General features: G+C 45.8%; 3 protein-coding genes across 3 annotated transcripts; 2 read left to right on the top strand and 1 right to left on the bottom strand.

Moving 5' to 3' along the window:
• Positions 1–17147: 17147 nt before the first annotated feature.
• SLCO3A1 (solute carrier organic anion transporter family member 3A1) lies at positions 17148–152861 on the top strand. Its single transcript, XM_058033618.1, is given in 11 exon segments — positions 17148–17327; positions 40451–40916; positions 119902–120000; positions 124061–124278; positions 124280–124328; positions 133912–134076; positions 135859–136057; positions 136887–137025; positions 141166–141341; positions 144152–144216; positions 148787–152861. Coding segments are annotated over 11 exon segments (2130 nt in total). The 5' UTR covers positions 17148–17153; the 3' UTR covers positions 149167–152861.
• Positions 152862–208007: 55146 nt separating this feature from the next.
• Positions 208008–238147, top strand: ST8SIA2 (ST8 alpha-N-acetyl-neuraminide alpha-2,8-sialyltransferase 2). The gene is made up of 6 exons (XM_058033092.1): positions 208008–208142; positions 220923–220985; positions 222897–223025; positions 223549–223806; positions 226744–227037; positions 237454–238147. The coding sequence occupies exons 1-6, from the start codon at positions 208045–208047 to the stop codon at positions 237737–237739; spliced, it is 1128 nt and encodes a 375-aa protein (XP_057889075.1). The 5' UTR covers positions 208008–208044; the 3' UTR covers positions 237740–238147.
• Positions 238148–262300: 24153 nt separating this feature from the next.
• Positions 262301–278416, bottom strand: FAM174B (family with sequence similarity 174 member B). The gene is made up of 3 exons (XM_058033093.1): positions 278142–278416; positions 271192–271323; positions 262301–266081 (listed from the first exon to the last, which is right to left on the bottom strand). The coding sequence occupies exons 1-3, from the start codon at positions 278414–278416 to the stop codon at positions 266078–266080; spliced, it is 411 nt and encodes a 136-aa protein (XP_057889076.1). The 3' UTR covers positions 262301–266077.
• Between the last annotated feature and the right edge of the window lie 9028 nt (positions 278417–287444).

Below are 287444 nucleotides of genomic sequence, written 5' to 3' on the forward strand. Positions count from 1 at the left end.
TTCTAGGGTGAAGGTTTAATTTGGTTCTGGACTGTGTGACTAAGCGGATGAAGAAGTAAACAAGAACTTCCTCATGCCTCTCCATCGGAGCTCTAAGAGTAAATGGGCTGATTTGCTCAGTTACGGGTGGGAAATGAACTGAAGCAATCCTGCATCCACCACATGTCCAGCCAAAAGCAATTTAGCCAGCTAGGAAATAAGGAAAACTGGGATGGGCTGCTGGTCCAGGGCTGTCATATGCTGTTATCCTCCTCAGGTAGGGAGCAATGCCATGAAAGTTCAGATCAGTGGGACTCCATGGCACCACACTTGTGCTGGAAAAACTTTACAGCGAACACAAGGGTGTTTCTGGGTTTAGACAGATGGGTTGGTCATGGCTTTTCTGGGGCAGCATATTCAATTTATCACTTGTTGGATACAGAGCAACAGTGACCTGCTTCAGCAACTCAGTATCCCACAGACTCTCCCTTTCAGGGATCCTTCTGTATGGACCAGTCCAGTGGTAGCCCCCCAAATTCTTCCCCTGGATCACAGCAGAAGATGCCCAGAGCCTGCATTTTGCTGTCAGGCCTGCAGTGCCATGCACAGGTAAGGGGACACCAGGAGGCATTCTATCCTAAAACCAGAGGGGGATTGTATTGCCATCCTTCTCAGCTGCCTCACAACGCCCACCTGAAGCAGGTAAATAGCTTTTCTAACAGAGGTGTGTTAGCTGGGTGGCTGTGGCCATCCTAGAGGCACATCCAGGCAGGGCTGTCCTGCTGCACAGAAAGCATTGCAGGGATGCAGGATGTGACTCCTGAATGTGTGCAATCACTTTGGTGTGTGCCGTGCCCAGCCCACCCTGGGAACCAGCTTGGACAGTGCTTCCTTGGGGCTCCCAACCTGTCTGGGGCACACATTCCCTTAGATGTGAGCAGCACAGACAGGAGCACTGTGTGAATTTCCTGCTTTCGTCTTCTTTGTCAGCAAAACTGTGTTCCTGTCCTGGGAATACCCCAGTGATGCTGATGAGCTGGGATTAGAAGGACTTTACATAAGGCTGTTTGATTAAGTGGCTATTATCAACTAAAAACTTGGTGCTTCCCATTAAGTGCTCTCAAATGTGTGTCCTCATTTTACTTATTTTGTGCTTGCATTATGCTTCAGAAGAGGCAGCCTGGCCTTTCTGCCTCGTCCAGGCCCTTTTGCCAACACTAATAAGATGTTCTGTCTTGTTCAGTGCTCGTTTAAGGCATGCAATGCCCCGATGGAGCCCTTCCTTAAAGGTGTTTCTCTAAAATCAGCACATCACTGTAGTTTGCCATGCAAATTGGCCCAGCCCTGTGAACTTTCTGCTCCCCACCAGATCCTTCAGCTCCTCTCCCTCGAGGCAGATTTCTTCTTCCAGCAGATCAAAGCCTGCAGCACTGACAAAGGACTAAAACAATAAGGTTTTCACCTTTTGTCTTTGTTTCTATTACTGTGCCAGTGCACTTTGATTTGCTCTTTTGCAGCATCTGTGCTCAGGCTGCAGTGATTTCCCATAATAGTCCAATATACTTTTCATGATCCATGTTCAATTTATACCCACACCCCACTTTAATCCTTCTGTCCAGATCAGTTATTTCATACTTTTGTACATCAAATTGCTTTCACCATCTGTTGGCCCAGTTGCCCTACATAAGCCAAACCCTCTGAAGGTATAATTGCAATATTGTTCATTATTTGCTCATTCCCTTTCCTCCCAATATACATAATGGCAGCAAAATGAAGAAATAATTTAAATCTAATTTAAATTCCCTTCAGGTTTTTTACACTGTGCTGATCAAAATAGTAGCTAGGGTCTTCAAAAGAAGAAGCCATCCATCTCAGAAGAGCCTTGATGCCCTTGGATAGCTATCTGTGAAAATGAGTGAATTTTTGTAGGACTGGAGCACCATGTACCAGCATTTAACTAAGCTGATGGTAAATGCTATCAGCACATCAGCATGCTGTTAAATCATTGCGCAGAAGAATTCCAATCTGGTTAAATAGGATCTGATTTTATACTGCCACTTCCATGAAATAAATGTACTAAAACCATTTTTTTTTTTCTTCTTGTCTTATCTATTTCCATCCCTATTTCAGCCCAAGCTCGTTGTACACTGTGCACTGTGCTTGGGCAGCTTTTCAGGCATCCACAGAGAAAACCTGCGAGCACCAACCCTCTTCCCCAGGGATAACTATTCCTTGAGCTTTGATTTAATTTTTCCTGCAGTCAGGAGGCCACCCACAGAGCTCCAGTTCTGCCTGACCTGCTTCATTTCTTCCCCAGCATTAACAGCAAGGGCACAGAGGGGCATCAGTCTCTGGCAAGATTCACAGGTTAATTCAGACCTGGGTTTGCATTTACCTTCAGGACTTCCAGTGGGGAGGAAACTGCCCAGCATCAGAGGGAAATGTTCCAGTGCAACACATTCCACCGGCACCCAGCTCCTGCAGGAGTAATGTCAGTGGAGATAAATAAGACATGTAATTTCTTGTCAGGCTGTTGCATTTCCCACCGCTCGTTTTAACAATTACACCCTGCGACTTTTTTTATTAAACAACCAAAAAGAATAGATTTGTGTAACCCAGGAAGAAAAATTGCCTGGAGAAATGAAACATACCCAGACTTAATCTTCTCTCCTGCGCTTTTTGAGGTGTTTGAAATGAATGTGTTCTCAGGGCAGCAGTCTGTAATGAGACCCGTGGTTTTGGCACTTCTCTGCCGTGCTCCCTTCCTCACCAGCCAATTTCATTACAGAAATTTACAGAAATTATAAACCCAGGAGGAATAAAAGGACCCATCCAAGCCATGGCACAACTTTCTCCTCCTCAAACCAATGGAAACACTGCCACAGTTTACAACAGGGATTGCCAAAATCCCACCATTATTTCATATGCAGCTTTCTCCAAGCCTTATTTTTAAAGCAATTAATAGAAGGAGTGATTGACCTTTAGAGAGCCCTATCCCAGTGGGATTTGCAATCAATGCTTCTTCCGAGTGCTTCTTTGCACTGGCATCTGTATCAATTAGTGGCTTCTTCTACAGAAAGGTTACACAAACACAGTTTTATTTCTTATTATTAATTATTTTTTAGACAGGGCCAAGTTTTAAGCAGCTACCCGGACTTAACAGCTTCAGTGTTGGATTTACTCTTGTAAGAAACGTGCTGCTTTTAAGACTGACCTGGAAAATAGATATTCAAGGAGCAGACATGCTAAAAGAGGTGAAGCACTTTGTTTTGCTTTCAAGACCAGAAGGTTGCACATAAAACACACTCCAATACTCATGACTACAACTTCAATGCTTTTTAAACAGCGATGATTCTGAACTCAAGACCAGCCTGTTGTAAATAGATAATAAGATCAATCTGAAACCCTCTTTGTATGCTCAACTGGTGCACATTTGAAACAAAAATAAAATGTAGAAAAGTAAAATTGAACTTTCTTTGAAGACCAAATAGAGAAGATACGGATACATCAACCTTGGGTCTAGAAACATCTCTGTTCAATTCCAATTCAACAAAATGCAACATGGTCTAGCCCCATTAGGACTGGGAGGAAGATTGAAAAAAAGGTAAAGCTTGTGGGTTGAGAAAAGAACAGTTTATTAAGTGAAAGAAAATAAAATATATCAATAATACTACCCACAATAATAACAATTGTAATGAACGTGTTAAAAATGGGGGAAATTGGGAAAGGAGAAAGGTTGGGGGATAAAGGCTTTTGTTCCACAAGATGTGCAAGTAATTAAAATGCTGTACGTGGAATATTTCTCTTGCGAGGGACAGAATACAATCTCCTTTAAACAGCTAAAACATCCTGTTGGGTGTATTTTTTCCAGGCAGAACAAGCTGAATCTTCCCTAGTATAGTTTGTTCTGTTGGAATTGGTAGGAGAGGTCCCTCCGCGATGGCTGGGGCAGGATGAGTCAAGACCTCCACAGAGATAACTGCTGCTTCAAAAATCAAGGGCATTGATAAAGTTGAAGAAAGGCTTGAAGGAATAAGTGCTCGGTTTTGCCACTACCACTGAGTTTCAGGGCAATTTTTAACGCAACATCTGGGTTATAAACATGAAAATATGGCACTCCAGACTCACAGCCACCTGAACGTGGCTGAGGGTGAATGCTCATTTCTATCATTTCTCACCAGGGCGAGTATTGATTTCATTTCTCACACTGCACCAGCCACTTGACCAAACTGCAATCCAATATTTAGTGTGTTCGTCACACTGGCTGGTGGGGGCCTGTGGTGTGTAGTCTATCACATGGTGACCTTTATGGTGACTGGCATAGCCTTAATCATGATAGAAAATGCTGATACAGAGGTATTCACATCATCATTTCTAGCACTTAAAATAGGATTCTTGAAGGAGTAAGGTATGAGTAGAGTAGCATTTACTGTTCCCTGTGGACAAGTGCAGTGATTTGTTGTACAGTTTAATGTTGGGGTTTTTTCTAAGGACAGGGACAAAAAGTTGGCTGCATAGGCAGCTGAGAGGAGGTAAATGCTCAGTTTTAGATGAAGGAGTGCTCAGAACAGAGGCATCAAGGCTGAAATTCCTCACATTAACTGCTTGCACAACTTTTCCCAGCAACCTCGTTCCCCTCCAAAAGCACTGAGCAGAGTTTGAACCTCAAAATGAGGGATGAGCCAGTGACATTGTCAAGTCCTGTAGAGGCTTCATATTTGTTATGCTGAAGATGGAAGATGCTCAGATTGTCTGGGAGCACACAGACATTAAAAATGGCCAGGAGAGCCCAGCCCACAGGGAGTTTGCATTGTTAACAGCTGCCCTATGAGCTGGAAGGTCTCTGTTCCCATGAGAGGTCCTGACAGCAGAAACTGTTTTTCATTGAGACCAGTCTCACCCCTCAGTGTCCTCTCCCTGTAAGAAATAAATGAAAGGGATCAATATTTTTCCATGCTAATTTTGCCATTTGTTAGCCTTCCTTGTAATCTTTGAGCTTTTTTCACCTTCCAAACTATCCTTCCCTTCTATAAACATTATCACCTGTCCAAAACATTTTGCAGTTATTGCATGAGCAGTATCTACATCTTCTAAGCAAGAACTTTTGATTGATGGTGAGGTCCTCCCCACTGTGAAGGGTTAACCTGAATCTCAGGTGCTACTCAAGCTCCCAGGCTGACCCTCAGTGAAAATTAATAGCTTGTATCTGTTTAATATTCCTTTCCAGCACATTGTCAAATCGTTTCATCTGTGCTTAAATGGATCAGTGGTTTTCATCTTCAGTGTTTCCTCGTTCCTCTTTTGGGTTTTACTAATTCTTTGTTGTTTGTGGGTATTTTTAAAATCAGAGAAGAAAGTTCATTGCTTTTATTTTTATTTCACAAGGTTTTCATAAAGTTGGAAGTAAAGGACGGATATAACATTAAAAGATCTATGTTGTCTTGCTCCAACTAAAGAAGTGGACCACATCTATGCCTTTTATAAGTTGCATTACAGACATGGCAGTGTCATCATTTGCAGCTAATCAAAACATGCCAGTTGGGCATAGATTTTCTAAACACATGTATCAGTCTTATTTGTCATGCAAGTCATAAATTTAAACTGATGCATCTGTTACAACCATTGGTGCAAGAGATGGAAAAGATCCATAGGGAGGCTTTCAGCTTTCCATTTAGTGCTAAAGTGGAACAGAACTCTATCAGATGTATTATTATTGTCATTATTATTTAATATCCCCCTCTGCCTCCCCCATGCATTAGCCACTTAACAGCAAGCATGAGTGCAGCCCTTGTCTCAGCCTGCTCCATCCAAGTGACAGACGGGTGTCCAAGGGACAATAAACCACATTTCAAAGAGGATGGCCAGGATCCTCCTGGAATGGCTGCATGGCTGCTCAGGAGAGGGGCCCCAGCTGGCTGCTGGGCACAGAGGAGTTTGGGGGCTGGAGTGGCTGCTGAAGGGTAAACGTGATGGTGCAGCCATGAGCTTTCCAGAATGGCTCGATGGTGAATGAATTCAAGGGGTGATTGTGAGCATTGATACTTCATTAGACACCATAGACACCAAGGAGTGACAGAAAGAAAGAAGCATAAAGGAATATATTGCAGATGCTGAATAACAGAGAGATGGTAAACTGACCCAAGTGCTGCTGTAAATCCAGTCCTTAGGCCTGGGTTCAGATGCTCTGCAGTGCCTAAGCCTTGCATGCCCTCAGGCTTGCTTTAGCCATGCTTCCAAGCTCAAGAACTTTTTTATTTTCAACAATGACAGCTCCAGCTTGAGGTCTGTTCTTGTGCTGTTTCTGCAGGACTCACATCCTTGACTTGGGAAAAAAAAATCCTTTCTTCATTACACTTTGAGGGTCACAGAGTTTACAAGTTTCCAAGAAAACCTTATGTACATCAACCTTGGGCAAAGGCAGGGGACATTCTTTGTGCTTCCAGGAGACCCCTGGAGCCCAGAGATGGCCACATCCATCACCCAGATGAGCTTTCCCTGGGAAAGCATACTTTGAATTTGTTCAGACCCTAATGAGTTATCTACGAACCATCAAATATTTCACATTCCATATGGATCATCCAGGTTCCCTAAATGACACCATCAGCTAGGGTGGCTGCAAGGAGGGTCGTAAATAACTCCCTCAGTTTAATGAGTTACAGTCTGAGGAAAGGCTGCTCCACCAGGTAATGAGTCACAGCTTCACTTTGCTGTAGATCAGCTGAGACACACTTGATTTACTGTGAGGGTTGCCTGTATTAAAACTAATCAGAGGCTATCGTGGAAACCCAAACAGACCCAACCCTACCACAATTTAATCTCCCCACAAATAAAATCTACTCATAAATCACAGACAGCATGGAAATGTGTCCCTCTAATGCTTCTTTTAGGAAACCTAAACCCGCAAAAAGCTCAGAAGGATGTGAAAACTGTGGTGATGTCAGTGGTATCAGGTTAATTCATAACACAGGAGGAGATGCAAGATACATTCTGATGGTTAAATAATCAAGATAGAGAAAGTTATCCTGAAGTATGTTTTCCTTTTGAAATGTAAAATGGACACATTTTATTGACCTTCCCAGAAAAACAGAGAAAACTTTAGATAAAGGTGTTAAAATTGTCATTGTAATTTTTACTTACCGAAATGAGAATTCTAATAGAAAATCCACTAATGAAAATGTACTGCTTTTAATAAAAAATGGCATAAAAAGCTGAGTTTCACAGAAATACGTGTATTTATTATGGTTGAAGCATCTCTCCTGATCAGCCCTGGTAATGAGTTTTCTCAAGCAAACAACAGCAATAGTTCATGGAAGGTCTGTTCAGCTTGATTGAGAAAAGGCATGTTGATACAATGGAATGACTGCAGTGACAATCACTCTCTTGAATAATCATCATCATATTGTCTTGTCCAGGTGGCAAAACAATCTCCACTAGAGGAGAGCTGAGACTGAGCCTTTGTTCAGGAGAAAGCAGCACCTCCAGAACTCCAGTCCTCAACAGACCAGGTGGGCACTGCTGCCATTTATGTCAGTCAACAAAGGTGAATATTTAAAAAACCATGTATTTTGTAAAGACCTTAATTCTCATCCTCTCAGTAAATTAACTACTTCAGTTCTCTGTTCCAGAAAGGCATTTTTAATTTTGTACAAAAGGAAAGAATCAAGATCCTTCTTGTCAAAAGATTAATGACACATGTCCACATGGAGGAAGTTTTGTTGAGTACAGTGGTTGTCTTAAAGTGCCATGCTCCATTTTAACTCAGTGTGATGTGCACAGACTATTAATAATAGTAAATTATTGCATTTGGGACAAAAACTCAAGGAAATAATTTATAACAAAATCTGCATTCAAGCCATCTCTCAGCTTTCACATCCTGGTCGTAAATCACTGGAGAGACATTTATGATTGATTCACAGGAGAGTTTTATATTACCATAGAAAAATAAAAATAATAGTTGCCTTCTGAACAGCTGTCCTTCATCCTAATTATGCAGCCTAACATATCCTTCATAATTGACAGTCAGGATGTTTCTCTCAGAAAAGAGACTTTGAAAGTCAGAAAGGGAGCTAAGGTGTAGATGCAAAGCTAGATTCTGAATGACAGTGTCAATGTTTGTTGTTAGGCAGTGGGAAAATCCAGTGTCAGTATTCCCATCCTTGTGGTGTCAATACAGGTTGTGGTGTCTTTATGGCACCAGATCCCACTGAGCTCTAGGGAATACCTCTGAAAACAACATCTCAAGGTCATTTCCTTCTCTAGATTAGATCCTGTCTGTAACTTTCCTTGGTAAGTGCATAGGATCTCCTCTGGGAAAATGAACAATTTTAGTGGCAGAGTGAATCCCATCTCCTGATGTCCCACCGTAAGTATAAAAGGCTGGAGCTAGTTTCTTGATCTGGAGGGGAAGGACATATTTAAATGAGTAGTGAGAGATTATTTATTTTTTAATCCATTTGAACTAGCCATCCCATGCTCTGATGTGAGATAATAATTAGCATCCAAACCTCACTACTGCACCCTCAGCATTAGCATAGTGCCATTCTTGGCTTGTGGACAGCCCTTCATACCACAAAAATATAGGAGATAGAAATTGTGTCTTTTTCTCAGTGAAAAATAACTGCTGAGGGCTCACCTGCAAGCCACTCTACCCAAAGAGCAAACATTCATGTGAGAGTTTTCAGGATATTTCCTGTAACCCAATTATTTTCTTTTTAAAATAGCAATGAAAAGTGGAGCAGGAATGTAACGCTGTTAAGAACCTGTCAGGCTTTGCCTTTCCTGTTGCTCCATTTTCTCCATGCTTATTGAACACTCTAGAATTAGCATCAAGCCTCAAGATAACAAGCTCACAAATCTCCTTTAATGACACCTTCCTTTTCCTGACTCTTATTTACAGGAGAGTTGTTCTGTTATGTCAAACAAACTATGGGCTCTGGTTGCTTCACAGTAAGCAAATGACTTGGACATTTTTTCCTTGAGGGCCTTGCTTATTTGAAGGTCAAGTAGAACAACTCTTTGCTGCTTTACTGAGATACTCTCAAATAACTTGGATTTATTCTTTGACTGCCCATGGCACTGCCCTGTTTTCACGTTGGAGGTCAGGCCAAGAGCAAGTGAATTCCCTTTATCTTTCACTGACTTAGCTAAGCTCCAGAGAGGTCAACAACCCCTCTCTCCCCTGCATTCCTGGGTCCTGCATTTCTATCACTGCATTTCTATCATTGCTTCAGAGATATTGCACTCCTTCATAGCAAACACTGCAAGGATCCTTCATAAGGGGAAGTTCAGCCTCTAGGAACACGGGGATGAAAAGCAGCAAGACTCTGGTGCTCTTTGGATAAAGTTTGCCTGCAGACTCAGGAATGCTCTGCAAGGACTTCAGTAAAGGCTCAACACAGCTGAGTCTTTATATCAGATGACCATTGCCTTAAATATCAGTTTGTGTACTCAGACATTACGTACCACAAGAGGCTGTTATAGACATTTCGTTTTCACACAGACATGGAATAATTTAGGGACTCTCTTAATTCTAAAAGCTTGAACCAAAAAAGCACAATAAATCACTAAATACCCAATAAAATAAGTTTTAAAAAAATTCAATTCCATTCTTGAAGTTCCTACTTGCTTCCATTAGTCTGTGTGCAAACCTTTGAGGACCAAATGTTGTCAAGAATGCTGAAACTCAATTATAACAGGCTATTACAGTAGAGTCTCAGACAAAAGAAAAACATTTAATTTTGGCCAAAATGCTCACTATATATTCATATTGCTGCCATTTTTCAAAGGCACATTGTTAGTAATCTACATGAACCTAAAAGCTCAACTCAGGGTTATGTGTCCAGCCAAAACAGATTGTGACTGACCTTATGGTACCCAGAGGCACTGGGACAGCTAAGGTGACAAAAGGGTGTTCTTTTACATCAAGCTCACCCAACTGAAATTACATAAGTATATAGAGTAACACCCAACAACACTGTTAGCTGCTCCTAAGATGAACTTATTGAATTGAACTGGGGTCATGCATCAGTTGAGGGGGTGAGAGAACTCAGTTCTGGCCAAAAAAAAAAAATCCCCAAAAAACAAAAAAACAGACAAAAACAAACAAACAAACAAAAAAAAAGGCAATAAAAGGCTGGTTTATGGGAGCTGGTTTGTTTTGAAGAGCTGCTCCACAACATCACAATGCCATCGTGAAGTTCCTCCCTTTTCTGTCTGTACTGTCTTACTTTGTGTTTGTTGATTGCCTTGATTCTTTCATGGACAGCATAGGCCACTATTTTAATTATAATCTATAATTATTCAGCTTCCCACTCTCTCATGAACACCTTTTCCTCGGCCTGAGAGATGGAACACCTTTCACAGTGGCTCAGTTAATCTGTGACTACAGTGTGTGTCAGAGAGACCCTGGTACTACAGATTCACCACAAAATCAAACAGGAAACTCTCTTCCATTGGCAAGAAACAGCTAATCCAGAAAAGCCCTAAGCCAGGTTTTTACCAGCTCAGAGATGTTAATAAAATCTATTCTGCAAAGAGATACAACATTCATTTCAACAAACCCAGGAACTAGTACAGTGAGACAAATACAGTGCTCTACATTATGTCTAGATAAAAAAATATGTCTGGGCTGAAAGCAAGCAGTGTTTGATTGAAAGTGTTCACACCAAGCTGCAAGATCCACTGAGGACGTGGCCATGGACAGTAAATAAATGCTCCAGGGGAAGTCAGCACATGCACCCATGGCTGGGTTTCAAGATGCCACTGAGCATCACTGTAAACAACTTCTTTACCAAGGGGACAGTCTCATTTACAAGTACTGGGTCCATCAAGGCATTGTCTAGCAAGAAGTGTCAGGGCACAACTGTTCAGTGTCTGCATGAAACTCCACTTGCTTGCAAAGTGTTTATAGCTCCCTTGGTCCAAAGTGCTTCACAAACTCACGTAAAAGCTCTGCTACATTTTGCCATTAAAGGAACTTACTCACAAGGTGGACACATAGAAGGAGCAAATTGGGTCAAGCTATCACCATAAAGACCACCAAGTAAGGGGTCCAAATGAAATCACAGCAATGAACTTTGGGCTGACCCACCAATATTGATGCCCAGAGCTGGGCAGAAGTGTCTGTGTGTCACCAGCAGCTGCCACTGTGTGAGAGCTTGGTGCGACTTCCCACACAAAAGATGTCACCATCACTCCTCCCGTTATCCCACCACCTGGAAGATGAATTCCTGCAGACTCCAGGGAACATTGCCTTCTGCTGCATCATCAGCCATGGACAGGTCTGGCCAAGAATATTTTTCAGAGTGTCACAGTGACAGGAAAGCAGAACATTTGTAATAATGTGTTACTACAGTGAGTATCTCAGTTGTTTCACAAAGGCACATCAATGTATAAAATACAGATGACATTCCTTTTTTTGACTAAATAGAATTATCTTTTAGAATTAAGAGTTTCAAGGTCTCATCCTTACAAAAAGAAATTAAATATTTTTATTGTATATTGACTTACAGTTTGGACAAGCATTGCTTTATGAGATGCTGATTAATAGTCAGGAAAGCATCAGTCTATTGTCCAGTAATTTACTTTTCATTTTCTGATTCTGCAAATTAACTTCCCTACTAAATGAGGTGTTAGGCTGATGTCAATATTTGTAGGTACTTCACAATTATACTGTGTTTGCTAAATGACATTGCTTTAATTCAAAAGTCATTGGGATTTCCATTTAGACCATGATCCTGCTGGGTGCCTAGCTCTGCTGCAAAAGTGCTGCATGCCCTCAGGTCTCATGGAGTCAGTGGCACTGAAGATTACTCTGCTACCTTCAGATCCAAGTCTCATTTATTTGGGAAACCGTAATTAGAGTTTAGGAGCCAGGTTTATGCAATGTGGATTGTAGACAAGACACCCAATTCTTGCATTTAGGAATCTCCTCTCTTTGTTAACTCTTTTTTTTTTATAGGTGGAGATTTCAAGGTGAGCCTTGACCTCTTGTTAAATTAATGTCCTAATTTTCTGCACTTTTTAGCTTCAGTGAGGTGTTCTCCATCCTTTCATCATGTGGGGGAAGGAACAGCTATCTAATCTGCTTGTCCAAAGGAAATGCCTTTTTAATGAGTCCAAGTCTCCAGCAGGACTCAAAATAGCAAGGCAGTAAAGCCAGAAGTGTTTATAGAAAGAAATTGCTTTAAAACGGTTAGTGTCATGGTATCTTGGAAAGGACAGCTGCTGATACATCCACAAGCTGCCCCAGTCTCAGCTCTCCTCACTGCCACACACCCTTGGCTGCTGGGCACACTTACACCCCCATTCTGCACTGGTAGGTGATTTAAATCCCTTCCTGTCTCCTCCCTCCTGTGCCAGCTGTTCCACAGGGTTTTGCACTGGAGAATCACCAAAACATCATTTCAAAGCCATCCCAAGGAAAAGCCTCTTGGCCAGAGCCCTGGGATCTCATATTTATTTACATTTTCTTCCTTGTACTTTGAACATATCTGAAGTTATTCCTTGTTGTCTTACTATGTAAGCCTTCCCCCAGACAAATGCACCAGGCAGGACCAGTCAGGGGTGCAGATCTGGTGCCAAGGGGATATGATTTACATTACATGCAAATCTGCTTTGGCAGCACATGAGCTCTCCTTTCATCCAAATGGCTTAAAGCAAATGAAAACTGGCCCGAATGCAGATACACTGTCCTGGAAAGGAACCCAAATGTAGTCTGAGACTGGTATCTGAGACAGCTGTGCCTGATTTTTAACTTCACTGGTGGGATTTTGAGCGGAGCAGAATGCAAGCCTCTCAGGGACATTATTCTGCTGTACCTAATGCAGGGGTGCACATCCTCCCGGCCAGGTGAGAGCATCTTCTCTGCCAGAGCAAGGGGCAGAAGCGGTGTCAGAACCCGGCAGACTGAGCAAGCATGCCCCCAGGGCATCACCATGATGCTCCTCAGTCACCCTTGCAATTATCTCAGATTAGCAGCGATTTACAGCCGGGCTGGCACCCAGGGCCACGGGGCAGGAGAGCACAAGCACCTGTCTGAAAGCATAGCCATGGGCAGGGGTGAGGATGCAGGCACTGCATCCTCAGTCAGGCTGCAATAGCTGCTCTGACCTACAGCAGTGGAGAGGAGAGCAATGAAGTGCAGTCACCCTGCAGAGAACATCCAGAAAAGTTTTGGTGGCAGAAGTCAACAGTTATGGTTGCAATGTTAAGGGCAACAATGGTTGCAGCACTGCTTTGGTTGGTGTTTTTTTTTTTTTTAATTATATATCGCAGTTCTTCTGTAAAACCATCATTTTCTCTTAGCACCTGTTATTGGTTTTCCCTGCTACATCCTGAGCAGGAACAGGTACAGTGCTGCCGTACTGGGTGAGGCACACATTAGCTCCCTGGACTGTAAAATATGTCTGGAAGGTTTAGGAATACGATTCCAATGGGAATTGTAGAGATGCCTAATGATAGAGCTCAGCTGCTTGCTTTGGCACATTGCACAGGAGTGGTTTCCACCAGCTCTGCTGAAGGGAAATCATCCTCTCCTGCTCCTTCTCCTGTTACCCACACTGCTGATGGTCCAGCTTAGATTTTCAGTTTGCACTTTTGCCCCTTGAGGTGTAAGATACCAGTCAAGTACTTCACTAAGGTCCTCACCCTGCACAGCTCTCTCTCAGTTCTTCAGTGCCACGCAACAGGCAATGACTCTGAATATGGATCAAAAAAGTTATGCCTGCCTAGCATCAAGATTACACAGCTAATTTGGAGTAATACTAACCATGAACAGGAAGGGGGAAAGTGAACTAAAGCAGAAATTGTTTCAGCAAGGTGATGGACTAAGAAAACTCTGTCTGCTAAGGTTATCCAGAGGTGAATGTTGCCACAAGCCCGGGAGCAAGGAGATGTCCAGAGCCAAGGTGTGATGAGATGGTCTCAGGAGATTTAAGACAGGTTGGTTTAAGATTGGCTGGTTTAAGTTTGGAGTGCCCACCCTTATCTAGGACAGCACGCTGCCTGCCAGCAATGAATCTCAGAGTGTTTATGAAAACCTGACAGGGTATCTGCAAGATGCTTTAGTAGAAATTTCTGTGGGGAAAATGCTTGCTTTGGATGAGGAAAGAGCTGAGAACTGTGCTGGCAAAACTGCCGAGCCCTGAGGAGAAGGGACTATTCTAGCTGTAGAGTAATTTTTTATTCTAGGCTAATGATAATCCAAGAACATTAGTATTCCACACATTAGTAGTTAAAGCTGAGTCAATTTAGGCCAGAAAAGCTGTTTGGCTATAGCAATAATTAACTATTAAATCCAACCTGGTCACTTGTCCATCCCTGAAGCATTCTACTGAGATCTCTCAGGAATGTGGCCTGTTTAGAGGCAGCAAAAAGCAAACTCAGGTCTACCAATGTACCTCAAGTGGAGATGCAAGACCCTCACTCTTTCTTTCAGCAGAGCAAACCAGGAGGAATTTTTCTAGAGGAAAAAAGTGCGAGTATACGACATAAATAAGAGCAAAAAACCCAGGCATTCTGTCTCTTCTGGACAGAAACAGAACTGAAAATTGTATTCTGCTGCAATAAACCAAGCAACCAGATGTTTCAGATAATTAGTATTAGAGTCAAATTTTTCTAGCAGCTGTTTTCCTTGTGAAAGATAAGCAGTGTATCAGCCTGAAAAAACTCTTCCAACAGGTTGTCTAAGATGTGATCGAGACACATGATGTCATTTGCATATATTACATTTATACATATATATATTCTGAAGAGTTTTAAAGCATCAACTTGAATATTGGTAACTGCAGTAGCACGTGCAGAAGTTTACTTCTGCCTCCAGATATATACTCAGTGAGTTAGATGAGTTTTTATATCTTTAGCATCTAACCTAGAGCAGGCAGAAGATGACTGGACAGACCAGCATGCCCCAAAAGTCTGTGCTGGTTCTGTTGGATGGGTTTTTTTCAAGAAATTTTAAAACTTCCCCTAGCATAACTCTGCATGTTCAAGTATTTTAAGAGACACCACTCTGGTTTCACCTATTTAAAAGTCTGTGAGCTTGTCCATCCTGTTTATCACGCACTGCAGCATCCACCTGGAGCAAAGCATCTGTCTAGCCACACTAATTGAATTAGTCTGTGAATTCACCCATCTAGAGATAGAGACCTTGCTAGCTTCCCAACTTCAGGATTTTTACAGAAGAGGTGCCTAAATAAACATTTTAGGAAGGCGATGAGCACTTTTGTTGTCTAAAGAGATTTACAGAACACTTGCCTTTTTGGGGTTTCTCTGGTAGAAGAACCAGTTTTTTCAGGATGGAAAACAAATACCTCATGGACTGGCAGAAACCTGTATGGAAGAGCCAGTTTCTCATGGGCTCATGCAAAAACCTTGGGAGCTGAGGCCCCAGGCAGCTTCTAATGCTCATCTTGTGAGCCTTGCAATGTCTGGAGGACTGATGAGTATCTCATTAAAATTAAGACCACTCATCTACAAGCACCGGGCTGTTCTCCTCACTAATTATTTGATAACGACGCCTCAGGCCATTGATATTGGAGGCTGTGTCCCTGAGGTGGAGCGGACTATTGACTCCTGTTGATGTGGCACAGACCTGCTGGAAAAGCTGTGGCGAGACAAAGTTCAGCTTGGGAGGGACCTGCTGGCAGCTGATGAGCGAAGGGCAGCGACGGACTGTGCCAGGTCTCTGCATTTTCTCTCCAGCAATGGTTTGCAGTTCTGCAATGTGCACCAGTAAAGATTCATCAGCCTGGGTGGAGACATCGCTCAGAGATTTTCAGTATCGTGGTTAACATGGTTACTCACGTAAAATAGGCCAAAATAAAAAGCCCCCAAGAGGTGATAATATTTTGGGAGAAAAAACTCAGAAAGGATATGGGAAGAAAAAAGGGCTCATTCAAAATATCAGTTCTCTTGACTTCCTGGTGCTGACTGGTTTATGGTATGAAAATTAAAACGGTCCTAAGCTCCATTTTCAAAGATATCTTCTGAGGTGTTCAGGAGCTTCAAGGCCTCAACTACCTTTGAAAATGAAATTTAGGACGCAGATCATGGGGTATTTCTGAAAAACGTAACCTGTGTCTCCACAAAAATTCTTCCTCTCAAAGGCCATGGGTATCCCAGTACTAAATGAAAATGAAATATAGGTTGCTAGTCATGGGGTATTTCTGAAAAGCGTAACCTGCGTCTCCACAAAAAATTCTTCCTCTCGAAGGCCATGAGCATCCCAGTACTAAATGAATCGTGGATTTAAAGTTCCATATAACTTGGAGTTTAATAACACAAGGAAGTAGAACAGCAGCCCCCAGTGTGGATCCAGAAATGAACAAGAAAAGTGCATCTCAAGAGTGAAACAGATCAGGTTTTGCAATTACGCCGACAAGGAATGCGATCTGTAATAGTAGAAGTGAAGATTAGTGGTTTTTTAAGAGAAGACATCTCCTGAAATTAGAACTCGAGGTGGGGCTGACCACAAAGGGCACCACGGATGGCAGGTGCCAGGCGCACCAAGCACGGCCAAGCCTGGCGCACATGGCAGCGGCGGTGCGACGCAAGTCACCTCCAGCCTCACTTCTTCTAACATTTAATCTTTGCGGCGCCTCCGTTTCCCTTTGCGAAGGGGCTCCCAAAACCGAATGGAACAGGGGATACACACCGGCACGGAGCCGGCCGGGAGGATGAGGGGGCATCGTGCCCTCCACCTGCGGGCAGAGCCCGCGCAGCCGGCGCCGTGCGGGAGCATCGCCGCTCGCTCCGCCGTCCGGAGCGCGGGGCAGGGGCGGCGGGCCCGCAGCCCGGGACGGGAACGGGGACGGGAACGGGGACGGGAACGGGGCCGCCCCGCCCGCCGCGGAGCCGCCGCCAGCCCCGGCCCCAGCCCCAGCCCCTCGCGTTCCCCGCCCCTCGCCGGCGGGGACGCGGATTCGGCCTGCGCGGAGCCGGCGGAGAGAGGGAGCGCGGCCGGGCGAGGGGAGGGGAGAAGCGAGGAGGCGGCGGCGGAGGCGGCGGCGAGCTGGCCATGGCAGCAGCCCGCGGGCGGAGAGGCAGCCGCGGGTTGCCGCTGTGATTGGCACCCCGAGGAGGAGGAGGAGGAGGAGGCGGAGGAGGAGGAGGAAGGCGCGGAGCAGCCGCGGGGCCCGCCATCCCGCGGCGGCGGAGCGGCGGTGCCCGGGAGGATGCCGGGGAAGCGGGGCTCGGCGGGCGGCGGCGGCGGCAGCGAGCTCCCGGGGGCCGGCGCGCCGCGGCAGCGCAGGCGGCGGAGGAAGGTCTCCTGCTTCTCCAGCATCCAGCTCTTCCTGGTGTCCGAGTGCGCCCTGATGCTGGCCCAGGGCACGGTGGGAGCCTACCTGGTGAGTGCGGCGGAGCGCGGGGGAAGTTTCCGCGGCTCTGCGGGCAGCCCCCAGCCCGGGGGGGTCAGGGCAGCCCGGCGTTGGGCGGCTGAAATGACTCAGCAGCGCCCAGGGGTCACCCACCCGCTGCCGCCCAACTTGTGCGGCCGCTCCGCGGGACTCTCGAGCGCCCGGAGCGCGGCCGTGCCCGGGCAGACCGGGCACCCGGCTCCAGCGCCAGCCTTCCCGCTTCGCGCTGAATGAATACCGGCACAAGCCAGCGGGGCATTTATTTCGTGCCTCCCGCGTTACCGCTTTCCCTCATCCTCTTAAGTGATGCGGCGGTGCGAAGCGCAGCAGCCCCGAAAGTCTCGGTGTTGGGCGCAGAACAATCCAAATAAGACTTTAGCACTAAATCTGCATAGTGAGATGTGGTGTCAGAGGCAGAAGTGTAGTAGAAGAGTTGGGAAGATGTCCATACGGCTGTGCTTGTGCCTTGAAGTGTACAGCCTGTGGAAATGTTCTGCTTCCAGCAGATGTAAGTGTATAGTTGATTTAAATTTCTTAAAATAGCTTGCTGGATTTGAGAATTATAGTTTCCATGGAAAAGAAATGTATTCGTAATCTCTGAGGCTTTTTGAGGCCATACACATAATATATTCTACAGTAAATGTAAGAACTCTGCATTTGGTACTTGTATTCAGCATTTAGCATTGCTTCTTTCACATGCTCAAAACTACTTATGCAAATTTGTACTGAACGTGATCTATAATTTTTCAAGGTATGTGACTAAACTAACCATGGTTAATATTCCCTCTTAATATGAAATGGATATTAGATTTCATCTCCATATAATAAAACAGAAGTTTAGTTTGAAACATAGTTGTAATTCCAAAGGAAACTGCACCACATCTGATGAGATAAATTCAGCAGCTCTATACCCTAGGTGAGTATATATGGATATAACTTAATTTGTAGGAGCCTGACAGGAACACGCCTGCCTTATGTGAGTAACACCTTAGCAAGTAAATATATTGTTTCCGATGAGCTGCTTGCAAAATGAGCTGTTAGTGTGAATGAGTGTAGGATAATCCTTCCTCAAAGTAATAGCCAGGGAAGAGCCCACGGGTGATGTCACCCGGTGGGCACCGGTGTGCCAGGAATGCATGGATCTGCTGGAGGGATGTATATCAGCACGCTTGGCTGGGGTGTTGGAGCGTAGGATCGGCAGCATCAGTCCCCAGTGTGGCATTTCCCTCAAACTCCTTTGCATTGCTCACTCCTCGCCAGTTTCGCGTTTCTTTTCCCGTTTTCCCCAACTCCTGGGGCGTGCTTTGTGTTTCACACAGCCCAGCCTCGAATCAGCCTCGCAGAGCTCTGAGATTCCCAGAGCCCTCCCTCCTCCCTGATGAGATAAATTCAGCAGCTCTCTACCTGCTCTCTGTTTTCTCCAGGTCTGTGTCCTGAGCTCCATGGCCAGCAGGATCCACAGGCAGTAACAGGGAACTGGGCAGTGGGGGGAAAGGAAAATAAAAGCAAACTAAACTCAAAACAATCCCTAGCATGCATAAGCAGTGGCCCAGCTGCACTGGGCAAGTGTTCCTCTGTTCCCTGTATAATTTTTCGGCCGTCATTGCAAATACCACGATGCTCTTCATACAATGAGCAGATGCAAATGTGGAATTGTCATTGGAGGGTGAATCTGTGCTTGAAGCCAATCTGCCCAGCACTGTGCTTACAGGTGCTGCAGGGGAGCGAGAGCAGCAGCATCTTTGATGCTTGCTGGAAAGCACGGAGCACTTAATGGTTTTTGCAGACCGAGTGTCCCGTGGGGCCAGGTGCTGTTCTCAGGTGCTGCTGTGGGGTGGAATCAGGGGAGGCACTGCAGAGTTGCCCAGGTGTAGCTGTAAGTGGATTTTCATTTGCTCGGGCTCCTGGGACCGGCGGGGCTCGGTGGTGGCTGCTGGGCTGCTCCCCGAGGGACAAATTAGCAGGCGAGAGAGACAAAGTGGAGAGCAAACAGCAGGGCAGGCAAAGAGGGAGATGCTGCACACGACAGGCACAGTGTGTAGTTCTGGGCAGTTGAATAAACTACTAATTTTAGCCTGTCAGCAGTGAGGGAGTTCTGTATTGTAGTTCTGCTTTCTTTGGCCGCATGTGTGACTTTCCCTAGTTATTTGTAACTCAGGAAGAGAAACCTTTTTTTTGCCTTATACGGTGACAAGCTGGTTTCCTCAGATTCTGTCTGAGGGAGACCATGAGGGCAGAAACTCAGCTTGTTAAGAAAACAAGCCAGGGGCTTGGCTTTTCAGGAGTGATTGAAGAGCTCAGTTTGGATTGGGCTTGGCTTTCATGTCAGTACATTTAGAAGTGGCTATTGTTACTTCTTTTTAGAGTTGTAAAAAACCTCCCCTTTTCCATGTTCACAGTGCAATAGACTAGCAACAACCACTTGCATATATATACAAAGTATACATTCATTCATTATGTGGTTTTTAAGCAAGGATCATTCACTTTTATTTGTTCATAAAGCATTCTGCTTGCCAACAGGGCTTTATAAATAATAAATGCTGATAAAAATCTATATAAAGTCCAATTCTTTTCCCACAGAACTCAGCAGTGAAAATACCCCAGGATGCCAGCAGTAGATGTCTGTGTTTAAATAGTGCAGTGTCTCTGAGGTTCTTCTTGTGAAGTTTTAGGGAGTATTTGATCAATGTCACGTTCCAAAATATTTGTCTATTATTATGCTTGCTGTTTGCAAAATGCACATGTTCCAAAATTACTCGGTGCCATATCCTGCATAGTTTATGCAAATACAAGCCTGCGCTGCTGCTTTAATTTCTGGGGCTGCTGAATACACCCTATTATTTGCATATTCGTGTAAGGTTTTGTGTACACATTTATTTGGCTTCATCTAATTACTCCTGCGTGCTTTTGGAAACTTGAATTTCCCAGCAACTGCAGTGGCAGTGGGGAAAATGCTGCTTGTAGTCTGCAGGCGTCCGTGCTGCAGAAGTTACTCAGGGTTTTTGCAGCAACTTTTTAGCAGCCCAGCCGATTCCCACCTGCAGTTGCTCTCCTGCAGCGTCGGGCAGGGGATTAAAGAGCTGAGGATGGCTGGTGCAGATGGCATGAGGAGGGGAGGGCTGGAGCCTCTGTTCTCCAGCTGGAGCCCTGTGCCTCTCGGGTGGATGCAGCAGTGTGATCAGTCATGCCAGCCGCGCAGCGATGGGGGTTTCGATAAGGCTGATTCACATACCTTGGCAACACTTTGCTGCCTGTCTGCCTCCCTCCCTCCCCGTGAATTCCTACATGCTCTGTATTTGGGAATATTTCTGCCGGTAATAACGTTCCAAGCGCTGCTGACGGTTCATCTCTGAGGCATTTCATCACCCTGCCAGTCAGATCTTGTGCCTAGCCGGTGGTGAAATCATTGCTTGAGCAGAAGGCAAGGAGCTCTCTCTTTGACAGCCACAGTTTGTGGAGCAGGAGTGCAGTTTAATTTCTCTCCCTGGCCTTTAGCCTCAGCTCACTCTGGTTCAAACTGACCTAGTTGCAAGCATCCAACATCTGCCAAAGTCATGGGCTCCTTTAGATAAAGGGCATGCATATGGGAAGCACGTTGGGAACCAGCTCTGTGGTGTGCTCTGGGGAGCTGTTTTTACAGAGCTTTACTGAGCTGTCTCTGTTTGCTACAGCTCTGAATGCAGCTATTCATGTGTTTTATCAAGTGATAGAGGATGACTGGCCTGAGCATGGGATGGAAAGGAAAATAATTGGTCCCTCCCAAGGAGGGTGCATTGGTGTTTGCGTGGGAATGAATGCCAAATTGTTTCTTGTTTTGCTGAATGAAAACTTTTGAGCCGTGCTTAACTTCCTAGGGAGAGCTTTGCCCATGCAGCAGTGTTTGACTGCAGCCTGAAAAAACCCTCTTAACTAAGTGTCTGAAGTAAAATTAGTGCTGTGTGACTCCAGGTGAGTGTGTGTGAGTATGTGGTCTCAGACAGGCTCCTTCTGTGTGGGTTTATTGCTGCTGGGGTTTGAGATATCAATGAAAATCCTGAAATTCCATCTTCAGGAAAAAGATAAGTATCAAAGATAAATACAGAATTTAATGACCAAAGGGTTCCTGGTGGAATAAACAGAAGTAGGGGCCCTGTGTGATGGACAGCTGGGAACTGAGGGGTTAACAGCAGAATTTGGCTCTTGGATTTTTTAAGTTGTTTTGCTCTCTCATATTAAATATAACAAGCACAATATTGTATTCTGTGGTGCAGACCTGATCAAACCCTCCTTGGAATCTGGCAAGATCTACATGGAGGATGTCATTAAAGTCAGTTTGGGGAGTGCTGCAGTGCTTCAGAGCTTTCTGTTGTCCTTGGTGCTGCACAATAGAACTTGCCTCTGTGTATTTGCAGTGTGAATGGATGGGATGGGACAAGTGTCACAGGTGGGGAAACTGAGGCAGAGATTAAGAGCTTGATTCTGTCTCTGAAGCTGTTGATAAAACGTTTGATTGGTTGGCAGCAGCAGAGCCTGAATGGCCTAGGCATGGGCAGACTTAACTACAAAAGTAGTTTTTCCTTTTTAATTTACTATTGTTTTTAATAAAGTATTTGTTTCTCTAGAATAAGAATCAGCTTGAAAATATTGCTGCCTTTTTTTCCTCTGCATTCTCAGCTGTGCTGAGTAATAAATTAGCTGTAATGTTCATAATTTATTTGTCACTGGGGTAGTTAAAGGGGAAGAAACCCATGGAGTGAAAAATAAACGTTTTAGTGGGGATGAGTATTGCCAAGCATTGGCTGGTTATTGCTTACCGTTCATTTTCCCTTAATATATCTTTGCTGGCAGTGTTATTTCTGGAAAGTTGTTTCTAGTGTGCCTTTCCCATTAGAGAATATTGTCTGTTCTGCAGCTGAGTTGCACAGAAAGTTATTCTAAACTAGCTCTTTTGACTACATTCATATTTCTTCTCAAAGTAGCCTTCTGATTTTTTTTTTTTTTTGGGTCTCTTACTGCAGGATGGAGCAGAAACCAGATCCAGCTCTGGGTCCTGATGCTTTCAGGCTCATGTGGGGTGTGAGTTGGAGTGTGGCATGGACACATTAACATAAAAACTTTATTGAAGTTATAGAAACAAATTCCAATCCTAGTGTGGATTTTTGATTATCAAAACTTGTAACTGGCATGTATGTGTTGATTAGGAGAAAGGGGTTTTTTATCTGCTACCAATAGGTGAAAAGGTGTAGTGGTAACATGCTTATCTCTGATACTATGTATTATGTGCAACTTACAACCGGATGTCTTCTTGGTTAAATCCATTTAAAGGCAAAATGCACTTGATGGCTGAATATAAAATCATTGATTTTAGTGTTTTTTAGATTTTTTTTAGCAGAAAGTTTGGGAGTTCTTCAATTTCTCTGTAAGGGCCAAGTGATGTTTGTAGGCTCTGAAAGAAGGAACAGTTAGAAATTCTGTGGTCCACTGTAAAACCAATGTCCCATTTCTTCTGGCCAGCCTTCACTTCCAGAACCCCTCTAGCTCTTGCAGGGTGCCCGTGTGACAGGCTCTGTGTGGTTTACACACTCTGCAGTGTTCCTGCAGCTGAGGTTTAAAGGGGTCTTGAGTCAGAGCAGAGAATGCCCTGCTCTGAAGGGCTGTGCCATTCGTGCTTGGGAATTTCATGCAGTGTGACTCTTTTAGTGGTCCTGTAGCCCTGTCCCAGAGAGGGCTCAGTGGAACTGTGATCCCTCCCCTTCTCTGCAGGGCAGAGCAGATACTCCCTGCTACCCAAAAAGGGATGTCTGTCAGGTTTGCATGGGTTTATGGGTTTTTGTGTCCTTTTCTTTCAGGATATTGTAAAGGACCAAAATCCAACTTCTGTCCTGCTACAGCAGTGCACATTTATTGCTTCAGAAGGGTTATTCTGCAATTCATCAAGAAGAATTTGTCCTCTGTGTATTATAATCCTTGTAGACTGCTTGGTCTCCTGCTGTTCCTTCACAGGAAGATCAAACAATGGCAAGCTGTTTAGTGGGTGAGGTTGCACCTTGGATGAATTAGTGTGGCTTTGTCTCCTGATCAGCACCAGATGAAACCACAAGTGTTGTATTTTAAGCATCATCCAGAAGAGTTTAAATAAACGTGATAGTACTTTGTGTAGTAACTCCTTTAAGTGCTCCAGTGAAGTTTGGAAGACTTAATTTTTCCTATTGCGCAGGAAAATGGGCCACTGATTTTGATTTACAAGGCTTCATTATAGCTCTGCAGCAAAACCAGGACTGGAACCCCAAGAGTCCTGTCTCCAGGTCACCTTGGAACAGGCACTAGAAGCTCTGTCTCTTTGCAGACAGGCAGTGCAAAGCAAACAGTGGTGCCTGCTCCAGGAGCAGATTTCACACTGCCCTGCTCTGTGTGCTGTCAGTAGGATCAGGAGTGATGGCACGCTGTTGGGGAAGCTCCTGCAGCGTCTGTCATTCCTCCCATCCATGCTGGGAGGGCTCTGCCCTGTTATGGGAAGCATTCTGTGGTGTTCAGAGAGGTGATCCTGCGTCCAAGCTGTTTCTGTTTGAGAGGAGGGGGAGAAGGAATGTTCTTTTTCCCAGATGTTTAGCAGGGTAAGCAGTCCTAATCACACAGAGGTGAAAACTTAGAGCACAGGTCTGGATCTGCCTCTCCTCCCTCAGGAAACTAGGAGACTCCTCAGAACTAAAATCAGATTTTCTAAGTTCTCCAGTTAGCAACTTTTTTTCCCCAGTCTTATTCTTAATTTGATGTGCTTCAGCATTCTGCCACCTGAGTATTCCTTGCTGAAGTGAGGCAGGCAGCCCTCCTGCTATTGCACAGTGCCCACTGTATTGAAGTTGAAAATCCTTTACTGAGCTTCTGTTGCAGCAGTGCCTGAACCCAGTCAGTTATTTTAGATGACTGGAGTGTGAAAGCAAAATATTTATTTCTGGTTTGCTGGAATGTTTATCATCATTGTTATTTTCAAGAAGAAAAGGAATGTGCTTTGGTTTCTGTTTTTCCCCTCTGTTGCCTCTCCCTTCATGGTAGCCTTTCCAAACCTCACCAAGCAGCCAGATGATTTCTCTGTATTTTTTTAACACCATCTTGGTGTCTGCAGCTATCACTTGGATGGTTTCTGCATGTTTGCAGGCACAGTGACTCTTAGATAAGTGGCTATGAGAGCTGGTGTGGGGGCACAGGAGTTGTTATTTCATGCTGCATCTGTTTCCTGGGCAATGATTACTGGAATTGGCTTATTTTTAATATTAAAGTATCCTTTTGAAACACTTACCGTGCTGTTCTCTGGTATAATTCATAATTCCTTAGTTTACTGGAAGTGGAAAAAGACTTAAAATTTAGTTTTGTGGTGATCCATCAAATGACAGTGAAGTTTTTGACAGAACCTGGATAATTCAGTTGTATTGAGGTCTTCATGACTCACCCACTTTCTGTAGCAACTATAGCAGGTTTGTTTTTTGGTGCTTTGATGTTTGCATCCAAATCCAACATTGTCTTTAGTTATTTGTTTTTTCGGTTTTTTTTTGAGGCAACTACAAACTCTGTTATAAGGAAACTGAAAGAAAGTTCGGCTGCTGAGATGTGTGGTGTGGGTGTGGAAGAATACAGAAACCTTTCAAAAATGTTTCACTTTTCATTTTCAGAGATGAACAGTGGTATATTTGTGGCATACTTTTTTTTTTTGTCTCCCACTGGAAGAATTCTGGCTGAATTGAAATCAGCGTTGAGTTTGGGTCAATATAGAAGAAACAGCCTTGAAATGTGTGTTGTTTAGGGTGATACCTAACATTTTAATGCCTGGAGAACTGCATGAAACAATGTGGAATTGCTTTGCACTGGAGGGTGAAAGGTAGTGGTGCCCTCTGCATTCCTAAAACAGAGGAATTACTCTATGAATTTATGTTTAAGGTGAAAAGGAAGTATTTTTCCTGGAGTCTTCTTGGAATATGTGTTAGATGGAGCACCTATGTTCAAACAGAGCAGAGCCAGAGGATTGCAGTGTTTGTGATAGATAAATAGTGTTTGCCATGGCAGGACAGAGTTCTGAGTGTTCTGTAGTTTCAGATTTATTTCATCCCTTTAATCCTCCAAAGGAATAACAGGGAGTGAGAAAACATCATAACTGAACAGTTTTGCAGGCTGTCCTGTTAAACAATGAATGGTATTTGTTTTCTCTGGTGGAACTTTACCAGGAAGGGCTGCAGAAAGATTGTCTGGAGTTCTTGTTCTTTTATTTCTGAAAAGGAGGATATGAAATAGCTGCTACCTCTTTCCACTTCTCAGCTTCATGCAAACATGGTTTGGCACTATTTGCTTGGGAGTGTTTTGGTGCTGGAATGGACTAAACCTCACACTTTAACTTGAAAGGAATCTCTGAAGGAAGATGCAGGAGGACTGGCATGTGCATTGCTTGGGACAGTAGCAGGGCAGGTCCCTGTATCTCTGAAAAACGCCAGATGTGCCTGTCTGCACTGAGAAATGCCAAGAGAGAAGAGGGCAAGCATCTAAAACTTTCCAAGAGAGAAGCTTAAACACTGACTGAAAGGAAATTATTTTGAAAACCATGAAAGGGGAATGCCCCCAGTGGTGTCCTGGTGCTTCTTGTGCCCTGCTAATGAGTTTCATCTGCTGGAAACATGCTCACTTCTCATCCTGACATGGTCTGAGTGTCACATGATAATGCATTGAGTTGCCATGTTAGGCATGGATCCTTTGTTCCCCAGTAATTTGGAAACAGAAAAATAACAGTATATAACTAAGGTTTGATTTTTAAAGAGGAGAAGCTTAAGACTTGCAGTTTTTCAACCCTACAGCTTGCTTCTCATCATCTCACTGAGCTGCAATTGTTGTGATTTAGGAAAGCCATTTTCTCCAAGTTATTCTTCAAGCTTTTACTCTTTTCTTGTTAAAGGGTGTCCACCTTGCTTGGTGAGATGTTATGGTGTGTTAACCTTGGTCTGCAGCCAGATCACCACCTAGCTTCTCTCTCACTCCCTCATCAACACAGTGGGGGCAGAAAATGAGGTGAAAAAGCTTGTGGGTTGAGATAAAGCAATTACTGTCAGAGATAAAACAGACTTGACCTGGGAAAATTAACTTTCATTGCCCATTAAAATAGATTTTTATGTTTTAAACAAGGACAAAAATGAAAAAAACCCACCATATTCCCCCCAACCCAACCTTTTTTTCCCCCCCTAGGCTCTCTGGGAGTCTCTGTCAGATGCTCACTGTGCTCTGCTGGGAGAGCATCACCATGAAGTAAACCATTAATCATGTTTGAGCACTGAAATGCTCTTTGCAGAAATGTTGGTTTCCACTGGGTAAATGGTTTCCCTTATGCTTGGGTCCTGTCTGCACTTGGTGATCAGTCACTGGTTTTTGTGGTGTCCCAATGAGCAGCAAGGTTCAGCCCAAGGAGAAGCATGTCTGTGTGACTAAAGCATGGTGGTGTTCTTTCTGTCCTGCAGGCATTGTCCGTAAAATGTGATTTTTGTGGGAGTTACCCCTCCCATAGCCTATGCCAAATGCTCTGGCTTGTGACAGGGACAGTGCTGGGCATACAGGCCCTTTATGAGAAATAGTGGGCAGTGTTTTTAGGGCTTACCAGCAAAGGAAAACTGTGGGTTTTGTTTTTGTCCTGTCCAGCGTACAGGGCCGAGAGTGGTTAATTACAATGGGCCTTTCAGGCTCTGCATGAGATGCACACTGTGTTTGCTGCTGCCTATAGCTAGTTGTGATGCAGGTCCCTATGTCTGAGGGCAGTGCAGCTGCTGGCTGGGGGACAGGAGCTCCAGCTGAAGGGATGCCTTGTCCTGGGGTGCTTGTTTGTGAAGGGCAGGGATGGCTGTTTGGGTGATGCATCCTGCACACGGATGGTCTCATCCAAGGGGCTCAGTGCAAGGAATGCCCACTAAGCCCAGCTGTGTTCCTGCAGGAACTGCCTTGTGTTCTCCAGCTTTGGTCCAAAGGAGGGTGCTTGGACCACAGGTTTCTACTTTTGATATCAAAATGTGATATTAAAACCACATGGCTGCTTGAGCCCCATGGCCTTGAGCCCAAGGGTCACAAGGTGCCAATCTAGGTTGGGTTTTGGGTTTTGTTAGTTCTCTTTCTACAGTCTGTGATATTTTGTGAGGCTGTTCACAGGGGTCTTAGGTTGAGGGAAGAGACAAGAATCTTGACTCCATGTTTCCGAAGGCTTGATTTATTATTTTATGATATATATTACATTAAAACTGTACTAAAAGAATAGAAGAAAAGATTTCATCAGAAAACTGGCTAAGAATAGAGTAAGAAAGAATGATAACAAAAGCTTCTGTCTCAGACTCTCTGTCCGAGCTAAGCTGCGATTGGCCATTAATTAGAAACAACCACAGAAGACCAATCACAGATGCACCTGTTGCATTCCACAGCAGCAGATAATCAATGTTTACATTTTGTTCCTGAGGCCTCTCAGCTTCTCAGGAGGAAAAATCTTAAAAACCAGATTTTTCATAAAAGATGTCTGCGACAATATTTAATACTGTTAAAAATTGTAACTCAAGGGAGCTGCTGGGGGTTACTGAAAAGCTTTCCCACAGTCTTTGGGATTCAAACCTACCAGCTTCAGAGAGCTTGAGAGCAAAGGCTGAAAGGATTCAAGTGTTCCATGGAGCTAGATAAACCGTGCACTTCCATGAGTTAATTCACTTAACTGAGGCCTCTTCTGCATTGACAGATCGCTGTGTGAATGAGTGGATTCCAAAATCAGCTTGGGGGTTATTTGATGGCTACTGAAGTTTAGCCACACTAGCAAGCCATGTGCTAGAGGCACAGTTTTGTGGGTTTGCTGTGTCATTTGGCACAACTGCACAAGCTTTCTCAGAACTGCACAGAAGTTCAGAGTTTTCCATGGATTAGGATGCATCAAGGCTTCTCTGTTGCACTTAATCTCAGTTTTTGCTGTTTCTTAGCAAGAAGGCAGAAGTTTCAAATATCTTCTTGCTGTTTCTTGTGGAAGCATTCGAGCCTTATGGTGTAGCCTCCCTTATTTTATTTTAATGGCATTTATCGATTTGAATTATTCAGTTTAGTTCTATGCTGGACAAGCTTTTTGCCAGAATTTTTATTTTGCCTTCTTATTTAAATCGATCCCTAATGAATTGCTGTAGCTGTAAGATCCCCAATGAATTACTGTAGTTGTATATAATGGCTCTTGGGAAATACTGGATGCAGTCTCTAGAATCAGATCTGTGTGTGTTCAGATTGCAAACTTTTGAAGTCTATCCCTGAACAGTGCCCAGGGTCCCTTGTTGTTATCTAAATTTTCCAGATATTCCCACATTAATAGATGGCAGCTCTGGTATCTATGGGCAGCCATCCAGTGAGCAATTGGTTAGCAGGGTAAAAACTGGGAGGTAAATCTGGATGCAGAGTTCTTTCTGGGATTTGGTATGAGGTTCTATGGTCTAAGTTTTTTCTCCTACAATGTTTCCAGCTCAATACTTCTGTATTTCCATGTTCAAACTGATGTACTTTGAGCTGGCATTACAGTTTGGGGTAGTGCTTGGCCAAAATGGACAAAAAAGTTCATACTTTGCCACAAGCTATTTTCAGGTCTTCTGGTTTAGCTTTAACCAGGCCTTTAGACATGAATGGATGTGTTACTCCAATACTTGTACTCAAGTTACTGTTGACCAAGTCTTTATGGATTCCTGTTAGGCATCACACTGAGGTTTCCAGGAATGGGATCTTTAAGAGGTGCACAGAACTTTGCTACACTGGAAGTGCAAATGAAACTAAAATGGCATTTGATTCTTTTTTCCTTTATCTTCCTCCTGTACTTCATAGTGCATAGATTCAGACACTTTCAATTTGATTCTCAGCATCCTGATTGCGTTCAGAACTCTTGGTATCCAGACAGTGTCACAGAATATTAGGTTCATGGAGTGTTTCCAGGAGTCCTGTCACTGTGAATTTCCCTGACCTCCTTCTCACCCTCACTATTCAGGCAAGTAGGAGATTAAATGATGGAGGAACAGCAACTTGATTCCTCTGAACCAATACTGGTGAGGTAGATTCTGGTGATGGTGGCAGCTTGGCAGGAACAGAGGAGCATTCTTGCCACATCTGGATAATGTTTTCAAGCCAAGCTCTTCCTTTGCAACTGGCTGTCCTGACCTGTCATGTCCAAACTGACTCCCTTCATCAGTCCAGACTAATATTTGTGCCCAGAGAAATCTGGATTTATTCACATTTGGCCAATGTGACATGTGGCAGACTTGGGAGAGGACAGCTTAGGCCGTGGGGTAGCTCTTGTTGGCTGAGGAACAGCCACTATTTGTATTTTGTGGTGAAGGTGCAGACCAGGCATGCTTGGGCTTATTTCCTGGCTTTATCTGGGACATTTCTAGGTTTTGGGCTTTCTCTCTCAATCAGCAAATGTGCTAGCTGTGTTATTGTCAGGTTCTGTGGTCACCTTGTGGTGTAGGATGATGGTCATGAGCTGCTCCAGTGATGGTAACTGGGATGAAAGAGTGCCCTGTGCTTGTGCCTTGAACAAGGTCTCCTGCAGTTATCATAACAGGCTGAACTAAATTAATTAATGGGCTAGTGATTTTGTGCTATCCTACCTGTGATGATGCAGCCTTGTTGCTGAATGGCATCCCTGTTTCCTTCACACCTGCCTGAAGTGTCAGGGCTGAAATGTTTAGCCTTTTGCTCTTTGAGGCTTCACTGGAAAAGACTGCTTGGGGCTGCTTTACTCACCCTTTGGTAAGTGATGGATTTTAAAAGAGCCTGAGGGTATTATTTTCAAGGATGTTTTCTGAGCCATACTGTCATTGACAGAAGTGACTTACTCCAAGTGTCTCTTTGAAAATGGGGCTCCTGTTCCAAAGCCACTGAAGTGCTTTTGAAAAATACCCTTCCCTGTTACTGACTGCAGTGCACTGTCTCAGTGGTGTCCAGCTTTCTCTAAAGCAGGGCAAAATTAGAGTCTAAGTGTTATGTGCCTGGCTAATAAACTGCATTGTAATTAGTACCTTGGGGAGGCAGGAACCAGGGAGAAGCTGAGTATAAAGAGAATTAACTTCATGTAGAAGCTGTCTGCAAAGGATGAGTGAAGAACTGGAAGGAGATGAAAGCATGGGATTTGAAATGGCTGTGGAGGTTGAGAGAACCCAGGTTGGAAAAGTTCAAGCAGAGAAGAGAGAGCACTCATGTTGGCTGCAGTAACCATTAGTTAGTGGATGTCCCTGCTTTGTGTTGAATGCTGAATCCAAAACCATTCCCACTCTCTAGTCCCTGGATGATGGATTCCTCCCAGAATTTGCCATATCATTAGGAGCATTGATCCTCTGTGGGAACCCCTCTCCTGTTGTGCTTTGGCTCTTGTCAGACTCTGATAGATAAATAGAAGAGGTGAGAAGTTCTGTTTTCCTTGTGTCATTAAAGTTTTTCAGGCTCTGGTGATTCTGCTGTAGATAGATTTAAGATCACCTTCAAGCTGTGACTTGCCTGCTTACACCATGGCCCTCCTTGCTCACCCTTTAGTGGGGAGCTTGGCAGCAGCCAGCACATGGCTCCTGTTTGTACCCTTGGCACGGCACAGAGACAAGGTGAAAGGAGCAATGAGTGCCTTGTGAGCAGCCTGGGAGCAGGGTGTTAGCTAGCAAACAAGCAGGATGACAGGGACAGTGCTTGTGTGGGTGCAGGGTGTGAGCTGGGGATCAGCAAGCAGCACATGTGGCTCTGGGGCAAGCTTGGGGTGTTGCTGGTTAGGTGCTGGAGAGACCTCAATTCCACGAGCACAAGTGTAATTCAGTATTTCTTTTATGGGTTGTCCACAAGTGCTGTGGAATGGCACGTTGCAATGTGGCCATTTTGTTGTTTCCCTTTTAAATGGCTTCCTCTGTCCCAAAGCTTACTAAATTAAAGCATTTGATGCACTGCTTGATGGGAAAAGCCTCAAACTTCTCCCTAAGCTGAGTTCCCATTTGCTGCAGCCAGGCATCCTTTTTGCTGGATAGGGATAGAGCAGGAGAGATATCAGCAGAGCCAGAGCAGAAGAGGAGAAAAGTCATAGGACTTGTCAGAAAAGCTCCTCTCCCAGTATACAGCCTTTATATAATCACTGCTGTCCTCCAACCGTGAAAACTGAATCCAGCTTCCTTCAGAGCTTTTATTAATGCTGCCTCAGAGTGTCCTGCCCGTGTCACTTCTGCCCTGGTTCATGCCTGGCAGCTGGGAATGCTCCAGCAGCCAGCTCCCCAGCCTTGCTTCTTCATCTGCACTGTGGCACAGCTCAGGTGCACCCTTAGCCCTGAGTTCAGCTCATGGTCATAAATTTAAGCTAACATGAAGCCCTATGTGTGACTGATTCCCTGGGCATTATGGTTTCTGTGTTATAGTAGGAAGCCTTCTCTGCAGGCAGGGAAGTGTTGTGTTAGGAAGTGTTTTGTGGGATGAACAAGCAAACCTGCATTCAGTTGTGGAGGTGGGGAAGGGAGGGCGTTGCAGTGTGACAGCTTGGGATTGTGCCTCTCCACTGGTAGTACATGGGATACTATATAGGAAGGGGTTTTTTCCGTTAGGAATCTTCCAGCAACATGAATTCCATCTCCTCCTCTCAGCTGGAGCCCAGCATGATGGTGCCCAGTTTGCAGAGCTCAGACCTGCATTCAGTTGTGGAGGTGGAGAAGGGAGGGCGTTGCAGTGTGACAGCTTGGGATTGTGCCTCTCCAGTGGTAGTACACAGTCTATGGGATGCTACATAGGAAGGGTTTTTTCCTGTAAAGAACCTTCCAGTGACATGAAATTCATCTTCTGTTAGCTGGAGCCCAGCATCATGGTGCCCAGTTTGCAGAGCTCCTGACCCATGTATGAATCTTGCTGCCAGTTCTGTATGTGGCCAGGAGTGCTGCAGGAACCTACATTTAAATTTTACACTTTGAATTCCTCTTCATCTGGCTTTCCACACCTACTTGCTGCCCATGGAGAAAAAAAAAAATCCATCTCTGAATGTGTCAAAAGATGTTCCAGCAGCTTTCCCTTGGCTGTTTGCTCTGACAGAGAGATTGGCTGCCCCTGCTCACCAGCCCCTGCTGCTGTGCATTTATTCCACATGGAATTCTTCATCCTCCAGGTCTGAAATGTGCCAGCAGCACTGTTCTGTGCTACAGTTTTTAAAGCATGCAGAAATGCAGCTACAGGGTTGAGGTTTGTGCCTCTTTGCATGTTTATGATGTGTTATTTCGCTGCCAGGGAAGATGACATAACATTTAAAAATAAGCAAGGATTCAAATACCTACTGGCTTTGTTGTAAGTGTGCTACTCAAGGAAAGTTTGTGCTAAAAATGGATTCTGGCACTGGGTGATTTTATGTAGATACCTTGTCGGGGACTAAAATACCACCTGCTTTCACTCAGTGAGGTCAGTGTTGAGCAGGAGACGTGGGGGCAGAAAGTTTGTGTGGACATTTGTAGGGGCCTGAGTTAACTTATGTATTGTAAATATATGTATGGCAGTGAAAGATCTTTGTATTGTATTAGTGACCCTGCCCTGATTCTAGTTATTGTAAATGGGCTGCAGCTGTGATGTCCTTGATTGGGCAGCAGCTGTAGCCCATGGAGGTAGCTGAGATAAAAGGGGGCGGGATGGTCAGGGAGAGCCTGGGAGAGGAGCCCTGACCGAGAAGCAACAACATCACTGCTGTGAAGATATGCCATGAGAAAACCACCAAGAAGGTATGAGGCCCTGGGAATATAATTGTACAGCAATATAAATACAACAGACACTAAGTCAATGGTTGTGATTATAATATCACTGTAGGTTGGGGCTTAAAAAGGTTAAAAAGTAGATTTTGGCTGTGGTGTGCATCTCTGTCAGAGCAACAGAAAAGCCTTTCAAGTTCTGCTGAGGCAGTTCTGTGTGGCCTGGCTCTGTACCTGGCTCTGCTCTGAGCTCCTGGTGAGTCAGGCTGACTCTCCACCATGGATGTGAGGGGGTAGCTGCAAACAGCACCCCAGTCATCTTTGTGCTCGCGCTGCTGTAAATGGGGCGCTGCGCCCTCCCTTGCTCGGGGAGCTGGGAAAGGGGTCAGCCCATTGTGTCCCGTGCAGGATCTGCAGGAAGCCAGTGAGGGAGGTACTGACAGCCCTGCCTGCCTTGCTGCTTGCTGCAGTGGGTGCCTGGGTTAGGGGTGAGGGTTTTGTACAGCATGTTTGGATCCCAGTTCCACTAGAGTAGTGGAAAGTGCACGTTTACCTTTGAGAGGCGCGTGGCTTTTTTCTATTTTGGAACAAATTGTGGTTTTTTGATATATCAGCTTCTGACCAAAACAGGATATGTTCCATGGGTGCTGAGTACTCTCTGCTCTGTTTTCAGTGTGCAACAGCCTGGAGCATCTCTGTGTTTGTGGCACAGCTGTGAAACCCTGCCAAAGGTGCCCAGGTACACTTGCTTTGTGCCCTGTGTGTTGGCCAAGGGCCAGGGGCACAGGATGTTGTGGTTGCTGAAATGTGCTGAGGAGATGCTCAGTGGGCTACAGGAGATGACAGGAAAGTTTTCTGCTTGATGCCAGAGAGAAGAAGGTTGCCAAAAATGTGTGCCTTGCCTCAGCTAGGAGTGTGATGTGCTGTTTCTCTTGCTGCATGGTGCAGTACCCTCTCTCTTCTCAGGCCCTGAAAATCATGACGTGTGATGAATTTAGACTGTGTCAGTAACCTCAGAGCTGGTCACTAGAATATAAAATGAATTTTTCACACCAGTGAGGCACAGATCCAATCTGCAAACTCCTCATGGCACCAGTACAGTAACTTGCAGATTTGTCGAGTGCTGGCCTAGAAACGGCACAGGCACATGCAGCAAGAGCCAAGCTAATAACACCCTACTTCCAGCAGGGGTTCAGCTGTGGCATCTATTATCCCTGTCATGTGAATGCAGATTTCTATGCAGAGATGATTTCCGGACCTTGAGCAGAGCCAGCTTGGGTGTGTCCATATCAGCACATTTTTTTTGCTTTCCTTTATGTACGTGTGCCCAAAGCCAGCACAGGTGTTGGCATCTGCAGTGGAAATGTATTTTAAGTTTTGACTGATTTTGCTGGACCAGGGAAAGGTCTTCAACAGCCTGAGACAGGTGATCCTGATGCCCTCACTACTTTGGTGGGGTGAGGAGTAGCAAGAAGAGCTGTTGCCTGGGTTTGGACAAAGGGTATTAAACTTGTTGCTCTCTTCCCACCATGCGATGGAGAAGGAGTGTGCAGAATGCCAAGGACGTGGCTGCCTTTTTAAAAAGTTTGGCTCAGCCACAAGTGATCTATGTAGTGCTGGAGTTGTGGAGCAGGAAGATGTCAGAGCAGAGGATCAGCATCATTCCCTTTGAAGCCTGAGCCTGGTGGCTGTGGAAGGAGGGTGACCCAGCCCTGGGGACCAGCTCTACACAAGGAGAGTTGTTCAGACTCTCGTAGTGATGGGATCACGTCTGCCCCATCCTGCACAGCTGCTGGAAGAGAGGATGAGGTGACACCTGAAGAGGTGGGTGGAGGCACCTGGAAGGAGTGGCACTTCTGGCGTGGTCCCTTTGGCTCTGCAAGGAACCCTGTGTTTCCCAGCTCTGTAATGGAGACTGCATTTGTTTTCCTTTGGGAACGTAGTTGCCAGGCAATTATTTTACACCCCGTAGCACTGCAGACATGTCTCTTCAAGTCCAATCTCTTACCACGTAACTGAGAAAATGTATTTTACATTAAAAAGGAGCCTTCTGAAAAAGCCCTTCAGGCATAAAGTCAATGTGTTTTCTATATATAACCCAGTATTATTAATACAATGAACTTAACTGGAGACTCTGTGGGTGAATGACTTGATCATTGGAGAGACGAACAATATGATATTCATTTTCAATGTACTGTGGCTCTGCCTCCATAATGGTGCTCCCAGCCTTCAGTTCATTTTTTAGTGATAAAGTGGGCCAATAGGGTGAAGCAGGTCTGTGGATTGTATTTTTGCTGAGCACTAATATAAAATAAACAGCCTATAGAGAAAACAAATTTACTTTGGTTCAGAAAGGCCGAGCTCTGTAGATTCGGGACAGGCAGGGATGATGAATGTGAGCATGTATTACTGAAATAAGTCCAGAATGGCATGGCATAAGCTTCCCTGGATTTAGTTACAAAAGTTGCAATACAAATTGCTTTGGCTGGATAATTTTAAGGTGGTGATTGATTATTTCTTTTTTTTTTTCCTTTGATGTGGGTCATTTATCACCGTGTGCGTTACGTGAGACATTTTCCTTTTTCAATCATTGAAGAGTGTTTTAGAGTGCTGTTAGGAGGCCCCTTCAGCCCAGGCCTGTTTGATGTCAGTCATCTGATCCAAACCTGTGTGTGCAGCCTGCTGTGGCTCAGTAAGGGGAGACAGTGCAAGCATGCTACAAGTTTTAATCACTTCTAGCTCCCGTATGTTGCAGTGTGATCACAGAAAGCCACCAGGCTGGGTTACATGGTCTTTTCTAGATGCCCAGCCTGCTTTCTGCATGAGCAAGGTGTGCAGGTGCCAAGCTGGTGTCGTTTTCAGTGGTCCATTGGCTGTTCTGGTGTAGAGCCAGTCTGGAGGAGCAGGAACTTGTGGAGTAGCAGCAGCCACACAGCTGATGTGTCTCAGAGCTGCATCTCAGTGGAGCTGCTGTCAGAAATGGAGTGGGAGATGTCTGGGGTGGGTGAAATGGGAGGCATGCAAGAGGCAGCAAAGCTGGCACAACAGAAGGCTGAGTCCAGTGCTGCAGTTAAAGGAAAGGCTGGTCAGAGCCCCAGTGACCTGCTGAGGGACAGATGTGAGCACAGATGTGCACAGATGTGAGATAAGGGTGGCAGGCAGGCACACTGCCACAGGAAGCTGCAGTTCCAGTGCTGTTCCCATTTTCCTGGGTGCATAGAGCGCTGGCCCTGCCTCTGTCCTTGTGCCTGCTCTGGACCTGTCTGTTCCTATGGGTGGTTTCACACCAATGACTTCTTGGGCTCAGACTGCATTATCTGCTCCACCTTGTCTGCATGAGTTTTCCTGGGTGCTGCCTTTGCTTCCTGGAAAAAGCTTTTTTTAACTAAATCCCCTCTTATTCGATTCTTCCCATCCCTGGCTGAGCAGCTGTGTGAGCTGACAGGAGTCAGGAAGCAGCAGCCTCACAGCTGTGGGCTCCTGGTGCTTCCCTGCTGTATTTGAGCAGGAGTTTGTCCATCTGAAGCTGCTGTGAGGCTGCCCCATCCCATGGCCCCCATCCCTGCTCTCAAACAGCATCCACGTGGGCTGTGCTCTGGAGTGACTGACCTGGCATCAGCACACAGGGACTTTTTATAATCCTCACAGCCTTTCCACATGACATCAGTATTTTACAGGGACCTGTGGTGTTTTTTACAAGATTTTATGTAACTCTGGATAAACAGAGTTAGTGTCTGTGAGTGGTGATGGCTGGTCTGCTGGGGAACAGGATTGTGAAAAGAAATACAGGCAATGCAGTGTGTTTATCCCACAGTTACAAGGGCACTGGGAACATCCCACACAGAAACGACAAGTTCAGTCAGGCTAAACCTTACATACAGAAAGTCCCATAAAAGTGGAGCATGGAGGGTGGGGAGATGATTTTAGCCATGGGCAGGGGTTTATTTTGCATAAATGCAGGTAACATCTGTGCTGTGCTATTGCTGATTTTGTAGTTGGCCTTTGTAAGGTCACAGCCAATGTCACAGTAAGAGTTTGGGCTGTGCTGTCCAGGCTGCAACCATCCTGGATAAAATGCAGTTGTGTTCTTGTTGTTCTCTGGCTAAGAATCTGCATGTTGACAGTTTATTTCCCAGCCCTATTTTTATTTTTGGAATTTTTTTTTCCCCTCTCACTGTGACTGTCAGTTTTGGAGGCTATTCTGCTGATGCTGGTCTCAGCATTTTGTACTTGGATGCTATTTTCTTCTGGATGCTCAAGGCTGCTATGATGGATTTGTTCTTTCACCATAGCCCCTTTCATCATAACCCACTTAGCACTGGGTAGCAGTGCTGCAGCCAGAAGGAGCAGACTGGGAAATGCAGTGTGGTCTGGCCAGAGGAATAAGGAGAACTGCCAGGTTTTATCAAGAGAGTTGGAATTTGCCCTGTGTTGTTGTCCTCCTCCGGCCTTTGTTTCAGTCTTTTCCTCAAAGTAAAGCAGGAAAGTATTAGGGAATGGTGAGAGGAAAGTATTAGGGGATGGTGAGGCTCTTTTTCTCTCCTGTGAGTGGATTAGTGTTTGTAAAAAGGAAAAGAATGGCTGAAGTCCCACAGAAATAGGAGTGGAATGAGAATTGGGACTCTGGTTTTAGTTCCCTGGTTTGTCACCAGTTTACTGTATCTGTCATGTGAATTGCACCTGGAAATGGTGCAGTTTTCTCTCTCTGAAATCCAGCTGTCCAAAATCTGACCCTTTTGAGATCTGGCACCCACATGTATCTAAACACCATCCTGCTTTCTAGCCACTTGTATATATGTATGATAAAAGCCTAAAATGAGGCAGCCAGGTCGAAATGTGGGAGGCTTCCAAAGCTAGTTAATACCAGTTGGCCTTGGGAAATCACTTCTGTTGGCTTTCAATCTTCCAGCCTAAATTATTCCATCAGAAATTAATTTTGTTGACTGCACTTGTCTCATTAATAGTTGGCTCTCTACCTCAGTTTACACAGCTGTAATGAGCAATCATGAGTTTCCCATCCAGGTACAGCTCAGAAATGAGCACCACAGACATAATTTTGCATGCTCAGAGTTATACATTGATCTTGGAGAGATTCCCCAGTCTGTCAGAGTTGGTGTTCACGGGACCCCAGCGCCAGCCCTGTTAGACCACACCTTGCAATAAAACCATGGATGATAGATCCTTATCCATGGTGGAAGGTTTGGAACTATAGATGGTCTTTAAGGTCTTTGCAATCCAAGCTATTCTGTGCTTGTCTCTGCCATGGGTGCCTGGTGGATCTGCCTGTGGCTGTGGGATGTTTGCATCCCCCTCCTTGTCATGCCTTGCTCTGGGAGCACCAGCATGAGGTTTTACAGCAGTGTCTGTGCTCTCCTGCTCTGCTCCCACAGAGAGAGGGCTGGGAGCAGCAGTGTCCCTTAGAATGTGAGCTCCAGCCCTGCCAAGGCCACTGGAGCAGGACAGGCTGTGCTGTCCCCTCTCTCAGAGGACACCCTGGTCCCTCGTGAGTCACGGGGCTGTTCCATCCCAACAGGGACCTGCACCTGGTGCTGCAGGCACAGTGGTGATCTCCTCTCCACTGACACACACACCTGGCTCTGGCATGGGAGGAATTACTGCTCTGGCACTGCCTTGATTCATAGGATTTGATTTTCAGGTTTCTTTCTCCTTGCCTTCCTCAGCTCTTTAGTCAGGGAGGATTACACTGGTGGCAGTATAAAATGAGAGCTGCCTGTATGAGAAGAGGGCTGGATTTTCAGAAAACATTAACACAGCCCAGTTTTGGAGATCTGACTTGGACATCACAGTCAGGTTTGGGAGCTTTTGCTTATGCAAAGCAGCAGAAGTGGGTTGTTTCCATTTTCCATGTTGTTGCCAGTGGGGCTGTCTTTGTCCAACTGTGCCCTGGTGTACCCTGGCAGAGGCAAACTGCCCCCGGAGAAGAACTGCTGTCAGAATCCTTTAAAGTCGGTCAGGCAGGCTCCTGCTTCGAGAGGTTTATCAGCAAAGATTTTCAGTGCCTCCAGTGGGAGGCTATTTTTATTCTATCCAGGGGCTACCTTCTGCTCTGAGGTCTTTATCACGTTTTTTTTGGAATCGAGAAACCTGCCTCTTTTAGGACAACCTTAAATACCTTCATCTTTTGCGGTCCAAAAAACTAGATAGTTTTTTCATTCAAGGTAAAAGTTTTTGGCATTTCTGTGACACATTCAAGATTTCTTTTGTTGCTTTTTTACTGTAGAAGAGGGACACTGCTGTAGACATGAGAATACTCTGTTTTCTCCATTGAGCAGAGCTGACGGCAAGTGGGGTACTTAATAGTTCATCATTCATACTCTGATCAGTGCTTGACTGTTGCAGGAAATCCACTGCACCATGTAATCAAGATTGGAAGAGCTCTCCAGAGATGATCTTGTTCATTTTCCTGCCCCATGGCAAGATCTGTCATACCTGTGTCTTTCCTGACCTGTGTTCTCTTAAGACCTCTGCAGCCTTTCCAGGCAACATATTTCAGTGCCTCACAATCCCTACCAGTAAAATCTGGTTTCTCCCCACCTTGTATCTAACCTGAATCATCTCTGCTGCAGATTAAACTTGTCACTTCTTGTCCCATCCATTTTGAATTCAAAGAACAGGTCATTCCTTCTTGCAGCAATGTTAAATATTTGAAGACTATTCATGTGCTTCTCTCTTCCTAGTGTTAAATACCCACAATTTGTTAAATCATCCCTTCTTCATGGTGGATTTAAATCTTCTATGTAAACCTTAATTGGCCTGTCTTCTCAAAAATACTCTGTGACAATCCCAGTCATTAACTAATCCACAAACAGTTTAAACCCTTTGATCAGCATTTTATTTATATACTTGAGTAAAAGCATTCAATGCCAGCTAAACTGCCTGTTTTGTACATCACTGTCTCTGATAGCCTTGTGCTGGTGTGCAGGCAAAGAACCTGCAGGGTTTTCTGCTGCTCCCTAACTGCATTTCATTCCAAGGGAAAGGTTGGGTGCCTGGCAGGGTGTGAAGCTCAGCGTGGTTTGTGCCTTGGTTCTGTGGGACAGTGCCCCGTGAAGGTTGTGCCTTCAAAACAGAAAGGGAGCCCAGAGACAGAATCATGGAATCATGGGTGTCTGCAGGCATCCAAAATACACGCTGATGGGCACGGGAATTCGGAAGTGACATGTGCTCAGACAGGTGGTAGGCTGTGAAATGTCACTTGGTATTAGGGCCTTCTGGCGCGGCTGTGTTTGAACAGTCAGGTCATGCTTGGAGCTCAGCAACTGTACTTTGACTTGGATGTCCTTGATGGGTATGGTTTCAGCTCCAAGGAAAAGTCAAGGAAATTTGTATTTTAGCAGTACATATGGGGGAAGAATGGAAGGCATGGAATGTAATTCCCTCTGGATTTCTCTGTTGTAGGTGAGTGTTTTAACCACCTTGGAGCGGCGGTTCAACCTGCAGAGCGCCGACGTGGGCGTCATCGCCAGCAGCTTCGAGATTGGCAACCTGGCCCTCATCCTCTTCGTCAGCTACTTTGGGGCCCGAGGACACCGGCCACGCTTGATAGGATGTGGAGGGATAGTCATGGCCTTGGGTGCCCTCCTTTCTGCCTTGCCTGAGTTTCTCACCCACCAGTACGAGTACGAGTCGGGGGAGATCCGCTGGGGAGCCGAAGGGAGGGATGTGTGTGCTGTCAACGGGTCCAGCAGCGATGAGGGACCAGACCCGGACCTTATCTGCAGGAATAGGACTGCCACCAACATGATGTACTTGCTGCTCATCGGGGCACAGGTTCTCCTGGGCATTGGTGCTACCCCTGTCCAGCCCCTGGGAGTTTCCTACATCGATGACCACGTGAGGCGGAAAGATTCCTCCCTCTACATAGGTAAGGCTCTCTGAATTTCTCCTCCTGGAAGGCTTTCCTTGTGGGCTGGCATCTGGCTCTTCTTGCCTGTTTGATGCCAGTAGAAGTGCCTCAAGGCCTCTTCTCCATGTGCTGCTGGGCTGTGAAAGTAACTTGGCATGGGTGTCTCCATCAAGCAGCAGGGGAGCACAGTAGTGCTTGCTTGTGTTGTAGCAGTGGTAAAGGTTGACAGCTGTGATGATTGGGCAGATGCTCATTCCTTCTCTTGTGTTTGCCCAGATTGCTTTAAGTTCTTATATTGATGGCTCGTGGCTCAGTTTTAGCTGAAGAATTTTCAAGTGGTGTGTGTGATGATGGTTGACTTTTTTATTTTGGTTTTTTTTCCCCCCACACGATACCCTAGTTCTCATCCTGTTCCAAAGCATCTGAGTGATCACTGCAGTGTGAGGAGACTGAGAGGACACACGTGTTGTCACTACCACTGTCACGTTTTAGCAAGGAAGTGCCAGTTACAGAGTGGGTGCTGTGGCCCAGGATGCTGTGGCAGGACCCTTGATAATGTGATCCCTGTAACGGAATGGGATGTGGAAACTGGTGAGGTCTATTTTCAGATACAGTGAGCCTCAAGTAGAACTCATGGTGCTGGTGATCATGTTGCAAAATTCTTTCATATGGTTATGCTGTGAAATTTGCCTTTGATTCCCCAGGGAAGCATCTCAGTTATTGGGGTAAAGTGCTTGTGGGTGCTGCTTGAGCAGTAGTTGCCCCTCCCAGCAGGTTTAAAGAGGATGTTGTTGGTCAAGTTTTCTTTGAAAAAATGTACCAGCTTGGCACATTCCTCTTTCTGCAGGATTTGTCACTAGGTGAGCTGCTCCAATGGAATAAATCAGTGGAGTGTGTGCTGCCATTGTTGGTATAATCCTGATAACCAAAAGTGTGCACTTGTCCCATCATCCCCACCTTGGTGTGACTTTCAGCTGAATGGGTGATCCTTTTCCTGTTTGGGTTTTTTTCCCAAAGACATTTTTATCAAGTTTCCAAGCTGAGTGTGGCCATTGAGGGCACAGCTGAGCATTCCTGCTGACTTTCAGAGTGCTTTTTAATGTCCTGGGTAGTGCAGAAGCCTGGTGGAAGGTCACTGCATAGTGTGGCACTCATGGATGTATTGCTGCTTCACTCAGAGCTTCGTCTGTGTATTCAAAACATGTCCCTGCTTTTCTGTAGCTGGCCATAAAATCATAGTATTTCAGCATTTAGCTTTGTCCTTGGGTCATTACTCATCCTCACTTGGTTCTGTAAGTGTTTGTGAGGGATCCACTGGACAAAGAAGGATGATGTATAAAATACAAGATAATGTACAACCCAAAGGTGAATAATGAGACTGAATTCACTGGAGCAACTGTGCCAACACCATAAATGATGAGCTGGAATTAAGAGTGATTCTAAGATTATCTATTATAAATAACTGTATGGAGGAGCAGCAACTTCTTTCAGTCTGTTCCGTGGGCATTTTTTAAGCAATGCTTCATATCTTGAGAACAGGCTGGAGGAGGGTGCATGAGAGGAGGATTAGGAAGAGTGATTCTTCTTCTTCCTGAGCTACATTCATCTTGTATGCTAAAATAACGTGTTTAAAGTTGGCAGTTCAACTGTAGCTGGGAAAATGCTTCCAGAAAATTATTTCTGCTTACTATGTGCTGCTTTTTTATTTTTTCTGCAGAGATAAGGATGTTGTCTAACCGTATTTGTTACTACATGTGGAGTTTAAAAACAAACAAAGAGAAAAAGCCACACCAAAAAAAGCTCACCACGAAACCCCAAGCATTTTGGGGTTGTTTGCTTTCTAGTTTTAGCTATGGAAATCATAACCCGAATTTCTACATCTGAATTGTGGTTTACAGTGTATGCACACTCAACCAGCAATGAAATTTAATTTCTGCCCTGTCCTAGCCTATAAATCACAGGTAGGGTTTCAGATACTGGATGATTAATTCATCTATCAACTTGCAATCAATTTTGCTAGTGAAAATAAAAGCTACCAGGAAAAAAAATCTATTCCATGAATGAATATAAATGGAGAAGTAACAAGTGGAAGTGTCATCTTACAATTGGTGGAAACTTGTGAGAGAGTCAGATTTCTCAGTTTAAATGTTGTTTGAGAATTATTTGCTCAGATTTGCCTTTAACTGATTATTTTTGTTGATGTCATCAATGCAGTTTTTAGTGGCCTTAGAAGAAAGCTGGCTGAGCAGCTTACCCACTTCATTCTGCTCTGTTTCACAGAGGAAATAACTGCAGAGTGGATACTGTCACTGTGCTATATTTATATCAGTTTGCTTTCTCATAATAGCACACTCACTCAGTGGGGGCCGTGTGTGACCAGAGGAAATGTTTTTGGGTAAGTTCCCTTAGTTGAAATTAGGGGCAAATCTGGCATAGATGGTTCTCTCAGGACAGGAACTAATTAATAACAGTGATAATAGTCTGGCTGAACTTTGTAAAATGATTGGATGCTGCTGAGAAATGATCAGATTGACCAGTTTGGGCTGTCCTTAGTGTACTGCTTATGTTGGGTCTGGGTGTGTTGCATTGGGCTGGACTGTAGCTGAGGGTTAGAAGCAGTCTCTCAACCTGACAGCTAAGCACTACACATAAATAAAAATCCTCATGTCCCAAGGCAGTGAATTAGATAGAAATAACTGTGTGCACCTAGAGTGGTTTTTTTTTTTCTCCTTCTGAGTTCTATCAAAGTTAAGTGTGGTAATAATATAATATCTAACACAGTCACTTTGCAGTGAAATAACAATACAGTTCAGCTTCTCTGGTTATTTAAAAAAACAGTCCAAACCCCAAGAACCCCCCCCAAACCTTCTTTTTTTGTGTGTTAATGCTCATGTGGATGCAGAGGAATGCAGATGTGATACCATATGGAGTTTAAAGTGGTGCTTTGGCTTTAATCATTAGTGGAACTAATAGCATCTGTGGAGTGTAATATTTTTCAGAACACTGAAGCCCATCAGATTTCTCCTGTGGTTTCTCTGCAGTGACAGGCACACAGGAGGTTGTGGGCAGTGCACCTCTGCTGAGCATCCTTTGAAGTCAGGGGCTGCTCAGGCTTGTGCTTTGCCAAGGAGGTGGGGATTCTTGGAGTTTCTTAATTAGCGAGGCAGGGGTGAGATACTACAGGAATATTTCTCTTCATGGGCTGCTGATTTGCAGCTTCATGTTTCTTTCTTGCACTAATGGCAGATTTTTTTAATTATTTTTCTTTTTGCTGCCTGCAATGTGTTGCTACCAAACTCAAAAAGATTCTGTTGCTGTAGTAACCAGGCTGAGGAAAAAGGGGCTGTTTTGGTAACCCAGGGCAAAGTGAACCAAAGAGGTGAGTGTGTGAAAAGTCCACGCTGAAGTATGTTCCAAAGGAAACACATCTGAGCTGTAGCAGGGTTAGAAAGATCATGGCAGCATGCCTGCTCTGGTTAATCATAGAACAGTTTGGGTTGGAACAGATCTCAAAGATCATCCAGTTCCCACCCCTGCCATGGGTAGGGACACCTTCCACTGGTCAGGAGGAAACTCTCCTCCTATTTTCAGCATCTGACCCACAGGTCACAATGCTGGCAGTAGCAGACAGAAGATGGAAAAAAAATAAAGGAATTTTCTTAGCAGTTTGAAAGAGAAAATATCTGGAGAAAATATTCTGGTTTGGTGCTGGTTTGCTTGCTTCTGAGTCTGAGCTCGTATTTAATATTGGAACTCCCATCTAATGGTTTCCAAATTAACAGATTAATTTTACCTGTGTGCTTATTGGCATCTGACATAAGTAACTCCTTTGAGTGGAGGAATTCATCATTCCTACAGACTATGCAGGGCTTGTTACTGCTCCATCTTCACTAGTGTCAAAGGATTCCTTCAATTTGTGGCACTGTTTATTTTAAAGGAGTAAAGACTACTTACTCTACGCTTCTTTTCTCCACCCACTAATGACTCACTTGGCACTTCCTTTTTTAGTTCTTTCTCTGCTCAGTCTTGCTGAGTTCTCTTGAAATCAGTGAGGACTTTGTCATTGGGAGGGAGATCAGAGCTGATACAAAGAGGGGAAATAAACCTGATCTGACAGTGGTTGTATGGATTTGCTGCCTCTCAGATAAGCTTACAAGAGTATTTTTGGTCACTGGAGTGCCCGTGCTGCTCCCAGCAGTGCTTTGTGAGTCCCATTAGAGCCAGTGCACTGATGTGGTTGGTTAATGTTTTTAGCAGCCTGAGACACACCTTCTGGCCTTCCTGCTGCATTTAACATTTGCTGATAAAAGTTCTTGCATCTTGTCTGGGACACAGTTACCTACAGAGCAGAATGAATAGCCTCTGGGAGCCAGTATTTGATCTGGGACAATTAAGGGCTGTATTAAACAGAGGAAGTTGCTATTATTCTGTCTCCAGTTGATGGAGGAAATTGATATTGATGTTGGAAGGAGCCCTGCCAGATTGTGAGACTCATTCAGAAGAATGCTGTGCTGATCTTTAATGCATTTCAGAGTTTCTCTTTGCATTTGTTGAAGCTGTCTGTGTGTTTGGCATTGTGGGCACACAACCCACATGTTCAGGCCCCATGACTTGGGGGCCTCACTGAATTGCAGTGATGTGAAGAATGGCTTAAAGGAAACCCCAGAAGGGACAAGTCTTGAGTCGAGAAATGTGTGCTGTGGAGTGATGAGTGCTCCTGAGTTATTGCTGTGCACAATCTGAGCACAGCATCCTCTGGGGCACAGAGTTGTCCTTGGCCTGCTTCATGACAGGGCAGAGGAATGCAAAAATGGGTAACTCAGCTCTGCTTAGCTGCTTTCTTCTGTCTTACCTATTTGGCTTTTCTGTGTGTATTTTGGTTTTATCATATGGCCGTTCCAGCTCTTACCCTTGGTGTGAGAGGAGAACTCAACAGAATGGTGTGTTCCAACCACATCTGTCCTAACTAACCCTGTGAGAGGGATGGGACCCTGCATTGCAACTGCTGGCTTTGACCTTTGTATTAGTGTGGGGATATTTTGCATGGAATTTGTAGAAGCACTTTTTGTTTTGTGATGACAGAGGGAAAGCTCACTCTGGCTTCTGGTGCCTTCTGTCTTGCTTTAAGCACCAGCTCAAGATTTGCTGCAGTGGAAGACAAACATGCCCTAATTGGGATCTTGCTGTCTCCAGGGATAAATTTGTCCATTTGAAAAATCATTTATGGTAGCTTACGTCAGTCAAAATGATAGCAGCCATTGTGCTTTGGAGAAGGAAAAGCGTTTTCTCAACTGACAAGAATTAAATCTGAGTTAGTATCTATGCTGGTGAGTTAATGGCAAGTTATCAGCACAAGCTGCTGAAATGAGAGTTTGAGTCAACATTTTGTGTGTTTGAGGTTTGCTGGTTTTGTCTCTACCTGATGAAAAGCCTCTTACAAGGAGGATGAACATACTTTGATCAGTCTTATTCTTTCCAAAGCTCTCAAATTTCTTGCCCTGTATGTCTGAACCTACATGTCTAAACCACAGGAAGTGGAATAAGTGTGTTTATAGCATACAGGTCATATCATCAGCCTTTTGAGCCATCTGTTGATGTGTATTGACTGGAAGGCCTTTAGGACCCACCTGAGAGGTCTGTACAGCTCTGCCCATCCTGGCTGCTCATCCTTTCACTCCTCACAGCATCTCCCCCTCTCCTTCCTGTTGTGCTCATTTGTGGTCTTGCAAGCAACATGGGTGCTTGATTCACATGAGCCCTTCCTGCTGGAACACGCTTCTCTGAGCTCACCACCCAAGGCCCTGCCAGCCTTGTGCATTTTTCCTTTTAAAGCCTGTTTCATGAGCTCTTTTGTAGTGGATTGTGGCTGACTCCTATCTGTTGTATTTGCTGTGTGCCCACTCCATGCCCATCAGCTGCCTGGTGATTTTGTCCACCCCCACGTGGGCACAGCAGCCAGAATTGCTTTTCTCCTTGCTGCTACAGGCAGCTTTATAGGTGTGGAATATTTTTAGCCCAAAGACGGGATTCTGCAACGCTTTTGTTCAGTGAGTGCATCCTCCTACGGGTGATTTGGAGAGCCTTTCCTTCCTGTCACAGCCTCCCCTGGGCTGGGAAAGGCTCAGGATTAGCTCTGAGAGCTGCTGCCAGCGCCAGGGATGTGACGCCTGCTCGTTACTGAAGGTGTCTGTGTGAAGGATTCTCTGGTTGTCTCCCCCATGGACTGCCTGTGATCAGGTGAAATTACACAGCAGATATCCTGGTATTAACCCACTGATCCATCCACAGCCTGCAGCCCTTTATAATTACAGCCCTTTGGGGAGAGATGGGTGTTCTCATTTGCTGCGTGTCAGCAGGGCTGGCTCCCTTACACATGTCCCCTTTTACAGTGCTGGTGGTAATACCCTGGAAAATTAAATGGAAACACCAACAAGCGTGTAGGGTGTATTAGAGCACTAACAATAATCAATTAATGGGAATAACCTTTCCCACTACAGGCAGGAAGGCTGTTGCAAAAAGCAGTAGCTGAATGGATGTATTTATTCAATTAAATAAATATATGCACTAAGTCGTAACTATTGTGGGCTCCATTATTCTACAGCAATTGTTTCTGTTACCTTAACCTTCTGCTAATAGCTTTTTTTTCCCCTGTTGTTATGAGCTGAGTAAATAAAGCTTGAGCCCAACCAAATGACTTTGTGTGAAAGCATATTGAGGGTGGGAGCTGTTTCCATGTTACTTTGTGCTCTCTGGGCACTCTGCAGCTGGTTTTTGCCTTAATTGGGATTTGCTGACTCTGATGTCTTGTAAAAATCACTCCATTTGTTGAGTTTGCTGGGTTTTTTCTGTGGAGTACTTTAAATAGTCATCAGCTGGGAGAACCTAGTGAGGTACATCATTCCTGGGGCGGCATGCCTAGTGCAGTGCCCTTGTCATTTAAATGGCACGTATGCAGAGTCCTCAGGCTCATAAAATTAATTAAATAGATTGGAAGGTGCTGAGTTGCCCCTGTCAGAAGCTGAGGGCTGTATTGTGCTTTGTTGATGGCACAGGCAGGAGTGGTGTGTGCCAGTCTTGGCCCTTCCTCTGGGAACTTGACCGAGACTCCCCAACCTACTGCACATAAATTGGGGCATCCGTGTTGCCCCAAATGTGCCCAGATGTTTTGGCTGCAGTTTACAGGCTGGCACTGAGGACAGCTGGGGCTCTGTTTCCTATGGTGGGACAAGACACAGAATTTTCCTCTTTGCCAGCACAATTCAGGGCACTGGCTGGGTGTTACTCACTTATCTGCAGGACAAGGTGCTTGTGTGAGTGTGTAGGAGAATGCAGAGAAGTTCCTGCAAACTCTTTCACATCAGCCTCTCCTGTGCCTGGCTGAGGTGCTCAACCAAGTTTTCTTGCACTTGGAGAAGTTGCTGCAGGTCTGAGCTGGGTTCTGGGAGAGCTGGCACTTACACTCTTTGTGCGCCAAAAAAGTGCTGTTTGAGTAACCTCCTAAAGGTGTTTGCTTTTGCAAAGTCCCAGGCAGTGCCATGGCACAGACATGCAGCTCTGCTGACCCACAGGCCTGGCAGCACTCAGCTGCCAAAGCTGTTAAAGTGTGGTTTTATCCTGGCTTTGCTGGGCACTGGGGACTGTGCAGGGCACTCCACCACCCCTCTGTCAATGACACGTGTGCCACTGTTTCATGACCCTCCTCATAATACATTTCTTCTCTATATCTGGAATTGGAATTGACCCTGTAGTAGTGTAAAATCTTTATCCTTGTCCTGTTACCACAGACCCTGTTAGGATGTGACATGGCCCAGCAGTATGGGACTTGTGGCAGAGCTGCTGTGGGGACATCAGTGCAGCCTCACTAACTACAAGTGTCTGATTACCCCTCAGGCACCAGCCTGGAGGAAAAAATGTGGCCAAAAGTGATGGGTACCTTGTAAAACAAAAATAAAATTCCTCTGCATCCTTTGTGGTCATTTTAGCGGCCACTGGAGTGGAAGCTCTTCCTTGGTTTGGTGAACGTTGAAGGTTTATAACTTTATGGATTTATTTGTTTTGCATGAATGATGTTTCCATACATCCGAGGTTATTAAGCACTTTCTCCTTGGGTTTGGAGAAATTCTGGCTTTGCTTTCTCAAATTTGGTTGTTTGGTTCAAAGTTGATGTCTGCTCCCAAAATTGCTTCTTCGAACTTTGCTCTTCTGAAAGGACTCGGTGTTTTCTCAGATTTCTTTTTGCCAGGGTATGGCCATTCCATTAACTATGCTGCTAATGAGGTATTTGGCTTTTCCTAAGAGGGAGGCCTGCTCCTGCTAAGCCCCCTTTTGATTTCAGTAATAGGGATTTTGTATGGAGGAGACTATCCAAATTTGGCCCTTTATTTACCAGTTAAAATGTGAGATTTAGTTTCTTGGATAGAAGTTAACAACATGTGACTTTGCTATTTGACTTAATACCTCAGAGCTCTTGAGTGCAGCCAAACAAAGCTGTGTCTGTGACAGGGAGCAGGATCTGGCTGAAGGCAGCAGATCAAAGCAATAGTGAACATTCAAGTGTTCAAACTGGTAGAAGAGCAAGATGCTCTGTGCAACAGAGTCCCTCTGCTTACCTCACTTTTTCCCTGTGGTATTCTGTGCATTCCTGCCCTCCGTGTTAAGACAAACCAGTCCCTCTGTGACTGTTTGTACATATTGATGTGATACTGCTTATTAGAGTTTGAAAGAAATAATATTAGGGGGGAGAAAAAGACAACTGGGACAACTTTGCTGTGTTAGTAATTGCTGCAGAGACCAATTACCCATGTGATGAAAAACCACCTCTATCTTGTTAGCCATCAGCTACAACATATGGATGTCCTAATCCAATCAGGCTGATCATCAAAAGAATAAGACTTGTTAGAGAGAGCTTTTTCTCTCAGACAGTTATAAACTGTGGGCTGGGGTTAGAGACTGAAGGGGTGGTAGCATGCAAGAAGTGAGCTAGAAAGTCCCCTGGTTGTGTTTTTGAGATGTCTCGAGCGCTGATTAATGCTTTACTGGCCTGAGCTGTCATTTCTCTGTGAGCTTTCTGGTTATTCTGGGCACTTGTGGTTTTGTGTGTGTGTGTGTTTTCAGTGTTCCCCCTCCTCACTTTATATAAAAACTCACACTCCTGGAATGCAAGCCACAGATGTTTAACTGCATTTCTGTTATCACATCCACTGTAAATGTGCTGCTGGGAGACAAGCACACTGTGTTGTAAACCACAGGAAGCAGCATTGCAGAAAACAAAATTATTTGCCGTGGTTCTGGGTGAGAGTTCTGTGAAGAGTTTCCCACAAGTGCCAGAGGGTAAGAGGTTTGTAGGGAGAGATAACACCTATTTAATACACACATGCTCATGCTTGGTGGAGCTTGTTCTGATCAGTGTGACTAATCATGCTCAGGAATATTTACATTTTGTTTCAGTTGTCACCTGATCTGGTAAAATAACATCACTTCAAACTTTGCTTTACTTCATGTGTTGGTGAGACTTCCCTAGGAAATGGAAACACTCTCTTCTGTAATTGTATACCCCCCTCATTGGGAGCTTAGAGTCCTGGAGGTACTTGATTTATAAGTAGGAGCAAAACTTAAATTAAGCTTAGGTTAAGCAAATACTCCTACTCAGCAACGTCTCAAGGGTTATAAAACAAGTTAGTGAGAGGGTGAGAATAGACCCCAGGAATTCTGACTCCTGTGCTCTGCAATTGCTCTGAGAACTAAAGCATTTCACTACATTCCTGCAAAGCAATGCATCTTCCATGGGTGCAGACATTCCTTTCTTTTCAGTGTCAGAGGGGTTACAGATCCTGCCTTTTTGTCTGCTAGCACTAGCCTGCTCCACCTCTGCAAACTATGTTTAACTTGCCTCCAAGAGCTGGGTGATTAAACTGAGACCAACTCTGTCTTTGCAGAGTGGAGAGAGACTATTTACAAGAGCGTGTAGTGACAGGACAAGGCTTCAAACTGGGAGTAGGCTTAGATCAGATATTAGGAGAAATCTTGATTGTGAGGGTGGTGAGTCACTGAGAACTGGTGGATTCCCAGTCCCTGGAAGTCTTCAGGGCCAGGCTGGATGGGGCTGTGAGCACCCTGGTCTAGTGGAAGGTGTGTTGAAATTTTAGGTCCTTTCCAGCCCAAACCATCCTGTGGTTGGGGTTTGGTGAGCTGCAAGGAGCATTTTGAGGACAGTCAGACCCCTCACTCTCCTGTAACTCATTCCCAGCAGCCAGCAGCACAGGGATGAACATCCCAAACTTGTCCAGTCCCCTCTGAAGCTCACTTGCACCCTGCACAACAAAAATGGGAGCAAATTCCACAGTTCCCTGTGGCTTTTCTCATCTATGAGTTAGGCTGTGCATTTTTTCTTCCCAAGATTGTTGCTTTCTTCAGTGGATGTGTAGGATTTTGGCTTTAAGGCTGTGAAGGTGGCGAAGTGGGCACAAAACTTCTCTTGGAGTAGAGATACTTTAAAATTGCACCTGCCTATCAAAAATCTGCTGAATTGGCAGTTGTGCCATCGCCCTGGTCTTGCAACATCCCACCACAGATAGGACAGGAGTGCACATGGAATTCCTTGGGCTGGTGAGAAAGTGCGCTGGGGCTGGGAGATAAGGCACAGGCTGGCACAGCTGGCAAAAATCACGACAGGCAATCCCATTAGGTGAAAAATACAGTCTTTAATGGGTTTTGCCGATGCATAAAAGACCTGTTGAAGTGAAAATTTCACATAAACAAGAGAAGTGAAAATGCAGCTGTGCTGCTCTCCGGATTGCTGTGCAAAATGCTCCCATGTGTAGCTCCCCTGAGTTCATCTCACATTCTGCAGCCCCCAAAACTGTGGTAGCACGGAGATGAGAGCAGCTGAGTGAAGCTTTCTGAATAAATTAGCCTTGCTGTCCTGTGGTATTCCAAGTCTGGGTAAACACTCTATGCCTTGAAATCAGCAAGTTTGGGTTTTATTAGCCCTGGAGGGGCAGTAAATTCTAGAGCTGAGCCAGAGGAATGAGAGTCAAGTAAGGAGGTGTAGGGCTCACTAAGGATATGCTGAGAAAGTCCTTGCTGCTTTCTGCAGCCCCGGAAGGCAATTGGAAATTGAATCTACAGTGCACTGGGGAGCTCTTGGAGGTGGCTTAGGATGGGGTAAGGATTTGGGAAATCTGCTCTAGCAGAGGCAAGAATAAGGATGGTGGTGAAAGGGAGGTGGAGTGCTGATGTGTGCAGCAGCATATTAAACATATTAAAACTGGGGATGGAGGGGTCAGGTGTTGAAGCAACCAGAGTTAAGAGAGGCAAGAATAAGGATGGTGGTGAAAAGGAGGTGGAGTGTTGATGTGTGCAGCAGCATATTAAACACATTAAAACTGGTGATGGGGGGGATCATGTATTGAAAGCACCAAAGTTTTAAGACAGGGGCTCAGCCAGTACAGCAGAAACAAGGTATGGGCCATCTCCATTAATCTACAGAAATCTGGATCTGCACATCCAAAGACTCGCATTTTTTATTAAAATTCAGGCTCTTCAAATAATCAACACCCACCTGGGAACCAGGTGTCCTAGTGGAATCTGTGCTGAACGTGTCCTTTCTGGGTGACAGCTGGCTCAGGAGGGTGTTGGTGTGTGCCTCTCCTGGACCACAGGGTGCTCACATCTCGCTCCTCTCACGAGGCAGGCTGGTTTTGTGAATAAACACTGTGGTTTGATGGGGAGGGTGGGTGGTGTCAGGAAGCCAGTGTGCCAGAAGCCTTGTTCCCAGAGAGATCCAGTGTTTACTGAAGATGCTAATTGCTGCCTTCCGGCCCGGCATTATTTGTCTTCTGCCCGCAGCACAGCCATCAAAGGCGCTGATGGTGCTTTTGCTGGGTAAAAGGGTTGTAAGAAGGAAAAGAGATGCTCCTGAATTTCAGGAGTGCCATTGGCTGCTCCTTTTCCTTTTCCTTTTCCTTTTCCTTTTCCTTTTCCTTTTCCTTTTCCTTTTTCTTCCTTTTCCTTTTCCTTTTCCTTTTCCTTTTCCTTTTCCTTTTCCTTTTCCTTTTCCTTTTCCTTTTCCTTTTCCTTTTCCTTTTCCTTTTCCTTTTCCTTTTCCTTTCCCTTTCCCTTTCCCTTTCCTTTCCCTTTCCTTTCCCTTTCCCTTTCCCTTTCCCTTTCCCTTTCCCTTTTCCCTTTTCCCTTTTCCCTTTCCTTTCCTTTTTTCTTTTCCCCCCTTTTTTCTCCTTTTTTCCCTTTCCCCCTTTTTTTCTTTTTTCCTCCTTTTTCCCTTTTTCCCCTTTTTTCCCTTTTTTCCCCTTTTTTCCCCTTTTTCCCCCTTTTTCCCCCTTTTTCCCCCTTTTTCCCCCCCTTTTCCCCCCTTTTTTCCCCCCTTTTTCCCCCTTTTTCCCCCTTTTCCCCCTTTTTCCCCTTTTTCCCCCTTTTTCCCCCTTTTTCCCCCTTTTTCCCCCTTTTTCCCCCTTTTTCCCCCCTTTTTCCCCCTTTTTCCCCCTTTTTCCCCTTTTTTCCTCTTTTTTCCTCTTTTTTCCTCTTTTTTCCTCTTTTTTCCTCTTTCTCCCTTCCTTTCCTTTTTTCCTTTTTTTCCTTTTCGTCCATTTTCTTCCTTTTTTCCTTTTTTTTCCCTTTTCCCCTTTTTTCCTTTTTTTTTTTTCCTTTTTTTCCTTTTTTTTTTTTCCTTTTTTTTCCCCTTTTTTTCCCTTTTTTCCTCTTTTCCCTTTTTTTCCTTTTTTTTTTCTTTTTTTAAATTTTTTTTCCTTTTTTTTTTTTTTTGGAGAGATTTTTGAGCCTGAAGGTTGCAAAGGAAGGAAATGCTTTTTGGGTTTTTTGGTTTTGCTTTTTTTTTAATGCCCCATATGGCCGTTTTATTAACTGGAAAACCTCCAGCTGAGAATTGGATGATGCTACAGAGAGCTACAGAGCAAAACTCATTCGCAGCCTGTGGCAGAGAGTGCTCGTGCCTTTGAATGTGAGCCACATCTCCCAGCTAGGGTTAGGGTGAAAAATAAAAGCTGCCTTTGCCCTGTTTTGCTGACCCGAGGAAAACATTGTTGTTTTCATGCTGGGGATGTTGAGCTTTTCAAACTAAATGCAAACCTTGAACAAGTGAGTTGTCAGCAGATCATCAAAGAGCACTTTGAGTTGAGGCTGTGGGAGTGACAGGTACAGCAAACCCCTAAGTTTGGGGGTTTTATGAGTTTATCCACACAAAGTTAGTAGTAGAACAGGTACATTTTGACATTATTCCCTGTTTGTATGTGTGGGTTTTTCTACATCATACGAAAGAAGCATTGCGAACCAGACTTGTGTAACAGTGATCTGCACTTCCCAAGGATTGGCTCTTTGATTCCTGCCTGAGCAGCATTTCTTCACTTTGTCTGCAGATTTCTGTCCTGTCTCCCCTGCTGAGACAGAGAAATTACTTGCTGTCTGTAGCTTCTCAGTTGGCAAATGAGACTGAGTCTTTAGAAATAGCTTGTAGATGTGTTTATCATCTTCTGTGACTGTGTCTGTTGAAGTTGCTACCTCAGTTTTCTGTCCAGGAGACTTGGAAACAGAGCACTTCTCCAGATCTGCATTTTCACTTGTCATTTTCTGTTGTGTGAAGTTGGGACCTCAGCCTTTGTTGTAAGAGTACCTTGATTTTTCCACAGTATCCTGCAGACTTTCTGTCTCAGAGGGATGCAGGAGAGAGGAATGGAATTTAAGTGGATCTCTTTAGATTTAAGGATTTGCTTCCCTGACAGTTGTGAGTGTAGAAATGGTTTTGATGTTTGGAAGCAGACCTTTCCCACTGCACATCCCACAAGTTGTGCCTGTGGTTCTGCTGCTCACAGCCTCCAGGGCTGGGTCCAGCTCAGCAGAGTCCACGCTCACACCATCACAAGTTAAAGTTCAGCGGATGATTCATTGTTTTTGCTGCCAGCTTCCCTCTGGAGCTGTGCTAGGTAGCACAGAGCTGCTGCCTGCTTGCCAAAGGTGATGTCCAGGAGTGAAAGGGCTGGAGGAGGTTCCTCAGTGGGTAGGCTGAGCTCCCTGCGAGCAGTGACTTGTGGCTTTTGCTTCTTTTCCCTGGAGATGCCTCTGGATGGGAGACAGGCTGCCAGAGACAGAGTGAATAAATAAGCTGTGCTCTGGTTACAGCAGGTGGATAGTATATCAGCAGGGTCCTCCCAGCAGTGTCTGGGGTGTGCTGCCAGAAGCTGAGACAGCCTTTTGCTGCAGGAGCAGGGTCAGGGCTTGTGGTGGTGTTCACAGGGGTCCCAGGATGAGGGAAGAGAGAGAATGTTGACTCCATGTTTCAGAAGGCTTGATTTATTATTTTATGATATATATTATATTAAAACTGTACTAAAAGAATAGAAGAAAGGATTTCATCAGAAGGCTGGCTAAGAGTAGAAAAGGAATGATAACAAAGGCTTGTGACTGACCGAGACAGTCCGGACTGTGATTGGCCATTAATTAGAAACAACCACATGAGACCAATCACAGATGCACCTGCTGCATTCCACAGCAGCAGATAATCAGTGTTTACATTTTGTTCCTGAGGCCTCTCAGCTTCTCAGGAGAAAAAAATCCTAAGGAAAGGATTTTCCATAAAACATGTCTTTGACAAGGGCTGTGTCACACCCGGTGCCACCATCAGTGCCTCTGGGGACAGTGTGTGTGCTGGGTGGCATCACTGGGGCACTGCTGCCATGGGGAGCTGGCACAGAGCAGGCACAGGCTCAGTTCTGCAGGGTCTGCACCTTCTGCTCCTTGTCTAACCTATGGCAGGATGGCAATGGAAGAGAAGCAGGAGGTCAGAGAGAAGCAGTGGAAGGCTCTGGAAGAGAAGCAGGAGGTCCAGTACTGACCACTGAGGCTCTCTGCCTCCAGCCCACGTTATGGGCACCTTAGTCACAGCCTGTTGCTCAGCACAAAGTGGCTTCAGTTGCCTGAAGGGACCTGTCCTTTCCTGCTGGTCACAAACATGTGATGTGAGGCTGTGTGTTGTAGCTGCGTGTTGCCCCAGGCTGTGTTGCTGCACGGGAATCAGCATCCCCTTTTCCAGCCAGTTGTGTTCATAACAGCTGAAAGGAAGGGGAGATCTGGAGGTGACACTTCAATTGTTGTTTAACAGGCTGCTCTGTGCAGCAGGAGGATGAGGCACCTCCTGTACACAGATTTCTCTCTGTTAGAGTTCAGATCTAACCTCGAATGACTGCATGGAGGGTCCATGGAGCTGAGTCTTCCTCCCCCATCAGGTGCACAGCAAACAGCTGCATGTTAGGGTTTGGCACCAGGTTTGTTTCTGTGTCTCTTTCTGCTTTTCCTTAACGAGGCTTTTGGGGTTTAATTACAGTTTCTGCCTAACTCAAGTCCCCAGTGTCTGTAGGTTCACAGTAGTCAGGGGAGAGAGAGGCTGCTCTGGAGCTGAGCTTGGGGGCTTGGGGCTGATCTCTGGAGATGCTGCTCTCCAGGAACTGCTCCTGCATCCAGGGCTGCCATCGCCTACTCAAGTCACTGGCTTTGGTTTTGAGTATAGGCGGTTAGAGTACACTCCTTACACACACTTCAAACCCAGATTGTGCAGGATTACTGCTGGATAACAGCCAAATCCCAGGCAGTAGAGACTGTTTAATCACACTCCTGTCTCTGCTGGATTAACATAATTAATGTAAGCCCTTTTGGATGGGCGACCTGTTATTTGTCTGATGCAGCTCTTAATTTGTGCAATGCTGTGCATATACCCAGCATGCTCTAGAAATGGTGATGAAGGTCTAATTCCACTTGCATGCAACTGTTACCCAAGTAAATCTCCACTGACAGACAAGAAGTTTACTATCCCTTCAGAGGAAGTTGTAGTTGAAAAAAAAAAGAATGCCAAAGTTATATTGGAATGATAATTTTCCAAGTTTATTCAAGGGAAATTAAAATGCTCTTTTTTACTTTTAGTGTAATTTCTCTAGAGAGCAGAAAAAAAAATTAGTAAACCAAAGAAAGGTTCATCAGTGCCTCCTGATCCTGACCAACTTCAAGGGGGACACAGAGCTAAATGTGCAGGGGAGGTAATAGTGATTGTGTCCTTGCACATCCAGCCTGAGCACATGGGTCAGGAGCTGTGCCTTTATCTTCTGCCTTCTGTGGTATCTGGAATCATGGCAAGAAGGCAAAAAGTGTTTCTCAAACATATGACATCCATCCTATGGGCCCAAAATCTTGTTGGCTGAGTTGCTCCCTCCTGTTCATCTGTGCTTCTTATGCAGGTGGACATTATCTAAACCTTAACAGGATACACTGGCTGCCTTTTATTTCCACAATTTCAAGGTTTTCTGGCACCAAATTGGAGGGAGTTTATTTCAGAAAGGAAGAAAACCCAATAAAACAAGCCTTGCAAAAAACTAATCTAACTAGTCAAATATTTAACGTGAATAATAATTTCTGAATTCCAGTAGGCTTTTTGTGTGGCAGAAGTAATTGCAACAGTCTGGGTTAGTTTGGTTTTTTTTAATGAAAGTTAGCTTCTGCTTTTGTTGTCCCAGGTTTTAACTGTAACCTTTTATATTCAGAAAAATCTCAGATATAATAATATATTTTATTATATAATAAAATTATATATATAATAATACATAATATATACTATATATTCTATATTCTATATTCTATATTCTATATTCTATATTACATATTACATATTACATATTATATATTATATATTATATATTATATATTATATATTATATATTATATATTATATATTATATTATATATATTTATTTGAAAATATATTTTAAAATATATATATATTTATAAAATATATATATAATATTTTCCTGATAAGGAGGAAAACCAAGTCTCATCAGTTCTGGTGGATTGTTTTCTAGATCTTGGCTGTACCCATCTGTGCAGAAGGCGAAAGCTTTCTGGAGCGTTCCCTGAAAAACAAACACTTGTGCCCAAGCTTGAAAATTAGTATGAAAGTGACATTTGCTATTTGGCCATGAGCTACAAAGGCCATGTTATTTTCAGTGGGGCTCAGAGGACCCTTGGTCGGGCAGCTCTGCCCCGGGGTGCCCAGGTCCCCATTCCAGCCGTGGGAATTGGCAGTGTTCCTGCTGGGAGCTCTGCAGCATGTCCTGGGCTGCCCTTCTCTGTCCTGCTTCTTCCACGTGCCCTTCCAGAAGCAAGAAGCCCTTTGCAGGGAGTGCAGAACAGGAGCTGATCACTTCACAGGCACTCCATGCTTGTGTGCTGCCTCTGATTTGTATTCAGCGCTAGTAGAACGCTCTCGTCGCCCAGCCTGTGCTCACAAGCCTTATTATAACTAATGTCAAGGCATTTTCCTATAATTTTTCTCCCTGGAGCACGTGGTGTAAGGAATTTAGGATCCTGTGCAAGTCCCAAATGCTCTGTGAGGGAGCACAGACGGCAGGAGCATCATTCCACCTGGGCCAAAACCTGTGTATGTGTGTGTGGGGAGGATGGGGTGTCTTATTTTTGAGGCCATGTTACTAAATATGAGACAAGTTTGATTTTGGGACTATTATATTTAAACTTGGTGACATCATTTGGTCCTTAGGCACTTCCCTATATATTGTAGCTGCCTTTCCTTTTCTAGCTGCATGTTGGATGGTGGGACTTGCCTTTAGTCTAGGAAAAAATATGAGCACAGATGGCAGGAGCATCGTTACACCTGGGCCAAAAACTGTGTGTGTGTGTGGGGAGGACAGGGCTGCACGAAGCCCAAGTCTTTCAAGGTTCATGTGGAGCATCATTTGCAATAAATAAATAGCCTGGCATGTCACGTTTTACACAGCAGAAATGCTTCTGACTTTCCAGCCCTTGGTATCTGTAATTCACTTGAAGGAATTGCTGACGTCTGCCCAAATGCCAATATCTTCTCAGCTGCATGAACCTTAATATCACAGCTTAAGCTTTAGTCTTGGGACTGTGCAGCACAGCTAAAATCAAACTGTGTTCCCAGCACTGAAGGAGATCCTGACTTTTAACCCATTGGCTTTTTTATTTATCTTCCTTCTGTGCTTGCTGTTGAATTGCAAAGTCAATTTAATTCCAGGGTTTCCAAATGGCATATGATTTCTACACCATGATGGCAGATCTCCTTTGGGCTGTTTATACCATCTGATGCTGGTGGCCTAAGCAGGGGCAGGTCAGCACAGCACGAAGCAGGGCACTGGTGTTGTATTTCCTTGTACCCTTTCTTTATTCATAATAAAACAGGCAGGTCACAGCAGTGCTTAATCTCCACCTTCCTGTTAATCTTTACATTGCTTTGCTTCAGTCTTTTTTTCCTTTGCAGTTCCCTGCTGCTAAACTCTCTCCTTTTTCACCCCGAGTGTGTTTTGTGTTCAGCCCCATAGGCTTGGTGGCTTTGTCTTTGCCTTCCTGGGGAGATGCTCCTGATCAAGGCTCTGGCTCTGTGTTTTTGGGCCTGGGGGTGACTAATGGGGGATGTCCTATCCCACCAGGAACTGCTGTGTCACCATTCAGTCAAAAACACCCAGATTCAGAAGTTTAAAGTTGTTGAAAGGATTAAAGCTGGTATGGATTGGTTTGGCAGAGGGCTCTCACAGGCTCTGAATGCTGTAACCATTGCATTGACACCTGTACTGGGGGGATGTGATGGTTGGCCCTTTTTTCTTTTTTTCTTGCTTATGGTCATCAGAGATGCAGCTTTTAGGACCCAACCCTTGAGACTGGGCATATAATGGGAGATGTCACCTTCACTTAGTGAGAGCAGAGGGACCTGATACCAATCACTGCAATTTATCCTCATTTTCCCCTCTTTTAAGTGGACAGTTTGTTTCTTGTGTTTTGTTTCTAATGACTAAAGTACTTTTTAACTTAGTAATTAACCTCATTAAATTCCTAAGCATTTTTAAGACTTCCTCAAGTCTTCTGCCAACACCCTCACATGTTGTGAAGGCCACTCACAGAAGGCTCCTGGATGTGACTTAGAGCTATTCAGGATTTTGGGATTTGGGGCTGGCCAGTGTGGACCAGTTCACCCCAAAGTCCTTTGCCTGCCCTGGAGGAGAGGACAGAAGTGGTCTGTGAGGTTTTTTTTGTTTTGTTTTTAATGAAAGTTAACTTCTGCTTTCGTTGTCCCAGGTTTTAACTGTAACCTTTTGAGGTTTGGTCCTGGTGCCTGAGGTGTAATTCCCCTTGAGCCATGCAAGGAATTGTTACTGCTGTTCCTTCCCATCCCACGCACTTTGTTCAGTGTCAAAAGTAAGGTCTCAGAAAATGAAATTAATTTCATCTTGGTGCAGCTATTGATGTTACACACTGCAGGAAAGCTCTTTAAGGAGGCCGTCGACCTTCATCCATGTGGAATAAGTGCTGAATAATGGAGAGCTTTCATATTTCCACAAAAAGAAAACAGCTTTTTAAGTCAACTAGAGATGTTACAGACATGGAGGAGGGAAAAAAAAAAGCCAAACTGCATTAGGAAACAGTGGGCAGAGTGTGCATGAGGACAGAGCAGCATCTCCCTCTGTCTGGCAGGTGCTGCTGTTTGCAGAGGCCTCTTGTGAGCACGTGGAACTGCATTGACCTGTCTCCCATAGCACCTGCAGACTTTTACAAGTCAGTGTGTTCAGCTTTCCCTCCTCTCCAGCCCAGAGACCTGCTCAGTGTCTGCACTGCCAAGCCCTGCCCCAGGTTTTTCTCTCTTTCCTTGGACTGCGTCACATTCCGTGCTTCTCTGATGTCCTCTGGTAACCTGTGGTGTGCTTCAGCCGTTTATTTAAGGAAAGAAATGCACCCTGAACAATTTATAGATGGCCTGTTTTGTCTCCCCACCTGTTCTTGCTTTGAAGAAACATCATGTTCTGGGAGCAAAGCAAAAAGCTCTTGTTTCCTGATGGTGTCTTAGTGAGGCTGTTTAGAATGGCCACTCAGGAGAAGGGTCCTTCTCCCTCACCCTGTCTGTTTTGTGGGGTTTGCCTAAACTTCACCACCCTGTTGATAAGTGGGGTGGCTCAAAGCCTGAGCTGCTCACAGAGAGTTGTCCAGATTCAATCCCTGCCTAATGCATCATCAGCTAAATAACTGGAAATATCCATTTATTTCTCTGTGTCACCCCATGAGATAGGAACCTGTAAAAACTTAAGATCTTAGATGGAAGTGGCTACACAGAAGAAGCAAAATCCCCTAAGAAAGGATGGAAATTAAGACTCCCACCCATCCCTTTGAAACCATGTTACTGAATATGAGACAAGTTTGATTTTGGGACTGTTATATTGAAACTTTGTGACATCATTTGGTCCTGAGGCGCTTCCCTGTATATTGTAGTTGCCTTTCCTTTTTTCTAGCTGCATGTTGGATGGTGGGACTTGCCTTTAGTCTAGGAAAAAATATGAAAGCCAGCAAACAAAAGGCAGTTGTGGTTTCTTCTGTGTGGCCTTTTGTAGTATTTGCATGCTCCTGGCAGTGTGACAAGAGAACAAACAGCTTCCTAGCACACAGTTGTGCTGGAAAAGGTCTGAGAGAACATAACAGGCTAACAGGCTTCCTTGAGAATGCTGAGTGAAGGTACAAGCAGAGGTTCTCATCACATGAGAAGAGGAGCTGATGTTTGGACCTTGGACAAAAGAAGCTATTAAAATTTTGGCTTTCTGACAAAGCAGCAACAGCTCCTGTGTCTTTGCAGTTCTTGAGGACTAAGCAGCCATGTCCCAGTGCTTCAGGGGGACACTTGTCAGTGTGGCCGTCCCTGAGCGTGGGGGACTGGTACCTGTGGGGTAGAACAGGGATGTCACAGATTAGGAGGCCCTGGATGGACAGACAGACTCTGCACCCCTGGCAAGGTAAGCAGGAGCCATTCCCGTGACTCTGCTTGCTTGCAGCAGCAGCAGAGCTGGGTTTGGCTCGCTTCCCACAAGTCACTGAACTTCACTTTGCATCTGTTTCCACAACGTGCAGAAAGGAAAGGCAATAAATATTTATTACTCTCTAGCCTGGATCCAGGTTTTATTCCTCTTACTGTTCTTCCCCTGCTCCTGTGACAGTTTATCTTGTGGCTTTGGAGTTCTCCAGCTTGGGGAGCATTGAAGAAGGGTTTGCAGGAGGTGTTGAAAGAGGCCAGTGCCACCCCAAGAAGCATTGCTCAATAAACCTCTCTAATGTTTGTCTCCTGGAAGAGAGGCAATTATTTGCCTCTGCCTTTCCGCTTTGCTGGTAATTACAAGCTCTCCTCTGGCATGTCAGATGCTAATCTGCCATTTATCACTGCACAGCTCTGCAGAGCACCTGGAAGGGGTTTGTGAGATGTCCAGCTGTGGCCCCTGTGCCCTCTGCAGTGAGTCACCCTGATCACGCTCCTGAAAAACCCTCCATTGCAGGAGTTCAGGGAGGGGGAAGAAAAACTTAATCTTTCATTTTTCATTGCTTAGATAATGAGTCATTCTTATGAAATTCATGGTGCATTAGGAGCATCAATGTTCTCAGGAGAGAAAACCAAGAGAAGTGAGACTTTTTATGCAGTATTGACCTTCTGTCTTTTGGAGTTTTTTTCTCATGGAATTAAAATGCACTTTCTTTACATCACATGAAAAATTAAAAAATTAAATCGATTGCAGTGAAAATAAAAATGGAGAGTGCCATATACCTACCTACCCTTCCTCTGTGTATACCAGTGGGACTTATTACTTTGGGTGCAGATCTCTGCGCTTGGTTTGAAGGCTTACACTTTTCTTTCTAAGTTTAAAGAGAAAGGGCAGTATCTTTTGCTGAGTCCACAGAAGCTGCTGCACACCAGTGTTTTGTGGAAAAGCAGTTCATAGATTCTTGGCTCATCTTGTTCTTTTTTCCCTCTGGACAGCATCAGCAGCAAGGAAAATGTTAAATGGTGATTTTATTCCTTTAAATTGAGGGGAGTTTGTGTCCATCTTTCTCTGATGCTTCTGAACTGCCCTTCTTCTCACACACATTTGTGCCATGGGTGCTGGCCATAATTCAAGGGTTTCTGTGCTACATTAAATGTGGGGACAGCTGGGGCCAGAGTCCCTCTTAGCCTGTCTCACATAGTAACCAGCAGCAAATGCTCAAGTGTGGAAAAATGCAAGGATGATCCTCTCCTGGGTGTTTGAAACCAGTTCTGGCTGGTCAGTGGTTTGGTTTTGGAGGCTCCATCTGGACCATTGCCATATTAAGTGAGTCAAATTCATCTAACCTGACTATAGGCTGATTTGTATTTCAGGCCTTGAAATATCTTGCAGCAGCAAGTTCCACAAACTAAATTCTTGTTTTTAGATCTCTTTGATGGCTTCTGCCTGGGTACCCACATGCCCTGACAGAATAGGAATGTTTTGTTCATCTCTTCCACACAATTTGGTAATCTTAAGTTCCCAAAGCAGTGGTTCTGTCCTTCCATATTTCCATTCCGTATTTCTAATTTCCTTGTCTTGTCTGTCTTTTCTAGTTGTTTTCTATTGTTTCTAAAGCTGGATGGCCAGATGTTCACATTTGATATGATACAGGTTTGCTCTGGAGTTGGACAGTGACATCACAATGACTTCTTTCCTTTTTAATTGCCCTCCTTGTCCCTCAAGTTCGGCAGAACACATCCTGAGAGACTTTTTGGTATCAGGATGGATTTGTTTGTTTATTTGTTTCCTATGAGAGTGTAATTAGCAGCCTGAGCATTGTCTAGCACTGAGACATCCTGGCACATCTTCACAGCCCCTCAGTTGTGTCACTGGGCGGGGTTGGTTGACAGGATTCCAGTAATGTTGTCCTTTCTTGTTGGACCCAAGGCCTTCTACAGCATGACTCATTTCTTACTGAGATTGTGATAAGTACTTAAGGGTTGCTAAACTGGGATTTTTGAACTAAGGAAGAGAAACAGAGAGGGAGAAGAATGCTGTAGGCAGAGGCATGGTCTGTGTGGAGGTGTGTCTCTGAATGAAGGTATTAAAGCTTTGTACAGTACGAAATTGGTTATGATTTTGAAATCAATGCACTGAAGAGACAGAGCCTCAAAACTTAGCCTTACACCTGTATTCCTGCTGCAGTAAATATTTTTTGTAAAAATCAATGGAGGGAGCCTACTCAGCAGTGTAAATTCTGTGTAGTTATTGAGCAGAGAATTATGGTTGTCACATATTGGTTCCCCCCTGCTTTGTAAGAGCTTCCTCTATTTTCCAGGCCTGAATTGCAGTCAGTGTTGGCATTAAGGAACTGGGGGAAGAACAGAACGTGCTGCTGCTGATCAATACGTGGGCAAGGGGCTGCGTGTGAAAATGCACGTGTGTGTACACAGATTGCTTCAGGAGCATCTGACTCACATAAACAAAACTGCCCAAGGACTGGAATTTCCTTCTCTGACCCCAGAAAGCTCAGCTGCTCCAGCAGTTCATGTGAGCTCATCTTGAGCCATTGCTTCGGGGACAGCCCTGGAGAGGGGCACTCGTGCAGTTCTCCTCCTCTGCCACCCCCCTGTCAGAAATGTTAGTGCTGTGTTTGTCCTCAGAGTCACGCTAGGATGCTTATATGGGATTTTAGTCTGCTGCTTCCCCTTCTTCTCAGAGGTGTTTGCAGTGCAGAAAGTGAGTAAAACATTTCCTGGACTGCGTGTGCAGGAACCTGAAGGAGGACGTCCCCTTTGTGCTTCAGTTTGCTTTTGTTTTAGAGCCACAGGATTACATCTGTCATCTTGGGATGGGTTGTTAACATCACAGAATCACAGCTCCCAGTGATCCATCCTGAGGAGCTACACAGGATTATTCTGCTTTTAAACAAGCAACTGCAGCTGCTCAGGGGAGCGTTTTTCCTTCAGCTGCGTTGTGTGCCAGAGCAATTTGAGTCCACTAAAATGAAATGCTGGCTAGGGATTTGTGACAGAGTAGCAAAGTCATCCTTATTTTCAAATTCTCAGGAAAGGCAGGTGTAGCTTGCTCAGAGGGCAACCTGTCCTGAGATTCAGGTCACAATGTGGTTTTACACTGTTTCTTTGGAACACCACAGAAACACTGGTGGAGTTTCAAACTGAAATTCTACACAGTGGTTGGGGATAAGGAAGGGCTACAGCTGGGGATAAGTGCAAGATCAAGCATTCTTACAGAGCAGAAAGTCAGTATTTCAAGGGTTAAAAAAAAAGAAGGGGAGGAAAAAAGCTTTAAAAGGAAATATGTCAAAGTTCTGTTTGCTTGGAACATTCCAAGGCAGCAGCAAGGGTTTTTCTGGAGTTTGTTTCAAAATTAAAGATAGAAAGAAAAGGGACAATCTCAGTTCACTGCACACCTGTTAATCTTCAGTCATGGGATGGAAGGGCTGCTGTGCTGATGCTGTTCCTCTCACCTGCACCATCCTTCATTTTGCAGGAATGTCACCATCTCCCAGCCCTGTGGTGCTGCAGCTGGAGAGCTTTGCCTCCCAAAGCTGCCCTAGTGCCCCCTTTTATTCTGACTGCATAAGTTTGCTGTGCCTGGTGAGATGGGGACCTCAAAGTCTCCCTGGGGTTCCAAACAGGTGCTGAGGTGCCCTATTGCAGAACACAGCAGCACTGGGGTTGCTCCAACCTTACCCTGCTGGGATGCAGAGCCAGCACGGGATTGGGGTGGGGAAAGGAAAAGGAGTGCTGGTGAGGCTCTCTTGTATGCCACAGCTTTTAAAAAAACCCCAAAGCTATCACTTGACCTTGCAAGTTTAACCTGTTCTGAAGAAGTTTTGAAGTAGCTGCTGTCTCTGAGGCACTCGAAGCAAAGCTGGTTTGTAGTTGAGAAGATCCACAGCTATTTTGGGCAAGCTTTGCTGGTGGAGGCTGGCAGCACAGGGTGGGCTGCAGGCTCTGCTGCCAGGATAAATGCAGCACACACTTTGGATGGGGGTTTAACTGAAAGGCAGCTCCTGCCCACAGTGTCTCATCCTGGAGTGCAGGATGGACTGGTTGTTGATGCAGCTTCTGCCTCTGAAAAGGGGCTGGGGAAGGGAAAGCCTCCTGTTATGAATGAAATAATGGCAGCAAACTTCCTGGGGCTGGCTTCTGATTCATGTCCGTGTTTCTGAAGTGGCTGAGAGGAGGAGAACCCTTCTTCATAGCACTTTCTGCAGCTTTTGGTTTCAAATGTAAATCTTGCATTTGAAATCTTGGATTTGGGGAGGATGTGAATTTAAAAAGAGAAAAAAGAGAGAAATTTGTTTGGTTTCCTCTTTATTCCTGAGGAAGTGGAAGAAAACTTGGACAAGAGTTGTTATTGCTGCACTGAGCACTGCTGGGTGTTTCTGGGAAAGAATGAAGGGCAAGCTTTTTGTAACTGCAGGAAATAATGTGTACCTTGTGTACAGTAAAGCATGGATAACTTCCTTCCTTCCTCTGATTGTGCCAGAGCAGAAACCTATCACTTGTCTGCCAGTATCTGTTTAGCCAATGTGTTTGGGTGTTAGCTGTCTGCAAGAGAGAAAGCCAGGTCAAGGATAAAAATCCCACACTAATCCACTGTCTATTTAATTTCAGCTAAACCCTCCTGCTTTTCTGCCTTTTTACCTCTGTGGGGTCAGCAGGGTGGCTGCTGATTTACTGTTGTGTGCTGCCTTCTGGATGTTTTAACCTGATAAAATGCCCAGCATTTCTGTGACAATCTGGCCACAGCATCTCCCCATAACCCTCATTGCTGCTTTACTGTCACGTGCTGCCTTCTGCATGTTTTAACCTGATAAAATACCCTGCATTTCTGTGACAATCTGGCCACAGCATCTCCCCACAACCCTCATTGCTGCTGGGCTCCTTCTGTGGGGTCACTCCAGGTAACTGCAGTGTTGCTGCACAGGCAAATCAAAGCAACATTTGTTGGGTATTTTTGCTTTGGCTCCACATTTAAGTCCCTTTCTCCTTCTGTCTCCTGGCCTCAGCCTCAGGCTGCTTTGCAAACCTACTGCAGTCTCACCTGTGGCAAGAGGGACACTTAGTCCTTTTTTAATTCCAATTCCTTTTTCTTCTGCAAATGTTATTTAGAGATCTTGTTCCAGTTTTTGAAATTACAGCCCTTATATAAGGTCACACAGTTTCCAATCTTGTCTGTGTTTTGTACAGACCAGTGGGACTTGCCACCTAAAAATCATTTATGCCCTATTAGCCTTTTCAGTTCTTAATGCACCTTTTACTGACTGGTAGAGAATACAGATTTTAATTGTGTCCAAGTCTGGAAACCTCCATTGCTGTTTGATCAGAGGAAAGAAATAAAGATGGGAGGGTTTTGTTGTTACAGTAATAGAGCAAAGCAAGCCACTATATACACTGAGCATTAAGGGTTATTGCAAGAAATACCTTATTTCAGGTACAATACTTAAATGGGAAGAAATTCAGCTTTATGAGAGCAGAACAGGCTGAAGCAGAGCTTTGCTGCCAGGTTCCCATCCCAGAGGACTCTGAGGCTCTGTCCAAACTGCTCAGCGAGAAAAGTGAAAACGTGCTGATCTCCATGTGCCACCTTGCTACAAAAACGTAAAGGAAAAAAATCTGAGAATAACACACTTGGTGCTCATTTACTGAGCTCTGCTTCCCACGCAGCCAGCCATAATGAGCTGAAACAAAAGGATCAGGTGAGTGGGAACAGGCTGCCAGGGAAGGAGCTGCTTCTCCACGGCCAGGGAGAATTGGAGGGAGGAAAATTAAATAGCCAAGCTAATGTGTTTGGAGGACTGAAAGGCTGCACTCCAGTAAAGGGAGAGGCAGGGAATTGGGAATGCAGGCTCTCCTCCTGCCTGGTAGCTGTTTTCTAGGGCCTCTGTAGCCTCAGGGCTCAGGGAGAACTTCTGCTTGTCTGTCAGGGCTGCTCTGTGGTGCTTTTACAACTGCAGGGAACTGCAGAGCCACAGGGCAGGTGCTCCCTGCATCCCTGACACGTCATCCCTCCACCTGGGCAGGGGAGCAGAACTCATCCAGGTCCTTCTTGCTCACACAGTGAACAGCAAAGCTTTTTCCCTGGCATCCATCAGTGCCCCAGGGAGGCTTTCCTCACACAGGGACTGTGAAGCTCTTGCTGCTTTCTCTCACCCCAAGGTTCCCATCCCTGCTTGCAGCAAGTAAACTGAGTCAGAGATGCCCCAGGCTGGGCTTGTGGAAATGCTCCCTGCATGGAAGCTGTTTAAAAGTGGCTGTTGCCTGAGCAACAGCTGAGATTTATGAAAATCTAGGTCTTGCTCTGTGTGCTTCTGACAGCAAATCGGTGTTTGTTGCTTTGTGTCTTGGCTCTCAAGATAAATGTCATTGTCATCAATTTAATATATCTAATCTGTTTCTATTTCAGCAGGGAAAGCCTGTAAGGTGCTAGGTTCTTGCTTAGTAAAAATCAACCACAATTCATTTATTCTTCTCCTCCCTGTCACTGCCGTATAAAACTCTGGACTAACTCAAAGCTTTGTGTACTTGAAATGCAGGGTTTTTCTCTGTTGAAGATGTTTAACCTTTGGCTCTTCACCTGTGATTTTCTGCACTCACACCCATGCCCTTGTGCTATAGTGCAAAGTCATGCTGGATAATCACACACCAGCCCAGGAAACACAACTTGGCCCATGATCAAACCTGTTTCACAGCTCTGTATACTCTGTACAAAAGGTTTTTGGCTCATAGAAATTAGCCTGTGCTGCCTCTGGGGTACTGTTTATTTTGGGGTTTTATCCTTCCAGGCATTAAGGACTTTTGGACATGTTTTGAGGTCTTAAAAAAAAAAAGTAAATTCTTGTTTGCTCATGTTTGTGTTTTTTAATAACTAAACCATTTTCTAGCGGGTGTGGTGTTTATTTGGATTTATAAGAGCAAGACAGTAAAATGCCCAGCTCAATTACTTCAGTGCCCTTACAAATATATTCAGAATAAACCAGAAAGGAAAACAAGACTGGTGACCACCTGGGGAAGAAGGAACCACTGGAGTCTGTCCTGAAGAGCCCTGCTGGGTGAGATTCAAACACCCCAGCCCAGCCATAACTGGTGTTATCAACAGATGGGAGCTTTGGCTATTGAGGTCCAAGGATATTTGAGGTGGTGCTTGATAGGAATAATTTTCAATATTTCCTGGAAGTAAGACCCACTTTTTGCTGTACTGACCAAGCAGCTTCTTGGTTAATGCCATCAAATCCAAGCAGAATTTACCTCCCACATGAAGATGAGTGTCAGGTACCACCCTCTGCATGAAGGTGTGCATGCCCTGCTCCTTCAAGAACATGAATATCTAACCACACTTGCAATCGATATGATTGTTTGCAGGAAGAGATCCCTTTTGAACTTTCAGCATGCTTGTTCACTCATTCATTCATTCATTCTGTTCACCTGCTCTTTTAGAAATAGTGGTTTTAACTTCCTTTACGTGTTTTAGCTTTGTCATGCATGGAATGGAAATGGTAATACCCATTTGCTTACCTCACAAATTTGTTAAGAGGATTAGCTGATGTTTGGACAGAGTTTTGAAACCTTATGCAAATATTAAGGTTACTCTTAATAGGCCACGTGGAGCAACAGAACTGTCAAAAAAAAAAAAAAAGAAAAAAAAAGAAAAGCAGCTTGAAGTTGAACTGTCTTCATGCTTTCTGGGTTTGCAGGTTCTCACTGTGTGCGCTGCTCTGGAGCTGGGATTTGTAGGGCTCCCATGCTCCTGTTCAAAGGTGTGCACCATGGGAGGCTCCTGTGCTTTAAAATACCCTTCACAACCCATTTCTCATGTCTGTTGCCCAGCCTGTCAGCTTGCAAACAGCTGAGCTTTAGGCATTTTAAGGAGCTTCAGAAGTGTTTTGAAAATCCTCAGTTACAAGATTGTTTTCAGTTTTCCTAAATGAAATCTCAGACTGTACTTTTTAGGGATTTTCTTTCTAAGTATAGGTTCGAGGGGGTGAGTTTCCATTTCAGAATTTGAGTTAGCTTGAAATGTGGTAGCTTTTTGGAGAAGCCTTTCTATTTTTTCTCTCTAGCTCTGGTAATCTAGATGTGCCAGCCTTGAACCACTGGCAGTGTCTATAATTTTCTGTAAGGTATTTCTCAAACCCAAGATTTGTTTTCAGCTTCCATGCTTTTATCTTGGTGTGGTCCTTTCAGTGTGGAAGTTGTTCATCCTAAAGGAAGGAGCAGGTCAACATCTCTTCTGAAAATTACTTTATTGTCCTGTTGCAATGCTTTAAAAAGTAATTTGAAGATGCATTTCAGGTCCCTGAAATGAGGCAGAGAACACATATGCCATATCTCTTCCCCTTCCAAAATGCATGGGGAAAATTTTTTTTCTGGTTTTCTGTCTTTCTCGCTACTCTTGGCCTATTAAAATAGAAGTTGCTTCCACCCACCATGTTCTGGAAAAAGCTGTTGCTGTTCTAACCATAAGGCTCTCATTAGAGTCAATGGGAGGTATATGACTAACCCTTCATGTGAGCCACTTAAGGAAAAAATTGTAATTAATAACATGGCTTTTGTGTGGAAAACATTTCTGGTGCTAAAAAAGGGCTCAGTTTTGTCCTTGATCTATAGCACATTTATGGAGGAGTTTGCATGTTCCAGCGTTCTCTGCAAGGAATATACACAGATCTCCTCTTGAAATAGTGATGGAGTTTGGCCAAAGTGTGACAGCTCTGCAGCCTCCCATTCAGTGTGTTCCAAAAGGAGCTTCCCCTGGGCACCACCTGGCTCCTGAGGGGATGGGGTTTGGTGGTTTCCATGTCCTGCTTGGGAACATGGGTTTGGTAGTTCTTCATGTCCTCTGCTCCTGGTTTGGTGCCCCCAGGGAGAAACCCTCCCCTCGCCTGCAGGGTGTGAATGCTGGTTGTGGCTTTATGTGATTTCTCAAATTTCTGTCTCTGTATTACCCAGGCAGGCTGATGATCTGTGAACAGACTCTGCAGATGTTGGGATTTTAGTACTGCTGCTTTTTTGCTGGTTTCTCGTGGAAGTTGGTGGCTGACTGGCTTTTTAAATATCTCAGTGCATCAGTATCTGGCACTGTGGAGGAATGAAATAAGGCTTTCTGTGAATGTGAAGTGTGCTGAACTAAAGCCAGCAATCTTCAGAGTCTTTAATTACCAAGCCATTCAAAACCTGCCACTTTTGAGAGAGATATTTTGACACCACTTGAAGGTTTTAACATCTGCTCTTTGTACAGAGCTGAAGGCATTTGGTAGAATCTGTTTAATTTTTCACTGGATATTTTCCTTTGCATTCCTACCACAAAAGTAAAGTGTGCAGAATGGGAGCTCTGTCAGCAAAGACAGCTAGGTTTTTGTGGTGCAAAAATTAATTGTTATTGTGAATCCTCCGTAATCCAAGTATGAGCTCATGTTTGGGGAGGAGGGTTAGAGAAGAATTGCTTGGGTTGTAGTCCAATTGAGGCACTGCTCCTCCAAAGCCATGGCTGAATTATTTCAATTAGGCTTTCCCTGTTTATGACACTTTACAGGGTGCTACAGGTTTTGAGTAATATTTTCAAAGAAGTAAAATCAGGGGTTGCTACGAGGATGGAAATGTCTGTCAATGATTGTCATGGGCTGTGCTGGACATTTCCTGTGTTCAGTGAAGGTTTTATTTGTGGTGGTGCAATGCTCTCATTTAGGATACTGCCAGGTGCTTTAATGGGCATGGCAATGATATTCATGGCAATGATAAATGGTATTCAGTTTATCCATGTGGTTTCTACTTTGCAGTCAATGCAAAAAACCTGAAGTGCTTCAACATGTGGCACTTCCTTGAGACCAGAGATGTGCCACTTGATGTGATTTGGATGACTTGTAAAAGAGGGAGAAAGTCCCAAAAGTTCTTATTGAGGTCCATGTTCTAAACCTGATTCTTCAGCTGATTTGATGGAGGAAGCAGAAGGGAGATGCTCTGCTTTCTGCTGGGCTGTCCATGGTCCTACAGCTGCACCCTGCCCTGGGGAGGAGGGAACAGAGCAGTCAGTGCCTTCCCTGCTGTCATCTGCCCAAGAGTCACATTCCCTGCTGCCAAATGAGTTAGTGGCACAGTCTGGGCATCCTTCATGCCAAAGAGGCAGAGCTGTCATATTTACTGCTTTGAATTCTGCCTTTGTAGCACTGGCACAGAGGATGAGATGGGAGCAGAATCCCTGCGTCCTGCCTGGGCTTAATCAGCTCCTCTGTGAATCTGTACTATGCTGTCGCTCTCCCCAAACAGGGTGTTATTTATAAATGGCTTTTTTCCTCTCCTTGGCTTCCTACAACTCTACCCAGAGCTGCCAGCCAGTTTGGTTTCACACGTGGGAGGTCCAGCTGGGCTGTGGGGTGGGTTCTGGGGGGATTCTGCCATCCAGGCTGGAGCCTTCCCGTGGAGCTGCCTCTCTGTGGTGTCACAGTGATCCTCTGAAAGCTGCTCTTTCATTCTGCTGTGGAAAAATGCTGTGTAAAGGTGTGGGAAAGGATGCTGTGGGAGATGATATTCTCCAAAGTTCTGCAGAGCCAAGCTGTGTCTCAACTCCCCAGGCTGATTTCTAGGAGGAAAATGCAGCCATTGCTTCTTCAGCTGTCTTATTTTTGTATGCAGGCTGCTTGCCTGCATGTGCTGTCCTCCAGCTCTGTCAGTTTGAGAGTGGCTTACTGTTTGATTTCGTTCTAATCTTTTCAGTTAAATGAAGGCTGGCCTTGAAAAGAAGCTTGTAGCATTTTTCCCAGCTGTTGCACAGAAAAAAAACAGCCCCTCCTTGCTTCATTTCCAGCACCTCTGCTGTGCTCAAGCTTTTGCAGAGACTGCCAGCTTAATTCTGACCAGGTTTCCTTGGTGTCATGACAGGACTTCAGTGTTGGTGTGTGTCTCCTTTCCTGCTGTAAATTATCACTAGATATCACTAGCTTGCTTTTCCCAGGGATCTAGTGATAAATGAGGGAATAAATTAGGGTAGTTGTCCACACTTGTGCCATAAACAGCTGATAATCAGTATTTTGTAGCCAAAACTAACATAATCCTCCCCTAAAAATACAGGGTCAGTCAGGATATAAAAGTAAATTCTCTAATTGTCAAAACTGAACTTGAGGAACATCTAAATTGAATTTTGTATATACGGCCAAAAAATACTTCAGCTATGAAAGCAACCACGCTCCAGAACAGAAAAGCTGATGTTTATTTTCATTTTTTTCAACTGCATTCTTCTCTGGACAACTCTGTACAGCTGGGGAGGCCATGAGAGTAAGGGTGAGTGCCTTCTGTGTAGATGAAGGTGATGACTTCTCATTCCATAACAGGAATTCCCAAATGCTGTTCCCATTGGCAGGGACAGAATGTGCAGCTGCTCAGGGTCTTCCTTGGTATCAGATACTCACTGGGCTTCCCTGAATGCTCCAGTGGCACCAGCATGGCTGGGGTTTCTCCTTGGATGTGGTGGCTTATCTGTTCATTTTCCCTATGCTTTGTCTTTCCTTCTTGTCTTTATCTCCTGCGTTGGCTCTATCATCCCTCTAAAGCTTTTTGAATAAAACTGTTGCCTGTTGTCTTACTCCTACATAGGGCTTTATACCAGCTGGACAAATGTAGGACAGAGGTTTAGAGCTCTGGAAAGGCTATTTTACCCTGTTATGGAGCCTGTGTTTTCACTACACTTATTTCCAGAGATAATTTTTACCAAGTTTTATCAAGCCTGGCCCTGATAGCAGTTTTGTAGACTGTTCCCTGTTTCCTGCAACTCATGGATAATAATCACATTTAGGCATGAGCTGGTTATTAGATTTAACTTAGAGTTGGTCAAGGAGGCTGCAGTTAGGGATGGGCATGTGGTGAATTTCTGTGGAAAGCAAGGATGTGAATTTCTGTGGAAGGCAAGGATGTGCAAAGTCAGGAGGGTATGAAGCTTCCAGAAGAATAAGGGGGGCTCATGGCACCTGCTGTCTGCACAGCATTGTGCTCAAATGTCACCTCCCTTTGGGCATGGTGTCCACGAAAGCCAGGCTACATCTATTTACATCTTTAGATGTCGACAGAAGAATGTCAAAACGTGTCAGTGAATGCAGTAACTTCTCGAACACCATTCAGAAACATCCACGTGTAGGACACAAATGTGACTGCTGGACAAATGCTGCACAGCTCTGCAATTCCTCCTGATCCCAGGGAGCACCTTGTAAAATCCTTACTATGGGCTGGGGATGGGTGTGTGAAGAGAGGAGAATCCACCAATACTGTCAGCAATTAAAGTATTGCTGTAGAGGCTGAAGAGGAGAAGCAGATGCTCAGGGCTGTCACTGCAGCTGTGGGAGAGAACTGCTGGGGATGTGTATCTGGAGGGAGGGATAAATCTTCAGTGCTGGGCAGAACGTGGGGAGGTAAAAGAGCTCTTTGCACATATCCCTGCCATGACATGCAGGCACTGCCTTTCAGTTGTGGCAGTAAAAGGAAATCTCCTTTCCCTGGGTCTGCAGGTAGTCCTGCAGTTTAAGTAACCTTTCCTTTGAAGTCTTGGCACACTGCAGTGGTTCTAAGAGGCTTTCAATTTTGATTAGGCACAGAGCTGAGCTCTCAGCACAGCTCCCCAGTGTATTTGGGCAAAGATGTGACCACAGGGGTAGAGCTGGTGCAGGAGCTGGAACAGTCTGGGGTTGCATAGCAGTCCCTATAAGGCCTTATTGCAACAGCATATGCTGCGTTTGCATTGCTTAGTCTCAGTCATTACTTCTGTTGCAGATTTGACCCTTTGTTGTTTAAGTGCCAAACCTGATGCAGGGAAGTTCCATCGTCACCTTCAGCAGCCCTCTCCTTCCCCTGGATGTGGAGATGGAAGGGCAGGAGTGAGCTGTGCTCACTGCAGCCATTAATGCTTCTGGCTGGTCTTTGTCAGAGCACCAGAAGAGGCCACTCTGCTTAATCTTGTATTCTCTTAGATTCAACCAAAAGGCGAATTGATGAGGCTAGGCTGAAATTCTACAAGTGAGTATGTCCCAAGCTTAAGGAGAATTGTCAGATCCAAGCCAGTGGGTCAGATGGATCCATGTCCTAATTGTATGCTTGATCTGCAAGTGATGAAACTGCTGGAAATGTCCATTCTGCACCAAAATCAGTGGTGATGAGGAGGCTTCAGATTGTCAGTGGTCAGGCACAAGGGGAAGGTATTCTGGCTGGGCTCTGGGCTGCTGTGCAGCTGCTGTGCTCCTCCCTGCACATCACACTCCAGTGACCTGTAAGCGATGGCTGCACAGTTATCCTAGTCAGAAATAGGTCATGTGAAGCCAAGTATTTGGGTCAACTTGAAATGCTGCTTATTCTCCTTTTGAGCTTAAAAAACCAAACTGAAACTATTGTTTCTGTCTCTGGTGGGACGCCCTGCAAAGCACAATAGACTTTTATCTTCTGGGTCGAGATCAGCTGTAACATATGAGTGCTTAAATATAACTTCAGTGTTAGAAACAGGCTTAGAAATATGCTCAACTGACATTACCTTTCTGGGCCATAAACCAGCTTTCATCTGCCTTTAGAGGCCATCATATTTTCCAGCTGAGTCAGTGTAGATGAAGTTATTAATAAATCAGAAAGAGCAGAGTCACTGCGAGTGCCCCTTGGCAAACCACCTCACCTCTGTGGTTTCTCAGGTTTCCAAGCCCCCAAACTGGGAAATGATACAATTTCCCCTGAAGACCCGCTACTGAGAGCCATCTGTTGTTAATAACAGCCCATCAGCTTCTCCCTTTGGCTCTTCAGGCTCATCTCAGTGAAAGGTTTTCCTCAAAGCATTGCTGAGCTGTGGCTGTGAGGATGAAGAGGAGAGGGTCCTTGTGCCTTCACCAGCCCAGGTTCCTCTCCCACCTGGAATGTGTGAAACCATGATGTACTGGAGCTTTATGGGGAGATGGGTCCTGGAGAGCCAGCCCTATTTTAGGGGAAGAGAACAGAGGTGAAGCAATCATAAATTCAGATGTAATAGTTACCAGAAGGGTTTGTGCAGGTCATTCTGCTGATCAGACTCCATGACCGGTTAGTAATTCCTTAACGTGGCTGTCTCTTCTTTGCAGGGCTACAAAACTTTCGTATTTTTCAAAGTGATATCCAGCTTCAAGTATAAAAATTGGTCAAAATTGGCCAAAAAACAATATTCTGTGAGAAATACTAGATAAATAATTCATAAAAATATGCTGTGTCTCTGGTTCTTATGAAATTCCAAGAAATAAAGTAACTTTGGTTGCTTTGCAGGCAAGTATGTAGTGCTACTGCTCTTCAAGATTGCTTATTTCAAAAACAGCTTGTAACTGAAACCAACTTCTGGGATGAATTTTAAGATTTAGGTGGCATCTCCAGATATATGCAAGGAGTTTCTGTGTTTCTGAGAAGATATATAAACCAAGAATGCCATTTTTGTTCATTCATACTACAGAAGGGGAAAGAACAAAAGAAAATTCATGTCCTGGAGGTGAAACAAAAAGGTAAATTATTTTTTTTAGCTGAGGATAAAAATTTGCCTCTGTGTCCTGACAGGGACAGAGATGCCCAGCATCTGATTTTAATTGGTTGTGGGTGCATTGTGCACATTTAAAACCCTGTTTTACGGCTCTCCTGATGTACTGCGTTTGAAAGCCTTACTCACATGCATTTGCCTAGGGTCAATTTTGGCTTATATGTCTCTTCCAAATCCCTATTTTCTCTTTCTCTCCAAGCTGGTAATAAGATTTCTTATTATCTTCTTGCTTATGACTCCTTCAAGGCTGCTGACAAAGGGGCCTCAGCTGCTCTCTTGATATTATCTGGGCAGATATCAGTTGAATTTGAAAGGGTGGATTAAATAAGTGCTTCACTAATGTTGCCAGGCCTAACTTCATTACTGTGATCCTGCAGAGGAGGAGAGGAGAGAAATGAGCTGTCTGTAGAAATCCCAGTGCCAGGATAGCAGAGTGTGGTGTGTGCAGATATATTTCTATACATAAATATGTGTATGGAGGCATATGGTACCTAAATTTGTAAGACCTTGCCTTCTTTCTTTCAGACATATAAATTATTTATAGATGCAAGTAATATACATGACATTCTCCTTTGGGAGAAAACCCTGAAATGGAAAAGAGAAGTGGCTGTTATTCACATATATGCTTTTCCACACATTTCTTCCTGGCATTTATGGTGGAGCTGTCTCTGTGCATGTATTTGAGCCTTGGCTTATCCAAAAGATATCTGGGCACTTTCCTTAGGAGCCAGGGAAATAAATGTCTGTTCTTTGACTCCCTGTGCTTCCCGGAGACCAGAGTTCCTTTTCCTCTCCTGTGTGTTTTATGGGGATATTCTGCCTCTGGAGTGGGGAGCTTGGCTGTGATGTTCAGTCTGATCCAGTGAGTAAGACTGAGGCTCAGGGCAGCAGAATTGGCTCCCTAATCATCTCAGTGGGTAATTGTATACAGGTTCCTTTGCCTTCATTTCCTCTGATGCCCCTGGTCTGTCCAGCCTGGTCAGACCACAGTCTTCAGCACAGGGATGATGCTGCTTTGTCTGTATCAATTTCCTAATGAGGCCTCCACTCTCCTGGGCCCTCTAAACATTAACAAAACAAATGCTCAGTGTTGAGTGCTTTGAAAATCTCAGATGAAAGGCAAAGTATTACTAGGAAGAATTAACATCTCCTCTCCCCCTACATTTGTCGATGGGGGAAGTGGTCCCTGTGGAGGCTGGAGAATGGAGGCAGCCTTGTGGATGGACTGATTTGTTCTGCATGATGATTTCTCTTGGAGTAAGCTCACTGTCAGAGTGTTTATCAGCTAATGAAAACCTACTCCAATAATACAAAAAAAAAACCCAGCAGGCTAAATGAGCCTTGGCTTGGTTTTCTGGTGTTTTTCCCCTCTCCTGAGTGTCTGTTACTCATGTGCCACTTCTGTTCCCCACTCCAGCAGGTTGCAGAGGAAGAGGAAACCTCATCCACCAGCCTGCTGAAACCCCATGTAGAAATGGGTATCTAGATAAGAAGAATTGCACTTACCCAGAAGCAGATGGGGTGGAGGGAGAAGCCACAAGAGGAAGTTTAGACTTGAACAGAGCTCCCATTGTGAAAACTTTGAATTTGCCCATTACTGTGCCAGGGTCTGCTGTGGGGTCTGGGCTCTCCTTTGTCCCAGCCCACATTCATGCACATGGCAGTTCTACCTGGCCAGCAGTGTGTGAGTCCAGCTCTGTGGCACAGGCAGTTCTTGGGTGCTCAGGAAACTTGGGTGCTTTTTGCAGTTCTTGGGCTGAGACTGAGCCGTGATCCGAGTCTCCACATCCACATGGGCTGTTCCTGATCTGCATTGTTACACTGCAGACTAATGATAGTGCTGCAGATCCAAACAGCTAATTATGTTATTTAATGAACAGGGTGCTCTGGATCCCACAAACACACAGAGCAGTTCAACAACAAAGAAGAAAGCCAAGCAGGATGATGCTCTGTAGGTTGTGTGTTGTCTGCTGACTGGGTTTTCATGGGGAAGGGTGAGAGTGGTTTGCATGGATCCAAAAAGCCACAGCAGGTAAAAGAAATAGTGTGGATGTGTTTGGAGAGAGAAAGGCACTGTAAGACTAACAAGGTAAACAGCTCCAGCACAGAAACCATGTTGGTTAATAAAATATTTTCTAGATGTGCATTTGGGCTAGGCAGGGCCATCCAGCATTTCTGTCTGCTCCTTGAGCACTGGCCCCTTGTGCTGCAGGGGGAACAGGGGGAAGGAGGCTGAATGGTGCCTGGACTCAAACATGCACCAATCCCACAAAAACTGAAGATACTGCAACCAAATGGATAAAGCAGGGAGCCAGCAGGAGGATGGTGTTTCTGGCTTGCTTTGCTTTCATCCTCCGAAATGAATCTGTGACTTGGTGGGAGATGAGATGAAAAAAAGCAGGTTCCTAATACTAAACCAAAGGTTATAATTTTGAATGTCTATTTACTTTTAATTTTTATTTTTTGTTTGACATTTCTGAGCAGAACATTGTTTCAGACTGGAAGAGATGGTATTGCTTGTTTTGAAGGCTTCTTGGAGAAAGTATAGGAGCGATTAAAAAATATTTCCAAACTATGTTTGGAAAGAGAAGGGACTTGAAACCTTGAAACCATCCCTTTCAGTTTGCACTATTAGAAACCAAGTTTTCTCATGTGGAAATGGCTCAAATAAATCATTAGCTGCTAATGACCTGACCAAGGTTCGAAGCTACATGAAGAGTTTGTGTTATTGGAAATCCTGTTTTCTGCCTGTGGATCACACCATAAATGTTAAGAAATTGGTGTAAAGGGAACAAGTTTGTAGTTAAAATTACAGACTCTTGAGCTAGAAAAAAACTTACTGTGCTATGAAGAAAAGTATTATTCGCTTTAGGAGAGAGTTTATTTCCATGTAGAGCTAATTTGGAGGTGATACAGCACAGGGTGGAAAAGATAGTGGGATGTCAGCCCATTTCCTCCTTTGCTGGGGGGAAATATGCCATGAAACATCACTGCTGGGGCACTAGTAATCCATGCAAATTAGAAAGGAGGTATTTTATCTTCTCTCCTGGTTCTCTGCTCACCTCCTGTCTCTGCAAGTGTTCAGGTACTGATCTGCTAGAACACACAGACGATGAAAAACCATATTGTCAGAGATGGGATTTCATTTTTGTACCCATGGTTTTCTCAGTGCTGGGCTGAAGGGAACACTGTCTTATTTAGAATGGTTTATTTTGCCTAAAAAAAGCAAATAAGCCCTACAAATGCAATTACTATTACATGCACAACTGCTCCCATATTGAGGCATGTGCCTGGCTGAGCAGGATGCCCCTCCAAGCACCGCAGGCAAGGGAGAGCAGTGAACTTCCAGCACAGGCAAACCCTTTAAATTGGATTGTCTGATCCATGAAATGCTCATGCTCTGTCTAAAATTTCCATTGAAAGCCTTAAAGCCCTGTACAGGTTTCATCGGGGTCTTAACAAGGCGGATTAGCTTTTAAACCATAGTTAAGGTTTCCTGACTTTTCTGGGAATCTCAGTTTTTTTTTTTCCCACATTCATGCTGTCCTGTCAGTAATTGAACCTTCAGAGCATGGGTATTTCTTTCCCCATGAAAATGTGATGGAAATAGGATGCTTAAACCGAAGTTCACACTTCTAAATTTCTTGTCCTTAGTTGGGCAGCTTATGCCTAAGTGTACTCTTCCTTCCTCCCTTGAGCTTCCTCCTCCTCTTTCCATGCTGCTGACTGGTATTTGCATGTCCTGTTATACATGTGGGACTAAACAGAGTGTCTAATTAAGATGTCTAAATAAATTTTCTTAGTCTGAGGACTGTTTGATCACTGCCTGGTGTCAGGCAGGACTGATTAAGCCATGTGGTGCTGCATCCATTTGTACACGTTTTGATCAGTCAGTATTCTGCCAGCACCTCTGGAATACAGCTCAAGATCCTGTTTTAGCTCATTAAGATGTTTCTACATGTTCCTAGTGAAGAAGATGTTGTGGAAAAGCAACTTTTCTTTATACTTTTCTCAGCAATTGGGGATTTTGGTTACTTTGACTTTTGGCATGAAGGAGCGCTATTATCAGAGCAGCGGGGAAAGGGAGGATTTGTGTGTTTGGGTCTCTTATCTCAAGATAATGCTGAATCCAAAGGGTGTTCTACTGAGACTTCTTAGTCTTCCAGTGATGTGTCATCTTCCAGTGCTGAAATTTATGGTAAGAAAAGAATCTGAGGTGGCAAATGCTACAAAGTTGGGTACAAATTCAAACTAGAAAACTTGCAGTACATAGTGTCACAGAGATCTCATTTTAGCACACAAAATTCAGGCAAATACTTAGGATTAGGACCTGACTCAGCCTCATCTCCCTTGTAATCCTCCAAATCTTCAAGTTTTTAGGCCTTTCATTTAGCTGTGAGCAGCCTGCCTCTGTGGCTGGGCTGGTTGATGTAGGTCATGCACAGCACTGGACTTGAGAGTGTGTCCTGGGGTCTGGACACGTCCCTTCTGTCATGTCTGAGCTCAGGCAGCACCTTCATCTCTGGCTGGTGTGGACAGGAAATACCACCCTGCCAATGCTGGGAAGCTGCTCAGGAAGTGGAAACTCTTACAGCAGATGTGGAGCTCGAGATATGAATGGATCAGAGCTGTCTGGCACGGCCTGTGGGCTTCTCTGCTGCTCCTGCAACACCTGACAGAACATTAATCCCTGACCCTTCATCTCTGTCATCATCTGTGCATCACCACCTATTTATATCATCACTGGTGCTGTAATCTTAGAGCTGTAATTTTATACACCCCATGTGACCCTGGTGGCACTGGTGCATCAATGTGGACACAAAGCTGCAAGTTCTGCCTGGGATTTTTGTGAGCAGCAGCCCATTTTAATGTGCTGTTCACTCCTTTCCCAGTCAAGGGGGTGAAGCTTTGTCCTGGAGAATTGCAAGGTGGGAATAACATTTCCTCTGTGCATGAGAAGCAGTGATGTATTCCCCACTGACTTGCTGCAAATATTTTTCTTCACGTACTGAACTTGCTTTTTGAGTCAATAGTATTTTTTAATGATACACAAGTTGTGCAGTGAGTTTAATCTGGGATTTTTACTTTCATGGCAGCCCAAATTTGTGTGCATCAAGGCAAGAGCCCTTATTCTGTTGTACATAGTACTAGAGGCTGAGTTTGGCCTTGGGTGTGATAAGGCAGGACAAAATAATGGTATTTCTGTGTCACAGATCCTGTTGTATGGGGGAAGTTGTTGTGACCCTGTATGTACAGCTGTGTAAGTTTGGTCTGACTGGACCATTTCTGCAGTTATTCCTCAGATCACAGTGACTTAAGACTCAAACAAGGGTTTTACTGTGACCTCCAAAAAATTCAGTATGAAGGTCGCCAGACACATCTGCCTCTGACTGCCAGTGCTTAAGGCAGTTATTTTAGCCTGCCTGGATCATGCCATGCTTGTATTTACGGATGTATGGAGGGAAACCTTTCCCATCCATAGGAACCAGGCACCTGGCTTCTCACTGAGGCGTTTGGCAGCGTCTATAGAATACCAGAATCACCAGGGAAAGTTTCCAAGTGGCTTATTTAGATCTAAACTGCAAGACAAACATTTTATCTGTGGGTGGATGAGAGCCTCCCCTCCCCTGGCCACTGCAGCAGCTGGGCTTGTGGCACCAGTGTGGGAGGACCAGGGGGCAAATATTCATCAACAAGACCCTGAACAAGAGTGGATTTTGCATCGACACTGGAGCTGCTCACAGGGCAATGCTGTTATCCACAGCAGAAAGCAAAACTTTGCTGTGTAACCATCTGGCACTCCCATCAGTCCCCACTGATGTTCTCCACAGCCTTTCTGTGTGACCGTGTTCACAGGGGTCTCAGGTTGAGGGAAGAGATGAGGATCTGACTCCATGTTTCAGAAGGCTTGATTTATTATTTTATGATATATATTACATTAAAACTATTCTAAAAGAATAGAAGAAAGGATTTCATCAGAAGGCCAGCTAAGAGTAGAAAAAGAAGGAGTGATAACAAAGGTTTGTGGCTCGGCTCTCTGTCCAAGCCAGCTCACTGTGACTGGCCATTAATTAGAAACAACCAACATGGGCCAATCACAGATCCATCTGTTGCATTCCACAGCAGCAGGTTTGGTTTACATTTGGTTCCTGAGGCCTCTAAGCTTCTCAGGAGGAAAAATTCTAAGGAAAAGATTTTTCATAAAAGATGTCTGCAACATTTCTGTCTGTCTTCACCTCAGTGCTTGTGGTTGCTGCTCTTTATCCTGCTCCTGATGCTGGGTGTTGACCTGCATGCTCCCATCCCATGATGGAATTCTGAAGAATTCCCTGCTTGGGAAATGTGGACATCTTGTCAGGGCACAGCAGAGATGGGATATTGGTGATATCAAGCTGGGAGATGAGGGGCTGGCATCTGAGAGAGATGTTTCTGCAGATGGGGCTGTGGGAAGGCTGAGCTGGGGTTTTCCTGTCAGTGCTCTGCAAGCAGTCACTGGTGGTTTTTCCATCATGGCAGTTCTTGGTGTGCACAGTTTCCAGGAGATGAAAGCCCTCTAGTTTATGATCTCTGTAGATAAGCTGCTGTTTTCCGTTTTGCCAGGGAACAGAGGACTAGCAGAAGTGGCCAGGTGTTACCACAACACTAAAAGGCAGGGACTGGACCTTTGCACCTAGGCTGTTTTTATTGTTTTTACCTCTAAAAGGGATGCCATGGAGGTTATAGCTGTGGGTCGCCCTTTCCCATCTGCAATTGCTAATACAGTTAATATCTCTTGGCAAGCTTCAGAAGGAGCCAGAGCAACAGCTGGAGGTAATGCTTCAATATGCCCTAGGCCAAGGCTAGGCAGAAATAACCCAAAAACAGGAGACCAAGGACCCACTTAACAACAAAGCCCTGCAAGGAGGTTATAAATTCCTTTTTAGCAAGAATCAGTCAGGGGAGAGGAGAAGGAAGGAGCAAGCGTGGCAGTTAGAAGCCTTGGTGATCTTTACCCAAGCGTAAATTTGTAGATATTTCTGACCTCATGTTTTTCTGCGCTACAAAACCATCGATACATTTCCCCTTTCCATTTCTAAGTGATGCTTATTCCCCTCCCCTGCCATAGCTCCTCAGACAATGCAGTGCATGCTAGGGGTTGTTCTGCCTGGCTTGGTGGTCACTGCTTGGCTGGTCTTGCTAAGCCATTCTGTTAATGGTGTGTCTCTGAATATCTGAATAAATTATTCTGCTTGTGAAACCCTATTTTATTTCGTTTCCTATTTTCCTTTCTTTTTCTTGTGCCATTAAGATAATACGGGAAAAATACCAATTTATCAACTTTTGATGCAAGTATTAATTTACCCTTAAGCTGATTCTTGTAATAAGATACTGAGTAATTTTCTCCAAAAGGACCAAGCTGGTTCCTGCACTGTATGTTCTGATGCTGTGCTACTACAAAATCACCCCAGTGCAGCCACTTTGGGGAGCCTGGAGCTCACAGGTGGGAGCAAAATGCCTCTGTGCTGCATAGTTTGCAGCATCAGTTATTGTAAAAGACCCAGTGTTGCTGTACCTGCTGATTGGGCCCAAAGTGTACCCATCAAAAGCAGAACAAGTATATTTTTATTAATGTTCTTCGGAAATCTGTGTTATTCCTTTGAATTATAGCTATGTCAGGAGGGCTTTACCCTTAAACATGAACTGGACTCACTGAGTTTGTGTTCAGCTGCTGCCGTTTTGCAGGTCTGTGGTCATAATTTAACATTTGGTGTTGCCCTGAACCAGTCCATTGGTGAAGAGGCTGTAATAAGTTTGCTGGTGCAGTTGTCATAGCTTTAAATTAAAATAAACACAAATGCCATATTCAAATTGATTTTTTCCAGCTTTTAAACAATAATGATTTATTTTCATTATTCTTTGTTTCTTTGGCTTTCAGTACATGTTAGCACTCCAGCTGGGGCTGTGGCTGCCAAAATACCACCAAAATGTGCTTTTACAGTGAAGTCGACTGCAGCACTGCCTACAAACTTGAGCACAGAGGAGAGCTCCACTCTACTGCCTTCACTCCTTTTTGTGTGGTTTGCTCCCACTTTTGACTTCACAAATTAAAAAAAATAAATGTTCTTTTAGGTTTATGGAAAAGTAAAATTCTGGTGAATTTTTGAACTGTAGCTGTTGAGCTGTTACAGCAGCTGGGTCTCCAGAGCTATTTTTGCTTAGAGTGAGAGTTCCTGAAGTGCTCTTTGTCTGCTTGTAGTTTGAAAAGACTTTGTGACCTGCCAGGGGACTCTGTGAGCATGATCCATGTCCCTGCTCTCGTGGAGGTTTGGCAGGTGAATTCAGCCTGCAGAGAGCACTTCTTGTGTGAACAGAACATGGGACCCCAAGGCTGTGCATAATAAGGATGAGAAGCAGAGAAATGTGTTGTCTGTGCATAAATGGCAGGAGGAGGAAAATCCTTTTTGTCAAGATGTTGAAGTGTGAGGTGAGAGGAAAGAGAAAGAGGGGAATGACGAGGTTTGCTGGCAGGTTGCAGCCAGGCTTGCTGACACCAAGGGCTGGGTGAAGTTTCCTGCCTGAGCAGAGGTGCTGTGACAGCCTCACGAGGTTTCCTCAAATCCTGGCTTGACCAGCTGGCCAGCATCAGGGATGCACATTCCCCCTGTGCCTTCAGAGTGCTGCCAGGCTGGTGTCACCTGCTCTGTGAACTGTGAGATGCTGATACAAGCTGGATAACACTAATGCTTTGCATTAATTTGGCCTCTTGGAGAAATCAATCCATCACACTAATTGAGTGCAGCGCTTTGGTGCCAGGTGGCTGTCTTGAGTCCAGAAAGTTGGATCACATATGGTCTGCACTGACTTCTAATAAAGAAAAGAATTAGTGCTGAACTCTCTTTATTATTTTTTTCCCCACATGCAGAAGTTTAAGATAATATGCTGAGCCACAGCTCCTCTGATGTGCATCCTTTGCAGTAGTTTGAATTTGGGATGGAGGTTCAGGCTGTCTCATACAGTCCACATCTCAAAAGAAAGGTTTCATTTGTGCCAGCTGCCAGCACTAATTGCTTGCCCTGATTTCTTTGTCCACTGAACAGCTGGAACAAAGACATCTATCCAGATCTTTGTGTGTCAGCTTCATCCTCTGTGGTGGAAGGAGCACTTGAAAGAAGAACCTTGAGCTTGGACATTCTTAATAGTGGTTGTGAGCAGCCAGTCTGTGGGGCTGAGGCCTCCCAGTGAACTGCATTGTGCTCCCACAATGGCAATAGGAAGGGGGTAATCTGAGTTTTCTTTCTGCCATTTAAACAGCTTTTTGACAGTCCCCCTTCCCCACTCAAATTTCATGATAATTACTTTTTGTCTCTTAAGAAGTTTTTATTAGGAAAAAAAAATTGAAATTATTTTTTACCCTTTTATAGAAAAAACTTAAGTTAAATAAGATGTGGGAAAGTTTTGGCCAACTTGTAGCCTGGTTTTCACCCACTTTGTTGTCAGTTGTGGTGTCTGAGTCTGTGGCTGTGGCTGGGTGCAAGAAGAGGCTGCTCCAGCATCTTGTGCAGGTGGTGACAGGAGAGGATGAAAGTCAAAAATAGCCTATACACAACAGTGTGGGACAACTGGGAATGTATGGGAAAGTCACTTGGAGAAATCCTGTTTGTTGTGAATAACAGACCCCTAAGCCAGCCATTCCTTGGTGTGTGGAAAGCAGTCAGGCAATTGCAAGAGCTTGATGTATTTGAAAGATGAATCACCCCTTGTGTTATTTGACCATCAGCATTTTAAACCTGACAGAAGAGTGTTGATTGCTTGGTCACAGCCGTTCCTGAGTAAATAAAAGCTAGGAATGTAATTTGTCTCTGCAAAGTAAAACATTTGATTAGAGGGGAATGACAAAGAAAAGAGCTTCTGAGCACGGTGGCTGCAGCCAGAATGCACTTCAAGGGCTTTCATGCTGATATGTCTAAATTACTGGATTGAGCATCCTTGGACTGGGATCCAGGTTGTTGTTGTGGTGCTACTGCTTTGTTTGTGACCATGTAGCTCACCCTATGTATGTTTGTGCACAATTATTAATGCTTTATTCCCCAAAGCTGTCTGGGGCTTGCTGGGGTTCTCCAGTGCCTATTAGAACCAATGTCAGCAAACCTGTGACTCAATGCCATCAGTACAGACTTGGTCACCAGGAGGGGCACACCTTGTGTGTGCTGTCACATTTCTGTGGCTGCACAAGGGCTTCTCCATGATGGAAAATCCACGGGCCAAATGTTGAGCAAATATAAAGGAAAAGAGTACACTTGGGTTGTATAAACTGAGTGTCTTTCTCTTCAGATTCCTGTACTGACCAGCGCTGGGATTCTGAATGCTGGTGGTTTGATGTGATGTTAACTCCTCCTTGAATTGCATTTGCCCCGTCTCACAGTGGGGGAAGTGAAACCCTGCTCTCTCCTGTCTGCTGTGTTACTTGGCAGGGAGAGAGATTTCTTATTTTGTCCAATGGCTTTCTTAATCCATCTTAACTTTTGGTGCTCATTACTTGAGTTATGAGTTCCCCAACTTAAAAATTAATTGGGGCAAAAAGGTAATTTCTTCCATTTGCTTAAGCTCTTTGGAAATATATAGTAGTATTATATATACAGTAAATATTAGGATTGGCTGAGGTGTTCCCTTTGAGCTATCTGCAAGCAGCAGCTGACTCATCCCTGCTTGATTATTTGGTTTTTGGTTTTCCTCTTAGTTAAGTGGCCTGTAATGCATTGCCAGGTACATACCTGGGGTTTCTGTTCTTGGGAAGGCATTGGTTTGGTTGGCACCATGAGGGGGTGGCAGGCTGCGTGATCACAGGTGGGGTGGAGATCATCTCCAAAGCATCACTTCAGCAGATGAAAACATTTGACAATTGTCTTTGCTGGTCTCTCCTCCTGAATAACTTCTCTGATGAGGGAATAGGCATGAGAAAAGCGCAGACTTGTAGATCCGAGATTAAATTCAATGGATTCACTCAAAGGCTGCTTCTGCTAATTGAGGGCACTGCATTTCCAGGGCTTACCTAAAGGCAGTTCTCCTAGGAGAGAAAGACACACTTGAAAACAATCAATTCCATTATTCTGTAGCCTCTGTTGTATTGTATTTATGCTCCAGGATCCTTGACCTGGATGGATAATGTAGGCATTGCCTGCAAGTGGCTATTTTAACTCCACTTGTTCTCTTACCTTTTATCTTCTTAACAGAAGTACATGGAATGGAACCACAGAAATGAGAGTTTGGAAATATTTATTACAACTGTCCTCTCAGGGTTGAATGCAAGATGATTTTCAAGAGTATGTATTCATTCTCATGGCATTCACAGTCCAGTAAATGACTCGTGTGCTGAGGTTCTCTAGGGAAACTGGGGCTGCAGAATGATATATTGTGATTGACAAAGTGTATTTGTCCTGCCTTTCTCCTGGGAGCTGAAGAAGGGGATTACTCATTTTAGTAGTCAATGAAGAAGAAAATGGATGCTAACTTACAGCTGTCATTTTAAACTATTTGAAATGAGTTTAATGCTCGTGGGTGGGATGAACATGATCCCTGGTGTTTATTCATGATCAGGGTGTGAAATCTGAAACTGTCCATCTTCTGTGATTTTCTGAGGCTCTAAGCTGTCTTTTCCCCTCATATTTTATGTACTCATAATTGTTTGTCAAGGGACACATTCTTGCTCCATTTGCAGATTATTTCTCTTTTACAGTGAGGTTACATCAGGCACTTCACACAATGAATGGCTGAAGTTAATTGTTGAATCCCAGCACTGTCTAATTGGAGAAACTTCAGCCAACTTGCTTCACAGTGCTCATGCATCACCTCAGATGTTTCTATCTCTTGTCATTGATTGAAATACGTGAGTGAGTGCCAATTTATCCTAAAGGGTTTAACAAGTATCTTTTCTACCTTCTTAGAATAATATTTCTAGCAATGGCACTAGGTTCTATATTGGATTTTGGTTCAAGAAAATAAAATAGACTGTTGCAAGTCTTGAATGCTCATCAAATTCATTGCAGTTCTGTCTTTCCTAGCTAAGAAAATACTCTTAACTTTCATCTTATCCACAGAGAAGATCTGTGATTTGATGTTTGCATCTTTTTCAAAGTTTTTGTTTTATCTCTGAGGAGATAAAATGATCAAAATAAATACATCTTTTCTCAGCAGTGCAAAACCATCAGCTTAACTTTACTGAAGAATTATTTTGTGCTACCAATAAAATTTCATGGTCAAAGTCAGCTCATGAAACACAAAATCAGGACTGACAAAGCTCAGTGTGCACACTCCAGAGCAAGATATCAGTTGCTGCCATTCCAGCTGAAAGGGCTTCATGGATCTCTGGTGTGTAAAATAATTTTGGTATTGTATCACAGACAGAGTCATCTTCAGGGAGGAATGAGAGTATATTGTTTCTGACATCTTTTTTTTTCTGACAGTTTTACTCTTTGACATTTCGCTATCCCAACTTGTTTTCCTACTCACTGACCCAAAATATCATAATGGTCTGGTTCAAAGGCTCCAACTAGCCTCAAATTTTGTGCTCTGCTGAGCCTTCATTTCAGTTTAGTTTACTGAATTGTCAAGTTTCTACCTATGAACGTTGGAGAGAGAGATGGAAAGACACCTTTAGAATTCTGATGATTGAGAAACCATGGTGGGGGCAGAAGGCACAATGTAATACTGCTGCCATTGCATTATTCATGAAAAAAATTAAACATAACATTTTGACCTTGAAATATTTTTTTTTCTTTAATTCTTTTTTTTTTTCTCTTCTACCTGCATTTAGAGTTAGATATATAGACTGTAGTCAAGGAGACATGAATGGGATTTGAGGAACTGGATAAAGCTCATTTTCCCAGGCAAAAACTTGGCATAATTTTGGAGTTGCCAGTTTTACTGAGTTCTAGGGTCTCCCCTGAACTTGGAGAGGGGGGCACAGCTCTTCCAGCCCCTTTAAAGAGGAGTTTGAAGATCACAGTAGCCAGTCCTGCAGGTCATAAGTGGCTCTGCAGACAGTAGGACTGAAATATCCTTCTGTCATGGTCTTCTGGTTGTTTTAATAGACTTCCTATAAAAACGAGCCCTAGGTTCAAGCAGAGGCCTGCAGTAGTAGAGATATTGAAAAATGATACCTGTCCATTGCATTTTTCCCCTGGAATACATCAGCATGAGATGCTGTTGCATTTAAAATCCCTTCAGAAAACAATAAATGTGTTTTGAACCACATCCTATGAGGCCACAGTCACAAGTACAAGCATTGAGGTGTAGAGTGGAACCACCCTATTACCCTCAGGGCTGCAAGGTGGCCCCTTGGAAAGAGCAAAAGTGACACTTGTGGCTTAGAGAGATGCTGGAATTTGTGATGGAAGCACATTACACTGTATAAAGGATATGAGATAAATGGAACACTTTATCACAGACCTGTTCCTCGCTGCCCTTACACACTAAATGCCTTGACTGCTAAATGTATTGGTTTTTTCCAATGAAATGCAGGGACTGTGGCCCAAAAATGTGACGCTGTGATGGTTGAGCTCAGTTTGCAAGGAAACCAGGCTGAGGAGAGCCCAGGAGCACACACCCACAGCCATGGGGTGCGTGTCAGTCAGCAGTGATCATCTGTATTTCCGTCCCTCCGATGAAGCACAATTCATCTCCAAGTGTTGTAGAGCAGCACAGGGAGTGGAGCTCTCTGCAGAGCCCTCACAGGTGGGTGTGAGGGAGCTCCCCATGCCCACCCATGGGCAGGGTCAGCCCAGCGATGGGAGACACGTAGGCAGCCAGCAAAAGGAATCCTGGCAGGGGTGGGAGGGAGCTTTCCTCAGCTCTGCTCCGCTCTGCTGCTGGCAGGGAAATGTGCTTTCAAAGCACACAGCTTACAAAAGAGGCACAAGAAAACAGGATGCAAATTAGAGGAGAAATAAACTTCAGAAGAGTTTCCTTTGCGATGATGACTCAGTTGTTCAGAGGCAGACAGAGTGGCTTTGGAAGCATCAAAGGCATGTTACTGTACCCTTTAATGAATTCCTTTCTTTCAGTTCCTTTGGACACATGGGGAGGCCACAGATTTGCACGGCACCAGAGCTGCTTGCCCAGGCACTTGCCTGTTGCTGTAACCAAGGCAAATAAAATTCAGAAATCTTCTTGATGCTTTTTCCAGTCTGCTGGGTATTGGTGCCTTGTGTCTCAGTGGTGGATCTGATGAGATGCAGTAGGTGTTTGTGCCCACAGGTACTGTACAACCTGTACACTACACCTGTTTTTCAGTCTCAAAATACAAACATGGGCCCTTGGTTACACCCCTATCTCAGGAACAAGCAATTACTTGTTTTGGCCAATGAAAATTCCCTCTGATTCTTCCAGCTTATTATACAGGACAAAGGAATTGCTAAATGTCTCCTCCCATGTGGAGCTGATAGCTCTGGGGGTTTTTCCAACATAATGCAATAATCAAGCTCAGTTGCAGGTGTCTTCCTCAGACCTCCACTGTTTGTTGTTCCTGAACAATCTCTCAGCTCTTGGAGAAAGTAGCAAGAGGAGGTGTTAGAAAGTGCTTTGCCAGACTGGTCACTGGGGAGCCAGGACATGGCATAGAAGGAAATCTGCCCATCATATATCAGCTTTGCCAGTGCTTTGCCAGTGAAAGCTGCTCATCATGCATCAGCTTTGCTAGTGCTTTTCCTTTCAGTGCTCTGTCATTAACATGTAGACTGACTTGTGTCTGAAGTTGCTCCCAGGCCGTTCCACCCTGTAAAACGTTAAAAAACTGAAACGAAAACCCCTGAGGCAACTTCTACCTGGTGAGCTTTTCCTGAGCTACCTCCTAGGGCTCATGTGGGAGGAACAAACAGTGCCACTGCCCCTCTTGTCTGCCATGAGTGCAAAGCTGGAGCCCTGGTTGCACAGCAGCTCTATCACTGTGTGCAGTTTATCTTCATTTGTCGCTCAAAGGCAGCTGTTGAGAAAATTGAGGCTTTTTCAGGTTATTCCTATGAAGACATTTGAACCAACCTGTCAGCAATCTGTGTGGCAGTATAAATATAGCCAGCCCAGGAGGTAGGAGAGACAGAAATGCTTATATTTGTCTTTCCTTCCTATTCTGCCAAAGGCTAAGTCAGAGCACCTATAAAAAGAGTCTTTGGAGCTATGTTTTGAAAGGCACTAATTCTGGTATCCTTTATACCCTGTGTTTTCTGCAGTTCCACCTGTTTTGTTGTCAGGGCTGTGGAGCCCACTGAGACAAAGCCAAAATCCTCTGGGCAGTGCAGACTGAGGCAGCTTTTGCTTTTGGAAATCAGTGGTGCCCAGCACTTTTTGTCAGATGTTGCTGGTTACTGCACTGGTTTTAAAATACATCAATACATTCAGTGCTCTTATTTCATTATGCCCAAACGGAGGAAAAACCAAACCCATAATTTTTAGTGGTTGCTGTCAGAGTCCTGTGGCAGCCTGCCAGCATCATGGCTCGTTGGGTACTGGGGACAGATGAACAACTGGAGGAATTCCACTGACTCATGCATTTTGCTTGGGTGGTCCCTGCCTTTTTATTGGCCCTGAGGCTTTGCTGCCCTCATTTTAGAAACCAGTCTAGCTCTTGATCATGCACAGATCTGAAAGATCTTAACAGAGAAGGCTGGCTTTGGAGATTGGGAAATTAGAGCACAAAAAGGCAGGTTTTCTTGCACAGGGATGGGAGCAGCAGCCCAATTGCTAATTCCATGCTGTATCTGCTGGGTCACATTCCCTTCCCTTTCTCCCTGCCCAGCTCTACCCTGGGCTTCCCTTGCTCCTGTGGAATAACAGCTCTGATGCTATGCATTAGCATCAACTTCAGCAGGGATGCTGGCAGAGCAATAGAAGGCAGGAATTGGGAGAATAATTTCTTTTAATCCTGCTCATCCCAGTCTGATTTAGCTGAGGTACTCCACAGCAGAATCAGCCCCATGTAAAGAGTGTCACCCAGTGATCTGTGCTTGCCATAAATACCCAGCCCTGTGTTAGTGGCTCTGCCCTGCAGACCTGCTGTCAGATGAGCCAGCTTTGTACATGCTTTTAAGCACTATATGTGTGTATTTTAAATGTTAGCTGCGTATTTTGGTGGCATAACAGCTGGAGACCATTATGGTGTGACAACACTGCTCTCCTGCACCTCGTAGGAAATTCAGTTTGGTCGACCTACATTTATCCCAGCCTCCACACAAATGTGCTCTGTAATCTCTCACTTCTGCTGTTGCAAATTTGAAGCACTGAATCAGGAAACAGAGGCTGGCCAAAATTGTTAAATAATCTGAGGCTGTGTTGTTTGGAGACTGCCACTGTGTTTCCTTGCTCACATGGTCCTGGAATGTGTCTCCTGCTGGGGGGAAGGGAGCATTTGTGAATGCAGCTCTCAGAATGAGTCATTAAGGCAAATATTTTATTTTTTGTAATATTTGTGAGTTAAGATTTCATGTTTCTGAAGTAATAAGTTAGGACCAGGCAAAAATCCTGATATAACAGCTGGTACTTGCTGAGAGGTCTGATACACATGTGATGTGTGAGCAAGGTAAAGAGCATCCTTTTAGGGAAGACTATTTTTAGAAGTTACAAATCCTACCTCCACCGTCCTATTTTTAACCAGGAGTGCTTCTGGGCTCTCAGCCCTGCTCCCAGCTGTGATCTGCAGGAGCCTTCTGCACAGCATCACTTTGTTAAGAGCTTGTTGCCTGTTATGGAACACGAGCCTTGCGGTAATTGCTCTGTGTTAACCACTGACAAAACGGCTACACGTGAATTTCATCTTCCTTTGAATACCCCTTAGCACTGATCTTGGAGGAGGTGGCCGACCTGTGAGCAGTGAGCAAATTTGGATTAGCAGGTAGTTAGCACAGAGCAGCCTGGCAGGAGCTGTGAGATGTTTGCAGAGGAATAGAAAGGAGGAGATCCTTCACAGCCCTCCCTGCTTCTTCCCTACCTTCAAGAGCTTTCAGCCTCAGGAGCAGCTTTGATATTTCTGCTTTTTAGGCCCTGGAAGGAGCATCCCTCAGACTATAAGGGCAAGTTTTTGGTAAGGAATGAGGTGTGGGACAGGACAGCCCAGGGGCATGAAGAGCTGCAGTGACAAGGGATGCGAATTCCTTGACTGTTGGCAAAGGAAGGCAGGCAGAGATTAGCAAAATCCATCCAAGCTGTAGAAAGATTTCTGACCAAAAGGGGAGCTTTTTGTACATAATAACTCCTTCTTTACACATACAAGATGCACATTTTTGCAGGCAGACAGATGCTGCCTGTTGAGAACTGGGTCAGAAAAGGTTGCATCTGTAATGAATGTGTGATTAGTAATTACCCTGAATTGGGCCTGTGTGAAACACTCACTGATTCCCCACAACTCCCTATCTGCTGGGTGCTATTGAATCCCTCTTGTAAGCTCTTGAAAGTCTGGCTAACCCTGCAAGTGTGAGGTAATGAGCATCTTTGTGCTGTTGGATCTGAAGAGATGGGATGAGCACAGAGCAGGGTGTGATACAGGGGTGGGTGAACAGGGTGTGTAAGAGCTATGTGTCAGAAGGAGGTGGAGAAGGCGGAGTTCCACTAAAAGCAAGAGAGGGAGGATGTAAGATAATGATCCTCTAAATGCAGCTTTTAAGCTTGCACTCCTTCAGGTGTGCAAGAACTGCCCCGTCAGTCCATGATGCCCCAGCAGTGTTGATGCTGTTCTGCTCTTCCTGATGTGTTTGCTGCCCCTCCTTCAGCTGGACTGGGTCTCTCCCTCTTGTGCTCCCTGCCCTTTCTCTTGGGTTTGCACAGATAAATTGCATCCACGCTTTTCTGGAGGAGAGATGTGGTATCCACCCCCACATGGATGAATTTCTCAAATCTGATTTCACTTTTTTAGGTCCTCTCCGTGAAATTGTCCTCAGGAGAAGTTCTCTGAGGATAAAATGGGTGTAAAAAACTTTCAAATGGCACACTAGGAAAAGAAAAAAGAGTGTTTCTGAGGGTGATAATGCCAAAGTGTTATGCTTTTTTCTGCTCCATTCACTTGTGCTTTTCCGTTGTGGCACGGCCTGGGAATACAATATGCTGCTCTGTGATGGCAGAGGCTGTTCTTGCAGCATTTCCATCACACTCAGAAATAGGAAGAACAAGATGTACCACCAAGAAGATTATTTTTGTGAGACTTCAATCCAGCTTTGCAATTCCAAGTGCTTCAAATCTACGTCTGATCTCTGGCATGTTTGCATATATCAAACCAGCTTTGAGGCTCTGCCCGTTGCTGGCTGTGCAATCTTGCACCCTCTTTTCCACCTTCTTGTTCTGAACATGTTTTGCTCCTGATTTCCATCAGGAAGTTTGGCTTGGCAGTGTCCACTTAGGTTGGTATATAGGGTGGCTTTGAGACATCCTCCTCTGGAGGGACAGTGGCACTTTTTTCAGATCTTGAAGGCTGAGCGTTTTTGCTATAGGACACAAAAGAACACAAGCTCACGCCGCTGTTCTCAAGGTGAAGGAAAAAAGGGAAGTTTATTTTCTGACTCTAACATTTATGGTTTTCTAAGAGTGACAGTGGGTTGGAGGGTGACAGTGCCACCTCTCCAGTGACACTGGTCAAACTAACAGTTTATCAATTTTCTCCTCTATAAAGGAATGCAAAACAATGAGTTATTTACAGAAAGTATGTGAGAAAGTTCACTACAAGAATGTTAACATCAGAAGGCTTAGAAAATCTTAAAAAACCAGGGTGACAGAGTGTGGAGCCTGTGGGACGACTCAGGCATTGCCAGAGGGTGATTTGTGTTTCAGGTGTACTCATTTGCTTCTGAGTTTGTTGGTCCTTGGAGGATGGAGTATTTAGGGATATATTGTTTACATGTCTAAACAGAGGGGATGCTGGAGAGAGATAACAGATATTTGACCAATCCTTGGGTTAGTTATACCAGTGAATTCAAAGCAGACAAGTTCTGTTCAGCAGCAGTAATTACCAAAGTGCTGTGAGTTCTCTGTTTCCAGTCTCCAAGACTGAGGTTCCATATAGTGGTGTCACCCCTCAGGAGCCGTGGCTGCTGTCCTTTGCATGCAATTCCCACATTAGGGGTACATTTCAGGGACACCTCAGCAGAGATGCAGACTCAACTTATTGGGGAAGGTAGCCTCTTCCATTTGATTGTGAATTATCTGCCTTTAATATAGGCACACAAAGCTTTATTTTTAGATGCTGATTCCTTTTTGTAATTAGGTATAATAGCAGAAATAGCTCTTCTTCAATGACCCAGTTCTCATCAGGAGTGACACTGACACCAAAAGAAATGTTCTGATCCTCCTCTGTGTTTCTGTGTTCCTTTTTCTAAAAGTCTGGGCTGAACAGGCACGTGAACGTTGCCCAAAATCTGCAGTGCTCCAAGGAGCTGGAGCCACTTCTCTTGGGCTGCTGCTGCTGCTGTGCCAGGCCAAGGCAGGAGCAGAGCCTTGACCCAGCCTTGGCAGCCCAAGTGCATGGCCATTGTCATCATCACCATCATCATCCTCATCAGAGCTGGCCCTTCAGTGCTCCCCTCCAGGCAAAGCATTGCTCCTGCTGCCCACTTGCGTTGTGCTAATATTCTCCTTAATTAAAGTGTTGTGAAACTCATGACTCAAAGATGAAGTCTAAGAAGGAGTTTGTCAGCCCTAATGTTTTCTGACTCTGTCTGGTGACCTAATCCCTAAGTGGGAACCTGGCCTCCTTGGTTATAAAACATTGCAAATAATGATGCCAGGAGCTAAGCTTTATCAGCCGCCTCTTCTTAAAAAAGATTTGTTGTGTAATGGTGTGTCAGGTGTTCTTTTGCTGTGATTTAAGGGTCTGGGTCTGCTGGTTGATTTAAATATTTTCCAAGAGCATTATAAACCTGGATATTGAGTCAAATTTCTGGCTTGGAAACCTTAATGGTTCAGTAACTCACAGGCTCTTTTTAATAAAAGCCCTCAGGAGAAGAGACGTGCCAGGGTGCAGTGAAATATATGCTCTGTTCACAGAGAAGGCAGCAGCTGCATCAGATGATTAATATTTTGTACATCCTGACACTGAAATGCAGGCTTTGGCTGAAGGATCCAGGTATTGTTGTGTCACAGCCATATTTTATTACATTTTAAGATACAGCCGCTGAAACAGCGCCGTTGCTTCCACATGATAAATAATGGAAATAAAAGCTGATTAAATAACAGCCCTCCAAGAGGGGAGAAGCTGCTAGGAGCTGGTTTGCTTTGTCTTGGCCTTCTTTTTTCTTGAGGTAGTTTATAGTGTATGGTAAAATGTTCCCTGGGAGCTGAATTATATAACTTTTAGCAGTGTTAATGCGTGATGAAATGAACGCTCAGCCATTCAATTAACACTGTGCTATTACTTACACTGATAGACATATTAATGGCATCTGCATTGATGGGGGATGACCATAAAAATACTGCCATTGTCAGCAGTAGGAATTGCTGGGTGGATGTGGAAAAGGATCAACATAAGATAGAATAAAATCCTGGTGGTGCTGGTGCGTTCCCTGCCTGCCTGGGGACCTGCTGCACATTCACAGTTCTGCCAGCAGAATAAACCTTGGATGGGAACTTTCTGTGCTGCTCAGTAGCTACTTTAGCAAATACAGAGTTCTTCTGGTTTTGGGGTTTTTTTGGGGGGGAATTTTTTTTTGTTTTGGTTTTTTTTTTGGTTTTTTTGTTTTGTTTTTTTAAAGGAAGGGTAAAACCCATCATCAGTCTGGTGGTCCATCTCTAAAAGCTCCACTGCTCAGGCTTCAGAGAAAGCACAGGGAGACATTTGTATTAGAGAAAGCAGGGGCTGAACAGGTAAAGAGAAATCTTTGATTCAGCAGAAAGAGAACCTCAAATTGCCTGTTCCTCTCCAAGTTTTTATGTATATCAGGAAGGAATGAGATCTTTGGTAAATACACGTGGGATAACTTGACCCTGATACTTGCTTCCCTAGAACACACAAGGGTTTGAGGACAGTTTGAGTTAAGTAACCTTTGCAGATTTTTCATTTAACATTAAATTCTAATACAAATTTTGTCATGTCTTCAAGTTCCATCTTCCTGACAGCAAGGGACAAGCTGCCCTTCTGCAGTTAAGTACAAAATCCCAACACCACAGACATCTGAAACTCCATCACGGAGGTCTTGTAAGGCACAAAGTAATATGCTCCCAGTGGCTGGGTGGTTGTGCTGGCTGAAATCACGAGTGCTTGGCAGATGGAGCAGCTCTGAAACAGCTTTAAAAAAACATACCAGCAGCACTAGGAGATGAACAAAAGGTAGGCTCCCTCCAGACTCCCCACTGCATGTGTTGTGTTTGCACAGCTCCCACCAGCAGTTTATGTTAGCAGATTTATGGAGCTGGCTGAGATTTATGGCAGGGAAACAGAGCATGGAAGCCCTGGAGGACAGCATCAGTTCCTGCCCCTGAGCAAAGTCCTGCCCTTATCAGCAAGCCCTGAGCCAGGTGTGGGCTGCAGAGAGCTCATGGGGGCAGCTGCTGTTTGTGACCCCTTCCAACAGGAGCGTGGGGTGCTGCTGCCCAAACCCTGCTGAGTTACCTGGGGTGCATCCCAGCAGGAGGATCCATCCCTGCCAGGGGTTATTGTGCTTCTCTCACAGCCTCACCTGCAATGAGCCTTGAAGCATTATAGGAAAACTCTGTGGTTTTGTGTTGAGGCTTTTTTTTTTTTTACTTTTACTTTCTTTTGAAAGTGTTGCAAAACAAGAAAAAGGGAGAGGTTTACAAGGCAGAGGTGAGTTAATGTCCACAGTGCTGGCTTTCATCCCCTCTGATCTATTGAGGGGTGGTTAGTTTTATCTGTTGATTGTTGGGCTGGCCTGTTAGTGTTTTATGTTGATACCCATCACCTCAGTTCCACGGGTTAGGTATTTTTTAACCCATGCAGCGCATGGATGTTCAGCACAGTGCTTGTCTCAGCAGTGCAGCACCAAGTGCCCACCACATAAATCAAAGAATCCACGCTGGGAAATGAGTCCCCAGCAGTTCAGACACCTTCCCCATGTGCATTGATCGTCTCTCTGTTTGAGGACTGGGCTTGAAAAACACCATTAGGTACCTCAGGCTTTGCAGGAGCTTGGGTGTCTACCTGATGTGCTGTTAAATGTTGGCTCTACAGTGTTGGAGGTGGATCAAGCAGCATTACAACTGATTGTGTACCTTTGCACTGTGTTGGTTTTAGTGCTTACAGCTTTTCCAGCTTGCAGAGCTTGACCTGAGGTTTTCCATGCAGAGCATCCACCTCAGGGTGAGATTTTAGGAAGAAATTCAATTTTCAGTGCAAACAGCTGCGGCTCAGTGTTTTTGGTTGAACACATTGTTATTTTACCATGTTCAAATAGAAATATAATTCTTACAGTTATCATGTACTGCCAAGCCTTGCAGTCTGGGGATGGAGAGAGTTTGGTCGCCTTAGAAGAGCATTATTGAATCACTTAAGTATGCTGAACTTTATGGTCTGAAAGACTTTATTTTTTGATGAACCTCTGAAAGATTTTATATTTTATATGCTTGGTGAGGGTCTGGGTAATGCATCTTCTCCAGAAGCTTCATCTGTGATGGGCATGCACATGCCATGGCTGCAGGAGATAATGTAGAGGTTTCTTGTTCTTGGTCTTTCCACTTCTTTCTCGATGGCTTAGGGACCAGGACTTGAGTCAAAACCCCATTCATCTCCTTCCTTTAGTTTCTAGTTTGCATTTCGACCTAAAAAGAACTTTTCTTTCAGGTCTTCTTCATGGTAGGATAAACTCTTTAGAGTGCTGATTTTTGAACCCAAACTTATCTTGTTTAACATCAAGTTTCCTGACATAACCTAGTTCTGACTAAGCTACATGGTTGTTTTTTGGTTTGTTTTTTTTTTTGCTGCTGAGAACAGAGAAAGGTGAATTTATTTGGTTTTTTTCCTGGTAAAAGAATGAACAGTGAGCTGATGTGTTTGTGTGGACATTGTCTCTGCCATACTGTATTTTTTCTTCCAGTACCACCTTGGCATTGTGCCCATGTAATTAAGTCGAAATGAGTAAGCAACACGTGCTTTGACTGTGCCATGTGGCTCCCTATTGTGTGTGTTACAATGGAGCTCCTCAGAACATGAGGGTTAATTAACATCTTTTAGGGACCTGAATAATAGATAATGGTGCACAGGGCTTTTAACGTGTTGGGCTCTAATCAGTTTATTAGAAGACAGATGAAGACAACACAGCAGGGCTGTATTATTCTTGTCTCTGGCCTTGCAAATTAAATTGCATAGCATTTATTTGAAATTAACCAAATGCAATCTGTTTAAAAATGCACTAGGACCCGTTTTGTTCAGGTCTATACTTTACTTGTTTGTTTGTTTTCCCCGTTTCTGGAGGGGAAAGACAACCATGCTCAGCCCTTCCAGCACAGCGTAGCACTCACCAGTATTGCTTTTGAAAAGTCCCCCTTAGCTTAATTAACAGGCAGCATTAATTAATCATTTGCAAATGGCAGTTTTGAAGATGGCAGCGGCAACTTCTGTTAGCAGTCTGCAATCAGCTTTTGCTGCCCACACCACGGGGATGGCCCAGAGGAGCTGGGAGCAAGCAGCAGGCTTTTTGCTCTTTTTCTTTCTGTAATGTCAGAGGTGAAACTCCAGCTTTGTTCTGTGCTCACAGATCTCTGTCTCCACAGGGCAGAACCCAGTGGTGGCAAGGACAGGCTCTGATGGTCTGACACTCTTGCATGCTGCTGATGAGTGAATCTCCTTTTCTTTTTTCCTCTGCTACCTTGCAGCATCCTCTGCACAAACCAGAGAGCTGTCACACTGCCTGCTCTCCCACATCTGCACAGCATTTTCCAACCAGATGGAGGTACCTGAGCACTGACCCACGTCACCTGTCATTTCAGGACAGAGGCTGCTCTGCCATGTGACAGCCAGCTGAACTGCCTTTAAACTTTCCTGATGCAAGCCAGGACTCATGAGCTGAGAATCAGGTTTTGCTTTCATCACTTAGGTAGCTTTGGAGATCAGTTCTCTGACCCGTGGCAGGCTGCAGGTGCAGGGATATGAGTGCTGGCAGGCTGGAAGCCAGCTGGAGTGACTGTGCTCTAGTCAAAACTCTGTCACAGCCCTGTCTGTGCTGGCAATCCTGAGCTTGTGCCTTTGTCACCCCATCACTGAGATGACTTGCAGAACCTGTGAAGTACGTGGTGGTGCCCAATGTGTCCTCATTTACAGTGGCAGCACTGAAACATGAATCTTTATATGCCCGAGGATAAGAAGGAAAAGTGCTTTTCCTGCGGTTCTTTGAAGGGCTTTACTAACTGACAGTCCATTTTTAGGCCTTTTCTATTGGTACAGAGCCTCTGTGGATGTCCCTCTCTCTTCCTCACCCTGCTGATGCCTTAGATGGTGAACTCAAAGCTTCTGCTCAAAACCCTGGTGCTTGCTGGCTTTATCAGAATGCAGCAGCCTCCATTCTTGAAGGCCTTTAATGGGTTGAGTGGAAGTGAGATTCCTTCCTGGTAGTGGGATGAAACAGGAGCTTTCATCCTGGGGAGAAAGAGAGGAAAGCATGGCTGAAGGGTAAGGAATCTGTGTGATGGGGCAGATGGACCCTCAGCTTGGCTGCTGCCCTCAGGTCCTTGTAGAAATAGAGGGAAGATAAAGCACAGCAGCTTCCCCACAGGAAGACAAACATGACATAGGATGGTGCCCAGCACAAAGTGTGTGAGATGTTTGGGCATGGAGTGCTGGGAAGACCCCAAAAATCTTGGCTTGTGTTGTCTCCTCTGCTGTTGGCCAGCAGTGGAAAGCTGTAGGTATTTTGCTCTCAGTTTGTTCTCTCTTCAGAGGGGAGAAAGGAAATATTTTGACCTTTTTTTCCCCCAAAACAATCTGAGATCAAGGGCTGTGGAATGTGCAGTCCCTGAAATGAGTCTTGTTACTAAACCAAGGCCACGGAGATGTGACCTTTCTAGCCTCTACTGTGTCAGCTGCAGTTTATTCCTCTAGCTGGTATTTAAGAGATGCTGACCCTTGATCCCAGCAGGCAGGGCTGCTCCTCTGATCCATCCCTAAACCAAAATGAGCAAGGTGACTGAGCATATGAACTGGTCTTTGCTAATCTGGCTCCTCTTGCCTGGAAGGAGGTAGGATGTGTTTGCACTGATGGCTCGGCCAGCTGCCCTGACTGCTAGCAAAAAACATAATGAGAAGTAAAAAAGAGGGCATGGCTGCACTGGAGAGGGAATATCTGTGGCTTAAGTATTAGAGCAACATTTATTGCTGCTGTTGGGCAGACCTGGTGGTGTAAGAATGGAGAACCCCCTCACCAAACTGTTGTTAAATAGTCCAGGAAGTTTGGATGCGACTCGTCCGCTGTAAATACAGCAGGCAGCTGCAAGCAGAATGTGATGGAGCTGTCTGCTCCCTTCTTTATTCATGCCAGCTCTAATTTCTCTTACAGTGACAGGTAAAGGGAGAGGAATTTGCATTGCCTCTGCCCACAAAGATTACACGGAGCCAAAAGGCAGCACAGAGTCACTTTTCAGAAATGACAGTGCCCTGTTCACATACATCAACTTCTTCTGCCTTCTGCCTCTGGATTATTCAGGAGGCAGACAGTATGCTGCCTAAATACCAATAGTGAGTAATGAGGATTAAGTGTTACCTCTAATTCCATCGTTATGAATATTTCAGAACTTCCTGTTCAGGCTTAACTGCTATTTTGGTGCAAAAAAGGCAAGTCTTGGGAATTGAGCTGGCTGCTGGCCGTGACATCACAGCGCTGTGATTTGGGTCTGCTGTGACACATATTCCAGAGAGCTAAGCTCAGTCAAGCCTCTTATGTAGATGTGTCTGAGAACCTCTGTGGAGAGAGAAGCTCTCGTTAGTGAAAGGGTGGATTTCTAGTGTGTAACAAATGTGATTTTTTTTTTTTTTTGACTGTTCCTGCCACTTTTTTTTTATTTCCCCCCACCCCAGTTTGCTTTCTGAGCAATAAAAGTCAGACCCTAAAATAAAATTTCTGAGCAATAAAATTCAGACCCTAAGCCAGCATATGAGTTAGGGAGAAACCGTTGGCTTGGTTCCAGTTCAGGAATGTGGAATCTGGGATCAGACAGAGAGTGGGGCAGGTACTTCCCTGGCAAGGGAAACAACTGAGATGTCGTCTCCTGGAGGCAAATGAGGGAGAAATACTCTAAAACCTGGGCTAATAATGGTAAAGTGGCCTCTTCTTTCTTTGGCAGGTTATAAAATAGTCCTCACTGGCACTTTTTCTGGAAGTGCTGAGTGAGCAGCGCCCAGCAGGTTTGGAAGTGGAGTTGCTCAGTCTGGAGAGTTTTTCAGGTCTCATAATCACCCATGGCAAAAGCTGTGAGAGCAGTGAAACAAAAGCAAGCTCCCCCATGCAAAGAGATGGACTTTCTGTGCCCATCTCAGGGGCAGGTGAGATCTGTAAGTGGTGGATCTGGGATGTGCAGCATGGCTCTCATCAAGCTCCTTTTCCCCCTTTCAAACACATTAAAACCCCTCTTCAACTCCAGCCCTTCTGTGCAAGCCCAGAGTTGCTTCAAATGCCAGTATTAAAGGGCTGTAAAGGTTTGTGGAACGGCTTGTCTCCTCTGTGTACCAGGAGGTGACCTGGTTTCCTCCACATTATCTTTCCTGGCTGTGACAGGACCACAAGCACTTTCCTCTGAGAGCTGAGGAGGAGGAGGAGCAGTGGCACAAAGTGGTGGTTTGGGGGGACAGGGCTCTGTTCACTGCCTGCCATGGCCAGATGGGGAGGATGCAGCACATTTCTGACCCAGCAGTGTGCAGAAAGCAGGATCAGTGCTAGAGAGCTCAAAAGGCAGGATTAAACACACTGTTGTCACTTCAGGATGGATGAAGGGTCCTTTATAAACAGCATCATAGATCTCTGTGTGACCAGAAGGGTTTTTGAATTTCAGACTGTGTCAGTCAGCCCCTCTTTGTGTGTTACAGCTGCTGTGAAAGGAATAGTGGTTTTCACATGTAGCATTTTTTCCCTATCTTCATTTTCTCCCCTTGTTCAGTGTTAACAATGAGCATGAATGTAAAATTGTACATCTGGACACCTGAAAATAATCCCCTTGCAAAAGCCAGGAAAAGCAGTCCTACTTTGACTGCTCTTGTGGTGATAAAGTAGATGTGACCCAACAGCTTTTCCACAATACTGCAGAGCAGTGATACACTTACTGAAATCATGAACTAGATGGATTCTAACCTATTTAGACTATGAAAATTGCTTATTTCCTAACTGTCCTTCATGGCACACACTTCAATTACCATTCTGAATGGCTACTGCCCCTATTAGTATTACATGCCTAATGGTCATTTAGTGCCAAAGAAAACTTTTATCTTTCCTAAGTGGAGAGGTGTAATAATTTGCCTGAAGGCCTCAGTTAGTCACTGGAGATGAAAACACTCCATGACTTCAGTGCCCAGGTAATTTTCCTTTAAAGAAATGCCCTGCTACACTCTTGAGCATAGTCGTACAAAGATGCAGTGTTTAGAATTCTGCTGGATGAGATTTCTGCTACAACCTCCATATTTAAGGATATTCATAAAGGTCATATCTAGATCAGAAACCCCTTGCACCTTACTGCTGGGAAAACAAGGCACATCAGGTTTGCAGAGGGATTGCTGGGTCGTGTCTGCTGGACACTTCTTACTGTGGCATTTTTTAAGGTAAATTCATTCAAATGGAAGTGTTTTGCATCAAATTTATCCAAATATTCAACAGAAGGTTGTCAACATTACGTATTTGGGTGGAGACAAAAGATCTCTTTATATAATGTAGTACTGAGATGAAACAAACTCTTGGCAGTTACTTTTCCCCTCTATCAACACATAATGTTTCAATAATTTCAGTGAAGTGTCTTGGGAATGTTTCTTTTGGCAAAATAAATCGCAAGGGCCGATGATTTGTCTCGACATTGGACTAAAGGAATTATTTTCACAGAGATGGAAAAATCTTTTACTTCTACTGTGTTGCTTTGCCAAACCTTCCACAGAACAATCTAAGCCCCTACATCTGTGAGTGGTGGTGTGCTTTCCTTCTCTTGGCAACTCCTCGTGCACTGAGGAACCTCCAAGGTGTCTGTAGATGTTTATCTCCTTATTAAATCATGGATTTGATCAGGTAAAGGAAAAAATTGAAGAGAAAAAATAACTTTAAATGCTTTTAGTGTTGAGAAAAGGAGCAAAACCTGGATAATGTGAAAAATTAAGTCCCTTTCTCCTCCCCACTGGCTCAGGTTACACTGGCAGGAGCAGAGCAGGGAGCTTTCTGGCAGACATATGGCTGCTTTGCAAAGCAGAAATCATCACAATAAATGCTGAGTGCCTTCTGTGTGTCTGCTCTGGATCCTTATAGTGCTGGCTTTATTACTAAAAACCTCCTGGAGATGATAAAACAATAGAGTGTAAGTGAAAGTGGAACGTTCCCCTGAGATGGTCATTCCATTGGTGAGGCTTTATCACAAAACCAAGTCAGTAGTTTTCCTGTGGCCCCAGCAGGATGCAGATCTGGTGGCATAAGGCAGAGTTTCACATTAATTTTTATCAAGCTCCTGTGGGCAGCTTTATTGAGATCTGCTCAGAGGGAAGCTGCAAACCAACCCTGGCAGGCTGCAGCTGGGAGGGATGCCATGGAAAGCCTGTCTGGAGAAATCCTGATGGCTTTGAAGGAGTGAGAGAATTGTCAAAGAGCTTGATACACCCTGGACAGTACATACTCATGACCAAGTCTACAAAGAAGTCTGCCATTTAATTGGGCCTAAATCAGGTTAATGGGGATTTTTCTTGAGTTTTAGATGCTATGCACGACATGAGCAATGTTATTGATCACGTTTCCTTTAAAATTTGGTACCTGTGAAGAATAGAAATTCCTGTTGAGTGTAATTATGGTTACTCCCTTTTGACTGGTGCCAGGCAGCTGTGTCCATTGTGCCTGTGATGTTTGCCACCCCCTTGACTTGTTTCTGTGCCCAGTGAGTGAAAATAAAATTAAGTCTTGATTATTAAAAGGAGAAGGACATTAACTTCAATGGGTGACAGCACAGACTGTGAGAAGGGATCCATCACGGCAGATTTTAAAGTATCTTATGTGGAATCTGGGCATTTCTGGGTACCAGCTCAGGAGAAAAGAGGTGGAAGATTAGGATCCTCATTCCCTGAAGCCCTGGGAATATCCTTGGTCATGTGCCTTTGCCTCTTGGTGCCTCAGTCCTCTGTGGTTTAATGAAGAAAATACCTGAAGTGTGTGATATGCAATGACAAGAACCTCTTACTTCCCCTCAGCAAGGGACAGTGTGACTTGTCCTCATGCAAGGCTTGATCCCCATGTGCCACTGAACCATCATTTCTTTTTCTGGAAACAATGGGATGGTAAAAATTAGATGGTAGAAATTAAAAGGTGGAGGAAATTAGAGGTTTTCTTTAGACTGAAACACCAGTTTTCCTGCCAGGGTGAACTTGCTACATCCTACCAACCCACAGATGAACTTCTGTGCTTTGAGATCTCTCTGTGATACCCTATAATAAGCATCTTCAATATCTGTAAATATAGACAACATTTGTGGCCAGGCTGTTGCTACTTGGGAGCTAGCAAAGGCCTATTCCAGGACAACATATTCATGCCAGTCATAAGAATTTAGTGTGTTTAAGACCCCTGCTCTCTGTCAAATATGAATGAGCCCATGAAGCTGATGTTTGTTGGGTGGAGGCAGTCAGAAGTTGCCCAACACCTGCAGAAACTCAATGCTTTCAAGCCTCCTATTCCCCAGAGTCAGCTAAAATACAAGAAGAAATGGGAGCCTGGTATTTGTTGGGTGAAAAAGACCCCAGATTTTTACAAGGAATTTTGTTTCTATTTTAGCTATCATCAGCATTGGGTTCCTCATATCATATCACAGCTGCTCAAACACAGCTGATGTGGGAACAGTGGGGAAAAAGCCATTTAAAAACTGGACCCACTCATATACCATTTACAAAATCTCTTTTGAAGGTTTCTCTACAACCTTCAAAATTTCTGTCTTTGTTGCTTATGGTATTTCCCTGTTCTCCTTTCAAGCCTCCCTCTCCCTGAAGCCAGCCTGGTAAGATACCCAGAAAGGGTGGTTCTTGCAGTGGGTTTCCACAGCACGTTAATAACTAATCAAGCCTGGAATCGTAGCAGGTGGTTAAAAAGGGCCTGTTGGTCATCGTTGCGAGCTCTGGCAGGAAGCCTGCCCTGAAAAATGTAATTACTGTCCAAAAGAATGCGACAAACTCTGCCAAAAATAATGAAAGTGGATCACGGTTCCAAAGCCACACCAGCTGAAACATGTGGCAGTTTGCGGGGGCCGGCCAGGCGCGGCCTGGCAGCGGCGGCTCCGCGCACCGCGGCTCTGCTCCTCCGCTGCAGGGAAAGGGGCAGGCTTTGGAACTTCCCACACAGAGCATTTTGGGAACAAAGTGTCTGAAAGCTCCGTGGTTTTTGTTAACTCTTTAGTTTTGTTTTTTTGGTTTTTTTTTTGGCTCTGTATCACGCACTCTGTGAAGTGACTGGTTTTTCGTCCCCAAATTAAGTAGCGTGATCCGTTTTGAATTCATGGGGGGAATTTTCAACATCCTGTCCTGGGTTTTTTGTTTTTTTTTTCCCTCACAAAAATTGAAGTTAGGACAAGCAGCCACAGTCTCATAAAGCTGATTTCTTCCCCTGCATTTTTCCAATGGTGCACTGGTCCATCAAAGGCTTTTTGACCAATTCCACGTACCAGGACTTGGCAGCAGAGATAAACCTTGTGAAATGATGATAAAAGAGGCAGCTCTATTTGCTGGTTTGGAAATTGCTGTTTCCAGCTTCCTGTCACAGACTCTCTAGGATTCCTCGCTGCAGTGGTTTTTTTAGCTGGATTATTTTAAAAGTATGAGTATCTTAACTTGGATTGCTTCACAGGATTGGGCTTGGAAATGGCAGCACTGGCAGTTCAGCTGGCAGGATGTGCAGCATGTGGGTGCTAACAAGTTCTATAAACCTCTGAGTCCAGCTCAGAATAGCATGGTTGTCTGAAATTATGTTTCATTTTCTGAGCAATTCATTTGCCTATGCAGTCCTAAGGGGTTAACACCTTCCAGGAGGTGAATGCTGGAAGAGGGGTAATGAACAGAGAAATGAGAGAGTCTACATGAATTCATTAAAAGAGCCTCATTGGAGATGAGCAGGATTGACAGCACCAAAAAGACTCTTAGAAATACTATTCAGAGATATTTGCAGTTACTTGGTTGAAACTCCATTTTTGTCTAATCAGGATGAAGGGATGCTTGCAAAGAGAAGCCACTTGAAGCCAAAAATTTGGAAATTAAGAGGCTTGTGTTTTTTTATTTTTTTAATCAAGCCAACAAATAAAAGAAAAAAAAGGCAGAACAAATCCATATCTTCACCCTTTTGAAAACATAAAGCCCATCAAAAAATAGGGAATTCCGAGGTGGACCTCTCTGAACAAAGTGGAAATTGGGTATTTATGATTAAAGCCGTTACTCCCAGAAGAGTGACTTTGCAGATTCAGACTAGCTCCTGAAAGGTCATTGAGGAGGAGTAATATGAAGAATTTTGATTAATCTGTTTCAGAAATAAGAGGCCATCATGGACCTTCCTATGTTCCTCCCACTTGGCCAACTAGGGTTGCTTCCCTCAGGCAAGGGCAACATTCCACTAAACACCCTTAACCAGGGCATTCTGATGTGATTGATTTTAGATGGGATATTCAGCAGCTTTTAATTCACTCCTCAACTTAAAACACAATTCCTGGTCTGCTGTGGGAGAATTGCTGTCTTCTCCCGGAGCCTCCATCCAGCCCCTTTCCTGGAGGGCTGGAAAAGGGCTTTGTTTCATCTCTCAGCTGTGGCTGTGGATGTTTAATTGAGGGAGACAAGCCCATAATGATAGCAGCAGCTGTTCTCTCCCCTGGGCAGAGAGAGACTCTTGAGGGACAGGGTCCTCCTTGGCACAAAAGAAAATATTCTCGTGAAAGCAGCACTGAAGAGGCTGGCAGGTCCCCACAGAGTTTGTAAGAAACCTCAGGAAAACACCCATGTGGCCTGCAGTTTTGGCAAGAGGAGGGAGGGCCGTGCACCAGGGATGAAATGCTGAATAACACTCTCTGAGGAGCACAGTCCTCTGCATCCAGCCTGCAGGGTTTGTGCTGATGGTGCGAGCAACTGCTAAACAATTACATTGGAAGTAATCTTAGACAGGGGGATTATCCTGCATCCAGCCAGCCTCCCCATCCCCGAGAACAGACTGGCATCTGGCATCCCTCAGATTCCCCACATGGGGTAATTGGAGGGGATATTTGGAGGGGGTTGTCAGACTGGATCTACCCCCATTGCCTGCCTGGAAGGTTTTGTGGGAGCATGGTGCTGTCCCACTCATAAAGAGTAAAATATTAAACTTTGGAATTTTTTTCTTGCTGATAAGTTTACATAGAGTTTGTTGAGAAGTAGCATTGCCATGAAGCAAAGCACAGCTAGACTCCCAGCCCTACAGTGACCCCACAGATGCTTTGGGACACCTTGGCCTATTCCTGACAAAGGAAGAAGCTGGAGCTGCCGCCTCTGCAGTGGGGTACCTCAAAGGGAGGAGATGGGTGGCAAGGAGGTGTGAGATACCTATGTCAACCAAGTCTGGAAGGTCCCAGGCCAGCACCCTCAATGTCTGTAAGAACAAATATTTATCTGCTCTAAGAAGCAAACGGTGGATTTGATCCAAAGCCTGTTAAGATCAGTGCAAGAGTTCCCCTAAAGCTCAGTGAGATTTGGGTCAGGGCACAGAATGACTATTGTCAAGAGCAAATGCTTTTTTCTGACGGCGTTTGCAATATGAGGAAGCAGAACAACACAAGTTTTGTTTTCAATTTCCTTTCCTTCCTGACAGCTCAGCCATTACCAGAGCAGATTTAATCTATTGTGCAGAGGAAAGCACCACGGCACTTTCTTAAATGGTGGGTACAGATAACTGTTATCAGCACTGGCTTCCCAGCAGCCTGCCTGACGTCACTGGTGATTCCCAGGCCTCTCCTTGCCTCAGAAATTTAGGATGGGCTTACCCAGTGCCAGCTGCCTGTGAGTCATCCTCCACCCTGCAGCAGTCTGTACCTGCACAGCAGCCAAGCAGAGGAGATTTGAACAGACAACTCAAAATGTGTGAAAACAGCTCTTGCTAAAAGTGAACATTTTGCTGATGGCTTTTGGGAGGGCAGGAGCTGCCCTGGCAGTTCTTAGGGAACTGTTGCTTTTTGGATGCTCTTTTCTTCCTGCTTTCCTCCACAGATGAGCAAACCATACAGTGCGCCTTTAATTGTTCCGAGTTTTTCCTCACAAGACCTTTTGAGAAAACACAAAAGAAAAGGAGAAAAATAAATTAGAATTGCTTATGTTCCCAGGGAGCCATCAGCTGGGCTGGAAGCACTGGAGCAGGGGTGATGTGGGGCAGTGGGAGGGTTTCCTTGGCACGGAAATGCCTGAACAGCAAACTCAGAGCAGACTTGCAGTCCTGTAGAGAGAGAGAGAGAAAAGTGCCCTAGAAGTATATTTCCATACAAACCTACAGCTTGGTAATAATTGAAAATGCAGGGTGGTTCACCAGGCAAAATGCCTCCATACAAACCTACAGTTGGCACAATTCCTGGGCAATAGCACAAGGAAATCTGCCCATCTGTGGCTGCAGAGGCATGGTGGGTTTGGTGAAACAGGTGTTTGTGTTTAAGGGCTGCGGGGAGACGAGCGCGGCTCGAAGGCGTGCGGTTCCAGCCCTTCAGAAAAAACCATACTTGGTGTTGGAGCATGTGGCTCTTTTCCTTCCAAAGCCTCTTTGGTGGCTGCCTCCCAAGGTAATTAGCACGAGGGAGAAGTTGCTTACAAGGTGGAAATTGCTGGTTGAAGCCCACGGCTACGGCTGGTGTGTTTGCGCCGTGTGTTGGAGGTGCGGGATCCGCGGCTCGTGCGTCAGGGTGGAAATAGCCTGCCCTGGATTTGCACACTATAGTTAGGAACGTGCTTGTACCCACCTCTTAAACTGAGCTGGCTCCTTCTGGAGTGATAACAAGCAAGTTTCAGGGACAGGAATGTGAGCCAGCAGGGTAGATGGAACAAGTGGCTTGTCCTTATTTTTCAGAGATCGCGCAGCATCGGCTTTTTGTGACGCACCTGACTGGACAGGACATGGGTCCACACTTTATTTCTTTGTTTCCTTTTTGCAGAAAGTGGCAGAAAAATTGACTATTGAGCTTCTTTTTCTGGACTTCTAGCTCAGCCTGAGTCTCTAATCCCTTGCAATGCGTGTCCAACTACCTGTAAAAGCTTTGCAGAAGGAGACAAGTCTTTGTGAGGATTAAGCAGTACGCCTATCTTAAGAGATGCTGGTTTATAGAAATAGCCAGCATGAAAATGAGCATTTTGGAAGAGGGTGGAGACAGCACTAGGTGCAGGGAGATATATTAAATCACTGTATGGTGTGTGTGTTTTTGTAGGCACCTTGCTTGCATGCACTGATGTGATCCTTCACGCTGTTTGTGCGTAGAGTGTGTGTAAATATTAAGAGACAGGGCATCAGAGTGATTGCAGCTCAAGTAGGAAAACACTGCTACAACAATGCCACTGCGTCCATAATCCTCTGTGAGTGTTCCCTGCTCTGGTTAAATATGCAGAGACTGATGGAGATTGCCAGTGGATTAGCTCTCGTGTGGCTGGTGCCAGGGATTGATTAGCATAAGCAAATTTCTTTTCCAGCTTCACATCGGTGAGGAGAGAAATGCAGCAAGAGGTCCCTCCACTGCCTGGGAGGGGATTGAGATGGTACGGAGGGAAACTGGAGTGGGAACAGTTTGTTCCCAGTGTTAACTGGTGTGACCAAATAAATCCCAAGACTTCTGTAGTGAGCACATCCCCACAGTTTACCTTGCAGATCTCACAAATCGGCTGCTTTAATTTTTGTTTTGCTTGCAAACACGGTTTTGAGGGTTGAGGAGCTTTTCCCATGGTGTGATTTGTTTCTCTGCCATCTTTTTGGTGATCCTGTTTTAGCAGCTGGATAAAGGAGGAGCCTAAAAGCCAATATGCATAGGGCTCTGGGTTGGGGTTTTTTGGTTGATTTGGGGTTATATTTTGGGGGTTTTTTCCTGTTGGTTTTGTTTGGCTTGGGTTTTCCTTATTTCTGTGCTCATCAGAATGAGGGCACAAACCAGGTAATTAATGTGTTTTGAGCTGCTGCAAATGCACCTAGTCATTATGGAAAATCTGGGGCTGGATGCTGAGCTTGTGCTCCTAAAGCAAAAATCCCCTCCTGTGCCACTCCACAAACATTCTGTGTGTGCATCAGGATCCCCTGGGACTGTCAGTTGTTGGTATAACACTGATCCTTTCACATGTAGCCTTGATAGTGCTGAGGACAGGGATTTGCTGATAAAACAACCCTAAGGCTTGGTAGTAATTGAAAATGCAGGGTGGTTCACCAGGCAAAATGCCTGCTTACAGAAAATAGATTTCATCTCTAAGTCAGCAGACATTTCTTTAGGGAAATCCCGAATTCTGATGGAAATCAATATTTAAAGGAACCCTGATAGTCTGGGGAGAAACCTCCATGTAAGATGCTTTCAAGGCCAAGCAACCCCTTTAGGTATTAGCATCTGAATGTTAAATATAGGCTAGAACAAAAACTGTACTGGAGTAACAGTCTTTTCCAGCAGGCAGGAGAAAGGCCACTGCCATAGGCTCTCTCCAGCCTTGGAAGAATCATATTACAAGTTTCTTAAATCTGTAGCATGGGTGCATGTTTTTATTGCCTCTTGTAAGTAAATGAAACTTCCCAACCAGCTTTAACTACAGTTATTAAGTCTTATTAAACACAGGAGTAAATAAGTAATTCTGCAATATCTGCATGCAGTGGTTTGGGGTTTTTTTGCTGTAAAAACCCAAATATTCAAGAAGCAAGAGCAAATTTTACAGGCTGCTGAAACTGATTTGGTATATTGATAAAAGGCTTGATCAGAGAAGAGGGGAGGATGGGAGATGTCCAAGGCTGCCTGATTTCAAACTCTGTAATAATTTCTTTCACTGTCTGAAAGAACTAAACCCCCATATGGCTTTCCCGTCACAAGTGGTTGCTTGGAAATGGGAGAAGTCAGATTCAATCCCATGCTTTTGCTTTGCAGCCTTTCTGGAGCTGCTCTGCTGGCCCAAAAGCAGCTGCAGGTCTGTCAGTGAGAAATAGGATGCCTTGGGACAGCCCTGTCAGATCTTTCTCCAAGGGCTGTGTTGCACACACAGATGCAGTGAGCTGTAACAGTGGAATCAATGAGAAGAGCTCAGAACTAAAACTCAGTTTGCTCTGACACATTTGGTGCTCCTGATTACAAAAACACTGCGTGGTATTTGTGCATCTTGCAATGCATCACAAGGAGGGACTGGATTTAGTTAAAAGGTAGGAAGGTAACAAGATGCAGGGGATGGTCCGTGGAAGGGGATGGCTGAGCAGGGATTTCAGCCTCACTGCCAGGACATCTGTGCCTGTCTTTGGCATCACTTGAGCAGCCCTAAATAGGTGTCTGAGGAGGGGTCTGCTGGTGTTGAGTTCCTGAAGGCAGAACTATAAATCATGTGTGTGCTACTGTACAGATGGATGAACCTCCAGCCTCTCCACTCCTCCCCACCTCCTGCCAATACGGGGCTGGCGCTGCTTTGATCCCCACCAGAACAAAGTCTAAACATTCAAGTGAATTGTCCCAAAGTTGTTCCTCATTAATCAGCAGCTGCAGGCACTTGGAAACATCTGTCCAGCCTGTTTGAACATTCCCTCTGCTTCGGTGGGTGCACTGAGGAGGCAGAACAAATCCAAACACGCCGTGGGGCCAGCACCACCTCTTCACCTTTCCTACAGCTGTGTGAGTGAGCAGGAGGTGGTGATGGGCAGCTGGCTGTGTGGACAGGGAGCTGAGTGGCAGGGAAAATTGTGTCTTTCCATGGCAAATGAGCAGAGCTGGGAATGAGAGACCAAGGGCTGAGCAGGGATGAAGGCATCCCTCCACTCCTGTCTGCCACAGAGCATGGGCAGTGCTGGGTGGCTCCAGCAGGTTTTGCTGTACAAATCAGCCATCTGGGTAGGAAACAGTCTTCTTCTACCCTTACTGTGTGTTTCTGAGGTTACATCAACTGGTAGAAGTCAGAGAAAACCCACTGAACAAGGAGCTTTGCCCACTGGATGTGAATGTGGAACCTTTATCCCTTTATCCCCTTGAGAGCCATTCCCTGGTGTGCAGGAGGATGCAGCATCCCCAGCCTGCACCAGGATGCCTCTGGTTCCCACAGGCCGTGCTGGGTTCGTGTCTCTTTAAAGGCAGGTCACAGAGCCCCTGAATTGCAATATTCCAGTAATCCCTTTACACTGGCCTGCTCCACGCAGCAGGAAATGTGGGACAAGCAGGGTTTTGAGATTATCTCGTGCTTTGCAAAGCCAGTTCCCTTTGTGCTTTTAGAAAGAGCCTGCTCCTGCACAGACAGGGGGCTGAGGGTGATGTTCCTGGCCAGATGCTGTGCCATGACCACAGCAGCACTCTCAGGACCATGGCAGGGGGGTCTGTGCTGTGCCCTACCCCACACACCCCAAAACCTCTGGTTTGTGATGGTCACTGAAACACCCAGTTGCTGACAGAGATCACACTGAGCTCCTTGATCCCTTCCTCCTCAGGGATGGAGTTATTTGGTGCAAGGACAAAGTTTTTCAGCAATTTTCCACACCTTGCAAACTGATCAGCTTTCTGCCCACCAAAGCTGTCCCTTGGGATGGTGCAAGGGGGAGGAGGTGTTTCTCTGACCATGTTCTCCTTAGGAGCACAGTGAATAATCTTCCACTTAATTTCATTGAAATGCCAAGGCAGGAACAACCTGGCTCCAGAGGACCCAGCAGACAGCAGTGACAGCTCCATGGACAAACAAAGCAGTATCCTCTGCTGCACCAGGGGTTTGCCCCTGTTGGGAAGGGCTGTGTGAGTCACTGCTGATGGTTGCTGCTTTGATAGCCAGCCCTGCTGGGGGAGATGCTGCTTTCCCTCCTCCTGTCTCACCTGCCCAGCTCACCTTTGCCTGGAGTCTGTTGGCAGCTCTGCAGAATAAATCTCCTCATGTCTCCAGCCCCTGGTGAGGCTGAGGCTTTGAAGTGAAATGACTTGGTGTTCTTTAGCTGCCCACAGTTCTTTTCCTCAGCCTGTGACTGTGCTAAACCTGTGTGAGGGTGCTCACAGGGGTTTTCGGATTGGGGAAGAGACGAGGATCTGACTCCATGTTTCAGAAGGTTTGATTTATTATTTTATGATATATATTACATTAAAACTATACTAAAAGAATAGAAGAAAAGGTTTCGTCAGAAGGCTGGCTAAGAATAGAATAGGAAAGAATGATAACAAAGGTTTGTGGCTCAGCTCTCTGTCTGAGCCAGCTGGGCTGTGATTGGCCATTAATTAGAAACAACCAACATGGGCCAATCACAGATGCACCTGTTGCATTCCACAGCAGCAGATAATCAATGTTTACATTTTGTTCCTGAGGCCTCTCAGCTTCTCAGGAGGAAAAATCCTGAGGAAAGGATTTTCCATAAAAGATGTCTGCGACAAACCTGCTCTTATTGCTCACTGAACTGCACCTGAGGTGCCTCTGGCTGCACCTTGGTGAGGCTGGCAAGGCTTGCAGTGTCCCCTCCACGCCTTATTTCCAGCCAGGAGGGCTTTCTCTGGGAATTACTGTCCCCAGTTAATTCATCTCAGGGATTGAGTCCATGCTTCACCTGTTTCACCCTGCGAGCAGCACAGCTTTGCTCATGTTTCAGGATCCTGTTGCTACTGGAAAGCAGCTTGAAACACCAAGGAACAGCTCTTTATTACTGAAATACTGACGGCCTTTATCCCTGTCTGCAATTTGGTTTCTGTGCACTTTGTGTGACTCAGAACATCTCTGTGCCCCTCCACAGATGCGGGACCTGCTGCTCCTTCCCTTGGCTCTAATGGAAAACTGCACTGTCAGGCTTGGGCCTTACTGGTGATGAAGTCTCATCACAAAATGTCAGATCTAATAATAGCCCCTGTCCCAATACTTTCCTCAGCTCTGGGAAAATGTTACCTGACAGGACTAAGTAGGATTTGGCAAATTGCTCCATTTGAAAAGATGAGGAGGAAAACATTTCTGATTTCTCAGTGCAGCCTGTTTTGCTGCCTTTTTTCTTTCCTGCCTTTTTGGGAGGCAGGAAGACTGATGAAGGAGGTAGAGCAGGTAAACTGAGAATTATGAGCTGTTTTCAAGCTAAGATCTAATTGTGCTCTAAAAGAACACAAACTGGAAAGAAGTGTTTGAGAGGTACCAAACAAATTATTTGAATTGTCCCAAGACAGAGTTGCTTCTTTTTTTTTTTTAATTCTCTTCTCTGAAGTATTTCTAAGAACTGCCATAATTTAGTAAGAATTAAAAAAAAAAAAAACAACTCAGAGATTAAAAAGTGTCCTCTGGCTCCATCAAATCAGACCGATCTAAAAGTTAGAGGGAAGCATGGGAAAAGACCAAGCAAGTGGTATTAAATCTAGCCACAAACTTAGCACGTTTTAATTCTTAGCAGCAGCCCCAGCACTGGGAAAATGGCTTTTGCACGGCCTCCTTCTCTGCTAAGCAACAGCTTTGTGCTTGCATGGTGAGGTGGGTGATGTGAAAAGTGTTCTCCTAATACAGGGGTGGTGGCACTTGTGCAGGATTTCTCAAAAGAGGAAGGATGTCTTAAGCTAATTCAAACTTGCCTAATTTCCCCTTGTGTCCTCAATTCTGCATAGATGTCCAACCACAGGCTCTAGCCTGGCTTTTGTGCCCAGCAGCATGCTCCATTGATCCTTGAGCATGGTCCTGCCCTGTGCAAACCCTGGACTATCCATTGTGACAGTCCATGCCTTGGGTTTTTCCACAATCTGCTTGATTTGTGAATTAAAGTGTGAAATGCTATTATTGCAACCCCAGGATTTTGTTGGAGTCTCAGAAAAAGATAAGAAAGGCCATGGGGTGAAGCAGTTGTTTTCTTCTTGATTTTAGAACAAACTACAGAAAAAGAGAAAACACAATTAACATGGTTTTTTAAAGCTAGCCTAGAGGTGAATAATAATTTAATAGCTTTGGTGAGATGTTAGATAGGTGTTTCAGTGGATGCTCTATCCCACATTGCCCTCTAGTGAGGACATGGCAGAGCAAACCTTCCAGCAGCCTCCAGGATATGAAATGAGGTGATTTAATACTGAGGACAGGGCTGGTTCCTGACATATTTGAGATGCAGTAGTGTGAGGAGGGGCAGTGTTCATCTCTCACCTGTGCCTGCACTGGCCACAGCTTTCTCAATGTTTGCCTTTTTCTGAGATAATTCTCTCTGCAAGCATCTCCCTGCTGCTGCTGGATCACCTGCCACAGGTCCCTGCTTTTGGAAAAGGGGGAAAATATTTCCTTTTTGCTTTTGGTGAAGGATCGTTTTCCATGTTCTTTGTCTTGGGCTTTGCTCCATGAAGCAAACACTAGTTCTGTGGTTTTTCCTGCACACACATGGTCACACAGCTCTGTGGTTTGGAGAGCATCACAGGACAAACTTCCAGCACTGATGCATCCAGAGATGTTGTCTAGAAGGCAGAACTGGCTGGTCCTTGGAGATCATCACAGGACAAACTTCCCAAACTTCCATCCCTCCTCAGCCCAGCACTGATGATCCAGAGGTGTTGCCCAGAGGGTAGAACTGGCTGGTCCCTGTCCCTCTGCCTCCATTTGTCTTTGCTGCAGCTGATATGGAGCCCAGAGTGTCCTTGTGTGCTTGGCCATATTTACATAGAAATTCATAATTAATGTTCAGTTTTCAAAGGTATTTGAATGCTGTCTCGTTCATCACAGCCATGGCAGTCTCTGCTACATGCCTCCTTCAACTCTGTGCCTGAAAACTTAACACTTATAGGAAAGTTTGTCCTGAAACCTGTGATTTTCAGCACGCAGACAGGGAAGGGGCACAGCCTGAGTGTGTCTGTGGCAGATGTGAGGGTGCTGACAGTGCCCTGTGCCAGTGCCACCCTCCATGGTGTTCCATGTCCTGAACACCATCGTGTTTTGGGAGCAAGGCTGAGCAGCACCCACATGGCACATGTGGGCTGAATGACAAACACTGATGCCATCTAGTGACCACAAAAACCGTGACACGGATATTTTATAAAATCCTGGTGGAAGCCACAAGTGGGGCTGGGAAGGAGGGGAAACGGGGCTGAGGCGTGCTGGGGGTGAAATCGCCTTTTTTCTGCTCTCCCAGCCTGTCTGTTCCCTCATTTCACATCCCATGGAGTGCTTCTGCAGGTGGGCAGGGATCTCTCCTGTGAGGCTTTACAGGAGCAAGGCACAGATTTGCTGAGTGCACTGCTGGATCGTGGAGCACAAACCAGCACCCAGGACAAGGTGACTGCAGGAGGGGTCCTCCTGTGCCATGGGACAGCACAGGCAGAGACCCTGGGGATTAATTTAAGCTGGCAGCATGAGCTGAGACACAGTGGCATTGCTGCAACTTTGAGCTTGGCAGAGATGGGCAGGGGTGGCAGCTCCTGGTGCTGCCCTGACTGCAGTGACCCCTTGTGATGGTGTTCTCAGGGGTCCCAGGATGAGGGAAGAGATGAGAATGTTGACTCCATGTTTCAGAAGGCTTGATTTATTATTTTGTGGTATATATTATATTAAAACTATACTAAAAGAATAGAAGAAAGGATTTAATCAGAAGGCTGGCTAAGAACAGAAAAGGAATGATAACAAAGGTTTGGGACTGACCGAGACAGTCTGGACAGCTGAGCTGTGACTGGCCATTAATTAGAAACAACCACATGAGACCAATCACAGATGCACCTGTTGCATTCCACAGCAGCAGATAATCAATGTTTACATTTTGTTCCTGAGGCTTCTCAGCTTCTCAGGAGGAAAAATCCTAAGGAAAAGATTTTTCATAAAACGTGTCTGTGACAACCCCTCACTGCAGCTCACACAACCTGGCACTTCTTCTCTTTCTACCACCCTCCTTTGTCTCTTGTGCTGCTCCAGGTGAGAGCCTTGAAGGCTTTAATGCCCTGGGTTTGTGTGAGCAGCTGCCTGGGGGCACCTCTGCTTTGTCCCTGGTTATTAATCCAGGCAGGTCCCAGTGCCAGCAGCCTGGAGGAATTAGTTTGCACCCTGCATTTTAAAAATGAAGGTGAAGTTGCTTCTGACCATACCAGTTTATTCTGCTTGGCTAAGCTGTTCTTGGCAGGTGTGGTTTGCCTTGCCTGGGGATGGGAGGGTCTCTGGGAATTTTTCTGCAGCTCTGATAATTTCTCCAGCTCCTGAGAAATGCACAGAGAGGGAGCTTGGGAATTAAAAAGTTTCCAGATAAGGAACTTGAGGGCTGAGACAGCTGTGATGGAGTGCATTATAAATGCACTGAGATGCCAGGCTACACCCCCAGAGAGATCAGGAGAGTGAGCAAAGCGCCCAGATGCAAATAAACTCCTTTGTGGGCCATCTCTGCAGTGCAGTGACACAGGACTGGTGCTGGCACATCCCTGCTGAGGTGCCCCCCTCACCTGGCACAGGGGTCCATCAGCAAGGCCTTCCCCCAGAGGGAACAAATATCTCTTGCTCTGCTCCACACTGCTCAGTCTGTCCCTGCTCCCTTCAGAAAACCATTTACAAGGGTCCTTGGGGGACCTTTTGTTGTTTTTTCCCAAATGTTGTTGTTATCCCAAACGTGAAAGTACCTAATATGTTCTTATTGTCTAATTTACAAATGTTTTGTGTTGTCTTTGCTGCTTCTTTTTCTGGATTATCCTTGTGTCCCCCTGCCTTTCTGCCCTGGATAATTGAGAGCTGGCGCTGTGCCTGTAGCATTCTTGTTTCGGGGCCAAAATGGGAGTGAAAATAAATGCTTCTAAATACTGTATTGAAACAAATAAGTAATTTTCTCATAATAGCTCTTCTCCTGGCGTTACACTGGCAATTTCATGCAGGTTTTTTAGAAGGAACAAGCAGTTGTGAGGGGCTGGAAGATCCACGCAGCATGAATATTTGTCATGTGTGTCTGATGGGAAGAGGGGCTTCACAGATGTGGAAAAATGCTCCCACTTCTGCAAAGGGACTTCATCCAGCAGTCTGTGACAACACTCATTTCATAGATTTGCTGTCCCTAATGTCTGAAAATCCTGTCTACCAGGATTTTAGCTGGAGGTGCCAAAGACAGAGTTGCCCATGAGGGGAAGGCAGGGCTGCTTTACCTGGTGCTGTTGAGTAAGACATCTTTCAGAGCAGCCAGCCGACCAAAACACAGCATATGTCCACACTGTCTCCTCAGCTCCACAGAAATCCTTCAGCATTATCACACCTCCATCTGTTCATTTTCCTGAAGAGATATGGAAAAGCAAAACACATTTAGGGTGCTCTTTTGCTTGGAGCATTCAGCACAGACTGTCCCTATCTATTTGGCATCACTAAGGTAATACCATCTTACAGCAGACAAGCAGAACAACTTGCAATGAATAACCAGAGCCTGGTGCTAATCTTCTCTTTTTCTCTCTCCTTGTAGGGATCCTGTTTACCATGCTGGTATTTGGGCCAGCCTGTGGATTTATCTTGGGCTCCTTCTGTACCAAAATCTATGTGGATGCTGTCTTCATTGACACAAGTAAGGAGAACTGGGTTTGCTTTCAAATCAAATACACTAAATTTTTATCATCGGGACAAAAATGTTGATGCTCACAAGCAGGAAGCTGTGATTCCATCTTCAGAGCCTCTTGCATGTATGAGTGTCACTTTTAGAAGGGTTTTAAGACTGGGATTCTAAAGATTTCAGCTCTGTTCTGATAAGTAACAGATTTTTAATGGTTAAATTTGTTCCCTTCTGTGTTTTTTTCTGAGATGAGTTTTATCCCAGCTCTTAAAGGACACCTTGTAGTGGCACTGTGGCATTGTCATGCCAGGGGAGCTGTGTCCAGAGCACAGTGAAATCTGGGGAGCTTCCACCCTAGGGTGTGGGGAAGCAGCCAGGTTCTGATGGAGGCACACCAGTTAGATCCATGTCCAACACCTTCTGCCCATGGCCCTGGAGGGGATGGATGGACAGCATCAGTCCCACAGCATTATTGCGTTTCTCCAAAGCATTAAATAATTATTACTCACCTTGACTTCACTCGGGTTAAAGCAGATTGTTTGCAAATCGTCCTTTTGCAAATTGTCCTTTGTTCATTTAGATCAAATTCTGCTTTTTTTGGTGCCTGCACTGTGTGTTGTTCCCCATGAGAGGGCAACATGAAACCGGCTGTTCTCTGCCGCTCCCCTGCCCTCTGCTACCCACGGCAAACCTGGTGCTTCATTCCTTTCCCTCAATTGTTCAGGTGCTTTTTCCACAGTTCTCAGCTCCATCGGGTCCCACAGACCCTTATGCAGGGTTTTTTCCTTTAGAGAAGGATGTATTTCAGCCCTGTGATGTTGTAAACTTGTTGTCACAGAACGCATTTGGATGGAGTTGAACCATGCGGGACTCAGAACAGAATTGTGCAAATCTGCAGAATTGTTACTGCCTTTTTTTGATCTCACATGCACATGGCAGCTGAAGAAATGTAAATAACATCAACTGAGAAAGAAGTATCTTTTGGGATGGCTGAGGCATTTGGCTGCATTTTGGTCAAACACCACATGGCCCTTTTTCATTCCTTGGCTTTACCAAAGCCTCGTTTGGCAGAGGAGCTGTTTGAAACCTGTTTGATATTTTACCATTCAGTATCATTTACACTAAAATACGAATGTACAGAAGAAAATATTTTATCTCCCAGTAGGTGAAGCTGTGGAACTCCACACCATAAGGTGCTAAAAATCTCCAAATGGATTTTAAAGCAATTGGACAAGTGTATATATCTGAAAAAAATGAACATGACACCGAATCTAGCTTAGAAAGCCCCCAAGCCACAAGAATAATACATGCTGACTTTATTCTTGTAGGCTTTCTGGGCAGCTGCAGTTGGTTGCCATCAGAAGCAAGATGCTGACCTAGCTAAAAAAAATTAATTTGGTATCTTCTGGCCATTTTTAACATAAGAAATTGCTCAGTATCTGCAGCTCAAAAAGCCCCAGAGAAATACTGAGCCGCAGAGAAGAACTGTGGAACATTACTGCTAAGAAGCCTGGAAGGGCTGTGGGTCAGACACTTTCCCAGGAGGGTGCAGTGCTCCAAACTCCAGCTCCAGCTGGCTTTGGCCACGGTCAGTCCCTCTCATGCAAAAGCTGAGGCACACATGGCCTCTGTTTTTGTAAGGGAAAGAGTTTCCATTTGCAGCTGGATCTGCCTTGGAGTTTGATGTACCATAAGGAGAAGCAGCTCCAGGGGGCTGAGCCTTGTCCTGCTCCCTGTTTTGGGCAGGTGTGGGATGCCACAGGTGGGCAGGGTTTGGGCAGGTTTTGGACAGGCTGCTGCATTGCCCACCACCCAGCTGCTATTTTAGGAGGGGAATATGAAGAAAACTCTGATTTGCCTGACTCTTGACGCTGTTGTGTTCCCAAGAACCTGTAAAAAAATGCACGTCAGGCAGGAGGAAATGACAGCAGAAGAATCCAGTCCCTCCACCACACTATTTTTCAAACTTTATCTGTATTTGAGAGCTACGTGTTATTTTCCCTGAGGAGAAAAGAGTTTCCTTCTGTCTCTGCTTGAGAGACAACTTGATTGCCTCACTTGAGACAGATTTTTCAGAGTGGCAGTAACCAGACAGTCACCATGAACACAGCAGCTTGTTATTCCAGCCATGTGGGCCTGGGTCTCCCCCAGGAATCAGCACTGAGCACCCTTGTGGCTGTGGCAGCAAGGCAACTGTTAGGAAAACAGTTTTTCCTCTCCTGCTGTTTATTTGTATTTCCTCACACTGACTCCAGACCCTTCTTGGGCCTTACCTCTGCTGAGTGATGGCATACAGGACACTCTGGCCTTTTATTTTGCTTTTCTTCCTTTTCTGATTATTTCTATACTTTTCTGAGCCCATTTGATGCTGTGGTGTCCTTCTCACCTGTGCCAGTACGTGTCAGGTGAGCGTGACACAGACTGCATGTATTACAGAATAATTATTGATCAACAATAATCTTTATTAAGAAACCCATTGCTCTTTTATAGACAATTACAATATAGGTGTACTTGATTGGTCTTTTAATTAAAACACCATCACCATTGGCTGATTCGGAAACCACACTTTGGTAAACAAATCTCCATAACTCATGTTCACAACATCAGGTGTAGCAAGTGGAGGTAAGAACTGTTTTTCATTCTTTTCTCTGATCTTGACTGGTTTTTTAATTAAAACACCATCACCATTGGCTGATTCGGAAACCACCCTTTGGTAAACAAATCTCTATAACTATAGAAAAACTTGACAGCTGGCCTGCAAGCAAAGCTGAGTTAATAGAAGAAGTAACAATTGATGATTTTCGAGTGTATCCATAGCAAAAAAGAAGACAAAGCCGTCAGCATAAAACAGATTAGAAAAGACACGTGAAAATTTTTGTGAGCTAGACTACGTGCATAAGTAGATGTGTATAGATGCCTTATTAAATTTCTGTAAAACTTTGGCCAATTATATTGACGTTAATTGCTTTGCACCAATGAATATAATAAGTTACTGTGATTAGTTAATGACTTAAGATCACACTCTGTTAAGAATATATAAGCTAGAGAACACACAAAATAAAAAACTTTTTTCTTCTTCGACCCTGATCATGTGTGTATGTCACCTCCAGCGTAACAGTGACACATAACACATTCTACATGTTATGTGTTCACAATATCAGGTGTAGCAAGAGGAGATAAGAATTGTTTCTCATTCTTCTCTCTGATCTTTATTGGTCTTTTAATTAAAACACCATCACCATTGGCTGATTAGGAAACCACCCTTTAGTAAACAAATCTCCATTCCGCATGGCCACAATACCAGGTGTAGCAACTGGCGGTAAGAATTTTTTCTCATTCTTTTCTGTGATCTTGATTGGTCTTTTAATTAAAACACCCTTTGCAAAACAAAGCTCCCTAACGCATTCCACATGTTCACAATATCAGGTGTAGCAAGTGGTGTTAAGAATTTTTTCTCATTCTTTTCTGTGATCTTGATTGGTGTTTTCATTAAAACACCTTTTGGTAAACAAATCTCCATGACGCATTCCACATGGTCACAATATCAGGTGTAGCAAGTGGCGGTAAGAAATTTTTTCTCATTCTTTTCTGTGATCTTGATTGGTCTTTTAACTAAAACACCCTTTGCTAAACGAATCTCCATTCCACATTTGCGCAATATCAGGTGTAGCCAATGGAGGTAAGAATTGTTTCTCATTCTTCTCTCTGATCTTGATTGGTCTTTCAATTAAAACACCATCACCATTGGCTGATTAGGAAACCACCCTTTAGTAAACAAATCTCCATTCCACATGGCCACAATACCAGATGTAGCAACTGGCGGTAAGAATTTTTTCTCATTCTTTTCTGTGATCTTGATTGGTCTTTTAATTAAAGTACCTTTGCAAAACAAAGTTCCATAACGCATTCCACATGTTCACAGTATCAGGTGCAGCAAGTGGAGATAGAATTTTTTCTCATTCTTTTCTCTGAGTTTCTCACAGCTTTTCCCAGCACCATGCCTGGGTAGGTCACCTGTGGCTCTCTGTGCCCAGACAGGAACCAGGCCCCTGACTGGTGTTTCCTCCCCTCACAGGCAAGCTGGACATCACCCCGGACGACCCTCGGTGGATCGGAGCGTGGTGGGGAGGCTTCCTGCTCTGCGGTGCCTTACTCTTCTTCTCGTCGCTGCCCATGTTCGGCTTCCCGCAGGCGCTGGGCCCGCGGCCGGAGCGCGCCGGGGACAGCGAGCAGGCCATGCTGCCCGACAGGGACTGCCAGCGCCACAAGCCCAGCAACGGCGTCCTGCGGCACCCCGCTCGACGGGGACAGCACCACCACCTCCTGCTTCCAGCAGCTGCGAGGTGAGGCGAGACCAGCAGCAGCTCCTCTGCCCCGGCAAACTCACCCCAGAAATCAGCAGCCTCGAGTTTCAGTCCTTAACTTCTATTTCATTATCTCTGGCGTGGCTCGTATCTGAAAGAGAGGCTTCGTTCCACTTGAAAGCTGTGAGGTTTTTTTTGTTTTTAAGCTTAAAAAAAGCTGGGAGTTGTTCAGCGTGGAGAAAAGGAGTCTCGAGTGACCTTTTTTCTCTCTACAGCTCCCTGAAAGGTGGTTGTAGTCAGGTGGGGTTGGGCTCTTTCACCAGGCAGCACTGACAGAACCAGCGGACACAGTCTCAAGCTGTGCCAAGGGAAATATAGGTTGGAAATATATTAGGAAAATATATTTTGATATATAAAAATACAATTTTAATAGATGAAAATATATTCTGAAAATTTTAATTTTTATATATATAAATATATTTTATATATAAAATTTAATTCTTATATAAAATATTTTCTGAATATATGATTTTATATATAAAAATATATTTTTATAAATATATAAAATATATATCTTAAATATATAAAATGTAAATATATATTATATATAATATATATTTAATATATATAAGTATATAGAATAGATCTAAAAATAGAAAATATTTATATATATAAAAATATATTTTTATATATAAAACATATTTCCTAATATATTACAAAAATGTTTTTGACAGAAAGAGTGGTAAAGTTCTGGAATGGTCTACCTGAGGAAGTCATAGAGTCAGCAGCCTTGGATGTGTTCAAAAAAAAGATTGGATGTGGCCCTCAGTGCCATGGTTTAGTTGAGGTGTTTGGGGCATGGGTTGGACTTGATGATCTTAAAGGTCTCTTCCAACCTGGTGATTCTGTGAATTCTGTGAGAAATGCATGATAGTCCTATAGAGTTGCTAAAAAAATATGAACTTTGAAGTTTGTGAACTTCTCTCCAGTGTATTGTCCCACTCCCCTCTGCCTCCCAAAATGGAGAGTGAGCCAGCAAGGGCACTTAAAAGAAATTGGGAGCTCCCAGCAGCTGAACTTCATCTTAGTGCAATCCCAGATACAAAGCAATGAGTGCATTGAGTGCTGGGCATCACCACAGCTCTTAAACTGAAATGGGAACGGGGAGATGCCAGCCCAGAATAGCAGCAAAATGGCAGGGCAGAGCATAATTTGTAGCAAATTAGAGAGAAAACCTCACATCATGTCCTGCAGTGATGGAAATGGAGGTGACTCTAATTAAAGTCAGCTGAGGATCCAGCATTTCGTGGGAGAGTATGGGCAGATATCCTTTCTCTAGGCTGTACTGGAAAATCCTTCATCTGAGAGGGTGTTTCTGTAGCACTGTTGGCTGCTTCCCACTCCCTGTTGCCGTGGCAGAGCAGGTTTCATTACTGCCTGATGCATTTAGATAAATGAGGAGAAAATCACTTACTCCCTGTGCAGTCACCTTAATTGGGAGTTGAACGAAGTGCGGGTGGGAAGGAAAAAGAGACTTTGGGGAAAAATGTGTTGTCTAAATATATAAAAATGCCTTGAATACTAGATGTGGTTGTTCATTAAGGGAAGGTCAAAGATGTGAAATTTTGACTTGATGAGTAAATTCAGAAGAAAGGTAAAGGGATAAATTGTTTGAAACTGAGTAAAATTCATTTCTTCATCGTTTCATCCTTGTTGCAAGGATTTTCTCTTGAATGGGCTTTTCCCATGATATGTCCATATGGATAGTTCTGTGGCTTTTGTTGTGTACACATCAGAGTGGCTGCTTCTGGCCACTGAGCTTTTGAAGTGGGCACTGGAAACGTTTGCAGGTTTTCATATAGAAAAATGAAAGGATATGACGTATCCCTGCTGCATGGAGGGGCAGCAGTTCAGCCTGAGGATGGTGCTGAGCATCTTGCACACAGGGAGGCCATGGGGGGTTCACTGAGCATCTGTTGCTCGTTGAAGTAGAGAAATTAAACTGCCACATCCATATGCTTCAAGTATTGATTACATCAGGAGGCACCACAGGCCTCCACGTTAGCCCTCTCACTGCAGGTAACCCCATTTCAGATCAGTCAGTATTTCAGGAGCCTCTTTGGAGATGGACTTTGAAATAAAATTTACATGGCATCAAATAAGACAAGGAATGACCTTTTTAGTTGTTCCTTTGAGGCTATCACAGATGACACGGTAGCTGACATCTCCTTTCAAATCCCTTGCCACTGTTGTCATAGTCAGAATGTGGTCAAGAGTCATGTTGCTGAAGTGAGGCAAACACACCTCATCTTTCCTGATGAGGTTAAATCTTTCTGTGGGTCTACGTTACTTTGGTGGCAGCTAAATTATCTGTATTCATTTCTTTGTGGCAGATCTTAGTCTCCCTAATTTATTTGTCGATTCTCCTTTGGAGAAAGTTAAGACTGTTCAGGGAGAAAGTTAAGACTGCTTGGAGAAAGTTAAGACTGCTTTTTTCTCGGGTAAAAAAGACTCTTAATTATATACAGAGGTTAAAAATATGTATGTGCATGCATAGTTGTGTCTTCTGTCCTAATATGACCTTGGATTTTGCATGAATTTGTGATGCTGAAGAGAATCCATGGAATCATAAAACGACATGAGTTGGAAGGGACCTTAAAGGTCATCTAGTTCCAGCCCCCCTGCCATGGACAGGGACACCTTTCACTAGGCCAGCTTGTTCAGAGCTCCATCCATTCTGGCCCAGGGATGGGACAAGCACAGATTCTCTGGGCAGCAGCAGAGGATTTACCTGCACAGGGGATTGGGACCAGAGATGCTCCTTGGGGTTTGTTTGGCCACAATTCTGCCTCATTTTTAGCTAGTGGTGTCTCTGCAGCTGGTCCTGGACAGAGCTGTTCCTGCTGTGTGTCCATGCCTGCATGGAGGTGTGGATCATGTGCAAGTGTGGGGAGGAAGAGCTGTTTCTCTGGACTGATTATGCAAACACCCTCTGTATCAACAGCACATCCTTAGAGGATGAACTGCACCTCCTTTTTGGATACTGAAGGAGCTTTATTTTTTTTTTTTTTACATTTTTTTTTTACATTTTTTTTCCAAGCCTTGCAGTGACTGCCACAAGAGAAGGGTCATGGTAGGAGAGGGAGCAGGGCAGTGTCAGCTGGGGACATGCTCTGAGCTGGGTCTAGCTGTCAGCTAGAGACATGGCACGGCTGGCCCGTGGGAGGATGCTCCAGACACCACAAGATCTGCTGGAAGGCAGTGAGATGGAGGGCTGGCTGAGATTCCTTGGCGTTCTCCAGCCTTAGCACACAAAAAAAGCCAGGACTAATATAAAAGGAACATGCTCAAAGTATTGGTCTTTTACATCTCCGTCAAAGTCTTAAGCAGGAGGGAGGGCCCAGCTTTTGGGAAGCCCTGGCATCTCTTCCTGTGGGGTATTTTCATGCCAGGAAAGAAGCAGCCTTAAGAGGAGCTCTAAACTTGAAATGGAAGTGGTGCCTTTGAAGAGCAGGAGGTGAAGAGGCAATCAAAGGCAGTGGAGGCAGCAGGGGGCTCAGCACAGGGGCATGGCAGCGCAGGCAGGAGAGCTTTGGGACAGTCCTGGGAGCTGCTTCCCGTGGCTAAACTGGCACGGGGATGCTGCACCGCTTTGCCTGATTAGTATTTCATTTCAGCAAAGCAAATCCATTTGGGAGCGCAGAGAAGTGAAGGATTAACAGCAGTGGAAGTGTGAATAAACGCTGCCATTGCTCTTTGCTCCAGCCTGGCAGGGTTGTTCCAGCCCTGTGCTCTTGGTGTGGTCTGTGAGAGCGCCTCAGCCATGGGCTGGGCAGCCCCTGCTCTTCTGGGGGGCACAGCTTTGCTTTCCTGCCTCTGCTCTGCCTTGGGCACCTCTCTGCTCCTCGGGCCAGAGAAGATGCTCAGCTCTGTCAGTGCCCTCTGCTCGAGTCTGTCCACACATCTGCCCTCTCACTCGCTGCCTCTGACACACCACCTGCTCTGGGACGTGCTTGGAAATAGTTGATTAAAAACCTTCCCTTTTTTTTTCACGCAGAAATGTCACATCTATCGAATTGAGCGGCCGGTTCTGATGAAATTTGATTTCAGAATGCTTCCCCTCCATGATCTTTAACACCTCTGAAGCACTCTGCCCTAAATGCATCCTGTTTTGCAGTGATTTAAACCAGAAATTCGTTATGTTCTGCCGCTCTGTCTAGCAGGAGAGATTAAAACCCTAAAAGGATTGAAATTGATATGGAATCCTCCAGGTTTGGAAAGGGAAGCTCATTCATGAGGAATTAAAAGAAAACTCACTGTGGAATTAAATGAATTTCAGAACTGCAAATTCCCTAGATTTGGAAACGTTTTGGTCTCTTTCCAGCTTCATTTTCAAGAGTGTAGGAGAGCTGGGACATACAGCTGACAGCTGCCTTGTCTTCTGTTCAGTTCTGTCCTGCTCCGTGTACCAATCTGCTGAATTACCTAGGGAGGGAGCTGCTCTGAATCTGGGATTTCTCTCCCAAAAAGTGCTCACTGGGAGCACAGTGCTGGGCCAGAAGCTCCCAGCTGTGCAGGGAGGACCTGGACCATGGGGTGTCTGTAATCCTCAGTGGGAGTTCAAGGGATTGGGTAGGATTAAAGGCTAACAAGGGTAGTTTTTAATTCCTGGCTTCTCATGACTGATAGGGACAAGCTTTTGGAGAGGGCTCCATCTATACCTTCATTCACAGCTGCAGAGGTGAGGCTTTGACCCAGGTTTAGATTTTAATGCCTTTTTGGATTTGGGTCTTGTCCCCCTGCAAACACTTCAAAGGCTTGCTGAGAAGTCCAAGTCTTAGGTGAGAAGGTGGTGATCATAAAAGGCATCAGGTTCTGTCAGTCTTTGAGTTTTCTTTGGCTTGTGTTTCATGAGGGTGTAGATTTTGTTGTCAGGTTTTTCTCAGCTGTTTCCAAGCCAGCATCTTGTTGTCGGGACCATTAAAAACTTCAGAAAGGCCTTCAGCCTGCACACCTCAGGGCCAAAGCTGAGCAGCAGCTGAAGGCAGGCAGAGCCTGTCTCCAAAAAAATGCTTTTCCATGACTTCTGTGTCACAGGTGAGGGAGGTTTGTGTCCTCCTCTCAAGTAAAGTAAAGGTGGTTCCTTCAGGGAAGATGATGGACTAGAAGGATCTGCTTTCCATCCTTGAAAGCTTTCCATCAAGCTTGCATCTTGTCTGAAAGGCTTTTTTGATTTATGTGTCATGTTTTTCACTCATATCCATTATGATAATATTGCCAAGGCCACGTGGAACTTCAGCATGCTAACCTCACCTGAGATATCTTCAGCAGCTCTTGCCTTACTCCATCTTCTCTTTTACAGAAGCCACCTCTTTCCATAATGTGTTTCATTCTTGCTGTGCTGTTTTCTTCATCCCTTTTTCCTCAAGCCAGGTGGAGATTTTGCCTTTTGCTTTCTCTTGAGACCTGAGGCTTGGGTAGTAGAAAGTCATATTTTGGCTCAGTGCTACATTTTGCCTTTCCCTCACCACTCTGTCCTAGGTGGACTGGGCTGTAAACCTCCCTCTAATTTATTACTTTGCTTTCTGTGTTCCTCATCTTTACTGCAAATTGAAAACATGTCTCTGTAGGGTGCTCCAACCAGAAACAGGGGCCTTGGTGATTGTAATGTTCCAAACAATTCATTTCAAGCACCAACGTGATGATTATAGTTTGTCGTTTCTGGAGAGTAGTTAAACCTCGTGTAATGAGGTTGCCAATTATCCCCGCTACTCCCCGATGTGCAGTGACAAATCAAAGCTACTTGGTGTACATAAGTGTGTGCATTTGTCAAGGCCCTGGCCTGTCATCCACAGAGCACCCACGGAGGGAGACAGGGAGGAGGTTTGGATGCTTTGGAACCGGTGTTGTGTGAGTGGGAAAAGGTGGGAATTCAAGGGATTTGTGGGGGATATTGGAGAGCTTTGGGACATCCACACAGATCCCTCCCAGCCTATGGGTGATCCTGTGACCAGCACTGCACGTGGATGGTCTGAAGAGTTGGGATTAAAGTACTTTTAACTATGTTTCAGCAGTGAAAAGAGGTGTTGTGTTCTCCTCAGTGCATCTTGCCAGGGCGGTGGGAATCGCTTTTCTGGGAATCCTGGAGCGTGTCGAGTCTGTCAGGATGAGGATGGGAAATGAGCTCGTCCTTCTGGGAGTGGGAGGCTCAGTCTGTCTGTGTGCCCTGTCTACTGCACCTTGTGAGTTTTCTCCAAGTAGATTTTTGAGACTCTTTGGACTCCAAAAGACTTTTCCCACTTTGTAAAGGAACTTCATTTGAGCTTTGTAGCTGCAAAGGGCTGCTCCAAAGTGTTCAGGTGACCTTTGGGCCTGTGAAATTGCAGGGTAACATTCGCCATGACACCCTGCTGGGTTGGCTCCAGTGGAGAAGCACCATCCATAGCTCTTGTGTTCCCCAGGGCTTCACTGTCCCCCATCAGGCATTTCCATTCCTACTCCATACCCAGCACCATATGCCAAGCAGCTGGAAGCATGTCACTCTAGTCCATTGAGAGATTTTTAAACTTTGCTGCTGACTTTTTACCTTTTTCCCAGAGGTATTTCACCCCAAGAACTGAGACAGATGAGGCAGCAGCCGGTGTCAAATGATTGATCTTAGCAAATGGCAGTAGCAAGATGAAAGGATATTGAATTCTATAGGGAAACCTCCCTTTATTTCCCTTAGAAGATGAAAGAGAATGAGTTGGCCCTGGCTGAGGAGATAGTGGAGGCTGCCAGACTCTGCTTGAGTTGTCTTTGCACTCTTTGCACTGGGTTTTGTGTCACACATGATGGTACAGAGTTGTAGCAGTCAGTCAGACATTCAGCAGAGGACAGGATCTGTCCTAGAAAACTCACAGGAAGGAGAAGCAATGATCATGGAATCAAGGAATCACAGAAAGATTGGGTGGGAAAGGACTTTAGAGACTTTTATCTTGTTTGACACCTCACCATGGACAGGGACACTTTCCACTATACCAGGTTGCTCACAGCTTCATCCTGCCTGGCCTTGAACACTTCCAGTGGCATCCACAGCTTCTCTGGGCAACCTGTTCCAGTGTCTCACACCCTCACAGTAAAGAATTTCTTCCTTATATCTAATGTAATCCCTCCCTCTTTCAGTTTAAAGCCATTTCTTGTTGTCCTGTCACTACACACCCTTGTCAAAAGTCCCTCTCCAGCTCTCCTGTAGCCCCTTTAGGGGATGAAGTGCTGTGACTTGGAGCCCTGCAGAGCCAGACAAGGCACTTGTGAGGGGTTCCTGTCCTGTGTGAGATGCTGCAATAGCTCTGCATATTTTTCTGTTGTCCAGAAAATGGATTTTGACCTTGGTAGCGCACGATGGTTGGGTGCCAACTTCAGAAATAAATGTCCGTGATCTTTAGCTCCCTCCTGCAAAAGGCAGGCTGTCATCACTATTGTTTGGTGGATAAAGTTAGAGCTAGACCTTAGTGTCTTTAGATTTAAATTGGCACAAAGCTACATCTCAAGGAATCCATTAATCTCGAACAAACTGAACTCCCGAGGCACAACAGTCATTAATACCTTAAATATGGCTTTTCAAGCTCAGTACTGCCAAGTCCACCTTTTCATTTTCTATATTTTTCCTGTCAAGAAGGGAAAATTCTGTAGGTGGCCACCAAAGAACTAAAGGAAGCAGCAGGTGGCTTCTGAAATTTATCCATGTCTGAATTCCCCCATCCCCATTCCTCCCACACAGTATTTTCCCCCCTTTTTTCTTTTCTTTTTTCACTCATTCTGCTAAAAATTGCTATGCCTCTTGCACCTTAATTATGTTCAGTAAATCTTTAGGAAGCAGAAATTTTATACAGCTTGGAAAAATGTTTCTGATTTAAAGAGACCAGAAGCTGTGAAGTGACCTCTTCCAAAAAGGTTAGATCAAACCTAATTATAACCCTTTTTCCCACTGTCCCCAAGAAAGAGCCAAGGGCACCCAAGCAGAGCCTTGACAAAGAGCTGTGCATTCTCTGCTGAGGCCAGTGCAAAAAAATCCCTGAGGGAAAACATAAGCCAGCACCAGAGAAACATCATCTGCCAGCCCCTGGTACACCACAGGGGATCTGGGGGATGGATTTTCAAAATGCAAATGGGGGTCCATTGAGGCTTCACTACACTACTTCAAGGTAATTTTCAAACGTAATGATTTTCACATTTAATTCAGGCAGAAATTAGTCATCAGGTATGGAGACAAAGCAAGGCTATCTTCTGTACTGGGATGCTCTCCTCTTCAAGCTGTGTTATCTCTACAATAATTAAAATGCTCGCTGGAGTAGAAAACGTGCAATCTGATTCATTAGACAGATTTCCCTTTGTAGGGTAACTCTTGTTTGCCTATGAGAAATTGAGATGGGCTTGGAGGAGAGAGGGCTCTAGACAATGATGATTTGGAAGGGGAGAGCCAAGGGGTCATGAAAGCAGAGCCACATGTGTGTGTCTCACACAGTGAACAGCTCAGCACGTCCTCTTGCACCCTCTTAAGGATGGCAAGGTCTGCATGGAAGGCTGGAGAAGCTTTAGGTTGTGGGAACACACAGCCTGTCCCAGGCAGGAGGACCCTTGTGCCATGGGTATCCATGGCCTAGGCTAAGCCTGAGAGTTTCAGCTTGCTGAAAACACTTACATGTGCTGCAAGAAGGTGACCATCAGTGAGTGAGCCAGTTTGGAATAGGAAAGTGAATCAAATCTGGATTGGCAGGAGAAGGAAAGGCCAGATGTGAGCTGGGTTAGTTTGTGTCTGAAAGCTTGCAAGGATTTATGCTGAATACAGCACTGATGGCACCTGTCAGCTGGCTCAGCTTTGTTCATAGGGAGCAGGTACAGAAAGGAGAAGGGGAAGAAAGAGCACACCCAGTTTTGATTGACTTCCCTATGGGGAAAACAGGAAGCAATGTTGGAAATTTTTCTCATTCTTCCAGTTTTCTATAAGAGTAAATAATCACTGATTATTTCTTTTTGCACCTCTTGGTTCTTGAATCTTTAAGTGGCACTGTTTGGGTGTTTCACTTTGTTCTGGCGTTCCCACATTTCAAGCAGCTTGTCTGTGCAGAACAGGAAATTACTCCTGATGTGAAATGAGTGTACCCTACAGAAGAGGAGAGAGGCACCTCCAGCACCTCAAGTCTACACAAAAACACCTCTGTCACAGACATATTTTATGAAAAATCATTTTGCTAGGATTTTTTCTCCTGAGAAGCTGAGGGAAAGAAAAACTATCATTATCTGCTGCTGTAGAATGCAACAGGTGGATCTTTGATTGGTCCATGTTGGTTGTTTCTAATTAATGGCCAATCACAGTCCAGATGTCTCGAACTCTCTGAGAGTCACCAGATTTTGTTATCATTCCATTTTCCCTTCTATTCCTTGCAAGCTTTCTGATTAAATCCTTTCTTCTATTCTTTTAGTATAGTTTCAATATAATATATATATCATAAAATAATAAATCAGTCTTCTGAAACATGGAGTCAACATTCTCGTCTCTTCCCCCGTCCTGGGACCCCTGTGTGTCACCACAATTGGTGACGAAAACTCCACATCCCTCTCCATTTTTCCTCTCTTGCAGTGATCCCCAAAGTGACCAAGCACCTGCTGTCCAACCCCGTGTTCACCTGCATCATCCTGGCAGCCTGCATGGAGATCGCCGTGGTGGCCGGCTTCGCCGCCTTCCTGGGCAAGTACCTGGAGCAGCAGTTCAACCTCACCACCTCCTCTGCCAACCAGCTCCTGGGTGAGTAACCACGGGGACACCGAACCTCCGAAGGGATTTAGGAGTGTTCAGTGTGGCTGGTAACTGCTGCTGGTTAGGCTGCCCAAAAAGTGACGTGTTTGAGATGTGTCTGTGAGTGGAAGCGTTGGCCTTCAGCTGTACTATGGCTGCAGGGCCCAAAGCAGGCCTCCAGCATCCTTTCTCCACTGCATCCTGCTGCCATCACTTCCCCTGGGAGGCTGTATGGGACAGCCAGGATGGGAGAGTCTGTGAGAGCCTTGGAAGCAGCAGAAATGGGCTGTCTGGTTGCCCAAGACTGCACTGTCTCATGGTTGTCTTGGTTCATGGGTATCTCTGGTTCTGTCTTGCTTGTCTCATGGTTCCGGTGCCCCACAGTTCTGCAGCCCATCTCAGTCTGGTTAGGAAGCCCAGTGTCTCCTGTTAGTCACTACAGCTTTCCCCTTGGCCTGGAAATGACAAGATTGCAATGAGCACTTCAAGTACCTGAGTTAGTGCAGCTTGGTCGTCTTTCAAATGTCCCTTCTCTCTGACCATGCCATGCTGCTGTGATTTCACATTCTACATTCCTCAGTGTTCATTTGTTCCCTGTCAGGACACTGGTGGCAGAATATTCATTTATTTGCTGCTGCTGCTCATCCCAGGCAGGCCCAGCCATTTGTTTATGACAGCCCTCCTCTCAGCAGCACCCAATTAAGATATCTGCAAGTTGATCTTGGATGATCTGTGGCCACAGCCTGCCAGATGGGCAGCTGGCAGTGATCTGTCAAAAATGGGACATCAGGAAATGGGTGGATCTTCATATCACTAACAAGGAGTTTGCAAGCTGCTCTCCTGACAGTTGTTTATTTCCCTGTTAAACTCATTGATGTCTTCTGGTTTTGGCCTGGATTTCCAAAAGAAACAATCCCCTGCAGTCAGCCTTGCCTCCCCCCGCAACCCAGGAATTTGCTAGTGAATTTTAATATGATTTGACAGAAGGCCAGAGGTCTCAAAGTTGTTAGGCAATTCCATCTTTCCTGAAAATTAAAGGCTTGGCAAAGGAAAGTAACTTCACTCTTGACGCAGTGGGAGAAGGGAAAAAGCAAAGAGGAGATCACCCGTGAGCCAGAGCACATCCTGCTCCTGACCTGACAGGGGGAAAGGAGACTCAGATACCTCCATGTTTCTCACAGCAACTTGTTTAAACAAAGTTGTAATCAGATTTCTCACATGGTGTTTAAGAGAGTCTAGGAATGCCAGGACTGGGATTCTCTCCTAAGCACAGTTCAGGCAGTGAGATCTGCAGTGTAACTGGCAGCAAAGGGATAAAAGCAATCCAAAACAAGCATAGTGTGGTAATTTCTGTCTGTGCTGGAAAGGGAGTCACTTCTGGCAGTGATTTTGCATTTCACAGTTAAAGAAAATTCTTTTAGGGAGATTTCGTATTTTCAAATGCTGCTCCTGCCTAGTCTCTGAAGATCACACTCCTGTGAGCTGCACCAGCAGGGCTCATCCAAAGCCTCCAGACACCTCAGAAAATTCCTGACTTTATTTGCTGCTGCTTAGGTCAGGCTGGGCCAAGCTCAGCAAGCCTGGCATTGCCTCCAGCCTGGATGAGAACTGGCAGAAGGTCCTGGTTCCTCCATGCAAGGCAGCATGCCTGTTTGCATCTGTTCCTTTTTTTGGGCAGCCCCAGCTTGGTGCTACTCCAGCAGTTGGGCATTGCAAGGTTTCCTCATGCCAGTGCACAGCTCTGGCTGCTGGAGAGTTCTTGGCCTTGCTAACTGCTTTTTCCTCTTGCAGGGATGACAGCAATCCCGTGTGCATGTCTGGGCATATTCCTGGGTGGCCTCCTGGTGAAGAAGCTCAGCCTGTCTGCTCTGGGAGCCATCAGGATGGCCATGCTGGTGAACCTGGTGTCCACAGCTTGCTACGTGTCCTTCCTGTTCCTGGGCTGTGACACAGGACCTGTGGCAGGGGTTACTGTTCCCTATGGAAACAAGTGAGTGGACAGAGAGTTTCAGGGAGCTCTACCAGCATAAATCCATGTTAGCATCCTCAACAGGCAGTGCAGACAGCCACAGAGCAAGCACAGAGTGTGGTGTGGGCTCCTAGTCTGGCATGTTTCCATGCCACTCACCACTGAGAGACCTGAGCACCTGCAGATGACAACTAAAATCTGAAATTCAGTCAAACTGAATCCAAAGGCGCCAGACCTGAGTCTGTACCCACAGGCACCTCTGTAGCATTGGGTCTGGTTTGTCCTGGCAGTAAGGGACATGCACTGCTCTGTACATTGATTTCAGTGCCTGAGGGGAATTTGTTGAACTAGGTTTTAGATGCCTGGAAATACAGATATGGTGAAGAGAGAGTGTTTTTGGCTGCAGGCCCATTTTAATGTGAGAAGTGAGGCCCACATAACCCTGTTTTGTCCTGCACTCACAGGCCTTGGAGAGAGTTATGTGGTATTTTCATCCTGAGTGCTCCTGTATGCAGTGGCAGCTCTTTAGATGACAACATCAGCCTGTCAGCTCCTTGCAGAAAAGCACAGAGCAATCTCCACAGCATCTCTCAGTGTTTCCTTGAGGCTTCTTGTTGAGGTAACAGGGCAGCCAAGACTTGCATTAGATTCTCTCTTGCAGGGGAGATAGTGGCCATGACATTTCAGTCTCCAAGGAGAGGCTGTAGCCTGGATTTCTTAGAGCTGGAACCCAGCTAGCCTGGCCACTGCTTTTTTAAATGTGTGTGCCTTAACTATCCCCCTCAAAGGCATCTTTGTGAGGCAACAGTGTGGCTGATACCACTAATTTCTTTCTCTCTTTGTCTTACAGCTCAACTCCAACCTCATCTCTGGACCCATATTCCCCGTGCAATAACAACTGTGAATGCCAAACTGATTCCTTCACTCCAGTGTGTGGGGCAGACGGGGTCACATACTTATCTGCCTGCTTTGCTGGCTGCAGCAGCACGGTGAGTGGCCTTTCCTGGGGACCTCTCACCTGTAGGAACAGTTCTGGGAGCTCAAGTGGATGAGGTTCCTGCGTGTCTGGTGGGGTAGCTCACCCACAGCCAGTGGCTGCACCCCCAAAAGCTGAGCTCTCAGTTCTGGTGGGGCTGAGCCCCTGTTGTTGTTCACTCTGTTCCATAAATGCCCACTCTGTGCAGGGTCACTCGTTGGAGCAGGATGGGATCTCACAACCCCCCGCCCTGGTTTTCCTCCTCAGCAGGGAAGCAAGGAACGTAATGAGAGATCTGCATATGGCAGAACACATCCTCTGCAGGAGATCCCTAGCCCAGAAGGGAGAGCTGAGGAACCTGCTCCTCTTTTATCCTGTTATTCCTCATCTCCCCTCTTCTCCACCTGCCCATGTTTGCCCTGCCCAACCCTTTCAGTCTTTTTCCTCTTGCTCTTTCCCTCAATCTGGTTCCTAGACAGTGGTGAGCAGTTGCTGGTTTTATTCACCCTTGTTTAAGCTTTCCTTTAACTCTGCTTGCTTATTTCTCTTTCCTTGCTTTGCTCTGAGGCAGCAGCAAGAGCAGTTGTCAGGGGAGCAGAGTTTCCATCCAAAGACATTCTGTATTTTTCAGTTCTCTCTAAGAGTTTTTTTCCCTTAGAAAAGTCATAAAGACCAAACTATCTCAGTATAAAGGAGATGTGGGGAATTTTTAACAATATCTTAAAAACCAGCTTTTTCATTTTTTGCTGCTGAAATGTTAATGTCTTCTGGGTTACACTAAAAATGAGTGCTCCTGTGGGTGGGGACTGGTGGGATTCCTGCATCCTTGCTCACTGCCTGAGGCTGTGTGGAGTCTGTGGGAGGTCAGCCTGGTCACAGGCACTGTTTGTGCCTACACATCAGTGCTCACCATGTGCAATTATCCCCCCAAGGCTTCATCCTTTCTCTCTGAGGAGATACCAGGCATCCCTTTGACACACCACAGCTTTGAGCTTTCAGCAGCCCTACAAGGATCCACATCAATGTGAAGGTGTTACCTCCCTGCCCTCTTCTTCCTCCTCCTCCTCCTCCCCCCAATAAGCCAACACCTGAGATGGCAGCAGGACGATTTTAAGAGGAAACCAGCTTGTTTCAGGCACACAGAATCGTGTCTCACCAGCTCACCAAGCCTTCAGCAGGTGTTCAGCTGGTGGTGGTGTGTGGCTGGAGCATGGCAGAGATCTGTGCAGTGCAGGGCAAAGCTCTGGCTCCTCTGGAAGGAGCATGGTAATGAAAATTCAGCTCTGCCCCTTCAGTCTGCAGCTGCCTGACCTTGTGCTCTGCAAGAACAAGCCTCTCAGCAAAAAACTCACTCTCCCTCATGCTCTCTCTTACTCACTCCTTCTCATTTTGCCTTTTTGTTGTCATCCTTGGGGTTCTTCTCATCTCTTTGTTTTGTGGGGGTTTTTTGCAGTAACATTTTGAACACAAATTGGTGAAGCAATAGCACCTGCTGGGAAGGGCATTATCAAGAATTATGGACCAGTTTGGCCATGCAATGGCCTTGAGGCAAAGCCAAATTGCCAAACCAAGTTTTAAACCCATAATCCAGGTAATGACCTGTCTGGAGGGTCTTGTGAATGTTATGTGCTTGTGATGAGGCAAGGGTTGCTTTTTACTGGGACATAAAATTCTCTGAATGCTTTATTTAACTTTACTACATTTTACCTTTCTGACTGCTTCTCTTCACTTTTCCTCTGTGAACAATTTCTAAAAGCAATGTGTAGCTCAGGTATTTCTATCTTTTTCACTCCTTCTCTCTTACTGAGCTGATTTCAGAGGTGCATTTGTCCAAAAAGCCATAGGAATATCAGTGCTGGTAGGCAGAGCTCTGGCACCCCAAGGACTTTTCTTTCCAGCCATTCCTGGGAGTGACCCTTGCATACTACACGTTGGGTTGTGCATCCTGTTTGTTTGATGCCACTGACTCTCTCAGCATTTTGGCTGGAGACACATGAATTCCAGCCTGGAGTTACTGTGCTGGCACCTCACATTGAGATACCAGCCTGTCCCTTCCCTGTCAAAGCCAGAGCTTAAAAAATGAGTAATTAAAAACATGGGTAATTTGCATGGATAATCACAGCAAAGTCAGGATGCTGTTAAAGGTGTAAACTCTGCATCTATGTGCACATAAATCTGGGTGTGGAGGTTGGTGGGCAGCAGAAGGTTCTGATAACAAGTGGTTGGATGCAGTGGGGTTGCAGACAAGGAGATCTACAGAAGTTTGGCACTGGTAGCAAAAAATTTCCTCTCCACAGGACAAAGTCATAACTCCATCTTTGATGTTTCCCTGTTTGATGTCTGTGAGTTGCATACTGTGTCAGTAATAAAAGATCAAAGATCTGCCAGGTAAGGATGAGGTGCAGTGCTAAGCAAGCTGAGGTGGTTGCTACAAACCACTCACACTGCTTCGGGCCAGCACCTTGAAGCAAAGTGGTCAAAAAAGCAGATTGAGGGGCAAATTTTCAGGCAGTGAAGGTAGAATCTGCCTTGTGCTTTGTAAAAAAATTGCACCAGTGGGAGGACAGTGTGCCCCATCACTGCCCAAAACAGGTACTTTCTGTCCCTTGAAGAGATCCCAAGGGAAATAAATACCCAATTCTGCATGTTTGCTGTGATGGGAATTTTGCCCAAGGGTTATTCAGTGCAGGTATATAGTTTTCCAGACTTACATGGAGTTTGATCCACAGGGCCTTGTCCATGCTGGTGGCTGGCAATGCACTGCAGTAAGAGCCAGGAGCTAAAAATTCCCGTTGTCTGTGCAAACACCACCTCAGTGGTGCTAATTGTCACCATTCTGGAGCCTTCGGGTGTCAGCTTCTAACTCACAGCACAGGAATTTGTTATTTTAATTACTGCTTGCCAGCAGAAAGGCACCTGCATGTCTGCTCCAGCTCTCCTAGAGTGCTGCACCACAGTCTCTCTTGTCCTCTGTGCAGTTAATTGGAAAAAAAATGATTTGACTCCTGTGCAGGAGAAAGAGATTGGTGTCAGAAAGGTTGGAGTGGTATCCCTGCTGATCCTTATCTTTGGAGGCAGTGAACCACAAAGTGTGCTTTTGTATGGTCCTAAGGGGACCCCTTTGGCAGGAAAGCAAAGGAATTTCTGCTTGCACATGGTAGGGGAGAAGGGGAGGAGATTGAGCTGCTTTTCAATATGTTATATTTTATGACGTTGCTCCTCATCCAGACATGTGACTGCAAACCCAGCGGGCCTGTGAAGACAAGCCATGAATCATTAATGACTGTTTCTTTCTGTGTTCGTTAAGGGATTTCTTGGTAGTATTGTGTGCCTTAATTGCACTGACATCCCCCACTCAGAAATTCAGGAGGGCGAGTTGGAAAATAAGGGGGAAAAAAAAAATCCTTAAATCTGTGACTGGCAAACAAAGCTTCTTTTCACATCCTGCACTTGCTGGAGAGATCAAAGCAAAATGCAGTCATTCCACCCTCCTTCTGATCACATATTGATAAAGTTTATCTTGCTTGACTTGAGCTTTTAGCGCAACACAAATCCCTCTGAACCAGATGTCATTTATTAGCCCTGGAGTGCACTGAGGTCCAGCAGCCTCCCTGCTGCCAGGCTGTGGTGGTTCAGCTCTGGGTGAGCTGCAGCACCCATCGTGGGTGGCTCCTGCCCAGGGTTTGAGGTGCTGCAAGCAGTCCCCAAACCTGCAGCTGAGAGCAGGGCTGCAGATATACCTGCATTTAATGTGCTCCAGTTTAATTGCAGCAGCCAAGAGGACGGAGGTAAATAAGAAAGTAATTAGAACCATAATGGGGGGAATCTTCCTTGTCACAGAGACACAGATTGTTTCTTTATTCTCCTCCAAAGAGGTAGAACTGGGTAATAATTCTGTCACCGTGACATTTATGGGAGAGACTTGAAAGGAGCAGAAGAAAAGAAACAAGCCAAGGGACAGCTTTCCCTTGCTGGCAGCATGCATCAGCTCTGATGCTCCTGAAACTCTTTCCAAATCCCCCTCCAACAAGCACTTAGGAGTTATTTAATTGACCATTAGAGGATTAGGTATTGCTGCTGACAAGCCCTGTTACAAAGGGCAGTGCTGGGATCAGAGCTCTCCCCTCTCCTGACTCCTTGTGCTCCTCTGCAGAACCTCAGTGGCTGCTCGTGCCTCACCTCGGTCCCTCCCGAAAACGCCACCGTGGTTCCTGGCAAGTGCCCCAGCCCTGGGTGTGAAGAGGCCTTCCTGACATTCCTGTGTGTGATGTGTGTCTGCAGCATGATCGGGGCCATGGCGCAGACACCGTCCGTCATCATCCTCATCAGGTGAGGCTTTGGTCATCATCCTCATCAGGTGAGGCTTTGGTCATCATCCTCATCAGGGCTTTGGTCATCATCCTCATCAGGTGAGGCTTTTGTCATCATCTTCATCAGGTGGGGCTTTGGTCACCTTCCTCATCATGTGGGGCTTCATTCACCATCCTCATCAGGTGGGGCTTTGGTTATCATCCTCATCAGGTGGGCCATCACTCATCATCCTCATCAGGTGGTACTTTGGTCACCATCTTCATCAGGTGGGCATCAGTCATTATCACCAAGTTGGGCCATCAGTCACCATCCTCATCAGATGGCGCTGCTCTTGGCATGGGATCATGGCTGGAGGGACCCTAGGGCACAGGGAGGAGCTGAGGGTCCCACAGAGCTCCTGGCCTCTGCCTTTTACACCAAGCTCACTGTCCCCAGACCCGTGACTTTGAACTGAACCTCCATTCAAGCCATTTTCTCTCTAAGCTATTTTTTTTTCACTTGTTAGTGCCTGGTTTAGCCAGGCATGGCCCCAGTTCAGGGCCTGCAGTATGGAGCTGCTGGAGAGAAAACAGAAACTACTCAAGCTCTCCTTTGGTGGAGAGAGTGAGGTGGGACTGGGCCCCCAAAAGGACAAGATTCCTGCAGGCATGTTGCAGAGAATGGTGGCAGGGTTGTTCTTCTGGGACTAACATGGAAATACAGATGTGCAGTTTCCAATCCAGCTAGTAAGAAGGTTACAGCTGCATTGGGAGAGGGGCAGAATTGCCACCCCATGTTCTCAGCATGTAATGACTTAGAGAGAGGCTTAGGCTCACCTTTTGAGATCATCTGGACACCACAGAAACCACAGAAAAATTTAAAGCTAGCTTTGGTGAGTACCTCCCTGACTGGAGTTTAACTTCTCTCACCCTGGACCAAGTCCAAGAACATAAGGAACTTGGAAGTCTGAAGGACATGTCTGAGTTAAGCCAATGTGAATAGGTGGGCAAAAGTAGCTTATTCAAATAACTGACCTTGTGTTATTTCCAGACATATGAAACACTTCACCTTATGATATACATAGATATCTAAGCACACATTTATCCAAAATTACTTAGCTGTCCAATCTGTCACTTACTGAGACTAATAACCAGAGGCATAAATAGCAGATCCATTCTGCTGCCTGGAAAATTCCAATAAAATTCAATCAATAAGGTCTGTATTAGAAACACACTCTTGAGTGGATTTTGGACAGAACAGCTCTGTGAGGGCATGTCTCCCTGCAGGATACAAAATGAGATATTCCACCTACTAGTTCATTTCTCTCTTTGCATCTCCGGTAGCTAAAGGGAAATCAAATTTCCTCATGATAAATATTGTGACAAAAGCAATTTAGAGTTTGAAGAGTTCTTTGTTCAAGGAAGCTGCCAGCACCTTTAGGATACAACATGGAGACATCTTAGTGTTGCCTTCAAATGAGATAAGCCAGGAAGAAGAATACCAGGGAATAAGAAAAGCAAAGGGAAGATGAAACATACTCAGTTCGGAGCTGTAGGAAATAAACAATTCACACATCCAGATTTGTAACTTCACTCAGAATCACCGATAGCTGACAAAATGTACCAAATGTACAGCAGAGAGCTCTGAGCCAGGTAGCACCTCATGCTCTCTTGCAACTGCCATCTTCCATTACTTAAAGAAAGTTGTGGCATATGAATGTGTCCTTGGTGTCCAGAGCAGTGACAAGTGACACTGGCAGCTCCCATGGTTATTTAAAAATGGACTCAGTGTCTACAAATTAAATGTCTTGTCTTAGCAAGTCATTTGGTCACTGCTGTAGTCAGTGAGAAAAGGAGATGTCTCCAAGTGGCAATTCTTACTCCAGCCTAAGGTATGGGGATTGACTTTGGTCTTAAATATAGAAAAGTGGATGGAAGGATACCACCACCAGTTAAAAGCCCACTGTGAATATTCCATGTGATAATCTATTTTTTCATTAAAACAAACTTTTAATGCTCTGTTTCCTTCATTTCTCACCCAACTACAGAATCCTATTTGAGCCAACCCATTAACCATTGGAACATTTTTCCAAGGTCATATAATTCCTGGCATAAAGGCTTTGGATATAAAGTGTGAGGGTCTGCCTGGAAACTGCTGAAATTCATCCCTAGGTCACAGGCTTCACACAGAAGTCATGGTGTGATATTACATGGCCCATGAATGTGTGAGAGGAGGGCAGATGATCAGAAGGATCTTCTCCTAACTTAAAAGCTGTCTTAAAAACTGGTTCTGTTTTATCAGTTTTTGGCTGGTGCTCCTCCAGTGTATTTATACAGAGAACCACCCCTGCCATGAGTGTTTTTTTAAAGCACCTTTGAAGGATAACTCTTAATGCAGCAGTGGTTGTGTTCATAGCAGAAAGCACTGCAAACTGCATGAAAACTGGTGTTGAGCACTTCCTCTCTGAATCACCAAGCTGACTGAACCTTTTGGTCCACCCTTCTCCCTCCCTCTCTTGTTCCCAGTAGTCTGGGGAGTTTCAGAACCAAAAGTTTTCTCTCCCTCCAGTCCTCAACATCTGCAGCCTTGAAAATTTGATGGGAAGCTTATAAACATCCGATGTCAACATTAGCTGTTGTTATTAATGACTTGGCTAATTCCTGAGCCTATCACCAATGCAATTACTTTTGGGGCTGTAGGCAGTTCAGGAGAAGGCAGAAGAAAAGCTCCACTAATGACTTTTTGAAGAGGTGCTGGTGGCATCCTGGCTGACAGCACAGAATGGCCACAGGGTGTGTTAATCAAAGCAGAACAACAGGAATTGATTTCTCTCTCCCTCCTCCCTGCAGGACTGTGAGCCCTGAACTCAAGTCTTACGCTCTGGGGGTGCTTTTCCTGCTGCTCCGGTTGCTTGGTAGGTACAAAAGTTGTGTGTCCTTCTCTCCCACCCTTTGTTCCTTCTTGGAACACTCCATTTTTAACATGCAGAAGTTGGTTTCTACTCTGTTGCAGAAGTTGATTTCTAGTCTCTGATTTCTACTCTGTAGTGCTGTCCTTGTCGTGAGAGGGGTCTGGCACACAGGTGTCCAAGCCCTCTCCATGAGGGATGTCAACCAAGGTTCCTGAAGCACTTTTCCTGCCATTTGTGTTGTGCTGATATTTTTTTCCAGAACAATTTCTCCCCGTGTCGTGAGAGGGGTCTGGCACACTGGGGTCCCTCTCCATGAGGGATGTCACACCGAGGCTCCTGAAGCACTTTTCCTGCCATTTGTGTGGTGCTAATGGAAGAAAATGCAGTGTTGGGTGAGAAATGGCTGTTTCTCCCATGGTCCCACACAACCAGTTTCTCTTCTGTAGCTGTTAATAACATGTCAGCAGCTTGCAGAATTACTGCTGCACTGCATATTGCTGAAGGAGAGGGATATGGATTTTCACCCTCCTTTGAGGGACAAGACCTGTGCTACATGGTGAGTTTGCCCCTTCCTTTGGGTGCCTCAGAAATGAAACCAGGAAAATGAGAGAAGCTGAGTCCTTGTTTCCTCCTGTGAGTTAATATCCCATTAAAATGCTTATGGCTCCTCCTCTGCCCCAGTATGTTCTCCTCATGTATGAATTAAAGGGAACATACCAGGCTGCTGCTTGTTTCTGGCTGGGTTTTTTTTCCCCTCTGGAAGAGGTGGCTCCTATTTTAAAGCTCTTCTATTTCAGCTCTTTAGTTTCAGTGGTTCAGGGCAAAATCCTCTGATCCATTGTTGTGTGGGACCATCTCATGCCCAGGGTTTCTGCATGTTGGGAGTGGAATTTATTTTTTTAGCAGGGCACAGAGAGCACCTTCCCTGCATGGCTCCCTTGGTCCCAAAGGAATGAGCTGGGGACTAAAGTGCCATTTTTTAGGCTGCAGCAAGACACTGGGAAGTACAGGATTGAAAATCCAGCAGTACCAGACATCACTTTGAATAAGTGACTTCATTTTTTTACTTATTGTTTTAACACCTTAATCCCCATAAGCTGAACAGGAAATTGTGCTCCCAGGCCAGTTTACAATTAAGCCGATTAGATGTCCATTGGTTTTGGTGAAGTAACTGCAGCCATACAAAAAGCTCCCTCAAGTTAACATGCCCAGAGCTCAGATAACTCAAAGGGAAGTTTCTGGGATGACCCAGGTCAGCTCTGGTTCAAGCCTTGCAAACACAGCATTCTCTTTAGCTGATGGCGCTGCTCGTGGGTTTTGGCCTGACTTCAGCTGTGACTGGCTGAATGTGGAGTCTCAGCAGACAAGTGTGCAAGGAAGACAGCTGTGGGCTGTTGTTTCCAAATGAAAAATACTTAGAGGGGGGAGATTTTTAGCTTTTCATTTTTCCTTTCAAAAGAGAGAAGCCTCCTGAGATAGCAGCATCCTGAATTCCTCTAAAACCAGGCTCAGACATGTATACTTAAGTTGAACAGATTTCTTTTTTTTCATTCCAGTAAAGAAGCCATAGTGAGAATTTAAATCCAAATCTTTATATGTTGCTCTGTCACTAAGGGATTCCCATGAAATAAGACAATACATCCTGAAGCATATCAGCAATGTAGCTGGAACGCACGGAAAATGAAGAGAAAGATACTTTTCAGTATGAGCAAGGGTATCCAAATTGTGCCTCTATCAACCTGAGGTTTGAGAATAGCTTTACTGATTTATTTTAAAAGCTTTTCAGTTCACCTTTAAGCTTTGACTTAAGAAGACAGCGATAATAGCTGCTTCTTACACCAAAGGAGAGAATTAAATGCAGGAGGTATGAGACCCGAAGGTGCAATCCTAGCTAATAGATTTCAGTAAGACAGAAGCACCTTTTTTTTATGCAGCCCTACAGTTTCTGCTGTGAAATATATATAAATATATAGAGAGAGCAGAAATTTTTGCAACACTTTGCAGTAAGAGGTAGTACATGATTGACTCTCTTTAATATTCACTGTAATAACATGAAACATGACTGAATTCTCCCGGTATCCTCCTGCATATATTGTCTCATTTCATAGGAATCTGCTGTGAGAGGGCAGCCTAACAGTGTCTTCATATAAAAACATTACTGCAGTTTCCCAGAGAAGAGAGTAAAGCAGTGCCATTGGAGCCAAAGGTTCGGAATGGATTTGTCTGGAATGGCAAAGAATTTCAGACCTTTAAGATCCTGGATGCATTTTTTCTGGGTGGTGTTCACCATGCATCCTAGAAGAGCCTCTGCTTACCAGGGCACTTCCTTAGATTTTTTCCCTCCAAGCTTATGTTGTTTGCCTCTTACTCTAACATGACAAAACCCTACAGTGTTTCACTCTCAGAAGGAGTTTCTGGTGTGCAGTGCAACTGCTCAGCCCCCTTGTCTCAGGGGTTCTGAGCACCAAACTTGCTCCTGTGTGTCTCTCATCCTCTCTTCTGCTCAAAACAACCTGAAATACTCACTGTTTGCTAAAGGTTTTTCCACATGACTGCATTCACATGAGAGTAGCTTTGGAGTTCAAGGGAAACAGATCCTTCTTCAGGTTTTACAAGGAGCACTTTCCAGGCCAAATTGTGGTGGACACCAGCCTGGAGCCAGCAGGTGGGGATGGCAGCTCTCCCTGAAGCTCAGTCTGCACATCTCCAAAGCTTTGTGTCAGCATCTCTCAGCATGTTAACAAGCAGGGACTCACCTCAAAATTATGATGCACATGTTATTTTCTGTTATTACAGAAAGAATGTGGCTCCTCAGTTGCTGCCAGATCTGGATATTACCCCTGAGGTGCCATCCAGCAGCACTGGGCACACAAACTGCAGTCAGCAGCAGAGCCTCTTGCTTCTTTGTGGCAGGAGCCCAGCTGAATTTTTAAAATCCAGGTTGAGTGTGTGGTTGTTCACAGGTTTCAACTAAAAAAGTGTCTTTGAACTTAGAAGCAGAACCAGCCCAGCCTGGATTTTCCAGTCATTGAAATGATGAACACAGAGCTGGTGCTGATATTTTTTCCAGAACATAGATAGGTTTTTAGATATGATGACTGGAACGAGTATTTCTAACAAACAGATTGTCTTGCCTTTTTATCATCTGGTTTTACTTACTACATTTGTGCTATTAATGACTGGTTCAAATGAGAACCAAAAGCCCATATAACCTCTCTTAATTCCTGCATTTACCAACATATAAGGAAGATCAAACAAAATCTGCAGAGCTCCAGTCATCAAGAAAATAAAATAAAGAGATCTCAGTTACCACAGAGAACAGTGAAGACAACCAATTTATTTGTAGTCTTAGGATACATGTCATGAATGTCACTACTTTGCTCGTGACAAGCTGAAGGAAGGTAGCTTTTTTAAGCCTGGAAATCCAGGTTAATGATGAAACTAGATCCAAGATTAAACACTTTCCTGTCTAAAAACTGCACTCCTTGTGTCTGCTGTCACAGGTATTTATAGAGTCTCAGGCATCAGAGCACCTACGGATGCATTGATACTGTCAGGAGGGTGTTGTGCCTGCCTGCTGTTGGATTTCAGTAGATGCAAAGCTCTCTTTGCTCACTGCCTTAACCCACAGCAGTGACTTCATCCATCAGGGCTTTTTTCGGGGTTTTTCTGCTTCTAGCCTCTGCCCATAAATACAGCAGAAGGTAGAGAAATGGTTGCATTATGTAGAATGTTCACATTTTCTTCCCAGTGTTGCACAGGCTGGCTGGGGAGCGCAGAGCTGGAGCGTGGATGTCCTAATCACCATCAGGCTAATGGGAAATGGGGGGTTGCTGCAGTGTCCCTGCAGGATGAGGGAAAGGAGACAAGAAAAACATTTCTTTTATTAGTTAAATGAGATTGGAGTGATTACTTTGCTTGAAGATTGCAGCTCTTCTGCAAACCATGATTGAGAAACACTCATCAGTAGTTAGCTGCAGTGGCTGTGGGAGAATCCTGCTGTGATATTTCATTTAATGGCACTCTGAAATTTTCCCTTCTTTTCTGATGGCATCTTTGACATCTATTATGGGCTATTGTTTCTTTTCCTTTGATCCAGAGAAAACCTTTTGCTATGTTTTGATATCAGGGTACAGTCCAAAACGGGATCTCAATGCTGAGGCTGATTTTAGGTGCTGAACCTGGAATGCTATGAGATCCTTCAGGGCAACACTCTAAAGTGCAGAATTGCAAGTTTCGAGATGGTGAGCTGCAAGGCTGTCCTCCTCCTCTTTCATTTATCCCTCCACTTAGTCTCATTAGGCAAACAAGAAGCTTAATAAAAGCCACTCAGACTTGAATAAGATTCTTGCTGCATGTTGCTATCAGCAGGATATAACGTCTCTTCCACAGATGTTAAGTCCAAGCTAAAGGCTCATCCACAAACTTCATTCAGGTTGATTTAGAACTTCAAAAATTAAAATCACAGGCTGCAGCTGGGACTGTTAGCCTTGATAAAGTACCCTCTTTCCACTCACTGCAGTCACGTCCTCTCTCTTTATGGAAGCATGACTTGTCTCTCTTATTTTGGCAGGTTTTATCCCACCTCCTCTGATCTTCGGGGCCGGGATTGACTCCACGTGTCTGTTCTGGAGCACGTTCTGTGGGGAGCAAGGAGCCTGTGCACTGTATGACAACGTGGTCTACAGATACCTGTATGTCAGCATTGCCATCGCCCTCAAGTCCTTTGCATTCATCCTGTACACAACCACCTGGCAGTGCTTGAGGAAAAACTATAAAAGATACATCAAGAACCACGAAGGTGGTCTCAGCACTAGTGAGTTTTTTGCCTCTACTCTCACCCTAGACAATCTGGGGCGGGACTCGGTGCCCCAAAATCAACCACATAGGACAAAATTTATCTATAACCTTGAAGATCATGAGTGGTGTGAAAATATGGAGTCTGTTTTATAGTGACTGTGGAGGAGTGAACTATATTAATAATACAAGGGTCCTTTTTAATAAAAACAAGGAGAGAGCACGAACGGAAGAAGAAACAACTGCAAAACAGCAACGGCAACACAGGAAACTTTTGTCTTTTTCTCAAAGCCAGACGCAGCCAGGATTCTTGAGAACAGAGTGTTTTGATGGGATCACTTGTGACATCCTGCAGGGTGCTGGAGAAAGCAGGGAGCCCTTGTGGCTGGGCACCAGCCCCTTTGGTGACAGCACGAGCTTCCAAGGAGGGCACCTGCAGAGGTTCCGCCGAGAGTTTGGCACGGGGTGTAGAGAAAGCAAGCTGATAACAGCAAGCTGATAACAGCAGGGTGATAACAGCAAGGTGATAACAGCAATAGGTCCTTTCTCAGTTGGGATGGGGTGTGTGGGGCCCTGCAGGGCTGGCCAGGCTGGGTGCTGCTCCAACCTGCTGCATCCACGATGGCAAAGAGGGAGCGGTGCTGGAGCCCTTCCACCACTCACACTCTGTCACCAGCCACGAGCCCAGGATGAATTCCTTGAAAGCTGCTGGAAACTTTCCCAGTGGCCAGCAATGCTGTCAGGGGTATCCAAGTCCTTCCAGGCCTGGCTTATTCACAGATTGCAGCTCCTGTGGCTGTCTGTGAATAACCAGGCTCAGATCTCAAACCCAGTAGAGTTCAAGACGTTTGCTCACACTTGCCAAACGTGCTGTCATTTTTAAAGGGGGATGAGTTCCAAATACTTATCTGTGTAGTCCTCTAATAAGATGGGTTTTTTTGGAATTATTTTCGAGTATGTGTTAACCCTTAAATTGCTGACACTTTTCCATGAGGAGGATTTATTTATGCTAGTTTGGGAAAGGATCCTGTTTAATTCACCCAAACATAATGTGACTCAAGGGGTTTGTTTAATCCTCTGCATTTTTTATCCATACGCCTTCATTCTAATATGCTACCAAGCCAATGAAGACACATAATATGTTTTTAAAGAAGAGAATAAATGCACTGTGTCTCTATAAAAAACAATTGTCTGTTGGAGAATTATAGATAATATGATGATTTACATAATATAGTTTTTTCATATTCTATGTGACTCAGTGAACACATATATATGTGGAGAGGCTGTTGATGTTCTCTCCAGTTTTTAAAGATATATATATATAATTTGCAATCTAGAAATTGTGTGGTGGATGTTTTCTTTAAAGTGTGTCTGTGTGTGTGTGTGCGTGTGTGTGTGTGTGTGTACAAGATGAGAGGAATACTGACCTTAATCCTTCAGCCCTCACAACTGGTGTTTTTTTTTTCACCTGAGAAATTCCACTGACTCTCAGTGGGAGCCATGTGAGGAAGATGGAATCATCTCTCCTGGATGCCACATTTTGTTTGTACATGGGAACAGTACAAACAATAGTCCCTCTGGAAGGCTGGGTTATGGGAGCAGAGGCTGGCCAGCACTGAGCAGCTCAAACTTCCATTCAGCTCCCCACAAAGCATCCATGCAGGAGCACATTTGGCTTGGCTCCTGCAGTGCAGTCCTACCTAAACCTGCAAAAACCATGGGGAAACTTTCATCTGATTACAAGAAACGTGGGGGTCAGGCTTATTTTGTATGCACATTTTTGTTTTCCAAAACATTCCTGCTGGGAAGCAATGCAAATTGATGGCATTTGATGAGGTTTCTTTTCCCAGGAACCAGAATTGTTTCTGATGGACTAAATGTCAGAAGTGCTTTAAGGGTTAGCATCGTAATTAAGAGTTCCTTTTTTTATGTGACTTTTGAAGCTGTTGTGAACTTGAGGATGTTTAGAGGAGTAACCTGGCATGTTGAGTCAAATGCTGGACGTCACTCCCATGCAGGTGGCAGAGGGGATGATCTTCCCCAAGTCCTTGTGCATTGCTGCAGTGGGCACCCCAGAGCTGGCACAATTACAGAGGGTTGATAACTTGTCACTCATGTTCAGCACATTTTTAGCAGACTTTTCTCTTATCCAGCTTTCCAACATGGGTGTGGAGTATCAAACTGCTTCCACTTGATTGAATTTATATGTGTGCTTGCCGTTTATGCACAGAATTACATATTCAGCAACAATAAGGGCAGGAGAAAAGGATGTATCCAATAAACTCCGTTGTGCCAAATACTCAACAGATATTGTAATTGCAGATATTTAATTCTTGGGTTTCAGCCATATTAAGAATCACTCAATTGATGAAGGAGTTTAAGGAAAAAAAAATATTAAGCTATGCAGTGCCATTGTTATGTTGGGTAGTAAATGATGCTTTTTAGACCATTATGCTGGTTTAGTATATCTGATCTGCTAAAATAGAGAAACTGCATCCATAAAACAATGAATTCAAAAAAGTCACAGGGTGCATAACTGTCTCATAAAATACATATAATTGTCAAGAACGAGCCTTTGAAATCATTCTGTACAGTTCTCTCCATTCTGCAGATTTATTACTTAGACTGCTGTCTTTCCAAATGTTAGCTCATAATTTTATACTATACACACACTTTCAGACTCCAACACAAATGTCACACAATAGAACCTTTCTAAAAGCCTGATTGCTTGAAATTTCATAACCCCTTTCACAATTTCATGATTTTCCCCTCTGAAAGTCCAAGGTGAAGGAGAATAGCATGCTGATTGATATGATGTAAAACAAACTCCCAGTGTTCACGAGCTGTGGTTTGTTGCTGCAGTCAAAAGTCTCCCTTGACCGGAGTTATAGAAACAGGATTCCAGGGCGCATAACATTTTCATTTTTATTTTTCTTTACTTTTTTCATTTGATCTCTTCTCTTAGTATGTGTGGGAGATGCAGTTGAATGGGGTTACTTATGTTATTTTTAAGCTGTAACTTGAAATTCCTGCATGATTGTTTTTTTATTTCTTTTGATAATGGAACTCTTGAAAATCTTTTCCCCCATCCCACTCTTTTCTTTTTTTTTTCCCCAGGGTTAGGTCTGATGCCTGCAATGTGAAGGGCTTTGCTGTCAGTGCTTTGGTACAGATTTAAGAACAGATCTTTAGTTGAAAGAAAATACACAGACCAAACCCTTCATCCACACCAGCAGGCATTTTGGGGTTTTTTTTCTGATTTCAGAACCACAAGCCATTTTTGCCTGCAACCCAATTTTTTTTTGTTATAGAATAACAAAGGAAGAGTGTCAGACATCCCCCCCTTTTCCCAAACTGTGTTCTGGGCCTTGACCTGTCAGCACTTCACCTCCATCCTGCAACTGCCTTAACCATGCAGGAAACTCAAAAAACAAGGATGGAGTTAGAAAATCACCCATTAACAGGAACAGGGGCATGCTCTGAGCTGTGTAGTCCAGATCCGGTGGTGGAAATTGTTTCTTCATATTCAAGGGCATTGAAATTCAGGGGTTTGTTGAGGCCTCAGTCTCGGCAGAATTGTTCTTTTGGCATTTCCAAGCACTGTGTTCCCCACATGGCTGTCTGCTAAGGAATGGGATGTTTGGAAAAACAAATTACTTGAGATTCTGCAGTCTCTCTGGGATTGACCAGTTGCCTTGCATGACTGCAGGTTGGGGTTTCCTTTCCCTTGCTCAGATGCCACTCTGGAATGGCCCCAGTGGAATCAAAAGGGGACCCCAATCTAAAATTGGTGCAGATGACACTGGAATAGTTTTCATTGCATCCTTGTTAACAAGGTGATGCATTTCCAGAACATTCTTTTATAGAAATCTATAGATTTCTATAAAACCTATAGAAATCATCCATTTTTCTGACTTTACCCAGCACATCTTGGATGTAGAGTGGGACTGAGAAGTCCATCACTTGAATTACCACTTGAATATCACAAACCTTCCATTCTTGGCAGTTCAGCTCAATAATGGGGACCTCCCTCTGCCATTCCCCTCTGAGATGCACTAAACTCCTCAGTGCTGCTGCTCTTCATCGTGGTTGGCTCTCACCTTGCTCAGAAGGTGAGAAGGGAAAGATGCAGAGAGGAATTAACTTCCATTATCTGACTTAGCTACACTTCAAAATGCTTCAAAATTGAACTGATGGTCTGCAGACATTTGGAAAGTGATTGGAGTATTTCCAAATGGCTGAGATACATTTACTTCTTTTGCCTTGCAAAACAGAAAAAATTAAAATTAAGGGAATGAATGTGATTTGAACCCCCCTCCTATCCCCATCAGAGTTTTATGTTCATCACATTGCAGTGGAGGCAATGTGCTGAAGGTTCACCTTTATGTCTCAGACAGACTGACATTTTTTCTCAGTAAATGGGGTTTTGGGACACAGAAACTCCATCTCACAAGCAGCAGTTTGACTCCACAGCCAGCCCACAACAACCTGAAGCCTACCAGCACTGTGAAGCTTTAGCCCCCAGGCCAGCCACAGCTGTTGCTGCCATATGAGAGTTTGTCACAGCTGGGTGTGCTTGGCTTGGTGTTTTCTTCAGACTTTGCCATTCTTGGTGTGATGCTTGCTTTATTCTTGGCAGGTGATGTGAGGAATTGTCAGTATAAACGACACATGCAAATGCTTCACTGGACTGATGTGATAACAGCTTTGTTTCTTTATTCACAAGGGTTCCCAGACTTACTCCTGCTCTGCCTTTAAATGCAGCTGTGCTCATCTATCCCCCTAATTTCATGTGAACTGTGTTTGCAGACAGCAGCAGGTTTGTTGTTGTTCTTTCTCCAGATCTGATTAATATGTGCAGAGCTCACGAGCCTCCTGTGCACAGGGCAGAGCACCCCTGATTACAAGCAATAATACTGACCTGCTCTGGTTTGCAATAGGGCTTCTGGCTTTTCCTACTAAATCTGGGTTCACCTCTCCCAGCATCCCACCCTGCTGCTGTGCCTCACCTGTTTTGTTGGCAGCCAATTTAGAATTGGTGGAATATAGGCAGCAGTTTAAGGTGGGAACCTGTGGTGTGAGCCAGGTTCAGCCATGCTTATCTGATGGTTGAGACTGATCCAAGGAGGAAAGGAGGAAAGTGAGCCACTCAGTGTCTCTGAAAGGATTATCCACCCTTCTGTGCTCCTGGACAGCCCTACCTCCACCACACCCATGGTTTGTGGGTGTTTCCTTCCAAACTGACCATCAGCTCCTTTTCTTGAGCGACAGTTCTTCCTTCCCCCAGTGGCAAAGCACAGCTTGGCTCTACCAAGTCAGTACAAGGTATCCAGAGAGGTATCCTGGCATGCAAATATTACTGAGAGGCATTTAAATTTGCCTGGCATGCCAGCAGGTCTCGCTCAGTTTTACATATGTTCAAAATGTTACAGTTTGTTCTGCTTATATCCCCTAAATCTACAACCTCCAGGCTGCAAATGATGTTCTCTATCATTCCATTGACATTTCTAGCCAATCTGAGTCTTAATACAATTGCTTTGCTGAAAAATGGCCTTTCAGCAGTTCTTAGACATGAGGTACTTCTTTATTAACTAGTGATGCCAAGTGAAATCTTTGGCCATTGTCTGTTCCCTGAATCCAGGGGAGCAGAGGGAGGCTGTGCCTGCCCAGCAGCAATACTGATGTTTCCTGGGGCAGAGTGTGAACATGGGCTGCTTTTCCTTCAGCTTCAGGCTTGCCTTGGCTGCTTGGCTCTGAGCATCTCCCAGTCCCAAAAGGACACAGGGAATTCAGGAGAAGCCTTGTGGACAGAGCAATCCATTTAGAGTAGGACTTGAGGATGTTTGTAGTGTTTATGTTGTTTTGCTTGTCAAAGCTTTGCTTCAATCTCTCTTTCTTTGATGAATGGAGTGACCCCAGGGATGGGGTCTTTGGGATGGGATAAGTTTGTGATCTTTCCCCCATTTATTCAGATTTAAGTGTGGCAGAGCAGGGTGTCCAACCCTAAGAGGGAAAAGCTTTGTCCTACCCTGAACTGTTTGTGGTGCTGGACTTGTTCTGCACAAAGTTGGTGTCTGCATATGGCAAGAAGCAATAAGAAACTTGTCAGCTGCAACTTGGCAAATAATTTATAGCAACTTCATACATGAATTTTCCCCTTTATTTCTTCCTTGTAAATTGCTGAGAAAACCAAGAAAAGACCTCCACTGTATTTTGAAGGTCATTTCTGCATATCATCTGTGGTGTGGAGAAGTTGGAAAAGCTTTCTTGTAATCCATACACAGGGATTTGTTCTGGATGGACTTAAAACTCACAGGGGTTATTTCTGCTCCCTGAGTTCCCTAAGCTGGAATTTTCTCATCAGTAAGAATATTTAGTTCAAAAGTCTGTGATTAGGAATTGAGTAAGAGGATCCTTGCTCAGTGTCAGCAGGCTGAGCGCTGCTGGACACACCATGCTCCAGGACAGCCAAAGCTTCCAACTCACAGTCCTCTTCCCAGGAATATTCGCTCACAGATGCTTGAAATTCTCAGTATCTCTACTGGTTAAAGCACTCATTTGAGTAATTGCTGACAGCAAACACCAGAAGGGTATGAACCCAGGCAACAGCGAATCGGTATTGAGGTGAAGCAGGTGGTGTAAATTTCATTTGCGATGTTTGCACAGCTCCTGGATCAGAAGCAGAAACCTCTGGGGCATCAAGAGAGTTGCATATAGCCTAGCATGTCTTAGTTCTTCCCCAGTGAATTGCCCATGGGTGGGACAGCAAAAGGCATCTTTCTCTGCCACGGATACCTGAGCCCCCCAAACCCATTTTCTCTTGCAGTATGGCATCGCACAAACAGCAGTGCATTTACCCCTCAGAGCAAACAGTGCTGTGCTTTTGGTGCCTCACAACTCTAACTGTGAACTTGAAAGGAAGAAACGACCCCTGCTCTTCACCTGTGACACTTCCTGCCTGACCAGAGGAGGAGGAGGAGGATGATCCCTCGTGGAGACTCACAGCTGTCCTCCTAAAGTCTTACTGCAGCAGGACCAAATGGTGCTCTGTGATCACCATGGGTGGCCTATTCCCTGTGCTAGGGCTCTGCAGCTCAGCTGCAGCCCCACGTTGCCTTCACTTGGTGTTCTGGTGCAAAGCATGGTGAGGAGGCTGCACATGACTGCCCCTGAGGTCTGCCAGTGCTCTGTGACCACCAAAGCTTTGGAGTCTCCACGTTAGCCCATGAAAGCAGCTTCCCTCACCTGGTTTTGGGGAAGAGCCATCCCAGAGCAGCTTCCCTCACCTGGTTTTGGGGAAGAGCCATCCCAGAGCAGGTTCAGAGGGAAGCTGGAGCAGCGCACAACAGGGAGCTCACATCCATGGGGAGGAGGGGGTGGGATGGAGCAGAGGAAGAGCTGTGACATTTTAAAACCCATAGTGCCTACCACTGCAAATGGAACGCTGTATTGTATTATATTACACGTGACTACCATGTAAATAAAGTACAATAAATGTGGTGTTCGTTGGGATTTTGATACAAGTCAAATGCAGTCTGCAGAAATGGTTTTTTTTCCCTGCTGTGTGTACTTATATCACATTCCAGGCACGGGGGCATTTGGAGTTGTGGGAGCTAACAATAACATAAATGGCATTAGATGGGGCATGGTTGCAGTAGGGCTGTTCTGAAATTCCTTTTGCCCCGTGCAGGTGAGACACGAGCACCATCTGAAATCAGTTTACACAGGCAGGAGGAGAGCAGCTCTGGATGTGGTTCATGGGCAGAAGAGATGCCCAGCCAGTGCTTGGTCATGCCTCATTCATGGTGGAGAAACAGCCAGGTTTCAGTGGCTGATCTCTTTCTTTGTTTCCCTGCTGCAGAGGTTGACCAGCAGCCCATGCCCTGCCTGTGTAACCTGGTTATTCCCCACCCCTGACAGCCCTCAGTGGCAGCTACACATGAGCAAACTCAAGAGCTTAAAATTCAAAGCATATTGGGAAAAAAGTTCTTGACCAGCTGGCTCCTCTGTGTCTCTGACAGAGATTGAGGAGCCTGGGGTTTTGGCTAGTAAGAATATTAGGAACCTACTTTGTTCCTTAACTCACTCCCTTATCCATCATTCTCTTTCTACACAGTGTAAATAAAGAAAATAATACATTTTCACGAGGCAGGCCTGCCATGTGCCCTCCAAATCATGATGCATCTCTTGACTGGGTTGTTGGTGGGAGTTCCTCTGGGCTTCAGAAGCTCAGGGCTTCTCTGACAAGTGTTTGCAGCTGGTGTGTGGGTGCAATCTCCCATCAGTGCATGGAGAGTGCTTCCACACTGATTGTCTCGTTGGAGAACAACACCACCCCATGCAGTTTGTCACAGTTTGTCACCTGCAGAGGAGCTCTGTGCAGGGTGCACAGCATGGAGGAGTGTTTACCTGCCTCTGTACCAGAGCAGTCCATGGTGTTTGTCCCTCCAACCATTGCTGTCCTCCACAGTCACCTGGGCAGAGCAGCATTTGTGGGTTCTGGAGAAGAGAAGGTCTGTCCTTCCTGCACAGAACATCTCCACAAATGGTCTGTAGCACCTGGATGAGCCCACATGCCACTGCCCCTTCTCGGGCTGGGGGTTTCTGTTTTCCTTCCTGTTTTCCTTTCCTGCCCAAGGAAAAGTGGTCCTCAGAAAGGTCTTTGAACTTTGCTGGTAATTTGACTGCTGGTAATTTTTCAGACTTCCAAAATAAACCAAAACCTGGTTTGGAAAAGGAAATGTTTCACTGTACAATTGACTTAAAAAAAAAAAAAAAAAAAATAAAAGAAAAAAGAGAAGCCACATGCTCGATATATTTTGAGTACTGTGTTCTGTATTTTTGCAGCTTATATTTTCCAGATGAGCAGTTTAGAAATATGTGATGTGAAATACATACTGTAAGTTTGCTGTAAATGATATTAAAAACACTATTTTCATTCTTGTCCTGTCTCACTGGATCATCTCTTTGGTTCTCCCAGGTTGGCTGGCTGGGCTGGTGCTCTGACTGTTCCAGAAGGTTCTCAGCCTCAGTAAAAGCAGGGTTGAGAGTTCAGGTTGGAGGTTTGCTAGAAATTACAATGGGAGTGAATTCTTTGCATCTGCAGTGCCTTCAGAGTGAAGCAGTGACTGTGGCAGAGAAGGTGAGGCAGGTTTTGGTGAAGGGCAAAATGAATGGGGAAAGGAAAGAGAGAACAAGGGCATCCTAAATTCTTGCATAACAGAGGAACTTGAACACCTGGAAGACACTAAAACAAGGAAGAGATCAGAGAAAACATGATTGGAGCAGGAAAATGCTGGATGTGTCAGTGGTGATGAATATGTCTCACACTCTTTGTGTCAGTTCAGCTGTGGAGGGGGAAAGAAAAAGAGCTTTTAGCTGAAATAGCAACAGCTGAGTGAAGTGCCTGAGCCCTGCCATGCACCCTGAGCCCCTGCAGCTGCAGAAGCTTCTCCATCTCCATCAGTGGGATCAGGCCCAGAGGGTGACACATTCCTGAGGATTCAGTGACACACATTTCCTCCTGTTCCAGCTGCTGTACTGGTCAGAATAAAAGCAATCACTTCTTTGACCCTTTATTTTCAAATGCTTCAAATCTGGTGTATCAAAGTTTTCTCCTGAAGCTTCTACAAAATTATGCTAAATGAGGCAATTGCATTCCAACTGAGTTGAATATTCACTTAGTCCTTGTTTGTTCCATTTTTTATCTTCCCCTGTTCCAGTTCCCTCTTCTGAAAGGCAGTGAGCAAAACAAAGATTATAAGTCAGAAAACAAACAACAAAAAAAAAACAACCCAATTTTGTTGCACAGGAGTTGAATCCAACCACAGTTGCTTTGAATTCACTTTCCAACAACAGGGGCTTTGGAGAATAGTTCAGGAGGAATGAGGGAGGAAGTCTGGGGAAAAAAATGTTTTGTTAAACGTTGACAGCGAAGAATCTTTTTATTTATTTCACTTCATTGCTTTTCCTGGTAGTGTTGAGGTTTGTGCAAGCTCATTTTGAAGACAGCATTCCTGCTTGCTCCTCTGGCCATTCCTGGCAGGTCCTCTGTCCCCCACAGTGGGTGGACACACCAGCACACATCACACCCAGCATTCCAGAGCCTCCTCTAGCCTTTAGCCAGCCTGGACCTTTCCTTTTTGCTGCTGCCTCCAACAGAATCTGGTTAATTGGGTATTTACCGAGCTGAATTCTGTTGTGGGTGCAGACTATTAACCTTTATGTCACCTAGAAGAGATTACACCTGGTAAAGTTAATGTTTTGAGACTGGGAGGTTAACGTGTCACTCAGTGCTCAGCCCTCCCTCAATTAGCAGCAGGGCCCATGTGTGGCTGTGCTGTGAGCCCTGCTTTAATTAGAAAGGACTCACAGTTGGGTCACATCGACAGCATCAGTTTACTGCCCCTTCCAGCCTTCTCTGATCCTTCTCCTCCTTGGGTGAGTTTTGATGTTGTGGTGCCCAGCCCAGGGATGCTGGAACCCCTCCTAAGGCACCCTGAGCTGGGTCTAAGGCAGTGCCTATCACTGGCTGGGGTCTGTGTATAAATCAAAAATGGGACGGGGCTGCTGTGGAACGTGCCTTGAGCTGGTTTATTTTTCAGCATCAGTCTCATTACATGGTTATGACAATGGGAAGATGCTACCAGCTCACATCCCAGGCAGCGGACAAAGAACTTAATGTTACAACTCACTTTATAAGTTTCTGGACCAATCACACAAAGCAAAAGCACATTGACAGTAGTTCCATCCAACCACTATAAGCACAGGTACCTTTGGTTAAAATAATGCTTGCTTATTTCAAATACAATACCTGCTTGTAAGCTTTAAAACACAATGCACAGAGCTCCATTATTAAGCTTCAAACGTCCTAATATCTTGCCAGATAAACTTTTCTGTAGCTTAGAGAGTTGTTCTAGACAAGCGTTAATACACAGACCATTGTTCTATTTGTCCTTGCTTTTCTACTTTTTAAATAATTTTTTGCTAACCTATCTCATGGCTGCTGCTTAGCTCTAATCACAGTTCTGCTGCCTCTGAGGCCTGCCTTTTGCAGCTTTCCCAAAACCCTCTGATTTTGTGGATTCCCCCAGTGCCTGGTGATGAAGCCTGGGGAGCTCCAAGTGGAGAAGGTTGTGGTGTTCCAGGCAGAAGCTCTTAGCCCTGCACCAGCTTTGCTCAGCTCCTGAAGCATCCTTTAGATGATCTGTGCACTCCTGAGCTGGCTGAGTGCTCTGGAGGGTTTGGGAGAACCTGGTTTGGTTTTGTGTTTTGGGCCCAGGCTGTGTATGACCGCAGAGAACATTCTGGTGCTCTGAAATGGGGAATGCTGGAAGAATAAAACACAACATTAGAATTGTGACTCAACCACAAACCCTCTTTGAAGAGCCTTTCTCAGCCAGACGAGAGGGACAGATCCCATGTTCATGGCAGGGCAAAGTTGGGTGTTTATCTAATTTCTGTTTTCCTGTCACTCCTGTGACAAATGTCCTTCCACACAAATGCCTTTGGCTCTGCAGGCAAAATGCAAAACCCAACTGCTACATACAGCCAGTCAGAATATTCCCTGTGAGGGGGAAAAAAATGTAATTTCCTCCAAATTATGAGTTTTTGTGGGAATATCTCCGTTTCAGTGCTATTTCATTCAAACAAAAGCTGATGAGCTCGCAGTATCTTGTTGAAATTGGAGCATTTAGAGTTTTCTTTGGGAAACTGTAGCTTGAATTTTTTTTCGGCATATAAAATAAATTGGAGTATTTGGGCTTTTATCAAAATGAAATGTTTTGATTGCCTTCAGGCAATATTTTCTGCTTAACATTACACTTCTGTGGAAAGTCTGAAATTCAGTGTTTCGTTCTATTTTGAGACACAAGTGCACATAAACCTTCTGGAACTTTTCACAGATGCCTTTTTCCAATCCAGACCCCACCAGAAAAATACTTTGAGAGCCTGGTGGTCGCTTGGGACATGGGAGCAGGTACAGCTGCTGTGAGGGAATGCAGGAGCACACAGCCACCATGCTCTGCCCAGGCAGAATGAGGATGAATCCTCCTTCTAAGCAATTAAAGGTTTATCCATTGCTCAGCTCCCTTTTCCCATTGATCCAGCCTTTGAGAGAATAACTATTTAAAAATCAAAGCTAATGGTGCATTTATTTTTTTTTTCCCTGTTAGCTTGAGGCCAGCGTTGGTTTTAAAATTGGCTTTGTGTCTGCTCTTTTGTAAATTTGCATCTTCCCTCCCTGGCAGGTGAAGGTGCTTGGGCAGGGCTCATCCTCACACTGGGAGCTCCACATTCAGGGGATGAACCTGCAGAACCCCAGCCTGTATATTTTTGGAATGCAGAGCTAACAGTGGGAAACTCCTCTGCTCTTCTGCAGAGCCTTTCCCCCACCTCTCAGGCTGTTCAGTCCATTAGTCACCTCACTGGCCTGAAATAAAGGAATTTGAGGTTTTCATTAAAGGTCTTGAGCCTGGGAAGCTGATGCTCAGCAGAGGGCCCATTTTCACCTCACCTTTAGGAGATGGCCAGAAAAAATGAAAATGGTCTCATTATACAGCAGGTTAGGAAAATTTCTGCTGAGAGACAGGAGAGCAAAGGGGATGGAGATTTTTATCTTATTCTCAGCTGGGCTCAGGATGGCAGTGAGGAGTGAATGTGCCCCAAAGGCTGCAGAGCAAAGTGAACAGGGGCTGTTGCCAGCAGATGAGTGCAGAAAGCCAGCAAGCAGAAATCTAAGTCTAAGAAATGCTTGGGATGGATGGATGGGAAAATCCTCCTGATTTTCTGTCTTACAGATGGTTTCTGGATTTAAAATTGCCTCTCCAACCCTCCCTTCATGTGCAGGAGGAAAGGGACTGCTGAGGCAATAATATGAATGACATGATGATGGTTTTGTGGCAACCCTTAGAGCACGCTGGAGCTACCCTTCCCCTTGGATTAATTAGGAATGCTTTCACCTGAAATCCTGGAGACCTTCTCCTGCAAGCCTTGGGTGTGTACAGAGCATCTTCTCCATTCAGGACATGTACAAATTCCCCACTGAAATCAGCACTCATCCAGTGCTAACACCCACACAACTTCCAAATGTGTCTGGAAAGGAGCAGAGCAGCTTGAGAGACATCTGCATGAAGCCAGAACATAACCCAGCCTTTGTTGAAATGACACAGAGCTGTTTGACTTATTTTATTTTATTTTTTTCCAATATGTGGAAACATGCTACTGGACTATAAATGCCTCTGGAAGTACAGAAGAGGGTGCTGAGCTGCAAACCAAAACCTGCTCAGCACAAGAACACTCTTTGTAGCTAAAGATAAGGTTTTAGGGGGCTCTCTTTGCCTTTGTATCACTCCTAATCTGTTTCACTGCGGGTCATAAAGCCTGGTGTGCTGAGTTTCTCAAGTGCCATTAGTTTATGGGCTTGTTAACAGAAAGGATTTTGTTGGTCTTTCATGGTCTGAATCTCATTGAACCGCAGATCCCTTGGTGTAATTTTGATGACAGAGGAGAATCAGGTTAATAACATTTAGGATCACCTTTCAGAAAGTATTATTTGAGCTGGTTCCCTCCTTTCCCTGCTCTCTTGCTGCCATTGCTGGTGTTTGCTACCTGGTACCTCTGGAGCTGTGATTATGTGGTCACAGCTTGGGTTAAAGCTTTAGAAACATGCAGGGCAGCCACATTTGGGGGCTGCATGCAGGAGAAGGTGAAGGAGTCTGCAAAAAGCATGTTGTTTGTTTGTTTGGTTTGGTTGTTTGTTTGTTTTTACATGTGTATCTCTATACAAAGCTGCAGATGGGAATGCCAGGGTGTTTAAAACCAGGGGACAAAAACCAAGTTAGACTTTTTAAAGCATTGTTAGAGCACAGCAGGCCCAGTGATGGCAGAGATGTGAGGCAATAAAAGGGTGAATCAGTTAATTAGGATGTTTGGTTAATATACTGCTGCAGTCACAACTCCTCTGCTGGCAGTGCTGCCTGCCAGTGTGAGCAGAGGAATTGTGAGACCTGAAGAGGACAAGTGTGATGTGGGGGCTGGAAATAGAACTGTGTGTTTCAGCAAGGGCAGGGAAAAATACCCAGAGCAAAGTCTTCAACAAAGAACTTCCAGAAGTTTGTAAGTAGCTCTTGATCCACATCATACATTCTGTCTTGGACTTCTCATAATGCTGCTGCTGCTGAAGGAGCCTTTTGATGGTTAAAACTCAGAGACAGCCTGGCCTGCCATCCTGCACCTTTTAGTTCTTCTCCAGCTTTCTAGTTAAGTGCAAACAAGTGCAATGCACCAGGAAGAAAAGTTTTGGGTTATTTCTGGGGAAAGCAGACTTAGAACCTACTGCCTGCTTTCATTCATCTCCTTTCTCATAGGAGAGAGCAGAGACCTTGCTGATTTCTGTAAGACATTTCTCTAAAAAGGCAACAACCTTTGCAGCAGCCTGTGTTTTGATGGGACATTCTTAAGATCTAATGCACAGACACCCGAGACCTTTCCTTCTTTAGAGAGGTGAAAATGAGGTTTTTGCCTTCTGGAAGCTCTGTATAACTAAACAACCTATTGACTTGCCTGCTCCAAGGTGTCTGCTTTCTCAGGATGTATTAAACATGACAGACACTCCTCTAGTACCAGGCAGTGCAGCATTAACCATGTCTGTGCTCTTCCCAATGACCAAACTGACATGAGGGAGCAGAGGGACACTTGTAGCTACACACACTACATAAATAGGTCAAAAATAAATGCTTTAGAGAGCAGAGTAAATGACTTTGCTCTCATCCACGCTGCCTCACACACCACCATCTCATCAATATCTTCCTCTCTATGACAACCCTGAGAAAAACAAGGCAATTGAGGAGTGAAAGAGGTTATTTAAACAAGAATGCCGAGTGCCTTGCTGAAGTAACTCTTGTTCATTATTGATCTGCTGGGATGTTTTTGGATGCACTTTGTAGGGCAACAGGTTAAAAAAATAAAAAATAAAGAAAAAAAAAAATGAAACATAGAAACAAAAGGCCACACTGAAATCCTGAGCAGCTGAGCTGAGGATGCACAGAGCTGCTTGTCACCATGGAGGAGCTGCCTCAGGTGTGGGACAGGCGTGGAAGGGTGTAGCCAGAACGCAGAAAAATGTCTTTTAGACTTGGTACAGTGTAGATTTTATTCCATCTTTAACAACTGGCTGTGAAGGAGCTGTGCTTTTAAGAGCTGCTCTCTCATCAGACTGGCTTTGTCAGACAGGTCTCCATCCCACTGTGCAGGACCAAAGAAGTTCCTCTTCAGCTTAATCAGCTTTTCCTATTTTTTATTTAATGGGCTGTGTTTCAAATGCTGCAACAAGTCCAGACAGGTGGCCATTTCATAGTTACAGTAAATAATTTACATGACAAATTCAGACCTGTCCCTTGGTCCTGTATTATTCATGAAAGAACAGGCTTGTTTTTTATGACAGTGTTGCTTATTCAAACACAGACTGTGATGTATCTCAGTCCTCGAGTTAATTTCTCTGGCACCTGGCTGTTTGCCAGCCTTTTGTTGCTATTTTCTGGTTTGCAAAATGTATTACCTAGATTGTATTTCTACAATTCGCTCTCTGAGGGACCAAAACTTTTATACACCACAAAGATTTCTTTGTAGTGAAACTCAAATGCATATTTCTGAGCATTTTCCTTTGTACAATTGGTCTTGCACACAAAAGTATCATTTGTATGAAGATTCGTGGCAAAGGGCAGGAATATCCCCAAGGAAAACACTCGAGCACCATTTATATAAATCCTCACAAACACTTCACTGCTGTTTGCTCATTTTGGCTTGTGCAGATCTCACCCATGGGGTTTGGAGATGTGAGGGTTGGGCTCCCTGGTGACCTCTGTCATCTCTGAGCATCTCTAATCCCGTTCATTTTGTGGGAGGTGGGGAGGACACTGCTGCATATCCCAGCTGCTCACTGAATTTCTGAGGTGTTGATCTTTTTGGGCTGTGGCTGGAGCACAGGAGTCACCTCTCAGTCCTTCACACACTTCCACTGAGCCTTGTTTCCCCACACCTTCACTCTTCACCCATAAAATGGGGAAATAACAATTCCTTTCTTCCGATACCCCTTGTCCTGTCAGCTCACCCTGCAAATGCTACAAGACACAGATCCAGGGTCATCTTTGCACCCATTTGTACAAATGAACCCTCATCCCAACAATGACAAATAAACATTCAATATCTGTGTGACACCAGGCAATGTGAGAGCACTGAAACACAAACCCAGCCTTTTGTATTAATTTATACACTGCAGAAATGTCTTATACAGGGGGATAATTGACCCTGGTTGCTCATACCCAGCTGATTTGCTGCCTCCGTGCTTGATTGAGTAATTGATGGTGCTCTCTGTTTGCATTCATCCCCTGAAATAAAGTGTGTATAGAAATAAATTATATCTGCTCCATCCCCTGAAAATAAGCACATTGTAAATTAGTGAGAAATTAAAGATAACATTATCTATTTCTTCTTCTGGGAATGTGTGGTCACAGCCTTGAAAAAGTTAAAATTCGAGTGAGAAAACTGCCCAAGCATGTTATTAATGCTCTCTATGTCTTGAGAAAAGCATTGATTAATTTGCTACCAAGATCCCTTTGGATGAAAAGGGTCATGGGTTATTTACAAACAAGTGTTATTTCTCCAGCTGTCATTATTCAAAATTGTGATGGAGGAAGATCTTTATTTTCCTTACATTTCTTTCTGTGTTTGAGAAAGCTCCAATTTGTTGGATCTCTGCTTTTGATACAGAATTCCTTTAAAAGCCAGAGGATTCACCAAGCCCTCTCAGGGGGTGATGAGACTGCTGATCTAATTAGGAAAGGATTGGAGCATTGCAGTCTCCTCAGACGACTTCAGTAGAAATTGTGGGAGCAGAGATGCTTTTGAAATTCAGTCTGTGCATCCTTTATGTGTCTCTGGTCCACAGACCTCCAAGGAAGCCCCAGGACACCACAGAAAGTGGCAGCATCAGCACAGGATTAGCAGAATTTATGGTTTCTGAAGATAGTTTCAGCTTTCACATGAGACCAAAGCAAGTGCTTTGATCATTTAACATCATGAGCCATCCTCTGCCATTTCTGACAAATGCCAGGTGCTAATTTTGCCTTAAAATGCCCTCCAGTGGAATCTGAATATTTTATCTCTGTGTACACATTCTTCTTTATACTTTTAGGCAGTGAAGCTACTTTGGTTACATTGATGGCATTTTTTTTTCTTTTTCCCCATGGAGCTGCTCCCCAAGAGTGACCCCAAGAAGAAATTTGGGATTGTAATGTTTGGGTTCTTGAAGGAAACCTGATTTTCTGAGAACCTCAGCTGCAAGAGTCAGGGCATCCTATACATTTAGATATATTGCATATCAGGGGAGCTGAGCTCAGCAGCACTCTCCTTTTGGGCTGTGAGGGATGGGAAGGATAAAATGGATCATTCAAGTCAAGACTGAAGAGTATCAGTAGGGACTTGCTGAATCAGGTCTGGAGCAAAACTAAGGTGTGTTGATAGAGGCTTTTTGGGAGTCTTGGAGTAAAATGAATGCAGCAAATAATTTTGCTTTGAAGTAGGGATTGACCAGTGTAGAAGCGTCAGGGGGTAGCACGGTGGGGACAGACGGAGACCACAGATCTCTGCAGCCAGGTCATGGAATTTGGGGTTTATTGCAGAGGGCCTGGGTGCAGGGCCCTGCTGGGATTTGGGGTTCATTGCACAGGGCCTGGGTGCAGGGCCCTGCTGGGATTTGGGGTTCATTGCAAAGGGCCTGGGTGCAGGGCCCTGCTGGGATTTGGGGTTCATTGCAAAGGGCCTGGGTGCAGGGCCCTGCTGGGAGCTGCAGCCACAGCTCGGAGCAGGCCCGAGAGAAGAGAGGGGGAGAGAGGATGAGAGAGTAAGAGAGTAAAAGGGGAAGAGAGTAAAAGCCTAAGAGAGTGAAGTTCCCATTACAATACAAAAAATCATCTTCTGTGTTGAATATTCTGATTCTCACTAACCAATCTAGTACAAGATACAAATCCTACAGCATTCACATAGAGCCTATAAGAATCACTACATAACCATACTGTGTTACATTTTAAACCCTAAAAACTCCTCTTTGGATCCCTTTTGCCAAGCTGTAGGGTCTGCTCTGACCCTTGGAGCTGCCTGCAAGCAGAGGGTGTTGTTCCATCAAAAGGGGATCACCTTCAGCTGGCCACACCATTGTTTTCCAGTTGTTCAGTAACTGAGGTATCTCCAAGCTTGCTTTCATTTCAATCTCACTTATAGTTTCCATATTCTCAAAATCTTTTACCAGGCACTCATATTTATTAGGCTTTCCTGTTTCATCTTCTCCAACAGACCAGAGTTCCTGCAGTGCTCCAGGAGTGGAGGAGAGAGGCACCCCAGGCCCTCCCAGAGCTGAGAGAGGATGAGGGCAGGGACAGCCAGAGGTGCCTGTGAGGAGCCAAGTACCTCTGCAAGCTGTGCCAGGGGGTGAATTTACACAGAACTTCATAAATTCCAGCCTGTGTCATCTCTCCCTTCATCCACAGCATCCAAGCAGCAAGATCAGCAGGAAGGTGTGTTTGCCCAGGGCCAAATCCAGCTCTGCTGTCATCACCGGCACTGAGGACTGCCTGCTGAATTCATACCCAACTGTTTATCCACAAAAGCAATGCTCCTGTGGATTCAGCACAGGAAATGACAACCCAGCCCTGTACTCAGGCATCTTGTGCTTTCTGCTGCTGCTCTGCTAACCAGATTAGGTTCCCCTGCTGCCTTATTCATTTTGCACTCATTAAATCTAAATTTAGAAACGAAGGCAACTCTTCTCCCCTCTGGGAAAGGTAGTAGGGAGAGTCCTTGTTGCAACAAGCCGTGAGGAGGAAAAAATAGCATCTAGATTCTCTCTCCTGTGAGATGGAAATGGAAGTGTTTCTGCTGAGGCAGAGAAAAAAACCTTGTGTCCACTTCCCTTCTGCACAGAGCACTTGTTGGGCCCTGGATCTAAAGAGATTTGTGCCAATGGTTGCAAGCATGCAGCAAAAGGTTTATTTGACCCAAATCACAGGCATGTAGCAGTGGCAGGAGATGTTATTTGCTCTGGCCAGATCTAGAGAAGTTTGGAGTTTGGGCTTATCTCCAGCACTAGCCTGGCAGATGGGCAGCAGCTCGCAGATTTCAGCTAAAGAGGCAAATGCAAAGATATTTCTTCCTCTCACTGACCTTTAATAATCAATGATGTCAGCATTTTATGAAAAAAAAAAGTAATTGTGGTGTAAAATTTGCCTTCAGATTCTCAGAAGCAAGAAGTGGTGTGCAAGAGGGCTGAGCTCTCCCCGTGCCCATCCCAGCTGGGCACTCCTCCAGCTGTGCCTTTGCTCACAGCACAGCTGGAGTCAGGGGGAAGACTCAGGTCCTCAAATGCCATCACAACAGCAGGGAACCTCTGAAGGAGGTCAGAAACCTGTGTGAATAGGTAAATGTGAGAAGCAGTGTAACTGAATAATGAATGTGGGGAGAAACAATCTGGGCCAGCACTGCACATGCTGAGTTGGATTCAGTTCTGACACTTCTCCAACATCATCAGCTCAATGGTTAGTGGCAGCCAAAAAAAGCTTGTGAAATACCAGGGATTCCATGGAAAATGAGAGAGTTGTTTTGCCTGCATGTAAAATCTTGGGATACCCCCATTCTGGGGGTGGGATGGACTCCAGGTTTTTAGCTGTGCCTTGCAGATGTGGACAGCTGCTGAGTGCTGCTTCCACATGGAAAACTGAGAAAAGGATGGGTTAACTCTGGCTGTGGGAAGGAGGGCAGCCAAGCCTGAGGTAGTAGCACAGCTCACAGCACTCACAGGGGCTCTGACCAGCAGCCATGGGCTGTCAGTAGCTGTTAAACACAGAAGGTGGAAGAAGATTGTCAAAAGACAAGATTGCCAGAAGACAAGCTCTGTCTCTGCATCTGCAGAGATCCCTGCTGGGTGTTGGGGAGCACTGCTCCCCTCCCAAAGGTACAGACTGAGCTCCAGACCCTCTGCCCCTGCTGGGGCTGTGTGATGCAGTTGTGCCCTGCAGGATTGCAGGCAACGTCTTTCAGGAGCAAAAATGATGTGTTTGACCATCATGTAGGAAAAAAAAAAAACAGTGAGAAGGACTGTCAGCTCTAGATTAATGAAGTGTTCCCCTGTGAAAGGATCTGTGCACAGCTTTCTGCAAGGGACCCTGGCAATGCCAAGAATGAGGCATGGGATCAGCACCTCTTCCAGAGCTGAGAAATACAAGCCCAGCACACAGACAGTCAGCTTCACTGAAAACTGCCAAGGAAAGCTGCACTTCCCACAGCTTGTTAGGCAGCAAAAGTTAGAGGAAAGAATATTGCAGGGTGAAGAGTGTTCTTAAGGTTTTAATAATTCCCAGTTTGTTTCATGGCTGTGGTGAGGAGGCTTGTGCAGACCATCTTGTTGAAGTTATTGCAGCTCAGCCTGAAGGTGCAGGTTTTGGCTGGAGTGTAACAGCAGATTTAAAGCAAAGGCAGCAGCTGGGACCCCTGAGCCTTGTGCTTGTCCTCCCTGGAGGGCTGTGTCTCTGCAGGCAGGGACAGCAGCTCCATGTGTCTCATCTCCCTGCACACAATGGTGTTTGCCACGTGCTGGTCACAGCTCCAGCTCACCCTCAGTGAGGCAGAAAATTTCCATGGCTCAAAACAGGATGGGAATCCCTGGCTTTGCTCTTGATGGAGAAGCAGCAGCTTCCACCCATCTGGCTTAGATCTCCTGCCTGCAGCCTCTCAGCAGCCTGAAATTTCCTCTCTGTGCCATGAATTTCCTCCCCTTGGTTCATTTACACTTGGTTGGCACTGGGCTGCACGATGGGCTGAGAGTGCCAGTGCAATTCCTTTAGGGAAAAAAAAAAATCTGCTCTGACTTTCAGGAAGAGATAGTGATTTTATTTCTAGAAAATAGAGCTATAAATTCGGCTGATGCCAAACAAACACTATGCAATGTCTGTATTAAGGTGGGGTGGGGGAGTTCTGTCAGAAAAGGATGATATTTGTCACTCACCTGTCTGAGTGCTGAAAATGCTCTTGTCTTTATGTACTGGCTGCTTGATTTTCACCCTGCCTGCATCCTGGCCTCGCTTTTTGCTCAGATGAATTCTGATCTTAAGACTGCAAAGCTCAGTAGAAAAACATTTCCTTTTCAGCTCAGCACATAAGTTTGTAGCAAGGAAGAGCTGTGGGCAAAATTGCCAAACAGGCAAATAAAGGAAGGTGCTTGGGGTGGTTTGTGGCCTCAATAAAGCATGTATGGCAAAAAAGAGAAAGATTAAAAATCACATTTTTAACTGTCCATCTACCTGACAGACACCTGGATGGGGGCATTAGAGACCTGATGGATAAAATAGGCAAGGCAGGAGTAGCAGGCTGCTAAATTACATAAAGCACAGACACAAATTGCAAGCACAGAAATAAAAAGGAAGGACAGCTCAAAAATTGTAGCTGAAATATCCATTTCTGGACCAGTAGTTGTGGTGCTAGGAAACAGATCTATCATTTGGGTCTGAAGGAGATGAACTATTTATTTAGCTTGAAGATTGCCCCCAGCAATTGTGAATCGAAGGTTATCTAATGTCTTTGCCATGGGCACTAAGTGTCTGGACAGTTAGCATATGCAAGGGAATTACTCACAGATAAGCATCCAGTAATTTATACAGAGCATTCCAGATAGAAACCTCTCCTGTATCAATTCCTGCCTGCTCTGTAAACTGCTCCCATTTATCAAGCTGGATAAATTCGCAGGCGGGCTGTGAGGGGTTGCTGAGACCTAATGCTCACTGAGGTCCCTTTGACATGATTGGAGTAAATCTTTCTCTCCTTTTCTTTGGTTATGACCAGTCTATAATCTTCCTGGCTAAACACCTTTCCCATGAATGAAGAATAATACTGAGAAGTAGGGGGAAAAATAATATGTAGAGAGAATGCATTTCATCTCACTTTGGACGTAATGAGGCAGTTTAGTGTGACATGTCATTTTAAACCAGGCTTTTCTTTTTTATAGATTCCATATCCCTGAAGAAGTGACTGACAGATCAGTGCACAACATATTTTTCTCAAGGGAAGAAAAAAAAATTGAGGCTGACACAAAGGGGAGTCAGCAGAGTCGTGATGATCTTCAGGAAGACAAAGGGATGAGTCTTTCTCCATCAGGTAAATAACACAGACCTGAGGTTATGCAAATTAAGCTAAAAGCTTCAAAAGCAGAGTTTGTTGGATCAGGATGGGGCTGTGGCATTTCTGTCCTTTAGCTGTCACCTCTAAGAAGTTCCCTGACCAGCTCTGCCATGGAGGCAGCCCCAGAAATGAGCCCTGAGCAGTAAAATCACAAATCCACAGGATGGGTAAGGCTGGAAGAGACTTGGAGATCACCTGGTCCAACCTCCCTGCTCGAGCAGGATCCCTGAGAGCACTTTACTCAGGATTGTGTCCACACAGCTTTTGAGTATCACCAAGGAAGGAGACTCCAGGCTCCATTTGCCCTTTCCTTGGGCTTTGCTGGCCACTTGCTGCTGTTTGCCAGAAAATTCCTACTCCGTGCCCCGTGTTCCCTGTGCCACGGGAACATCAGCTGAGGGAGCATTTGAGGTTTTCTTTGGCTGGGAAGATCTACTGAGGCCTGGATGGATCCCAGCAGCTGCATTTTGTGTTGGCTGCCAGCAGCTCACTCCAGGCTACCCAAAAAGAATGCACAGCTGTTTACTCCAGCCAGACAGATGCTTCCCTCCCTTCGAGTGTGAGTGAGGACTGTGGAGCACATCACACACAAGACACACCTTTGTTATACAAGAAAGGAGCTATCACCGTGACCCCCAGATGTGAGAGATGTTGCCACATACTTGGACAGAGTCCATACACAGCTCTTAAAAAATAAGGAAAAAAAAAAAGAGGTGTATAATGAGTCCTGGCACGCGTGTACTCAAGGCCATCTGTTAATGTGATCCTGTGCCAATTTGTGGAGCTAGGAACCAGTCCCTGCAGGTGATGGATGCCAAGAAGAGATGGGCTTAGAAAAGGCACTTGCAGGATGTGCTAATGGCCAGTGTTTATCAGAAAAATCTTGCTAGCAGTGATTGCCATCAAAGGAGACAGTGCTGCTCTTTGGTGTCCAGGAGCACAGCAGCCCATACAGATGGAGCGCTCCTGCCATGTCCTGATGTCTCTGCCCCTGCTGTGAAAACAGGAAAGTTTTAACCTTTGTATACACAGCAAAAAGTGGACTTTTAACCAACCTGCTCTATAAGTTGTTTCAGTATTTATCCCTCTGCTGCATGACTAGGTGCACGGGGGGAGGCTGGAGAGGAATTGATGTGTGTGTGAGCATCCTGAGGAGCAGGAACACAGATTACAGGATGCATAAAGAGCCATTTCCCCTGTGGCAAGCACAAAACTTACCCTGGCCTGTTCATCAGCCATGCCTGGAGCCTCACTTGCAGGACACCCTGAGAGCAGGAGCCTTTCCTTCCTCTGCTAATTTCCAAATGTCTGGACCTCACCTCAGGGGACAGCCAAATACGGAGGAATGAGCCAAGGTTACAGCCACCAGACACCTTTTAAAAAACAGTGGATTGTTGATAAAAAGGGCCCTAAGCAAATCAGATTTATTTTCTAATCAGCACCTGGTAATGTCATCATCATACATTTGCATAAGCAGGATGTTTTATGCATTGTTTTCCTTTGAGCAGGTACCTTCTCATTTGTGTGCGTTTGCTGATGTGCTCTCTTAACCTGCCACAGGCTTCCCCAAAGCTACTGTCTGTGAACGCTGCTCAGATAATAATTAGGAATATTCACCCTCTCTACATCCTTTTTCCAACAAAGACTTGAAAAACACAACATGATTTTTTTTATTATTATTTTATTTTTTCAGCTTTCTCTCTCTTTGTCCTTGTTCAGGAGGTGGCTGCATGGAGGGCAGATTCCTTTTATCAAAAGACAAGGAGTCATCTTCTCCTTAGGAAATGTTTATGTGCCTTCCACAGCACCAAATTGAGAAAACAGATTACCTCTCAGAAAGCCATCTGTTTCAGCACCATGTGAGCTCTCAGGTTGGTTCTTGCCTTTTATGAGACGTGTGAATCCTCCTGTGATTTCTCCCTCTCACCTGTCTGCCTGTTACAGAAATTGTGCTGAAGGCTCAGAGCACCCATTCAGACACGTCAGCGCCTGATTTCCAAATGTTGTTTTAGGGCTGCATTGTAAAAATGCCAAACCCCACCCAAAAGAACCCTTCCTATTGTGCTTTAATATGGATGAGCACAGACTAACAGGAACTGGATGAAAAAGTGAGAAGAGGTGGAATTTAGGTGGGTTTTATTATTACTTTAGAGCAAATCAACCTTTCCCCACCCCTAAACAACAAATTATGAGAAAAAAAATCATTTCCATAAGCAAAACTGTGGCTTCCCAATGAAAAATGGAAATCTTGAGAGGATGGCTGATGCATTGTGTGGAAGGAGATGTTTACTGAGAACACAAAGGATTTTCCAGAGAAGGGCTTCAGCCTGACACAGCTGCCATGTGCTGCTTGTGGACCCATCACTAGCTGCAGACAAGCATTTTTCTTGGTGTATAGTGTTGGGAAATGTGAGGATTTTCCAAACTTTAGAGTGGTTCTTCTTACAGTCCTCTTTGACTCTTGAAAAGTTCATCTATTCTAATTATGCTTTCTTCCATTTGCTCATCCTCCTCTACTCATGTCAGAGCCACTTAGTCTCTCCTTAAAATCCAAGTGGGCATAAGATGGACTAATTCCAGAAAAGCACTCATTGCATACCAAAAATACCCAATAAAAAGCTCTCCAAGATTTAACACAGTACCTTTTCTGCATAAAAATAGGGAGTGTATAAGGATTGTATGCTGGACAGAGAGTTGTCACAAAGCACAAATAGAAATTACTATTAATTTAAACATGTTTATCTTTGGAGTCATTAGTTGATGCAAGGGATATGGTAATGGGGTACAAAACGTTTCCCCTCTGGGTTGTGGGTTATACTGTGATACAGAGAATTAGTGGCTAAAGTAATTAACAGCCACTGTCTGTTTGGTAGCAAAAGTGAAATCAAGTGAAGTTTGTCCATCCCACTCCAAACAGATCAGTGCCTCCATTGCCAGGGCCACCAGCACATAATGGACACCTCCTCCTGAGGAGATATGGCACATCTGCAGCAATTTCCTCTGTAGAAAAGTTGTTTAATTGGTAAATTTTCATCCTGGGACATAATTGGGTCACTTTTCATTGCACAAGAGGCTCAGAGTAATGCTCTGTAGTGCTGTGAGGATGACTGTGGATGGGGGAGATATTGGAGAGGTTTGTGATCTGGATTGGTCTGTCCTCCCAGCAGAGATGCACATTGTTCCTACCTGTGGGGCTGTTGAAGATTGCAATGCAAGATATTTTCAATTACCATTTGTATGGCAGATTACCTTTGTCAAGTGGGCAGTTTGCTTTATCTCTCTCTTTGAGTGACCACATTCACACCTCGCTGGGGAGGGGACATCTGCTGATAACAGACTATTGAATGTCACTGCATGACTGATAAAAACTATAACATCCCATTGTGAGATGCTCCGCCCAGAGGGAGGAGCATTCCTACCCGGATATAATCCAGAGGTGTTTGAGACACCAGCACGGCTTTCTCCACGGGATTCCCCAGAGGAACAGCAGCTGTCTCTTCTTCCACTGGATCTTCAGAGGAAGAATACATCCTTCTCTACAGGACCCCCTTGCTCCAACAGAACCACCCCTGACACTGCAGGAGGACTGCAGCCACATTTCCAATGGGACTGCCACCAACACCCTGACCCACAGGGTGTCAGGTTGGGTTCTGACTCTGACAGTGTTGTTCTAGTGTACTCCATTGTTAATTTAATACTTTTTTTTTCTCTATTAAAAAACTGTTATTTCCTGCTCCCATATTTTTGCCTGAGAGCCCCTTAATTTAAAATTTATAGCAATTGGGAGGGGTGGGGAGGGTTTACATTCTCCATTTCAGGGGAGGCTCCTGCCTTCCTTAGCAGACTCCTGTCTTTCCAAACCAAGACAGGTGCACCACCCTGGGCAAGCCCCATCATCACTCTGGGGCTGTTTCCCTTTGTGGCCTTGCTCTTCTCACATCACAATGGCACTTTTTGCACTCCCAACACGAGGACTTTGCAGTTCACCTCCTTCCTGCCCGATCCAGCAGTGACCACCTAACGGAGCCGTTATTTTCATCCCTAATTGAACGGTTCCTTCCTCTCCCTCCCTCATTTTTCCTTTCCCCCTAAAAAGAAATGTCAGTAAAATCAGCTCTTTAAAAAAGACAAATAGACGAGCTGCAGCATCCAGAGCAGAAGTGCCAGCACTGCTATTTTCAGCAGGGTCTCCCAGGGCTCAGAGCCACAGAAGGCAGGAGTTGCTGGGAGGTGACCCAGCAAATCCCAGGGGTGGGCAGAGGCTGCTGGAGCTTTGGCAGGTGTCAGACAGCAGCATTTTACCTGCTTCAGAGAAAGGATCCACGGCACCTCTGCGGCCAGGGGAGATGCCAGCACTTCGATTAAGCCATGCTGGGTGGTGCCCACATGATTATCTGTTCCACAGGCAGGGAAGTTGAGATGCAGGGAGATTAATTGACTTGCTCAGATGAGGTGAGGTGAGAGAGAAACCCCAGAAGTGTAATTGTCTGTGCTAAGTCTAATTGCCAGCACATACATTTCTGTCTGGGAGATGCATCCCCAGAACAAAGCACAAAGCCATGACTGAGGGTACCAGTGAGGCAGGAAAAGAGGCTCCTCTTTCTGTATCATGCCATAAGTTCAGGGACTGCCTGGTATCCTGAGCTCTGTTTAAAGTATGGAATTAGCAAAAAACAGATTGATTTATTTATTCATTATAACTAAACCCCATGGAAACCATTCTCCCTCCCCCCACTTCCCTCTTTCCTTTCACTGTTTTCATACTGCGTATTGTCCCTGTTACCTTTCCACTGATTTTTACAGTTCCTGCTTTTCAGTCATCATTTTTTAACTTAAAAGAAAGTGAGCCATCAGTGGAGCAAGCAGCCCTCACCCCATCCTGAGCCTGTGCTCTCCAGGCTGGATGCATTCCCTCTTCCCCTCTGGAGCAGCTTCTGAGCCACATCAGAGTTAATCTTTTGACTCGAGTGTTTTGCCTCCTCCCAGGTAAAAGAGAGCAGATATTGTTCCAGTGGCAGCATCCCACTGAGCCAAAAGCAGCGTGAAAAACCCGCTGGCCTTGTGCAGACAGCACAGCAGATTCCAGGTGTCCTTTAGGGAGAGACCCTGAGCCCCCCAGCACTGCCCCTGCCCCCAGCCCTGTGTGCAGGGCAGGGCTCAGAGCTGCTCTGGCAGGATGAGCGGCTTCTGTCACCATTATTCAACAAATTACAGCACTCCTGAGCATCAAACACGCCTGGGAAGCCATGGAGTATCCATGTTTACACCTCCACTTAGGGAAAGTTCTGTTCTTCACTGCTCAGTTGAGGGAGGAAGAAAGGAGAGAGAGGTTTTCTCTTCCCATGCAGCAGCAGGTCATGGAAGAGGCAGAATTGAGCAGGAATGCCCTGTCTGTGGCTATCAGAAGTGATGGAGGGCAGCCCCTCAGTGTCCCAGGGGAGAGCTGGAGTCACTGGGGGGTTCACAGAGGTTTGTCCTCATCTCAGAACCTGAGTTTTGCTGTGCAAAATGGATTTGGCAGGAGCTCAGTTGCTGCAGGGGCTGTGGCAGTCCAGGAGTGCTGGTTCTCATTGTACAGTGTTACAATGAATGAATGAATAAATCGATAGCAATTAAGGCAGATAGTTTATTGATTGACATCCCAAGGCAAACACTACATTTATTGCTAGGAGTAAAACACATTCTACCATATACCCCAATAACCACAGAGCCATAATTTGATACTATTAATGTATGACACAGTAAATCATGGCCCTGTGTCCTGCTCCATCCAGCTCCATCCCAGCTGATACAAATATACAATATAAAACCTCTCAGAAGATGTTTGTTTATCTGAACACAGCAGTTGAAACTCTGTGTGACGCTCCCCAGGGAATTTCCAAGAGGTTGAAACATTTAATTAGATCTTTGATTATGATTTTTTCGGTACAAAACTTTGCAGAGGGACTTCCTTTTCACCCTCATCGGCAATTCTCCCTTCCACCTCTGCCAGCTTTCTTTCTTTCTTTCTTTCTTTCTTTCTTTCTTTCTTTCTTTCTTTCTTTCTTTCTTTCTTTCTTTCTTTCTTTCTTTCTTTCTTTCTTTCTTTCTTTCTTTCTTTCTTTCTTTCTTTCTTTCTTTCTTCCTTCCTTCCTTCCTTCCTTCCTTCCTTCCTTCCTTCCTTCCTTCCTTCCTTCCTTCCTTCCTTCCTTCCTTCCTTCCTTCCTTCCTTCCGACACTTCCTTCCGACACTTCCTTCCTTCCTTCCTTCCTTCCTTCCTTCCTTCCTTCCTTCCTTCCTTCCTTCCTTCCTTCCTTCCTTCCTTCCTTCCTTCCTTCCTTCCTTCCTTCCTTCCTTCCTTCCTTCCTTCCTTCCTTCCTTCCTTCCTTCCTTCCTCCTTTCCTTCCTCCCTTCTTTCTTTCTTTCCCTGTATTTCTAATCTTAGTTTTGCTTTCTAGCTTTAGAAGAAAAAAGCAGCAATAGTAACTTTCAGGCTACCTGGGATTAAAAAAACTCCAAAACAAAAATGATTTAAAGAAAACTGTTTATTCCCTGGGAGCCTGAAATTTTCTACTGCTGCACGTGATATAGAGCTTTTAGTTCTTCTTATAGATAGTTGATATTTTATACTTACTCTATACAGCGCTCCCTGCCGTCTGCACCAGTGCACTGCAGGCACAGCGCTGCGGCGTCGTTCGGTTCTGTTTAATGAAACTCGGCTGAATTCGGCTTGGTTCGGCTCTTGGTCTAAACTCGTTTAAGTTCGGCTCTTCAGCCGAACTTGGCACGGTTGGCTAAACTTGGTCATATTCGGCACATTGTGTAAATGCGGCTCAAGTCGGCTACACACGGCTATCGGTTCCAGTCGGCTATGATCGGCTCTTGGTGTAAACTCGGCTATTTCCAGGCACACTCGGCTCTTCGGTGAAAATTGGCTGTTTTCAGCCACACTCGGCTCTTCGGAACAATTCGCACAGTCGCGCTTTACGGCAGTCTTTACGACAGTCGCGCTTTACGACACCTTTTACGACAGTCGCGCTTTACGGCACCTTTTACGACAGTCGCGCTTTACGGCAGTCTTTACGACAGTCGCGCTTTACGGCACCTTTTACGACAGTCGCGCTTTACGGCAGTCTTTACGACAGTCGCGCTTTACGGCACCTTTTACGACAGTCGCGCTTTACGGCGGTCTTTACGACAGTCGCACTTTACGGCAGTCTTTACGACAGTCGCGCTTTACGGCACCTTTTACGACAGTCGCACTTTACGGCAGTCTTTACGACAGTCGCGCTTTACGGCAGTCTTTTACGACAGTCGCGCTTTACGGCAGTCTTTTACGACAGTCGCGCTTTACGACACCTTTTACGACAGTCGCGCTTTACGGCACCTTTTACGACAGTCGCGCTTTACGACAGTCTTTACGACAGTCGCGCTTTACGGCACCTTTTACGACAGTCGCGCTTTACGGCAGTCTTTACGACAGTCGCGCTTTACGGCACCTTTTACGACAGTCGCGCTTTACGGCGGTCTTTACGACAGTCGCACTTTACGGCAGTCTTTACGACAGTCGCGCTTTACGGCACCTTTTACGACAGTCGCGCTTTACGGCAGTCTTTACGACAGTCGCGCTTTACGGCACCTTTTACGACAGTCGCGCTTTACGACACCTTTTACGACAGACGCGCTTTACGGCACCTTTTACGACAGTCGCGCTTTACGGCAGTCTTTACGACAGTCGCGCTTTACGGCGGTCTTTACGACAGTCGCGCTTTACGGCACCTTTTACGACAGTCGCGCTTTACGGCAGTCTTTACGACAGTCGTGCTTTACGGCACCTTTTACGACAGTCGCGCTTTACGGCAGTCTTTACGACAGTCGCGCTTTACGACACCTTTTACGACAGTCGCGCTTTACGGCACCTTTTACGACAGTCGCGCTTTACGGCAGTCTTTACGACAGTCGCGCTTTACGGCGGTCTTTACGACAGTCGCACTTTACGGCACCTTTTACGACAGTCGCGCTTTACGGCAGTCTTTACGACAGTCGCGCTTAACGGCACCTATTACGACAGTCGCGCTTTACGGCAGTCTTTACGACAGTCGCGCTTTACGACACCTTTTACGACAGTTTTTTTCTTGCCCAGATTGGAGTTTTTCCTGGGGTTTTTTTGCCAGTCTTGGGGGGTTTTTTCCAGGTTTATTCTTGCCCATCTTGAATTTTTTTTCTGGGTTTTTTCTTGCCCATCTTGGTGGTTTTTTTCCCTTTTTTTTTTCCTTTTTTTTTTTTTTCTTGGTTTTTTCAGCTTTTTTTCTGGTCCATCTTGTTTTTTTTCTTGCCCATCTTGGGGGGATTTTCTGTGATTTTTCTGGGTTTTTTGAGGATCTTCTCCTTGCCCATCTTGGTTTTTTTTTTTTTGCGTTTTTTTCCTGCCAGTTTGGCGTTTTTGTTCTTGGTTTTTTTCTGGGTTTTTCCTTGCCCATCTTGGGATTTTTTTTCCTTTTTTTTTTCCTGGTTTATTTTTCCTGGTTTTTCCTGCGTTTTTTCTGGTCCATCTTGTGGGGTTTTTTTGGGATTCTTCTTGCCCATCTTGAGGTTTTTTTCCTGGTTTTCTGTGGGTGTTTTCTGCGTTTTTTCTTGCCCATCTTGGGGGGTTTTTTTGGGTATTCTCGCCCATGTTTGGTCTTTTTCCTTGGTTTTTTCTGGGTTTTCCTTGCCCACCTTGGGGGTTCTTCCGGTTTCTTTTTCCTGGTTTTTTTTTTTTTTTTTCTGGGTTTTTTCTGGGCTTTTCTTGCCCATCTTGGTTTTTTTTCCTGGTTTTTTCTTGCCCATCTTGGGGTTTTTAGCTTTTTTTCCCGGGTTTGCTCTTGCCCCTCTTGAGATTTTTTCCTTGGGATTGTTCTGGGTTTTTTCTTGATTTTTTTCTTCCCCATCTTGCAGTTTTTTTCCTGGATTTTTGTGGGGTTTCTTTGTTGCCCATTTTGGGTTTTTTTCTGCTTTTTTCTGGGTTTTTCTTGCCCATCTTGGGTTTTTTTACTGGGTTTTTTGGGCCTTTTCTAGCCTATCTTGGATTATTTTTCTGGGTTTTTACTTGGCCGGGACCAAAAAAAAAAAAAACAGCCAGGGTGGAAGGCAGCTGGGGATTTTTTATTCTCAATTTAACAATGAGTTGCAAAACCTGAAAAGCAAAAGTCATATACACAAGGTTAAATCCAGTCAGCATGCGCTCACACACGCAGAGACGAGCAGACAGACACAGCCACGTGCTCTCACACACACTCCTTCTTACACGCTCACTGTGGCCCTTCCCTGAGATGCTGAAGAAGGTGCTTTGACACATCTTCTGGCTGCCGCTCCTTGAGGTAAATGGCAGATCCTGGGGAAATCAGCAGCCTCGGCGACCTGTGAGACAACAGGAAGGGTCAACAAGTGGCTATCTGACAGCTAGGACTTGTCCCCACTCTGGACTGATGAATTTTCTACCCAAAATCCCACAAAAGACAGATGAACAGTAAAGTTGTTATAACTGTTCTACCTAACTGTGACTATGTGCCAGGGCAGGGCAGCTCCGATCATAAGTTTTTTTTCTTTTCTTTTTTTTCCCCCTAGGTTTCTCCTTGCCCTCCTGGTTTTTGTCTTTCTTTCTTTCTTTCTTTCTTTCTTTCTTTCTTTCTTTCTTTCTTTCTTTCTTTCTTTCTTTCTTTCTTTCTTTCTTTCTTTCTTTCTTTCTTTCTTTCTTTCTTTCTTTCTTTCTTTCTTTCTTTCTTTCTTTCTTTCTCTCTTTCTCCCTTCCTCCCTTCCTCCCTTCCTCCCTTCCTCCCTTCCTCCCTTCCTCCCTTCCTCCCTTCCTCCCTTCCTCCCTTCCTCCCTTCCTCCCTTCCTCCCTTCCTCCCTTCCTCCCTTCCTCCCTTCCTCCCTTCCTCCCTTCCTCCCTTCCTCCCTTCCTCCCTTCCTCCCTTCCTTCCTTCCTTCCTTCCTTCCTTCCTTCCTTCCTTCCTTCCTTCCTTCCTTCCTTCCTTCCTTCCTTCCTTCCTTCCTTCCTTCCTTCCTTCCTTCCTTCCTTCCTTCCTTCCTTCCTTCCTTCCTTCCTTCCTTCCTTTTTCTTTTTTCCTTTTTCTTCCTTTTTCTTTCTTTTCTTTCTTTTTTTCCCTGTTTGCCAAACAGGATTTTGTCCCTATTCCCCTCAGCTTCCCTTTCCACTGGTTTCAGTTCCTCATTTTCAGCCATCGGTTTGATTGGACAATTCTCATCTCTATGTCTCCATCTCCCCAGCTTCCCATTTATTCACTTCAAAAGCAAACACTCAAATGTGTTGTTTTTGTGGTGTAGCCCCTGGTCTATCCATCTGACACCTCACACTCAGTGAATGCTGTCTTCTTTTTTTATTTTCTGCCCACTCTCTTTCCTCACTGTCCATCCTACTTAGCCTGACAGGTCCACTTGACAAGAAAATGGAATCCTGACTTGCATTTATTAATTGGAATTAGCCATTCATGTAAGCAAGCAGTTCTCAGCTCCAGATTTATCTGCAAGCATCTCTGCCACTCTGTCATATATCTTTTTGTTTGTTTTTTAAGTAGAGCATTTTAGTTTTTATCATTTACATTCTATTTAGTGAAACTCCCTTTTTCTACCTGCCAATACCCTTCACTTAGCACAGAATTTTCTCCTCAAGACCATTCCTCAATCTGTTCTTCCACTGTCCTGCATCTTTCTTTCATTCCCTCTTCAGATTTCTGTCCTCCTCAATGGACAACAGTTTTGTTGATGGATGCTCCTTGGAGCCATAACTTCTTTATCATGTTGAAGCAGCTGGGTTTTTAAAAATTGTTTCTTAATGGAAACACTTTATTTCTAACTTACTTTTAAAGCCTGGTGACTCAGAGATCTTTTGGTAATTTCTTACGTTGTGGCCCCACAGCCTTGCACTTGAGATGGGTCCTTATTGGATGTACAGGAGGTCACTTGTGGTCCCACAGCAACTTGGAAAAGCTTTTTATTTAAATAATGTGCCAGCAAAAAACTGGCAGATGGGGCATGTACACCAGTGACACTCAGTTCTCCCTGCCCATCTTCTCTGCTCTCTGGGAATCCCAAACTCATCTGCTTCTGGCTATATTTTGGTTTACTCTCCCAGGTCAGGGATCCTCCTCACAAACCCATTTCAGCAATAAAAGTTTAGAATGTCTGCAGCATTTCCCCTGTAATTCCCTGAGCTGGTTCTTGCTCAAAGCCACAGTGAAGGAAAAAGAAAGAAGCACAATTCATAAGATTAATGCCAGATTTGATGTGCTCCAACAGCAAACCCCACCTTGAAATTTAATTCCAGTCTTCATCCAGGGTATCCTTTCAAGTCTTGGTTGAACAACTCCAGCTGTGAATTTGACTCCCTCTCTCCAACTCAGACTGACTTTGAGGCACTTGCTACATTACCTTAGATCAAAATACCAAGTTATTCATCTTATCCTTATGTCTAAACATTGCTCAGGTTGTAAAACAGATATTCTGAGAGTACTCAAAAACTCTGTTGGAATAGAAATAGGGCATCAGAGTAGAAAACCATTCAAACACAAACCCTCAGCACAAAGCTGTAGCTAAAGGGACAAATATGAGCCATGAATGAATAAGGAAGGAGATTAAAAATAGTGCAGAGATGTTACATTAAATGAAATGTCAGTGAGATGAGTTTGGTTCTTTCTTCAGTCTGGGCATCTAAAACTCAAAGAAAGGTGCTGGGAAAATTGCAGAGAGTTCCCAGAATGATTTAAGACTTTGAAAACCTTCTTTATTGTGAGTGGCTTAAACCCTAATCTATTCAGTTTATCCAGCAGAATGCAAAGAGCTGCAGCCTTCCACTTGGGGTAGAGATTGCTCACATTTGCAGCTCTTTAATCCCATCACAGTGGGAGCCCATGCTGGGTATGCTCAGACTGGCAATGTGGTGTGTGTTAGAGAGGCAGGTAAATAAACCTTTCAGCAGCAGACCTGCAGGTGTGATGAAGTCTCTGCCACTTGAGATGCCTAAGTCAAGACTCAGCATCTCTTTAGATGCACAGGTAGGACTCACAGGCATGCCTGCAGTGTAGATACTGCTGGAAGAGGTTCTGTGGTCTGGTTAACAAATGCTGTTTAAATAAATTAGCAGAGTCATTGCTTCGGGCCCTAAAAATTCTATTAATACTTTCAATTCCTGATTTTTTTAACCATCACGCCTCCCTATTACAAACCACACGCCCGAAACTGCGGTCAGATCATGAGTTAATTATGCTTGAGTACAGCTCTGGATTGCACAACTGAGAAATCCAAGGCAGCAGAACTTAATTGGCTTTTCCAAGGGCATCCAGCAAATCACTGGTCCAGCCAGCCACTGAACCCAGAGGAGCTGCTGCTTTCTCACTGCATCCAGCACTTCCAGCTGCTCATGGCAGTGACAGCATCAGGCAGGAGTGGAGCCTTGGAAGCCTCCTGAAGGCTCTGGTTTGACTCAGCATTACCTGATTCTGTGTCCAGGGGAATATCTCACCCCTGACAGCCCATCAGTGGCAACTGATGAGCCTGGCTCCTGACACAGATGTGCCAGCTGTGATGGCCCCATTCCTGAACTCCTTTTATCTGGATGGAGGAGAGAGGGTCACGTTCAGCCCCTCGCCCTCCATTTCAGCAGCTCAACAGGAGCTGCCATCGCATTCTGCTCCTTTCTGACCATATAATTTGTTGTGTTTAAGACTGTTAAATTTATTTCCCAGATCTGCTGCCATCAAAGGTTTAACAACCCTTGGTTTATCCACTGGAAGTGGCAGCAATTAGTTCCCCCATGCTGACTCTTAGTGAGAGCTGAGAGGGAGTGAGGTGACCTTGCCCCCAAAACCGCTGTGAGAGGATGGCACAAACACCCCAGAGCCTTTGTATAGCTCCACAGAGGGAGTGAGGTGACTTTGTCTCCAAAACTGATGTCAGAGGATGGCACAAACACCCCAAATACCCCAAAGCCTTTGTACAGATCCACAGAGGGAGTGAGGTAACCCTGTCCCCAAACCTGCTGTGAGAGGATGGCACAAACACCCCATTGTACAGCTCCACAGTGATCACCCACCTTGGAGGATGGGAATTTTTTCCCAAAGTGCAAGCAGTGCAGTGAACATCCCCAAAGGCCCAGCTAAACATCTGCTTTGGATAAAAGCTGAGGGAAAACCTGCAAGTCTGGCAAACAGTGCTCAGCCCTGGTGAGTGCCTGGGGGCTGCTTTGTGCAGACAGTGCTGGGAGCTCAGCTAGAGCTTGTTGTGTCACCTCTGCCTGGCAAACCCAGCAAAGGAGAAATGTCAAAATGACAGAGCCGAGAAAGCTTCCACGAAGCCAGAGCTGTGCAGAAATTCAAGCTGTTGACAAAATGCTTGGAGGAGTCTGCTGGAACCAGAGCCCATGAGCAAAACCTGGGTGAGGAAAACACTGATCTCACCCACAGCACTTTGCCTGGTCTGGCCAGGGAAGTGCCTCCCATGGATTTGGGGATTTGTTTGGGATGTGTTTCTAGAGTGATTATTACAGTGAGGGTGACATGTTGGCTCTTCTGACCCCTCTGGAGACCATTCCTCAGCATACCACAACTTCCCTGCTGAGAGGATAATTCTGCCAGTGGGCCCACACTGTCAAGCACCTACCTGAAACCTCCATCTTTGCCCTTTCTATTTTGTACTTTTTCAATTAGATATGCATTGATTTGAAATTAGACTTTTCCAGGAGGTTTAACCAAAAGCATGAAGCTCTCCAGAGAGTCTCCACAGCTTGGTGGTGGGATGGGATGCAATGAGAAAGGACAATATCAGTCATGCACAGAGAATTGAGGTGAGTGATGAAGTGTCCCAATCTGTGTTGGGCTGGGGGATGCAAAGTTCCTGCCTGGCTTTAAGCACTACCCCTCTGCAAATCTGCAAAATGGAGCAAGCAACCATCCCTTCCCCACGGGGATCTGGGAAGAATGAAGACTGCCAGGCAATGGATGGCAAAGCAATCAGGGCTGCTGTAGATATGGGAGATGGTTGGATTGACTGCCCTCGTGAAAGCAGCAGAATCTTTCTGTGCAAGACTGGTGACAAATTGAATGAGAAGGCTCATGCAGCCCATCTATTAACAGCTGGCCTCTGCAAGGGCTCCAGCAAACAAATGCTGTTACAAGATGATCTCTTTTCACAGGAAAAGAACTCATGTCTTTCTCTTTTTCCCCTCTTTACGTCATGAACCACCAAACAGCAAACGCACCATCAGCTTTGTATAATGGTTGTTTTTCAGCAACACCATTGGCTCACCTGTTGGCTCTCCAACTTGCTGGAAATGGGGTTAAATCTGAGGTGAAAAAAAGAGAAAAACAACCTGAGAGTGCTGTGCATATGCTCCAGGATGAATGAGGAGAATCAGATGGCAGAACAGACGACATGCACTAGCTCTCCCATCCATCCTCCTTCCCAGCCAACCAATTCCCTCCAAATGACAAAAATACATGCTATTTTTGCCTTCCTGATTAGTTTGTTTCAGTAAATCCCACTTCACAGATAGACCCAGCTCACTTTAATTAGCTTTGGCACATTGACAAGGAGAGGAAAGAAAACACCACAGGACAGTGCTGTCTGGACACACATCGCCAAGCAGTGACAAAAATAAACCATTTTGCTACATAACAGCTAAGTGCTTCCTGACTGCCTGCTTTTATCCTTCTAAGCTTCTACCTAGCTGGTGAAATCAGCCTGACCAATCCAATTCTTTACTGAACAATACCTATTTTTCATCTCTTACTAGTAAAAGGTTCTAAGCCCAGCAAAATCAGTGCCCATTTGGAGTTGGTTTTATTTTGATTCCTCCCCCCATCCCCAGCCCCTCCTTTCACAATCTCTCCCACAGTTCCCACATCCCATAGTAAATTTCATCTCCTGCCTGTTCAGGGCAATCTGGTCATTGCTAGGCAACATGTCATCATAAATATTTCATTGGCAGAGGAGTGTTCAGAGATGCAGCCAAAAATCTTTGTCTGGAGCTGCCTCCGTGGTCTCCTCTGCTCCCATTCCTCAGGGGTGCAGCAGCTCTGGATCCCACACAGAGAAGGGATGACCAGGATCATGCAGGACAGAGGTGTGGGCTTCTCAAGCCAGCATCATGCCTTGACCCAGTGCTCTGCAGTTTTTGCAGGCTGCCCTTTAGCTGGAGCTAAAGGAAAAAATTGCTGCACCCTGCCCTGTCCAACCTCCAGGGGTTTGGACTTAATACTCAGAAGCAGGCTTTGAAAATTTTTAGAAATGTTTATGTATGGTGGGGATAAATGGGATGGGAAGACAGAGGATGGGTGCTTGCAGATGAACACCCTGCTCCTGACCTCACTGAAAGTGCACTTGGCATCTTCCAACAAAGCAAAATACAACCCCTAACCAGATTTCACAGTGCCATGGGCATGCTCATCCTTGCTTCCAGGACCTGCAGAGCTCTCTACCCCAAAATAGCCACATCTCCCATGGATTCCACTCCCTGTGTCCTTTTGCTTGGAGGAGGATCCCACCTGGCAGGTGTGAACTGAGGAACACCAGCAGATGAAGCTCTGGGGGTGACTGAGCAGCTCTTGCAGGGAAGTTGCAGCATTTTGTCAGTAAAGCCTTGGCTGTGTGAAGAGCTCTCCCTCGTGCAGTTGTCTGTCACACTGTCATTTTTCACAGTTCCCTTATCTAAAATGAACCTGGCCTGCCTGTCTTTCCAAGGTTTTGTGGCTGATTACTGCTGCTCTGAGAGCTACAGATTCACTGTTAGGAGCCTGACATAAAAGTGGAACCACTCTGCCTGGTGGGCTGCCTGTTTCCTAACCATGCATTCAGGATGGGCATCCAGATTCCCCGGTGACCCCCAACAGGGTTTGTGTTGGCTGCTCAGAGCTGTCTGGGACTGTGGCAATGGATGTTTCCAGAAGAAAGCAGCCATGTGGTGAGCACTTCATGGCAGAGGTAACCTGCAAGTGCCAAAAAATGTCACACTAGGAGGGTGGCAAAGATCAGACAGGGAGTGAGAATTACAGCATCATGGAGAGCACTACTATAAAACTACAGCTGTTTTCTCCTGCTGCTGATTTTTGCAAGCACTAAAAGGACCCAACTTGGGTCCCACTGGGCTATGACCCAGTGCTATACACAGACATATCCTTTATAAGTTTGTAAAGCAAGGTCTTGCTGCCCTGAAAAGCAACTTATCCATTTACACCAGCTTTAACTTCACCAGTGCTTCCACTCATGGTTTGGAGAAAGGTTTTGTGACCGTGGCACCCTGGAGCTCTGCTCCAGAGGAAAATGAGCTCTTTCCTCCCCTGCTTCCAGAGCAGTCCTGGCGTTGTCCACCAGCACCTTTCCTTGGGGCAAAGCCTCTGCCTCAGCTCCCTGCTTCACCTTCCAGGCACCAGCTCATCCAAGATTTGCTCAGTGCATGGGAGAGCAATGGGAATTTGACAGATTAACTGAGTACTCCTCTGTCTAGACTCCCTGTCAAGCCAAATACAATCTTAAAACAAATGACCTCCTGCAACAGGCTACTGCTCACGCCTGGATGTTAACAAGGGGAAAGACAAGCGCAGGGAGGTGCTTTGAGTTTGTCTATTTGCTGGTTTTTAGCTCAGGGACGTGAACTTGTGGCTGTTTATGTAGATGTGATGGTGCAGAATTTTGCCTGCTAGAAGAGCAACCTCATCACTCGGTGCGTGCTGTGCCTCCTGTGGGCGTGGGAAACCCATTACTCAGGCACCAGTGTTGTGCCTCTGATTGGAATGCTTTCATCACGTCTGCCTGCAGATCATCAATCAGGATTTTTTATTTCTTTGCAAGCCAAGAAGTAGGTGATGTTGGAAGAACCCCTCTGGAGATACCATTAGCTGAAAGAAGCGAGCGAGAAAAATATGAATACGTTACTAAGCATGTGGGAATGTGATGATTTCAGATCAAAACCTCGGTGTTTTGTAACTCTGTGATGTTTTTTTATTTTAAATGCTTTAAGAGAATTTTATTGCCAGATGAAAGGGCCCAACCCTAGAAAGGTTCTGATGCAAAGCCATGTTTTAAGTAAAAGTTGTGGAGACAGGAAATTCAACTCTTTCCTAAGAAAAGTGCTGCTGGGTGTCCCAAGCTCAATGGCACCAGGTGATCTCAACCTTGGTAAGAAGAGTGAGAGTCTTAGTGAGAGACTTAGCAAGAGTTTTGGAGATGAGAAAGGGGAAGTTAGGCCTCATCACCATGAGGTTTAAATCAAGCAAAGGCGCAAGAGACACCAAAGTGGGTAGAAATAGAGGTGGGGAGTGCCAGGGAGCTGCACGGGCCTGCAGCTCAGATGCCAGCAGTGTGGATGCTGCCTGGCTGGGGCTGGCTCACACAGCCCTGCTGAATTATGGTGCTCAGACACAGTGACAGCAGTGAAATGTCAGGGACCTGGGCAGCTGAGAGGCTGAGCCAGGCTCCTCTCAGTCTGCTGGAACAGGAGAGCCTGGGGAGAAGCAGGCACTGACACCCTGGCCCTGGCAGGACATGGATGGCATTGCTAATTGTGGGGCTCATCTATCTTGGGAGAGCTCTGCTGGTAGCAGGTGACCTTTGGGAGTCCTGGAGGGACTCTTGGGATTAATTGCTATCAACCAAGAAGGTGCTCCTTGTCCAGCATCACTCAAAGGCATATTTGATTATCTGATTAGTTTCCAAAATTTGTCAAAAAAAGATATCTGCAGATCCTGACCTTCCCTGGAAAGGACAAATCCATGAGCAGAACTTTTTATTTTTTTATAAGGATATAAAAATGGCTGTACTCATCTGAAGCAGACATCAGCTTTGCTCTGGTTTCTGTCTAGCAGTGAACAGCAGCAGAAGATTTTTGTATTGGAAAAGAGGGAACATCTCTCTGTGTCCTTTCACCTTCAGGCTGTAGTACTGTATGCACTTCTTCAGGCAATGTTTAAGCCCTTCTTTTTAATGACTCTTGACAGGTTTTTCTGGCCATGAATATCTCCAGCCCCCACATTATCCTGTGGCAGTATATTTCAGTTTAACTATGTGTGCAAAATGCTCATTTGCTTGACTCTGCAATTTCAGAGTTTCACATAATGATCCCTTGTTCTTCTGCTGCAAGAACAGCAAATAATTGTTTCCTACTCACCTTCCCTCTGGCACACTGTGCTGCAGCTCCAGTTCTCCCCAGATTTTTTGGTGTAGCTGTGCTGTCGTGTGAGCAGGTTGATTTAGCTGTGCTTAATCTACCTGGTGCAGGTCCCAGTGAGCTGTGACAGTGGAGGGATGTGGAGGGTGCCATGGGTCAATAGACTGAGAGTTTGTGCAGCAAACAGAGCTGTCTGTTCCATGGGACCTCCACTATGTGCATTAAACCGGGCGCAGATGTGCCTCCCAAGATTACAGCCTATCTGAGATGGGACAGCATTCCAGTTCAAGGAGTCACCCTTTCAGTGGTGGGGTCTGGCCTCTGAATGTCTATTAGAGTGACTAAAGGTGAGCTGAAGGCCCAGCTGATATTGGAAGGCTTGGGCTGGATATTGAGTGCAAACAGCATCTCAAGATGGGAATTGGATGCTTTGAAAACCCCTAATTTTCACAAGTCCCTGACAACTCTGAGCTGACCTCCAGCTTACTTTAAAAATGAATCCAGCCTGGAAGGACTCTGCCAGCACACAGCCTATTGTTGCCACCACTTTTCCTTCCTGTACAATACCAAGAAGAATTAAAGACCCTAGGTAGGTTTTTTTTTTGCCCCAAACAATCATATATAATACATAGTGCAGCAGATTGAAATTCTGCTTGCCTGCTTTGGTATTGTCAGAAAGACAGCTGAAATCAACCCTTACTTTGCCAGAGAGCAGAGGCAGCCCCAAAATACAGCAATTTGTGTTGTCACCCCTGGAGTTAAATGCCTTCAGACAGTGAGGGCAGCTCAGGGCTGAACCCATCCTGAGTCTCAGCTGGAGAAGCCAGTCATGAATCATCAGGGCCTAATGAATGCTGTGCTGAGGATTATGCATGGATGCAAGAGGCAGCATCCAAATTCTCCACCAGAAATGAGCTGATTGCTTTCAATTTCTCATTCTTGTTTGTTGGTTTGGTTTTTTTTTTTCCCCTTGAAACATGCAAATTAAGGGAGTTTCCCCAGCCTCAGAGTTCAGAGAACAGTTTTTATGTTGGGACCTTGGTTATGACATTTGATTTGGCAGGGCAGCCTCACCTGATGCTAACTTTTTTTAAAGGCAAAATACAGACTTACAATGAGGTCACTAAGCACTAAAATTTCTGTTCAACTTGTCACCTTTAATTAAATCATGTCATGTATTTGGAGGAATAGCCAGTTCCAGCACAATCCCTTTGAAGGGATTTTTTCCAAATACAAGACCATTAGACAAATGGTTTCATTTTATGCCAGCTGAGCTTTTTCCTCAGAAGAAACAAAGACAAGAGAGCTTTTTGTTTCTCCTAATTGTGGGCATGGGAAGGCACTGGAAATGACGTGGTACCACTGGGCAAGGCATGAAATGTGAGGCTGGCACCTCAGAGAGGATGCTGGAGAAGGACACGGTCTCTAATCATGTGTAGCACCTTTTTCCTTTGAATAGAGCAGGGAAATTGTGAGTGGAGAATTGCTCATTGTTTCTGTGGTTCATCTGATTCTGTCTGGTCTGGGTCATCCTGCTTTAATCTCCAGGGGTTTTGTTCCTTCCAGTTACAGGGTTATGTCCATTTCCATCAGGTATAAAACTATTCCTTCATTGACTTCTCCCATTTGTCTCAGATCCATTTGATTCCATCTAACCCTGACAGTGATTATTTCTCTTCCTTTCTCTAAAGGAAAATCCAAACAGAACCATTTAGGAGCCCATATTGGCAGAGAGGATGGGATAAGAAGGATATTAAAGCACTGGAATAACCAAGGAGAGAGCTCAAAGCTAATGTCAGAGAGGCAGAGACATTATTCCTGTGACCTTCTCTCGGCCACCTTTGCTTTGAATACTTCCCAAATTCCTCTCAGCTATGGTGGGCGAGTCCCTTGTCACTCCTCAAACATCAGCAGTGTTTACCAAGGACCACTGTGGCTCAGAGGGATGGTAGAAGGTCTTGGAAGTAAAGCAGCTGTCCTCCCATCACAGCAGCACCCTGGAAAAGGGGTGGCATCCTCGATGCTGAGGGGAAGTCAAACAACACCGACTTCCATCAGGAGCAGAACATCCTTATTTGTTACAAGGAAGAAAAAAATAAAATCCTCTTTAGCCACATCAGCAAAGTGATGGCCAAGTGTTCTCTTTAATCCTCCTTAATCATGGTGTTGCTGATTAACATTTGAATAGAGCTTCTAATTAGAAAGAAGACACACAGACAATCTCACCCTGCTGAGGAGGTGAATTCTCAGCTCCTACCACTCATTCCTGCATATGCTGCCCTGATTAGGGCTTGAATAGGACAATGATTAAAGAGGCCACTGCCACCGTGCAACCTCTCAGTAGCATCGCTGCCTTCAAGGATTTATTTTCAGCTGAGACTTGAATAAATGTTTTGCAAATGTGAGCCACTCCTTCGGAATGGGAAGAGCTTTTAAACACTTCTGAAGCACAATTCCATCTTGTTCCTGGTTTTATCACACTGATCTCCACCTCTGTAGAACATGCCCTGTTTGACCATAATGTGTTTCAATTAGGATTGTGGTTTAAGCATATGTATTTTACTTGCTCATCTCTTTCATTATTCAAAAAGCAGTTGAAGCCTGGTGAAAACCTGGACAGTGTGCTATTGAAAAATCACTTCTACTTTCTTGAGTGAAGTGTTTTTTTCAAGTTCTTCCATCCATTATATAATTTATTTTGCTTGTTAATTTGCATTAGGGCTAACCAAAGTCAGGGCTGCTGTGTGAGGAACTATTTGCATTCAAAGAAGATGATACTCACAGTCTCCTAGGAATTTCTGATGCCTGCTTCTGTCAATTACATCAATCCACTTAGAAAGACAGCATTTCTGTGCCTAACCACATTACAGAGCTGGGCAACAACATGATCACAATTGACCTAAGTCTTGCTGGGCATGGGTGTGCAGCCACCTGCTCACCAGGCCCTCCTGGTTACAGAGCAATGAATACATACAGGTGAATTCCTGTAATGTCCTAAGGCATTACAGCCCCTGGCTGCTCTGCTGCCTCTCTGCCGCCAAAGCTCAGCACCTCAGCCTCCTCTGCTACAAATCTGCCTCACACATGGCAGTGGTGGCTTTGGAGCCTGCCTGGGTGCAGCTGAGGTCCCTGTGTGTGACCGTGTTCACAGGGGTCCCAGGATGAGGGGAGAGATGAGGATCTGACTCCGTGTTTCAGAAGGCTTGATTTATTATTTTATGATATATATTATATTAAAACTACACTACAAGAGTAGAAGAAGGGATTTCATCAGAAGGCTGGCTAAGAATAGAATAGGAAGGAATGATAACAAAGGCTTGTGGCTCAGCTCTCCATCTGAGCCAGCTGATTGTGGTTGGCCATTAATTAGAAACAACCACATGAGACCAATCACAGATGCACCTGTTGCATTCCACAGCAGCAGATAATCATTGTTTACATTTTGCTCCTGAGGCCTCACAGCTTCTCAGGAGGAAAAATCCTAAGGAAAGAATGTTCCATAAAAGATGTTTGTGACACCTGTGCTCTTCTGAGAAGGGGGCAACACCCTAAACCACCACAGAAACATTCACATAAACCCATCTTCATATAAACCCATCTTTCAGGTGCCTTTCCCTCCCAGACATGCTGCTTTAGAAGGGTGGGAGACCTCCTGCAGCTCAGTGCATTGTGAGCTTATTTTTCCCTCTAGACATTGTTAGATAAAGAAGATGGAGAGTGTTTTGTGGCCTGCAGCATGTGGAATGGATCTTTTTAGGCCCTTCTGCACTAAATTCCCTATGTTGTCCTCATTTTTTTCCCAAAGAGAGCCACAAAATCATCCTTCTTTCAGAATTAAAGGCATTGTCATTAATGGGATCTGGACAATATTTTCCATCCAGGTACCCAAAATTATGCTTTGTGACAGAAGTGGACTCATTATGAGGAAGGCAGTGAGCTTTTGTATCTTGGAATCATTACCAGGCTGTGTGGAACAGAGACAGGAACAGGTGAAAAGGGAGAGGCAAAGCTTGCAGTGTAAGATCAATGATGTGATTCAATTGTGGGGAAGAAGAAGAGAGATTTTACATAAAGCTATGGTGAAAAAAACAATCTCAGAGAGATGCTTCACTTCAGAAAAGCCTTTTCTGTAGAGCTGGGCTATAGTCACCTAAATCTGCAAAAAGGCAATTAGCCAGGGTTTTAAAATTTATTAATTTATTTTTCATCTCATCACAAAAGTAGAAACTCTGCTCTGGTGCTCACCAGGACCTGCCAGGTACACACTTGTGTTTATCTGATAGAGAGACACTGGTCCCTTGGCCTGGTCCATCTCTTGGGGCCACAGGATCTCCAGATGGCCTTAAAGGCCTGCAACTGTCAGGGCAAAATGGAAAATTGTTCAACTGATTGGACATTTAATGTCCCACAGCAACAGCAAGGGAGTGGGGAAAGAGAGAAGAGAAGAGAAGAGAAGAGAAGAGAAGAGAAGAGAAGAGAAGAGAAGAGAAGAGAAGAGAAGAGAAGAGAAGAGAAGAGAAGAGAAGAGAAGAGAAGAGAAGAGAAGAGAAGAGAAGAGAAGAGAAGAGAGAAGAGAGAAGAGAGAAGAGAGAAGAGAGAAGAGAGAAGGGAAGAGAGACACAATTTGTTGTAAGACCCTTTCTGAAGGAAGAAGCAAAATGATGTGGCACCCTCCCACACTTAGAGCTTATCTGCAGGAGCTGAGTTCACACCCTCCAGTAATGATCATCGTATAAATGCAAAGCCATCTCTGTCATTCAGCAGCTGTTCCCTGGATTTCAGGATAGTTAGCTCCTATGGGCTAGAGAGTGACAGTTCCTGTACAAGTAGAGCAGGAAGACAAGTAAAAAGGCCTCTCCTCCATCCCTCTCTGTGCCCTGAGAGCTTCCCAGCTCTGCTAATTGTACCCAGGCTTCCAGCTCTGGGACTGCTCTTCTCAGTAGCCAAGATGAAATAGAGTTTAGAGAGACCACAATACACTGGAAACACTCTGACCCCTTCCAGAGCTGCTCTTGGGGAGATAACACTCATCAGCACTCTCCTGCCCAGAGAGGTCCTAATAACCTCCCTGAGGCAGGTGAACCCCCTTGTGATGTGTGAGGGCAAGAGCTGCCGAGTCCTGTGCTCAATTCCTCAGCAATGTGGCTTTGGGAACCCTGGTGTCCCTGCTTGAAAGTCAAAATTCTCAGTGACTCCTTTCCCCTTCTGCTAAATTCCTGCCATCCCAGCTATTCTGGGAGTATGCCCTGTCAGGACCAGGGGCTATTCTTGGACCACTCTGCTGATCACACCCAGCAGCAGCAGCCTGCTCTGACAGCTCCTGCTGTTCCAGGGCATGGAAAGGCAGGCAGGAATAATTTCCCAAGCCAAGGCAACGTGAGGAGTGAGTGCTGTGGCTCTCTCTGCTCAGATGGTGCAGCTCCAGAGAGAAGCAGCTCAGATACGGCAGCAAGGCAGGGAGAGTGAGTCTGGAGTTTAATGCCTCTGAAGGAGAAAACAGCAGTTGAAAAATTGATGTAGCAGTGAGAAGTTCCTTGCTTCCAAGCAGAAATTAGGAGTAGTAGAAATCAGGAGTTTTTCAGGCATGTGATGAGGTGCAAGGTCTCTGTCTTAACTCCTCTGCACCCACTATGCATGCAAAGATGTTTAATGACAAACTTGCTCACTTTAGACAGGAATATATTTCCAGCCCATGCTAGCAGGGAACCAAATTACTGCCCATGGTAGCAGGAGGAGGCATGAAATAAATTGGTCAAGGGAAACCTTACTTTTAAAAGCCAAAAATAACATGGTATATAATGTAAAGTTCAAAGTTGAGCATTGAGGCCAGGGACTCCTGTGCAGTATAAATTCAGTGTCATAAAAGAGCAAGAGTGGAGCAAATTGCTGCAAAATGCAAGACCTGGTAAGTAGCAGCAGGATATTGAAGACAAAGCTCACAAAGTGATTTTAACAGGTTTTGAAACCTGCTGCCATAGCTTGTTTTCAATTGCTGTGATTTTATTTGGGCTCGTTAGAGTGTCAGATGCTCGGGCTCTCTGCGGAGGTAAGGGTGTATTCAGCTTATGCTCATGCTACAACCAAATCAACAATAACCTAATAAATGATAACTAATAAAAAACCAAGGTTTAATTATGTGAATCTGTGAGCATGTTATGAACAGAGCAATCCTCCCAGGAGCAGAGGCAGCCAGAGGAAAGATGAAAGTAGAGGATGTGCAACTAGTGTTAAAAAGCTGCTTTGCTGCCATTTCATTGAGCTCCTTGGGTATGTGTGTGTGCCACGATCCACTTGGCAAATTGCTCTGTACAAGACACTAAAAACACAATAAAATTCCTTATAATGTCTGGATCAGGATTATAGGTACCCAGAGAGAGAGCAAATGTGTGCACCTCAAAACAAGGGAGCATTTTTGGTTAAATCCAACTGCAGTGAGTCCTCTTGTCTCAGAGCTCTGGTGCATAGAGGAGGATAAGATTCTCTCCAAGCTCTGGTTCATAGAGGAGGATAAGCTCTCTTTGGGCAGGCTGGGTGCACAGAGGAGGATAAGATCATTTTGCTCCAAGACAGAGAAGGCCATGAGAGCCCATGCCTCCAAGTGCCAGCCATGGGAAGTGTGATTGCCAGGCTCTGGCATTTCAATGTACCCTTTTATGAAGAGAAAAGTGATTAGAGAAACCCCAGGAGGTCCTGGCAGTCATTAAAGCTGGATCTAATGGCAGGAAAAGATGGAACCAACGTTATTGTGTCAGGTTTGTCTCTCTGAGCCCACTTGGGCCATAGGCTGAGCTTTACACAAGCAAGAAGCAGCAGCTCTGGTTGTTGCTTCAAGGCAACCAGGCTGGCCAAGTGGTCCAGGCTCTCCCAGGCCTGCCTGCTTGGCTTCCATCAGGGAAGGTGACGTTTTTATTCCCCACCACTTTTCCAGGGATGCTTTCAAACCTAATTAAGCTTAGCGTTATCATTGTTTTTATCACATTAAGATCCCACTTGGCTCTCAGCAGCACAGACCACAAAGTCAACACTGCATCTTTAAACAGAAACAACAGATTTTGGTTCAATTAAAAATTCATTAAAATGTAAATTACTTTGTAGGGTTTTTTTCCTTCTAATGCCTGTTCAGTGTGACACTCTAATGGCACAAAGCATTAAGGGGAGGTTAACTGGCAGCACAGAGACAAATTGCTCTCCATATACTCACCTACTCAAGTGATCTTGGAAAAGAATTTAACCCTTTTCTCTTACCCACAGGGGTTTCTGTCTTATCCCAATTGTTCATGATCTTTCTTTGTTGTAAAACTATCACAGAATGACAGAATGGGAAGGACCTTAAGGATCATCTCATTCCAGCCTCCCCACCATGGTCTGGAACACCTTCCACTAAACCAACTTGCTCAAAGCCCTGTCCAACCTGGAACTGTCATGCTTTCTTATATCTACACTGAATCACCTTATCCTGCAGCTCTGCTTCCCCTTTTCCTCTGCAGTTCTTCAACAGCTCTCAGGGAATTTTTTTCCCCAAGATGACCTATCCTAAAAGCCAACTGTTTCCTGCCAGACCCCTGCTAGATGTGCCAGAATAAACTTCCTGCCTGTTTCCCTTCCAGTGGCTGCACAAGATATGATGATTTAACCACATACTTATTAAATCATTTGTTGCTTCTAATGCTCTATGAAACCACGTGTGAGCATTATTATTATTATTAATATTATTATTATTATTTTCCTTATCACAGTAAACTCAGTCGCTAGTGCAAGTTCATTAGGTGTCGTTAATTGCTAACAACATATTCAGAACGTATGGTAAACGCAATTTAATTGAGAACTAATTAACTTGTTATAGTTATCTCATTACATGCCAATTAAACTTTTCAACATTCCTTTTCAGTAGATAAAGGAACAGTTAAAATCCCAGGGACCAGCTTCTGAGCTGGGGTAAGGGGGGCAGCTCTGCTGCCTTCATCTGTAATGCAGTTACTTTGCTTCTTGCATTTTTGTTAGATTAAGGGAAGCCAAGGGAGTTCAGGTTAATTTAGTGTGTCTCTGAAGAGGCTGAGAACTTGGAATTAAAAAAAAAAAAAAGAAGCCTCTGATGGTGGGTTTGTGTTTTGTGAGAGGATCTGAAGGACTCCTCAGGAAATTCTGCTCTGTGGCTGAATCAATCTGAGGTTTTTGGTAAACCAACCTCCAGCTTTAACACACCTGCAGACCAGAGGGGGGAACAGTGGCACACTGCACCAGACTCAGAGTCCATGCCAAGGCATCACAGCTTTGGATTGGCATCATTTCAAGGGGCTCTCCCCAAACACGCCCAGCTGATGGCACACAAGAGAGCTCATGGCAGTGTGATTGACTGCACCTGCCCCCCACCAGCTCTGTCATCAAATCACATTTGTCCACCTCAGGTTTCTGCCCTCTCTCTGCACGAAAGTGTCAAGCAAACAAAGGAGAGGGAAGTAATGGAGGAAAAAAGCAGAGCCATGTGAGTAAAAAGTGCTTCCCAAAGCCACAAAATAAGCAGCTGGGGAAAACTGGGAACTATATCGCCTTTCATCTCTAAGATAAACAGGTTCAGTCATTTTAGATATTACAGGAATATCTGTGGCTTTAAAAAAAAAATACAAAAATCAACCTGTAGCTGAGCCATTAGGTCCACAGTATCACTGTAATGCTTCCTTCAAACTGAAATGAAAATCTTTGAAAGTGAGAAGATTTCAAGAGGCTCTTATTAAAGTGAGAGGTGACTATTCTGGCACTATTGAAAGTCACTGTGACAGGTTTGATGATTAATTTCTGGTTTATTCACTCCCTGAAACAAATTTGTGAGAAATTTGGAAAATACGTGAAGGGACAAGTGGGCAAATCCACAAAGCTCTGACCTCAGCAGCTTCCCCACATAAAGGAGCTGCATCTATGGGGTGGGAGAGAATTCCAAGAGTGCTCCTGCCCTGCCACTGTGCCACATACTGAGAGCCACTGAAGTGAATCACAGCAGTTTGGGCCCAAAACCTTTTATCAGGGTGCAGAATCATCTCAGGGTGTTGGTTCCCCCACACTGAGCAAACCGCGCTCTGCTGGAGCAAGGATTTATGGAAAAGTGTCAGGGAAATGAAGAAAGAGCAGGGAGGCAGAACGAGCTGTTTTGCATCCTTCAAGTGAAGCAGGGAGCTGCCTGTGAAGATGAACTTTAATTTAAACCACAGGGAAGAAGAGTGTTAATGCAACACCCACCTCATGCAGCTTTTCCAATAAGGGCTATAATACAACAGAAGCAGCTGAAGAGGCTTTTCTCATAGAATCTTCTAACTAACTTTGTAAAGACAGGAAAGCACAATTCTTCTGGAGGCCTTTCATGTCCATAATGTGCTGAATCCAAATATTTACAGGCATCTTCTATAACCACTGCTGTTTAAATAGAGAGCACTCCTCAAGTGGGAAGGGTGAGTGTGATGTAGTGTAATGGAGGCTATTAGTACATACCAGAAGCCTCAAGAATTCTCCAGCGTTTCTATCCAGGATGTGCTAAGATGGCAATACTTGCATGGTGAATGTGTTTTTACTGTGTGCTTTTATGATGTTTTCATTATATGCTTTTATTATGTGGTTATAAGCTGCTAGAATGGAAACAGGAGCTATAAAGTTTGATTGATTGTTATATTCCCATATATAAACGGAGATTATTTTTTTTTTCCACTAGAATCTATGAATGACAGATAAGTTTGATTGAGATGCAAGTCCAAGCATTAAGTCCACTCCTGGACTAATCAAATCCAGCTCCTGAAATCAAGTCAATGCTGATGGAATCACAGAATATGCTGAGGTGGGAGGAACCCACAGGGACCATCAAGGTCCACAGGATAGGCCCAGTGATGCTTCTGAGCTTTCCTCAGGCCTGGAGAGGCAGCTGGAACACTTGGTGCTCTGTGTGTCCCCACAGATCTCCAGGAGCTCAGGCCACCGGGGTTCTGAAATCCCTGAGGCTGAAGCAGGAGCTAAATGCAGAAACCAAAGAGGGTGTAACAAGGCTCTTGTTTAAGATCCTATTTCTGATGAGGTTTAATTTAGACAACAGAGCCAAGAGCTCTAAAGTGACACTGTGTTCTCATTTAGGGATTAATATTTTTGTGATGAGCAAGGTTTGATGGATGCTGCAAACACCTCATGTTCCCCCTGCTCTCCCCATGCACTGAGCTGCTCCAGGACCCACTGACTGCACCATCCTGGTGGAATCAGGCTTCACTCCAGTGGGATGTGAAGGAGAACCCCTTTGATAACTTCTATTTACAGTGGCCACAGTGATGGGCTCTTCCCCAGGGTAAATCCTCGTGCAGTCCCCTCCTGTGATACTGTGCTTTATAAACCTTCCAGAGCAGGGATTTGTCAGGCTGATGAACATTGCATCTGGTTGCAGCTGACACAGATTCTGCTTTTTTTCTGCTGTACTGGAGGCCTATTCCCTGCAATGCTCCTTTGGTTGTTCACCTACCCTGGACAGAGCAGCTCACTGTGAAACACCTCTCAGGCACCTCATCCCACACAGAGCCTTTTCTTTTACACACCTGAGAGGGCTGTCAGCATCCAAAATTCCCTGCTGAGGCTTTTGAAGTTGCTGTTCAGCCCAGGAGTGAGGCATGGTGAGGTGTTTGCAGGGAGAGAAAACACCCTTTGCTTTCAAGGAAGCAAACCCAAGAATCATCCTGTAATTTATTTATAGGAAGAAACAAGGGAAATCTTTGGTGTTCCTCCAATAAACCTCTCCTCTTGCTTGTCTCAAACCATTCACAAGCCTTGCAAGGACTGGAAGCATTTCCCCATCCTCTGTAGGTTCTGTGCTGTGTACTCCTGGTTGCTAAATATATGCCAGCACATATCCCCCACTTACTGCAGCATGCAGGCTCATGATCTTTGCATGGCTCCTTCCCCTCTAGGACTGCCATAAATAAATCACTAGGTCAGGGAGGCTGCTACATGCCTGTGGTCTCTCTCCCCCACACTGGTTCTTTTTCTCTCTGTTCCCTCCTCCTGCATTTGTGCAGAGCATTTCAACCTGCAAGGAGTGCTCCCTGCAGGCCCCACTCCTGAGGCTTTTCTGTCCTAGGTGTGATCTGGCAGCAGATCATTCACATTCCTCACCGCACCGGACACTAATGATCCCAGATCAGAGCAAAAATCACATTTTGGCACGAGCTGCACTAAAGTTTTCCCTCCCAGGGAACGTGCTCGCTGAGCTGACAAATCAGATTCCCAACAGAGGAGGGTTTTGGAGCGCGTGGTGCTGCACAGCCAGGAGCAGGTATTCAAAAATCCCAGTTTGGAACCCAGAAGGGAAGTATGATCTTGAAAATATCCTCTCCTGGCTGCTCCTAATGTGATTCGGGTGTTTCAGAGGTTTTTGGATCAATATAAGTGCTCATTCTTGGTGTTGGCCACCAAGAGATGAGTTCTAGCCAAGAAGTTCTGTTCTTGCTTCACAGGAGGACCTAACCTGCGGGCCATGCTCTCCGTGCCCCTTCTGGCTGGAGCCCTCCAGGGGAAATCCTTCTGCCCTACTTTGCTCTTTCAAAATTCCCTTCATTTCAAAGCCCGAGCAATTCCCTCGGCAGCTCTGCCCACCACAAAGGACAAGAAGGATGAAAAATATTAGCAGAAAAGAGAAGGAAAAAAAAGCATTTATTATTGATGGAGGGCAGAACGACAGTCACTGCAGTTACAGAAATCAAGCGCCTTTCTAGAGCTGAAATGAGGCTTCACATTAAAGGCCTTTTGCACAGCAGTTTTTTAGCTGTTAGCAAAAGGTGGAGAAAAGAAAAAGTTACATTCTTAATGTTTCCCTTTTAGGTTTTGTCATCTTTGCTAAATGGAACATATTGTCAGATCTCGTGTTTTCCTGGCAGAAGAGCTCTCATTTGCAAAGGACCATGTGTGCATGTGAATTTTTTTGTTCCTTTTCTTTTTTTGGTCGTTTTAATTGCTGTTGTAACCTGCACATTTTGCAAATATTTCAATCAACATTTTTTCCAAAGCACCCTAAGAGGGTGAGGGAAAAGCAAGAGAGCATTCCTGTAGGTTTTTTCAGGTGTGCTCATCACTAAGGTGATAGATTTTTGAGCGGTTAACAGTACTGTCTTGGATGGCCCAAAGGAGGGTTATAAAGATTTCTCCTTCTTTATCTATTCCTTTGTTGTCACTCTTTTACACCCTGACTTCCCACAGGTGGGAACAATCTGAAATCTCAAATTATTCTTGCAAGAAACCCCTTCTCACACCTTGCAGTGCCCATGCACAGCTTGTTCCTTCATCCTACACGTGAGATTGTTTATCCAAACTAGGTAGATTTACCCCCTCAACGTGGCTGTAGAGAGTAATTGGTTTTCTGTCAGGTATAGAACAAGACTAATCAAACCTGTCAGTCTGAAACAGGTCAAAACTAGAGTCAAATATGACCTGTGCTTCAAGGGCCAAGAAATGCAGGAATACCGTGCTGGAGGTGCTGCAGAAACAAACCTGAAAGAAATGTCATGTCTTAGCAGCTTTAATCAGAGATAAAATACAAAATGTGAAATTCGCTGAGGTCTCCGTTTGGCATCTGAACCCTGCATCTGTTTATCAGCCACTTCAAATCTACAATTATAAGTGAGAATTACATATCACATTGGACTTATCTCAGGGGGATGTGTTGTTAGGTTCAAACCATTGCTGGTTGTGTGCAAAAAATGTGCATCTTTCATACACACAGAGAACATGGGCATCTTCTGAGTCACTGAAAACATGGCCTGGCTGGGTTAATTATTCCTCTGTGAGGTGGGGAAAAAGGGGTGAAGCATGGGGGTTAGGGTAGAAGCAGGGAACAGGGAGGAGTCCTGTGTCACTTCTGTTCCATGGCTGTCAGCACATGGTTTCTTTGTTCCTCTGGTGACCGTGCAAGACAAACACTGCAAGTGCAAGTTTGAGGAAAAGGCTGGGACAGCTTGGATAGTGTGGAACGCCAGCACTGGGGTGTCATTTGAGCACTCACACCTGCTTGAGCTGTGGAGCCTTGCACAGGTCCATGGAGATGCAATTGTCCACGTTCTTCAAAGCTGAAACTCCTTTCTCTTCCTGCCTTCTGCCCTGAGCATCACAGTGGCTTCACGCAATGGGCAAAACATACCCAGGCTCACAACACCCCCAAAAAGAGGGGCCCCCATTATGTGTGTGTACGTAAACACCCGTGCACACACAGCACTGCCACCCAGTGGCTTGCTGACCACAGAGGGGGGCTGCAAACTTGGTTTAGGGTGGGCTTTTCTCCCCTAAATGCCATTAACATGGTGTACAAATTTAATACAAACACATAGCTCTGCCTTCCCAACCTGGAGGTGCCCAGCTTGGCAGGCACGCAGGGCCAGGCTGTGGGAGTGAGCCAGCTGTGCAGCTGCAGGTGGAAATATCAATTCCTTGGCATCAGGTTCAGGTAACAGGCAATTTGCAATTGTCACACATATTCTGCCTTTTCCCTTTTTCCTCCCTTTTCCGTTTTTTGTGTGTCAGTGGTTAATTGCAAGGGGGAGGACGGCAGACCTTATCTCTCCTGACTAGTGGTGGCAAAACTGAAAAATTGTTTTCATTACCAGGTGGAAGGCTTTTCACATGCAAATTATCGATATCATTGTGAATGTGGCATTTTTATTAATCCAAACCAGCTTATCTGACCAAAAAGAAAAGAAATATCATTCTTGTTTTATATCAAACATTTTGCTCTGACAACGGCGAGTCATATTTGATGAAATATTGCACGGATCGCACCATTTTTACAATTTAGTGCAAGAGAGAAAGAAATAAAAAGGACTAATGGATGGGGTGGGGTTTGGTGATTTTTTGATGGATTTGGGGTTGGGATTTTTTGGTTTTGCTCTTTTTATCTTTAAGACGCTTCTCCTAAATGCCAGTCAAGTGATGCAAGTTCACATAAACATTTTAACTTCTTTTTTTCAACATCAAAGAAACTGATCTGGTTTTATAGATGTATTTTTATCTCTCTATTGTGTGCACTTCCCCTTCAGACACTGGGAAAATAAGGTCACATTCCCTACCGAGTCCATCCTTTTCTATTGATTTTACTTTCTTAAAATCCTAATAGAGCTTGAAATTAATACCGTTTAATTTTCTTCTCCCTTTCTTGTGACTCAACAAAGCTTTCTTATTGCTGCCACACAAGTCTGGGTACAAAGAAGACGACAGACTTGGCATCCTCCTTCCAACGGCAAAAATCCTTGAAAAGAGAAAATCAGGAGGGTTTTGGCTCTTTATCCAAGGATGTGAAGGCTCTTCTTGTCTAGAAGATGAGGAGCAAGGGATACTTCTTTACCCATATCAATAGGGAATGGTTCACAGAAAGTTATGGAGCCCTGTAATGTGGCAAAATTCAGGTTCACTGGCTTTAGGACAGGTCTAAAGTCCTCTGCTTGGGCTGCAACTCAGTGCTCTCTGCTGATTAAAAAAAAAAAAAAAAGCCCTATTTATATTCCCCAGCATGAGACAAACTGCTTGTCCTTCAGGAGCCAGGTGAATGCACTTCAGTAATGGACATAGCCACTTCAGGATCCAGCTGGAAACCACTTACCCAAGGGTAGATGAAGCCAGGTGAGGAGACTGGCAGCTCTGGAAGCTGCTGGGCTGCCACCAGCACCCTCCATCCATGAGCAGAGCTGCTGGGGTGGTGCTGTCCTATCCCTTGCTCAGCGTGGAGACCAGCAAGAGCATTCAGGAGAAGATGAAGGGCATCAAACCCACTGAATCAGCATCCTTCCCTCCTGCCAGTGAACCTGCTGGGGAGGAAAAGACACTTCATGGTCCCTGGGAGTCAGCTCTCCTTGGTGGGAAGGTTTTGCTGGCGAGAGCAGCGAGAGGCAGGTTTGGTGTCAGCAGTGACACGACGGAGCGCGACAACCCCGGCTAGCCCAGGCTCCTGTGCCCCCCTGTCACATCACAGCAGTGCTCAGCTGTATAAAATGGGCTGTAAACTTTGCTCATTTTGGCTGACAGATACGATAAAGGTTATGTGTGCTTTACAGCATTACGAATTTGATGGAGAAAGGTCCCCTGAGACCTCTCCCCGCACCAGGTCCCAGCATTTGGCACAGCGTAGCAGGGACCCCGTGGGTCATGTTCCCTGCCCCTCCTGTGCTTGCTCAGGAGTCACCACCCACCTCAGTGATGCTTCTCACATAGATTAGAAGCATTTTAATTATGTATTATTTTTGCACTCTTTGTGTATCTGTGCCTTTCATACGCACATCTTAAATTCATCACCTCTCTGCCAGTTGTTTGTAAATGTCCCCAGGTGTTTAACTCTTATTCTCTGAATCCTCTGAGCTACTGCTGCTGAGTGTGGCTATTACATATTCCTGATATTTCTCAAAGGTCAAAAGAAAATGTAAAAATGCCATTTCTTTTCTCTTCTCCTTACAAAGCAGAAAATGCAATATTGTTCTGGTGTAGTTACTTTAGCTGCAATGCTAACATTTTATTTTTTTTTAAGTAGACCTTATTGTATTTACTGCAAATGTTCTGGATACAGAATTACTTCCTCAAATTATTAGGAACTAGAAGATATAATCAGCTTTTATTCTGTTTTAGAAGATATTACTCTACCACAACAGTCTATTTGCGACAGTTTGCTCTCATCTTCCTGCAACCCATCTTACAAATGAGACATAAAATTGAGGCTGTGGGTGCTTATGGACCCAATCCTGCAACATTTATGCACCTGTTTAAGCTGAATCATGTAAAGATTCATGGTGGATTGAATTTGCAGAATGACTAACACTTGAGGAACTATGGCAGTTGCTCCAAAGCAGTCTGCAGTTCTTCAGGATAATGAGCAATGCATGAAACTGGTGCATTATCAGGGTGGGTTATCTGCTCCTCCCTCAAATCTGGCCAGGATGCTGTAAAGGATGGACTTGGGGTGAATGCAGAGTAAACTGTCCTCTCTGTAGTCAGTATTATTATATTAATTTCCTCTTATCACTGCAGTAAGACTCCTGACCATGCAGAATTCAGCCCTCAGCAGTGCACCGAGATCTCGAGGTTTTCATCGCAGAGTCACACTTGGTGGTGTTACACAGCTTTGTTAATTGATTACAAAATAATTCTGCAAGCTGCACTGTTCCTGCATTTTCTATCCAGCTTGCTCCCTCCTCACCTCAAACCAGCTGCACTTCAAGGTCCTGGTCCCTGTGTCTGAAGCCAAATCAGCCAAAGAATGACCTTTTTTTTGACCTACATGTTTCAGAGGAAGAAAGCAACAGATGACACCAAGTAGAGGATTCACGGAGCTCTTTGTGTGAGCCCCTAGCAATGGAGCTCTCCAGTGAAGGGCATCAAGCTTAACTCTCAGCTCACCCGGCAAGGAGGATTTTTTTTCAATTTCATTTAATAGCAGCATTTCCATTGACTTACACAGGAGCAGAGCCAAATCCCAGCGTGTCTTTTAAGAAAAGCTACTCCTCAGCAGAAGCAGCATCTCAGCAGATAGGATGCCCTTGCCCCTGAGAGTCCTTGTCCAGGCAAACCAACTCCCACTGAGCACTGAATGACCCCCCCCTCTTATTCCTGAGCCTCCATCAAGATTTCTGCTCTTGCACATTGACACTGTGATTGGCAACTGAAACACAAAGATCAGACAAAAGAGGCCGGAACACCACCTGGGATGGAGCTGAAAAAGATGCAGGAGCAGATATCTCCATCTGCATTCTGGAGGATGTGCAGGAGGAGAAGGCAGCTGCGGTGTGGTGCTCCCGAGTCACAGGGGACCGGTGCTGTGCCCGCTGCATCTCGGGAAACCCCAATGTCCTCCCTGCAAGGTCACCTCAGAGCCTGTTCCTCATCCTCAGGCCAGTCACACTGCTGGGGAACTCCAGAGCAGGGTGGGCAAAAGGAGTCCAAGATGAATAAAACAGGAGGGAAATTGGGCTTTTCTCAGATTTACGCAGAAGGTAAATTATGGGGCTACTTATGCCACCTAAAATCACTTTTTCCCCAGGGTCCTGGATATGCTCCATTATGAAAGCTGTATACTGGAGTGTAAATTTGCCACAGACACACTACAATATAATTGTACCAGACTCACCTGTGTCGTATTTTGTACCTATAAATGTAATGGTGATTTGTTTGTCTCCTCTTTCTACAAGAGTTTCAGAATCCCCAGGAAAGCACGTGGGCCATAACACGCTCGTTCCACCATTTAATCCAGATAAAAGGGAGAAGTCTTGTGCTGAGAGTGCCTCTCCATACAACACAGTGGTGTTAGCATCCCTGTACATATGGACAGCTTTATCCTGGTGCAAGGCACCTCGGCAGGAATCACACAACACTGACAGTGTACCACACTGTACTTCTGAATTGATGCAAAAAGCCGTGCACAGAAGGGAAAATGGCAGCTTTCCAAGTGGCCCCAGTTAATAGCTCTGTTTTGCTTAATGGTGCCTCCCATTCAGACTAAAGATGCTGTTTTAAATATGTAAGCAATTAGTATCTCTCGCTCTCAACACATCTGTGCTGCTTCTCTCCGCTGCATTATAAATCTATCGCGTGCCTCTCCAGCTCGGCAGTGCATATATCACCAGATATTCTGATTTTCAGCAACTTTCTGGTCTGAAAGAGTTGTGCTTGGATTTGGTGAGGCTGTGCCAGGCTGGCATTGCCTAAGCCTCTCTTCTCCCTGTCTGTCACTGGACTGACAGGGATATAGGGAAAGCACCTCTGGGTGGTTTTTTGCCGGTTCTTTGGTCCAGCCAGTACTTCTGTGTTTTCCCCGGCTTTCACACACTTTCTGTGTAGAAACTGCAGTTTTTTCTCTCCGTAACAAAACCCAAGGGCGCCTGTAGCCTGCAGGAGGATGTTTGCAGGGGTTGCAAGGTGGTTGAGATGCAGCCAAGCATCTCTGAAGCAGAACACCTACCTTGCAGTTTTGTTCTTAGATAAATTCTGCCCGCACAAACTCCAGCGGGATCCAGAGTCATGGCAGGACTAGCGCGGTTACGACGGTCAGTATTTATAGGAGCGCAAGAAATCATTGTTGCTAAAATAACAACTGATAGTAATAGAACCGGGTGTGATAAGTTATCCAGGCTTTTTTTTGTGTTGTTTCTAAGGAGGAGAAGGCACCGCGCGCGGGAGTTCCCGCTGTCTGATTTTATTACAGTTTTTTGTCCTTTCGCGGAGCAGCCGCCCCGCCTGCGCGGTGCCCACCCCCGCCTCCCCGGCCAGGAGCGACCCCGCCGCACCGCGCGGTGGGCGCAGGGGAGGAGACGGCGGAGCGGCGAGGGGCGCAGCCCGCTGCCGGGGGCTGGAGAGGCTGACAGGGGCTGACAGGGGCCGGCCGGGGCTGCGGGGGGCTCGCAGGGCGCGGCGGAGGCGGCGGCTCCCGCCCCAGCCCGGGCCGCGGTGAGGGACGCGCGGGCCGCGGCGCCGCGCCTCAAACTTTAGCGGCGGGGGGCGGCGGGGCCGAGCCCGCCCCGAGCGCCCCCTCCCCGCCCCTCCGCAGCCTCCCCGCGCCGGCGGGGCGGGCCGGGGGCGCCGAGGGGCGGAGCGGCCCCGCCGGGCGGCGGCGGCGCCGAGCCGGGACGCGGCGCCGGGCTCCGCACCCCGCGGAGCGGCGCGGAGCGGCCCAGCCCGGCCCAGCCCCGGAGCCATGCCGCTGCCGTGCCGGGGCTGGACGCTGGCGCTGCTCACGCTGCTCGTCGGTTTCCTCATCTTCGCCGATATCTCGGAGATCGAGGAGGAGAGCGGGTAAATCCCCCCGGCCCCGCGCGGGGAAGGGGCGCGGAGCGGTGCTGGGCACCGGGGAGGAGGCGGCGGCGGCGGCGGAGGAGGGGGCGGGCGCCCGGACAGTTTCTTTGTCTCCGGCTCTCCCGGGTTCCGCCGTGCCCAAGTGGGAACGGAGCGCGCTGCGCTCCCGCGCGGCTCCGCGGGGCCGGGGACAGCCCCGGGCGGGACCGGCCCGCCGGGCAGGACGGGGCTGGATGGGGCACGGGGCCGGGCAGGGCTGCGGGAGCAGGTACATCTCCCGCTAGAGACGCGGTGGTACCGGTCCGAGTAGGGATGCCGGAGCGGGTACCGGTCCCTTTAGGGATGCTGAGATACCTGTCCGGATAGGGATGCCGGAGCAGGTTACAGACATTGAGGTACCGGTCCGGGTGGGGATGCTGGAGCAGGTACCACTCCCTGTACAGACACTGAGGTACCGGTCCGGGCAGAGGTGCTGGAGCAGGTACCACTCCCGTTAGAGATGTGGTAGAGCAGGTACCTCTCCTTTTAGAGAGGCTGAGGTACGGGTCCAGGGATGTTCTATCAGGTACAGGTCTGGGTAAGGATGCTGGAATGGGTACCAGTCTGATTAGAAATGTTGGAGCAGATCCTGGTCTGGGGAGAGGGATTTTGGCACGGGCAGCGCTCAGGGGCTGATGGAGGGATGGAGCAGGTCCCTTAGTGGGATATTGGTGTGAGTGGTCTGCTGGACAGGGATGCTGGGGCAAATTGCAGCCCAGGGGGCTTAGGTGCCACTGCTGGTCCAGATGGGTGTGGTGGAGAGGGCACCAGCTGATGGGAGTGGTGGATAGCGGAGCAGTCTGCAGGTGGATAAGGGACCAGTCTGTGGGATAAGAGGGATGGAGCAGGGATCAGTTGGGTGGGGGTGATGGAGCAGAGAGCTTAACCCACTGGTGTGTCCCTGTGGGATGCATTAGGGGCTTCATGATCACCCCTCACTGATCACTGTCATGGTTGGTGTTTACCTGTAGGTGCCATGAATGGCAGGGGCTAAAGGAGCCCCTCAGTCTGAGGAGCAACACCCTTCCCACCCCATTAACCCCATCTCTGAGGTCTGCTTGGAAATTTAGGGTATAAGAGGAACAAATGCAAAGAGGAGGGTTTGCATTAACTTGAGGAACTTGCTACAGCAATGTGGAAAACCAAATAATTTTAATAATGAGGTGTGCACTCGGGGCGCTCGAATGACACAAAGGTCCTTCTGTTTGGGACCAGCTGGCTTTGTCAGCTTTTACACTGAAACAAGCACCTTTATGAGATGATAAATGAAATGCAGTGATGTTTGTTTATTGTTTCATTGTTGTGTTATGCTGGGTGCCACAGGCAAGAAGTGCTTAAAGATCACTGGCCTTGTCCAGAAACATCCAGCACCAGACTGTGGGTTACCAGGGTAGATGAATTGTTGCTCTGCAATGAGCTGGCACTATCTATATAATAATAAAGGAAATTAAAATCTTCTGATGCATCCTTCCCATTGGACAGGCTGCTCTGATCCCCTTGCTTTCTTCCCATCTCCTTTTCCGGCTTCTGTTCTTTCTTCTCTCTCCTCCCCTATCTGCTAAATCTACCCACTAGAACTTGCTGTGCCCTTATTGAAAATCTATTCTGTTTTGTTACTTACTTGTCCTGTTTTTCACCCTGGTTCATTAGGGATTCCCAGTATTGTGTATTTTTTCTCCCCTCTTTTCTATACATTGTATGGAAATTGGCTGTTTGCTGGCTGCTTATCTCCAAACCCTGGCATCTGAGTTTGTTGCTGTAGTTCCTCCAAGGAAGTTCTGCCAAGCTGTGCGGCGGCAGGGGCGGCAGCAGGGTCAGATGAGTTCTGTAGGAACAGCGAGCAGCTCGTCCCACACAGCCTCAGGAAGGGCAGGGCAGCAGGGACTGGCGCAGGAGAGGAGCACCCTGCACCCAGGGGGTGAAGGAGGGTCCTGGGTCCCAAGCCCTGTGATGCACATCATCACCAAACCTTTCACAGATCAGTGCCCGCATCAGCTGTGCTTCCCATAGGGGATAAACAGAGCAAAGGTGGGACCCTGCTGCATTAATTATATATTATTTAATCATTAACTCGGGCAAACTGAACCTTTCTCTTGCTTTGTCCTCTCCCACCCACTTTTCCCCATTGCATCTCTGGAGTGTTTTGTGTTTGGTGAGCTCCTGCGTCCCAAACACAGTAAGGGAAGCACAGAAGCCTGGCACAATGGGCACTCCATCCCTGCGTGCTGCACAAATGTACAGCACCTCACCCTGCCATGGTGCCAGGAAGGGTGAGCACAGTGCTCTGACCTGGCTGAAATGTATTGCTGTGGTGAGATGGGAAAGCAGAGTGCCTGCTCTGCAGCAGGTCAGGGGATGATGGAGGGTTTTCAACTGTGGGAGCCACATAATAGCAATTTTTATTAACAGGTCCTGTAGGTAAATGGACCTGTGTGACAGCAAAAGTGCACAGCAGTGTAGAGAAGAGACCCTTGCAAAGTTTTCCAGGAGCTCTCAGTGTGTCCAGGAGGGAGCAGCTCCTCTCTGTGAGAGGTTTGGGAGGTGCTGTACATTTGTTCAGCCTTCCAGCACATCAGGAATGTTTGGCTGTAGGATTGTGTGGCTCAGCATCCTCCTTCATACCCCCCAGACCACCCTTGCTGTGGTCAGTGCAGCAGGGAAGGAAGGAGCTGCCCAGCTGTCCCCTGGCAGGCTGGTGGCACTGGGGGAAACACAGGCAGGTGTAACTCTTTTCTTCTTTTTCCCTGGCATGGAAACACTCTCTAATTATTGTGAGGAGCGAACAGCTTGCCCACTTTTGCACGTACCCTGCCCCCTGCCTGTGATTTGGATTGTCTTTGGAAGAACGTTCCTCGCACGGGTGGGAGTGGGGGGAACAGATTTCCTCTCACCTGCAAACACTGAGAAATTTCAGAAAGAAAGCACAAAACGTTCATTAGGTCAAAAGTAAGGGAGAATATAATACTACTAATGCTACAAAAGGACAAAAAGCCCAAAGCCATGCTGTTTCTCTGGACAATAAGTTCCCCGGTCACAGGAGAAGGGAGATAGGAGCCGAGGGCAGCTGGAGCTGCTCTGCCTGTCACAGGCTTCTGAGAAAGATGTTTGTGCCTTAAGCAGTCCCATCTCACTCCTCTAGACATGCTTAGACCGCCTACCCCAGCCGGGCGATGCTGAAACAAAGAGGTGTTGGGGCAAGGATGAGAATTCAGCAGTTTCTCGCTCCTGATGCTGCGTCGCTCTTGCTCAGCCCGTTCCTCCCATCCCTGTGCGGGTTCTCCCCCTGCTACATCCTTGTCACTGGCTGGACGTGTCACCTACGGCTGTGTGGCGGGGCTGTGGGATGCTGTGGGATGCAGGCAGGATGCTGTGGGATGCAGGCGGGATGCTGGTGTGATGCTGGCGGGCAGGGACACGCTGGCCGGTGCGTGCTGCTCCGTGAGGTATTGCTGTGCTGAGCGGTCTGGGCACTTTGTTTCCGAGCAGGCAGCTGGTTCCGGGCTGCTGAACTTTTCCTGCAGCCCGGTGGCGCCTGCGTTTCCATGCAGCGCTCCCGCTCTTTGTTTGGCTGGCAGGGAACAAAAGACGCGCTCCGTGTGCCTTGGGGAGCGCGGATGGCATCGCAGCCGTTCCTCCATCCGCGCCGGGATGGGGCAGCGCCGCACACCTGTCCCCGCAGAGCAAAACAAAGGATTTGGCATCCACTGGGGTCACTATTGTCGCTGGTGAGGAGGAGAATTCCGCTCCGGTTTAAGGGGACTCTCTTTGTTAGTGTGCGCCTGCTGTTGCAGTTCTGCAGGGGTCCGGCTGTGTCCTGGTTGTCTGTAGAGGGAGCTGGTGACCCGCTGCCACCAGGTGACTTCTCGAATTAGCGTCTGAGCCATCTTAGGGAGCACTTGACACTTGGTCTTAATACGAGCCAACCTTTTCCCTGCTAGCCCAGACCACACGCCTTTCCATCCTGATTACAGGAGGAATTATGTTCTGCTCGCTCCGAGTGACGGATGGGAGTCTCTGATATTGCTGGCCTGCCTGCCTGCCTGGGAGCTTGTCAGTAAATTGCCACTTTTTCCTCATGTGCCCTTTTCTAACACCTGCCTTTATAAGGCTCAGGAAGAGATTTTGTGTCCTTTATGGAGGGTTTGTGTCCTTTACGCACTTGCTGTGAGCAGGCTGCAGTCGTGACATTTCTTGTCAGGGTTGGTCCATGGTGTATAAATGTCCTGCTTGCATTTTCCAGGCTGTGATTCACTGCACCCAGCCCAGAGTTAGTTTGAGACTTGCCTTCCACCAGAAAGTTTTGCTGGAGAAAGTGCTGCGTTCTACCAACAAGTGCTTTTGTGCCCTCACACAGTGGGGAACAATTATCCAGGTTGGGCTGGAGGAGGAATGGCTCTGGGCAGGAGAGGAGCCCATAGACATCCTGGAAGTGTTCATGTGTATGGAGCCAGAGGAGAGCTTTGTGCTCCTTGGGCATGGCAGGGCTCTAACAAAAGCTCTGTGACACATCAGGCTGGAAAATACAAGCAATGTTGGAGCACTGATTTGAGTAAGGAAATACTCAGGGCAGGCTTTGATTGCAGCTCTTGTGACAAGAACCTGAAGTACAAGCAGCCAGTTCCAGGCTGGCTGCAGAGCTCCCTCTCCTCCCCATGAAACTCTCCCTCACCTCCTGCCACAAAAACACCTCCAAAGCCCTGTGCTCCTGCCTGGAGCAGGCTTGGGAAATGAATGTCCACACTGAGCTGAGCTCTGAGGGAATGCTGGAATAGTGGAAGGCTGGGATCAGCAGGATGGAAAGCACTCGCAGACCCCCAAGTGAAACAAAAAGGAAAAGCCAGAAGTGCTAAGGGATTTCCAGTCAGTTGAAAAGTTACTCCTCAGCCCAGCATTGGTTGTCAGCAGCTTACAAGACCCCCAAGGAGGAAATTTCTGACCTTGCTGGTGAGGAGAGCTGTGGTAGGAGGATGCAAATCACCAGCCAGCCTTTCTCAGATGCACTGTTGCTGTAGCCAGGCCAGTTCATGCAACCAGAGCAATGGAGGCAATAAAGCAGTTCCCAGGTTTCATTTTTGCCCAGGTGAGCTTTTTGGGTGGGCTTCACGTTTCCTTTTTGCCCAGGTGGGCTTTTTGTGCCCCACCTCTGACCCTGCAAGTGCAGAATTGCAGTTGGGGGTGCAGAGGAAGCCTTTCTGTCCCACAGAGAACACGGAGCTGTGAGTGCTGGCTCACTTAGGGAAGGTTTGCTGAATGACTTCAGAGACTCAGCCTCCTCTGGGACCAGGGCCAGCAGTGACACAGCAGATCCTGCTGCTGCCACCACCCCTCCCAGCCTTTGCCAGGCATCTCCAGCCCTCCCAGCCTTCCCCCAGCACGGATGGACTCAAGGGGTTGCTTTTCTCTCACGTGGCAGATGGGCTTTTGATCTTCCAGGAAAAGCATTTAGCAGCAGTGCCTTTATCTTTCCTTGGGCTTGCAGGCTGTCCTAATGATAAGATGAGGAAATGGCCTTAACTGGCACCAGAGGAGTTTTAGATTGGATTGTAGGAAAAAGTTCTTCACTGAGAGGTCTGACAAGCAATTGGCACAGGCTGCCCAGGGAAGTGGTGGAGTATTTTATATATATATATTTATATATATATATATATATATATATATATATATATATATATATATATATATATATATATATATATATATAATACTCCACCATATATATATATATATGATCCCCGGATGTATTTAAAATATGTGTAGATGTGGCTCTTAGGACACGGTTTCATGCTGGACTTTGTGGTCTTGGGATGACTGTCGGACTCAGTGATCTTAAAGGATATTTTTAATCTGTATGATTCTGTGATTCTACAGGTATTTTGCTTTTTCATCCTTGAGAATAGCACTGCTTAAATGCATCAGGCACAGTTCCTGTAAAAACCAGTTGTTCCAAAACCAAACTAAAATTGGACTACTTCTAATTGCCTCCCACATTTGTTTCCCCTGGGCCCGGGTCATCCTCAGCAGCAAGAAATAAGCCCAAAGTACAAGATTAGACAATAATTATTTTGCTGTTTCTCCGGCTTCCATCCCCAGTGGCATCAGGAAACAAGCAAGTTCCCTGGCAAAGTAAATTCACTGGAGGTGCAGAGTTTCAGATGTCCTTCAACAAACACCACTGCAGAGCAGACAGGTGTCAGCTTCAGTCCCTTGCAATGCAATAGGAAAAGAAAGAAAAAAGAAAGAGGAAAAAAAAGGAGAGTATCTTTCCAGCTCCTTTTTCTTCACATTTCCACTGTAAATCCTTGTGATGGCTGGCAGCAGCCTTGATGGTGGTGGTGGCCTTGGGAGATGAATCTTCATCAACAGCAGCAGAATTGGCTCTGATTGGGAAGTGCAAGGGCTGATCCAAGGAAATGGGCATAGCACTGCTGAAGGCTGCCAGAGCAGTGCAGTGGTGTGGGGTGAGAGTTCTTTCCAAACTTAGGGCTGAATGCTTCTTGCCATTGCAGACCAGGCCTTGTTATTGCATGCAGAAACACCCTGGGACTGTCCCAAACAAGCACAAACCCCAGCCCAGGCCTGCTGTCTTTGTGCTGAGCACTTTGTCCTTCCCATGCAGTGCTCCCCATGGGCAGGGCTGCCTTGAAAAGCACATTTTGTCCCAGTTTTGGGGTGCTCTCTCAAGGCATCCTCAGCTGCAGGTATCACCCATGTGTCTGGCAGTAAGGAATTCAATGATGGTTCTTACAGCCAGGCTTTGCCAGCACCCTCAGGGATATCGGCCAGCTCTTGGCCAGCAGCTACAACAGTGGCCATGTTTCTCCTGCAAAGTTAAGCATCATCATGAGGCATCTCCAGCACCTTTTCAGACACCCAGAAACACACTCAACTGGCAAACAGCAGCTGCTCAGTGGTTAATTAAACTTCTTACTGCTGCCTAAGTTTCCATGGGAGCTTTGTGAGCAGGGGTGGTGAGAGGAGGTCCAGCTCTGAAACCACCATGGACTGTTCAGTAGTTGGCAGCTCAGCATTTTGATCTGGGATCTACATCACTGTGAAGTTCCTGGCATGGCCCAGGTGCTGGTTGTGGGGTGCAGCTCTCACCCAAGCACTCCCAGCCCGCTCTGTGTAGGCACCAGATGTTATTTATGTTATTCTGGGGATGCTCATACAGAAGAGCTGCCCCAGGAGGGTGTCTCTGCTCAGGAGAGGTCCCTCAGCACATCTGCATCAACAGGGAAAGAAGAAACCCCTGAGACCTTCAGTATTCCAGAGCACTGGGAAAAGGGATGAGAGGGGTGTGGGAGGATGAGCCCAAGGGCCCCCAGCCCCACATGAGAATGTTTCATGTTGTACCATCTCCCAGGGTATGTGGCACCCAAGATGCTGCAGAAGCCATCAGGATTTCTGGTTTCTGGGGCATGGATGCTCAGGGTGACAGGTTCTGCTGCAAGCCTGATGCTCTGCTGTTTGTGCTCCTGAGAGCTCTGCTCTGTTAGCAGGAAAAATGATCTCAGGACAAATGGATGGTGTAGACATGTTTTGTAAGCAGGGAGGCTTTTGTCTCAGCTATTTTCTAGATCTTGTCTGAACTTTTTTTACCTTCTCCCTTCCAGAAGGAAAAAAAACAGAGAGAGAAAGTAAATTACACAAACATATATGAAATACACAAACACCCTGCCCACTCCTAAGCCCCTCTGGATGTTTTTTGCCTGTTTCAAATGTCTGTTTCTTTGCTAGCTGTTTCATTAACACAGCCAGAGAAAAAGAGCTGATGCCAGGAATAATGTTTTAAAGATGAGGAAGAGAATAAGGTCCTGCCAGTATGCAGGATGGGGAGGGGAGAAGTGTCTGCCTTTAGAACAGTGATAAAACAAGAACATATTGAAGTGATTGAGTCAGGCCATGCTGATGTTGTGGCAAATGCATGTGACAGATGACACTCCACAGGTGAAAGAGACAATTTTGTGGCTCAGGAGAAGCTCATACTGGGTTGGGCCCTGAGCTGAAGGCAGGGACAGGGGTTTCAGCATGTTTCTGAAAGCCGTAATACAGGCACACTTTCCCAAATGTGATTGTGTGACTTTGCTAGAACTAAGCTTGGAACACTAAAAGTAGCACCTGATATTTAGGAAATTTTTGACACTTGGGCTGCCAAGCTGTGACAATATAATCAAGTGGGATTTTTTAAACACATGGAAGTGTGATTTCAAATATCTCATCAAGAGTTATTGCAGGATCTTCTCTCCTAAAAGACAGCTGCTTTGGAAATATCTTTCCAATTATCCCTTGCTTGCCTGGGGAGTGTGGGTGCCACAGCTACCACCCAGCAACGACCACTTCTCTCCACCACAGTCTCCTCCACATCCCAGGGTGGAGAGACTCCAAAACAACTGGTAAAATAGCACAGGAATGGCCTGCAAGTGTCTGATGTGCCAGCTCCCCCAGTATTCAATGGGATGGGTTGCAGGAAGGGGAGATGATGCTGGAGCCTGGAAGAGCGGCATTCCTGGAGGGGAACAGTGCCAGGAAAGTGCACAAAATATAAAATACAAAATAGATACAGACTGCCTTAATGGGCACAGTCTGCAGCCATCTCAGGAGACTGCTGGCTGCTTTTTGGGCCAGTGAAATCTTTGCAGATCAATTCCTGTGGCCCTCTGGGCCCTCTCACCCAGCAAGAGCCATATCCAGCATTTCCAAGAGGACAGGTCTGCTGGAAGCTCACAGTGCCTGCTCCTGGCTTGTGGAACTCGTTTTTTGGTGTTAAGGGCCAAGCCACTTCACCCCCAGTGTCCCAGTTGTAAAACAAGGATCATAAAATGCACCTAACATAAAAGCAGGTTGTGAAAACCTAATTAGTAGGTGTTAGTCTTTTGAACCCCTCAGGTAAAAATTGTGGCACTCTGAACTCTCCTCCTGGGGAATTCAGGTGGATAAATTCAGTTTAATAATCCTCCAAGGTGCTATTATATTTTATGTGGAGGAGGGAGAAGAGGAGGACTTGGGTTGCCCAAAGAAGAGGCAGGGGTTTTGTTCCACCAGGAATGAGCTCCACAAATGTGGTGAAATGCAGGAGGGTTGAAATGAGATGATCCTTAAGGTCCTTTCCAAACCCAAATCATTCTGTGAGCTATGAAATGCAGTTGGGCGTGGCTGAAATTTCCAGTTACAGTTCCTGTTTCTCATGCCCACTTCCCATGTGTAAGGCCTGCCACAGATGCTGGGGGGGAGCAGGACTTGGGGGTGGGCATTGTAAAACAGCCATGGAAAACCCAATTTCTGGTTAGTGAGCCTGGGAACGTGGACATGTGGAGGCTGCTGGTGTAGATCTGCTCTCCCAACCAGGCTCTGTGACCTACTTGTTCAGTCAAAGCAGCTTTGAGTTCACGTGTCCGAGCGGCTCCAAGCGAGACCAAACTCACCTAGCAACAATTAAGAGAAGCATTTAAGAAGCAGGAAACGATGAAAAGGGAAATAAAAACCCCTAAACAGGCCCATTCACAGGGGGTGAATAGAAGGGTCTTTGCATACCTGATTTTGTCACAAATTATTCATCCAGGAAAATTAGGCCCTGAACCATATGACAATTTTTCTTTGACATCCTCTGATATATGAATCAGTGTCACTTTAGATCTGAGCACAGAACGTTTTGACCTATATAATATCCTAGATAGTGGCAATGCAGCTTGAAAATCTCAGAGAAAATGAGAAAAGATGGCATAAGTCAGTAAGATGGCATTAGCACATATAGATGCAACTTATCACTGGAAAACATCCCAACAGAAGCCCAAAGAAAAATGTTTTGTAAATAATAGGATTAGGAAGCAGGTTGGTACTTTGTGGAGCTGGCTATACAATGAAACTGATAACAACTAGATTAATAAGGCAATTCAGTCCAAACACAGTGTAGCACTAGAAAGCTTTTCAAAATCAATGCTATCTGTGCTGTTTTAATCGAGGTTGGTCTTTGCCTTTTGAAGCAAAGAGATTTGAAACTCCAGGTCAGGGAGGTGGAATAAAATGGACTGGGTTTTTTGGGGGGTTTTTGTTGTGCTTTGTTTGGGGTTTTTTTGACATGTGCTTCCTAATTAGTACCCTCCATTTCTGAATGTTTTCCTCCTCCCAGGAGAGGAAAATGAGGGTATACAGGGGTGCTGGCTTGCCTGTGTTGGCAGTGAAGTGTGGCAGAACTTGGAGAATACTGTGCTTGGCTCAGTTTCAGTGTTTTGGGCAGCTGGTTTGTCTGGCTGGGACCCACCAGTGGGCTGGGCAGGGTAGCTGGAAGGGCCAGAGACCCCACAGCATCCTACAGCACACGTTGCCTTCCACTGTACAAAGGGAGATTGCAGGGAAAACACCCTGAAGTTGTAGTGTGGCACACAAAGCACCAAGAACTGACAGTTTGGAGCATTTTAAGATCCATAAACCAGCTCAGACCTTCAGGCAAGTATCATGTCTCAGCTTTGGGCAGTGTCCCTGTCCTGGAGAGAGAAGCCAAGCCTGGCACAGGGAGCAGCATCTCAGGTGTCCAAAAGAGCATCGTGGCCAGCAGAGCAGTGATCCCAGTGCCATGGAAGGTGGTTAGCTCTCCTCCACCAGTGAGCTGCCCCCTCCCTGTTCATTTATGACAGCAGAACCCTTTGTGCCTCTGTCTGCATTGCAATATTTTTGCTTTTCACAGTGTGTGAGGTGGAGAGGGTAACCCCTGACACTGTCCTTGAGGCACTCAGCTGGCAGCCAGTCCCCTTCCCCACTGCTGCACACAGGCAGAGGTGCTCTCAACTTGTCTCCTCACATGCAGCATCTCCAGCCCCTACACCTGCCTTAATTCCAGGAGGAAGCACACAGAGCTGTCACTGGGGGCATGTGAAGCCAGGCTGGATAAATGCATTTGAATAATACGTTGTGATGCTCTGAATCCTTCCTGCTGTAGCCACAAAACATGGATGAGGTAGGAACTAACACCTAGGGAACAGTCTTCTCTACTTCCTAATTTACCTTTTTTTCCTTTCACATGTGAATCAGCATGTATTCAGGGAAAATAAAAAAAACATTTATTTCTCTAAGCCTTGTCTGTCCTACAGCGAGTGTGAAGGAGTGTGAATCCCATTTGGAAGCTCCTTCAGAGGAGATGTCTCTGAGCAGGTGCGTGGTTTGCACACTAATCCAGCCTGCTCCCACACCCTGCAGTGAACCCCATTAATGTGGAGACTTGTTAAATGCCACGAGGCTCCAGGAATGAGCCAGCCCTGCTGTTCCCTTGATGCACCAAAAAATGAAACAGCTCGCAGGCTCTCGGGTCTGCCAAAGGACAGAGGAGAGCAGGAATCGCTCTGACTTGGCCATGGATGGTCTCTGGCAGGAGGGAGGAGAGCGAAAACCATGGTGGCATTTCCAAGGGTTTGATGTTAGGTGGTGCTGAGGGCTGTGCTCAGCCTAATGAGGGGATTTATGTGGCATCCTGCAAGTCTGAAAATCCTTTTTAATGGCACCAAGTACACTCGCACGCACTTTTCCTCTTTCGTTTTTGTCTAATGCATTTAGGATTTTTTTTTTTCAGAACTGGTAGAAATACATTCTCCTGAGATACATTTCCATTAAGGTGTATATTTCTGGGTAGCAATATTGCTGCTGGAAGAGAGTTTGGTTCTCTTTATGAGTGTGCTCATTGGGATATCTGTGCAACGGGAACAATAAAACAGAGCAATGAGTACATGGAGGTTAAAATGTGTCTGAATGGGAGCCCAGCTCCCTTGAACATCACAAGGTGGGTGGCTTGTTCTTTGTGACCCCTCTGAAAACAGCAAGCTAAGGCAAGAAGGAGCTCTGAAACCAGCTAGATGTGGGTATTTAAGTGAGGATTCACAGCTCCTGTGGATGGTGTGGTTCTCTGAAGGGGCTTGATCCAACCTGTTGTTCAGTATAGCTTCATGGAGGTGCTGGAAGCTTTGGCTGCTCATTCCCACGGGTCTTGGTCAGCCTGGTCTGACACCTGTCCTTGTGTGGTGGTGTCAGGCCATGGGAGTGACACTGCTGTCACTTCAGGTCTCAGCTCCAGCGTGTGAATGACTGTGGTGAGTTGGCCTTGGAGCCTCAGCCAAGTCACACCAGAGGTGGGGAGAAGGGGCTTGAAGGCACTCGCAGGGTTGGAGTGGAGCTCTGGGTCTGGCTTGGGTCCCTGGGAGCTGGAGGAGGGTACACTGAGGATATGAGGTCTCCACAAGTCATTAAATCTGTGTAAAATAGAGATACTGGATGTCCTCAGCTAAAAGCCCAGGTGAATACAGCGGTGGGATCTGTCCAGATCATTCAGTCCCCACCTGAAAAGGACAGGGCAAGTCCATTGACAGCTGGAGATGAGGAGATCTTCTGAGTGCACTGCTAACACCTGGCTGGTAAAGAGAAGCAGAGATGTATTTAATGCAGCTGTAGGGCGCACTCTGCCGTGGCAGCAGGACCAGATGTCTGTGATGGCTGGTTAGATCACACAGGAATTATTAATTGGGGTGGCTCGGGGCGTTCTTTGCCAGAATGGCTTCATGGTCACAGCAGGGCAGTGGTGACAAGGGATGAAAAGCCCTTCAGAGGCATCAGGACATGGCCCTTCTGCATGGGGTGGGACATGGGCAGCGTGGCAGTGTCTCTGCTCGGAGCCCTTCAGAGCAGGATCTCTTGACTGTTGAACAATGCTTGGCAGAAAGGAGCTGGAATTATAAATAATGCATTTCCTTTGTCTTGCAGGAGTTCTGGAGGCAGAGGTACAATCAGATCAGCTGTGAACAGCTTACATAGCAAATCTAATAGGTTTGTAAATTAGATTTTGTGTTCATTTGTTTTTGCTGTAAGGCAGCTATTAATCTGCTTCTCCTCTTCGCTGGATAGTGCTGTTCTTATTTAGCAAATGTATCTGTTCCTTTTCACTTCTGCTTTGCATTTTCTTAATCATTCCCCCCCTTCCTTCTTCCAGCTCAGTGCAATAATCATTTGCAAATAACCAAGGATCTGGAAGTTGTGGTGATTGAGAGAATGAGAAAGAGTTTACTTATTGTGAAAATAAGTCAGTGATAGAGTTGCTATTTTCCATAGTTCTAAGTGCTATTAGAGGAGCAATCACTGTGTTTGGGATCAGAGCTCCGGTTTTGTTGCAGTGCACTCCCGTCACATCCCTTTGTGGCAGAGTCATTCCCAGCCCCATTCAGTGCCTCTGTGTGTCATTTTTACAAAGATTCCCTGTCAGCCCAGCCTTGCCAAGTGGCATGTTTGCAAAGGTTTGCATGACAGCATGCAAGGAAGAGTGATATCATTCTGTGGTGATGTCACCACCCGTGACCAAAACACAGAAAATGGATAAAAGAAAAAACCCAGAGTTATTCCCTGGATTGCTTTACCCTACTTCAGTCATGGTTTTTGACACCTTCTAGGTAAGGTTTCCAAGACATGAGTGATGCAGCAAAATGCAAGAAGCAAACAAATCCAACAGACTGGCAGCCTCTGGAGAGGAACTGTACACACACACATCAGGACACTGGCAGCCAGCATTTATAAACACATTTCCTTGCCTTTTTGACACATTATACAGTGTGAGCCACAGTGTGTCCTGGGGAGCTCTTTCCCTGAGCTGGAGATACCTTCCCAGGAGCTGGATGTTTGTCCATGAGCCTGGGCCACCACCTCTGCCCCATCTCTCACTCTGCTCCCTCCTTGGGGTTTATGTGCTTTATATAAATGCATTTATTTACAAAGCATTTCCCAGCTGGAAGAAGCCCTTTGCAGTGGAGAGGGAGATTCCCTTTAGCTGATAGCAAGTGCTTTGGCTGTGTATTTTTCAGAGTGCTCTGAAGTGTGAAGGCTTTTTTGGGTCTGCAGATACACACACGCAGCTTCTTGATGAGATGCTTGGCTTTTCTTTTTGGAGGGCAGCTGGCTGGAACCAAATATTTGGAAGCTCCTTCAATTCATGCAGTTTGATTTTAATGTCACAGAAGTGCTGGGGCTGATTTGCTTCTTTGAGCAGGGATTACACACTGGGGTCTCCCAGTGATCTCTGGCTGCTGCTCATTTCTTGATCTGGAACAGGGGATATGGGTACTGAAATCCTTGTGCTCAATTCTAAAAAGGAAAAAGTTTCCAATGAGCCAGCCAGTCCCTCTTAGTACAGGATGCTCACAGCCCAGTCACACAAGCAGCACCCAGCAGCTCTGCTGAATTAATTTAATTTCTCCATTGGGTGAAGAGAGGGTTGCTCCTCTCTGGTGAGGATTTTAATCTTCTCCAGGAGCTGAGCTGCCTCCACTTTGGGATGTTCCTGTGTGACCACGAGGTAACAGGGCAGCCGCCTTGGCTAGGAAGATTCTTAGTGAATTTTGGGGGCTTTGGGGTGTCTTGTCTGCAAGTGCCCACCTGCCAGCCTGTCACAGTGTGTTTTTCTGTGCATGCCTGCCTGCAGCTCAGTGTGTAATGGTGTGTTTGCTGTGGAGCTGTGCCTGCCTGTCAGTCTGTGCTCGTGGAAGCGAGTGGGTATTTAAGGATCACTGTCTGTCTGCTTGAGTGCAGCAGAATAGGAACAGGCTTTCACTTCTTGTTTAGCTAATAACTACAATTTGGCTTTTCTGATGAAGTTTGAATTCCAGCAGCCAGAGCTGAAGATGGTGATTAGAAGTGCCATTGGGATGCTAACGGATTCTGTCTCCCTCTCCCTGACTTTCTTTTCTCTAGAGCTGAAGTAGTAATAAATGACTCCTCATCTCCAGCTGTTGTTGACAGAAGTAATGAAAGCATTAAGCACAACATTAAACCAGCCTCATCCAAATGGAGACACAACCAGACACTCTCTTTGAAGATCAGGTACTGGTAATTACCTGTAGGACAAGAGACAGATTTGGTCCTCTCCAGTGCAAGCTGGCAAATTGTGTATCATCTAAAGAAGTCAAGGAAGAAATAAAAAGACTTAACTTCCTGCTGAGATAGGCTTCATATCTGTAAACGATTGCTTGGAAATGAGTTCTCAGCTAAGCCAGCTGGCTTGGCAACAACAAAACAAAAAAAAAAGGAGCACTTGAGCCCCTGGTTTTCAGGGCAAGTGGAATTTGTGTGTGCAGGTGATGGGTCACAGAGGGAAGGAGACCCTGAGTCAACTTAGGGACCCTCACTGATGGTGGGTTGACTGTGGTACCTGGCCTGGGCAGGGATGAGTGGAGAGGGAGCAGGCAGTGAGGTGGAGATATCCTTTAGTGAGCTGTGCCTGGAGAGCACGGTCAGATGGACTGGCCACAGAGTGAGGGCAGCCAGGAGGCAAGAGCTCATCTCACACCTGACCAGCTTATCTCTGCACCTCACCTGACAAGGCTCTTTTCTTCCCTGTGCTCAGAAAACAGATCTTGAAGTTCCTGGATGCCGAGAAGGACATTTCAGTGCTGAAGGGGACTCTGAAGCCGGGGGACATCATCCACTACGTCTTTGACAGGGACAGCACCATGAACGTGTCCCAGAACCTGTACGAGCTGCTGCCCCGCACCTCTCCCCTGAAGGGCAAGCAGTTCCCCAGCTGTGCCATCGTGGGCAACTCGGGGGTGCTGCTCAGCAGTGGCTGTGGCCCTGAGATTGATGCTCACAGCTTCGTCATAAGGTAGGCAGGGCACTGCTCCTAAAGCACAGGGGTGTGGTGTTTGTGGGGTCCCCTGTGGCAGGAAGGAAATGAATCTGACTCCATGTTCTGAGAAGGCTAATTTATTTTTACATATTATTTATTTTATTTTATTTTATTTCATTTTATTTCATTTCATTTTATTCTTACATGTTATTTATATTTATATTTATTTATTTACTTACTTACTATATTATATATTTATATTATATTGATATAATCATTAATTATATTATCTCTAATCAATAACTTATAATTGATATAATTTATATATAATTATTGATATAATTTTTATATATAACTATAATATTTATATTAATAACTTACATTGATGTAATTATTAATTATGTTATTTATAATCAATACTTATAACAATCAATTTAATAATTAATTAATTGTGTTGATAAATTTATATATTTATATATTGTGTTTATATATTTATATATTATATATTATTTCTATATTTATTTATATTATTATATTAATTAATTATATCATATCATATATTACATTATATTACATTACATTACACTACATTACATTACATTATACTATACTAAAACTATACTAAAGAATAGAAAAAGGATACTTACAGAAGGCTTAACAAGATACTAATTAAAACTCCTGACTGCTTCCAGTCCCAACACAGCTGGACAGTGATTGGTCATTAAGTAAAAAGAATTCACATGAAACCAATCAAGCAGCCACCTGTTGGATAAACAATCTCCAGCCACATCCCAAAGCAGCAAAACACAGGAGAAGCAACCAGATAATTGTTGTTTTCATTTCTCTCTGAGGCTTCTCAGCTTCCCAGAAGAAATCCTGGCGAAGGGATTTTTCAGAGAATATGATGGTGACACAGAGGGGCCTTGGGAGCAGTGCAGGGGGCTGGAGTCCAGGTCAGCTGGGGCAGCACAGCCTCACGTCCCCATGTGCACTCAGAGTTCTGCTGGAAACCCTTCCACACATCCCCAAGTGCTCCCCATGTATTCTTGTAAGTGCACCTTGTCTCTTCTCATGGTGCACCATTTACCCCCCTCAGCCTCCTCTTCTCTCAGGTTTGTCCTCTTGCAAACAAACCCCATCCTGGGCTGTTACAAACCTGATTCACTTCTGCCCTCAGCACAAGGGTGATACCACACCATGCCCTGGCACCACATGCCCAGGTGTGACACTCCCTGTGTCCCCTCTGTCCCCAGTGCTGCACTGCCCCAGGGACCTGCAGCAGACATCCTGAGCCCTGCTGGGACACACCAAATTCACTTCTGGAGGTATCTGAAGTGGAGAGGAGGAGCTCCTGCCCTCCCAGCCCCATGCCCCTGTTAGCTGAGAGGCTGTGGAATCCACAGATGATTTATGTACATGCAGACATTTGTTTTCTGGTGAGTCTATTACAAGGACAGCCCAATCCATCAGTGGCTCACAGAGGCGGTGCTGGTGTGACGTGGGAATGAGGATAATGTCACCTCTGTCCCCCTCTCAAGCCCTGCTGCTCCAGCTGCCTGGCTGCTGGCAGCTCCAGCCTGCCCACAGGGGACAGAGCATCATCCTCAACTGGAACACAATGAGCAGAGGGAAAAACTGCTTACTGTGGTTCTGGCAAAGTTCAGTGAGGGGCATTCGTGTCGGGCAGCAAAATTGCAGGATAAAAGCTTTTCTGGATGTGAGGATGGGGATTTTGAGCAGTTTCTCTCCAGCTATGTGCTGGTGCAGGTCTGGCACAGACACACTTCCCATTGTAGGTTGTCTGAGCCACTGCTGGAGCCTGCAGCTTCCTGAGGAAGGTTTGCTCCATCCAGGCAGCCTTTTCAGCAGGGTTGGCAGTGACCAGTGACTGCGTCTGTGTCCAGGATACAGCTCCAATGTTTATTTTTACTGAATTAACTCCTGTGATGAGTCAATCAAAAGGCCCCCACGCCAGTAGCTGGATTTTCCTTTAGTTTTCCCATCTGTAAGTAGGGAAAACAGTAATAATATCTGATTATCAAGGCAGATGCTTAGGATGCAATTCCTGCTTATTAAATACTGTAACTTCACTGTCAAACACCACAGCAGAGCATTCGGTGTGCAAACACATGGGTAGCCTCTGGTTTTTAGGATGCTGGTGGACCATCTCCTGCATCTCCCCATCAGCTGGTTCCCAGTGCCATTTGCACTGTGCCATGGGCATGGCACAGACACAGATGATCCCCCTGAAGGAGCTGTAGGAAACCGCTCTAAAACCAGGGTGATTTGTTGGCACTTTGTCCCACAGGCCCTCAGCCCTCACTCTGCTGTGGCACAGGAGATCAAGATACATGGCCCGCAACCCACATGTACAATCTGAGAGGAGGCGCCAATGAACACTACAGAAAAAGGGTTTTTTGAGGGTCACAACCTCCAGACAGCCAGACCCTGTGGAGACCATGTCCTGGCATCCCCCTCCTGCTGGTGTCAATGTCATCATGGTGCCACCAGGTCTGCTGTTTGCAGAGACTCACCAGGGGAGAAAAGGCCTTTGGGATAATGTTACTCCAGCAGGGCTGGAATTAAGAGGCAAGTGCTTTCCTTGTGTGGAAAAGGCTGTTTTGTCTAAAATCTGCCGTGAGAGCAGAGACAGGAGCTTTGTTGCTGATGCTATTTTTGAGAGGCACCAGAAGAGCCGCCACTCCCTGCAAACCACTGAGGTGACACCACAGTGACTGACACTAGCCTTGTCCCAGGGGGACATGTGTGCACATGGGGATGGTGGCTGAGATGGAGATGGCTCATCATCACTAATTTACTGCAGAGGGTCATTCTCCCTCCTCTTCCTCCCAAAAGCGCGGGCGAACGGGCACGATGTCACCAGCCCTGGCTTTTGGCACCACTCCCCCCTCATGCCTGTCACTGCCCTCTCTCAGTGCATTAAACAGAGCTGCTGGGTGTTCTCCTTTGCAGGTGCAACCTGGCCCCCGTGCAGGAGTACTCCCAGGACGTGGGCATGAAGACAGACCTGGTGACCATGAACCCCTCGGTGATCCAGCGCGCCTTCGAGGACCTGGTGAACGAGACGTGGCGGGAGAAGCTGCTGCAGCGCCTGCACAGCCTCAACGGCAGCATCCTCTGGATCCCTGCCTTCATGGCCAAGGGGGGCAAGGAGAGGGTGGAGTGGGTCAACGAGCTCATCCTGAAGCACCACATCAACGTCAGGACTGCCTACCCCTCGCTGCGCCTGCTGCACGCGGTCCGAGGGTGAGCGCCGCTCTGCTGAGCTCCAGCCTGCATCCCCTGGGCTGGAGAGGGATCCCCGGGCTGGTGGGATCCCCAGGCTTGAGGCATCCACAGATTGTTTTCCTGCAGGAAAACAGCACCAGTTGTTCCCTTCTGCAGACGATGAGGGAGGATGGGGTGGTGGATGGTCCCTAGATAAGTGTGGTATTTGTGAGGTCCTCAGGACAGAGAGGGAATTGAGAATCTGACTTTGTGTTCTCAGAAGGCTGGTATGGTATGGTATAATATAATATAATAAATATAATATAATATAATATAATATAATATAATATAATATAATATAATATAATATAATATAATATAATATAATATAATATAATATAATATAATATAATATAATATAATATAATATAATATAATATAATATAATGTTAATATTAATATTTTAACGTCTTCATTAAAATTTCTATTTAATATTACTTATAATAATTTATATTTAATATTGGTATTTATATCTAGCATTAATATAATTAGTATATATTATATATAATATAATATATAATTTATATTGTATAATATGAGATATATTATAATATATAATTTATATTATATGATACGAGATATATTATATTATATTATATTATATTATATTATATTATATTATATTATATTATATTATATTATATTATATTATATTATATTATATTATATTATATTATATTATATTATATTATATTATATTATATTATGCTATACTAAAACTATACCAAAGAATAGAGAAAAGATACTTACAGAAGGCTTAACAAGAATGAATAATAAAAGCTGGTCACTGCTTCCAAAGTCCCAACACAGCTGGACCGTGATAGGTCATTAAGTTAAAACAATTCTCATGTTGGATAAACAATCTCCAGCCACATTCCAAAGCAGCAAAACACCGGAGAAGCAATCAGATAATTATTGTTTTCATCCCTCTCTGAGGCTTCTCAGCTTCCCAGGAGAAGAATCCCGGTTAAAGAGGATTTTTCAGAAAATGTGACAGTGGCAGATAAGAACTTGTGAGCAGGGGCTCCCCACTGTGCTCTTTGAGGGCTTTTGGCAATATCCAAACCTCCAGGGCTTTCCTGGGGCATCACCACAACTCCCAAGGCTGTGGTTAGGGCTTTCCTTGGAGAAATGGGTGTGCACTGAGCTAGCCATGAGATTTGTCACCTTGTGCTTCAGTGACACAGGTCTGACACAGCTCCTCAAGTCAGGGAGCTCCTGTGTGAGCCTGGCTGGGAGGGCAGTGACATGGTCTGGTCCTGCTGGTCACATAAACAGAGCCAGGTGCTGGTGACTGGGTTTGCTCTGAAGGAAAGAAAGGTTCTTTCTGTTCTCTGCCTGATCTTCAGGAGACACAGCTGTGGTGGGAATGAGAAAAGAAAGAAAATGAAAGAAAGAGAGCCCCAGGGGTGAGATTTTCATGTAAATGACTTGGGAATGGGGTAGGCTCTTGCTTTTGTGCCTAATTTCTCTAGGAAGATCATGATTCTTTAAGCATTTAGGGAGTTGAGGCAGAAGTGACTTTTGCTGGAGATGACTTATGGCAGCAGTTGTCCTCTGATCCTGACCAGACCCCGTTAATCTCACAGGATGACAATTTCCTGGTGTAGCTGGTGCTCCCACCATTAAAAAGCCTCAGCAGTAATGTTCCTTGATTTCTTTGAGCTCTTCTCCTGCACATCTCTGAGTCTCAGCTGGTCCCTGCTGGTGTTTCCTGTCCCAGCTCAGGCTGTGTCAGTGCTGGCGGTGGGTTGGGGACAGGTTTTGGGGTCGTTTCAGCCAGGAGCAAGCCCAAGGAGGGGCTCTAGGGCAGCCTGGGAGGAGTGGAGTGGCTCCATGGTGCCTCACAGGCAGCAGTAACCAGCAAGTACCACTTCTGCCCCAAGTGTTAGAGGCTGCCCTGGGCCAGAGAGGGAAGTTCTCTCACAGAAAACACTGGCTTTGAGGTAAAGAAAGGGAAGGAAATGATGCCACAACTCACAGAAGGGGAAGACAGGAAGGGAAAAAAAAATCCCACAACCCAAATTCAGAGCTATTTCTAGCCATAATTGACTTACTTTCATCTGTCAAAATAGAATTAAGCTGCTGTAATAAGCCCTCTAAATCAACAGGCTGCTAATCCTGTGCTGGCAACCATTCCCAGTGCCAGAAAGTTCCCATAGGAAGCTTTGCAGAGGAGTTGGCAAGGGTTAGGCATCCCTTTCCCATGGGAGAGGAGGATGCCTTCACAAGCTGAGCTGCTGGGCTTATCTTCCAGCTCACAGCATCTCGCTGGCCCCTCTGTGTCCCTGTGGTCCAGCTGGGCTGGCTGGCACGCACTGGCTGTCCCTGGTTGGAGCCACCACCTGTGGCTGGCAGGAGCTGCCTGGCTGCAGGAGGGGCAGGGATTTTGGGAGAAGCCCTGGGGCTCAGTGCTGTGTCGTGCACGGAGCAACGCAGGCATGGCCTGGAGCAGGGACTTCCTGGAATCCTGGAATCTTTCCTTTCTTCCTGGAATCCTTCCTTCCTGGAATCCTGGAATCTTTCCTGGAATCCTTCCTTGCTGGAATCCTGGAATCCTTCCTGGAATGCTGTAAACCTTCCTGGAATCCATCCTTTCTTCTTGGAATCCTTCCTGGAATCCTTCCTTGCTGGAATCCTGGAATCTTCCTGGAATCCTTCCTTCCTTTCTGGAATCCTCCCTTCCTTCTCTCTTGGAATCCTTCCTGGAATCCTTCCTTGCTGGAATCCTGGAATCTTCCTGGAATCCTCCCTTCCTTCTCTCTTGGAATCCTTCCTGGAATCCTTCCTTCCTTCCTTCCCTCTTGGAATCCTTCCTGGAATCCTTCCTTCCTGGAATCCTGGAATCTCCCTGGAATCCTTCCTTCCTTCCTGGAATCCCTCCTTCCTTCCTGGAAACCTTCCTGGAATAGTTCCTTCCATGAATCCTGGAATCTTCCTGAAATCCTTCCTTCTTTCCTGGAATCTTCCCTTCCTTCTCTCTTGGAATCCTTCCTGGAATTCTTCCTTCCTTCCTTCCTTCCCTCTTGGAATCCTTCCTTCCTTCTTGGAGTCCTTCCTTCCTCTTGGAATCCTTTCTGGAATCCTTCCTTCCTGGAATCCTCTCTTCCTTCTTTCAGTGTAACTCCACTGGGCTCTCATGCAGGGAATGGGGTTTTGTGCTTCTCAGAACGCCCAGGGGCTCGGAGAGGTGCAGCCAGTGAGGGCAGCAGGCACCTGAGGTGAGCTGGGGGTGCTGCAGGTGGCTGGTGCTGGTGTCAGAGCCCAGGGTCCTGGTTGGAAACGCATCCAAGCCCTCCCTAGGCTGCTCACCGTGCTGGGGCAGGGCCAGGAGGCTCCTGGCAGCACTAATTCGATTATAACCAAGGGGCCAGTGCTGATCCTCGTCAGGGATTGCCCTCCAAGCCACGGGAGCTGCTGCCTGACCTGCCCTGATGCTCTCACACTCATCAGCAGCAAAACAAGGATGCCCACTGATTAGCAATTAGTCTAATGAGAAGTGCAGCCCCCTCGGAAAGGCAGAGCTGATGGGAGCGCTGCAGCACTGACCCAGGAGCTCACAGAGGGCTCACCCAGGGCTGGGGGTGAGGGGCTGGGCTGTTCTCAGTCACTGTTAACCCTTTCCTTGGTGCAAGTTTGGAACTTGTGTGGATTTGAGTGACTGAGGCAGAACTGAATGAACTGGGCACAGCTCAGGGAGGTGGGTGATGAGCTTGGTGCTGTGTAGGAAATCTCTCAGGTACCAATTGACCATCTGCTCAGGGTAATTGAGGTGATGTGGTTTGGGGTGAGGGAGTCCTTCCTCAGGACCAGAATCACCAGGAGTTTGCTTATCCATCTTCTGTGTCACTGTCCAGTTCCTAGGATCATATTTTTGCTTTTGAAAGGTATGGTCTCCTCTGTCTCTGCAGCTCTCTCTGTGCTGGTTCATAGCACTGTGGTTTTATTTGACAGATCTGAGATTTGTGAAGCAAATACATTTTGTGGCTTGTGGTGTGCAGCAGAGAATGAAAAACCCACAAATCCCCTCAGCACATCCCTCTGTGCTGCAGTGGGCTGCTGCTGCAGAGAGGTCCCATCTTCTCCCTTTTTGGATAAAACTACCTTTTACCATCTAACTTGAGTTGATTTTGAACTCACAAAGAAATAAGAAATGGGGGAAGTTTTCCAGACAAGGCACCCCTAATTTTTTTTTTCCAAGGAATAGCGCTTTCTACAAAGGCTGACATCTCAGCCAACTTCAATTAGGCCACAAAAGTGTTGCCTTTCCTTTCTCCACTACCAGCAAAACACATTTGTGAGCCCTTGACTTCTCCTTGAACCACGGTATTTATTGTCCTGCTCTGCTTTCCCTCAAACCAAAACTCATTTCAAGTGGCAATTGAGCCTTTTTCCTATAATTTTCAGTGCATTTTGGGGCATTTGTAGAGGGTGCATTGCCGAGATAAGTAAAAAGCATTTGGTTTTGTTGTCCTTAACAGCATCATTTGAGACATCACCTTTCAAGCTGTGAGGGTGCTTTAAATGTTTGCTGATAGTGGCAGGCTTTTCTCACACCTTCAGCTCTCACCAGGAGGGGAGAGAGCCTTGAGCATTGCAGTGCAGGAGCTCAGAAAGGAGCCAGGTCACCCCCAGGGATGGAGAGGGGACAGTTTGGTGGCAGCTCCTGTTTGTTTCAGGGTGTGTGGATGCTTTGCTTTGCAGTGGTTCCATGAAATGTCCCCTGAGCAATTCCTCTGGCACGGGGAGCAAGCAAACCCCTTACAAGGTGCCTGTTAGTGTCTCCAAAAATCCTTGTAATCCCCATTGCCAAGCAGCTTTCGCTAGAGAAGTAACATGGAATGCAGGCAGAGAGGGGAAATAATTGTGTTGGGAGATTTGTCTGTCACTGCTTGCAGGGAATTCAGGGCCGTGTTTCACTTTGTCTGATCTGCTCTAGCATTTCTCACTGTGTCCATCACAAGGGGCTCTTGGCAGTAACCAATTCCAGCCCCATAAGATTTTGTTAAGGGCTTCTTGAGGGAGAAAAAAAAAAATTAAAAATCAATCAACCTTCCAGCTCCTTGGCTTGGTCTCCCAGTAGGTTTAAATCCAAGCAGCTGTGACAGCTGTTGTGTGCTCTTCAGGACAATCATGCACTCAGAATCCTCAGTTTCTCCTGACCTGTTCCTTCCACTGCATCCCTCCACAGCCTCTGCTTTTCTCTAACACATCACTCAGCTCCTGCTTTTCCTTTTCTCTTTTCCTTTTTTTCTCCCAGCTCTGTTTTTCTCACCCTCTGTCTCAGGGTTGTTTCTGCTGTGCCCAGCAGTGTCAGGCCAGCATCAGTCACTTGTGGGTTTTCCAAAGCAGCTCCTTCATGCTTCCTCCCTGATGGAGTTTCATGCTGACAGAGGCTCCTCTGAAATACCTGCTCTGGGGTCTTGTGCCTTAAAGCCCTTCCCCTAAACATTAAATAAATGGTTTAAGAATTGTGCTCCTGCACTCAGATAAAGCAAAAGGATGTCCAAAGGGTGCAGGGAGAGAAAACAGCCATTCACAAGTGTGTGGGTGGAGTGGGGTGTGAGGGGGAGCTGTGAACACCCATAAAGCCATGTGTGGGTTAGATCAGTGGAAATCCTGCAGAAAAAGCCCTTGTGTGAGCTGTTATCCTCTCCTCTCCTGCACTTGAGGCACCTTGAACCCGAGCTGTGGTGTGTCTGCACTGGGGGCCCGAGAGAGTCAATTTGTTCCTGTTAATCTGGAAGATTCAGTCTTTTCTTTTTCAAAAGAAGTGGAGGGGCATAGAAAGGAAAGGTGAAAGAAAGAAGGTTATTCTCAATTATTTTCCCTTTTTGTCTGTTTAGAAAAGCTTTAACTCGAGGGTATTGAGTACCATAGTGTTTGAAAAAACATCACAGCTCAAGATCTGGAGGAGAGTTTTTTATCTGAGAGTTTTTTATCTCATTTGCTTGTGCCAAGTCACCAAAGGCAGAACCAGGCTACATGGTCTGGATCCAGTCTAGACAAGGGGGCTGGGTTTGGTGTTTGGGCTTTGCCCAGCCTGTGGATAAAGCCCAGCTGACACCAGAGGCAGTTTTTGGAGTCAGTGTTAGCATTGGATGGGACATTGGATGGGGACATGCCCATTCCTGCTTGCCCAGCACAGCTCTCATCACTGCTTGTGGCTGTTCTGGTGGAGGTGACAGAGGAAACTCCATACTTGGACAGGAAAAGGGCTGGGAAAATGCTGAATGGGGGATATCAGCTGCTCCCTGAGCTCCAGCACTTCATCTCCATCCACCCAGCTCTGGGTTCTGTCCCCCCTGCAGCAGCCTCAGTCGGGGCACTCACTCTGGTTATCTGTGCCTGGTTTCCCTGGCTGTTCCTGGAGCAAGGTGTGTGTGGCAGCCTGATAAAACACTGCTGCCACTCAAGGAGCAGCACCTCCACAACAGCCTGTGTTTATATCACCCTTTTATGAATTAGCTTTTTTAAAAGAGTCCCAAATTCCATTATTTCAGCTATTCTGATTTGTATCATGAAATAATGCAGCTGATAACTGCTGAAATTTGATTTCTTCGTTGACCTATGTCTTTTATTCATTTCATCAGGGCAATGGATTTTTTGTTAATTTTTTCCTGTGGGTTAACCCTTACCAGGAGGTTTAGGTTTTTCTCAGGCGTGTCAGGTTGGTGAGCAGGGAGAAGACCCCTGCCCTCTCTAGCATGAATGCTGCATCAGGGAGGAGTTCTGCATTCCAGCCCAGATCCAGGCCAGGCTCTTCTGCCCACATTCAGTGATGCTGGGGAGGATGAGCACTCTCAGGGTGGTGTGGCTCCTGCTCCAGGTGAGCAGTGGGGAGGTGCCACCTTCCCTGGCTCATGTGGCAGCTGTGACACTGCCTAGGGCAGTGCCAGTGTTGCCTCCTGCACGATTCCCACCGGGCTCTGAGGTCCCAGCACAGCAGTTTCCTTCCCTGAGAAAAGGCCCCTGGCAGAGATTCTGCCTTAGGAACCTTCTGATCATCTCCATTGAGGATGAGGAGATGAGGAGCAGCCAGAACCATCTCCCAGCTGGAGGATGAGACTCTCTGAGCTGCTCTTGTTCATTCTCAGTTCAAGAAGGTGTCGGGGCTTGTGTCTAGGCAGCCTCCTTACAGAAGATGGCCTTGAAGATCTGATGGCATTTTCCATCTGTCACCACCATGATCTGAAACCAGAGCTGTCTCAGGCAGTGTTTCTCTGACAGAATCATGGCTCCTGTTCTGATCCTCATTCTGCTCAGGCTCCTGCCTATCTCCTGCATCCACCCCTGAGGGTTTATTTACAGACACAGCACCAGCTCCTCACTGGGAGAACAGCTCTTAGAACACAGGTATTGGGTTTCAGGACTGCTCTTTGCTCTTCTCTTTTAATTGCTGTCTCTTTCCATAAAATGTTGCAGTTAATAGTTATGGTGATTGGTGTAGCCAGTTTGAAAAATAATTACTGCCTGCTTCGAGATTATCTTTCCTCCTAATTAAAATCCTGGACCTCACATATTAAAGGTGTGCTGTTGACACAGCATCCCATGTGCGCCCAGACAACCTCATTTGGATTTACAGAATTAATTAGGTTTTATTTCCATCCCCAGCTGTTCTCTCCTGCACCAGGGTTGTGGCTGCTGTCTCAGCTGGACAGTGGTGGGAGAGATAAGAGGAAGGTCTTGCATATTTCCCATCACAAACCAGTCATTAAAAAGTATTTCCCAGACCTCAGCAGAGGATTTCCCACCTTCACTGTGCAGGAAACAAATTGCAGGAGCTGTGGCATGGCCTGTTTTGTGGATTGGGCATTATGTGTTATGTTCTGTCATCCCTGTGGGTGGTTTGGGACAGCCTGAAGTCCCTCACCCCCTCTCAAAGCTGCACTGAGAATTTATAATGCTGCATGAGTGAGGTTTTTGAAATGCCCTGCCTGCAACAGAGGGAAACACAGGCAAAAGAGCCAGGTTTTAATTTTCATTATTAAAAAATGACCTGTCAGTGTATTATCGAGTGAGTGCTCACTAGCTGCATTTGGTGAGGTGGATACACTGGGCTGTGTTAGGGCTGGTTTAGGGTGTTGGTTTGTGCACACTTGTTGGGATTGGTGAGGATTTTGTGTGTGCTGGGCTGCAGAGGTCAGCATGTGTCTGTAGGGTGCTTCAGTGCCCGACCCAGGTCATTTTTCTCATTGTTAATATGCATGAAACTGCATGGTCACATGCATGGCCTGTGCCTCTGCACAAGCATCATTTCATCCTGCTGCCAGGGTCCTTGGATATTCATGGAGTGTTTACAGCCTCTCAGCAGAACACAAAAGTCAGTGTTTTGGGAGGGCAAAAGGTCACCAGTATTTTTCTGTGTGGTAAATTGTTAGAAATGAGAGTTTTGAGGCTAAAGCAGCTGCAGGACAAACCCAGACAGTTGTCCTTCCCTCAAAGCCAGCTGCTTAATATGACTTGACGGTTCCTCCCAGGTGGCTTCCCTGCTGCATGAGGAGACCCTAATTCACGGTGTTAAATGGTTGTGATAATCTCCCATTTCCCTCTGCACACTGGGGGGCTAATGTGCTTACCCATAAACTCATCAAGGAGGCTGCTTTATGGATACCTGTGGGAGCAGGTGGCTGTGGCACTGCAGAGAGCTCTGCCGGCTCCCCCAGCACAGCCCCGTGGCTGGGCAAGCACAGGAAATGCTGATTTTTCTGCTTTTCCCCCAGTTTCTTGCTCTGTTTTTGTGCTGGATGCCAGCATGAGCCAGGCAAACATCTCCTTCCCAAAACATCATATTCGTCCTTTGCTTGAACACCCCTGGGTGTGCCACCCCAAAAAACTGTCCCTGTGCCCTTCCTGCATGTGCTGAGGAGGTCACTCTGCTTCCAGAATTTGATTCACCAGAAAAGTCAATTTTTTTTCTCTTATCTGGCTGAGAACAAGCAAGCACGTTTTGTGCCTGTGTTGCTAAATTTTAATGGCTTTCTTGAAAAGCTAATTTGCAGGATTAAGGCTTGGCTCTCCCAAGGGTTCCTGCTGTCTGAGCACCAGACCCTCAGGAGCCCAGCAGAAAGTGCAAATGAGGAGCAAGGCACTTCCTGGGGCTCCACTGCCACTGCAGGACCTGCCTCAGGATCCCAAACACCTGGAGAGGGCACAGAAGTGCCACGTGCTCTGTTTGTCCAAGGGGCTGCCAGTCACTCACCTTTAAAAATAATCCAAGGGCTCAGAGAGGCTGGGGCACAGCAGGATGTGCTGCCTGATCCAGCCCTGCCTGCTCTGGGGCAGTTTTGGCATCACACATGCCGGGGGAGGAGGGACTGTGCCTGATGGGGATATTTTCTACCTCCCCAAACCGTTTCCTTTCTCATTTTGCTCCTCTGACAGTGTTTTCCTGAGCAAAGCAGATAAGTTGCTTTTGCAATAAATACAGGGCGCTGGAAACATCATCTTACAGGATGTTGATTCTGCAATAATTTTTATCAGCAGCCCAAAATGCCACAGCTGATACCATTTCTGCTGCTGCATCACTCCATCCCTCCATGTTCCGCTGTTCTTTTTGCCATCCCTCATAAAAACTAACGTGCTTCCCAGCAGTGAGCACAGCTGACCTCCATATCTCACATTTTCTGTTGCAGTGTGCCATATTGTGTGTCTGATGGGCTCGTGCTGCCCAGGGTGGTGATGAATCTTGGTCCAGGATCACAGCAGCAGTGGCTGGGTGTAATGGGAACTCAGCAGTGCATTTTAGCTCTTTCAGCCTGGTGACCCTTTGTTCCAAGGCAGATGTTTTTCTAGCCCTGTCGTGTTTGCTGTCAGAGCAAAATCTCCATTCATCAATGAAAGCCATCAGCATGTGTTTGACTGTGTCTGCTTTGAGGGCTTGTTGGAGTCTACTTGACATGTGGATGCTTTGGTCTGTGGTATTGATCTCCAGGGTTGATTGGAAGATAATTGTAGGCTGAAGTACCCAGGGCCACTGTTGCAAGCAATTTGTTTTTCATAAAGGATTGTCGAGGCACGAGATGCTTCAGTGCCATGGCAACAAGTGAGATGTAACCAGCAGGCAGAGAGCAGGAGCATGCAGTCCCTGGAGAGGCTTTTCCTTGGCATGGAGAGCCCTGCCAGTCACAATCCTCTCGCTTTGCATCACCAATACATCTCAGTGAGGGGCTGGAGAGGCAGAAGGTGCAGAGTAGGGTGTGCTGTGTGAATAGCAGACTCCGTGTCCCTTTGCAGGTACTGGCTGACCAACAAGGTCAGAATCCTCTCACTTGGCATCACCAATACACCTCAGTGAGGGGCTGGAGAGGGAGAAGGTGCAGGGCAGGGTGTGCTGTGTGAATAACAGGCTCCAGGGTGTGCTGTGTGACTAACAGGCTCCATGTCCCTTTGCAGGTACTGGCTGACCAACAAGGTGCACATCAAGCGCCCCACCACCGGCCTCCTCATGTACACCCTGGCCACCCGCTTCTGCAACCAGATCTATCTCTATGGCTTCTGGCCCTTCCCCCTGGACCAGAACCAGAACCCAGTCAAGTACCACTACTACGACAGCCTCAAGTACGGCTACACCTCGCAGGCCAGCCCGCACACCATGCCCCTGGAGTTCAAAGCCTTAAAGACGCTGCACCAGCAAGGAGCCTTGAAGCTGACTGTGGGGGAGTGTGATGGGGCCACGTAGGCTGGTCCCCAGGCACGTTCCTGCACAGCCACAGGAGGAGGGAGGGGGCAGAAAGGACGAGTGGTGCCTGGCGGGGTTGGTCACCTTCGTTTGGGCGACACAAATATATCTACGTGGTACCTATTATATATTGACCTGAGTGTTATAACTGTTTGGTGTTCACCAAGGGAGGGGCAGGAGAGATGCAGGGGCGTCTCACAGGACTGGCCTGGGCAAGACCCCCCCTTGCTGTGGGGCTTGCTGGACTCGAGGGGTGTTTGCCTTGCACGGGAGAGGTGTGGAGGTGGCCTTGGTTCCTGCGGGGTGTTGGGGATGGTGACCGTGAGCCGTTTGTCGTGACTGGTGCCAGGTTGGTAGTTAGTTTGTTTGGCCAAGGGCAGCGAGGTGTGTCCTTGGCCCCGTGCTCGTGGCGGGGAGGGGAAGGGGAAGGGGCAGGGAGGGGGTGGGCAGGGAAGGTTTGTTGGTGGCTCTCACAGCCCAGGGTCCTGTGGCGCCGAGCGGGAGCCGGGTCCTGCCCTGCAGGGATCAGTGCCCAGATCCATCCAAACACAGGGTGGGCACAGCCTTGGGAGCAGGGGAAGCCTCTGGGGCTGCAGGAGGTGGCAGGGAGCAGAGCTGAGCTGATCCCATGACACTCACACCTGTGTGAGGGGCTGCAGAGAGGCGCTGGGCAGGAGGATGGAGAGGAGGATGCTGAATGTGGTGAGGAGGATGCTGAATGTGGTGAGGAGGATGCTGAAGGTGTATTTCTCGTCCTTTTCTGAGGAGCAGAGATGCTGGAATGTCACAGGAAGGAGCTTTGCTGCCACAAAGCAGCACCATTAGTATTGAGCAGTCTCACCGTGTCACAAGGACACCCAGCATCTGTCAGGGCTTGTGAAAACCATAAGTATATCCAGCTCTAATTCCTCAAATTCCCAACTGTTCCCTCTAAGCAGCCTGCCTTCTTTCCTCCTCCAAAAACTGCCAAAATATGGATGATAGGCCTAGACCCAGCCAAGCAGAAAGACCACAGGACTTCAAGGGACTTTTTCAAGTCTAAATAATTTATTTTCAGTTTCTCCCCGAAGAGCCAGCACACTGTGCTGAATTCCTGGAGTCCCACTCTGTCAGTCCTTTCAAGCCCTAATTATCTCTCACTCCCAACAGTTAAATAGGATGTCAGATGGATCTTGATGGGATGCTTGCCTAGTGATGAACATCATAGAAATAATCTTTTCCTTTTTTTTTTTTCTTCCTGCCAGACACAACCCAAAATACAAAGAATTTTTTATAACCACATTTGCTTTTCTCTGGTTTTCGGGGGGTTTTGAAGGAAGCAACTAGATTGATCTGATGATTCTGTTTTATTTCCTGCCTCTGTGGCCTATTCTGTTTGTCTCCTAATTAGCACTCAGTGCCAGAATGCAGGTGAGTGCAGGGTTCAGCAAGGGCTGTTTGGGTGTAATTGGTGGAAGAGTAAATAACGCTGCCCAGGAAGACCTCAGGCATGCCCTCCACTGCTGCCATGGCTGGCTATCATCACCTTTGGGCCTCCTCCTGCTGCTGTGTTTTTTAAGTTAAAAAGTGTACAGTTTGGGGCTGAAATACTTGACATTGTCTCTTTAAAATCTGAGTGCTTCAAGTGGTAAAAAGAAGAGCTCACTTTCATGTTTTGGGCCGTAAAAGCTACTGTACCCACAGGAGCCTCCAGCCTGCTAATTAGTGTCAGATGAAGATGGCTAAGATTAAGGTATAAGCAACATTATAGTGGATAAATGTGGGCTAATCTGCCACTGAGGGGATGTTTCTTTCCAGCACCAGAAAATCGTTTCTTTCATGTCTTTTTTTTTTATTTTTTTAAACCTGATGCCTTTTTTTTCCTCCCCGCATATTATTTTTACTTGACTTTAATTTCACAATAAAGCTAAACCTGGCTGTGAACCTCAATTTAAGCTGAGACAGAGAGTGAAACTGCAGGATGGAAGTAATCTGCAATCCCAGGGAGCTTCCCACTATTCAGGAGTGGTTCTTAAAGCCTGATAATTGCCAGGTTTGTCCCCAGCACAGGGGGAGGGACAGAGCAGGGCTGGAGCTGCAGGGACTGCTAAAGCCAACTGTTGTATGGAGGGGCCTGGGCTGTGGTACTGATTGCTGTTAGCAAACCTTCTTTTTAAATAAAAGTAGAGGAAATGAAATCAACGTGCAGAGGTTTCATTTTTATTCCGTGTTTTCATGGAACGTGCAGGGGTTTTATTTCTATTCTGTATTTTCATCGAATGTGCAGGGGTTTCATTTTTATTCTGTATTTTTCATTGAAGGGTGAGAGGGGAGCCAAGACCATGAAGTGCCATGGGATCAATTCCAGGAGAGACCTTGGAACTCCTTTGGCTGGTGGAGAAGAGGGGAAGGCTGGGCTGGTTTGCCCACATGGGTGGATGTCAGGGCTGTGCCAGGGAGACATCCAGAGCCACCAGGATGTTCTCATTGTGCCTGCAGGGGTTTTTGAGCTGAAGCTGCAGCAGCACAACAAGGGTGTGCCGGGGGGTGAAAAGGGGATGGGAGAAGGGATTTTTCTTTCTGGTGCTCTTGAAGCAGCTGCTGCATCAAAGCACAGGCAAGTTATAAGCAAATTATTCAGGGGGATGAAATTGCTGGTGATGTTTCTATTCCCAGAATGGGTCCTGTTCCACCCCCGTTGTAAAAATGCATTAAACCATGAGCAAGGCCCTGCAGCTATTGAAATCCCTGGCTGAGCTCCCATTTCACCTTGCTGCCATGCAGGCTGGTCTCTGCTGTGTTTATATGCACAAAAACCAACTAAAAATTTCCCCTTGCCTTAGTGTTTTGTGTCCAGCCCTCTGGTCTGGTTCTCTGAGCTTCTCCTCAGGTTGAAAACACAATTTATCATCTCAGTTTCCAGCAAATAGGTGGGACCTGACTCCACCAAGCCCCAGAGTGCCATAAAGCCCCTGTGCTGTTGATGAGCAGCAGGAGCAGAGATCCAGATTCACCTCCTGCAGCAGTGCTTGGGGTGGGTGGATGATTTTGGGGCTATTTTGGGGCAGCCCTGGAGCAGCTGCCAGATGCTGTGGGGACCCAGCAGCTGCACCAAGCTGCTGCTTGATGGATTTCTTCATGGCCAATTAAGGCTCTTGTGTCATCAGGAGTGAAGCAGGAGAGCATTGATGCTGCTTAGCAGAGATGCAGGTGCACACATTGCACCATGGATGTGTTTGGCTGCCCTAAAGGCAGCAGCAGCAGCTCCCCTTGCTCTTCCCTCCTCCATCCCAGCACTGCCTCCAAACTGGTGCTGCTCCAAACTGGTGCTGCTGGTGGCTCTGGGATGGGGAGCTCCCTCCCATGGGTTTGTGCCAAAAGGGTGGTAAGAAGTGACCTAAACTTGAAAAACAGAGGAAATCTTGACTCTCCGACTGGCTAAGCCCAGATTTTGGGGCTTTTTGGGGCTCTAAAAGATGCTGCTGGCCAAGTGATCTCCTCACCCTGTGCCCCTGGGGCATCTTCCAGGTCCAACAGCTTGGGGATGAGGGCTGTGTGTTCCCGGCTCCTCACACCACAGGGAGAAACCCTGTCTTTTAATTTTATTCATGTTTTGCTGGGTTAAATCCCACCCTTGGAGTCTGCCACAGCTTTGGCATATATATATGTATATATATGTATATATGTATATATAATTTAAATGATATATCGATAAAAAATATATATACTATATAATATATTATATATAATGTATAATGTATTATATAATATATCTTATATCTTATATCTTATATCTTATATATTATATATTATATATTATATATTATATATTATATATTATATATTATATATTATATATTATATATTATATAATACATTATATATTATATATTATATATTATGTAGCCATGAAAAAAATTTTATATATATTTATATATATATATAGGGGCATGGCTCTTGCTCTCCTGGGGGAGATCATGCCATACCTGCCCTGACACCAAGCCCATCTCCTCTGGTCAAACTGCAGAGTCTGCAGGCCAACATTAATTTATTATCATTAATACCTGCACTGCCTCCTTTAGAGCTGGCTGGGGTGGTTTGAGTTGCAGCAGCTCCCCTGAATGCAGCACAGCATCCCCTGGCTGCTCCCCACTGTGCCCAGCCCCTCCCAGCCCCACAGGACAGGGATGGAGTTTGTCCCCTTCCCCCAAGCTCTCCTCCAGCCAGGACTTGCTGCAGGTCAATAACCAACCCTCTGCTTCACTCCCAGCCCAGATAATTAGTGAGCAAAGTGCAAATAGTCACTGTGATTCAAATTACCTTTTAATTTCTTTTCAAGGTGCCTGAGGGGTTTCTTTAGTCCCATGAAAAACCTGATTTTTTAATTTTTTTTTTTTTTTTGTTGAGACACACCAATCTTGCAAACCAGGAAGATACAATATTTTGTATTCAGGGTGTAATGAAAGTTGTTTGCATTTTTACACTGCATTTTGGATACTTCTTGGGAATAACACTGAGCACTTCAGGCAGTCTCAAATGACACAAATTATTTATGTTGATCCCAAAACAAATTCATTTTTAATTTTGTGCAAAATAGTCTCAAAAAGGTTGCACCATCTACAAATCATAACATAGATATTGGGTTTGTGGTTTTTTTATCCACCCCTCCTTTTCAAAATTTAAACAATCCAATTTCATGCTAGAGAGGCTTGAAACTATGGAGATTAAAGCTTAAAGCTTTGAGAGACCCACAGGGGACAGCAGGAAAGTGGATTGGTTTCCTCCAGAGTGCCCCCCAATGTCAGGAGGTAAAACCAGGCACATAACCATGGTCTCCAATGTAATGCTTTGTCAAACCATACATTTTTCGGCTCTTTTGGTTGCTTTAATTTTTAGGTTTCTCATGTTTATGAATGGTTCATTAGCATATATTTTCATTTCTCTGGGTTACTGTATCACCCTCAGCACCAGACAGCAGAATTTCATTTTGGGGTCCACCTTTTAACCACATCAAATGCCTTCTAGCCTTCCTCTTCTTCACTACTACTTAATCTTATTTTTCTCTGTGAAAACAACTGAGCACCCCTGAGCTGGCCAATCTTGTCTGCAGCTCCAGCAGTGCTCATGTCCAGGTTCTACATTGGGAAATCTTCCCACTGTGGACACCACCAGCAGCAGGGAAGGGACTCCATCTCTCACCTGTGCCCCCCAGAGGGTCCCACATCACCCAGGTAGGAAATTACTGAGAAAGGAAAGGAAATTACTGAGAAAGGCCTTGGACAGGGGCCTGAATGACAGCCAAAAAAACCACCATCCACCCCAGAGGATGGACTTCTCTCCCAGGATTGGCAACATTCAGCAGTGAGCTCCTTTTCCAGCTGGAATAACTCCTGTTTGAGGAACTCCTGCTCATCAAACCTACCCAGTGCATGAGCAAAGCTGTCACAGGCTGGTTCCCTTCACAGCCCAGCTGCAGGCAGATGCGTTTGGCTGCTTAATATCATCCCCAAGCAAATCCACCCATGCCCCCACAAAAACCAAGGTCAGCACTCACTGATCCTTGAGATGCCCTCAAGACCTCGTGCATGAGCTGAGAGCAAATGTGAAGCAGCAACATGGATGGAAATATCTTGTGCTTGGTTAATGAAGGAATCTTCAGCCATCTCCAACTCCTAAAGAGAGGAGGACAGACCCCAGGGATGGCCAGGGAGATGTCATCCTAAAGGAGATACCAAACTCTACCAGGGATGGTCAGGATGTCATCCTAAAGGAGATACCAAACTCTCCAGGCTGAAGGCTGCACAGGGCAGGCACTGAATTTACTGCTCTCATGTTCAAAATAGAAGTGAGCAGTATCTGTTGATTGTATCCAGGAGAAAAGCACAGGGTTTGAGCATGGATTAGGAAAAAACACTGTCCTTGAATGCCAAAAAGCAGCTGGGCCCGTTGTCCCCTCTCAGAGTGCCCAGCCAGAACAAACCCATGGCTCTGCTGGAGGAACACTGCCAGCAATAAAAGCTAAGTCCCCCTGTGCTGAGATGGTGGCAGGCCATCTGACACTAATCCTGTGCCTCCAGCAAACAAAGCCTCTGAGGCACTGTGAAATACCCTCAGCTATCTGCTGGCTCGGTTGCCTGGAGAAGCTGCTGGAGGAGCACTCGGTGTTCTCACACAACCCAGGCAGCAGAGGTTAAAGCACATTAGAGCAGCATAATGAGCTTTTTAACCAGTGCTCTGGAAAGCCTCACGTGCCACTCTCTAGAAAATGTTGCAATTTAGGCTTCGGAGGAAGCACAGAGCAAGGAAATTGTTGTGCTTGGACCGCCAGTCCTGTGGTGTCCTCTTCCAGATGAGCTTGCTTAACTCGGCTTGTGCCTGGAACAACTCTGGGCTGGAGACTGCTAGGAAGAGGAGAAGAGGCATGCTCTATTCCTGGACTGCACATTAGTGTTCCATATGGGTGCAGAGCCAAAGCATATGGACCTCCATCTGTCAGGCAGGCCTGCTCTGGCCCCATGGATGGTTTGTAATGCGCGTAGATTCATCCAGATTTGGGATTCCTCCAAAGCAAGGCGAGAGCCAATGACTCAAATATTGTGCAAAGCCATTGAAACTGATGGCACTAAACAACAATCATTTGTCTCCTGTTTGATTTTACTTGCTGTAAAATAATGAATTAGTTACGGGGGTGGGTGAGTATTGTGCTGCGGGTGGAAGCTTTGAAGGAAACATGGCTAAAGGAAAACAAAACAAGAATCATCCCAGGAATTCTGTGTCAGCTTCCTCCTGTGTATTATTTCCCAGAAAGTAAGCTGTGTCCTTCACCTTCAATAACATGGCATTTATGCTCCATCTGTGATCAGATTTAAAGATGTTTGCGGGCATAATTCAGGCAACTTTCAATGACAAACTCAAGGAAGCTGAAGAAAGAACCCTTGAAGTTCTTCCACGACTAAAACAACTCTAGGGAAAATGAACTTTGCTCCTACAAGCTCTTTATTAACCACAAGCTCCAGACTTGGATGTTTTCTTTTCTTTTAAAACAAATAATTAGCCCCCAAAGACTCCAAGTCAGCACGCTGTGCTGTTTCTTGCAGTGTGTGGTGGGACTGGTCCTGACCTCGCTGAAATCAGGAGCCACGGCAGCCCAGCAGCACCACCACTTCATCCTTCTTCAGGTCACATTCCTGCTTTGAAAGATGGGCCTCAGAGGCTGAATTTCAGGCCCCATGCTGGAAACATTTCTGCTGAATTTTCCTGCAGAGCTGTGTGGGACACACGATTAAAGCCATGGGATGACCGCCAAGGAGATGGGCTATTGTGGCAGCCCCTGGGAGAGCTCATAGCAGGGAAAAAAAACCCTCTCTCCACTAAATTAATTAATTGCCATGCATGTTAGCTCTGGGGTTTGGGGAAATTACCGTGGCCTGATTTCCTTCAGCACTTTTATTCCTGGCTGGAGACCAGGGGAGTTGTTGAGGTTGCTGACTTAAGACACCATAACAAATGGCTGGAAATGACCGGGCAGGAGCTGTGATTTGTAACCTGTGCGTCTCACCTGCCTCCAGCACGGCTTTCACGGCTCCTTTTCTGGGGATTTCATGGAAGGGGCAGGTTTACAAGCATGCCAGCCTCCTCCTGGGCTCCCCAGGAGACACCAGGAGGGCACAGATTTCTTGGCCAAAAACCCATCTGAGAAGCCAGGCAGCTCTGAACATTCTGTGGTTTATTTTTGGAAGAAGCAATTTTGGTAATTGCATGAGTTAAATGAAAGGCAATTAGGGATGGAGGGAAGGTGCTGCATGTGTGTTGGAGCAGGAGCCAGCTCCAAGCCAAAGGGCCTGTTAAAAATGTGGAGCCCTGAATGTGCCACAGGCCAAAGGGGGCAGGGAGGGGTGTGTGGGTATTTTGGGGTGTTTAATGTGAAACAGGGCATGGAAACACTCACATCTGTGATGTGTCTTTTATGGCCTTCCCAAGGTTTTAATTAAAAAGGCAATAAAAGCACGACGAGCAGAAACCAGGAAGTTTTAACAATCAGCTGTTATAAATTGTTTTGTAGGGGGGGAAAGAAAATCAAAGAACAATTGTTCGTGTAAAGGAGTTCGGGACACTGAGTTCACAGGGAGAGATAAATCCCCTGGGAAAGGTTTTGCTGTCAGGAAGCACGTGCTGCACAGACAATAAAGTGCAGGGGGGGATGCTGCTGCGGGGCTCTGCCAGTTGGCTGTGTCCCCATCAGGTACATCAGCCTGCCAGGAACATGGCACATGCCAGAGGATTGGGAGCAGGATCACACGCCAGGAGGTGGGATGAGGAGGATGTTGGATTTGGGCTGGCGTGATCTCTGGATGGCTCTGAGGAGCTTCAGCTCTAATTTCTGAGATTGCAGAGCACGGTGCATTTTGTGCTTGGTGACAGGCACGCTACAATCATTTTGTGCAGCACCTGTTGCCTCTGACAGAGGTGACAGCAGGGAAACACTGGGACAGGATGGAAGGGAGTTAATGAGGCCCAGAGAGGTGGCTGCAGGCCATGCAGGCATCATCTCTGGCTGGTTTTGAGGATTTTGAGGGTTTGGGTTTGTCCATGGCCTTGGATAGGATCAGGAGTTTGCTGGGGTGCCCAATCCATATGGAGATGAATCCATCTGGATGTGCCTGTGATCTGGTCCCCTTCCTTGTGTGTCTGTGTTCACATTCTCAGTGGAAAAGAGAACCCTGGGCCAGCCCCCACAGCACTCCTGGGCTCCTTCTCCATCTCTTCCATGACCTTGATGCCTTTAGACTCTTTTCTCCATGTGTGTTACTTCATTTATTTGCAAGAAGAGCCCTGCCTGTGCCCCCAGCTGGTCCTTGCAGCTCCCACAGAACCATTCTGGATGGGTTTTCTCTCTGCCTTCCAGAATCCAATGAAAGTCCCCAACATCCATGGCTCCCAGCAGCCCCCAAGGACCACAGTTCCTCGAGCTTGTACTTTAAATGGAGATTAGCTTCTAAAATTTAACGAGGATCTCTGTGAAAACAGCGTCCCAAGGATAAAACAACAACCAAAAAAAAAAAAAAAGGAAGCCCATTGAATACCCATCCAATTAAGTCTTCCAACTGATCCTCATTAAACACCCAATCCTGACATTTGACAGAGTGGGTTTAGATTAGAGCAGTGAAAAATCCCCTCGAAAAGCCAGATTGACATTTTGCAGAGGAGTGTTTTCATAGTAATACTAATGGCTTCAAACCCCCAGCTTATAACTTAGCATGAAAAAAAAAAAAAAGAAAAAAAAAAGAAAAAAAAAAAAAAAAAACCAAAACAATCCATTTGTCTTGGCAAAGGGGTAAGGAGCAGCCAGGCTGGCTGGCAGGGAAATTCCTGGTGACCAAACTCTTGGCTGTAGTGAATGCAGACAAGCCCTGGCACTGGCTCTCCATGTGCAGGGCCCTCCAAAGGCAGCATTTAATAAGATACAGAAGCTGGGGTTTTTTGGCTGAGCTGAATATGAAATTGCCATGGCAACTTTTCTTCCAAGGTGATCTGAGTCAGGTAGCAGCAGCAGGGATGAGTTAAAGGTCATCCCTGCAGAGGAAGATGGGCACTGATAGAGCACTTTAACAAGTCCCAGGGGAGGTGGCATTTAAAAGCCACTCAAAGGGCTCAGGAGATCCACGAGGGGAACAGAAACCCAGGAGCAGCAGTGATTGGAAAGCTGCTGGCTGAGCAGGCAGCTGCATCCGCAGAGCTCAGAGGGCCCTGGACCCGTGAGATGTCCAACATCAGATCTCCAGCACCTGGAGAAGGGCTTGTTTGCAGCTGGGTAGGAACTGGGCAAAGCCTTTGCAAGAAAAGCTCCTGCTGTGGAGTGAAAGCAGCGACTCCGCGTAAGGGATGAGACCTCACCCTCCAGCAGAGAAATAATAATTTCAAAAATCATCTAAGACTAATTGCAAACCGATTTTCACCAGGACTTAAGCTTCCAAAATGCCTGAGGGCCTTTGAGAAACATCCCCTCCCACCTCAGAGGAAGGGCTCAGTGTGATTTGTGACAATGAGCCAGTGCTGTTATCCTCACCCCACAGAGAAGGAGAACAGAGGCATGGATGGAGGAGGGTGCTGTCATCTCCACAGCCAAATCCAGGCATTTAAAAATGCAGCTTGGAGTCCAGGGATAGCAGCTGCTCTGTAGTTTGGCCAAGTGCTGGCACATGACATTTTGGGCATTACAGGGTTGGGGTGGCTTGGTCTGAGTGACCCAACACAGATCAGGCAGCAAGGGAATGCTTTTGGAGTAATCCCTGTGGGAATCTTCCCATATGCCATCTATTTTTAATTTTACTGTGGTTTTTATTCTGGTTCTCAGGGTCTCTTTTCAAGTTTTCCTCCTGTAACCCTGAAGGCCATAAACTCACAGCTTTTGTTGCATTAATGAAAGCCAAGCATCCCAAATAATCTCAGGTTCAAGGGCTGTGACTTCAAAAACCCCACAGATAGTGTGCCCTGTGGGGAAAAAAAAAAAAAAAAAATAAAAAATAAAGTAAAAAAAAGTAGTTCAAGCTCACAGCACCCTTTCCCTTATTCTTTTACCTGGAGCTCACGTCCCACTCTCACCCAGAGCTCATTTTCCTCTCCTGCAAGGCTGCAGCTCCTGGGTCAGGACTTTCCCTGTTTGAAGCCAGGGGCTAAGGCTGATGGCTGGGAGAGAAACCAGAGGTTCAGGAGATCGTAGGAGCTTGTTCTTGCTGCTGTGCTGGTGGGAGCCTGACAGCCAGAGCCTCCCACACTGTTTTGAGCAAGGCCCAAATGGGAACTTGTGCCCCTCCCTGCCCTGTGGTCTCTAAGCTGGATGCTCTCATTGCAAACTCTGCTGCACACATCACGCCACTGGAAATCAGGAAAAATGTCTCTCTAGGTTTGTTTTGGAAGGGGAAGGCGAGGAAAAGGTGGATTTGAAGCCCAGAGAGAGGGCACAGTGGGACCATGGTCTGCAGAACACGTGGGAGCTCCAGCCCTGTCCGGATGCCAGGGGTTTGTTGGCTCCTGATGAAATTTCTGCTTCTCTGACCAAAACCGCGTGCTCAGTGCTGGCCCCAGCCCTCCTGGCTGCCAACCCATCCGGGCACAGAGATACACAAGTGCTTTGTGCCCTTCCCCTGCTCAGAAATGGGGGCAGAATGAACCGTTCTGCTCTGCTCCCAAGGAGGGTCAGCCTGCACCTTGCCCAGCCTCTGGAGTTGCCACGGGCTCGTCATCAGAGCTGCTCTAATTTGGACTAATGACTGGGGAGCTCAGTGCTGATCACAGGGCACTGCCAGGCTCTGGCTGCCAGCACACAGAATTCCAAAAGCCTGCTAGGATAACATCTCACAGCAGTGCCAAAATGGACTTCAGACGTTTATTTTGACAGCTGTAGTTTTAATTATTCACGTTCAGGTTTTACAGTGTGCTGGTAAAAGGACCACAGGGTATTTCATAAAGAAAACAAAACAAAAAAATATTAAAAAAAAAAAAGAGCCTTTTAGATCTTGTCTCAGGGCTGTGATAAACCAGGAGGGAGAAATGGGGAAAGGCTGTGCCAAAGGACTAAGACTGGGAATCTTCTACAGGCCACAAGGAAAAGCTATTTCTCCTTGGACACCTCAGTAATTACCATAAATTGAGTGAGTGGGCAGTTCAAAACTTTGAGACAGGGCACAAATTTGCAGTTTTTTGGAGCACAGGCTTGTTGCAGGAGGCGGGGGACCTGTGAGCAGGAAAATCCATGTGTCCCATCCTTTTAACAATTTCATCCCATCCACCAGGCAGAAGGGCATTTCCACTGCAGCATCTCAGCATTTGCCTTTTTGGGGAATGGAGACAAAAGCCACACATTTCCAAGATGAGAAAGTGACACAATTACACACAAGGGAGGGGGAATTTGGAATCCATCCTGTCCAACATCCACCCACATGTTGAAGAAAAGCCCCACTGGCATCACAGTTTGGATTAAACATACCCTGGGTTCTCCTCTCCTGCTCTGTGGGGTCCACAAGACACCTCACAGGCTGGATAAACGTGCCTGAAATGTGCAGCTTGGGTCATCTTGATTTTTTTTCCCCAGTCAAGAACATCTGCAAAAAAAATCATATAATTCCCATGGAAAACTCCAGGCACGCAGAACTGAAAATTTCATCAGAAGTCTATTTAATGGGAATTATTTCCCTGGTGGTGCTGGGCAGCCCTTAAAATGTGTGAACTCGAGGACATAATTTAGTATCTGCTGCAGCTCCTGATTTTCCAAAGGGAGGGAGAAACAGGAGCCCACCTTGTTAAAGCTCTTGGAGGCAGATTGTTGAACATTAAATAAAAGCTCCCCGTTACCCTTGTACAAGGGAGGATTTGAGGTCCTGCTGCTCTCGTGTGAGGCTGAATTTGCACCAAAACTGGTGCTTGATGGATGTGAGCCCGTGTCCCAGAGATCTGCAATCACCACTTCAAGTGCTGCTCTGAGGGGACCCATCACTCCAGAGGTGATTTTAAAGGGGAGCATGAAATGAGCTGAGGCTTTACACCTGCACATCAAGAGGAGATGGATGTAAAAAATAAATGGGTTTCTCAGGCAGGGGGTCAGGCTAATCACCTGCAGGTTCTGTTTGCTTGGGTGTGTTTCTGACATGGCAGCCGGACTCGATTTCTGCCCATGTTAAAAATAAAAGCAAGTTAGGGACACCTGGAACTTTGGGATGGGGCTCAGGGAAACCCTTGCCCTGGGTTTTCTGCCGTGGTTCTCCTCACATGAGGAGCAGGATGTGGTAAGAGCCAAAATGAGAGATGTGGGACTCCAGGGGCTCTCAAAATGCAATTTATTTATCCAAGAGGTTACAGCATCCAGGGTGGTGGGTGACAGAGCCTGAACCTACAGCTGTGAGCTCCAGCTGCAGGCAGGCCTGGAGACCCTTTGGTTTTGGTAACATTGCATTATAAACTTTTTGTTTGGGTACAATGCATTCTATACTTTCCTTTGCTGAGCATCTTAATACAGTAGAGCCAATCTATACCTTAACTATTATCTATAGCCTATCATAACTGCTGTAATTACCATATTCATGTTACTGTTCTCCAATCACTAAAAGTTAGTACATTACAGTTTAAGCTAGAAGTTGTTTCTCAGTTTTCTTGCAGTGGAAAATTCTGAGATCTTTTTTTTGCTTGCAACTTTGCTGACTTGTTTGCCTGTGCTGTCTTTCTGCTTGGTAAAAACATCTTCTTGTTTGAGGTGGGTTTATCCTTTGCTCTAAATCATAAAAACTCCTTCTAACTAACATACCCTTTGCCTCCTTGGTCATCCAGTAAGACTGGCTCAGCAATTCTTTTCTTCTATACCAAAACTTGCTTCTATCTCTATTCCTTCCTCAGACTCTACATTCAAAAATCTTTCTGCCAAGCACAAATATCCGTGAGAGTTTCTTGCCAAGCTTCCATCCTTCCCAACAGGACGTGGCTGTGCCCTCCCACCCTGAAGGAGCTCCAGGAGCTGGTTCAGCCATCCCTGCCCACTGAGTGCTCATCTCTGCTGCCCTCCATCTCCATGGCCCCCTCCATCAGCCTCAAGTTCCACCAGGTCGTTTCCATGGTCGTATCAAACGGGTACAAATGACTGCAGAATGCGCAGGGCAGAAGAGCCTCGGCTCAGCTCTCAGCAGAGCGTTCTGCAAAGAGGATTAGCAGCTGTGGGGGATGATTATTATCATTAATGATGTCAGAAGGGAGGCAAGCAGAGAATTCAGTGTTCGGTGCTTTGACAGAAGCCACGGGGTCTGGATTTGCAGTCAAATTCTGCAAAATGTTCCGCACCAAAGGCTTAAAAAAACAAGTTTAATGTTTATTATGCTAATAATTCTTCAGCTAACATCAAGCTAGGTGAGCGGGGGATCTAACATTTGATCCCCTGCTAAGGCTTTGGCCATTGCAAATGCTGAAAAACCCTGTGACACTACACAGGATGCCCAGAGGAGCTGCTGGGCCCTCAGGAAGGGCTCTAATTGCCCAAATCTGCCAGCACACTGTTTGTGCCCTGGCTCCTGACCCCCACACAGCCTGAAATGCAGCGTGCTCCTGCTCTCCAGCATCAAACAAAGCCCAGGAGGATGCATCTGCAGCAGGCAGGATAGCTCTGGCTCTCGTGTGATGCCCTTACAATCTGAGCACACCTCTTCAGAAGGCTGTGATCCTCCTCTGAGCCTCACTTGCCTTCAAAGAGGGCTTTTTTTCTGCAGCTCCAGCTCCAGCTCCTGAGCCCATGCTCATTTTTCACTTCCAAACCCCAAACTAGAAGACCTTGCAGGTGACAGGCTGTGCAGAGAAGTGTGTAAATAGCTGCCCACTGAGATGCTCAAGTTAATTAGGAGACAACATAACATAAAACACAATAAAAGACTAATGAATAAACAAACAAGCCTCATTTGGGATCTTTTCAAACCCTTTCAAGTTTTGACTATTGGACGCCTGAGAGCCTGAGGAGAGGCAGCACCGGCACTGGTTGTGGAATCCCAGAATCACAGGATGGGTTGGGCTGGGTTGGGTTGGGTTGGGTTGGGTTGGACTCACAAATCATCTCATTCCAACCCCCTGCCATGGGCAGAGACACCTTCCACTACACCAGGTTGCTCAGAGCCCCATCCAGCCTGCCTTGGGCACTTCCATGGAATGGCACAACCCTGGGCCAGGGCCTCAGCAGCCTCACAATAAAGAATTTGTTCCTAATATCTGATCTATACCTCTCCTCTTAAAGTTTGAAACTGCTCCCCTGTGGGAACTCAGCACATCCCTTTGGATGTCCAGAGTTGCTGAAAACCCTGTCAGGGGGCTCAGAGACCCTGGCATGCTGCCTGGAACACCTGGTGGCTTGTTTTTTATCCCTCCAATGAATTTCCAGCTTGGCATGGGGATGTGAAAGCCACACAGGTTTGAATGGTGTAATAATAAAGTATTCACAAGGTGAAAATGTAGATTTTGGGATTTTTTGGTATGGGGGTTATGGGGACAAGGTGGAGGAACTTGGGAGTGTCCAACCTTTCTCCTTCTTCTTCTTGTTCTCCATTTTCTGCAGTGATGTTGGCACTTGGGGATTGGTTTAGAGTAGAAGTGCACTGTCTAACATAGGTGATAGGCATTGGGAATTAAGTGTAAATATGCTATATGTAGTTTGTAGTATAAAAGGACAACACAGAGTGCCTGTGGCTGCCCTGCTGAGCAGACCTCGGCTGGGCAGAGAGAAAATTTTGTGGATAAGAATGAATAAACAACCTCAAGACAGAAAAGTGAAGAGTCCAGATTCGTTCTTCAGGTGCACGGGGTGCAGCAGAGACACCCTGCACATCTCAGGGCACAGAACAAAACAGAGATTCCCCCTTGTCCTATCACTATCTGCTTCTGTAAAAGTCTTGCTGTTTTTTGGAAGCCCCTATTGGGTATGGAAGGTCACAATGAGGTCTGCACAGAGCCTTCTCTTCTCCAGGCTGAACAAGCCCAGATCTCTCAGCCTGTATTTGTAGGACAGTTGTTCCAACCCTCAGATCATCTCTGTACCCAAAAATGTCCTGTCTTGGTTGCCACTGGCAGCATTGCTGCTGTTTTCATCACTGGAGGCAAGTTTTTCATCCAGGTTTCTTCTTTCTTCACATAGGTGAGGGGAAAAAAAGCCTGTCATGTGCTTTTTGTGCATAAGGGAATTCTTGGTGTGCTTCATCTGTCTTTTACACAAGTGCCACTTCCACTGATCCTTTCAGACCTCGTCACCATCCATCACATCACCTCTGCACCCAGGACACCCAGGAAATGTGAGTCAGACCGACTGGATCTTGGGCACAGAGAGCAAGGAAAATGCCTGCTACTTTCTCTAAGTTTGGGGGGATATTTTAAATGGTCCTAGATTATTATTATTATTATTATTAGCAATTCCTTCCACAGGCTAAAGATGAAAGACAAAAAAATCTGAAGGAGGAGGAATGGCATGAGAAAAGAGGGAAAGAAGAAGAAGCAGCAGCATCCTTGTATGCTCTGGAGACAAGGAATGGAAGAACCCCATTATTGCTGGTGCCTACATGCCCTGGGGAAGGCTTGTGATAGCTCACAGCAGCCTCCAGGTCACCTAGCTGTGCTTGGTGGCCTTTCAGCGACACAAAAACATCTGAAAGGGCAATGATGCTCTCCCTGGGAATGCCTCCAAATCCTGGACAGCCTGCCATCAAGGACACAGCACAGCTTGAACAGCTGGGGGGACAGAAATAGCCCAAATTCTCTCCTGAACCGTTTATTTCAAGACTGAGGTGCTTTGCACAAACCGCTATCGATGCTCCTCTCCTCTCCCTGCCTCCCACAGCAGCTCCCTGAGGCTGCCCAGGGAGAGCCACGGCTGGCTCTGCTTCCAGGCTGGTTTTGGCTGATGGAAAACAGGGCAGGCTTGGGTCAAGCCCAGCACACTCGGTGCAGATCCCAAACCTGAGGGGCTGGGTCAAAAGAGCCTTCCCAGAGCCACACATCCCTGCTGCCCTTGCCCAGCTCCTCCACCATGCCCTGTGCATGTTTGCATCCCCCTGCTGCCCTTCCATCACACCCTGGGCATGTTTGCATCCCCCCGCTGCCCTTCCCCAGCCTTTCCATCATGCTCTGTGCATGTTTGCATCCCCTATTTCATGCACAAATGTAGGTCATTGCTAAGACCATGTCTCAGCACACTGTGGATTCTCCTGCCTTATGTGCAGAGGATTTTCTCACCTCCCATGGCCCCAGGCTGCTGCCACACTGAGCCCTTCCTCCCCAGCGAGTCCCTGCTGCCCAGCCAGGGCCAGGAAATCTGCTGGCAGCAGCAGTGGCAAATGCCCTGTGACAGAGTGAAAAGAGGGTGAGGTGTGACAAACTCCAGCCTCTCACCTGAATATCTTCAGTGCAGACACCCATCCACCACCCCCAGTGCCACTGAGACCTCCCCTCTGTGCGCTGGGGTGAAAGGAAAATCAGTTTTGTACACACAATTCTTGCAAGCTCCACATTTGTGTTGGTGGCAGCAGGAGCAGGGCCCACACTTCTGGCTTTTTACTGATAGGTGGGCAAAGTCAGAAAACAAAAACAAGATGTGTGTGTACTGAGAACAAAGTAAGAATAAGGGCTTGCTGGCTGCGAGCTGGCAGCACAGGAAATCCACCTTTGTCCCATCTCAGCTGCATTTCTGGCAGGAACCTGTGGGGTCTCAGCACCTCAGGACTGATGTGCAGAGTGACCGAGACCACCCTTGGGGGGCTCGGAGGTCCTGGAATGTTGCCAGAAGTGTCTGGTGGCTGGACTTTGATCCTGCACAGGAGACGACACCTGTATGAGGATGGGAGGATTTCACTGGGGTAAATGATGAAGGGATAAGTTAATTAGAGTGTAAAACACAGGGTTTAGGATTTCTGTACAGGGGGGTCTAGAGAAGTAAGATGGAGGAATTGGGGCGTGTCCTGTCCTTCTTCTTCTTCTTCTTGGCCTCCATCTTCTGTGGTGATGTTGGCACTTTGGGATTGGTTATTACTAAAGGTGCACTGGTCAATAAGGGTAAAAGGTATTGGGGGAAATAGGTAAATATTGTATACGTAGTTTTGTGTATAAAGATAGGTGACCGCCCCGGGGGCTCTCAGTGTGCTCATGGCTGGCTGCTGAGCAGACCTCTGTCAAGCCAAGAGAAAATCTTTTAGATAAATAACTAATAAACACTGGAGACCGAGAAAAAACCTGAAGCCTCTTCTCGTCCTTTGGAGCGCGGGCTGCCCAAGGCCACCCCGAGCCTTCCCGGGTCATTAAAGCAGCCGAGAAACCAACAGGAACCCTTCCTCCTTCTCCCACTCATGGTCAGTGCGTGCTGCACCAAAGGCTGATGCAGGCTGAGTGACACCAAGCTGCGACATCCTCTGTGTGCTTGGAGGTGCCACAGCACATCTCCAGAGAGCCCAGTGACGGGAGCCAGCCAGGGGAGTGTGCTGGGGAGGGAGCTGGGGCCACTGAGGCAGATGATTCAATGTGTTGGCCGTGTCACACACGGGGCTGAGCTGATCTCCTCCACAGCAGCAATTCCAGATTCTTCCCCCAGTGCTTCAAGCCAGGCTGTTTCCCCTGCACCTTCCCCTCCACCCCAGCAAGGCTTCTGAGCCAGCAGAATTATTACTGTTAAATAAAGGCAGCTCCAAAGAAGGGCTCCTGGTGTCTGACCTAGCAGTTCATGGTTTTTTGGGAGGGTCACAGACATGGTGTACAAAAGCTCAGTGCAGCACCTGCACCGCTGACTAACCCCACCCCTGCTGAACGCTCCGTATTTGCGAGCTCCATAAATGTTTTCTCTGTTTGCACACATTTTTATTAGCCCTCAATAGGCTGAAATAAAGTGTTTTCAGGTCCTGCACAAAAACAAAATGCCAAAGGAACCTAAAATTCCACATTCCTCATGTCCTTCCTCAGATTTCACCTTTTCAGACAGCACTGCAAAACAGGAACATAATGGAGCTGCTATTACTGCTAATGCTTTTCCCATTATTCGAGGTGCAGGGAACAATTAGGTGGCATTAATGAAATGTTGCTCCACTCAGATCTGCCAAGCTGCAGCTCCATTCACCTTCTCCCCTCCCCTCCTGCTCTTCCCCACCTGCTCCCCATCAGAGGCCGAGGCACAGCCAGTTTGCTCTGCTCTGAAAATCCCATCAAAGAGAGCTCCAAATGCCCTGAGCTCCTTTCAGAAAAATGAAATGAGGTTGGGTTGGTTGAAACGTTGCCTGTCAGAGGCTGGTGCCCCAGAGCAGCAGCAGCACCTTGATGCTGTGGCACAGGGCAGGTTGCACAGCAGCTCCCGTGGCAGGGGCAGACCCAGCCCGTGCCCTGCTCTGCTGATGGAGAGCCTGGCACGTCTCCTCAGTTCTCCTTCCCAGCTCTCACGAGCCAGACTCATCAATCTCCTCTCCCTCACCAGGACAGACCTCACTGCACACTCCCTGCCTGCCAGCTTGGGAGGGAAAGAGGCAGATGGGGCTCACAGGATTTTGACCTGAGGCTGTGGGAGCTTCAGGTTCTGCAGCCCTCTGACCATGGTGGTGATGGCCCAGCTGACTTGTGAAGCCCTGGTTAAGGGCTGGAGCTCTGAGAGGTCTTTCCTGGGGCTCAGGCTGCAAGCCCAGCCTGATGGAAAGCCAGCCATGCAGTGATCCCAAGCACAGCCACACAGTTAAACAGCTGAATAACCCTGCCCTGGCACTGGGGAAGGGAGTGTCATCCATTTCATGGCTGCAAGGAGCCAGGAGAAAGCATCTTCGAGGGTAAGAAAAGCACACAGCACCACTGAAGCTGGTGGAGGATTTTGTATTGTGAAGTTCTGCGCACAGGGGTTCCAAAATTGACATTTCCTCAGAAGCACAGCCATGGTGCCACAGGGCAAGCACTGGGGCAGCCTCAGCATCCCTGCACTTGGAGGGATGTGATTTGGTGAATCTGAATAGAATTCAGATTCTAGAATTCTAGAAATTTTCAAGAAACTTTCAGCCCAAGGCTGTGTCTTTACACAAGCTGCCAGCTCTGTTTGGATCTCCACCCAGGCCTCATGGACAGTGACTGGGGTGTGAGCAGCAGCTTTCGAGGGGACAGAACTTGGCAGGTGCTTGGTTGCTTGATGAGACTGAAGGGAGGAAGGGCCAGAACCAGAAAATGATAAAGGGCACAAGTGGAGCAATCACTGCACGTGGTACAAGGTGGTTGGTGAGTGATTTGTGAGCTACAAGCTCGTGGAGACCAGCAGAGCTCCACACCTGACCAGAGAGATCTCCAGGGGCTTCCTAGAGACAGGTAAGGCAGAAAAAGTAGCTCAGAGGGTTTGTTCTGAGCACACAGAGGTGTTTTGGTTTAAAGTGAAATAATGCTGGTTTCAGAAACTATATTTGTCCATCAGCTTGTTTCCTCCTGGCACCCCTCTCCTAGTGTTTGATAATGCTCAGGGTGAAGAGGGGATGCCTGAGACATCCAGATTTGAGCCTGGAAAAGGGTGAGGGATCTGTGACTTCCTTCCAGCAGCAATGAGGTGTTTGGCCATCTGTACCTGACCTTCAGGCTTGGAGCCACCAGAGGGGACATCAGAACTCTTCAAAATCCTACGGCTTTAAATGCCTGGAGCTGGCGCGGCCAAGGGCAGCAATGCCAGCTTGGAGAGCGAGCGCTGGGTGTACTGAGCCTGTGCTTTCACAAGACTGAAGAGTTCTGCTGTGTTCTTGTGGGTGTAGAGCAAACAGAGCAGGGATTGATACATCTGGAGAGCTGTGTCCTGCGTTTGACACCGTGCGTGCACCTCGTGTGTGTGAATTCCTCCTCCAAACAGGCTCCTGCCTCTCTGCTCTCACACTAATGAGATATTCTCACTCATTTCTTTGTTATGCCAGCTCTAATTTCCAGCTCTTTGACACCAGCAACCATTTTTCTCTAAAAGGCTGAGATCACATGGCAGGATTATAAATTTACTCCTGAAACGCACCATTAATAAATAATAAAGTGTTTATAAATATGCAAAATAGATTATTAGTCAATTCTATAAAATCTTGGCTACAGGAGCATAAAAGTGTGCCCTGCAGCTTGTATATCTATTATAAAAAAAAGAGGAAGGAACTAAAAAGAAATTCAGATTCCCTTTTTAACTTCCAAGCAGTAAACGCTGAATAACTTATTTCTGATAATGATTATGTTAAAAGCAAATCATTTGTTTCCTTGAAGAGCAATGAACAATGCACTGCAAATATGTGATTTTAAAAATATTATGTACAAGCAGAGGGACAAAGTATGTCCTCCATTTGAGCAGCTCATTAAACAGAAGCTCCTCAGTGAGAGCACCCTGTTTGTGAGCACCCTGAGCAGGACCATTTTATTATTTAAGCTTGGCAAGCTTCAGGAGTGCTAAGAGCATCTAAATCTGCCCATGGAGTCAGACATGGGAAAGTTCCTGAGGATCTCAGCATTGCTCTGGGTAACCCCTGCCCTTCTAGCAGCACCCATCCTCATCAGGAGGTTGCTGCAGCAATGTTTTGCCTCGTTAGTCCAAAATAAAGAGATTTATTTCTCCTTGGCCACAGCTTTACCCACAAGGGTGTAGTTAATCTGTAGCACAGAGTGGTTGGAGGTGGGAGTCAGGAAATTGGGAATTTGGTGGCAGAAATACCTTGGGAAGCTGGATGGCAAAAGGGGCAGGAGGGGAAGAAGGGCAGGGAGCGCTGCATTCACTGCTGAGCTCTGACAGCATTGCTGCACCATCAGCAGGAGGAGCTGCTCTGACCCAAAAAAGGTTATACACAGAAGAGGAAACAGGAGACATTGCCCAAACAGACTGGTTTGGGGTTTTTTTCTGTTTACCTGAGAAAGATCTCAGTGCCAGTGGGATCTGTGCTGAGTCCTTATGCAAGGAGATGGAGAGAGCCAGGTAATTTCAGGCACTGTCCAAAAGGCAGCACTGAGACAGCTCTGCTGACAGCCAGGCAAAAATGAAGTGGGGAAATGTCAAATGTTCTTGACCTGAGCTTAAACTTTTATGAATTGAGGGCAGAGGGAGAGAAATGTGTCTGTAAAGAAGAGCTTCTCTTCAGATAAATATGTTTGTATCAAGGCACAGACAGTCTGGAAATCTGTGGAGGGGAAACATCTGGGGGAGGCAAAGGGTTTGGAAGTGATGCTTGAAGGAATTGATGACAAAGAGTTTATTTTTGCAGTGGTTATTCTGGGCTGGCATCAGAGCTGAGGAGGACCAGCTACATCAACACAGGCCCCTTTAACAGACTTATTCCCTGGCAAGAAATGCACATCTGAAACTCACAGCTGAGGATTCACTGGGAGCAGGGCCAGCAAGTCTGGAGGGGAGTTGGCTTCTGTGGTCCCATAGCCCAAGGAAAGTCTCTTTCCAGTCTGGATGTAAGAGGAAATTGTGCCACAGTTATTTCACTGGCATTTAGACTTGGCAGAGGAGCCCCCTAGGGATGTTCTGTGCTGTTCAACACAGGTCAGAGATGCTTAAATTGGTTTATTTGGCTTTTGGAATTGGTAAAGGTCCTGAGCAGGTATCTAGTGCTAGACTGTTGATAAAACAGAATAACAGCATGTACATTGAATTAAATTATCTCCAAAGAGCCACTCCAAGAAGCTCAGAGGAGATAGGCTGTGCTTTGAGCAGGTGATGGGTTACCCTTCACAGAAATGCCTTCAAATAAATTGTCCTGACTGAAGTGCTGCAGCAGGTCATCTAATCCTTATCCCTCCTCATCCTTCAAACAACAGTTCCCCATCTGCACAGGACAGAGCTGAAAGCCTGGCCAGGGAATCTGAGTCCTTGTCCTTGCTTCACACTCAGATCAGTGGGTTCCCTCCACCACTGGGCAGACAGCCCACAGCCAGGAGTCTGTTCTCAAGCCAGGGCTGGCAGCCTTTGAAGGCTGGCAATTAGGATTGTAACATCTTCCAAGACAGAGATTAAAGATGCTGGTTGAGGCTTTGAAGCAGCTGCTCCAGCTCCTCAGGACCTGCCTTCTCCTTCCTTGTCCATCTGCAGCCTAAATGGGCTCTCCCCACGGAGCTGGAGGGAGCTGGGCTACCCTGTGCTGCTGGTCCCTAATGTGGAGACAAGTGAGGGAACAAGGGGGCTGGAGACACCAGCATGAGGGGAGAGAGAAGCTCAGAAACCAGCCTTATGCCTCCTGAGCCATCAAAAACAGCATCTGGATTTTTTACACCCTTTGCCTCTTAGCTTTAAAAGCAATGGCCACGCCTTCCATGCTGCTTTCTTCAGCTCAAGAGTTGTTTTCCATGAATTAGAAGTGCTGTTTTGAAATTTATTTGGCTCATCTAACATGCTGTGAGCAAAGGCCAGGGAAGGAGTGAGCCAGCCTGGAGTGGGTGTCTGTCTGGAACCAGAGCTAGAAGAGTTTCTGGCCTCTTCAAAATTGGTAATTGCCAGCTGATAGGGAGATTAACTATCCTCAAGGCTTCTGTGCAGCCTAGTTACAGACTACTGAGTCTTCAGCAATTAGAGCTGTTCCTGTTTCACACTCTTAATAGAGCTTGTTGTCAGGCATGATTCCAATCATCTCAGGGCTCAGCTCCTGTCTCTGATAGCGTTTGCCACACATCACTGACAATTTTGCAGTTATCAGTATCAAGGCATCCAAAGATCACTGACACTGAGACACAGGGAAGACACCACCCCCACACCTTTTCCAGGGTTGTAAATGTGAATTAGCTCTGTTCACTTAACCTCACTCCTGCACACAGACTCAGCAAGAAGAGCAGCAGCTTGTACGAGGGTGGCAACAGCCACCCACGGCAGAGGGGAAGCTGTGCTGTACTCTGGCCCATGCAGAACTCTTCTAGATACTGCAGAGACATCGCCTTAACAGGATCCATTTAGGAAAAAAATGTATTAAGACATGCCTGAGAAAATCTTTCTTGCAGCTTTGGGCTTTCCCATGTCAAAATTCAGGAAGGGCTGAGCTGAGCCTTGCCCTTTCCTCACGCAGCCTCAGCTGCAATCACCTCCATCAAACTCAGCTCTTACTCAGGTAATAATTTCCAGAGGTCATTTGCTCATCTTCCACTTGAGACCCCTTCAGAGAGGTAAGTACACCAGCACTGCAGCCTCTGCCTTTTGTTCTGTCCCATCCTCACCCCTGCAGCCTGTCCTGCTTAGCCAGAGTCAGGCTAGGGCTTACCTTGAGGGGTTTTACAGCTTCCTACACAAACCAGCTGAGCTGCTCAGCAGCTGGCTCAAGGCTGACAGCAGGTTTTTGGGTATTCTGGATGAGATTGAGCTTCAATCTGCTGGCAGGACGTAATTCAAAAAGCAGAGGCGGGACAGCAGCTGCCTCTTGTCTGCAGCACTGAATTACTCTGAGACTGTTCCTGAGGAGATGAAGACATCAAGGCACAGAAATCATGGCAGAGAGGCAGAGCTGATCTATGCACAGGGTGCTGGGCCAGTCTGTCCCGTAGCTGCTCCAGAGCCCAGGAGTGTCTGCTCTCCACATCCAGGAGGAAAATATGCCCTGAGAGCTGCCAAAAGTGTGGAACAAGCAGCCTCAGACTGCCCTGATCCTCATCACCAGCACTGAATGCCCTGAAAGCCAAAGGCAAAACTGCTTCAGAGATGGGCAAGCTCATCAAGCAGGTCTGGAGGGGAAGGAAGCTGCTGAACAGCTGTGGTGTGACATGGTCACCCCAGGGAGGGGACAGGGCTTGGCCCAGTGTGCTCAGAGTCTGGGACAACAAATGTGGCCACACTTTGTGGGCTCTGAGGTACCAAACGCCAAAGGCACGGAGATCCCTTCCCTATTGCAGAGGATTTTGCCTTTGGATCCCAGCAGTAAGCCCAGCTTCCTCTTGTATTTAAAGGTCCCCATCAACCATGGTGCTAAAACCAGTTTTCCCCCTTGTTAGGTCCTGAATCAGAGTCACAGGACAAAGGGACCTGCAACCCTTTAATAATAGAGCACACAGGAGCTCTGACTCCACCTCATTCCAAAAGGCATCAGCCCTTTCCCTCTCCTGCCTCAAACATAACACACAGCACAGGGGTTTCAAGAACATGTTTAATGATGGCAGTTTCTACTGAAACACATGAAGTCCATTCAAACACAACCAATTTTTCCTTAAAAAGAAGCTTTGGTCACCATGACAAATTCTTTTTAAAAAAACTTCAAAGCAATTGCACAAAATTGAACACATGGTCCTGATACCTCCTCACACACAAACTGCAGCAGCAGAAACTCATCTAACAAGGAAAAAATCTTTAACAAAAACCACAGCCCTCCACCCTGCAGAGATTATACCATGTACATGGAATTAGAGGGAACAGTTATGAACAAAATGTTTGACTTAATTAGTGTCTAAGTTTTCAAGCTTCATTAGTGCCTGTAGACTATTACAAGTAAGTTTGGTCTTAAGATAAACACCAGGGGATCACAGAGTCAGTGTGCTAAACAAGTGTTTGCAGTCATCTCTGCAACTTACAGGGAACAAAAGAGGAGAAAAATACACATACAAAGCTATCTGTGTAGTTAGTTCTGCAGGTAAGCATGGCACACTGATTTCTGTCTTCTCAAGTGTAATCTCTGGTGACAGGGCTGTGGCTGGAGCAAAGCAGCTGCAATTCTGTGCAGGGTTTTCCCTCCACATGCACAAAGGGAAAAGCCTCTGACTCACAAACTCGGTTTGCCTCAGCCAGGAGTTGGAGGATTCTGTAAGCAGTAAGTGAGCTACAGACAAGACAGCTGTAATAACATTTCTGTTTCCATTTTCTGTAACAAAAAAATATGCCTTTTAAAATGCTCTTGAACAAAGCAAGTTTGACTACGCAACACAAAATAGCAGCAGATACTAAGACACGTTACAGTCACAATCAGATTAAATCTGCAGTGTAAGATACACAGGACATTAAGGTAAAAAACTCATGTAGTGGTTAATGGCTATTTCTTCTCTGATGAACTCCTAGAACTACCTGAACCAAACAGTTAAAATTATTAAAACTATGTTTTAAACTGATTTCTACAATTAAAAAAATATTCATATATATACTATTAGATGAGTCACGTCAAGTGCTCTTAAAATCTTAACTAAATATAGCTATAGAATATTTAACCAGACAATTTAAATCACATACAGCAAGTTTTGTAGAGGTAAACATTGCCTCACATTTGCAACAACAACTGAGTATCAGACAAAGCATTTGGATTACTTTAATGACTGTGAGCAACTGGTCAGGTTGACCTTTTATTTCCACCAAGCAGCTGCTGCTTCCCTATAAGCACTTTTTAGCTTATGGCACACAGTTTGGGACTTCCTCAAGGAGCCAGGAAATCCCAGCTGCTGTTGAGCACCTCCACCTTCAATACCTGGTCCCTGTCCACCATTGAGATTTGGCCATGTTGTGAAAATAGTGAGATTTTTTTTGTTTTTTGAGCTAAAAGCAAGGGGAGCAGAAGGCCTTTGCCAGCCTAACTCAGCAAGTGACCTGAAGCTGCTGGAAAAACTGATTTCAAGAACCAGCTTGCTCAGAAGGCAGAAGTGCCCTTCATGCTTATTTTCTCCTCATCTCTCTCCTACACAACTTGGTCTTGCCTTTTTTTTGTGCAAAGGGATGGTTTCATTCCCTGTCTCCACTCTGAGAGTGCCTGATGCTCAGCCTAATGAGTGTGGCAGGAGAGTGGGCATGAACACGTTGCCATGGTGCCTGCACAGACAGGGCAGCCACCTCATCCCCTCCCCTCCCTCCACAAATGCCAACAGAAGCTTTTAACCTCCCTCTCTCCTCCCAGCATCGCCACTTCTCCGACTCCAAAAGGGCTTGGTCTGCCCACAAAGTTCAATTGCCAGCCTTCACTCTTGCAGCCCTGAATAAACTCGGTATTTCCTTCTGGAGCATCCAGCCTAGAGCCTGAAACCTGTTTTACTGAGGTGAGGAAAGAGCTCCAGACCTCACCTGAACCTGCAGCATCGTTCCACTCTCTGCTCCCTGTGGATCCTGCCAGCCAGAACAACCTGCCCAGCCCATCCTCACCTCACAGCTGACATGTCAAATATTGCTTGGTAACAGAGGCACAGAATGACTCAAACTATTCCATGAATGAAAATAACAGAGCATTTTATAGTGCCTTGATGACTAATATTAACACAACAGTCTGCTTTGGGATTTTTCCATCCAGGCTGAGTTGGCTGTCTGCAAAGCCTTTGCTGAGTCACAGCTAGGGGAAAGCAAGCTGTGCTATGGCAGCTGCTGGGATGAATGCACAGGGCTGCTGGAAAGGAGGAAAAATTCCCCTTCACCTCCTTTTACTGACTGAAGGGCCAAGGGGAACCACACAGAACTGGCGCAGGTCATGGTATCATGACAAAGCAGTTTGGTTTCTCAACAAGCCTCAAATCTCAATAGGGCTCTAAAAAACAGATAAAAATCCCAGAAGTGGCAGCCTGCTGCAAGGCTGGTGCTTTGCCAGGAACTGCAGTCTCCTTGAGGGACTGCAACTGGGAGAGGGTCAAGCAAACAGTGGGACAATCCTAAAACAATTGGAAAATATGCATTCACCAAGAAAAGCAAGGTTTCAGCCAGCTTAAAAACCCAAAATAGAAGGTGTTAAGGAGTGCAGTAAACAGTAAAATCTGAACTTCATCTGTGGTTACTCTGAAGGAAAACCACAAATGAAGAAAGTAACCCAGTTAGGTTTGCCCTTTCTGCCGCTGGCCTGGAATGCCTGGATGCCTGTGGTCTCCCAAACCCAACCTTTCCAGATGCTGCAACCCAATTCCCACAGTGTCATCCCACAGCTCTGACCTCTGCAGCACAAAGCACAGCAGGGAACAACAGCTAAAAATCGTCCTTGAGTTAAATGAGCTTTGTCAAGCAGGTAGTAAAGGAAAACTTCCAGTTTGACAGAATAGGATCATTTACATGAAGCTTCCATGAAAAATAAGACATGTTCTCTCTGCAATCCAATCATTCCACATGAGGACTTAACTTTGCTTAGAAAAAGGTAATGAATTGTAGACAAGTTACAGTCAGCACAGGACAGTACAAAACACTGGTTTTACTCCCAGTGGAAGGGCAGAAAATTACAAAAATATATCTTCTTTAATCCAAGATTGTTGTAGTTTAGAGCATGCCTGATTCTTCCTATTTCCCTGTGGTCTCACTTACTGAAGTTGATCTGATCAGAGCTCCTTGGGACAATGAGTGTCATCGTGAAAACTTAGTGCAATTGTTGTTTAAAAAAAAAATCAGTAGCAAGTCAAGAAAATTTCCTACATGAGTCGACCTCCCCACCCCTTCCCACCCAAACCCTACACCAAACACAGTGTGGCATTTCAGCATGGCTTGCATTTTTACCATCTTAAGTCCTAAGTCACCTCTGTAAGGCCCAAAAATACTTCTTGATTTTTTTTTAAACACATGATCCGTTTAACAGTGACTGAAGTTTAACAGTGACTGAAGTGTTGAATTAGGATTTTAGAAAATAAGTCCTTGGTGCAGCTTGCTTTAATCTTCCTTGTCTTCCTCCTTCTGCAGAATTTATTTAGAGTGTAAGGAGCTGCACCTTGTAATGCTTTGGTGACACTGCAGCCCTCCTAAAGCAAGAGAGCCCGGTTTGCAAAGAGGAACTCTGGTCATTCCAACGCAGGAGCTGGGACACCAGGGAACCAAATGGTGCTGTTTGAGTCAGAAGATCCACAGCCTGCTGTACAAACAGCACCTCGAGGAGGTGCAGAGATGAAAGCCTCCCCTTTCACAGTTATGGGTTCAGCAGGTCCCTCGACAGCAGAGTGACGTCTGGCAGGGCACTGACGCTCCACGGAGCTGCTTTACCTGGAAAGCAGAAGAATTAATACAGCTGGAGATTTGCAATTAAAATTACTCACAGGCAGAGATGAGAACCCACGTGTGAAGTGGAGAAATAAAATCCCAACGGGCACAAAGGAAAAGGCAGCATCATTCACTGGGATTGCCACCGATTCCAGCAGTTTGTGTATCTGGTGGCAGTGATGGGATGTTAGTGCCATGGCAGAGAAGAGATAGCAAGGGAAGACAAAAGCAGAGTTAGATGAGGGAAAAGCCAGATGCTGGAAGATCCTGTGGTCACTCACTGTGCAGAGCAGAGAAGGGAATGTGCACAGGGAGGCACATGAAACCACATTCTGCACCTCACAGCTTTTACACACCAGTGCACCCCTTACCCATCAACACACACGGACCATCCTCCTTGCTATGGATGCTCCTCCTGACACCCTAACTGCCTCAGGGTTCAAAAAAAATCTTAACAGGAACCTGTTACACTGCAGGAATAAGGCAAGAGCCCTCCCACAGGACTGCGAGAGCAGCAGAACATGGTGTGCTCTTCAACAACTGTCAAATAGCATCAGGAAAGAACTGGCCTTCAAAACCCAGCCAAAATTGCTTTTTGACTATCTCTTTTTCTCCCCTGCTGTAGACCTATGGGAAATCCTTAACAGCAGCACCAAAGCTTTGGCAATTTGTTGTATTTATAGTGAGCTGCTGCCTGTGTTGGTGATTTGCACCCCCTTCAGATGAGGATAAATGATACCCCTCCATTTACACACAACTTGTCACTGCTGCCTGCTGGGGAAAAAAAAATAAGCTGCTATAAACCCCAGTACAATTCACCTGGCATCATCCAGAATTGCCTGCAGCTTTCACTGGAAAAAAAAATCCATTAGAGCTGCTCCCTTGAGAGTGAACACCTCTCAGTAACAAACAGAACAATTCCATGCTCCATTCAGAGCTGCACACACAGCCAGGATCTGGAAAGGATGCAATCCTAGAGAAGGCACCAGGAGTGTAACCCGTATTTTACAGAGACTCCCAAGGCTTGGGTACATCAAAGGCTGAGCCCTGCAACTGTGCTGAAGATGTTTCTCTACAGTTCAATGCTATCAGTGCCTGGAAAAGGGATGAATCCAGGATCCAGCCCTTACATGTGGTGTATCTTTCCTCTAAAACATCCTGCAAGCTCTCAAAAGCCCTTTAGACCCACAATGGTCGAATAAATATTCCTGTCCTCTTCCCTCAGCCTGCCACTTCTCCTTACACATAAATCTTTCTACTTTCAAGAGCACTTTGGAAGATGCATTCCTAATCCACTTCTGCGTTCGGCCGGTGCTGCTGCTGCTGCTGCTGCTGTTAGAGGAAAAATGACAATCCACAGGGAAAACAAACTGAGGAATTTTACTCAGCCGACAGGAAGGACAGAGGCTTCAGTCTGCCCCAAGAAAAACTTTCTATCAGTATTCATTTAGGAGCCTGACACCAAAACTGGCATTTAAATTCCAGGTTCTTTCCCCAGCTCTGGGCTGTCACACGGCACATGTGGCCCTGGACAGTTGTGAAATTCCCCCAGCTGGGCCCAGCAAGCGAAGCAGGAGCAGAACTCGCTGCCTCCAACAGCTGCAAGTCAGCAGGGAGAGAGAGGAGCCACTGCTGGTATCCCAGATTACTGAAGTGCTTTCAAAGCCTTTCATGTGCAAGGCGCCGCGGAATTTATTCAGAACCTGTTTTCAGTTTCCTATTGAAGCTGACAAGAAATCCCCCAATGAGCCTCGCTAGAGTTAATAAGCTTAACAAGCTAACAATTTTATTTACCTTTTCAGAAACTGGTTCTTTTTGCAGCTGTTTTAATCTCTTTTATTACAGAAAATAAGCGGAGTGCTCTGTGGTGGGGGATGGACACCAGTTTGCTGGGGATGTTTGCCTGTAACCTACTTTACTTCACTGCTCTCTACTCAAGTGTCCCTGAGTGCCAAATGCCTGATGAATCCATGGCTGAGCTCCATCACAGAGATCACAGAACCCGTGCAAATTCCCCCTGCCCTCCTGAAAGAAAGAGCTAAAGGAGCAAAGAGGAGAGGGAAATCTTCAAATCAAAATCTATTTGTAGGATGAGAAAAAGCACATATGGAGAGTGGGAATCTAGCTTTCCACTAACTCATTTTTGAAGATGTGCACCAAATCCCATCATAAAACTTGAAAAACTATCTGACATCTGGGAAATTATGACCAATATAGTTCATATGGTCCAGGAATCAACTGGACAAGAATACTTTTTGGCCTTCAGCACAGACTGAATTAGTGATCAAGAAGCAAACACTCTTTCCATTGCTCTGTTTGCTTTCCTGGTGTAGCTTTATAGCAATTTCAGAACAATTCTGGAGCTATTTATCCAAATGCCTCTCTCAACAGCAGAGCAAATATATAGAGAAACATGCATATTAAAACAGTGGTTTCCACAAAGCTTTTTAAGGAGGTATCAATGTCCAAGTGATCTGGCATCTTAAGTCTGTGACAGTCTTTGTTTCATACTTTTCACCTCTTTTCACACAGAAATGGTGCCTGCAGGATCAGAGGCCATGGACAGAGCTGCTTCCCTGCTACTGGAATGAGGTTGCAAAGAGGGGATCTGATCCAGCACACATTTGACAGAGGCAGCAGTGGGTGGCTTTTGCATCCACAGAAAGGACTCTGTTTGGGCAAGATTTTGAAGTGCTCTCATTAGTCTGCCTTACTGGAGAAAGGTGGTTATTTCTTGTTGCTCCACTGCCCAAGGGAAGCCAGGGGGGGAACTACTGGGAGCCTAAAACTTTAAAGCTTCCTGAAAAAAAAAAATGGAAAAAAATAGCAATGACCTTCATCCAACAGCCCAATTTACACTGTCTGCTGTTCTTTGATGCCTCGCGTAAGACTGGAAACAAATCTGCACAAGGACAGAGCATTAAAGGAAAGAAAATTAACTGCATGAGAACCAATTGGAGAGGTAAATGTCGCTTCTCCCCTGTTGCTGCTCCACACCAACTGCCTTTTAATTAGAGAGCTGTTTGCATTACATGGGGAGAGAGCACAGAATCTCAATTACTCCCCCAAATACAGATGCAAGTGCCAGCACGGATCTTTCAGCAATGGGAGGGGATCTCAAATAAATCAGCTCAGAGCCTCCCACACCATGAATACCAGCCTGGGGGGCAAGGACTGAGGCAGATATACCAAGAGAAAACCTGTTAGAAGTTTATCCCCTGACTCCCTGTGGGCAAGTGTGAGCTGCTCTTTCTGCAGCTCTATCCTCCCCTTCCCATCTGAACACAAGCACCTATGAAAAAAATCCTGAATAGTTCAATGGTCAAACTCAGCAACTCCAATTTGCAAAGGAGTCTCTTTACTGGTGACAGGATTTGTGAACTGTTTGGGATACACTCTCCAAGCTGCACAAAGGAACCAGAGAGCTTGACACCTTCCACAGCAAATGTATCCTCAAAGAAGCTTTCCCAAAACCAGCACTGCTAAGGGGCTGTCTGTAAGATGATCTTCCCCTCCAAAATGAGTAGCTCTGTTTGAGCTAAACAAAAGAATTCCTGAAACAGCAAGGACTGCAAAAATCGTGCAATTTAATAGCTGCTGCACTATGGCAGAAAGGAGGAATTCCCACAGCTGAAAAGAGGACTGCTTGGCCAAGAGCAGGGACCCAGGATGAGCTGATACCTTCAGTGATAGCAGCAGAATTCCTGCTCCAGGGAAGCAACACCAGACAACACAAACACAGCTCTCAAGAGACAAATGGTCTCCAGCAAGCCCTCTTTGTTCATCCACTGCTTCACTTTCAAACATCTTGTCCTGAAGCACTGCCATGATTGAGATTCTTCTGTTCTCACTCTTTGGGGAAAAACCCTCAGATCGCATTTCCAAAAGTTCACAGAGAAAGTATGGAGTTAAAAGGAAAAGGGTGGGACATGGGGGCTGTTTAAACTCAGATCTCTGCACTCTGGGTTTAACAAAGCTTGATCACAAAGTACAAACTGCACAAGCTGAAATTATTAGAGCAAACCCAGGGCAGCTACAAGGAATGGCAAAAGTCAGGTAAGGACTGATAGGAGTCTTCTAAATCATGAACTAATTGTTTACACTAAGGCTTGACTCACACCCTTCATTGTTTCATGGCTCTCAACTATTTCCTGATTTTTATAGAGAACTAATGCAATAATATGGGAAACAACCAAGTGGAGCATATGGTGGGGTGTGGTTCAGATGTTGGCACACATGTGCTCAGAGCAGATGTGGTGTTCCCCCTTTTCCAAAGTTAGGAGATGGGCAATGTGAGTAAAGTCTGTAAAATCACCAGTTATCAAGATCTGCATTTTTATAATTAGGAGAGCTTATTTCAGCCAAAGTGGGACAGATTTTCAAGCAGGCCTTATTTGGATGAGAACACAACTTGAATAGTGTGGATGGCTTGATGCAAACAAAAATAAAAGATGCAGATACCCTGATGCCATAAATCAACAAGCAGCATCTTTATGTGCTGAGCTGTTGCCATAAATCTTCAGGCCCAGAATAGGCAGCAGAACTTTGGGGTTGTCACACCACTTCCATCTCAAAAAGACAAACATATTTAAGGAAAGTTTGTTGCTAAGGGGTAACTGCTAACAGCATCACTGAGGGCACACAGTCCTCTGTGTCACAGACCAATCTGGTACAAATCTTGTGGAGATTCATTCTGATTTCCCTCCCAGGCTCACAGCCTGGGAAAGAAGCCCTGGATCCACAACCCTTGATCCACAGCCCTCCATCCAGGGTGAGCACACAGGAATGACTGCCAGCAGCTGCTCCAGAGGGGAAGCTCAGTCTGTCAGACCCTGTCAGCTATTTGGGACACGTGTACCCCGTTGTGCTGCTCTGCAGGGGAAAGAGGAGTTCAGACAGCCTGGGCAGTGACAGGGTTATTGCAGGAGCAGGGGACAACAGAGCCCTGCTGGGAATAGCCCTAGGAGTGTAAAGGAAAGGGAAAATGCTTGGGCAAAGAGGGAGACTGTGACTGCCTCATCCCTGCCAAGTTAGCCCAGCAGAGAAATAAAAGAGCTGTTTTCACTAACAGGAGCTCAGTGAGCAAGCCTAACTGGATGGATGGCAGCAGTACCTGTATTTCACATCAAACACTGTTGAGTCTTCATCCTCATCGTCTTCTTCGTTCAGAGGAGCCATTTCCACCCTCTCGGCCGGGGTGGTGATAATGTCGTACTTCCTGGTCTTCTTAATCCTCTTGCCAGACCTGAAACACAGAGGGGGAAAACACTCTGTATAAAATGCATTATACAGCATTCCTTGGAGAGGTGAAGCTGCTCCCAGCAGCTCTGTTGGATTCAGACCCCCTAAGAGGAACGCTTCAGAACCAGCCCCTGTCCCCTCCTGCTGCCTTTCCAATGCCCCTCTTGGTGCCTGTGTGTGGAGCAGCTCCTGGTCAGCTGCAATCCAGGTCAATGTCAGCCCTTCCACTGCTGACAAACCAGAGGTGCCCTGGCACCCAGGGCAGGCACACGAACGCTGCAGCCACCACGTGCTCCTGCTGCCACCCTCAATAAGTGAGACATGGGCTTAATCAGCTCAAGCAGGCACTGGTTTAGTGAACGTGTTCAGATGAGAAAGCACAGGTTAAGCCCTGCTGAGCCATGGGAATGTTCTAGGCAGGATTAGGAGCAAGGAGGTGATGCTGTCTGGGTACAAAATTGCCTGCTTTCCTTGCAGTCAGGCCAAGCTCAGGACTCTCACAGCAACAACCCTGAGTCTCACTGAAGCAGTTTCAGGCTCCATCTGTGCAGGTGCTATGAAAAATAATCAACCATTGTTCAAAGCTAACTGTGCCTACTGCCTCTCCTCCCACAAATGCCAGCCTTACCTTCCTTTGTAAATGGAGATACACACCTGCAAATCCCACCGTTTTGACAGATCTATTTTCTAACACTTACTTTCAATTAATAAACACTTTGTGTGTGGCTTTTCAATGTATTCTCTGCCTCTAGCTTGAATTGTGAGGGTCCTTTTTTTTTTACTTCACCTACTGTTTTCATGTATACTAGGAAGGTCACACTGCTCATGCATGAATGCATTTTTGTGATTATGCATTCAAGAACATGTTGATGTGTACTTGGCCAGCCTTCAGGGAGAAAAGTGGATGGTTTTGGTTAACAAAATGCAGAACTTTCCCCTACTCCTCTTAGTAAACAAAACTGCTACCTGCCAAGCATGACAAGGGAGCTGGTGCAGGCACAAGCAAGCAGCCCAGCAGAGTTTTGGTAATCACAGCTCTGAGCACACCCCGAGTGCACTTTCACCATCAAGAAGCCGTGCCGTGGCACATCATGCAAGGTGTGCCAGATTCAAAAGCACAGCTTTTGCCTCAAGAAGACTTTAAAACAGTTCCACAGCACTGCAGAGACACTGGGACTCCAGCCCTGAGCGTGCATCTCCACCACAGTGGTCCCTTCCAAGCTTAAAGTTAAGGAAATTTAAATCAGTGACCATCTCTGATGTGGAAATCTCAGTACCTCTGCCAAGCACTGCTTTTGGGCAGTAGTCCAAGGCTGAACAAACAGGTCCCAGCCCTTGGGATGAAGCAGTTTGCATTTCCTCCCTGTTCTAAAGGCTGGGGTTGCATCAGGAGTGAGGAGAAAGTCACCTCCTGGTCTTATCTTTAGAGCTATCTGTGCTGCTGTGTCACGCAGAGCACGGGGTGGTTTGCTCTTTTACTGCTGTTGTTGAAACAAGTGATTTTATATCCAGTACAGGAGGACTCTTAACCCAAACACTTCAAAATCCTTTTGAAACCACTTCTCTGTTACTCTGCTTCCCTTGCTAAACTAGCAGCAAAGTGACGCAGGGAGGTCTCTTCTCACAAGTAAAACATTGTTTTTACATGAAATATTTACTCATGCTGGGAAGCCTAAACATAGACCAAGACTAAGCTGTCAGAACTGACCAAGCACAGCCTTACCACTCTGCACTCACAGGCTACAGGGGGTTTCCATGGGTTCCATTTAAGATCCTGCCCAAGTATCAGGCCCACTTTACTGAGACCCCTCCTCCCACATTCCCTCCATTAGAAAATGTAACTTGTTCCACAGAGTTCCTCTTAAAACTGTTAATAATGTAGTGGCTGAAGAAATTACTGCAGAACAGATATTTTTAGAAATAGGAAACTAGAATCCTTGCGCCTCCAGCCATTAATTAGTCTATTTGGGCTACATTTTCAAGAGGACCTGGAGAAGAACTCACTGTACAGTGACCTATTAATCCTCACAACCTCACTTAATGATGGTGCTCATCTAGGATAGGGAAGAAGCTCATTTGGCTGCTGGATTTTGGCTAAGCTGTTACAACCAGTTGTTTGCCATTGATAAGGCAGAAAGGTCTTTCTTTCCCTCCCACCCCTTTCTCAATCCATTCCAGCCCAGATTATCTAGCTAATTTGCCATTAATCTGCTTTCCAGCAGTCCGTTTTCTCATTTGCTCATTTGCACAGCTCCCCCAGGCTTCATAAATACCAGAATTACCCGAGCTAACTTTGCAGGAAAGCCTTGGGAGTTTCCCTACATGCCTGTCAGGAAACTGTTTCCCATTAAAACTCCTGAACCTCAGTGGGATCCCTGTAACCATCAGCAATGACAGCACGAAAAGGAAAAGCACTTTATTCAGCAGGTGGGACCAGGCAGCAGAGTCAGCAGAGCAGCACAGGGCAGGAACTACAGAACACAAATGTTTCATGAACTCTGGAGACCTCCTGCACAGGATCAGGACACATCAGACCTCATGGGCAAACAGAGCATCTCCTTTCCAGCCACATTCATTTTGTGGGGTTTTTTTTAAAGCAAAAAAGAAGCATGCTGGAAGCTGTGGGCAGAGTGTGGCCCTTGCACAATGACAATGCACTCCCTAGGGTAGAAGTGGTTCCGAGTAGTTTAGCACAGAAAACCATCTTCCACTTAAAAAATCCTGTTGCTTCTGCTGATTCAGCCACCCCCTGTAATTAGGAGGGAATGCTACAGGTCTTGCCCACAGTTATGAGGAGGAAAGAAAACCTCCTCAGAAAGGCTAACTGGGGGCATGGATATGAACCTTTCACTGCAGACCCAGGGCTGAGGCACCACACATCACACCAGGGTCTGCCTGCTCCACCCCACATCCCTCTCCAGACAGCAGGGAATGACACACAGAGAGCAGAACGCTGCCTTTGTGGCTGTACTTTGACCAGGGGCTATTTTGATCAAGCACCAGTCATATGCAGCACTTCATCCTCCTTTCTGAGGCATCATGTGGTGGGCTAAGTGCTCGAATCAACTCACTGGTTCATTGTATTATTTACGCCTCTAATCTATTTTAGTCCACAACCCTGACATTCAAAGATTATTCTTTTCCTGACCCAGAGAGAGAGAGGTCTCCGCATTTTTTACCTCCTGCTAAGAGATGTAGAGAGAAAGGACCATCCCCTAGCAAGAAAGAAAGAAAAAAAACAACAAAAAAACCCCAAATAACTCAAAAAAACCCCTTATCCCTTCCAAGTAGAGTGCTTACTGAAAGTCTTACTAAGCCAGTCCCTCCTAGAACTGCAGCAATGTTCTATGCAGAATGGAATCAGGACTAGTTTATTTCATGTTAATGGACTCCCTTAGAAGTTAAAAAAAAAAATGGAACTAAAAACCTCAGGAAACTCCAGGCTTCCTACCAGCTGATGAATTAGATCAGCAATATTGCATTCCTGTTGATCTCTCTGGCTATCTCTGCTCTCTGGATGGTGCTGTACACAACAAAGTTGAAGCACTAAGCCAAGTCCTCATGTGTTTTCTGGAGATGGCACATTTCTGGACTGACAGGACAAGGAGGAATAGTTTCCAACTAAAAGACAGCAGGTTTAAATTAGATATTAGGAAGAAATTCTTTTACTGTGAGGTGATCTTTGAGGTCCCTTCCAACCCAACTGTGATTCTGTGATTCCATGATCAGTGCTGCTGCCTGCCCACAGCTTTCAACATAGGTCACATATATATATATATATATATATATATATATATATATATATATTTTTTTTTTTTTTTTTTAAGGCTGGATATTTGGTTGATTTGGGTTTTTTTTTTTCCTCTTCATTTAACATAATTTAATTTGAGCTTTTCTTCCCTGTTGCTAGCAGGAACATAAAGCCTTGTCTATGCTGGAGTACTGTAACTGGTTATAATGCAATTATTTTAAATCAGTAAAACTCTCTGGGGTTAAGCCTTGGATGGCCTGGAGCAACTGTCCAGCTCACAGAACAAAGGGTCTTGTATCTTATGATCATATGCTTGAACCTCTCTCCTCAACCTCATTTATACCAGTTTTGCTATTACTGGAAAACTAAGCTTAAAGTGGAATTTGATGAAGAAATCAAAATTGAACAAGAAGAAAAAAGCCAACGCAACAAGATGCAAAATAAGCAGGTAGCTTTTCTCTAAAAATCTAGATATACAGCAGCCTTTCCAGCCTGGATTCTGTTTGATCAAGACATGATGCAAACACTTACAGAGTTTTCTGCAAGTAAAGCTTTGGGTTGCTCTCAGCTGGCCCACTGGAGCAAAAGTAACTTATCAGCTTTCCCTAGAAGGCACACGGTCCACCAGCACAGTTGGCCACTTCTGAAAATTTGTGTTTTTTGTGAGCTGATCCCAAAAATTGCATTGAAATGGAATGAACTGAGCTGCACCAGGGGAGAGCAACAGGGCAGAACACGGAGGTAAAAAAGCAAAATCCAAAACTCAGATCAAAGAGTGCATTTAGCCACACACAATCTGTTGCTGCGTGTCTTGGTAATGCAAACTACCCAACTACGTGCTTGAGAATAACATGGAATTTGGTTTGTTGTGGAAATGGTTTTGGGTTGGGAGCATGCAGAGCCCACGGCTGTAGGAAAGAAAGCAAACCCTGGACTGAGCTTGCAAAAAAGAATAAATAAATAAATACTATAGCAAATTAGAGCTTGCCACATGCAGACAAACAGCAAAGTCTTGGCTGGCCTTCACAGACCCCAGCAGCCACAGAGAGAAAGGAAATTCAGACCACTTTGGGTGACACCACATTCTGAACCACACAACCATCAGATGAATTCAGGGCATAGCATTTCCAAAAGGGATGAAAAGGAATCTCTGAGTGCTGCCTTAAGAACTGAGCTGAAAGCGGGAGACAAATCTATTCCTACTCAAACAAAAAAGGGAAATAATATCAACAGAAAAATATGTTAAAATGAGATGTAAATAAAAAATAGAATGTATAAAATATTAATCTGATGCCTGTGACGAGTATCTGGCCAATCACTGGTTTACTTAATCTCTACAACTCATACAAAAGGACAATTTACTTCCAGCAACACAGAATAATTTCACAGTGAAAGTTTAATCAAAGATTGGATTTCAGCAAAATCTCTTTAATAGGAATCCATGACTCTTCAGAAAAAAAAATCAGAATGTTTTTGACTAAGTGTGAACAAAGCTTGTATTCTGATGGAGAAAAGCTTTACATTTATTGAGGGTAAATCCCTTATCTCTTCTGCAACAGAATCTCCACTGATCTGTGTTGTCAGCTACAAGTGTGACGCTGTACAAACATACCTGTTGGTATTCTTGCCTCGTTTGCAACTGGGATAACTGTTTACAAACAAGTGCTCTGTCAGATAAAGAAACATTCTCAGAAGCCAATAGCTTCATTTTCCACTTCCCCAGCAGGTTCTACCAAAGATACATATGACATCTCAGAGGGTGTTTAACATATCTTTAATGCTGCATTAACTCTGATCAGCTGTATAATGACGACTCTGGCATGGGAGAATAAATCCATCCTTCCCAAGGTGACTTTAACTTGGACTTGTTTTTGCTGATAATGGTATAGGGAAGGCCTTTAAAGGTTATCAGTTTGCCTTCTTTGGCTACCAATATTCAGCCAGGTCTCCTTGACACAAGATATTGCTTCATACTCAGAAGAAACTGTAGCAAAGAAAATAAACTCCCCAAGATCACACGGAACTAGGAGTAGAAAGTGCAGAATGAAAAGCCTTAGTTATAGACTTCCTAATTCTAGCTCATATAATCTCTACCAATTCTGCTGTTTGTATATGACAACTCTGTACAGCTGCAAAGCAGACATATTGATTTAAAAAAAAAACCAAAAAACACCTCTTCAACATTTTATTGGGCTCTCCCAAACCACATCACTTTATGAGCACATTTATTTGCATTGCCTGTGCCAGCTGCTGCACACGCTTAAGCAGAATACAGTTAAATGTCAATTTCTTCAGAAAGTAGCAGCCCTGATCATTTCGGTTTATAGACCACACTTTGGAATACTACCATCGTCAACGCTGCCCTTCCTACACGGAATTAGCTCAAAGCAGGGGATGCAGAGCATTCAGCCATGCACAAAGGAGCTGCCTGAAGACAGAACAAGGAAGAATGGGCCATCTCCACTTGTTTAACTGCTTCTGTCACCTGAGCCATGGCTTCGGCGCCGAGCGCCGGCTGTTCCCGTCTCTTTCCGGCTGGCCCTGCCCAGCAGCCGGACACCGAGCTGTGACACCGAGCTGTGACACCGAGCTGTGACACCGAGCTGTGACACCGAGCTGTGACATTTGGCCATCTGGGCCCCATCTCCGGCTGGGCTTTGTGTGTCCCCATGGCCAGGCTCCCCACGGCTCCCTGGGCACCAGCGTCCCACGACCATCCCCGCGTATTCCCCGCTGTTCCAGCGGAGTCTCCCGCGCTCCGCTCCGTGCCCAGCCCAGCCCCACAGCGCGGGTGGAGAATCCCATCGGGAGCCCAGCTCCGGTCCCGATTTCCTGCGGGAGCGGAGCGAGGCGAGGCCGTGCCAGGCCGGCAGCCCCGCACGGCTCCCCAGGGACCAGCCACACACACCGGGCTTTGAGCACATCACCAGCAGGTTATATAATGCATGACTATCTGTAAGATACGTATGATATTTATCAATAATAAAGCAAATACAGGAGGGGTTTCCCCCGTGCGGCCCCTCGGCCGGTGCCGCCGATGGCGGGTCGCGGCTGCCGCGGGCGGTGCCCACCTGAAGACGCGGAGCAGGAGGCAGGCGATGAGCGCGGCCGTGAGCGCGCAGGCCCCGATGACGGCGGCTTTGAGCGCGGAGAGGTCGCGGAGCATCGCGGGCACGGGGCTCAGGCGGGCCCCGCTGTGGTTGCCGGGGCCCGGCGCGGCGGGCGGGCGGCTGCCGTTGCCCGCCGGCGGCTCCAGGCTGCCGCGGGCGGCGGGCGCGGCGGGCAGGAGCAGCGGCAGCAGCAGCGAGGCCGCGAGCAGCGGCAGCGGGGCGGCGGCGGAGCGCATCCTGCCCGCTCCGGCTGCCCCGGCTCCGGCCGCGCTGCACCGAGCCCCGGAAGGCAGCGCCGGCCGGCCCGGCCCGGCCCCCGCCCCCCGAGAGGCGCCGCCTCCCGCCGCAGCCGCCGCCGGGGCCCCGCGGCCGGGCAGAGCCGGGGCCGGGCCGGGGCCTCCGCAGGCTCCGCTCCCGGAGCTCCCGCGGCCTCGCCGCCGCCTCGGGCCCCGCTGCTGCCGGGGCCGGCGCTGCTCCCTCGCTCAGCACGAACAGCTCTTATCAGAGAGGATGCAAGGGGAACGCGATGGTGGGGAAGGGTCTGGAGGGGCCATACGAGGGCATCATTTGGTTGTTCAGCCTGGAGGAGAGTGAAGACAGAGCCCATCGCGGGCTGCAGCTTCTCCGATCTCTGCGCTGTGTGACCAGCGACAGCACCCAAGAGAACCTGGGGGTCCGGGGAGGCTTAGGATGGGTATTGGGAAAAGGTTCTTAACCCAGAGGGTGGTGAGCACTGGAACAGGCTGCCCAGAGAAGGGATCACAGCACCGAGCCTGACAGAGCTGAAGCAGCATTTGGACAACAGTCTCAGGCACAGGGTGGAAAAGTTTGCATCTCCTGTGCATAGCCAGGAGTTGGACTTCGATGATCATAGTGGGTCCTCTCCACAAAACTCTCTGTTTCTGTGATTCTGTGGCCACTTTTAATTGCAACACACAACATCGGCCCAGCTGCAAAACAATCGCAGGGTTCATGCTGCCATCAAACAGGGCACAGACCTCCTGAGCTGCTGGGTCAGCACGGCCCAGCTGCTACATCAACAATTCCTACATCAGATTTATGTCTTTCTGCCTTTTCGCTGATCACCAGGGCTCTGCTCCCAGGGTAAGGTATTTACAGATCTTTCACATCTTTAAAAATGTAAGATGTGAGAAAATCTCAGCCATGGTTCTGCAAACCATCCTGGGGCACTGAGCATGTGAGTGGTGCCGTCAGCCAAGCCAGGCAGGGAGCATAAATCATAGAATTATAGGAATCAGAGAACATCCTGGGCTGGAAAGGAATCACAAGGATCACCCAATTCCTGGCCCTGCAGAGGACAGCCCCCAAAATCCCACCTGGTGTCTGAGAGCATTGTCCAAATGCTACAGGCTTGGTGATGTGACCACTGCCCTGTTCCAGTGACCAACCACCCTTCTCTAGATCATCCACCATCTTCATGACCCTTCTTTGAACACTCTCTAATATCTAATAAAGATATCTAAAATATCTTCAAATAGCTAAAATTCTAAATATCTAAAATGTCTTTAAATATCTGGATTAATAAAACACTCTCTAATATCTAATAAAGGCTTTATATCCTTCTTGTATTGTAGCACCCAAAACTGCAGACAGTGTTTGAGGTGAGGGGTAAATGAGGGAGCAAAGTGCCTGTGCCATAATACAGCCAAAACCAACTTTTGCTTTCAGTGTTCAGTATTAGCAAGAGCATCATTGCTGCTAAATAATTGTATGTGGAGAGAAGGGCACGTTGGCACTGAAATGATGTGAAACAAAGGGGGAAGATGAAAGAGCTGATTTCTGTCCTATTAAGCTCTGCACTTCACGGCTGGCAGGGCAGGGTGTGATCGATATTATATGTGTGACTAAGCCGTGCAGGAGATGACAGAGGTGTATTTCTGCAGGCAGTGTCCCCCCAGAGAGGTAGCAGTGGAAGAATGCCTGGTTCATTGGCCTCCCTGGCCAATTGGGATGCTGTATCAAATGCCACCCACTCGGTAATAAAAGCATCCTGTGTGTTTTGCAGGAAATTCTTTGCATGAGGAAATTTTGACATGGACACTGTGCAGAAGGCCCCCTAGACCGTCTGAATTGGGCATTGTTCCGAGTTTATTTCATTGCTGACTTTTGTGCAGTTTCCCAGTTTCCAGCACGGGGCCTTGGTTTATTTCTGTTCAGAAAAAAAAAAAATAAAATAAATAAATCAGTAAAAATTCCATCTGGGCAGGAGGTCAGTTTGGTGGTGCGGGCTATTTCCCAAACGCTGGTGTGAGCGCTGCTCACATGAGTTATCATTTGTAAACACTGACCCTGTTGCTGGCCCTGCCTGTTCTGAGATGTTTGCCAGCTGCTGCTGGCCTCTGGCAGATCCCTCTGGCATTCATCCTGGCAGAGCAGGAGGGGGAAGATGAGGATGAGGGAAGATGTGTAAAGGACTTCCAAAACAAGAATGACCTCCTGCAGTTTGAGTGAATATATTGGAGGTGAAGAGCCATTAACAACACGATTTTGGAGAGCATAATTTGTTTCAAGTGGCTTCAGGACTTCTTGTTTTGGTTTGGCCTTTTTGTAGGTTTATTTTTATTTTTTTTCTCCTCAGATTTTTACTGATATTTCCCATGTAATTTGCCTAATTTGGGAATCATTGCTGGGTCCCAGTCTGGAATGTGGGATTTCGCAACTCTGTTCTTCAATGACATCATGTGGTTTGTTCTGAACACAGCAGTAATAAATGAGAGCAAGGGGAGCTTACCAGCCCTTCTCTAATAAACATTTTATCTCAACAGTCATCTTTTGGGGATCTGAACTAATTTGTGGGGTTTAGATTTTACCTAGTAAGTCATGTTTTCCATGTATGTAGGACAAAGAGTCCCACTTGGATAACAAGGAAGGATCTTGGTTTCATCTCCCCCTTAGCAGTGGTGGCTGTGAAAGCCAGAGCTCCCGAGAGCTTTGGTAGAAGAACACGACTTTGAGAAATCCAGAGGAAGTTCAGACAGTAAAAAATGCAGAAAGTATTTGGTTTCCCCTCTGATGAAGCTTGTGTTTCATTCCTGACACAAACACTCTCCTGGAGGAGAAGGCTCTGCGGGTTGCAGGGCTGGGAGTTGGTGCAGCTTTTCTCCCTGCTGAGTTTTCCTCCCGTTTACACCTGCTCGGTGTCATTACAAGTTGGAGCTCACAGTAGCAATTGCACTTTCTGTAGAAGAGCCTGTGCTGGCTAAATAGAAGGAGTGAGCATTTCTGTATGCAATTGCTTCTGGGAATGGCAGATTTCTGTATTTATGGATGCCTGATACAGGAGCAGCCCTGTTTGTGGGGAAGGCTCTTCATGCACTGCTTAGCAATGCATATGAAGCTCGGGCTGTCCCTTCCTTTGTGCTCTCAGATGGCCTCCAGGCAGCACCCAGATGTATTTTTAGCTCTCAGAATAGGGGGAAATTTGCAAGAAATTGTGCAGAGAAGAAATAAGCAAAGGAGTGGAAGCTGGCTCAGTCGTCAGATTTGGGCATGCTGGATTTGCAGGAATAAATAAGTGTTGCTGTGAGAGAAATGAAATGTGTGCAAAATGAGGCAAACTACATTCCCAAGGATTTGCTGCAGAAGTAATACACCTCCTGGAAAAGACCAGGGTCCAGTAAGGAAGGAAATAAAATGAAGCTGGTAAGATATCTGTGCTCCATGAGCCCACCTCTGGCATCTCAAAGCCAAAAAGCCAGGCTACCAGCAGAGATATAAATTCAAGGAGCAATCACCTCTCCATCAGAGAGTGTTTGAGCTTGGATGTCAGACAAGAGAGCACAGGGTAATTGCAAGATTTAATCATTCTTCCAGTTACTATTTCTAGATAACCTCAACCAGCAGTGCAGTAAAACTGCAATGCCTCATCTATCAAGTGTGGTCCAAGGGCTGCAAATATGTCCTATTGCTAAGTGAAGAGCAGTGGTGTAGAGCAAGCAGGAGCTTCAGATATACTTGGACAAGTCTTTGCACATTCCTAGTTAGCACATTACATTAGCCTGTTATTTCTATAACCCTCTAAAACATTTATGGCTTTTTGCAGACATTAAAAGCCAGTGTTACTGCTGCAAAAGGCTTGTAATTTAAGTCTGTGATAAGCAGCAGATTCCTTTTAAATGAGGTTGGTGCAGTCATTAAGCTGGGGTGCAGAGATTATCTCTTGAGCAGGTTCTACAATATTGCTAATACACAGAATGTTGCAGTGCAGCAGTTAATCTAAAGAAAACAGGGAAAGGAAGGACAGCAGTAAACCACAAATCTTTGTTTAGTTTGGATAACAATAATCAAAGAACACAAAAGCCGATTAGGACTTTGCCTCCCACTGCTTCCCTGCCTATTCATGCAGTCTGTCCTGGCTGGCCTGCTGAAGTGCAACCTGAAGGAAACTGACAAATAATGCAAGCCTTTTTTTTTTTTTTTTTTTTAAGATAACTTGCAAATTATGTCCTTAGACTGGTTTTCTTCATTTCAGCTGCATGGAATAAACTTGTCAGGGTGGTAGTGGCTAATCTTGCAGCTTCAGATATGGTTTTAGAGGTTCATTGATGATGTTGAAGTGATTGCCAAGTAGCAGGACTCCATCCAGAATTGCAAGTGACTGGGATATGGAATAAACAGAATTGGATTTAACCTCTACACTATCTCCCAGTGCAGCTGAACCATCGTCAGACACGGCACTTATTTTGTCACTGCAGGAAAATCAGTCAGACCAACTCAAAGGGGAAATATCTGTGCTGTGATAGTGCTTCTCATCCATCAGAACCTACTTACCCACGTCTCAGAGGTCTGCACTGGCAGAAGAAGCAGGGAATCCAGCTGAGCCCTTGCAGGATGCTGCTCTAACACGTGGTGGTCATTGCTGCAGTGAGAGCAGCCTGGGCTGTCTGTGGAGCCCTCACCAGCACACATCCCTCTGCAGAGTGCACAGCTGGTCTCCAGAAGGGCTGGAGGGCACAGAGGTGCCCTGTCACACTTCTGTCCATCCCACGTGGAGCACTGTAGCCATGATATTTTCTGAAATATCCTTTCCTTAGGATTTTTTTCTCCTGAGAAGCTGAGAGGCCTCAGGAACAAAATGTAAACACTGATTATCTGCTGCTGTGGGATGCAACAGGTGCATCTGTGATTGGTCTCATGTGGTTGTTTCTAATTAATGGCCAATCACAGTCCAGCTGTCTGGACTGTCTCAGTCAGTCACAAGCCTTTGTTATCATTCTTTTTCTTCTATTTTTTTTTAGTATAGTTTTAATATAATATATATAATAAAATAATAAATCAAGCCTTCTGAAACATGGAGTCAGATCCTCATCTCTTCCCTCATCCTCAGACCCCTGTGAACACGGTCACAGAGCCCCTCACCCTGGCAGTGCCTCTGAAGAGGGGATCACTCTCCCTGTCCCACACCGTGCTGTGATTTGGAGCTGCTGCTCCTGGGTGCTCTTCTGTAAGAGATGAACCACCCCAAAGGGCTACAGAAGAGGGAGTTGTTGGGAGTCACACACCTGGCCAAACATCTGTTTGCAGGTCCCAGGAATGCCAGCACCCAGCAGAGCAGGGAGCATGGGGTGAGGCACAATATATCCCCCTTTATCCTCCAATGCATCCCCCTTTAAATCCTGGTTTAACTGAGCACTGCCTGTAATTGTCATCCCAGCACAGCCTTCTCCCTGGAATGACAGTGATCTTGAGTTGCCTGGAATTATTCTCTGTGTGAAGCAGCTCCCCTGGAAGCTGTGAGATTAAATCCTTGTGGCATCTTGTTACAGGGATCAGCTCATAGAGGATTATGGATGTGCAAGTGGCACTCGCTCTCAGGGAAAGTAGGAAAACATCTGTTAACATCTGCAGCCAGGCTTCCAAATCCCCAGTGTGAGCCAGCCCTCAGACTGTCCTGTGGCAAGATGGATATCAGGAGGAAGGTGTGCTGTCCAAAAGGTGTGCTGACAGCAGGAAGTCTGTGAGCTCTCACTGCAGTTTGTTGCTTTCTAAAAGGGCTGAACCCTGCGGTTTGTTGGTGGGGTTTTTGTTTAGTTGTTTCTGTGATTTCCAGGGAAGGATTTTTCTGGTTTTACTTTAGCATCATGAAGCCTTATCTTTGTGTGGCTGGAGGGTCTCTATGGATGAGTGAAGAAATAGCAGGATTATGACTTTACTAGATCCAAAAATAAAAGATAAGCAATCAGGAAAGGAAGGATTATTTCTTAAATTGCCAAAAATTTACTGTTGCTTGTTATAATCTATTTAATTAAAATATCAGAAAGACACCTGGGATAGGAATTGAGCTGCTCAGAAGATTCAGGTATCTCATCACTGTGAAAAAAACCTTACACCTATTTTCCACTCTCTTTAAAAAGCAAAGCAGAAAGGGAAAATGTCTTGCTAGTTCTTCAGCAGCAAACCTGTTTTTTTCAACTGAATTTTGACACAAGAGGAGTGGGTGTAAAAATGTATTTGTTTCCCTTCAAACCAACCAAATAAATGTCGCTTCCTACCACACAAATTGTCACTTAAAGCAGCCTTTGTGAGCTGCAATTTCTACCCATCTCTTGTTTTGCTTCCTGAAACACCATTTAAAATATTTTCAGCATCACCCCAAATACAGCTGATGATTTTTGGAAACAGCGCTTCAAATGATGTTGGCTGTGAAGAATTTGCCTGGCACTAAACATCTGCTGTCAGTAGTGTTATCAGCTGAGTGCCACAAACCCTTCCTCACCTGTGGGATGCTAAGAGGTTTTCTGCAGTTCAGATGAAAGATGTCTAGTCCATCAGCCTATCCTGTTTCTCCCAATTTTCTTTCCCCAACCCAAACACCTGTGAAAGAATGTGGTGTTTATGAAGCTGGAGTCTGATAGCACTATTTGGAGCCAAAAAGAACATATAATCCTCCCTTAGGATGCACTGGGGTTCTAGCTAGGAAGATTTGCTAATTTAGTCCCTGCTCCAACTCCTGTCCCTGCCAAATCTGCCATGCCTCTAAATCCTGAGCACCAAAAGCCCTATGAGCCCTTCCCCTGAGCCAGATGTACTTACTGTCCTCCAGTGTACCATAAACTTCATTTCAAATCAAACCCCTTAAAACTTCAGTCCAAAATTCAAATCCTTACTGGTAGAGTGAACCTTGCTAGAGCATGAAGCCTCATCCAGAGCAGGGAACAGCGTACCCATTTTCTAGGAGAAGGGCTGATAGAAAAATCAACTCATTTGAATTCAGCTCAGAAAAATTTTCCACTTTATGTCATGCTTCCTGCCAGCAGAATGCAAAGTCTTTTTAATCAGACTAAACATTCTCCAAATCCCTGGGCAGTGAGTAATAATGTCTACTTCTATAGTGTACTTCAAAGCCTCTCTTCAAAGCCTTCACTACCTGCAGAACACCAAAATGACCTTTATTTCACAGAGATAAAGGCACACTGGGCAGCAGTGCCAGCCAGGGGAGGATGGAGAGATGCCACAGGATGCTCTGCACATGGATTTGTACCAGCTTCAGTCAGGGGCAAGGTGGGACAGGCCTGTATGTCACAGAACAGTGAAATCATGCAGACAGCCTTTCCACAGGCAAGAGGACTTTAGCTAATGCCAGGCAGGGTGGTGTGACCCTACAGGCAATCATCATTCCTCTGCTCCCACCTACTCCAAACCCTTTAGCACTGGCTGCTCTGGAGCCATCTCAAGCAGTGTGGCAGTGGATGCTCTTGTCTCAGCTCCCTGCACTGCTCCATCCTGCCTCTCCTCCAGAATGCCCTTCCCTGGCTGCTGGCAGTGTCCTGAAGGGAAGGATGCCACAGCAAGGCAGGGACCCTTGCACAGAAGAGCTGCTCCAACTGGTTAAATCTGCCCAGTTTCCCCAGGGCTTACAGATCAATGATTCATTTTCAGTTCAGAGTGTCCCCAGGAGTCCTGTGCCTGTCCTAGCCCCCTGCTCTTCCAACCAAGAGCTGCTGGGAGATGGTTTAAGGGGACTCAACACTGCCTGCACACCACAGCAGGTTCCAAGGTTCTAAACCCTGTTTGGAATCTCTAGAATCCCTCCTTAAATCCAACTCCAGGCACCTAAACCAAAGGAAACACAGTAGAATTTTTAACTTGTAAATTTTCATCTGCCAGCAGAGGAGCTGAGTGTAGATTTCAGGGAAATAAGAGAGAGTTAGTTACGCTCCCCTGAATAATCCACTCCTGTCAACAGAGGTGGCTAATAGAGGTTCTGCCTGGGCATTTGGATGGAAATTAATGCATGGAGGAGACAAAGCTGTGTGCAGTTTGCAGACATGACACCATCTCGGTGAATGGAAATGACACATGGAGTTTTATTAGAGAAGATTCTTGGTGGACATGTTTATTAAATGACCTGCCTGCCAGAAATGCTAAAGGACTCTCTGTTTTCCTTCTGGCTCGCTGTATCACATCTCTAGGACTTCACATGGAGCATCTCCCCACACACTGCACTTTTTAGGCTTTTCACCCCATGGCATGATCCTAATGAGCATCCCCTTTAAAGCTTATAGGCGTCTGCAGAGATGAAACTTTCAATCTGCTCAGGTCTGAGGTTCACTGCACTGGGATATTTTTGCCCCAAGTGTCTAGTCTATCCAGATTCCTTTGCATTATCTTTCAGCTTACCCTGGTGTTTTTGATCCTTTTCAACTTCCTGTCACTGTGTGAATGCCTGTCATCCTTTTGTTTAATCCTTCCTTAGAGTCATCAATAAAAATGTCAGTAAAGACCAAAGACCTGATCTCTGTGATGCTCTAATAAACATAATTCTGTAACAGAATCACTCCCTGTTTAGTATTCTTCTTTGCAGCCACTCAGCTGTGATTTGGTCCATGGATTATTGTATTCAGATCATCCAAAGAGCTAAGTTTTGTGATATGTTATCAAGTGCTTTGCCAAATCCAAAAAGGCTCACTGATTTTTAAGATCAGAAAGAAGCATGAGAATATCAAACCTTCTCCTTTCAACCACTGAGTGAGCTAAAGCATCTCTTCCAGAATGTCCAGAGTTGAAGACCCCATGAGATGAAAAATCAAACACTTTGCTTCATTAATCACACATGTTGCTCTTTTTTTTTTTGTTTTGTTTTAAAATACTTATTGTTAAATTTAATCAGTCTTTGCTTTCTAGACATTTGGTTTGTGTCTTTTTTTCTCTCAGATTAAAAATTGCATGGTATCCTGTTGTTTCTTGCTGTGCTTGTTGATGTTTCATGCAGTGATCTTCGGGGTTTTTTCTTTTTTTTTTTTA

The sequence above is a fragment of the Melospiza georgiana genome, chromosome 13 (genome assembly GCF_028018845.1).
Source record: "Melospiza georgiana isolate bMelGeo1 chromosome 13, bMelGeo1.pri, whole genome shotgun sequence".
NCBI classification, from domain to species: Eukaryota; Metazoa; Chordata; class Aves; order Passeriformes; family Passerellidae; genus Melospiza; species Melospiza georgiana.

Bases quoted from the DNA above. Each gene is read 5' to 3' on its own strand.
- ST8SIA2 (XM_058033092.1), top strand. From the start codon at position 208,045: ATGCCGCTGCCGTGCCGGGGCTGGACGCTGGCGCTGCTCACGCTGCTC. The intron at 223,807-226,743 runs GTAGGCAGGGCA...TCTCCTTTGCAG, and splicing joins GCTCACAGCTTCGTCATAAG to GTGCAACCTGGCCCCCGTGC. The intron at 227,038-237,453 runs GTGAGCGCCGCT...GTCCCTTTGCAG, and splicing joins CTGCTGCACGCGGTCCGAGG to GTACTGGCTGACCAACAAGG.
- FAM174B (XM_058033093.1), bottom strand. From the start codon at position 278,416: ATGCGCTCCGCCGCCGCCCCGCTGCCGCTGCTCGCGGCCTCGCTGCTG. The intron at 271,324-278,141 runs GTGGGCACCGCC...TCTGTGTTTCAG, and splicing joins CTCCTGCTCCGCGTCTTCAG to GTCTGGCAAGAGGATTAAGA.